Raw genomic sequence first — 243793 nt, 5'->3', positions numbered from 1 at the left:
TGAGCACTTCTTGTAGTGGGGGTCTTGTGGCAATGAACTCTCTTAGCTTTTGTTTATCTGGGATAGTTATTATTTCTCCATCATATCTGAAGGATATTTTTGCTGGATAGAGTATTCCTGGCTGAAAGTTTTTGTCCTTCATAATTTTGACTATATTGTTCCACTCTCTCCTAGCCTGTAAATTTTCTGTTGAGAAATTGGCTGAGATCCTGATAGGAAATCCTTTGTATGTTATTTTTTTTTTTGTCTAGCTGACCTTAATATTTTTTCTTTGTCATTGACTTTTTCCAGCTTTCCTACTATATGCCTTGGAGAGGGTCTTTTTGTGTTGATATATTTAGGAGATCTATTTATTTCATTCACTGGTATTTCCAGCTCCTTCCCCAAGTTTGGGAAGTTCTCAGTTATTATTTCTTTGAACAAGTTCTCTGCTCCTTTTTCCCTGTCTTCTCCCTCTGGAATACCTATAATCCTTATGTTGGATTTCCTAATTGAGTCGGATATTTCTCAGAGAGTTTCTTCATTTCTTTTTAGTCTTAGTTCTCTTTCCTCCTCCATCTGGAGCATTTCTGCATTGCTGTCCTCAATATTGCTAATCCTTTCCTCCATATTGTCAGCTCTGATGCTTAAGCCTTCCAGATTTGTCTTTATCTCCTCTATTGTGTTTTTCATCTCTAAGATTTCTGATTTTTTTTATAGTTTCAATCTCTTTTGTGAAGAAACTCCTGATTTCATTGAATTGTCTGTCTGTGTTTTCTTGTATTTCATTAAGATTTTTTATGATGGCTATTTTGAATTCTGTGTCATTGAGGTTCTACATTTCTGTGCTTTCTGGGTTGACTTCTGGGTGCTTGTCATTTTCCTTTTGGTCTGGAGATTTAATACGTTTTTGCATAGTGCCTGTTGGTGGTTGGCTTGCTTTTCCTCACAGTGAAAGTATATGGTCGCAGTTTCCTCTTGCTGCTGCTGGGTGGGGGTCAAGGGCTGTATATTCTGGCTTGCCTTAATCCGTGGGCACTCTCATTGGCTCCTGGCTGATCTGAGACATGGCTGCTGGGGGAGAAGTGTGGGAACAGCTGGAGCGAGAGCATGGGAATAGCTGGGACTAGAATGCAGCTAGGCAGAAGCAGCTGGGGCTTGGGTGTGGATGGGTTGAAGCAGCTGCAGCTGAAGTGCTGCTGGGCCGAAGAAGCAGGAGCTGGAGCACCGCTGGGCTGAAGAAGGAGGAGCTGAAGTGCTGCTGGGCCAAAGAAGCTGGCACTAGAGTGCTGTTGGGCCGAAGAAGCTGGAATTGGAGTGAGCTGGGCCGAAGAAGGAGGAGCTGGAGCACCGCTGGGCCAAAGAAGCTGGAACTGGAGTGCGGTGGGCCGAAGTTGCTGGTCCCAAGTCAGTTGGAGCCTGAGCACAGGCCAAGCCAAAGCAGTTGGAGCTGGGGTGTGGGGGGGTGTTGTCAAGCCAAAGGAGCTGTGCCCGTGGCATGGTGAAGCCAGGGCAGCTGGGGCTGTGGCTTGGTCCAGCCGGAGTGGCTGGGTCTGTGGAGTGGTGGGGCCTGAGCTGCTGCTGCCTCTTGCATGGGGGCGCAGGCTCACCCCACTGCTGGTCGGGCCCAGGCACCTTGGGGTTGCTGCCTGTGGGGGTGGGGCACAGTCATGCTGCCCCTGCTGGTGGGGCATGGGTACCTGGGAGCCGCTGCCTTTGGGGACAGGGCTGAGCTGAAGCACTGCTGTGCTGAAGCACTGGTTGGGCAGGCCGGGTGGGGGAGGAATGCTTACTTCCGCCTCCCTGATCTCAGAGGTTTCTTGCCTCGCTGTTGCTCTCTGCTTTCCTGAGGGGCTAGCTTGTTGACAAGCTCACGACAGTTCCACTCCCTCCATAGGGGGATCCCCATGGGCTGTGAGGGGTCTTGGAGAGCACCAGTTTTCACACAGTGAGCCGTCCACCCCCCGCCGCCGAGTGCCGCCTGGTCTCAGTCTCTGGGTCGCAGTCCTTGGGGGAGGAAAGGAGCTCCGCTTACCTCCTTCCACTTACTCTGGGGATTCCAGCAGCTCAGTCCTTGGGTGTATGGCTGGCTGGATGCCTCAGACATCCCCCGTGTTGTGTGAATAACTTCTGTTGGAATACAAATATCCTTTTTGTTGTGTCTTAGAGGGGGAGAGTTCAAGGGGGAAGCTCACTCCACCATGATGCTGATGTCACCCTCTCCTATGTTTAACTTTTTGAGAAACTACCATACTGATTTCCACAGTGGCTGCACCATTCTTTTCCTTATTATTTAAGATATGATACTCATTAATTTCTTTGACTGCAGGACTTGAAGTTTGAAGTCAGAGGACATTCCTATTCCCGAGGAACTCACTGAGTTTCCCTGAAAGGGAAAATGACTTGTTCAAGGTCATTACTAGTTAGTGACAAAGCTCATCCTCTTAGAAGCCAGGACTCTTGTCTCTAAAACTGAGGAAAGGAAACCGTTTATACTAGCACCTATTTAACTTGAGGAGTATTAAAATTACTGTGGCTGTTCTTCACTCATTTGTTCAACAAGTAGTTATTGACTTCCTGATGGTTGAAGGGCCGTGTCCTACCTGCTCTGCTCTTCTTGTTGTTGTTGTTGTTGTTTGATGAGCCCAGGTCTCTGTTCTTCAGGTGAAGTCTGGCAGAGGTAGGGGGACTTGTTTACTCTTGATTACAATGCAGCACTTTGTTACCAGTTCCGAGGAACATGCAAGTGTTGAAAGTGTGCTTCACCTTCACCTCCTCCTTTGGCAAGTGGATCCAATTAATTCCATGAAGCAACTGCAGGCCGATCTGTTTCTAGAATTATTGGTTTAAAAACCAATCCATGTTTCTTTGCATCTGTCTTTCTTGCCCTTCAGAAGTTTCTACGTCTTTTTCTCTAATAATGGGATATATATATGCTTAGAATCTCTCTCACATGTATCACAGATATGCAATGTGACTCAATTTCGTAAAACCAAAAATATGGAGAAGAGAGAATGTTTAGAATATTACTATATTTTAATCAAATACAAAGTTTAGTAACAGGAGGCTAAGATTCCTGATGACTTGTGCTTTCTAACCCTAATGACACCTTCTCAGAAAGTCAAGAGACATTTGACTCAGCCCAGCCTTGTCCACTTCCAAGGGAAATGGACCTGTGAGTTTTGGGGTGGAGAAGAAGGCAGTGAAGAAGATACGAATCAAAGGCCCCCCAGCATATGGGTGCCTACCCTGAGCTTCCTTCCTTGCCTCTGAATCCTCATGTCTCCCCCATCAGTGCAGGATCCAAGGGTTGGGGGCAGGGGAACTGGAGCGATCCCTACCTCCTCCAAGTGTTTTTGCTGGCAGACTGGGGGTGTTAATCCAGAGCTTGATGGGGCTGGATGCTTGGAAGCAGGTCAAGTGAGAGCTTCCAGGTGATTTGCTTTGGGTTCTGGGCATTAAAACCCCTGGGGTTGTAACCTGAGGTTGTGACTTTTATCTCCCATTTGCTTTAGATCAGTGGTTGCCAACCCTGACAAAGGATCAAATCACCTGGGGAGACTTTAAGACATACCAATGCCCAGGCTGGTGCCTCTCTCCAAAATTCCCATGTAACTGGTCTGTTTGGGCCTCAGACTCCCCAGGTAATTCTAATATGCAGCCAAGGTTGAGAATCACTGCTTTGGAAAGATTTCAAGGGCAGATTTAATCAATTTCCTGTGTTTTTGAGCCCTATATGTTCCTATCTATAAAATCAAATCCTCTCTTCTATCTCTTTAAAAAGCATATATATATATATGGAAACCAACCTCTTTCTGTTCTGCTTTCTTTCCGAAAGCTAATTTATAGCTCTTTTTTTTTTTCCTCCAGAAGTCTCCTGCAATTTCTTCCTTGTGGTTGAGCTGTCATATTTGTAGTTGATATTGGCCCTGAAGGCTTACAGAATTACTTAGTGGTTTTCTGACTTTCCATTCTGGTTTAGGCTCTGAGATTGATTTGCTTGATTGTTTTCATAGAAGCGATGACATCATTTGTTTTTATTTCTATTTTTGAAGGTGAAGATATTTGCTCCTAATGCCGAGCAGATGCACATCGTTAATCACTTGACAGGGAGCCCAACAAAAGAGAAATGTGCTGGAGGAAAGTGCCAGGAGAGCCCGTGGGGACATGCAAGATTTGGCAGACTTGAACTTCAGCGAGCTTGATGCTGTCGTTATACTTGGTGAGTTAGCTGAAAGCTGTGATGCCAACTGTTCATTTTAATTAATGCTCACTGACTTTAAAACCCTCTTCCCGAAGAGTGGTGCAGGCTCAGCCACCATTTTGAACCCTCTGTGCCAGGCTCTTGGTCTGTGGTTCTTAAACTTTGCTGCACACGAGAATCTCTTGGGGACCTTTTAAAAATTCATAATGCTCGGGTCACACCTGAGACCACTTACATCAGACTCTCTGGGGGTGGAAACAGACATTAGTGTTTTAGGTGGTTCCAGTGTGCAGCTAAGTTTGAGAACCAGAGCTCTAGAGTCACCAATGGTTCCCAGACTTGCCTGTACCTGGAATCACCTGGTGGGCTTCAAAACCGTCAATGCCTGTGTCCCTATGGACTGGGTTTTGGAATTTTTTAAGATTCTCAGATAATTCTCATATGCAGACAAGTTTGGGAACCACTGACCTATACCAACGTGTCTCTAACTTTAATGAGTATATGAATCACCTGGAGATCTTGTTACACTGTAGTTTCTGATTCAGCTCCTGGGTGACAGGTGGCATGTGGCAAGCAGCCCTCATTTTGAGGCCTCAAGGCTCTGGAAATCACAGTGGAGGGTTGCCTGTTTCTGAAAGTTTTCAGTGCAGGAATCACTTATAGATTGGTGACTCCACCTTTTAAAATAAAAGATTGATTTATAAGTATAATATTCTTAGATATTTTTTATTTATTTTAAGTTCTTTTATTTAAGTTCCTTTATAATGAGCTGTATGTTATATATTTATCTTTTTCAAACTAAACGATTAAAATCAGTTTCATTTTAAGATTATTTTAAAAGTTCACAATATTCTTTTTTTTTTTTTAATTTTTTGTTTATTGCAGTAACATTGGTTTATAACATTGTAAAAATTTCAGGTGTACATCATTATACTTCTATTTATGCATAGATTACATCATGTTCACCACCAAAATACTAATTACAACCCATCACCGCACACATGTACCGAATTAACCCTTTCACCCTCCTCCCTCCCCCCTTCCCCTCTGGTGACCACCAATCCAATCTCTGTCCCTATGTGTTTGTTTACTGTTGTTATTATCTACTACTTAATGAAGGAAATCATATGGTATTTGACCTTCTCCCTCTGACTTATTTCACTTTGCATAATACCCTCAATGTCCATCCATGTTGTCACAAATGGCTGGATTTCATCGTTTCTTATGGCTGAGTAGTATTCCATTGTGTATATATACCACATCTTCTTTATCCATTCGTCCCTTGATGGGCACTTGGGTTGCTTCCAAGTCTTGGCTATTGTGAATAACGCTGCAATGAACACAGGGGTGCATGTACCTTTACAAATTGGTGTTTTCAAGTTCTTTGGATAAATACCCAACAGTGGAATAGCTGGATCATATGGTAGTTCTATCCTTGATTTTTTGAGGAATCTCCATACTGTTTTCCATAGTGGCTGCACCAGTTTGCACTCCCAACAGCAGTGTATGAGAGTTCCCTTCTCTCCACATCCTCTCCAACACATGTTGTTTCCTGTCTTGTTAATTATAGCCATTCTGACGGGCATGAGGTGATATCTCATTGTAGTTTTGATTTGCATTTCCCTGATAGTTAGTGATTTTGAACATCTTTTCATGTGTCTGTTGGCCATCTGTATATCTTCTTTGGAGAAATGCCTGTTCAGGTCTTTTGCCCATTTTTTAATTGGGTTGGTAGTTTTTTTGTTGTTGAGATGCATGAGTTCTTTATATATTTTGGAGATTAAGCCCTTATCAGATGTATGGTTTGCAAATATCTTCTCCCAATTGTTAGGTTGTCTTTTCGTTTTGTTGATGGTTTCCTTTGCTGTGCAGAAGCTTTTTAGTTTGATGTAGTCCCATTTGTTTATTTTTTCTATTGTTTCTCTTGCCCGGTCGGACATGGTGTTTGAAAATATGTTGCTAAGACTGATGTCGAAGAGCGTACTGCCTATGTTTTCTTCTAGAAGTTTCACAGTTTCAGGTCTTACATTCAAGTCTTTAATCCATTTGGAGTTAATTTTTGTGTATGGTGTAAGGTAAGGGTCTACTTTCATTTTTTTGCATGTGGCTATCCAGTTTTCCCAACACCATTTGTTGAAGAGACCTTCTTTTCCCCATTGTATGTTCTTGGCTCCTTTGTCAAAGATTAGCTGTCCATAGATGTGTGGGTTTATTTCTGGGCTTTCGATTCTATTCCATTGATCTGTGTGTCTGTTTTTGTGCCAGTACCATGCTGTTTTGGTTACTATAGCTTTATAGTATATTTTGAAATCAGGGAGTGTGGTACCTCCAGCTTTGTTCTTTTTTCTCAGGATTCCTTTAGCTATTTGGGGTCTTTTGTTGTTCCATATAAATTTTAGGATTCTTTGTTCTAGTTCTGTGAAAAATGTTGTTGGAACTTTGATAGGGATTGCATTGAATCTATAGATGGCTTTAGGAAGTATGGACATCTTAACTATGTTAATTCTTCCAATCCAAGAGCACGGAATATCTTTCCATTTCTTTGTGTCTTCTTCAGTTTCTTTCAGCAATGTTTTATAGTTTTCGGTGTACAGATCTTTCACCTCTTTGGTTAAGTTTATTCCTAGGTATTTTATTTTTTTTGTTGCAATTGTAAATTGGATGGTATTCTTAATTTCTCTTTCTGCTACTTCGTTGTTAGTGTACAGAAATGCAACTGATTTTTGTATGTTGATTTTGTATCCTGCAACTTTACCATATTCGTTTATTACTGCTAAAAGTTTTCTGGTGGATTCTTTAGGGTTTTCTATATATAAAATCATGTCATCTGCAAATAGTGACAGTTTCACTTCTTCCTTTCCAATTTGGATCCCTTTTATTTCTTTTTCTTGCCTGATTGCTCTGGCTAGGACTTCCAGTACTATCTTAAATAGGAGTGGTGACAGTGGGCATCCTTGTCTGGTTCCTGTTCTTAGAGGGATAGCTTTCAGTTTTTCACCATTGAGGATGATATTAGCTGTGGGTTTGTCGTATATGGTCTTTATTATGTTGAGGTACTTTCCTTCTATACCCATTTTATTCAGAGTTTTTATCATAAGTGGATGCTGTATCTTGTCAAATGCTTTCTCTGCATCTATTGAGATGATCATGTGATTTTTATTCTTCATTTTATTAATGTGGTGTATTACGTTGATTGATTTGCGAATGTTAAACCATCCCTGCATCCCTGGAATAAATCCCACTTGATCATGGTGTATAATCTTTTTAACGTATTGTTGTATGTGATTTGCTAGTATTTTGTTGAGGATTTTTACATCGATGTTCATCAGTGATATTGGCCTGTAATTTTCTTTTTTTGTGTTGTCCTTGTCTGGTTTTGGTATCAGGGTAATGTCAGCTTCGTAGAATGAGTTAGGCAGCTTCCCCCCCTTCTCAATTTTTTGGAAGAGTTTGAGAAGGATAGGTATTAAGTCTTCTTTGAATGTTTGGTAGAATTCACCAGGGAAGCCGTCTGGTCCTGGACTTTTATTTTGGGGAGGTTTTTGATTACTGTTTCGATCTCCTTACTGGTGATTGGTCTATTCAAATTCTCTATTTCTTCTTGATCCAGTTTTGGAAGGTTGTATGATTCTAAGAATTTATCCATTTCTTCCAGATTGTCGAATTGGTTGGCATATAGCTTTTCATAGTATTCTCTTATAATCTTTTGTATTTCTGAGATGTCTGTTGTAACCTCTCCTCTTTCGTTTCTGATTTTACTTATTTGTGCCTTCTGTCTTTTTTTCTTGGTGAGTCTAGCTAAAGGTTTGTCAATTTTGTTGATCTTTTCAAAGAACCAGCTCTTGGTTTTATTAATTTTTTCTATTTCTTTTTTGGTCTCTATTTCATTTATTTCTGCTCTGATTTTTATTATTTCCCTTCTTCTACTGATTTTGGGCTTTGTTTGTTCTTCTTTTTCCAGTTCCTTTAGGTGCATTGTTAGATTGTTTATTTGAGATTTTTCTTGTTTGTTGAGATAGGCCTGTATCACTATAAACTTCCCCCTTAGAACCACTTTTGCCGTATCCCATAAATTCTGGCATGTCGTATTTTCATTTTCATTTGTCTCCAGGTATTTTTTGATTTCTTCTTTGATTTCTTCATTAACCCAGTCGTTGTTCAGTAGCATTTTGTTTAATCTCCACGTATTTGTGGCTTTTCTGATTTTCTTCCTATAGTTGATTTCTAGTTTCATACCGTTGTGGTCAGAAAAGATGCTTGGTATTATTTCAATCTTCTTAAATTTATGGAGACTTGTTTTGTGGCCTAATATGTGATCAGTCCTGGAGAATGTTCCATGTGCATTTGAAAAGAACGTGTATTCTTCGTTTTTTGGATGGAATGCTCTGTATATATCTACTAGGTCCCTCTGTTCTAGTGTGTCGTTTAAGGCCAATGTTTCCTTATTGATCTTCTGTTTGGATGATCTATCCGTTGGTGTAAGTGGAGTGTTAAAATCCCCTACTATTATTATTATGACCTACCTAATACGTAGAGTGTTAAAAGTGTTAGCTGTTTTTATGTCTGTTAATAATTGCTTTACATATTTAGGTGCATCTACATTGGGTGCATAGATATTTACAAGTGTTATATCCTCTTGTTGGATTGTTCCCTTGATCATTACGTAATGCCCTTCTTTGTCTCTTTTTACAGTTTTTGTTTTAAAGTCTATTTTGTCTGATATGAGTACTGTTACCACAGCTTTCTTTTTCACTGCCATTTGCGTGGAGTATCTTTTTCCATCCTTTCACTTTCAGTTTGTGAGTGTCTTTAGGTCTGAAGCGTGTCTCTATGGGTCTTGTTTTTTTATCCAGTCAGCCACCCTATGCCTTTTAATTGGAGCATTTAGTCCATTGACTTTAAAGTAGCTATTGATAAGTATGTACTTACTGCCATTTTTTAACTTTTTTTTTTTTTCTCAGTGTTTTAGTAGTCCTTCTCTGTTCCTGTCTTCTTCTATACAGAATTGATGGTCACTTTAGTTTGACCTCTGTCTGAAAGCTGTACTCTTTAACTCCCCTCCTCCCTCCTTTTATGTTTTTGATATCATATCTAACCTCTTTTTTGTGCATTTGTATCCATTACGTTCTTATCATGGAAATAGATAATTTTTCCTATTTGTGGTCTTCTCTTTTCCCCTTAAATCAGTCCCTTTAACATTTCTTGTAGCACTGGTTTCTTGGTGACAAACTCCTTTAATTTTTGCTTGTCTGGGAAAATTTTCATCTCTCCTTCCATTTTGAATGATAACCTTGCTGGGTAGAGTATTCTTGGCTGTAAGTTTTTTCCTTTTAGCACTTTAAATATATTGTGCCATTCTCTTCTAGCCTTTAAGGTTTCTGCTGAGAAGTCAGCTGATAGCCTTATGGAGTTTCCTTTGTATGTAACTTGACATTCTCTTGCGGCTTTTAGGATTCTCTTTATCTTTAATTCTGGACATTTTGATTATGATGTGTCTTGGTGTGGGCCTCTTTGGGTTTATCTTGTTTGGGGCTCTCTGTGGTTCCTGTACCTGGATGTCTGTTTCCTTCCTTAGGTTAGGGAAGTTTTCATCTATTATTTCTTGAAATAGATTCTCTGCCCCCTTGTCTCACTCTTCTCCTTCCGGGACACCTATAACACGGATGTTAGTGAGCTTGATGTTGTCCCAGAGGTCCCTTAGACTATCCTCACTCTTTTAATTCTTTTCTCTTTTACCTGTTCACCTTGGGTAACTTCTTCTAGTCTTTCGTCCAGCTCACAGATCCGTTCTTCTGTATCCTCTACTCTGCTTTTGAGTCCCTCTAATGAATTTTTCATTTCCAGTATTGTATTCTTCATTTCTGATTGGTTCTTTTTTATATCCTCCATTTCTTTGTTGACATTCTCACTGGGTTCATCTACTCTTCTCCCCAGATCAGTGAGCATCCTTAACACTCTTAGTTTGAACTCTCTGTGGGGTAGGTTGCTCATTTCTGTTTCACTTAGTTCCTTTTCTGGGGTTTTGTCCTGTTCCCTTACTTGGAATGTATTCCTTTGCCTCCTCATTTTGCTTCTTTCCCTGTGCTTGTGTCTACGTATTAGGTAGGTCAGCTACATCTCCTGCTCTTGGATAGGTGACCTTATGTAAGTGATGCCTTAGGAGGCTTCCAGTGTGCTTCCCTCAGTTCTCAATGTTCCAGGGGTGACCCCTATGTGGGCTATGTGTGTCCTTCTGTTGTGGCCTGTTTGCTCTCCCTGTAGGCTCCCAGGGATGCTGAGTTATGCTCCTGGCCAGCTGTTGTAATGCTCAGCTGCTTGTAGTTGTTGTGGGCCCTTCAGTCTCTTTATCAGGTGTGGGGAGCCCCAGCACAGTTGGCTGCAAGTTCTAATACCACATTTGTGTTGCAGTATTTCTTTTAAGTGAGTAGGCCCCCAGCGTGGCAGGTTGTTAGGCTCAGGGCCTTACAATTGCTGTAAGCCTCTAGCCTATTAGGTCTCTTGTCAGGTCCCTGAGGATTGCAGCTGGGTGGGGCTGGCCTCAGGCACAGGAGCACCCAATTGTTTCAGCCTTTGGAAGGTGGGGCAAACCGCCTATTGGGTCTTTGAGAAGCACAAGTCTTCTGCAGCTGACAAACCCTGCCGCCCACAGGTCCACACACACAGTCAACACAGTCCTGCCCCGTGTGCGCGCCCCGACCTCCCCAAGCGGACCCAGTCTCTCCACAGCGGGAGCCCCACACACTCCGCCACCGCCCCACACTCTCCACCCACTCCTTGTGCACACCCTGCCCCGCTAAAGTCAGCTCAGTTGCCAGGCTGCAGAGAATCCAGTCACCAATCTATGCAGGCCCACAAGTTGCCTGAGGGCTAGTTGTTGGGTGTGGCCAGTCTCTAGGGTGGGCTGCCTGCCCTGGCTGAGCTGGATTAAATGGGTGCTCTAGTGGGTGGGGCAGACCCTGGGCTAGCAGGCCTCAGGGAGAACTCCAATGGCGTCTGTGTCAGCACGCCCACACCAGGCCACAACAATGGCCGCTGCCAATGTCCCAGTCCCTGGAGAGGTCTCACCCCTCACGGAGATGCACACAGGGCCTATTAGGTGAGTCTCTTTTCACCACAGCACTGTGCACCTTTCTTTCTGGTGATTTTAGGATGCTTTCTGAAACGGGTGAGTTTGCGCGCGGGCTTTTTAAGAGCCGGTTTTAGTTTCTTTGTGAACCGGGTTTTCTGGGGGTGCTCCCCAATGTTTTAGTAGCAGGCAAAGTCAGATATTATGCCACTCCTCTCGATTGTGCTGGGTCCACAAAATGCCTCCAGCGGGGGCGCTCCCGGCTCAGGGCCCCGCGCCTCCAGGGAGGCTGCACACCTGTGAGCTGCTCCCGGAGGCCGTGAAGCTGGCGGCTTGTGAAGGCGGCGTTTTTCCTCTCCGGAAGGGAGTCTCTGCCTCTTCTACCCCAGTTAGGATTGTCCGTTGTTGCAGGAGTTCCTCTCATCCAGTTTTCAGTTCTGTCTCAGGGGTAATTTTTCCACGAGTAGTTGTAAATTGGCTGTGGCCACGGGAGGAGGTGAGTTCAGAGTCTGCCTACGCCGCCATCTTGACTCAAGATCCGACTCACAATATTCTTGAAATTTCTGGAGGCAATTTGGAGATGTCCCACAGTGAGAATCAGGAATCATTTTTTAAATCAGGAGTGTGTTGCTAGCGGATACTTATACATATCTATCTAAATACGTTGCTTGCTGCTATTTTACATACATAAAGTATTCCAGATATCTACTGCTATGTAACAAGCATGACCAAAATTTATGGAATGGCTTAAACAATACATTTATTATATGTAGATTAGCTAGGCTTTGCTTGAGGTCTCTCATGCTGTTGCAGTTGGATTGTGGCTGGGGCTGCATAAATCTGAAGGCTTGACCGGGCTGAAAGATACCACAGTGGTGTCTTCACTCCCATGTCTGGTGCCTGGGCTGGGATTGGCTGGAATAGCTGAGGCTGGCTGTGCAGCCCTGGGGCCATTTCCTGTGGCAATCTTGGGCTTCCTCATAACCATAGACCATAGACCTCAGGGTGGTTAAGCTTCTTACACGACAGCTGGCATCCCCAGAACAAGCATTCCAAGAGACCCAGGCTTTCTTCTTATGATCTAGCCGCAGAAGCCCCTTAGTGTCACTTCTGCCACATTCTATTGATCAAAACGAGACCAAATTTAGGAAGCGACTGCAAAAGTGCATGAGCATCGGGAGGCGTGGATATTGGGGCACCATCTTTGGAGTCTTGCTACACGTTATGTATACAATATAAATTTAAATATCTATTTACAAAACCCCAGGGTGGGGGGTGTGAGGGAGATTACTTTTATGAGTTGCTGATGTTTTGAGGATTTACTCTTTTCTTCTGTTGCAAATAGGTTTGCTCTAAGATAACTTTGGAAAGATTATTGCCTCTGAGGTTTGATGCTAAAGTAAGTGTTTTCACATCTAAGACAGTATTACTTGTAAATCAATTGAAAAAATTACCGCTCTTTAAAAATATCTCTTATTCTAGCACATAAAGATAGGTTTTTGTTTTTAGGAGAAATGAAGTTGTCTCAAATGCTTTTTAAAAAATGTAGTTCTAGGGGCTGGCCCCGTGGCGTAGTGGTTAAGTTCGGCGTGGTCTGCTGCGGTGGCCTGGGTTTGGATCCAGGGTGCGGACCTATACCACTTGTCAGCCACACTGTGGAGGCGGCCCACAAATAAAGTAGAGGAAGATTGGCACAGATGTTAGCTTAGGGCGAATCTTCCTCAGAAAAAAAAATACACACACACACACACACACACACAGTTCTACTTTGTACCAAACTCAAAATATTTAGCAAAAATTAGCGTCATGATGGGTATCTCAGCTTGTATCCTCAGAATGTCATGCTGTTGATACAAAATGTTCATTATTTTTATTATTATTAGGTTAATATAAACCCTTTAGGTCTGTAAAGTCCACGTGCTACAAGGGCTACATTGAAGCCATGTAAAATTCCTAATGATTGCGTGTGTGTTTTAGTATTTGGCACCAACTTTTTACAAAGGATCCTTGAGCAACTTTGACAAATATAAGACGCTATCTTGACTTTTTAAAACAAAGTTTATGAATTAATCAAAGTCATTATCCACTCCAGAAGACTTTAAAGAGATATTATTTTTACATTGTAATGACGTTATTGTTCTTATATGCCTTAATTCTTTCTTGAGATTGAGTTGTTCATAGGTACTTGTGAGCTGCCTCAAATAATTCCAGGTCCCCTCTTTTGCAGGTGGTTTTGGGGTGGCCCAGAGCTGCACTGTCAACTGTCAACAGTTCGGTAAAGGACTCTTCAAGCCTTCCACTGTGCTAAGAAGCCCGTCAGCTGGTGCCGCATTTCCCCTGTGCTGGCAGCTAAAACCTTCCAGCTTGTGAAATCACAGTGGGTCAGGGTGATAACGTGGATGGAGGGGAAGAAGAGGATGAAAAGCTTACTGCCAGGTAAGCAGGTTCTACAGTGCTTTCCTATTTTCCTTCCTCCAGATGAATGTAAATGTGACTGCTTTTCTGATAGCTTAACAAATTATCTTTTCATGGCGGGGCTGTGGTATTTGGTGACTGGCATTAGGGTGGGGAGGGCATGGTAAGGGACTTTGGTTTAAGGTGATAAGACCAGATGGCTTTGAATCGTAGAGAAGATGTATTCTTTCAAACTACATTGGCTTGCTCTGTAAGAAAAAAATTCAATATAGCAATTCTCTTGTATGGTATCATTCAGCTGTCTGGATCAAATTGTGCTTCCTATAATTACTTCCTATTGATCCAAGTATGTATAGCCTTCATTTCTCTTATTAACTGGATATTTAAATGAAGCCTCATGTTGGAACAGATTTCTTATGTGCACAGTGTCTGTGCGCTTTTGTTCTGAATATTGTAGTGTTTGAGAGGCCAATGCGAGCTGATAATTTTAACTCTCCTCACAGGCATGCTGTTAGGTGCCTAAGAAACATTTTCTCCCACTTGGTTAGATCTTCTCGTCTGATAGTTTTGCTGATGCAGACGGAGCCACCGCCATACAGAAGCCTAGATGCAAACACAGCTGCAGGGATGTGAGTGAATCCTGCCAGGATGCTACCAACAAAATGGTGCAGATGTGTGCTTTCACGGCATGGCCCTCTGCGTGACATTTTTTATGAAACAGGAAAAATGGTGGGGGATAGTTTATAATGTATTTGAAAAGAGATGCTTTAGTTATAATATTTAGAAGAAATTGTTCAAATAAAAATATTTTAGCTCCAACCAAATGAATTACATACTCTATCCTTATGATAGTTACTTTCAATGTGACCTTGACTCAAAGATGAAATAAGCATCATTGAACTATTCAGATATACTTGGTTTCTAGACAAGCACATTGTCATTTTTATTTTTCATTTTTTAAAGCCAGAAGCAACACTCTCACGCCATGTTTCAAACAGATGGGCATTGGGCTGTTCCAAAGGCTTTTTCCTGAACCTCCAGGTTGTCTCCTACATGGGCACCAGCTGTAACTGGGTGGGTTGACTAATTTTTAATAATAACTGCACCAAAAAGCAGGGAGAAATTTTTAAGTGAGATGATGATTTCTGAACGTTTATTTCTGCATTAACTGAACTAGATGACTAGACTAATTTTCATGATTTCTGTAAGGTATTTACTCTGTTCTTTATGATTCAGATAAAGCCATGACACTTTAAGTTACTATGTATCATAAATTCTTCTGATGTGTTGTACAGCTGTCAATTATGGGGCAGCTGTACCGGGGGTACAGCAGGAGCCAGTGTAGTTGCTAAACACTCATCTGCTTTGGATGTCTTTTGAATGATCACTTTCTATTATCCCTATGCTATTTTTGTGTGTGTGTGTATGTGAGGAAGCTTAGCCCTGAGCTAACATCCGTTGCCAATCCTCCTCCTTTTGCTGAGGAAGATTGGCCCTGGGCTAACATTCATGCCCATCTTCCTCTACTTTACATGGGATGCTGCCACAGCATGGCTTGACAAGCGGTGCATATGTCTGCGCCCGGAATCCAAACCTGTGAACCCCGGGCCATCAAAGCAGAGAGCGCAAACTTAAACCGCTATGCCACCGGGCCGGCCCCGCCTGCTATTTTTTTAAATATAGGGTAGAAGAGAGGAAGAGTGGAGCAATTTCACTACTGAATGATAAAAAGAATTGCAGTGTTGCAGATAAATTTCACATCAGTGGAAAGAGACCACACACACATGCACGCACACACATGCATGCACCTGCACACATGTGCGCACCTCTGCTGGAAGGAAAAGCAGTGTATCTTGTAAATCTGCCCCCTACCTTCTGTTCCCTATAGCTTTGCTTTGTGCAGGGAAGTCCTGCCAGAATTGACAAGCAAGCTACATTTCTACAGTTCCACAAGTCTTTTGTTTTCACAGGCTACATTATGGCCCAGGAAGAACTGGAAGCTATTAATTCCACTTAAGGAAGGCTCACATTCATTGGACTCCCTGGTCTCTGAACCCAACTCAGCTTCCAGGAGCTCACATTTCCACCAAAGGAGGAACAAAGGAAGCACAGCTGGCCCAGAACAGGTGCAGAGCACTTTCCTTGTCCTATTTACTTATTTTGCTTGTCTGTCTCCTCACACTAGGTTGTAAGCTCACAGTTGTAAGGGGTTTTTGCCTATTTTGGTCTCTATCAGCTGCACCAAGGAATTGTCTGGCGTGTAGTAAGCCCTCAATATACATTTGTTGAACTGAATGGATGCCCGCCGTTTACCCAGCATCCCCAAAGAGGTTCCCTATGCAAGCTGTCACAGATCTTAAGATGGTCCCAGATCTCATGGGGGACTTATCTAACTGTGATCTCCTTTTTAGATAAAGGCTTCCAAGCAAAGCTGTTATAGCACGTAATTTATAAAAATTTCCTTTAAACTCACATATTTTCATTTGAAGTGCCTGGGTTAAAATCATTATAGCTCTTTGGTCTGTGACACTTTTAAGCCTGCTGGGGACATCAGTTTCAGTTAATACTATGATAAAACACACAGCTTATAGAGCTCAAGTGCTGCAGGGCAGAGACAATTCCTAAAGTGGGGGCAAAGTCCAATTTTTCTGTAATATTTTTCTACCCTACAAAGCCACACAAATAGGAAATGAGGACGTTTTGGGATCGGAAAAGCTGTGCAGAAAAGAGATAACACAGTAGGCCGGAAGCTGCTATCTTTAGTTGGTCCTTGGCTGATGTCTGGGGGCTTGGCATGTGACCCATTCTCTAACTGATAAAAATGGTCCATGTTGCCTAGACTGGGCGAACAACGTGAGTTATGCTGAAGACCTGCTTTCCTTCAATTATGATTGTTGCTGGGCAGAGGGTGCCTACATGACCAGGCACTAATAAAAACCTTGTGTGCCAAGTCACTTCCCAGAGCAGAAACATTGTACACACTTCACTGAATTTTTCACTGTTGGAGAAAGGAGTGCATTGGTGTGTTTCCTCCCTGGAAGGACAGAGCATCAAAAGCCTATGTATGGATTTTTTCCAGACTCTGTCTGTGTCTTTTTCTCTTGTTGATCCTGTCGTGTATCTTTTCACTGTAATAAACTTAGCGATGAGGACAACTATATGTTGAGTTCCATGAGTTCTTCTAGTGAATCCCTGAAACTGTACACTGTCTTGGGGATCCCCAAAACATATATGACAGCCAGCACTAGGGCTCCTCCGAGCTGGCAAACATGTCTGGTGACTGAGGCAGGGCCTTGGATGTGAGCTGAGGAGGCAGAAATACAGAGAGGGGCTGGAATGAACCTCTATCTGGGAGCTGGAGCCTCTTTCCCAGTCTCAGCTTTTCTCCCTGGTGGTCTGACCCGATGCATGTGGAGGATTCATTTGCCTACGCATAGGGCCTATAACACTAAAAGTGGACTGAGCAGCATCCTTTGTTACTATTCCCAAGGGAGGGGAAGGGAAAAAGCAAGCATTTGCTGCAATGGCTAGACATCAGAGCAGAGCTGTCTAAGCCGCCATCTTGGGCTTTCTCAGGGTAAGGGAGCACAAGGAGTCCTTGTTTCCCAGCCTCATGGAAGGAAAAGACAGCGGGCTCAGCTTTAACTCTCCCATTCCATCAAAAGGTCTCCAATAGCACTGTGGCTCAAAAATGCTCTAGCTTTTGACTCTCATAGAAAGGAATCATCTAGAAAGGAATGGGGGAGCCAATCTCTCTCTTGCTCTTTGTCCTCTCTTTTTTTGTATGTGGTACTGTAGGCATGGATGGTGTTCAGGGCTGCCAGTGAAGAGGACTCATAAGCTCTATCTACAGACCCATATTCCTCCATATTTTCTCCTGCCTTTAGTTAACTCAGTGGGCATTATAACCAATATCAAGGTCACCTGTATGACCCCTGTATGCTGTAGTCCCCCTCAGGAGAGATGGGCTTCCCCAACCCCTGCGGTTGGTCTGAAGCATACTTCGGGGGTGTTAAAGATAAACAGGCATATTAAAAATTTTAAGAGTTTATTTGAGAAATAATCGGTTAGAATCAGGCAGCATCCAATCTAGCAGATAGTAAAGGAGCTCCGAGGAGCTGTACAAAATGTTTCTTCTATATGCAGAAGGGAGCAGGAACAAGGAAGTTATACTAGGCAAAAAGGCGGGTTGGTTATTGCAAGGTTACTTCCTTTAGGGGATGGCAGGGATATCTATCAGGCAGATTACTAACTAGTGCTGATCAGGCGATTCCTGATTGACTGGTTTAAGATGCCATTTCTGGGAGAGCTGAAACTGTAATTAAGTCTCGGTTTGGTGATGTGGGGCTTAGCATAAACAACTCCATTTGGGGCCTGTTGTCTTGTTTTGAACAGAGGGTATTATTATCTGAGGGTATTATTACAGGCCCTTAGACTTTGTAGAAACTTCTGAAATGTATAAAAACAAGATAATAATTAAATTTTATCTCAAGGCCACAATAGAAACCACCTCTTCTATCTTCTCTTTTATCAACTGTGTTCAAACAAATTCGTCAGAGTTAACATGATGTGTACAGTGGAGCAGCATAATCCGAGTAATACAGAGCCAGCAATATAAAATTCTACACATTTCTAAGTACTGCTTTTGCCATATCCTACAAATTTTGATGTGTGGTATTTTTGTTATTGGTTAATTCTAAATGTTTTATAATTTTCATTATAATTTCTTCTGTGACCCAAGAGTTACCTAGAGGAATGTTTATTTCCAATCATTTCAGACTTTTCTAGCTATCTTTTTTATATTGATTTTTAACTTAATTGCATTTTGATTAGAGAAAATGATCTGTATGATATAGTCCTTTGAAAAGTTGTGGAGACTTACTTTGTGGCTCAGTATGGTCCATGTTGGTAAATGTTCTATGAGATTTTAAAGAAATTGTGAATTCTCTAGTTGTTGGGTACAGAATTCTCTATAAGTCTGTTAGCTAAAATATGTTGATTGTGTTTAAGTCTTATATAGTCTATTTATTTTTGGTTTCCTTGAAATATCAATTACTAAGAGAGAAATGTTAAAATCCTCTCAGCATGGTGTTGGATTTATCTATTTCTCCTGGCAGTTCAATGTTATTTAGACACATATACGTTTAGAATTACTTTAGTTACCTCATGATTTGAATTTTTTATCATTATGTAGTGACCCTCTTTATTTCTAGTAATGCTTTTTGCTTGAACTCTGTTTTATCTAATATTAACATTTATTTATTCCAGCTGTCTTTTGTTAATATTCCATCCATATTTTCCCCATCTTTTTTTTTTTCTTGAGGGAGATTAGCCCTGAGCTAACATCTGTTGCCAATCTTCCTCCTTTTTTCCCTTTTTCTCCCCAAAGCCCCAGTAGATAGTTGTATGTCATAGTTGTACATCCTTCTAGTTGCTCTATGTGGGACGCCGCCTCAGCATGGCTTGATGAGCTGTGCATAGGTCCACGCCCAGGACCCGAACCAGCAAACCCCGGGCCACTGAAGCGGAGCATGTGAACTTTGCTATGGCACCAGGCTGGCCCCTTTCCCCATCTTTTTAATTTCGATTTTTCTGTACCTTTGTGTGTCTTGAATAAAATATATAACTGGATTAAAAAAATGCCTACTGATGACACCACAAATAGGAACAATAAAATTTTTAAAAAAAATTAGTCAAATGGACTTGATCAAAATTTAAAACTTTTGCTCTTCAAAAGAGACCATTAAAAACATGAAAAGACATGCTAACACACTGGAAGAAAATATTTACAAAACATATATCTGATAAAGAACTTATACCCAACATATATAAATAACTCTTACAACTCTGTAATAAAATGACAACCTAATTAAAGTAATTGTCAAAAATGGGCAAGAATTAGTCATTAGGGAAATGCAAATTAAAACCACAATGAGATACCATTACACACTCACTAGACTGGCTAAAATAAAAAAGACTAACAATTCCAAGTGTTGGTGAGGATAAGGAGAAACTGGAACCCTCCTTCATTGCTGGTGGATGTAACGTGACAGAGCTACTTCAGAAAATAGCTTTTTATAAAGTTAAACATGTAATTAGCAAATGACCCAGCATTCCCACTCCTAGGTTTCTACCCAAGAGAAATGGAAAGATATGTCCACACCAAGATGTGTATGTGAATGTTCATAGAAGCATTATTCATAATAGCCCAAAACTGGAAACAATCCAACTGTCCATGAACTACTGAATGGGTAAACAAATGTGGTATATCCATACAATGGAATGCTACTCAGCAATGAAAGGGAATAAAGTACTGATATGTATGTGGAAAAATCTTAAAACCGTTATGCTAACTGAAAGAGTCAGACACATGGGACTACACATTGTATGATTCCATTTACATGAAATGTCTGGAAAAGACAAAACCTTAGAGATAGAAAATGGATCACTGGTTGCCGAAGGCAGGAGATGGGAGTGGAGATTGATTAAAAGTAGCATGACAGATTTTTTTGGAGTGATAGAAGTATTCCAAAACTGGATTGTGGTGATGGTGTTTACACAACTCTATGTAAATTTACTAAAACTCATTGAAGGTACATGTAAAATGGGTGAATTAATAGTATGTAAATTATTTATTTATTTATTTATTTTTCCCCCAAAGCCCCAGTAGATAGTTGTATGTCACAGTTGCACAACCTTCTAGTTGCTGTATGTGGGACATGGCCTCAGCGTGGCCGGAGAAGCGGTGCGTCGGTGCGCGCCTGGGACCCGAACCCAGGCCGCCAGCAGCGGAGCGTGCGCACTTAACCGCTAAGCCACGGGGCCGGTATAGTATGTAAATTAGATGTTAATAAAGCTATTAAACATTTTTTTAAATGTGTTCATAGTCTTTGTCTTTTTTAACTGGAGCATTTGGTCCCTTTATTCTTTTTGTAATTATAGATATATTCGGATTTTTTTCTGTCATTTCATATTATGCTTTCTGTCTGTTCTGTCTTTTCTATATTTCTTTTCCTCCTCCTTTCTTGTCTTCCTTTGAATTTTTTTCCCCTAATTCCATATTTCTTCCTCTGTTAACTTGGAAGTGATACATTCTACTGCTATCTTATAATGGTTGCCCTGGAGATGTCAACATGCATACTTATAAATCAAAGTCTAGAATTAATAGCTTTTCCCTTTTCTCGAATGACACAGCGAATTTAAAACACATTGTCTACAATAACTCTCTGCTTTTATCTATTGCTAATGTTACAATTTTTAACCCCATACAATTTTTAACCCCATTTTTATTATTGCTTACAGTCAATATTTATTTAATTATCCACATATATACTTTTATTTTTGCTGTCATTCTTTATGACACCTTAGACTCTTCATCCATAATCTTTTTCTCAAAAATTTTCTTTGTAATGAAAGGTGATATATTGTAGTGGTTAACAGCATGGCTTCCAGAGCCACACTGCTTTATTTTTTATTTCTGCTTTACAAATAGAGAAACTGAGGCAGAGCGATACCCAGTAACATGCCCAGAGTCACATCAAGTAAGTAGCAGAGGCAGGCCTTGAACCCACTAAGCTCTTGTATTTAAACCCAATAGCATCCCCTCCACTGAGGAGGGCTTCTGATAATCCATGGTCTAAGAAATCTGTTGATGGCACAACAGACCAGAGCTCTTCTCCACTGTCAGCATGTATACATGTAGGTTCAAATTTCTCTCACACCTTGAGGTTGGTGAAGTTTGTAAATAACTCCTCTGAAAAGATTACTTTTACAAGCAAATCACTGGTGACTTAAATTTCAGTCTTATGAATGCTTATAAAATCAATTTCCTTGTGTTTCTTGCATATTTATTATTTCACTTTGAGTAATTGGAACTGTCTTGCAAAATTTACAGGACAAAACTCCTTCCATAAAAATCCAGTTTTGTTTCTTGACTCTCTCCACGTTGCTTCATTTATTCCTGGGCAGACCAAGAGCAGACCCTGGCTTTATAAAGCAAATCAATGAATTTCCCCAAATGGAAAGTCATTTAGCTGTTGATAAGCCTCTGGAGAGATTGTATGACGGCACTGTTAAATGCTAGATAGATTTTGAAATCATCTTTGGTGGATAAGGTCCTTTCAGAAGTGTGGTCAACACAGAACAGTCTTCTAGGTCTTCCAGGCTTTCTACTCCCTCTATGACTCTTTCTACTGTGTCGCAGGACATCACCCCGGAGACATTGGCTCTGAACTTCTCCTGCAGGTCCTCCCGACTCAGTGGCTTCCTCCAATGGCCATAGAAGGTATCAGAGCGCTCTGTGAAGGTGGTTCCATCATCAAGAGTGACACTTATCTCACAGTACAGTGTGTTGAAGCTTGGCAGGTTGTCCCGAGGGTGCTCCAGCTCCACCTTACCCAGCAACTCTCTCACCTGTGGCCTGTGGATCTGGTGTTTGTGGAATGATGGGACAGTGACGCCACCATCAAGCAGTGTGGCACAGGCCACATACTGGAAGGAGTGACGGGCTTCATGCTCTGAGTCTGGGAAGGGCCGATTTACATACTGGACGTCTGGAATTCTGAGCACGATTCTCTCAATGTGGTCAACGGGAAGCAGGGCTCTGTCTGTTACAAGGTGCTTTCTAACAGATGCAGCGGCATCTGCTACCCAGTGGGTGCCCAGATGCGCGGGGAAACTCTTGAAGGCCACATCCTGCTGGTCCAGCAGCCAAGTGTGGGAATCCAGGTTTGGAAGAACTTTGGGAGAATAGTGGGCATAGAAGGCCCCAAACCCTGTCTCTAGATCCAAGACTTTCTTGTTTCCTTGGAGACCCATCATTGCCAGAAAAGCGGCTTCAATCCCGTGCCTGGCGGCATTGCCGATATGAAGGGGCTTGGTCTGAGTGGCGGCATTTGCCATGGGTGCCCCGGCATGAGAAACAGCGATAGCCAGGGCCTCTTGGCACTTTGTCATGCTGAGCCCTAAAAACTTGGATGCAGCAGCAGCACTTCCCAAAGTTCCTACCACTGAGGGGGGATGGAATCTGAAAAGCAATTAAGCAGAGTTGGAGATTTACAAACCTTAACCACCAGGAGGCAGTATAGTATAATGGTCAGGCCCATAGATAATGGAGCCACACTGCCTGGGTTCAAATCTCAGTGACCACTTATTAGCTATGTGATCTTGGGAAACTTACTCAACTTCTCTGTACCTGTTTTCTCTTACATAAAGTGGTGATAATAATAGTATCTACCTCATAGAGTTTTGTGAGTTTTGAATGAATTCACATGCTTACAGCAGTGCCTGACACAGTAAATTCTTTATAAACAGTACCATCACAATTATAGCTAGAATGCTGAAATCCAGTGTAAGTAACTGAAAAAATTGAGGGCCTTGTAGAAGCTGTAAAACTTCACTCAATATTCCAATTTACTCCTCTCCCAAGAGGCTGGACCGAGTGGCAACATAGATATTAGATTGAACCATAGGATACAGCCAGCATTGGACCATTTTTGATCTATGGGTTGAACAGTCAGGTTTAGGACATTCTGAATGTTCTCAGTGTGAAGGAGCCTAGCAAATATCAGAGTCGATTCTGCTTTGAGATGGGATCAGGAATGTTCAGAGTACCCACAGATGCCAGACATGAGTTACCCTGAGATGAGAAACCCCAATTTATTTCATGGTCCTGGTTGCTGGATGGGCTCTCTAAACCCAAAGGGGACTTTTCATTAGCAATTTTGAAGTCACACCTTTGTTTATGGACATATGGTTTGACATGTGACTGGTGAATTGGCTTATCTGCCAGCACTAATGTTAACATCTTCAACTGAGCTAACCTCTACGCCAGAAAGCTCTACAGAGGTGATGACTGACAGTTAAAGGAGACTGTAGCTGCCTCTCGATGGGGCATATTCTCTCCATACCTCTTTGGTATATCACTGGCTTCCTTGGAGAAACGCATTAATCGGCCTTGCACTTCAATCCCAACATTGAAAGCCAGCAGCAGGTCAAGGCCAGAAAACTTTGGACTTGGAGGCAGGGCTTCTGCTAAAGCCATGAGGACAGGAAGGACAGCTCCAGAAGGGTGGGTGGCAGGGTGCCAGGTGTCATCAAAATCCATTGAGTGAATCTATGTAAACAGATGCACAAACAACCACCAAAAACCAAAATGTCTTTCTCTGAATGCAACAGCTTTTGGACCAGTAAGTGTTTAGTTTGATGTGAGATTTTTAGATCTGATTCTCTGAAAATAAAATCTATGAACTGGCTGTTATTCTTTTTTTTTTTTTTTCTGAGGAAGATTCGCCCTGAGCTAACATCTGTTGCCAATCTTCATCTATTTCGTATGTGGGTCACCACCACAGCATGCCTGCTGACAAGTGGTGTAGGTCTGCATCCAGGAACCAAACCTGGGCTGCCAAAGCAAAGTGCACGAAACTCAAGCAATAGGGCATGGGGCTGGCCCCTGTGAGCTGGCTGTAATTCTTAATCACATAGCTGGGCCCTGGACATGCTGTCCTCTGCCCAGAGCAAGTGGGACTTTGGGGAGCAGCTAGTGAGTCCCAAGAAGCTTGGTTTTTACCCAGGTGGCCAGAGCTCTCTGCCATGACCCCTGGAAAGATCTATGTTCCCCTAAACACAAAGCTGTGGAATTAGGTGGCTACTCCCTCCCCTCTCCTTCAAACAATTGCACTAAATGTTTAAAGTCATTTATTCCATATCAGGTCATCTATTTTTGTACATTTTTATTATGAAAAAGTTTCAAACTTATGGAGAAATTGCAAAACTCTTGAACCCAGATTAACTATTAAGCTATATTTTAAAATCATTATTTTCTGCTCTGAGGTTTTATTCCTCTTTATCTCAGCCATTTGCTTTTCCCTTACATGAAATAGTTAGTAATAACCAGAAGTTCATTTACAAACAGATTTTTATGTTTATTGGACGTGGCTGGTGCATTTCCTACTGCTCACTGGACGTTTTCTCCTGGATACACTATTGGATTTGACTTTCAGTATTCTGAGCTGCTGTCCTCACAAATCATAAAAATATCTCAGAAATCCCAACACATTCACGTCCAGATTATATCTTGTAAATTGCCCCCGACCCACAGAAAAAGCGTAAAAATTGTCAGATGAGAAGTGCTGATTTTTGGTTCAGAAAATATGGATGTCACATGGCCATTGTTTCTTTCTCAATAAATGTCTGTTAAATGAACGAATGAATGAATGAATAGCTGGTTACTGGATAGAAACTGGTACTGGCTACAACAAAAGGAATTGAGTCTGGATATCGGGTTTTATATTTTTTGCTATATATATTCAAAGTTTAAAGATGAGATGCCTTAGGGGTATTTTTATCTAAATCCTTCCATCTTATTTCCTCTACTTGACAATTTGTTTGAAAAGCCTCAATTAAAAGTAAAAGACGAAAACTGAAATTACTATGTAGAAGAGGGCAGGCCACTTTGTCTCTCGGAACTTCAATGGTCTCATCAGTAAAATATGGAAATTCGCTCATTTCTGAGATATTTCCTGGCTGTAAAATTATTTGATTGTCTAACAGTTGAAAAGACATGGAAATTTCCTTACAGCCACACCGTTGACAAAAGTAGCATATGTCGGCGGGAGCCTGAGTTCTGGCCGGCCCCAAACGGTACTGGATATATTGGAACTGTAGATCTGGAACAAAAGAATATCAATCAGTGACACAAAATGTGAACACAACATGCCCAAGTCACCATTTCAAGAGTCGCTCTTCATATTTTGAGTCATTACTTTAATAGTCCTTGTCTGAACCCTTTGTGCTAGATTGAAGACTTGGTCATTGGATTCTTCTCTTCCTTCCACTTTCTCATGGAAAGGAGAGGAGATGCTGTGGCTCAATCCCAGAGAGTGATCTGGAAGTGCTCCGGGGAATGGAGTCTGAATTTACTCTTATTGACTCATCGAGGTAAATACTGAGGAAGGTGGACTGTCTAGCACCAAAGCACATCCTTTGGAGAATGGATGTTACCTCTGCCAGATACACACCCACTCTCTGCTCAGAGTACTGGCCCAGCCTTTTCTCCAGAGACTCTCAAAGTCTTTGCATGAGTGAATGGTCTGGGGTAGGTGCTATTGCTTCTGAGACTCTCACGTAAAAAGTGCTTTCAATCACAATCATAATAAACTATGAGATATGACTGGTGTTAAGACTAGTCTTCAGACAGTGACTTAGTGAAGGATATGGATGAATATTAAAACTCAGATAAATAGAGCACAGAAAAGCATAAAGCTACAGTAATGCTATATACACCAAGTCCTATCTCTAGAATGAAGAGTAGAGTGATCAAACACAAACACACAACTGTGTACACTCAAGTGTATACCGCACGAGCAGGCATGTGTGCACACTTGGTTTTATCTCTAAAGGAGAGATTGAGCTTCTTACTTTACTATATTCGCTGGCTTTGTGAAACACTTCTGTACGGGTTCCCAGGAAGCCGACGCCCAGAGTATCCAGAATCATCCGCTTGCTCCTCTGAATAACGTGATCTGTCAGGTGTCCCACTTTCAAGCCATGAATCACTCTGGCAAAGCTTTCTGTGACAGACTTTAAAGGAAAAAATGTTAGAACAGTGCGACACCCACTTTGTGTTTGCATGCTTCCTTTCTATACAAGAACTGGAGGTACTTTTCTGTAAAGAGTTTACTGCACTAGACGAAACCCAGTTGGTCAAATTAAGTTCAATTTTTAAAAATGCACCAACTATGTGTGAGGCAGAGGGATGTAGAAATGCACAAGAGCCAGTTTCTGTCCTCAGTTGAGTTGAGGACACAGACTGGCAAGCAGATGATGACCACAGACTGTGGTGGGCTGTGGGGAAGGAAGCACAGAGAGTCAGTGAGAGGACGGGAGGGACATCTCACCCATAGCGTGGGCATGCCTGGGCTGGGGTACATTTGGACAGCTAGGAGCTGCCATGATTAGGTATGTGCCAGGTACTATGCTGACCTTTTAAAATGCAGTATCCATTTAATACCCATCTTACCTTGCAGGTGAGGAGACTAAGACCTAGAAAGATGATGTCACTAAGCTATGCAGCTGTACACAGTCTGGACACAAACTCCTATAGGTCTAACTCCAAAATCGGTGCATCTGGCTATGAAGCCCTCATTTCCTAAAGTATGGTCTGAGAAACATGTACATCAGAACCACCTGGGGTTCTTGTTGAAATGAACATTTCTGGTCTCCACTCCAAACCTCTGGAACTAGACCCTCCCCGGAACTAGAAGCTTTGGAAGCATAGCACAGGATTCTATGTTTTCATTAAGATCGCTAGGTGATTCCTAATTGCTCTAGTGCTGTCATGCCCAATTTGGTAGCTACTCCTCACATGAGGCTCTTGAGCACTTGAAACGTGGCTAGTCCAAATTGAGATATAACATAGGAGTAAAATAAACACTGGATTTTGAAGACCAGTAGGCAAAAAGGAATATAAAGCATCTAATTAATAATTGTAAAATATTTATTACATACTGAAATGATATTATTTGGGATATATTGGTTAAATAAAACATATTATTAAAATTAATTTCATTGCTTTCTTCTTACTTTTTAAAATATGGCTACTAGAAAATTTCAAATTACGCTTGAGAACCACTGCCTGCTTTTGCTGTTGGTGGAGAATACCTGGAGGCATTGATACCTGAGCTGGTTATGGAAACTTCTGGGAGTCGGCTAGGTGAAGGTGCCGAGGAGGAGGATGGAGGTTAGAGGCAGAGGTAGCAGCCTGAGCCGGGGCTTGGAGGGGTGAGTGAATTGCAATAAATTCGGCAAATTCCAGCTGCAGAGCTGCATCCACAGGTAGAGGTGAGAGGGAGAATGGATTGCAGGCTCAGACTGAGTGGTGAAAGTTGCATCATGCTAAAGACTGTGACATCAGCAGCGAACCCTAGTGCTGTCTTAAGAAAGGTAGAGACATGATCAGAACTGTGTTTTGCATAGATCTCTGGGCACTCATATAGAAAAGGGATCAGAGATGGGTAGACAAAGGCAGGTAAGAGACTGATCCAGGTTCTGGATGGGGAAATGGCAGTGCCATTTGCCAAGGGAGGGAACACAGGAAGAGGAGCAGACTTTTGGGCAACGATGATGGGCTCATTGCGAACTTGTTGCATATGAAGTGCCTCTGGTGGTCCTGTGGGGACCATTCCACTTCTGTGGAGAAGCACTGCTTCAAAACATTGGAGAAGACCATTCTGCTTCTTCCCACAAAAATAAAAACCTGCAGGATTACTTGCATTTCATAAGCAGCAGAGTACTTTGCAATTCCTTTAATTATCAGGTTCTTCAATGCATAGGCAATTATTTTGCTTTCTAAACATCTTCATAAGAGAATGTCTATCATGTATAGTTAAAAATATCTACTCTTAAGTCATGTTTCACTATATGCTAAGCACTTAGTACCACTTAGTAAATGCCAGGTCACTTCCCTTCCCTCTTCTGATTATTGCATCATTGTCCAACTATCTTTGCATCTCTGAGCATCAGATACCTCATGTGAAACGTTAGCTGTAGGGTGAGCGGTTATTGGATTAGAGGATCTGGGGTGTCTGGGGCTCTCTGACGCTAAGCTCAGTGCCCAGGCAGAGGTACAGAGACGGAAGCATTGCCCAACGGAAGGTCCTTCCACCTGGCCACTGACTAGTTCCGTGTTTTCAGTCTCCAGAATATCAAGTCAGGGAAACCCTGCCATTTTCAAAAGAATGGGCTATTTTATGTCTTTGAAGCTTTGGTAGAAAGAAGAGGGAGTCTGGAGTAGGACAAAACAGGAGATAAGTTGCTTGGGAGAGAGAAAGGGTCTGGCACGGAAGTTTCTGATTAGGATGGAGAATAACAATAATTTTGATTGTCATGCTGCTAGAAATTTGGGTAAACATATTTAGGGGCAGCGGGAGGGAAGGAGTGAAAAGCACTGGCTTGATGATCCAACCAAGTAAAACTTAGAGTTTCAAGTACTGGTTGGATCCCTTGTTCTAAGCAAACTGCCACTTTTCAACCTCTCTTCCCGCCCCACAATTCCCACAGCTGAGGGCATTTACTGATTGATTGTTCATCAATTCAGGGTTAGAGTTGACCTGGGAGTACCTTAGGGGGAAAGTGTATGCCTGGGGAACAGGTACTGGTAGGGCACCAACATGGAACCCAGAGCATGATTGTGGTGTCCATCCACACGATCCCACGGTACTAGGGGCTTATGAAAGTAGAGCCCCATGGGGATCCCCTGACAAGTCCTGCACGCCACCCCCTGTGCCAAAAAAGGAATGGCCCCTTTCTGGCTACTGAGGAAGGGAACATGAGAAAGTAAACACGCAGCTGCTCAGCTGTCTGTAGCCTTATGCCCATCCATTTCTGAAACATCTTTTTGGTCCTCTTGAGTTTCTCTTGGCATTTACCTCTATTTTTAGTAAAGTACTGTGATTAATGTATGAATTAAGGCAAAATATGCTGTCATTTAATAAATATTTCTCATGTTCTTGCTACGTGTCTGGCACTGTGCTAAGTTGTCTAGAATACCAAAACAAGATGTTATGCCACAAAAAAAGCTTATCTTCTCCAGGGGATAATTAGAAATGTGATCAGGCAACGCCATAACGGACATATGCAAAACTAGAGGTAAAATTCATTGAACTTCTAAGGATTCATTTCCTCCTATTGTTACACAATTGAATCTATTGGTAAAACACCGATAAACAAAACAGGATGCAGTTAATTAGACAGCCCAGAGGCTATGAGAAACGTGAAAATGCCATTTCTGAAGTGGAAGCCAGTAGCTTTTAAAAGGAGAGGGCAATGGAGAAAATTGAGAAAGCAAGAGATAAGCTAGAAAACCAATTTAAATAAGCCACATAAGACGTAACAATACCTGGAGTGCCATGTTCTAAAGAGAGGTTCGTCTCACGAGTGAATCCGAGAAGTAATTCGTGTTCTGTGTGGCTCCTTTTGTACCTTTCACTCCTCTCAAGCCCGTTCTCTTTCACTTTGACTTAAATCTAAAATTTCCACCATTTCAACATCTGCCAACTACACTTACTTCAACTTCCTCTGTAATGACGTAACTCATCTGTAGGTAAAGAATTAGATAAGGCTAGGAAGTGCGGTAGCCTTAGGTAGAAAGTGATTTCTCATGGGTCTTGGAAGAGTACATTGATGGCAAAACTAAGATCATTACCTGTGCCTAAATACCACACGTCAAAATTAGAAAAATAGTCACATTCTTTTTATCTAGGTATTCTAAAAATTTATCCTAAGGAAATAAGCATGGATGTATGGAAAAATTTAGCAAAAAACAAAAAATAAAATTCATAGTCTTGCTTATAAGATTAAAAATTGGAAATAATCAAATGCCCCCCAATAGTGGATTGGTTAAGTAAAATATGGCATGGACAGTATTTAAGGCACACTCTCATTTTTTCCTTACACTTAACCCCTGCTGGTCACCATCATCTAGGGACAAGTTTGCCATCCAGATGTTTCTGATAGCTTGAGATTAAGAACCTAGAAGGGCATTGGGAGTTAATCATACTTCTTTCTTGCTTGTTCCCTAGTTTGTTCCTTAACTGCAATTTCTATATATGCAGATCTCTGGTTCCTGGTCCTCTGCCTGGCTTCTGGGATATGCTGCCTGCCTCCCCAACTCCCTACTGTTGGCCAAGTCTGCTTCAATACCACTTGTCCAAGCCTCTTTCCTTATAATCAATCACTGTGACTTGGCTTGTCTGGACCTAGCTCTGCCCCTCTGGGTAATTGCCATTTCCCTTAAGCTGTCTAGTCCTGGCCACTTGGTTTGTACTTATAGTGGGTACAAAAACGAGGTTATTTAAAATCTGAGCCTGTTATTCCAGATGTAGTGGCAGAAAATGTCTGGGAGGAAGATTGCATTTCAATTTTGGAGGAAATCTCCATGAGCCTGTGGTTCTTCCTCAATCCTATTACAGAAGGAAGACTTTGTGACAAAGAGGAACTAAACTGCTCTTCATAAAAATGCAAAAGTCTATCTTTTTTCTGGGCAGGTTGTGTCTCTGGGAGAAGAAGTTGAGTAGTTTCGCTACTCTTGGTTGGAGCCTGTGGAGAAAGAGTGTTGAGGCTCTGGAGACAGGGCCACAGGAAGGGTCAGTAGGAACCCTCATGGATTGGTGGGGGTGATACCTTGGTTATAAGCCAGAACTACATGGGGTGGTGAGGGTCGAGGGGAGGAGGTGGTCAGCAGGGAGCCCCATGTGGAAGGATATAAGCAGACAAACTTAAGGAGCAGTGAGATCGGATATCTAATTTGAAGTTTTTCTTCACAATATAATAATTCCTTTATGTCATCCTCAGAAAAGTTTGTTACACGTTACAACCTAGTGTCAGCCATTTTTTGGAGAATGAAGGTGCTACTGAACCAAAATATGTTAGCTCCCTGGTGAGTTAAAATCAAACTCTCCACCAGAAGTAGTTGTCACACGAAGTAAAGTATATTTGCACCGAATAGGAGGGCACACGGAATCATTTCCAAAGTCATGGCGCTCCCCGAATGAAGGGAAGCAGATCCTTTTATTTCTTCAGGTGGGGAATGAATATTTAAAAGGGAAGTTTTGTCATCACATGTAGAGGTAGGTATTAGCTGGCGCAGTCACAGTCTGAAAACACGCTCTTGCATACATCGCGTGTTATGCTAATAAGGCCTAGGCTCCTCCTAGGGCAGAGATTACAGTATTAAGATGAGGAAAAGGGCATTTTCTGGTCATCTTCAGATCATCGGTGCAGGCGCTGCCCTTGCAGTGGGGCTTAATCTGGTTCAGGCTGGTTGATGCTTGTATCTCTTTTAACATCGCTCTGAAAAACAACCTTGAGGGAGTCTTAAGCATCTTTAAACTTCCTTCGAGCTGCTTAGGGAATGCACCAGTGACAAAGGCAGGGGTGGTTGTTTGTGTATAGAGGGCTGGAGAGAGAAGCTCAAGGTACCAATCAGAGGGAGAAGTGACCAGCAGCAACCTAGCGAATGGAGGTACTCTCTGGTTATCCTATGTTGTTAAGGAAGAGTCAAAGGAAGTGGGTGAGATTATACCTACTTGACGGTATAGAGAAGAGGGACTCAGAAGGGTGAGCACTTGGGATGTTTGGATTCTACTCTTAAGGCAACTGCTGCCTAAAGTGGACTTCCCAACCATGGTCCATATTGGGGAAACCCAGAGCTGGGTTCAGTATTGGCACACATGGTGGTTGTGTGCATCAGGGTACCATTTCAGATGGTCTTTATTTTACATCAGTGGATTCCAAAGCCAGCTTCCAGTGGAAGGGTGGATTTCTGTCTCCAAAGAACAAGATGGGTATTTGGGGATGGGGGCAAGATGGGTATTTTGAGGCCATTTGGATAGACTCCAGGAAGTAAGAACACTCACATTATAGGATTTTGTAATTTATTGCTGGTTAGTCTACATAAATTAGTGTTAGGAGTAATCTTATCAAGTTGAAAGGAAACAGACATCTACTTTGACAAACACTTAAAATAGAACTATCCTAAACATTATCCCAGTTGGGAGTTCTGGAGTTTTTAGCTTATTTATCTATACTTAGACATTTAGAGACTCCTATGACCATTTTACATGAAAGTGAAGAAGAGGCTCTCATACCTCAACCACCTCGCTGAGGAAAAGCTTTATAAAGGAATGATGAGCTTTCTCAAGTCTCATGAGTTTTAATGGAAGCTCCCTCATTTAGCTTCTCTGGGCCTCAGGTTTTGCCACTATTGAATTCAGAAGAAGAGTTAGTTCAATTATTTGCTCATTGAATTACTTTGTGATTTTATGGAACTGTGACCAATTTAAAGACTAAGGCCCTCTGTATCTAGAGTAACTTTCTAACTATCCAGGGGCTTAAATGATATATTGTATATTGACGTTACCTCCCCAATCAAAAACAGTTGATGACTTCCTGTTGCCTTTTGCTCCTAGCCCTAGTAGAACACAGAGCATTTATTTTTAAATGCAAATCTTCTCTTCCTTCACTCTCTCTGTGGGGAAGCAATGTGATGAGCAGCTCTAGGAATGTTCACAGGAGGGACTGAAGCCTCCTGCTAATAGCCAGTTTGGGTGCTCATCTTTCCATGGCAAGTCTTCAGAGACTGCAGCCCTGGCCCGTAGCTTGACTTGCAACCTGTGACAGACCCTAAGCCAGACCTGCCCAGCTAAACTGTTCCAGGATTCCTGACTCTCAAAAACTGTTGAGATAATAAAGGTTTGCTGTTTTAAGTGGAAATTCCTGAAGGTAATTTGTTACACAGTAATAGACAATTAATACAAACTCTAAGCTGTTAATGTGACTTATATGAGCCCTTAGGGCTTAGTTATCTCATCATTCTCATACTGGGCTTAGCATCGCCCCCCACCTAAGGGGCCAAAGTCTTTATTGTTTTAGGGACATTTGTACCAGTGATTTCCTCTCACTTCTCATGTCTTCTCCCCACACCATACTCTTTTCTTCTCTCCTTACCCCATAACTTTCTTCTCCTCGTCTTCTATCTAAGTCAGTGGTGCTTAGCCAGGGATGAGTTTGTCCCTTAAGGGACATTTGACAATGTCTGGAGACTGTGGGAGATCAAAATTGGCCACCTCAAAATATATCTCTTTACCTTGATTACTTTCTCTAAAGGACATTTGACCTTCCCCCAAACTGCCTAAAAACGATAGACTGGGAGGGTCCTTGCTAAGACCAAACATTTACCTTTATAAGGGAAATCTCCATTTGTAAAGGTATCTCCCTCTCTGTACCAGGAAGAAGGGGGGATGACCTTATCTCTAGAAACTCTTAACAGTGTGGAAGGGGAGGACTTAAATCTGCATACTCTTGTTTACCGTGCTTTCTGGTAATCTCCCATAGCTGACTCCCCCATCCCCAACATCCTCCTTTGTCTACCTGAATATGCTATTTAAGGTGAAAATCTCTGCCATTTGTTGAGAAACTCAGTTTCCCTGGTTTATCCCATGTATACATGTTATAAAGCTTTGTTAGATTTTTCTCCTGCTATTCGGTCTAATGTCAATTTAATTTGTAGCCCAGCCAGAAAGGACCCAGAGTGGGTAGAGGATACTCTTGCTCCCCTTAAAGACATTCACCAAATTGTGGCATCTAGTGGGTAGGGTCCAGGGATGCTGCTAAGCATCCTATAATGTACAGGACAACGCCCCCACCCCCCAACACCCACCTCGGCCAACAACAACAAATTAACTGGTCCAAAATGTTAATAGTATCAAAGTTGAGAAACCCCTCTCTCAGGGGTTTCTCAACTTTGATTGCATATAGGAGCAATCAGAGGTTGCATATAGGAGCCCTCCAAAACATTCTATGTTTGGGTAAAGTGCCTGCGTGTTCCTATGGGGCAAAAGGGTTCCCTCTTTATGTCCCTTATTAGGTTGGAAAGTTCTGTTTAGTGAGGGAACTCATCTACCCTATTGATCACTCCATCCCAGGGTCTCATGCAGGACTCCACACATAGTAGCTGCTCAACAAGTTTTTGTTGAATGAATTAATGCAAACCTGATACTTTCAATAAGTCAATCATACTACCACATGAATGACATTTAACCCCTCTTCATCCCAAATGGAAATGAGTCAGGAAGATATTGTTTTAATGGCTGTGGGTTTTATCCGAGGATGGAATGCTGGCCTAACAGCAAGTAGAATACAATGAACAGATCTTTTCTTTTGATAACAGCAGTTCTAGGTATAAGGGATTGCTTGTGAATGTGAGCTATCAGAATAAATCAGGAGTATTTGAAACAGCAAGGCAGGAATTTTGGGGTGTTTGATTTTGTTTTTCTTTTCCTGCCCCGCCCTTCCTTCACTACTATTGAGTAAAATCTGATGAGCCAATTCTTAAGTTTCATTTTCTTGGAAGCCTATGTTTTATGAGAGACCACTGTGGTAGCAACCAGGGTTTGTTTTCCTGATTAGTTATTAATTAATTTACTTTATGAATTCATTTGGGATATCGAAACGTACTTACCATGAGAATGTTTTTGTAAAAGAGGAAACTTCGGGGGCAAAGTATGTTTAATTTCCTTAAAACAACAGCAACCTCAGTAATAACACCATTAAAATCTTCTCCACTACCTAGGCCATTATCCATCCTCCATTGTTCTGGCTCCATTTTATCCAGCCCTTGGGCAATAAGATAAAATTAAATTTTAACAGGGAAGATGAAAACTTCAGTAAGATATTGAGAAAATAGTTTAAAACAGATGTTTAAGAGGATGTCTCACAGAGTCAGTGGTCAATATTCATTTTGTGTGTATTTTGTGTGTTCTCTGTGTGAGTGTGAACTTTACTAACTTACTAAATTTTAAATGAAACTTTGTAAGTGTACAGGAAGCATTAGGTTTCAGAGACTATGAATAAATATGTGGCTATAAAATCATTGTTAAATACGATTGATTCAACATACTTTATTGTGAAGAAATATTTCCATTTGTGGATGCTCATTGTGGTTATAATTTATCCTCTAAGTCACTCTACCTCAAATAAAAGTATTATCATAGCTTTTCTCATAAGCATAAAATAACCTGTTAGTGTTTCTAGTTAACTGGCAAATAATGAGTGATTATCCATGGGCTCTATTGCCCTACACCAGATGTTTGCTAAAAGCAGAATAAAATGAATGGATGTCTCGGGGCCGGCCCTGTGGCTTATCGGTTAAGTGCCTGCGCTCTGCTACTGGCGGCCAGGGTTCGGATCCCGGGCGTGCACCAACACACTGCTTGTCTGGCAATGCTGAGGTGGCATCCTACATACAGCAACTAGATGGATGTGTATGGATGTGCAACTATGACATACAGCTGTCTACTGGGGCTTTGCGGAGAAAAAGGGAAAAAAAGGGGGAGGATTGGCAACAGATGTTAGCTCAGGGCTGCTCTTCCTCAGCAAAAAGAGGAGGATTGGCATGGATGTTAGCTCAGGGCTGATCTTCCTCACACACACAAAAAAAAGAATGGATGTCTTATTTGAATAAATTTGGCAAACATATAAAAAATATTCCTTGCAGAAATTATGCGTGCACATTTAGCAGACAGAATAGATTCTAGGTAGTTCTCACTCTTTTGAAGCTATATTTAAATGCAGAATTGTCGTGGACCTTGAAAGGAATGTGGTTAAGCACTTTAGCAGCAAAGGTCTAGTTACTTTCTTATGGTATCCCATTTCACACCAGAAACTCTTTTTAGGGTGGTCTAGTCCTTCTTCAGCTCAGGGAAATTTTCTTTTATTATTTTCTTGGTTCCATTTCCTGTCTATTCTCTTTCTGAACATATATTAGGTAGATATTATGTCTCTTGCATTTATCCTCCATGTCTCCACTTAATTCTTGTAATTTCCATATTTTTACATTTCTGTTCAATGCTCTGGTAAGATTGTATGACTTGGTCTTCCATTCACTAATTCAGTCTTCAGTTGTGCCCATTCTGCTATTCAGCTCTTTTAGTGAGTTTCTTATTTTGGCAATATGTTTTTATTTTATAAGAACTCTTTCTTGTTCTCTGCTTAACACTTATATATATAGCAGCTTTTTCTTGTTTTAGGAATACTGTAACTTAATCTCTTTGAGAAAATTACTTCAAAAATTAAATAAGTTTTTTTCTGTTTCTTCCAGAGTCATTCACAATGCTTCTTCATCTGGTACCTCTCTTTCATGCTGTTGGTTTTCCTCATGTTTCCTCATGTTAAATTCCACATGAAATTAAACTGGACACTGGTATTGGGACACAATCTTGACTGCAGGATCACTCTGTCTATAGTGGATGCTCCTCTTTGCCCTCAATCCCCACCATCTAGAATGACCACTCTTAGGCTTGGAGACCACGGGGCCTCCCTGGTCAGATCTTAAGGGAGCTCCCAAACTCACCTAAGGTGAGAGGTACTGGCAGGATACAAAAATAGGAGGGCTAACATTGTCATCCATGCTTGCATATTACAGTTTTAACATTCAAAAAAATATCTACAGGCCACAGAATCTACAAGACAGAACTTCAGGTTTATTAACTGTCATCTCACTTTGGTAGAACTTTTAGATCAAGCTATCACCAGCCTCTAGTGGTCTCTAGATTACTCTCCTTAGATCGGTGTCCACTGCTGGTCCAATCAGTCATGGCCAGGGGTCCTTGGGTCTTGCGGGACCTGTGTGGTTACTTAGTCTTCAGAGGGGGACCATGACGTGCCATGCATTATTTGGCTTGGCTTCTCAGGCGTGATGATATTTCCCTAAGAATTGTCTTGATTTACTTTTCATATTTTTTTCTTATTATTCGCGTGGCTTTGACTGCTCCATTCAGTTAAACATATACCAATAAGCAGGGTGTTTTGCTAATGTCTCGGTGGCTTTATCCCTTTCTCTATTTGTACATTTTCTTCATGATAATAAACTAGAGTTTTAAAACTTACTTCATGAAATGAGAAGAGAGACACAGAGAGAGAGAGAGATCACAGAGAGACACGAACTGATTCCAACTGATTGCTGAGGCTGGGCCCCACGGAAACATCATCTGTGGGCTCATCTTGGTAGGTGACCACATTTGCAGGACTGGTTATCAGTGCACCCAAAGCTGCCTAGTCTTGGGGACTGACTCTCACTAACCCAAATTATACGAGAATGAGGAGTCAATTAGAATTCCAATTTATTAATTTACATTGATCAGAATTTCATAATTTCTGGTATCTATAGGAATCTGCTATTTAGGCCCTTTTCTATATCAAGCTGCCTAAGAAGGTGAGTTAGCAATGCTCACTTGGTTAGTAGCAGAGGAATGAGCGGAGAATTACCTTACACAGACCACGGAAAAGCCAGATGCTATCATTGCCCCATGAAATCATCCACCTTCCTGGTGCCCAGAACACATGGGTCCACCAGATTCTCTGCTAGATGTATTTGCCAAATTCTTATTTTGCTCCCTATAAATTACCTTTATTTTGTTAACCTTTTAGTTTTTGCTCTATGAAAACATGATGCTAACCTACAGCACATGCAATCAGACATTCCTAGATTTTAAATTTTATGCCCAAAACACATGAGCCTTGTGTGTCAGTGGGGTGGGTGAGATCTGTACCCTCCAAGTTCATTACATAATAAAACATGGACTCTGAGTATCAGCGGGATGACAACAGTAGGCAAAACACACTGTGGTTATGTTTCAGTGAGAGAAAAATTCCTGTCTGCTGAAATGTCTGTCATGATTCATTCAAACTATACAGATTAGCTATGCATTTCAACATCATAGAAGTTCCTCAAATTTTTAGAAAAATATTTAGAATTAATGTGGCTTCTTGTGATGTTTCTGAGACTTGATATTTTCCTTACAACTACTTAGGTTCTGCCTTCTGGAATTCCTCCTTAGCCCTGCTCCTTGCCCTCCTCCCTCTATACTCCTTGGTATCCACAAGGAACATTATCCTTATTCTGCAGTTTAATATTCATAATAAAATCTAGTTTGCAAAGATTTTCAAACTCTCTGATTGTGGTTTCATTCCTTGAATCAGTGTTATTATTTTTTTTTCCACCAACTGAAAAAAAAATTGCCTTGGTCTCAGATGTGTGAAAAATGAGAAAAGGAATGATCAAAATCAACAAAGAGTCTTCTATATGTGAGAAAACACTGTGCTAAGGTCTGTGGATGTGGAAGAATGAGATGTGGGGAAATATAACTAAAAACAAAATCTTTGAACCCAGAAATCCTCTCCACAAAGGTAATAGAGAAAGAAAACACTTTTATTATTGAATAAGCATTAAACCAGAATGCGAGGCGCATCACAGGCAATCCCCTAAGAGATCGCAAAGACAGGAAAGAATCTCACCTCCTTATACCTCCTTATATAATGGGTTGAGTATAGCCAACCCATTACATACATGATACAACCCATTACATACGTGTTCTAGAGATAAACAATAACTAGTTCTCAAGTCAGAAGTCTTAATGGTACCATTTGTCACACATAGTTCATCCTAAATTTACCTGGTAATTGAAGTGACTGTGTTGGCTAATTGACTTTATCCAAAAGAGAAACAAATTTCTTCTATCTTTATGACAGGTGGTAGTTTTGCAACATGGACTGGCCCATTGAGGTTAGGCTCCTATCTTACTATGGAAACGAGGTGGGGGTGGGGGGTTAGGAGCGCTATCTCCCTTGATGATTACATTTCAAAGAGATGGCTCCCAGGTCCATGAGAAACATTCCTGAGTCAAAAAGCTGAAAAAAGTTCTATGTAGTTTTCAAAAGGATTCACACATATTTCAAAGAGAGAAGAAGGTACCTACAATTTTAAGTTTTCTAAATAAAATAAGAAAAAGGAGGGGAGGAGCTTCCCCTACTTGCACCAGGGAGAATTAAACTTCTTTTGTTATTATTATTATTGTATTTTTATTATTATTGCCTCTTATTTTAGATTTTATTTGTCTTTACAAAATAGCCCAACCCTCCAGGAGGGACATGGAGACATGGACCTGACAAGAGGACCTTGGAGAGCAGTGAGTAAGTACGGAATGAGTGGTTTAAACAATCAGAAGTGCAGACTTCCAAGGAGGCCGGAGTGGACATTGGGGTGGGAGTGCTCCAGAATCTCCCCAGAACTGTAGGCCTTGGGCTGCTATGAGGGGATTCAGACGAACAGGTTAAGGCAGTCTGGCTCAGGGGACCACGAAAGCCAACTTCTCTTCCTCAACTTCTCCTTATTTCCAAGGAAAGGGACAAGTCTTGCACCCCAATGTTTTTTCACTTGCTCTGTGGTGAGAATGGGGGCTTCTTTTGGGCAAAAATTGGGAGAAGTAGAGGGAGGGGAATTTGCAGGCAGAAGTGGTTAATAAGTTTCCCTCCCTTCCTTCCTTTTCTAGCCACGGAGCCATTAATGCCTCTAAGCAGGGGTGTCTTCTGGCATGAGTTTTCTGAAGAAACCCAAAAGGCTTCAAAATTTACATTTGCAGTTCTCTCTTTTGAAAGCTTCCTGGTTTAGCAAGCTTAGGGGCAAAGAATTATAGGGAGGGATTCACAGGATACAGGTTATTTTAAAAAACATCCTGCACTTCTTTCAATGATAGAAAACGTGTGTGTGTGTGTGTGTGTGTGTGTGATGGTGGAGGTGGTTTGGGGGTGAGGTGATTAGTGTGGAGGTGAGGCTGTGAATGGCCTGCTTTGAGTCTGTGGAACATATCATACTATAAACCTCTGATGGTTAATTTTTTGTATCAACTTGGCTGGGCTATGGCAGCCAGTTGTTTGGTCAAACACCTGTCTAGATATTGCTGTGAAGGTATTTGTAATTAACATTTAAATCAGGAGACCTGGAGTAAAGCAGATTACCCTCCACAATGGGCCTCATCCAAACAGTTGAGGTCTTAAGAAAAAAACTGGATCCCCTCAAGGAGGAAGAATTCCAGACTACCTTTGGACTCAAAACTGCAACGTCAGCTCTTGCCTGGGTCTTCAGCCTCCTAGCCCGCTCTGCAGATTTTGCACTTGCCAGCTCTCACAATCGCGTGAACCAATTCCCTGAAATCTCTTTCTCTCTCTCTCATTTGATTTCATTCTAATGATACATATATATCATCTTGTTGGCTCTGTTTCTCTGGAGACCCCTGACTAACACAAAACCCTCTCAGGACAGGCAGATTCCATATCATTTGTCTTTGTGTCTCCAGTACCTATTGACGGTCTCTGTCCCATTCTGGGTGCTGTGCAAATGAATGTATGAGAGAGTGAAAAGCTGTGGAACCTAGGTGGGTATGGTGGCTCCAAGTCCCTATCTTACTCTGGTTTTTGAACAGTAGAGAAATTGCATTTCAGTCCTGGGAGTGACATTCTGCTTGCTTGTCCAAAAATGGACAGCTGAAGCCTTCTTGAAAGCCTCTGGAATTGCTCTGCCTCCATGGACTTCTGGAATGTTGGGGACAAGTTTCAGCTCAGGAACTCACCAAGGGGAGGGAGGAAAGCTGACAGTGGGACCAGCTGGCACCAGGAGGTAATGCAGGGGAGTTTAGAGAAGCCAGCTGGCTACTCCAGTAGGACCTTCCTGGGAAAGTGCCTTCATGAGGACACCTGAGCGACCATGCTGGATCCAGCTCTGAGTGTTGAGCTCCGGGGGTGATCTGCTCCTGGGGAGGGACTGTCTCACCCCTCGTGAGAGGCTGAGGCATAGATCACAATACCAATGTATCATTTTACACTTCGGCTGTTCCTTTATGTTGCAAAGCTAGATGCTTTCACTGTGCACGGTCCTTCCCTATGATAGTGTGGTTGGAAAGGCAGATGAGTAATGGGATGTCACTCGCTGAATATGGAACTGAAATACAGCAGTGGCAGGGGTTTAAAGAACACTTACCAAGACTTTGGGAAAACAGGATGAAGTCCCAGTTCCACACAATGAGTATTTCTCTGTTGGTCTTCACCAGAGGCAAAGTCTTCCTAGGACATGTTAGGCCGTCTCTGTTCACTTCTTTTTCTTTGTTCTCCTTTAAAAATTACATAGTGGTCATCTTTCTGTTGTTGCAACATCCAGATGCATGACATCACAGTTTTGTTTGGTCACCTTTTCAATGTGATTCTTATAAAAGATTAAATTTGAGTTCTTGTAACTGGTAAGATGGCAGCTTACTTGCGGCACATCACATCTGTCTGAAGTATCCTCATGGTTCTGAGACGGTGTCATAATACTCAGAAATCAATCATTTCAGCTCTTCCTTAGCACAGGTCATGGTTAATTTGTACAGAACTCAGTCATTATGTGTGGATTTTGCTAGTTTAACTTTGAGAGCTAATCTGTGTGTCCTGGTCCTGGTGGCACCTTATGTTGCTCCAATGCGCTAACAATAAAGATGAGGCTCAGGAATGTATGGGGCTTATCATGTCTAAAAGTATCAAAATCTTAAGGTAAATAATTAGTGGAAAGTTGGGGTGGAAGTAGGAAAATGATTAGGAATGAGATGCTTGAAAACATAAAAGTAGTTTGAAAGCAAGGTTGAATAGGAACCAACAAGGATAGAGTAGGAAAGCAAGATAAAAATATAAAAGCTGAGACACAATGTCACAGGGTACAGTTGTACAGGTTGTGAACTGCTCAATGGTACCATATATAAGAGGGCTCCATTCACATCATAGACATTGTAGTTTTGCATGTTTATTATGATATCTGCATAGCAGAGGACATAAAATTTTTCACTCTAAAGATATCCGTATAACAATTTTTCTGACAATAAAAGTTAAGTGTGCTGGGAGACACATCTCCATGGGTCTCACATGTTTCTGCATACTTTGCCGGCGGAGGCACTGACTGCATTTATTCCAGATTATCTTTTCAAGGATGTGTATAGCAAGCAGCCTAGGAAGGTAGAAATACTATCTCTCTGGAGTAAAGTGCAGGCAGACTTATTGCCTATTAGGAAAAGCTCCCCAGGTGATTTCATTTGCAGCCAAGGTGAGAGCCCGTGATCCAGCCTAAAGTTCTGAGACTTACTGATTATGTTACCACCCTTGTGGGCGGCCAGCATCTACAAGTCTCCTGGTTTATACTCCAGGGCTTAAGGCTTATTCCTTTTCCTGATATGCACCTGATTTTGTGCAGAGCCCCACTGTTTCTCTAGTTCTGTATTGCTCTTGCTGGGTCTTTCCCTGGGACCCATAGATCCTTCCAGGTGCTGTCACCTTGCATTTCTGACCTTTGTCTGATTTCTCACAAGCTGTGTTAAGCTCCATTGGGGAACAAATTCATTCTTTTAAGACCCTAAGCACTGGAAAAAAATGTGGGGCCCTTCTGCCCTTTCTACCCATGTGTAATAAAAATTAATATTTACTTAGCACTTAATGAATACCAGGCACTATTCTAAGAGCTTTACAAATATTAACATAATGTTTAATCCTCACAAAACATCATTATCGCCATCTTACAGTTGAGGAAACTGAGTCAATGAGAGATTAATATCTTGCCCAAGATTACCCAGCTGGTACATGGTACAGCCAAGACTTAGAGACAGGCAGTCTTGTTCCAGGGACTACCCTAAGCCACAATAAACAGTGAAATGCGTGTAAAGAAATCAAATAATGTAATTTTTCCCATGGGGTCTACTTTGATGCTTTTTTTGGAAATGTCAAATTCTTAAAAAAATTTTTTTCTCATTATTTTGTGGCACATCACGTCTTTATGAAGTGTCCTCATGGTCCTGAGGCCATGTCATAATACTTAGAAATCAATCATTCCATCTCTTATGTACATGCTTAGCAGATGCCTCAAGTACATGCTTAGTCCTTCTGTCGGGCGATCCAGTGCTGCTTGGTTAACAGATGTCAGACTTCCCTGATGCTGAATGCCTGTGTCAATGCCGCCCATACATTTGGATGTAGAGAACGTACCTGCTTGATGAGGTTTTAGCCAGCACCCTGGCAGGGCCTGTCTCGCCAAAGCCCCCTCCCCAGCGTGGGAGGATCTGTTAAATGCTCCTTTTCTGCAGTTAACCGAGCTTGGCTTGTCTATTCTGATTGTCTTGGCCCCAAGGCAGCCTTGGTTCCCTTCCTCATGGCAAACAACACAATACTTAGTCCATCTAGGAAGGCAAATTAACTTGTTTAGAGCATGCTTCTCAGACTTTGTGTGTATCGGTCACCTGGAGGGCTTGTTCAAACACAGATTACTGGGCCTGACCCCAGAGTTCCTCATTTAGAAAGTCTAGGGTGGGCCTGAGAACTTGTATTTCTGACAAGTTCCCAGGTGATGCTCGTGCTGCTGGTCCTGTGACCACACTCTGAGAACCACTGCCTTAGGCCAGCAGCGTCACCATCACCTGGGAGCTTGCCAGAAATGCAGAATTCCAGGCCACAGCCTCGACCTATAGAATCAGAATCTGTGTTTAACTAGTTTCTCAAAATGCGATTTGTATGCACATTAAAGTTTGAGAAGCACTGGTTTAGATCACCTGTTTTGATCCCTTTTAGGACTTTTAATGTCAAACAATGCATTATGCAGAATAGTCATGACATTAAACTATATTCTGACCACAAAGGAGAGCAAACAAGATTATATGAGTGATTTGGGGCAAGTCTAGCACAACTCAATCCAATGGCTCAGCATTATATCCTTCTAACAGAGGGAGGGTAAGATCTTCAACTTGATAGCAATTTAAAAGATTATTAACATGCGCATGCTCGATACGTAATGGGGGAGTGCGGCAGGGTGTGCGTGGGGGGTGGGGAGGGGGGTGAGCATTTTAGCTCTTTCTCTATCAGTAGAACAATGGATGACATAAAATATACACTCAATTTAAAGATTATTTAGAGTTTGAATACTTTGAAAATCAGTCAGTTAGAAATGAAAACTATTAGTTTGGGTCACTGACACTAAGAGGTAGGAAAAAGGAAAAGCTATTTTCACTGTTTTACATTTTGGAAAAAAAGAATAGGCAGACAAGATAAAGTCCATCAAGTCTGTTTTCTAAAAAGTGAAAAAAGTAATTATTTAGATTATTGTTATTTTCCCTACGTTTCAGTAAAGATTTTTGGATTTTGAAAGTAAATGAATGAACGATCAGATAGGTGTCCAAACACACTAAGGGAAAATAATTTGCATCTGTCAATAGATTCTGAGATACTGTGTGTGAATAATCAAGCAGTATCAACAAAGCTGCTACTTCAAACCAAAAATGGAAGCATTTAATAAATGTTTCCGAAATATAAAATCTAAGCGCTACAAAGTCTGAAACTTAATAATCAAAATAGTTATCTTTCTTGAATGCTTACCATGTGCTGGGAACTAAGCTAAGTGCTTTACTTCTACACGATCTCATTAATCCTCACCAAAACCTTATGGTTCCCTGGTTGTTCATATCTTGCAGAGAAAGAAACCGGAACTCAAGGATGCTGAAGAGTGACTGTGTATATACGCATATTTATACACGTGTGTGTATACACATATTTATACACATATACTGCAACTATAGACACTCTCTGCATAACCTACCTCTTGAAGAAATAATTATTAGCTTATTTTTCCTGAACGTTGCTGGTAGGAGGATAAAGAGGAACACCTTCACATATTTACTTAATTTGTCTTTTATTAGAATGAAGAATGTTTCCTGTGACCAATTGTCTTGGTTTGCCCAGGACCGAGGAGTTTTTCAGTGCTAAAGCCAGGAAAGTCTCAGGCATACTGGGACAGTTGACCCGTCTACGGGGATTTCAGGGAAGGGAAGCTTTGAGGCCGAGCCTTTAAAAGCAGGTTGCTCAAGCTGTACTTTAGTTTTAGTTAACAAGTGGTTCCCATGGTAAAAGGGAACTAAAAGCCCTAAAGAGCCTTAGGTCTCTCCTTAGGGATTCATGAAAGCTGAACCTGCTGTCCTGAGAACTGGCTTTCTTGCTTTGTTTTGTTTCTCTCAGCAGTGATGATGGATTTCTGCGATATGGTTGGCCAGATGAGAATCACAGTCTGAAGTCATGGAATTGAATACTGTGATTTGCGCCACCTGAGGGAACACAGAGAAGAAATCAGCTTTGAACAACCCTCACTCTGGGCATGTCTGAAAAGCTGTGTGCCCTTTGACTTTTTTAGTTAGTGAATGAAAGAGCCTACTTTGCTTGCTGTACAAAAGCACCCTCCCACTCCTACCCATGCTTTGTAATTTTGGATTGTGAGCTCATCTTTAGTGAGGTTTTTGTCTGTGGACCTCCACAGTGTCCTGAGTTGAGGGTGTGACTTCTCCCCACCCGAAGCAGGTTTGTATATGCTTCTGCTAGGAATCCTGGGATAGCATGGTCTGGTGGGGGAGGGCAGCATTTATTATGCTAATTTATGGTTTAGTAGATGAGGATCATGCAGGTATTGTAAAGTTGAATCATAAATCCATGTAAAAGCAGGCCTATGATTGTTAACTCTTGGGGCGATCCTTTCTCTCCCTACTGAGAACCCACATGGAGATAGGCATGCATTCTTATCAACTCCCAACACCAGCAGGTAATTTTTCTGGTGTACCTAGTACAGCCAGATGAAATACAGGGCTCCCAGTTAAATCTTAATTCAGATAAACAACAAATAATTTTCTAGTATAAGTGTGTCCCAAATACTGCACTGAACATACTTATATATATATTTTTTGTGTGTGAGGAAGATCAGCCCTGAGCTAACATCCATGCCAATCCTCCTCTTTTTACTGAGGAAGACCGGCCTTAAGCTAACATCTATTGCCAATCTTCCTCCTTTTTTTTTTTTCCCTTTTTCTCCTCAAGGCCCCAGTAGATAGTTGTATGTGATAGTTGCACATCCTTCTAGTTGCTGTATGTGGGACGCCGCATCAGCATGGCTGGACAAGCAGTGCGACTCGGTGCGCCCGGAATCGGAACCCGGGCCACCAGCAGCGGAGCGCGCACACTTAACCGCTAAGCCACGGGGCTGGCCCTGAACATACTTATATTAAAAACTTTTTCACTGTTCATCTGAAATAACCAATTTAACTGGATGTCTTGTATTTTTATTTGCTAAATCTGGCAACCCTAGGTGTACCTTTTACTTAGGCTGACGTCCTGACTCCCCAACATGAGTTGTAACTCCCAAACTTAAATGGGGTCTTCTGCTTTCATGAAGCCGTTAACGCCTCAGGCCTGGAATTGTAATGCCCACAGTGAACGGGAAAGCCTTCATCCACATAACTGCTAAGCTTTTGTTTCTCTGACTTCCTGCTGCAGTTTTCAGTTTCATTTGCATATTTGGCTCCCGGAGTTCTCTTATTTTCTTCCAAGCTCAGGTATGTCTTGAAAAAAAATGTGTGTTATGTTTTGTCCAGGATTTTCAGGTATTGGAAATGAAAGGCTTTTACGTTATCTGGTCTACCCTATCTCAGCAGATAGAAACTCTGACACAGACTCTGTAACCGTCAACTAAGGCCTCTGATACTATATCGATGTTGGGAAAAGTTAATATGCTGCTCTCTAGACTTTCTCAGCTATACGTGAGAGGGAGATTTTATGTGTGATGAAGTAGATTCGACTTAAATATAACCAAGTGAATGATATAGTGAGATACTTTGAAATCGGGTTATTACAAAACAAGTTTCAAATGCACCAGAGGTTAAAGATATACGGGAAAAAATAAAGAGCACATAACTAATTTAAGACAATGTAACCTTAAGTCCAGATGACTTAATTCCTAGGGAATTGTCATATATGGTATTGCCAATCACCAAATTTTCTGTTCCCTCCCTGCAGTGCCTCTCCCTGAGAGGGTTACACATCCCCTTCCTGGCTGTGTGACTGGAGTTGGCTAGTAAAGCAGCAGCACTGGCCAGAGGTTTGTGGCTTATCATATGTCTTTTTTCTTTGCCACAACGATCTTCTGGTGGACATGAGGCAGAGCAGAGCCACAGCCGACCGCTTTGATGGATATGGAGAGTGAGCACACAAAAAAAATTTTTGTTGTTTTAAGCCACTGGGGTTTTCAGTCTGCTCATTACTGCAGCACAACTTGGTCTAACTTGACTGACACTGGAACCATCGACCCTCAGGCAGGATGCTAGGCACTGAGGCTACAATAGTGAGCAGATCAGATGTAGTCTGTCCCCTCGTGGAACTTAGGTTCTAATAGAGGCAACAGAAATTAATCAAATAAAAATATTAATGTAAAAATAAGACTGAGATAAATGTTGTGACGGAAACCAATTCTTGGTAAAATTAAAATGCATTTCTTTAAAATGATACCCCACCTATTTCCAGAAAAGCCTGAGGCTATTTACGAAATCAAACACAATAAACAATTTAGACCAGAGACCCATTAATATAGCAGAGGAATCAATGTCACAGGGCCTTTGAGATAAACCAGTTACTGCAGTAGGGCACAGTAATTTCTACTTTTCTGGAGCTAAGGCAAAAAGGGAAATAGTTGGGTAATATAATTCTCATTGTTTGACAGCAAGATGCTAGCTAGCTCTTTGAGGAACTGACGTTTTTCTTGCCTGGAATCAAGAACTAATTTTTCAACTGGGTCTTCGTGTTAGGGACATTTCACAACTTAACAAGCCATATCTCTAAATTTGGCCTTGCAAAATCATAGGAATATTGCTTAAATGCGTATTCCTTGTATAAACCATGTACAAAAGTGGAAGAGAACAAAAATCTTAATTAAGGGAAGACATTTTTGCAGGGAGCTTAGGTAATATGAACCAGATTGGTTACTTCCTGCTGTCTAACTCATTGAGGGGGCGAGTGCTGGAAGAGGGACAAGAAATAGTGCATAGTAAGATGACCCATAAAACTCTCTAATATCAGAGGTCTTGCATGAGCCTTTGGAAAGGGCTGGTTTTAAATTGGATTGTGGTTGAATTTTTTTCAACCTAGACCTTACATTATTTTCTGTGTTGTTGGCAGAAAAGTCCATCCATTCACTTTAGAGGCCAGAAGGAGGCAGAACTGCCAACAAGTCATTTAAGTTCAAGAACCTGATTTCTGTCTTTTGTCGTATGTCAGTCACACAGGGTCCTGTGGGAAGGATCAATATTTTCCTCAAAAGGGAACATGGAATTTCCTCAAGTACTTCAATAGGTTAGTTAAGAGACCAGTGCTTAGCATCATAAAACATATAAAAGATTATTGGAGTCTGAAAATTTTAAGGGCTTTTGTTGACAATGAACTGTTTCAGCCAAGCAAGAATCCGACAGGCCATACCTGGCTCTTTAAATGGAGAGAGAGTGACACTTGGTCTACATCAGTGCTGATTGTAGGAGAAAAGCCTGCCACCATCAAAGTCATCTCCCTTCCTTCTCTGAAGTCTGATCAGGCTGCGTAAACCAGGGTGACACCACAGACATGAGCACAGAGCTGTGTGATTTTAGCAGGACATTTGTCAGAGTTTCTCATGATTTCTGTAGCAGGCACACATCTCTACCCGTAAACACTGGTATACCTAAAATATGTGCAGGTTTTTGTATATCAACTATACGTCAATAAAGCTGTTTTTAAAAAGTACATAGTGTGTGGCAGGTAGTAGTCTAAATGCTTTTTATATTAATTTATTGCACTGTTACAATAATCTTATGAGATTGGTACCCATCAGTATGCCCATTTTACAGTTGAGGAAACTGAGACACAGAGAGTAAAAATAACTCTATTTCACCCAACTAGTAAGTGCTGGAGCTGGGACTGGCATGGAGGCAGTCAACTTCAGAACCTATGCCCTTAATCCCAGCACTGTGCTCCCTCCTGAAACATCCTTCCTTTGGATCCCATCACACGGCGCACTCCTGCTTCTCCTCCAGCCTCTCTAACCATGCTCTCCATGGCCTCCACGGCTCCCCTTTTTCAGCCAGCCCATTTCACCTGGTGCTTGCTCTCTGGAGCTCTGCGTAGGCTCTCTTCTTCTCATGCTGAACCCTCTCACCAGGGGCTCTTTCTAGGTTTCATGGTCTCCCACCACCAGTCAGGGGCTGACGACTCCCAGATCTGTCTTCTTGGCTCATTCTGTCTCCCCAAGCTTCAGGCTCAGACATTCGACTGCCTCTTAGATATCTCTACCTGGATGTCCAGGCATCTAATGCTCTGTATGAAAAAGACTGAATGCATCATCTTTGCCCTTAAATTGACTTCTCCTATGTACTCCATATCCCACTTGGGGCCCCATCCATGCTGGAAAACTAGGAGTCCTCTTTGACTTCCCTCTCACCGTCCAGTCTGTCTAGGCACCAAGTTTGGAGAATTTTGTTTTCCTCTTGACTATTTCTCTGGCTGGGGCCCCTATCACTTCCTAATCTGACCACTGAACAGGACTCCTAAGTGATCTCTCTGCTTCCGGTCTCTTCCTCTTAAAGGCGTCCTCCTTTAAACCCTGAGAGTGTTCTCTCTAAAACACAAGTCTGTCATTTGTTTGTATAAATCCCTCAAAGGCTTTTTATCATTTATGGAAGTATTTCTTAAAAATGTGCTTCTTGGGCAAGAAGCATCAGAGCCACCTGAACGTGCATGGAAACAGAAGGTTTCTGGCTCTTGCCCAGAACTTCTAAATCCCACCGGGGTGCAGCCTAGAGATGTGTACTTTTCTGATGCTACCAGGGGGATTCCTAATCTGCTGCTTGGGTAAAATCTAAGCATCCTAAAAGGATGTGAATGTTCTGATCTCTATTCTTCTCTCCAACCTTATCTCTTACCAGTCTCTCTGAGTTCTCCCAAACGCCCAGCCACTTGTCTGTTTTACCCAACCCCATGCATGTGTAACTCACCTGCCGGCCTTTTCACTGTCCCCTCTGCCCAGAATGCCTTTGCGTTGTTGGTTCTCCTTCCATTGTCTGTTTAGGCAGACAATGTTTAGGCATCCCCTTTTCTCCTTGGGCATCTTGATGCGCTCCCCTCCCCAGGCTAAGTAATTTGTGCCTCATCCCTAATGCCCCTCCTTGCACATCCTTGTCCATGCTTATCGTACCATCTTGTAATCATGTTCCTGTCTCCCCTCTAGCTTGCCAGCTTCTTAACAGCAGACCCCATGCACCATTCTTCTTTCTGTTTCCAAGGCTGGATACAATGTCTGATCCATGGCAGATGCTCGATAAATATTTGTGGAAGAAATAAATGAATGAATATAAAGTGTCGGTGCAGCGTAACTGAGGGAATTGATAGAGTGCTGAAGAAACATTGAAGTAGGGATTGCAAATTCTGCTTGGAAGCCCCAGCAGGTGTCACAGGGGAGGTGATGTTTCATTAAGGCCTTAAGAGAAAAGAATAAGTAGAAATTTACTAGGTAGAGCGAAGGGGAAGAGGGCCTTGCTGGCTGAGGGAACTTTCAGGGAGAGGTGGCTACTTTGACATGGCTGGGCACAGGGTGACCAAGGGGAATGGCAGTGGATGAGCTAGGAGGCAGTTTGCAGCAGGACTGGGGAGATCAACAATGCCTCCCTAAGTAGTGGTGTCCTGATGATTCTGACTGAGAAACCCAGGGGAGGCAGTGCCACCTACTGTGCCAAACTGGTTTTCCAACTTCTTGGGTGTGAAGAAGCTGGTAAGTCACTCATTATCTAGTCAACACAATGGAAGTTTTAAGTTAAAACCTCTCATAGAATTAGAAAATCCACGTGTGTGACATATGGAACACATTCAACAAATGATAACGAGCATTATTCTAACCTGTGACATTTTTTTTCCATCAAGCATTTAAAAAAGGACCTGTCCTTTATTACTTTATGGAAGGTGTCTCACTTGCTTGCATGATTTTCCCTTTATCCTTCTTGACATTTTCATCCTAAAGTTATAAGTATCTGAGGCTTAATCCCTGCTGCTGCTGCTTTTAATAACCTCCATTTGCTGTTGAGATTTTTATTTCCACATAATAATGCTGTACCAAGAATTACACCACAATTATTGGTAAAGTTAATTGGATTCCAGCTCTTTCAATATTTCTGGTTTTATCAGTAATTCCCACAGTTACAACTGTTACAATCTGTATCATATCCGACACAGTTCAGAGCATCTAGTGGGTGCTCAGTAAGATGTAGTATTTAGAAGGAAAGCATTGCTCGCAATCAGTTAGATCTTGTGATCTAGAAGTGTTTGGTGCTATGTCTATTTAAGGCTACTTTTCTTCTAAAATTTCATAATTGAGTCCTTAAGACTATTCTGGGAGGAAGAGCAGGCAACTGTGCAGCCAATTTACTGTCCAAGTCTTTCCACAGAATCCAAAGCCATGGTGGCTTATAGGAGCTCCAGAGAGAGGCACTGGCTCCTCTACCCTCAGATCCACAAACTTACGTGGGGACCTCCATCATCTTCCCTTGCAGAGACCGAGGAGGGTGGAGTGGGTGCAGAAAACCTGCTTCCAGTGACTAATTATTTTTTTCATAATTCCGTGCAGGGAGTAGCAGAAAAAACAGATTCTCTCTCATTGTGTCGTCTCCTAAACCTTTCTGTCTCACACCTAGACAGGTCCAAATTGCTCTAAAGCCAAGAACTTGACAATTTTATTCTTGCATTCCTCTTGGTTTTCCACACAGGGGTGGGTCACATGGTTAAACCAAATTCAGGAGAACCCACGTCAGTTAGGCCTTTGGGAACATCCCACACTTTGATAAGCATTGTCATGAGAGCAGATCAGGGCTCTCGAAGGTGTGATGTAGAGCATCTCCTCAAAGCTTACAGAGCATCAGAATCACGTGGAGGGCTTGTTAGAACACAGATTATAGGCCCCATCCCCAGAGTTTCAGTAGGACTGTGACAGGGACCAGTAATTTGCATTTCGGATTGCAAAATGTAGCAAATAAAAATACAAGCTGCCAATTAAATTTGAATTTCAGATAAACAATAATTTTTTTTTAAGGATAAGCATGTCCCAAATTTTGCATGGGACATACTTATCCTAAAATTTTTTAATCATAAAATTTATTCATTGCTCATCTGAAATTCCAGTTTAACTGAGTGTCCTGTATGCTATCTGGCAACAGAATTTGCATTTCTAACAAGGGCCCTGGTGATGGGGATATTGCTGGTCTGGGGACCACAGTTTGAGCCACAGATATAGACTAGCATGAGCACAGAGACCTGGGGAATACCAACATTTAACCAGCAAAAATGTCTGAGGAGGAATGTAAATGAGGTAGCAGAATTAAGAGTGTTTTCTCAGAAGCCAAAGGAGGAAAAAGTTTCAAAGACACGGAGTGGTCAACAGAGCCACATGTCACAGAGAGTTTGGGGGAGCTGAGGCTTGAAAAGAAGAAATTAGACTTGACAATGAGGAAGCCTTTGGGGATCTTCATCAAAGTATTTTCAGCACAGTAATGGGGGCAGGAGCCAGCTTGTAGTGATGGAGAGGGTGGGAGTGTCATGGTGGACATGACAGTGATTGTTTGGGGGGGGAGGTTCATTGTGAAGTGAAATAGAAGGGGATGCATGGGCACTTGAGGGTATTGTTTATTAAGGGAGACAGTGACTATATTTATGGCTGGAGAAGAAGTCAATAGAGAAGGAACGTCTGAGATTATAGAAGATAGAGAACAGCAATGGGGCACAAGGCAGAGGGATTACGAGCTGGGAAGCAGGAAGAAGATGGAACTGGGGGGGAAAGCAGGAGCGAGTGGCTGGCCTGGGTGCAGACTCAGCATCCCAGCCTGGGGCAGAGAGTCAGGTGTCAGTTTTACAATTGGGTCCCTAAAGGAGAAAGACCTGCTTGGAGACATCTCTGCTCACATCGATGGTTACCATTGCAAAGTCAAAAAACGTGTCTGTGTGTGTGTGTGTGTGTGTGTGTGTGTATGTGTAGGCTTATTCAACAGCACATTACAAAAATTCTGTGTGCTTAAAAATTTTTTTTTCTGTAATTTATTCTTTGAGCCCCTCTTTCATTTGGTTTCATGGGGCCATTTTCACAATTTTCGGAAGTTGTTCTTCCTCTGGGTTTTCTTTTTCAATGGCATTGAATAAGCCATTTTAATTTTCATTTCAGGGCTGCAGCTTCTGATTTAGTTTGTTCCTCATGTATTTCCTTCCAGGGCTGTGATTCTCTGGCTGTACTTTACCCATGAACATCCCCACCTAGCGTCACTGGATTATCCTAGCCTTTTCATCCTAGCCTTTCCCACTTATTTCTGTGTTAAAAAAAAAAATTGGGGGGCTGGCCCGTGGCGTAGTGGTTAAGTGTGGCACTCTGCTGCTGGTGGCACGGGTTCTGATCCTGGGCGCGCACCCATGCACTGCTCGTCAGGCCATGCTGTGGTGGCGTCCCATATAAAGTAGAGGAAGATGGGCACGGATGTTAGCCCAGGGCCAGTCTTCCTCAGCAAAAAGAGGAGGATTGGCATGGACGTTAGCTCAGGGCTGATCTTCCTTACAAAAAAAAAAGAAAAAAATTGGCATTAACCTAAGCCCCACCATTAAAGCGTTGCTTTGCTTTATAGTATTAGAATGGTCTCAGGCTCAGTTGTTTAAAAGATCAGAGTTTCTCAGACTGTAGTCTTCGGAGCATCTGCCCCAGAATCACTTACTGACTTACTCTTTAGGGGGCACTGGGAAGGGCAAATCTCTTAGGAGCCATTGAGAACCATTTTGGGAACTCCTGGCAGGAACGGGGAGGTTCTGAGGCAGAGCCGCCAAACTACTTCTCTTCCTTTGGTCTGACTTACCTTTTCTCTGCTAGGGCCCACCTGGATAACATATCTCTCGGCCCAGAGAACTTGGAGGTGGGCCAGTCACATAAAGAACCAGAACCCAGCAAATGGGAGGAGGCGCAGGCTCCTGTACGTTTCGCAGAATGAGCTGGTGAATGACCGATGTAGATGGGCATGGTGGGTCATTTGCAGAGCCATGGGGCAAAAGACACAAGAGACTTTCCAGGAAATTTGTCCACCCCCCCCCCACCCGCTGTGGGGAAAGGTTATGAGGTTTGGAGTTAACATACGTATCTTATCCTCACTGCTGCAAATGTAAACTCCAGAATGTAACCACTCCCCCCATCCTTTTTCCATTTGTATTTGACTTAACTATGTTTAACGTACTGGAGGTTTGATGCTTAATCTTAAAATTGAATGTATTATTATTATCTAATAAGTAACATTTATTCAGTGTGAATTATTTATAGTATATTATTAAATAAGCATTATTTAATACATGACATTCATTCAATATTATTTAGTAAATAACATTAATATTACTAAGAATAACATTTATTAAAAGTTATTTAATTTAACTGTGTCTCCTTTGCAGGGAAGAAGTGATATAGAGATGATCCAACCACAGTCTAGTGGGCACCAGCAGTTTCTGTTCCTGCCCCCTTTCCAGCTTAATTGAGGAGGAACTTGGGGAAACAAAATGTCAGAATTACATCAAGTCACAAACCAACACTACGACATCCATCCTCTGCCCTCTCCTGGAAGTTTCCCAGTGGTGCTGACTTTGAAATGGATGGACTTCCGCAGACCCAGAAGTAGAAGGGAATGTATGTTGCCTGAACAGAAAGATCTGATGATAATAGAATGCCCTCTGTTACACAGGGAGGTATGATAATGCATTAAATAAACATTTCATTATTGGGTTTGGGAGAGAGTGTGTGTTTTGCTACAACAGCAACTATCTTTTGAGATTGAGGTTCCAGGATACAGTTCCAATCTGTGTAATTCTGAGAAAAGAATATCTGGGATGGGGTTTTTGTGTCTACCCCCCAACCGCTCCTGGTTGATGTAGCCTGCTTATTCCAAAGAGGTGAGAATTCATTAATTTGTTGTTTAAATATCTCAATGCAATAGATGGAGCACATGAACACTAATAAAAGGTTGAGCCTGAATGCCTCCAAACTAATGTGGGCACAGAAAAACAAAAGGCAATGTCAAGTTCTTTAAACTCCAGCAACGTTTCTGTCCATTAAAAATAACTGAAAGTTGGGGGCCGGCCTGGTGGCGCAAGCGGTTAGGTGCGTGCGCTCTGCTGTGGCGGCCTGGAGTTCGCCGGTTCAGATCCTGGGCACACACCGACGCACTGCTTGGCAAGCCACGCTCTGGCGGTGTCCCACACAAGGTAGAGGAAGATGGGCATGGATGTTGGCCCAGGGCCACTCCTGCTCAGCAAAAAAAAAGGAGGATTGGCAGATGTTAGCACAGGGTGGATCTTCCTCACACACACAAAAATAACTGAAAGTTTATTTCCCACTTTCAAGACATTTTTTTCAATTTCTCTTCCTAACTCATGCAATTTATTAGTGAGTGAAAAATGGTCTTATTTTGACTCAGAACTCGTAAAGCTCACGTGTGTGTGGCGAGATGGTCCTCTCATGGCCAGATCATTCAGACTGGACCCAGAGCCTGATGTTAACACCTGGTTGGGGTACCTGAGAACAGAGGGACAGGATAAAGTTCTTCCCTCTTTCATCTCAGAAGCACAGGAAGTTATGGTCTCTCCATCTCAAAGCAGTGTTCAGCAAAACTTGCTAATTTAATTCTGTAGTTGTTTATTCTACTTATTTATTTTATAGAAAGATATTTCAAGATCATTGAGCTCCACAGATATGTCAGAACTAAAGAAATAGAAAAAAAACAATTAGATCTACATAATTGGCTATCATAGTAATGAATAACATTATAGTAACTAATAAAGCTAAAGAAAATTAAACAAAGTAAGGGGCTGGCCCAGTGGCCTAGCGGTTAAGTTTTGCACTCTCCATTTCAGTGGTCCGGGGTTCAGTTCCCGGCATGGACCTATACCGCTCGTCAGCAGCCATGCTGTGGTGGCGACCCACATACGAAATAGGAAAAGATTGGCAACAAATGTTAGCTCAGAGAGAATCTTCCTCAGCAAAAAAAAAAAAAAAAAAAGTAAAAGAAATTAAATAAAGTTGAATAAAACTAAACATCGGCAAAAGGTACAATTTAGGTAACTATTGAATTGACCATCAGCGTGATGTTTTATTTTACGAATTTATTCTTTTGTTTTAAAACAACAATTAAAAAAGAAGAAAATATTTTAATGTAAAAATGATTATCAACATTAAGTGAAATATTTCATGTATAAATTAAAATTTGCAGTCACCAAACAAAAACAATACATCTCACAGTGTACACTCTGTTTTAAATTTAAACACAAAATACCAACTCTAAGCAGTTACACAGAAGGAAAGAATTGATGTAATTCAATTTCTGTTTCTTTCCTGTTCTCTCCTTGTGTACCCGGAATCTGGTGTTAAAATGCAGGAGTGTGTAGTTCCACTGGAGCTGGAGACACAAATTGTGCCTGACGGGAGTCCAGAAATCTTAGCTGTTGGAAGCTCAGTGGGGAGTTCTTTGAATTAATTTCCAAGTAGAGTACCATATTATTAGGGGATAAATAATAAAAATGTGCTAATTTGTAACTTCCACATATATTATTAAAACTCAACAGTAACCACACCAGTTGTTTAGGATTTAGACGACCAATAAAATGTTTTTCAGGAAGGAGTATTCTATGAATGAACTGTTTCGAGTTGTTGGTGGATGGTGATAATAAAAAGCAGACTGACTTTAAGTTATTTTTATTGCTTCTTAATAACTTCTCTACAGATAATGCATCCCATTATTGCCTGTACCCAAGGCTAATGAGATTTAGGTGATCATATTGTGTGGGACTTCTGCAAAGTCTGCTTATAGGCAACTGACCCAGTTGGGAGGAATACTTCTCGCTCTATTTCTTTCCTCCTCTCTGCAGTGTGTCGGGTGGACACAATGGTTAGAGCTCCAGCAGCCTTCTTGGACCATGAGGGGAACTTGAGGATGGAAGCTAGTGATAGGGTAGAGCAGAAAAAATAGATGACCTGGGTCCCTGATTGTGTGGACACGCACTAAGGTGACCCCCTGATGAGTCACACCCTTATATAATCCCCTCTCATTGAGTTTGGATGAAACCTGTGACTTGCTTCTTTTTTTGTTTTTGTTGAGGAAGAGTCTCCTTGAGATAACATCTGTGCCAATCTTCCTCTGTTTTGCATGTGGGTCACTGCTACAGCATGGCCACTGATAAGTGGTGCAGGTCTGTGCCTCGGAATGGAACCTGGGCCACCAAAGCGGAGCGTGCCGAACTTAACCATTAGGCCATGGTGCTGACTTGCCTCTTTTAATCAATAGAATATAGCAAAGGAGATGGGATATCACTCCTATGATTATGTCACATTATATGGCAAGGGTGAAGGAATTTTGCAGATGTAATTAAGGTCCCTAATCAGTTGACTTTGAGTTCATCAAAATGGAGATTATTCTGGGTAGGCCTGACCTAATCAGGTGAACCTTTAAAAGAGGGCCTATGCTTTCCCTGAATTCAGAGACTCCAAGCAGCAGAGACTCTTTTTCTCTGTGTCTGGCTTTGAAGAAGTAGTGCTCCAGGAATTTTACAGCCAGAAGGAAATGAATTCTGCCAACAACCTGAGGGAGTCTGGAAGTGGATTCTTCCCTTGTCTCCAGACTAGAATGCAGCCCAGCCAATGCCTGATTTCAGCCTTGTGAGACCACCCAGCCAAGCCACAGCCGGGCTCCTGACCATGGGAACTGTGAGATAATAAGTGTGAGTTGTTTAAAGCTGTTAAGTTTTTTGCTAATTTGTTACATGGCATAGAACACTAGTACACTGATGTCTGTGTTGTTGCTGTAACAGCCTCCAGGCTTCTTTTATGTGAGCAAGAATTAAATTTCTTGCTTCTTTAGTCCATTGTGATTTTAGATTTTCATTTATAGGCAGCTAAACCTAACTCTAACTGATTCATGGAGTAAGGAGGAAGGATTTATGGAAGACGGATCATTTGTGGTTGATCTTGATCTTCAGAAGGTGGAAACCAGGGTGGCTGGAGGTAAAAAATAATTTTCGTAGGGCAGAATGAATAAGGGAAAGTAGTAGCTGTTTTGAAGAAATAAAGAATAATTCGGTTTCACTAGATTGAGGAAGATGAGGCTGGAAAGGTAGATTAGAACCAAATCACAAATCCAAAAGATCTTGGAGATTATTTTTCAAGCAATGGAAATTCTCTGACCAGGGTGGTAGCATGATCAGAGCTACCCCTTATTTTAAAAATGCAGTGTAAGTCAGTTCTCGTTAGGTTGCAGAAACATATTTCAAAGTAGATTTTGTCTCACAGAGATTTATGGGAAGAGAAACTGGGGAAGAAAAATAGGAACCAGAAACAGGAGCCAGGGGCGTGGGCAATCAGAACAAGAGACGCACAAGAGCCTCAGGGCTTTTTCTCCTCCCCTTTCTCCTATCCCACTTCATTCTCTGCTGTGATGAGTTTCTTACAGCTGGAGCATCACCTGTTACAGCTGCCCACCAAAGAGGAAAGGAGGGACTTCCCTGTCAGCTCTGGTTCAAGATACCACTGCTGGAAGCTGCACTTTGATTGGACAACCTTGGAATAATCCCAAAGGCCAAAGGACGGGATGCGGTGATTGGCCTGTGTGTGTGTGTGTGTGTGTGTGTGTGTGTGTGTGTGTGTGTGTGATGTCTGCCACTAGAAAAAGGAGCCTGGGGAATAAAAACAAAACGGTTATAGGTGCGATTTGAATTTCACAATTCTGTCTTTTCATATCAGGGTCTCAAGGACATGTGACACACTCATATGATTACTAGGGGAATAAAATTTTAGTTGAATTTACACCTAATTTAGGAATCAAAGTAGGCACAAATTATTATTCATAATTTTTCCAATTATTTCTCCTTACCACTATCAACACCAACCAAATATAATTAACACTACTTTCTACTTTAAAAGTTTTTTTAATGCTCAATTAATTTATTGTGTGTCCAAAGTGTGTAAAATACTGTGTTATGCTATGGCATCCATCACCAGAAGAAATAAGAATTTCAGAGTAGCTATTTACAGGTACTTCTAAGTTCTTGAAATAATTTCAGTGAAATACTAACTTCCTGCTTAAGAAGGCAACGCTCTTTCACTCAAATGTGTCAGTAGACTTAGACAATTCTCAGGTCATCTAAGAAATATACTATTTTAACCTGCACATTTTACCATATATATTTTAGGTATCTGTGAAATGTTTGAAAAGGTTAGGAGTTTTTTTCTAAAATCTTGTATATATTGATTATCCCTACATTTTATTTGGAAATATTCAAACACATAAAGTTGACTCAAATCTGTCAATGACATGATAAACACCCATCTCAAGAATTGAAGGTGCCAGTAGTTAAAATGCCCAAAATGCATTTTTAAAAATGTGGCTGCAATCCTTCTGGCAGACTTCCAGGCAGCTCCCTGGTGGGTGCAGCTGACCCTTCTCACCACTAGGTGCTCCTCTTCCTCCATCACATGTGAATCTAGTGTCTTGAAAGCAACGTTGTGGATGCAAAACCAACCCAGTTCTTTATCTGCTGGCTACTATTGAAACACAAGATACAACTTTACCTCGCGTATTGACTCATCTTTGTAACCATACCGTACAAACCAACCATTTTGAAAGTGGTTGGCTAAGCACACAGCACTTTGTAGAAAGTGAAATCCATATCTGCCTTCTGTAGTATGATCCCACACCACCTTTCAGAAAACTAAAGACTATTACTACCTCTAGTTGCTGTTAATTCTTATTAATCTAAGGAAGCTACAGGGTTAAAATCTCATTAAAAAGACAGTCGACATACCCATGATATCTCCCTGAAAAGCTGACATATTGTGGTGTCTAAACAATTTTACATGTGAGATAATGAAAAACACAAAAATTCTGTTATTAATGTATTACTAATCACCAAAAGGTATTATTATTGATAGACTGTGCACCTATGAAGGAGGAAAATGTATGGAATCGCTTTATAGTCCCATGCCAAATGTTTCGAGATAGATGGTAAGCAGCTGAGAGATAGGGGTCCCTGCTTGTTTAAATTTCCTGGAAGCATTTCTCCCACCCACTGCTTATGAATGCACAGTAAACATTTTTGAAGATGAGGAGGACATATACTGCCTTCATATTTATGTCCACTGAGCCCTTTCAAGAGGAGATTTATACTAAGGCCTCTGATTTTAAATTCAGCAATTGTAAATATTAAAATTTTTAAATTTTCTCCCCCCAATGGATAAAAAACAATATCAGGCAGGAAATAATTAAAAGCTAAATAAATTGCGATTTAAAAACTACAAAAAGCCAACTGGGCAAATTAGATGCCTGGAACATATTTATTCACTTCTTCTCTCAGATTCACCCATCCAGTTTAGCTGTTTTTTCACTGACTCATTCATTCATTTATTCGTTGAAAAAATTTTTATTGGACAAGCTCATGTATTTCAGATACAAAAATGAAATGAAATGGCCTCTATTTTGTGGAGGCTTAAAGTTTAGGGCGAAGTGGGTCTGCTAAGGGGGAGAACCAGATTTGTAAACAGAAAATTGCATAATGACAGCTCATGGGATCAGCTTTCATTTGGGCGTGATGGCAGATACGAATATAAGGATCTTTTGGTGACTTGAACACACCTTGAGGCTAACTGGACAAAAATATTCCACTATCTGGATAGATGAGTTGCTAACCCTGCTGGTGGCTTTGCTGTCCATTGCGTTACTCTCCAGGTGGACTGCTCCCACCTGCCTGCCCTTGTTATGCGACTGCACTGGATGTGGCCACATAACTAGGTTTTGTCCAAAGAGATGGATATGAAAGTGTTGGGCAGGACTTCTGAGACAAGGGAATTGCTAGATGCTGTATGCCTTCCTCTCGGCCACCAGCACATGCCACAGTCAGGAGTGGTGAGATCTACTCCCTTTCCTTCATAACTGGGTTAAGGGTAAGCTGGGAATAAAGTCAACACTGGTTTTTATTTTGCTCATGTCTATTGAGCCCAGTTTGCTTATTAAGGGCCTATTTGATTATAGGAATAAAACCCTGCTTTTTGTTCTAACTTTGGAAATAGGATATTAGCAGTTAGCTAGACCGAAACAGATAAAAATAACAAAATGATCAAATCCAGCAATTCAACCTCTTTCACACAAGCAAGAGTGCAAGTCACCAACAAAGGTTACTTTTGAAGGTTGAAAGAGAATTTAAGTGAAAGAAATATTGATTAACTCAGGAAAGGCTGAAAAGGCTCTGTTCTAAGCTGCAGGATTCAGACATGTGATGTTAATAAAGGAAGCTAGCGAGATACTGAGAAACAGTAAAGGCGAGAGGTGGGAAACAATCTTCCCATTATCCTCTCTTGGTTGGAAACCCCATTATATGCTCTGTTGGCTCCCTGAACTCCTCCTTTGAGGAGAAAAGAATACTGAAGAGTAATCCCATGTCTTTAAGTGCTATTTTGAGAAGGCCCCACTCATGTCCTCATTTCCCTCCTTGCACAGCTTGGATTCATTCCATCATTTTAATCACTCCCTTGCCTACACCTTCCACTTCCTCCCTGGGTATATCCAACTCGCAGCTTCACCTGAGTAGCTGAAAATAGCTGGAGGAAAAAAGCCTATGCCTTTTGATGTTCCTGTACAGGGTGCATTGTTATTCCTTATCCTGCTGATAGGACAAAGGCAGAGTTCACTCACTGCTTTTCTGGATTGAACATCGCAAGGTTTGATCAGAACATCTAAATACCTAACACTGTTAGTCCACATTTAGCCTACCTAAAGCACTCTGAGGAAGTTGCCATCTAACTAGGGAAAAATATTATTCTTAAATAAAAAAAACTAGGCAGGGTTTATTTGAAACTTACAACATAAAATAAGCGATTATATCAATATTTTAAAGATATTCAGTTTAAGCAGGTTGAATATGCATACATTATTCTGTCCGGTATTATTTTTTCTTAGTAAACTCTTCCTAGGTGGTATAAAGAAAAAATTTAACTTAGTTCAGGTTATTTTCCTAATGAGTTGAGTTCATTCATTCATTCATTCAACCAATATTTGTTGAGTGCACATTATGATTGTGATGAACAGAGTTGTTTATTTATTATAAAATTTTTTGAATGTCTACATTCTCTGTTGAGGATAGAAACTCTGCCTAAGACACAGCTGTATCCCCAGAACCCCACACAGTGCCTTACATGTGACAGGAACTCAATGAACGGAGACAGCTACTTCCACTGACCAAAAGAAAGTGAATACTTAGGCCAGTTTGGGATGACTTAATATAACTTCTAGTTAGACGGCCAGAAGAGTTAAAAGGATGATGGAGACTTTCAGGAAAAGGGATCAGATACTCTGTATGTATAAAATTCTTAACCAGGGAACGACTATTTCACTGTCCTTGGGAACACCTGGTCTTAAGGACACCTGGTCTTATATTAAATCGAGTAGGGTAAATTTAAACTTCCAGATTGTGATGATGTCACACAGTGGGACAATTCCTGAGATAAATGAAAGCTGTTTCTTTCTATCTTTAGTATCTATATATGTCTATGGATGGGATATTTGTAAACAATTATGAATGCAGGGTGATAGACCCTTTGGGGCACGGCCCAAGGATAAATAAGGAGACGATTGACGAAAGTTTGACTGCTTCAATTTTTTTTTGATTAATAGACTTTTTTTTTTTAGAGCTGCTTTTAGGTTTACAGAAAAATTGAACAGAAAGAACAGAGTTCCAATATACTTCCCCCACCCCCACAGTTTCTTCTATCATTAATGTCTTGCATTAGTGTGATACATTTGTTACAACTGATGAACCAATATAGATACATTATTATTAACTGAAGTCCATATTTACATTAGGATTTACTCTGTGTTGTATAATTCTATGGATTTTGCCAAATGCATAATGACTGCTTAAATTTTTATCCAGCATAAGGGCTAAATCATATAAGATTTTAGTAGAATGAAGAGGTGAGAAACCAATACAATTAAAAAATCAATTTGTGCAATAAACTGATTTAAATTTTGTGGATTGGTGCTGTATTATTTAATAGGTTTTTACTTCCACTGTAATGTACTTCTAAAAGTAGATTTATTAGTAAATGTTCACTTGTTAGATGTGTATGGTTGGATTTATATAAGTAAATGAATAAAACTGATTATAAAACACTTTGGAAATATTTGATAATAATGAGAATATTGCCCTTACATTTAGTCAAAGATTTAATAACAAGAAGAAAATTACGCCATTTTTTTCAAATCTGTGAATCTCTGAGTATTCAGACATCTTAGGCATGGCTGGTCTATTGTTTGCCATGTATCCTGGCACATGAGGAGTGTATAAGACATACTAGCTAATGATTATGATTATAAGTTCTCTAATATTAGAGGTGTTAAATCAAGCTTTGATTCCTAAAAATGGGAGAGAAGATTAGAAAAAAAAAAGTGCCTATTTTTGCAAAAGAAGTTGGTGAGGAAAATTGTTCTCTGAAATAATAGAATCTTAGAAATAGAAAGGAAGTAGAGATCATCTAGTGCAACTTCTTAGCCCAAATCGTGAATCCCCTCTACGTCCGTCACCTGTCTTTGGTGGGTCTACAGCTTAGATCTATAGCAGGGATGGGAACCCAATTCATGCTGAAGTGGCCTTTCCCATCCATGGGTGGCTCTAGTTGTGCAAAAGGTTTTTCTTAAGCTAAACTTGAACTTTTCCTTTTAATAACTTCTACCTGTAGGCCCTACTTTTGCGCTTTGGTGTTGGAAAGAGTACAGCTGCCATGCTGCCTCAAATAGTACTCCCTTCTAGGCTATTCTATTATATTCTGGGCTAAAATAGAAAATCTCTTAGTGTTATATTGTTTTGGATTCCTCACAACCTTGCTTACACTCCTTGAAGTACATTCTTGCCTGTTAAAATAACTCATAAAGAGTTATTATTATTTGTGATGAGCACACTTAACATAAGACCTACCCTCTTGGCAAAATTTTAAGTATTCACTACAATATTGCTAATAGGCACTATGCTGAACTGTAGATCTCCAGGACATTCATCTTGTACAACTGAAATATCGAAATATCATGCCCTTTGACTAATACCTCCCTATTTCCCCTCCTCCCAGCCCCTGGCAACCACTATTCTCTCTGCTTCTATGAGTTTGACTATGTGAGATTCCTCATATAAGTGATATCCTGTAGTATTTGTCCTTCTGTGTCTGGCTTATTTCACTTAGCATAATGTCCTCCAGCTCATCCATGTTGTCCCAAATGGCAAGATTTCTTCTTTTTAAAAGCTGAATAATATTGCATTGTATGTTATATACCACATTTTCTTTATCTATTTATCTGTCAATGGACATTAGGCAATAAAAGCAAAAATACACAAGCGAGACTGCATCAAACTATGAGGATTCTGCACAGCAAAGGAAAAAAACAAAATGAAGAGGCAACCTCAATAGATGCAAACCATCTATCTGACAAGGCATTAATATCCAAAATACATTAGGAACTCTTATACCTCAATAGAAAAAAAACAACCCAACTAAGAAATGGGCAAAGGAATCGAATAGACATTTCTCTAAAGAAGATATCCAAATGGCCAACAGGCATGTGAGAAGGTGCTCAATATCACTAACCATCAGAGAAATGCAAGTCAAAACCATAATAAAATAACTCAAGATTATGATGTCTACAATAAAACGCACATAAATACCAGATGTAGTTTTACTATCAGTTATTGCGTTTCTATTATTGCATGCTCAGGTTTTCTCCGTAAAATGAGGGGTTTGACTCGAATAATTTCTAAGGTCCTTTCCAATTATTAAAAGCTATTGTATTCAGAGAGTGTGTGTGCGTGTGTGTTACAGACATATCATCTTATTGGCTTCTTGAACTTGCAGCTGATGCAGAGTCCCAGATAATTTTTCACACGAATTTCTGCTAAGCTGCATCTTAAGCAACTGCATGACTTTATATTTATCCTTATTACATCCTCTCTTGTTTGTTTTTCTTTGTTGCTGAAGCCGATGTGGATAATTTTGAATGTTAATTCCATATTTATTGGATTGGTTAGCCCACCAAGATCTGCGTCATCTATAAATTTTGTTACATGATTCCCACATATTCATTTAATTTGTTGATAAAATAAAAGTTCAGTAGAAAAGGGCTAAAACAGAATCTTGTTCTTAGCCCTTTCTCTTCAGTTTGACATCATGCCATTAATCAACAATCTTTGAATAGAACTGTCTTACCAACAAGGTGTCTATCTAATTGATATTATTATCTAGCCTACATTTATCTAAATTGTCCAAAAAGATATCATGAGTGAGCTGTCAAATGCCTTGCAAAAATATAGTATACTGTGTCTAGAGTATTACACTTGTGAGATCAGCAATGAAGTCAGGAAGGAAAAGTATTTTGACCTTACTTACTCGAGTTCAGCTCATGTTATCTCCAGAGGTCAATGTGCTCTGTCTCTCTTTTTAAAAAACTCATAAACAATCTATTTAGTAACCCATTCTGGATTTTTTGGGGGGGAGGAATATTAAATTTTCTAGTCTCCATTTTCTGGGAACCATCTTTTCTGTCTCCTTGAGAAGCAAAACATCTGTTTTTCTCTCATTCATGGGTAGAAAAGGTCAATCCTTTAACACCCTGTTCATACAGAGCCCAGAGACCAAAGACGTAGAAAGGTATGTAGTGGGCGGGAAAAGTGATTTTTGGAGGGGACCAGGCATTGACAGTTTAGTTATGAAATGCTTCCTTCCTCTATGATATCTTCAGTCCTCTTTAAAAGAGTCACTGATAAATGATACATAATAAATTAATTAATAGTAGACAATATCTTCATTAATAAGTGAGCATTTATATATCCAATGCAATGTATTCAAACACCTAGTTTATCTCTGCTCATGGCACTATAAATACAGTAGAGAGTCCCTCCTCCCCCCATACTACGCAGCTGTGAGAGGAACCGCTGTAGCTCCTCTGCTAACCAACAGCTTGGATTCCACAAGTCTGTATGAAAATCCACTTAATCATAAGCACAGACTAAGGGGACTAAACTTGTAATCTCAGATGTTCTTACACTAGACATGAGTATAGTATCAGTTCTTTATAGCTTGTGAAGCTGGGATTCCTTACTGATGAACAGGCATCTTTCCTCAAAAGAAGCTTCACCTCTAACACTTTTTGGAAAGTATGAGGGTTAATTTTATGTGTCAACTTGGCTAGCCTATGGTGCCCAGTTGTTCCGTCAAACACTAGTTAGATGTTGTTGTTAAGGTATTTTGAAGACGTGATTAACATTTACAATTAGTTGGCTTTAAGAAAAGGAGATTATCCTCAATAATGTGCATGGGCTTCATCTAATCAATTGAAAGCCATAAGAACAAAGACTGAAGGTTCCCAGAGAAGAAAGAAGTCTGTCTTAAGACTGTAACATAGAAACCCTGCCTGAATTCCCAGCCTGCCTGCCTGCCCTACAGATTTTAGACTCCAGACTTGACTTCAGCTCTTGTCTGAATTTCGTCAGCTGACCTGTCCTATGGATTTCAGACTTACCAGCCTCCACAATCACATGAGCCAATTCTTTAAAATCAATCACTCTCTCTCTCTCTGTATAAACATTGATTAATAGCTATAGATATCTATCCTATTAGTTCTATTTCTCTGGAGAACCCTGACTGACATAGGAAGGTAACTTCCCTCCTTATGACCTTCACATGTGACATGTGGAACTCTCAATGACCTGCCATTGCTGGCCACTCACTTTGAGACTGTGCTGATTCTCATGGGCCATAGATCTGTGGAGCCATCCTGGCTTCCAGCAAGCTTAGGCACCTAGCAGGCACTTCATAAATACCTGAAGGGATGTTGACCGCTATGTGAAGAGGAGCTAAACTTCCCCTGTGCTGTTGATATTTCTTCCAGTAATATCTGCTACAATGATGTCAAACTTCTGCTTCCTTTACAGTGTGCACAGTGCTCTTCCTCTTGTGGACCCATTGCAGCCTGGGAGCTATGGGGAAAGAGTACAGTTGCTGTGTGGGTTGGTGCTCTTGCTGCTCTGCTCTCTTCAGGCTCGGTTCTTCATCATTTCCCGGCCTAGGCCCCTGGCTTGGGCACACAGAGGAAGCCACCCTCTTCAGATTTTAAGGACACCTGGAGTTTTTTAGGCCCCCGGACTACACTTCTTTCCATCCCTTCCCAGACTTTACCTCCCAGATGTTGCCATGGCTGAACTTTTAGTTAGAGATAAAATTATGCAATTTTATTAATTGTCATTTGAGTTGCAAAGTCTCGAATGAGAAATAAGCTCTGAAATGGAGAGTTCCAAGCTGCCTAGATTTTGATTAAATCTTCCAATCAGAGAGCAAATTTGTGAGAAATGACTGACTACTGGGAAGAATGGGGAACTGCAGATGAATGCCATTTACCTTGTCCATTTTGGATACTACTGAAGAGATGTCATCCAAGAGAAAGAGTAATAATACTAGGAGAACAGAAAGGTAAGCACACTCAACAGGGAACTGCTTGGATTACAGATGTGCAATGGAGACGGGCATGGGAAGGTGGGGGTAGAAACTTATGTTTAGGATATGTCCATTATGTGCTGTACACTGTGAAATGAAATGCTTTATATCATCTCATTTAATCTCACAAGAGTTCAACGAGGTCAGTGTTTTTACTCTGCTTTAAGATCAAGAGCTGAAGTTCAGAATATTTAAATAACTTGGCCCAATATCTTAGATTTTAAGTAACATAGCCAAGAGAAGAACATAGGTTCATCCAACTCCACAGTGTATGATTTTCTCACCTACACTTTAGCAAAAGAAACTTATTTTATAAAAACAAATCATATTAAGAAATATAAATTTAAAGGTTAGCATAGTTTGAGGCCATTTTCCTACTGTGAAATATCATGCATATTTCTGTAGTAACTGGAAAGAAAATTGGGGAAAGATTTTTTTTTAATCCTTCCTTAATTATATCAGACAAATGATCTTACAATTACATAAGAAGTCACCCATTATAGTCTAGCCAGTGGCTTGGCTTCTTGTCCAAATCTCACAGTGAAATATGCAGACTTTCTGGAACCACATAATAAAATCTCTGCAGTTGAATCAGCCCTTCTTCTTTCTGAGTAACCTAAACTCAGTACGATTCAGCATATTAGAGAACTCCAGGGATGAGATCTTTAAAACCCCACACCAAAAGGTGAATACTTGATCATCTTCACCTTAGTTTCACACTCACGAAAACTGGCTTTGTCCTAATTTATTCTCAGGCACGTGGGTCTGTCCTGCCGTGCAGTGCCCTGTTTGCAGCTTTGTAAAAAGAGATCAACCCCAAATTTGGGATAAGTATAAAGTAATGGAACTGGCTCTGAAGAAAATTTCTCAATAGATGTGCCAAAAAAAAAAAAAAGGTGAGTGATTCTGACATCTCTCAAAGAAGCATATAGTCTCCAAGGTGATTTTTTTGAATGCTAACCCTCATTTGAGGAGTTAGATTGAGTAGATTTGACAGGGTTGCTGAAGAGTTCGGAGAGCACTGAACATGGAGTCAGGAAGCATCTATTTGCATGTCAGCACTGCAGCCCAGCTACCTGCGTGGCACCATTTGCATTATGGTGCTACGTGAAAGGCAGTGTAAGTCACCTAAACTTTCGGAGATTCTTTCTTCACTTGTGACACTGTTGAATGGCACCGCCCAAAATTGTTGTGGTAATCAAGAACCCAACAATATGAAAGCCCTCAGAACAGTGAAGCACTGGTATAGAATGTGGTAACTTGGTCATAGTTAACCTCTAAGTTTAATATCGCAATTTGGAACCAAGGCCTTCAAATTCTTTTGAAACATCAGTGAAGTTAATAATTAGCCTTGGTCAGAAATTCCAGGATCACCCATGTGTGTGAGGTCTAGTTATTTTTGTGCTCAGTTTGACGTGTAAAGCCACAAGTAGAATATATTTGTTCAATTTTACCATCCCCTGAAGACCATTGGATACTGCTTGCTTTTGAATACTGAGACCTGGATCTCAGCAGTTTCCAGGCACTCACTCTGTCCTTGTCTAGAGTTAATGAGATCAGAATAAAACTAAATAAACCTACCAAGAACCTGGTGCTTTGCAAACCATAATGGTATTTGAGAGAGCCAGAAATAAAATCATATTTATGTGTGTGTGTGTGTTATGTGTGTGTGTAGGACTGAGTTGGGCAGAGTAGGACAATGGTGTGCCCATTCTGTCTGTGGGCTCACATATGTCCTTGCCAGTCCTATCTGAGGCAGGATTGCGCCATTGATAGCAGGTAGAAACCAGAGCCAAGAACTTAACTCCTTCCTAATCCTAGTTCTTTCAAGTCACTGCTTTGTGTTTCTGGTGACTGGCCCTGTATATCACAAGCACACGGATGTTAGAATACCATTTCTGCCCCTAGCAGGGATAAACAGCTGTGTTATCTTGGTCAAGTCACCCAACCTCTCTTTGCCTTGGGTTCCTCATCTGTAAAGTGGGGGAAAAAATAGAATCTATTTCTTAATACATATAAAGCACTTAAAGAAGTGAGAGGCTGTAAATTACAGTGTTTAAAAGTACAGATTCTAAAGTCAGACTGCCTGGGTTCAAATTCAAGTTCCACCACTTATTTGCTCATATGATCTTCTAAAAATTGAGTAATAATAGTACCAACCTCCTAGAGCTATTGTGAGGATTAAATGTGTTGATACATGTAGAGTTCTATTAACAGGGCTGGCACATAGTAAGCGCTACATAAATGATTGTTATTATATTATTACTTGTTTCCTAGAAAAGCTTCGAATACTGTTTATAAGGAAACAGGAATAAAAATTAAAATTTTCCAAAATTATTAACTTTTGTTTCTCCAGTCATATTAAGTATAAAAATCGTATACTAGTGATACTAGGATTTTCTTCGTTTTCTAGACCTAATATTTTGGCAATATCCCTCATATAACATTCTCTCTCTTTTTTTTTAAAACTAGAGATTGGTATATCTTTTACCAAATCTTTATTAAGATAATTTTATCCCCTGATTTACTTAAACAATGTTATTTAATCTCTCTGTATCCAATTCTTTCCTCCCTCTGAACACGAAAAGTCACTGATTTTTAAAGCCTGCATACAGAAATGATTCACACATATTGGGAGAATGAGAAATGAACTAAATACTTGTTTGGGGCAATTCCTGATTTTGTTTCTTTTCTTTTTTTCTCACAGCATTCATTTTAATGTTTCTGCCATTCAAGTATTCATTCAGTATTTATTGAGTAGACTTGTCAGGCACCGTGAGAGGGGTTGGGAAATCATGATTCTGACACTTGAATGGTGTTTTACAGCTTCCAGATCATTTTCACATATTAAATTCATTCAATCTTCAATTTATTTTCCCCTAGTTCTTTCTCTCTATTTAACTTTACATTTCTCTTAATCTTCCTCATTCCTTTCTCAAATCTCTGGTGCGCAGAATATTTGCTAAGGACATTGGGAGTCGGAGGTGGGGGAGCTGATTGAAGAGAAGGTAGTAGGTGGGAGAAGACACAAATCAGAGTAGAACGTAGGTCCAGAGATATTTCCAATACCCTACACTTTAGGATAAAAGGACAAAGCATTTCCAAGGGACACTGCCCCTTATTTAGGAAAGTACAAAGACTTACTTGAAAAGGAACAATGATCATCAATGTATCCATCACTAGAAACTGGACTGCAACTAGACACAGGGCTAGTGGTTTCCCAAATCCTCCCCTACTCTCTGCCAATGAAGCATATGGAACATCCTAACGAAGCTAAGGTGTTACGATTCCCACTTCCCCCATAAACACTACGTCCCTACGTTAAAGTTCCCTAATTATATTTCCTCTTGAATTTCCTGACACCAACCAATAAGGCACGAAATAGAACATACAAAATTAATCAGAAAATTATTCCTTCAGTCTCTCATCACCTGTTTCATTCATTACTATGCCTCTCATGCATAACGTAGGCTTCTATAAAGAAATACCAGTGGCTTCCTGCAGTAGATCAGCTTATTGGTAAATGAATACATTAAGTCAACTGGTAGAAAATGAAGGTAGCATGCTGCTTGTGTCTAGGTATGGCAGTATCTCTCACATTTGAGCCTGTACTGATCTCTTCAAGGGTGCTTTGGAGATTCACAGGATACAAGCAGATGAGAACAGACAAACTTCTACCGGGAGATGTACCAAGTTCATTCCTAATCCAGACACCTTTAACTTGCTTTGCCCTGTTCCTCCAGACGCTCTTCCTCCAAAACTTGCCATGGCTGTCTCTTTCTTATTATTCAGCTTAAATGTCACTTTCATGGAGAGGCCTTCCCAGCCACTTTGTATAAAGTAGTATCCCCACACTCAGTCCTCTATCTCATTTCACAATTTTGTTTCTTCAAGGCATTTATCTCTACCTGAAGTGGACTGACTTCTCTACATATTTATTATCTGTCTCCCTCATGAGACTGTAAGCTCCAAGAGGGAAGAGAGTATTTTTTCACACGCCGCCTGAAACACAGTAGTAGGCATGTAATACATATTGGTGGAATAAATGAGTGAGCAACAGGTATTTATCAAATGCCTATTATACGCCAGTTCTGTTCAAGGCACTGGGGATGTAGTAACGAATCAGGCCGACCCAAACCTCTGAGCTCTTGGAGTTTATATTCTAATACAGGGAAACAGTAAACAAAGCAAGGAAGGGATGTTGCTTGGGTAGGCTGTGATACATTAAGTAGGGTGATCAAAGGAAGGTCTTGCTGCAGAGACCTGAACAAGGTGAGGGAACTACGAGGGGGAGGGGGAAATGAGTCTCAGCAAAGGAAACAGGAAGTGCAAAGGCCCTGAGGAAGCAGTAAGGTGCTAATGTGGCTAAAGCCAGCAGCTCCTGGGAGAGTGGCAGGAGACGGGTTTGACAGGTACTAGCGGGGAAGCTCCAATCACGTACGTAGTCTTGAAGGCCAGTGAAAGGACTTTTGTTGTTACTCCTCCATGAGATGGGAAGCCATTGAGGGGCTCTGAGCAGAGTGACACGATCTGACTTAGGTTATAATAGGATCCCTCTTTTTGTTCTGATGATAAAAGACTGTAGGCAACAAAAGTGGAAGCAGCTGGGAGACCAATGCAATAATCCAGGCAAGAGATGCTGGGTGGCTTGGTCCTGGGTGGTGGCAGGGAGGTGGTGAAACATGTTAATAGTCTGGAAATATTTATTTATTTTTTTTGTTGAGGAAGATTCACCCTGAGCTAACATCCGTTGTCAATCTTCCTCTTTTTTTTTTTTTTGCCAGTCTTCCTCTATTTTGTATGTCGGATGCCTCTACAGCATGGCTGATGAGTGGAGCAGGTCTACGCCCAAGATCCGAACCTGTGAACCTGGGCCACTGAAGCGGGGAGCGTGGAACTTGAACCATTCAGCCATGGGGCCAGCCCAAGTCTGGAAGTATTCTGAAGGCAGAACTGACAGGATTTGCTGATACAATGAACAAAGTAATGATACATAAACATGTACAGAATTGATACAAAGAAGGCTTTTCTTGGATTTATAGAAAAGAGACTGGTTTTGTCTGGCCTGTGACACTGATATAACAAATAGTAGCACAACCACCTAGAAATTCAGCATAGGAATGTGCAACTTTTGTGTCATCTATTACTTATTCCAAGAACAAACCAAAAACAAGTGGTCAAATACATTCAGTATCAAAATCTGTACTTGCAATTAAGCGAGCTGGTTCGGGCCTCGATTTTATTTCAGCACACTGACATGAATGAGATAACTGTTCAGTAGATATAAACGTTTCAAAGTAAAAATGACACTTCGTGAGGAGACTGCAAAGCTCACTGGGTAGTTACATAAAAGGGGAAATATATCGAGAACCAAGATCTCGCCTGGTTTATCCTGACTGACGGTCTGTACTTCACACTGATCCGATGGCTGCTCAGACGTCTGACCCCTTGCCTAGCTGGCTGCACTGTGAGCTCTTTGGCACCTATTCAACCTGGAATTCTTCACGACCTGGCGCGGGCAAACAGCGGGTGCATAACAAATATTCATTGACCGGTGATTTTTTTTAAATTGAGGCAAAATTGGTATATAGTATTATATAAGTTTTGGGTGTACAACATTATAATTCGACAAATGTATACACTACAAAGTGATCACAAAAAGACCTGATGATTCTTAACATCCTTCACTATTCCTCTCTTCTGTCCTCTTTCTGCAGCGCTCAGGAGCACTTGATTTTATTTACCCAAGTCAGAGATCAGATAATCACTCGCAAATTTCGCATATTTCACAAAAACGAAATTTCAGACTGTGCTGGGCGTTAGTTAGGCGCGGCAGGTAAAAGGAGCAATCCAGTGGCCCCACCTGCCTGTGAAGCCAGGGAAGGCTTCCCGGGGGAGGAGGAGTCCTCTGGGCTGCAACGTGACGGCGAATGTGACTGTGGAGGGAGCGGGAGTTACACGACCAGACGGATGCTGGAGAGGGCCTTCAAATGTACAAAAGCCCTGAGGCTAGAGTGAACCTGGAAAGGACGGAACAGAATGACGGAGGCGCGCGGCAGAGGGGGGGCGCCTGGACCTTCGGGAGGATAAACACGCAGGGGCTGAAAGGTGGTTTTATTAAATTACGTTAAATCTGCAAACCCTCTGAGTTTTATGGCGCGATTCACTGAGGGCTGAAAGGGACCCTTCGGCCTCCCTATACCCCTTCAGCCTGGCCTCGAAGGTGCTCCGGGAGGAGGCCGCGACGGCCCTCAGGGGAACGCGCCTAGAGGTCTCCTTTAGCTCACTCAAGTTGCTCTACTGCCATTTCAGCTCATTTCCTCCAATTTTGACGTCTCGCAACCAATGAGTTTGCCTCTTTACCCACAAAATAAAATATCGGAGCAAGTTCTACGGCAGGTTACCGGGGTTAGCTTTTTGTTTCTAGGGCTTTTTCGAGGCTACGCATCAAGCCGAACAAAACCTGGCTGCCTCCGGGCTGGGGTGGCCTCAGAGTCTCTCCAGATTTTTTTTTGTCTCTCTCGAGAACTTTCAGCAACACCACGACTAACTAGGACAGCGCCACAGCTCCAGTGTTGAAAGCGGCCAGTTCCACAGGCGGACCAGCACTTCCACTCCTCGGGCGGGGGAGGCTGGAAAGTTTATTCCTCCTTCCAGAGTCCCCGGGCCCGGGAGGGGTTAGGAGGGGAGGGGGCGCAGTGACTGCCTTTCCAAAGAAGGCTGGTCTTGCGAAGCGGCCTGTCCTAGACTCTGTTCACTTCCGAAGCGGAGGAAAGTCGAGCAGGAGCGGGAAGGGGCTGGAGCGCGGAGCCAGGGCGGGGGGCGCGGCGTGGTGGTGGCAGTGGCACGGGTGGGCGGTAGGGGCGGGTAGTCGGGTCGCCCCGGGCGCGCGCGAGCCGGGGTGGAGCCAGCAGCCGGGCGCGGCGTCAGTATTCAAGATGCAAATCGATTCCCCTCTCCACCACTCCCTCCCGCCCGGGGGCGCGCAGCTCCGCGCTCCGCAGCCGCCCACGCCTCCTGCGCGCCGCGGCGCCCGAGCTGGCGGCTCTACTTAAGCGGCGCGCCGGCCGCGACCCGACACTCGCCTGGAGCGCGCCGGCGAGGCGGGCGGAGCGCACCGGGCTCTCGGGGGCGCACAGCGGCGCGCTCGCACCGCTCGGCTCCGCGAGGCTCTCGGCGGCCAGGGCGCAGGGCTGAGCGAGCGTCCGGGCAAGGCAGCTGCGGCTCCTGCGCGCGGTCCCGCTCCCTGCCGCTACCCCGGCGCGGCCACCCCCTTTGCCATGGCTTTGGCGGACAGCACACGTGGATTACCCAACGGGGGCGGCGGCGGCGGCGGCGGGGGCGGCAGCGGCTCCTCGTCGTCCTCGGCAGAGCCGCCGCTCTTCCCCGATATCGTGGAGCTGAACGTGGGGGGCCAGGTGTATGTGACCCGGCGCTGCACCGTGGTGTCGGTGCCCGACTCGCTGCTCTGGCGCATGTTCACGCAGCAGCAGCCGCAGGAGCTGGCCCGGGACAGCAAAGGCCGCTTCTTTCTCGACCGAGACGGCTTCCTCTTCCGCTACATCTTGGATTACCTGCGGGACTTGCAGCTCGTGCTGCCCGATTACTTCCCCGAGCGCAGCCGGCTGCAGCGCGAGGCCGAGTACTTCGAGCTGCCCGAGCTCGTGCGCCGCCTCGGGGCGCCCCAGCAGCCCGGCCCGGGGCCGCCGCCGCCGCACTCGCGGCGCGGGGTGCAAAAAGAGGGCTCGCTGGGCGACGAGCTGCTGCCGCTCGGCTGCGCGGAGCCCGAGCAGCAGGAGGGCTCCTCGGCCGGGGCGCCGTCGCCCACGCTGGAGCTGGCTAGCCGCAGCCCGTCCGGGGGCGCGGCGGGCCCGCTGCTCACGCCGTCGCAGTCGTTGGACGGCAGCCGACGCTCGGGCTACATCACCATCGGCTACCGCGGCTCCTACACTATCGGGAGGGACGCGCAGGCGGACGCCAAGTTCCGGCGAGTGGCACGCATCACCGTGTGCGGCAAGACGTCGCTGGCCAAGGAGGTGTTCGGGGACACCCTGAACGAGAGCCGGGACCCCGACCGGCCGCCGGAGCGCTACACCTCACGCTATTACCTCAAGTTCAACTTCCTGGAGCAGGCCTTCGACAAGCTGTCCGATTCGGGCTTCCACATGGTGGCGTGCAGTTCCACGGGCACCTGCGCCTTCGCCAGCAGCACCGACCAGAGCGAGGACAGGATCTGGACCAGCTACACCGAGTACGTCTTCTGCAGGGAGTGAGCTCCCCAGACCCCCTCGTGACTCCAGCGCGCCCATTCCCCCTCCTTCCTGCCCCGGAGAGGGTTATAGATCTTCTCTCCCACCCCACGCCCTCCCCTTCCCCTGTTCCCCATCTCCAGTAGCTGGGCCAGACCCACTCGCCCCTCACTTCCGAACCTGCAGCCGCAAATCCTCTCGGCTTCTTCGTCTTATTTGGACCCCACTAACCGAGAGAGCCCAGAAGTACCCCCTTCCCCTCCACCCCAGGCTTCCTTTGCCCCCTGCCTCAAACCTCCCCTCTCCCTGGATAGTCCTTCAATCTGGACTAGTGGGGCAGTGTGGCCACAAAGTCACCGAGTACCTGGGAATGATTGAGTTGTTCAGAACCTGATTGGACTCTGTCCAGTGTGTAGAAGATTCCTTGCAATCTTTTCAAGCCCTTGTGACTCGTTCGCGGTGTAAGAGATCAGACTTGATAAGACTGTTTGAGAATAGTCTTTTAAAAGGTCATTACCCGGTCTTTTTGACCTCTTTAAAGGTAGAGTTTTGGAAGTCTGGATGGAAGACTGTGGACCTGGAGTTAGGATCCCATGGAGGCAGTTCAGTGACTATAAGTGAATAAAATTTTGAAAAGTTACAGGTAGAAGTAGAAGAATCTAGTGCTGGCACAATGAAGGATCGTATCTTTTCCATGCAGAATTAAAGGTCTTCGCCTGTGGCTTAAACTTGTAGAAAGTTCCCCTCCTGCCTGAGGAGGCTCCCTTCCTCCTCGGCTCTCCGCCAGAAGCCCTTGGTTCGACTGGTTGACATGGCAGCCATTATTGGCAAGAGGGAGAAAGAGCGCTGCAACGGAGAAGGGCAAGATAGCCCAGGTCACCAAGCACTGCAGGAAGTCACCTGGCAGTGACTGTAAACGGAGCTGGATAGTAATGCACGTCGTGGGTATTAGGAAAGCCCGTATTCTTGCAGTGAATGGCAGTAGGACTTTAGCTCTTAAAACTTGGGGAGTGGGGGGGCCGGCCCGGTGGCGCAAGCGGTTAAGTGCGCGCGCTCCGCTGCGGCGGCCCGGGGTTCGCTGGTTCGGATCCCGGGCGCGCACCGACGCACTGCTTGGTAAGCCATGCTGTGGCGGCGTCCCATATAAAGTGGAGGAAGATGGGCACCGATGTTAGCCCAGGGCCGTCTTCCTCAGCAAAAAAAAAAAAGAGGAGGATTGGCGGATGTTAGCTCAGGGCTGATCTCCTCACAAAAAAAAAAAAAAAAAAAAAAAAAAAAAAAAAAAAAAAAAAAAAAAAACTTGGGGAGTGGGGTGGGGAGGGAGGACAGAGGGTAGGAGGGGTGGGAAGGGAGGAGCAGACATACTCATTTATTATTTGAAAGTTGGTAGTTTGTACCATCCGTTTGAGTACGTGCACATTTAAAAACATAGTACACAAAAACATGCAAAGCATTTTGTAAAGATTAATAACAGATCTACTCTTAACTGGCAGTTTATTGAACTGTTTTGAGTCCTAAACTTAGAAGTTGCTGATACTTATATAACCTAACCAAAGAGCTACCCAGTAGGGTTTTAGTTTGTGAACTTTATTTTCTTGTTGATTATAAATCCTGATTTTAAGATCTATTTACTTGAGCAAAAAACGTTTGATTTTGGTTACTTAGACTTAAGAGCTCTTATTAAAAATCCTTATTTTCTCCAAGCCCAGCCAATGTTGACTTCTGGGCAAACCTGAAAACCTGAAAATGCCACTTCTTTCATGTAGATTCTTGGAAGTTAAGGTGGAATCTTTTTGAGGGATGGAGCTGCAGAGAAATAGAAGCAGCATGGGCTGCCCGTCTGTAGATAGCTGTAAAATGGAATATCTTTAAATGAAGGCAAAAAAATACTTAAAAGTGAGCTGAGCAATAAAATGGTGTTTTAGGTAAATGCAACAGAAGCAGAAGGAGACCTGGTTGCCTTATACCTTTACGCTAACACGGAATAAATTCCCACTGCATATCCTGTCTACACCATAAGTGAAGGGAGATGAATCCTTGTCTTTCATGCTGTGAGGCTCCTTTGGATAATCTGTGATGACCGAGAAGCCTTTCTTTTTTCATTTGTTTCAGCATCTTTCTCTGAAGTACGTTTTTAAAGATTTTGTAACAGTCGTTTTCAGTGTTTAAATTAGCGCTATTTTTCCTTCTTTTTAAAAATGAATCTTGTACTGTATCTTACTACGTCCATAACAGATGTTAAGAATTGAAACAGTTTTATTCTTAGACTTGTGTGATCCAATCTGTATATACCATATATAAACATTTTACACGAATCATTTAGTTTTTTAATTCATTTACTAATGCTATAAAATTTCCTATATTTACCCCCAGTAACTTGCATCAGATGGTGTATATACTAAAGCACCATGTTTTGATGAGTTTCTTATATCCTTGTCTATGGGGAAGTTGAGTGAGGAAAAAAATACATAATTATAAAACTGAGTTTGCTCCATACTTTTTTGCTTAGATATTAGTTGTATACTAATAATATGTCGATTAACTGTCTACTTAAATCAAGGTACCTGTATTTTTAATCCATTCATTCTTTTGTTTTAATTGGGAAAGAGAAAGATTTGAGGTCTTTTATTGGAGTTACATTTTTAGAAAAGTAAAGTTAGCTTTATATGCAGAGACTGTAATTGTTAAGAGAAATGAAAGCAGAAGTGCAGGAGGTCGTGTTTGCTTATGTGTTGAGTGTGTTCTCAGACTAGGTAATACATCAGAACTTACCTCTGTTTCAAGCCTGAAATGATTTAGGAATGTTGCTCACTGGCCGAAAGTGAGTGTCACAGAGATTTCTCCGCCATGAATGGTATTCTGTTAGATTGCTCAACAAAAAGCACATAATTGAGAACATCTTGGGACAGATCAAAACCACTGACATATGGCAAGACTCCGAGATTCTGATTTTCCTCGTTAAATCTTCACAACTCCAGGAGTCATGGGAAACTGCGAAAGTTTTGTCTCTGCCACTCAAGTCTTATAAATTTATCTTGTAAAACTTTGAGTTGAACTATTCCACTGCTTTGTGCATACACATCTTTCTCCTCCACACATCCTTGCTGCCCTGCAATGCTCCTCTGCCCCTTTCATTATCTCAAAGACTGGGAATTTAATGGTTAGAGACAGTAAACCGACCTCTTTTTCTAGGGATGACTGTCCCCTCTAAAGTTGGAAGTCAATATGTGAAAACATTCTGCTTTTAGCCCGAAGGCTGGGGAGGAAACTCATTTTCCACTGGGTAGATAGTCTAACTAAGGTAAGATGACTTGGCGGGCACTTTTGGGTCCATTCCCCTCCATGTGCTTTGGGCCACAGAAGGACCCTTAGCCATCTACAAAGTGGGCTGGAGTGTTGATTGTCACCTGTGAGCTTGGATGGGATGTTGAGAGTCCATTTGAGTAAGCCCTCCAAAGACACTATTCAAATTACCTGGGAGAATGTCATATATTATTCAGATAATTATGACTATATTAATCTGACTCAGTGTAGCGTGCATTTACATATGTAATGGCTCCAATTACCATTTGGTTCATTAATACACCTGAGTGACATTAGATTTTAATAACATTTAATTTTTAAAAAAGAATTGTTGACAGTGGTGGTTAAAAAAACAGGTACCATGTTCAATACTTTTGCACCAAGTGTTTGACAAGTTGTCTGTTTTTTAGTACATGTAGACTATGAACCATATTCATTCTAATTTTTCAAATTATATGTTGTGGAAAATATTCCTTGAAGGTGTAAGACTTAAAAATTGTTTTCCCTTTTAATACTGTTTTTATTCTTGTGTTTCTTATTTGGTTTTTTGCATTGATAGCAAAGGAATAATTTATAATACTAGCCAAAATTGTCTTCTCTTTCAAACCAGATCCATATGTATATGAGGCCTGTTGCTTCTCCGAGGAAATGCATAATTTGTGAATTCTCAGACAAAATAGGCAACTGGCAATGCTCATAACTTATTCCAATTTTTATTGGAATTTTCCATGAATTATTATTACATTGAAGCCATTTAAGGTGAAGCTTTGATAATTTTTTACTTTTTAAATTATGGTAAATTCTAATCTAATATTCAAAAGATTTTTGTACTCCACATGAAAAATGCTAAATTATAGTGTAGGCATAAGTATTGATTGGAGGGGTTGAATTCCTTAAGAATTTCTTTTATAGTCTAAATCATAAATACTCAATTGATTTAAGTTTCTGAAATAGTAAACTGAATATTTTTGTTATAAACCTACCAGAGTAAATCCTTTAGATTTTTTTTTCTGTTTTTTTCTTTACTATAGCTCGTTTAAAAACTGAATTAGTTTTCCTAGATGACCTAAGTCTGTCTCTTGAGAAATAAATAAAATACTCTCGTGTTTCCAGTGGCTATAATACCTGAAATAGGGTTTCCTAGAAACAAGTTATATTGAAGTTAAATTTTCTTTGTCACAATTTTGGACAATCAAAATCTAAAAGTATTAATGTTTGAAGATTTAGATTCTCTACTGGGGCCCTTGAAACTTAGATGGAAGAAATTCAACCAGAATATCTACTATAGAGTATAGTCTTGTGTGGTAGGAAAATGGACTAGTTGACCAAGAATTCTTGTCACCTTATACGTTTTGTGATTTTTTTCCCCAAGCCAAGGTTTTTTTTATTTTAAATGTGTTTTGAAATATGTGAACATTAATTGTAATGTAAGCTATTATACAACTGTCTTTGTAACTCTATAGACAGGTGAATTTTGCTATTACTATTGAATACAAATGATGACAATTCATTTGTGACCACTCAAACAGCATTAGTGACATTTAATGACAAAAAGTGAAAACATCCATCATGGATGTTAATTTTGAAGATGTAAATTATATATTATTTAAATTTTTCTGGGCATCTGAAAAACTCTTACCTGCTGAACAGTGTAAGATTCCCCCAGAGCTATCTGGGATTATGAAATTCTTGAAAATATTATATGCTAAGTGATACATATTACCAAGCCATTTTCTCAAAATAGAAGAGAGAAGGAGAAAAATCATTATGTGATTATCAGACTTTTCTAACGAAACAGAAAACCAAGAAAAAAAAAAAAATCCCTCTCTATTTTAAAAAAGACACTGATGAAGTCTTTTCAGATATGCCCAAACTTTAAGTAAGAATTTCTTCAATCATCTAAATGCTGTAAAGATTTTTGTTCTCTCTATTCACAACTGGTTGTATAACAGAAATACTCGATACTGTTTTCCTCCCTGTATGTGAAGTAATGAATCATTGATTATGTGACCTGTTATGTATTCTATTAAACACTAAAGAATAAAACATTTCACTCCTTTAGTTATTCCTCTTGGTTCCTGAGTATGGATTGGCTCGAACACTGGTCTCATTTCATTTCAGGGTTCTCTAAATACTTCCCAAATTGTTGTGGGACTAATGGTGAGCATTATGCCGTCAGAAGAACTCACTGTGTAATTCGCCAGCTGGGCCAGGAGTGAATATGCTCTTTTCCCAGAGTTTATCGTCAAGAATGCCTGTTGTCAAGATGGTTTGGTACTGAATGTGGAGGAAAAGTCCTTCACAAACATTTTCTTTGACTTCAGGCTTTGCACCGTATGTGAATTGTTTGAACATGGGGAATGTAGGTAGAGACGACCTCTTAAAATCTGTAGGGAAAAGGAAATAGAAGCTGTGAGATAAGCTTTAATTAAAAGTGCAATTCATGAAGATAAAATTCTAAAGAATGTTGAGAGAGGATCTGCATTTTTGATATAAGGGCTCTTTCCTGAATCATCTCCCGTCACTGATGTCCCTCCTCTTGAAAGAAAGCATGGTGCCTCCCAGATTGAGAAATCACAGAAGTTGGAGCTGGTGACACAGCCCAGGGCTGGGTTGTGGCGCAGGAAGCCGAGAGCCGGGTGGGGAGAGGGAGGTAGGCTGCGCCCTTCCTCTTTGCTTTTGCCTGTGCTTCCTCTAGATAGCTTTTGTTTTAAAAGTGTGTGTATAAATACACACATATATAATTTATTTTTTTAAAAGTTTTTGATGAAAAAGTTAAGCCATACAAGAGTGTATATAATAAACAGTAAATCTCCCTCCTCCCATAACCCCTAGTTTTTCCCTGGGGCAACCATTGGTGTATCTTGCTTTACAGAGACATTCTATACATATATAAATATATAGATATTCCTCCCTTTTCTTTATTCAGTAGGAATTACACCTGTTCCGTGCCTTGCTTTCTTCTTTTAACCACATATCCTGGAACACTTGCAATGCGTGCATGAACACGTAGCAATGATCTACTTCATTTTATTTAATAGCTACGTGATATTCGGCATAATATGCTATTGTCCAGATGCGCTGCCATTTATGTTACCAGTCCTTTCTTGATGGGGCTTTAAGTTTCCAGATTTTTAGTTTCTACTCCAAAGACTGCTACATTGAATATCTTTTTATATACATGCAAATATATCTGAGTCTTTTTCCGTGTGAAGTGATGCCAAGAGAGAAATGACCTGGGGGTACTTTTTTCTTCTTTAGGGGCTATGGAAATAATAGGATTCATTGGAAGCTCTCAAGGGAATGGTGGGATGAAATAACTCTAGATCATTAGGTATAGGAGTGTGAAGTGTTATGTAGCTTTCATATTGAGGACAAGCTCCCCACACACACCATTTTTTTCCTTTCTATTTCTGAAGGTCCTCCTTTCTCCATTTTTATTCTAGGTTTTTTTATTGTGTGTGTGAATTATGACCGACACTTAGTTTTTAGGGATATATCATGTGAAGAGAAGCCATAATGTATCCCAAACTTTTTTTTCTTGGAAGATTGGCCCTGAGCTAACATCTGTTGCCTTTCTCTCTTTTTCTTTTTTTTCTCTCCCCAAAGCCCCAGTACACAGTTGTATATCCCAGTTGTAGGTCCTTCTAGTTCTTCTATGTGGGACGCCGCCTCAGCATGGCTTGATGAGCCGTGATAGGTTCACCCCCAGGATCTGAAGCAGATCGGGGCTGTAAAAGCAGAACGTGTGAACTTAACTGCTACGCCACCGGGCTGGCCCCCTATCCCACACTTTTTAATGAGGCACCTCTTGGGGAGTTGGAAAAGGATGGAAGCTACAGAACAAATATGGAGCACCTTCCTGGAATATCAGTTTGACTGATTGAGACGTGTATATATGAGTTGGGGAATTAAATCATTTAACTGGTAAGTGATTTACAAAGATCTATTTCATTTTATAGAAAGAATGATACATTTACATGAATTTAAAAGATAAAATGCTAAACATTAAAGATATTCTGAATTTATAGAATCTAGGGATGAGTTCACCCTCTTCTGCCATTAAGAACTTGGTGGTGGAGGTGGTGGTGATGGGGTTGAGCACTTCTGCTGGTATATGCTGGGCTTGGTTTTTGGTGGTTAATTTGGGGGAAATGTTAGTCTCCTAAGTTCTCTGTTTTACTTTGCTCACATAAGAAACCTCAAGGTCAGTGTCCCTTTGGGGCCAGAATGCATCTCTCTTTCCACTCACAGATCTCCTAAGAGTGGCCGAAGGGGCTAAGTAGAAAGGTGGTGTTTAGGGCCGCTTTAGGTCGTTAACTCTTAACTTCGCTGCTGCAACTTTTCTCCATGTACAGCCATTCAGTATTCATTCATTCATTCAAAATCTCTTGAGTACCTACTATGTGCCAGATTGTGCCAATCTGATAGGGACACTGAAATGAATAAGTGCCGAGGGTTAGTAAGGGAGCTGAATAATGATAAAATAACCTGGAAGTATAGTGCTAAGATAGGTACTTTATTGAGCACCTATTATAATACACCAAGAACTCTGAAATACCAGCTCGTCTTTTCAGCTTCCAACAATTGCTAGTTGAGCCCCTAATATGTTTGAGATACAGCCTCTCCTTTCAGGTACGTTTTCTTTACCCTCAGTAACAGAAAGCAAAATGGTGAACTGGCCAGTTAAAGGGCCTTTCCTTCTGGGACTGCTGGAAATCACAGAAGACTTAGCATTGTTGGGCCTGATACACTTTGCATGTATGGAGTTTTATGAAGACTACCTTCCCCCCACAGTTCTTTTAAATACTTTTAATAGCTACTAAAATGATTTTCAAAGTTTTTCAAAGTGAAAAAGATGAACAGTAATGACAGATTCTAAAATTAGGTATTTGGACTTCTCTTTTGGTATAGTAACTGACAACATTTCCCAAGTTATTTACAAATTATTCCTCGTTAATTTATTATCTCTTTCCACTCTATTACTTTCTAGGTAGGTGAGGGGAAGAATCCAAGGTTAGAGCAAGCCCTAATTTCTCTCTATACAAAGAAAAGTGCAGTAGAAATATCTTCTTGTTCAGCCTTTATCTTTCTTCTTTGAAAAGCGTTGAATAAAAAATCACAGTTTAGAGTGAAAGGAATGTGAAGGAAATGACACCAAGACTTAGACTCCTTGATGAGTTGGGTTGCTCGCTTCTCCTTTTTACGGTGAGGTCTTAACCTTCACTCAGCCTGACATCCATTTGCCCGTTTATAGGAGGTGGAAAAAAACATTTATTTCTTTATATTTGCCTCAAGGCTCAACACAGTGCCTAGCACATAATAGATCATCAATAAATGTTTGTTGAGTAAATGAATGAATGCTTATGTTAATTCATTCTCCTTTGTGTATTAGGGAGAGAAAGAGCTAACTTAAAATTTGCCCTTTACTTTTTTTGTAACACTACCAAGAATCAATAATCCCTCTTTATACATATATTTTTTGAGTAATTATAACTGTAGTTTCATAAATGAATACATAAAAATGACTATCCTTCTATCTGACTTGAAAGTTACAGAGATTGCAAGGAGACCTAAACTGATTTGGGTACTTTTTTTCTGAATGGTTATTAGGTGGCAGCTGTTCCGTCACCTGAAACTCTTGACAATGTTTCCATTTTATGATGGACCTCAAGTTTACTGATAGCTATATTATAGGCTTCCCCTGGGGCTATTATTTGTTACAAAGTTTTGAAAATCTTAACTAGAAAATTTCAAGAGGTGCCTCTGAAGAGTTGTAGGAAAGAAATTTGACCTCCCTGAACTAGTGGAGTATACTGTTCCCAATGTTCTGTTGGTGAGAGTTGTGGGTTTTTAAACTGACAATTGCAAGGACTTTTAAAAAATAAATGATCTGTGCAATGATGCTCTGACCTTACAATAGTGGATATGTTGTTTTTTCCTCTGCTCAGAACACGTGTGTTCAAAGTTCTTTCCATGAGCTAATATCAGAAACACAGTTGTTAGGTCAAAGTTTTGCCCGCAAGATCTGGGAGTGTTACTTTTAAAATGTGAGTAAGAAACAACAACAATGCTTTAGACTGACTGTCTGTTTCCCCCCGAAATTCATATGTTGAAATCCTAACCCCCAATGGGATAATATTTGGAGGTAGGGGCTTTGGAAGGTGATTAGGTCATGAGGTGGAGCCCTCAAGAATGACATTGGTGCTCTTATGAAAGAGATCCCAGAAAGCAACTTCGTCCCTTCCACCAGGTAAGGACATAAGAAACAGCTGGCCATCTATGATCCAGAAAGTGGTGCCTCAGCAGACGCCAAATCTGCCGGCTCCTTCATCTTGGACTTCTCAGCCTCCAGAACTGTGATAAATAAATGTTTGTTGTTTAAGCCACTCAATCTACGGTATTTTTGTTATAGCAGCCCAAAGTAACTCTGACAAACAACAGTGAAACTTTATTATATTGTTGTTGTATTTCTCCTCTATAATGTATAATCTCCTTCTCCCAGTGTCTCAGGAGAATTCTCAAAAAAGTTTCGTGTTATTATCATCATACAGTTTAATTCCAGGTTTGAGTCAATTTGGGGATAAGTAAGGCAAGTTAATACTTTTGTTTTAGTTTCTGGATCTAACAGGTGAAGAGAGTTTTTGGGGCTTGAATCCTTTGACATTTGTCTTTGACCCAGTTACTTTACAGACAAACATGGTTGGTAAATCTACCAGTGACTTCCCAGTGAGGAGGACCATATTAGCTCTCATTTAGCTGTAGGAAATTAACCAGAAATGATCATTAGCCAAGAAAGAGCAGAGACAACGGAGTCTCCTTCTCTTAAAAAAGGTTGACGTTAAAATTGTCACACTCTGTATGAAGAACTATGGGAAACACATTCCTTTAATTGTGACATGACATTTCCTTATAGGGAAGTTTTAAAGTGAGGGCTGGAGTTCTATGGGGATTATTGTTAGCAGTTCTGTGAAGATTATCACTGCCATCCACGTCAGTCTTCAGAAATGAAAGTCTTCAGAAAATGAGAGTGTCTGTAGTTCTAGTATAATAAACAATGTAGAAATGTTTTCCTCAATCCCAAGTTTGGAGTTCTGTGATAGTTGGGTAGTATTTTATGTTCCAAGGAAGTTTCGATAGCCTTTATGAGAGATGTACAGCTAAAATAAACTTTATTAATAAAGCTAGGGCTATGGGAAGTTAAAATAAACTTTATTAATAAAGCTAGGGATATGGGAAGCTAAAATAAACTTTATTAATAAAGCTTTATGGAACTTCTGTCTTCCTTAGTAGTTAATACTTTGCACCTGTTAAACCAAAAATGCTTTAGTCTAAAATCTAAAGGCGTGAAAAAAAGAAAAACAAAAAACCAGATGAGCATGCCTTTGTCTTAATATCCTTTAACCAATGTCCATAATATCTTTTTAAGCAAAATGCAGTGTATTTGTTAAAAAACTTTTCAATTTTGCAGATACAGAAACATACTTGTCTAGTCAAAAATCCTGTACTCTGTCTGTGTACTGTTTGAGGCAACCAGAAGCTCTTTGCACATGTTAAGTTCCCTGGGCTGTTGAAAGGGAAATGGTGGAAGGACAGGGTTAGTCAGGCATTGAGTAATGGGAATGTATGAAGCATAGCTATGAAAAGACAAGAATTATTTTTTTGTATAAGAAAGTCTAATAAATAAACCTATATAAATGCTGTCCTTCAAAACAATCATTTTGGTAGACTTTACATTTATTTCAATATAAGCCACAGGAAATTAACTTAAAATGATATTTAGCAGATTGTTAGTAGACAAAGAGGAGGGGCTATCTGTTAAAAATTGGTGATGTTGGAGAAGATGAAAAAGTTCTGGAGATGGATGGTGGTGATGGCTGCACAACAATGTGAATGCACTTAATGCCACAGAACTGTATACTTAAAAATAGTTAAAATGGTAAATTTTGTTATGTATATTTTATTACAACAAAAATAATAGGAGTTTAATGAAGATAATGTGAAAAATATAGAAAATTATAAAGAGAATAAAAATTCTTATATAAACCTACCAAAAAAAAATGTTGACATTGAAATCACCTCCAATTATAATGAAGAAATATGGAAAGTCCCGCGTCTCGTTGTGGTATGCCGGTAACATAGTGCTCAAACGCATTAGCAATTCTTTGTTTGGAAGAGTTATGAATCATGCAATAAAATCAGTCTAATAATTTTGGTAACCTTTTAATTTCTAAAAATGAGAGAATGTGTGTTTGTGTCAGTATGAGCTTAAATTTGTATTATGTGAATTTTCTATTTTTGGTGCTTCTTCCCTCTCCATTAGCTCAAATAATTAAGAGTTGGTGCTTGAACTGAAATGAAACTCCACCCAATTTGGAATTTCAAAGGGCTTTGCAAGAACTTTATAATTCCCATCCCAGGCAGAGGAAGGAATGAAACATTGTTCAGGAGGGTAATAGTGTTTAGAGTCAGGAGCCAACTTAGCATTTCTAATACTAAAAAGGTCTTGGTCAATGTTCTATTAACACACTCATTGTTATATAAATTCATTTAGTGTTTATAGGGCTTATAGCATAAGGCCAGTCTTTCTGGAACAAAGGTATGTAATGAAAAATCACAGTTGTGATTTTAAGGAGATTTCAGAATAAATAGATTCTACATGGATTGGAACTCTATACTGCGATATGTTCCACAGAATGCTCCCAGCATCCATCTGCAATGGGAGGGTTATGGATGACCAGCAGACGTGAGAATCTGTCTTAGCTGCTTTTATCATTTGGGAAGTTGAATCAAAGCTCAAATTTGCCAACTGAGGAGGAAGAAGATGCTTCAGAGTAATGGGTTGTAAATGGGTGAAAATTAAAACTGGGAAGAATACGTATACCAGATGGCAGAGGAACCGACTTAATTGAAGTAGTTTGAGAAATACATACAGATATACAGACATATATACAGACATATATACAGACATACAGATAGAGCAGTGGTTCTCAATGGGGTAGGGGTGGAGCAATTCTTCTCCCCTCCCAAGGGATCACTGGGCAATGTCTGGAGACATCTTTGGTTGTCATAAGTTGGGAGAAGGGTGCTACTGGCATCTGGTGAGCAGAGACCAGGGATGCTGCTAAACATCTTAATAATATACAAGACAGCCTCCCACAACAAAGAATTATTTGGCACTATGTGGTGATAGTCCTGAAGTTGAGAAGCCCTGTGATAGAAAGGAGAATGCAAAGCTGGGCAAGGGAATAGCCATGGTAAGGCATTTGGTCCAAATGTGGAACAAGGTGTTGCATGCTATTTAGTTCCAAGAGGAAGGGGTTATGTGACTGACTTGTCAGATTTGAGATGGGCTAAAGTGAAGGAGGGAAATGTCTGATGGGTAGGCAGACTCTTGCTAAGGTGTTTTTGTAACCTTGGTGGGTGTCCCATTGGGGCAAGCCAGGACCTAGAAAAGAATCGGACAGAAAGTCTTTCCAGGCAATGTATCAAGTCTGGAGAAAAGCGAGACAGTACCATAGCTTCAGGCAGCAAAATGATGATTAAGAGGGCTTAGAAAGATGGAAAAAAGTGGGTAAATATGGTGGGCCTGGGTAGATGAGTGTGGAAGAAAGTCTGGGGAGACATGGAAAATAAAAAGTAATAGAAGCTAGTAGGTAGAACAGTGGTTCTCAAACCTGTTTGCACATTAGAATCACTTAGGGAATTTAGAAAAATATTGATGCCTAGGTCCCACTCAGACCAATTCAATCCAAGTGTTTGGGGGTGGGTTCTAGACTTCAAGTATGTTTATAGACATTTCCCAAATGTTTCTAATGTGCAGCTAGGGTTGAGAACTCCTGTCCTAATAGGTCAATAAAGTCAAGGAGGAATAAACAGGGCAACTAGAACAATACTCTGAAATAAACTGCCATCAGAGATTAGGGGCTGCTGTCCTCTGTCCTGGAGTTTTGCCACCTGTTTTGCAAGGATGTGTGTGGGTTGCTGCGGGCTGGTGTATGTCCTAGGAGCTTGAGGCTGGTCTGGGTTCCGCTTACAATTTTTTTTTTTTTTTGTGAGGAAGATCAGCCCCGAGCTAACATCCGTGCTAATCCTTCTCTTTTTGCTGAGGAAGACCGGCTCTGAGCTAACATCTATTGCCAATCCTCCTCCTTTTTTTGTTCCCCCCAAAGCCCCAGTAGATAGTTGTATGTCGTAGTTGTGCATCCTTCTAGTTGCTGTATGTGGGACGCGGCCGCAGCATGGCTGGAGAAGCGGTGCGTCGGTGGGCGCCTGGGATCTGAACCCCGGGCCGCCAGTAGCGGAGCGTGCACACTTAACCGCTAAGCCACGGGGCCAGCCCTCCACTTACAATTTGATGCTAGGGAGGCAGAGCAGGGCAGACAGGGGCTCACTTCTTCCTGGTGACCTAGGGCTGAACTTTCAATTTCAACTTTCAGAGAGACCCCAAATTACCTTCTGATGAAAAGGAATCACTTAGGAGTAAAACTAATATTGAGTTACATGGGCTATTAAAAATTATTTCATATTTTATATATATAAGAAAGAGAATGACCTTATAAGAGAAGAAATGAAAAGCCACCAAAAATGGATATCTTGCAGAGAGTGCATAATTTTCTCTACAAGTAGCTGATAAAGGCAGCCAGTTTTCTCACCTCTTGGTGCCCAAGGAAGGATGATTACCTGGCCAGGACAGTGCTTCTCAAGGCCTCCATTTCAGAGGGGCATCCCTTATCTGCCTTTTCCAGTTTGGAAACATTCCTGAGAAAATATTCCTTTCTAGTAGAAAGGGAATAGGATTGAAAGTATTCTTTGTCTGCAGATTCCTGGGACATTTTCAAAGGGATTGAGTAAGTGACTGGTGGCGAGAATCTGTTCTGTTTTCATTTGTCTCTGGCCTGGCGGCAATTTAATATTCTTTATTGTTATTTTACATGCAACTTCCTTCCCAGCTTATGATTCCTGTCAGGACTGTGTATTATTACCCATTAGTCATTTTTCTTGGGTTGGCCTATAATGCTTCAAAGGAGGGCTGGTGTATTTCAGTAATTTTGCTTACAATTTGATTTGCATTCTCTAGAATTCCAATTTAGTTTCATCAGCACATTTCAACATAAAACAGCTGGGCCCCTGGATGGGCTTATTTACATACATTAGCAGCTGAAAGCTAAGCACCAGTGACCCAGAGGCTGGCCTGATATTTTCCCCGAGCCTCACCTGACATTTTTTTGAAATAAACTCTGCCTCCCTATTTGTAACTGTGTCAGTGACAATATCCTGTGAACGATTTAAGAAAACTGTTGGTCTCCAGGCCGCTTTTAAGCTAAAATGCTTTGGTAAAAAGCCTTGAAGGATAATCAGAGAATGTGTTTTGTCCTACTTCAGTGTCAGATAAGAATATTGCCCCCTCTCTTTGCAAATATCTTTATTATTAGATAAATGGTAGAGAAATCATCTTCTTAATTGGTCGATAGTTGCCTAAAGGCAGATAATCCATTAATCCATAAACATCATTGTGACTGAGACCCTGAGTGTGACTCTTTAAACAGCTGACATTACCTAGTCATGACAGGAGAAGGACGTTGTGTGAGGCTTGTGGAAAACTCAGGTTTCTTTTCACCATTTTCTTTGCTTATGTTCAAATTCTTGAACTGTGGTCTTAGTCTGTGTGGTAGGCTGAAAAAATGCCCCCACCCTGCATCCACAAAAGATAGCTCCATCCTAATTCCTGGAACCTGTAATTGTGAAAAAAGTGTCTTTGCAGATGTTGACAATGAGTTAAGGATTTTGAGATGAAATTATATTGGGTTATCCGGGAAGGCCCTAAATACCTTCGTAAATGCCCTTAGAGAGGCAGAGGGAGATTTGACCGCAGACAGAAGAGGAGGAGGTCATGCCACCACAGAAGCAGAGGTTGGAATGATGTGGCCGCAAGTCAAGAAATGCTGTATCCACCAGAAGCTGGAAGAGGCAAGGAAAGCTGATAATCAGAGAATATGTTTTGTCTGAAAGAAAGGATTTTCCCCTAGAGCCACTGGAGGGAGTGTGGCCCTGCCAATACCTTAATTTCAGTCCAGTGAGACTGATTTTGGACATCTGGCCTCTGGACTGTGAGAGAATAAATTTCTGTTGTTTGAAACCAACACGTTTGTGGTAATTTGTTACAGCAGTCATAGGGAACGAATATAGTCTATAACAGTCTATCCCATGGTTCTTGGACAGATTGCTTACTTATTCTAGTGTATCAATGTCAGTGTTTTATTCTGGAAATGAATTGTTAATTTACTTGATATTTTTCATTTGGTATCTCATTTATGATCCATTTATTCTACTGTCCTTTCTGTTTGGGCAAGTAGGGACCAGTAGGGTAGATGAACTGCAGGCACATCTGATCCGCTGAAGAGATCCCCAGGCGTGGGACAAAACATTTGTGAACAAGTAACCTAGAAGACCTAATATTCCAGGAAAGAGAGAGAACATTGGCTATATATTGAATGTGTGTCGTTTTGCCATTTTACTTCCCTTTCCAGTTTCTAAGAGATAGATAGACCCACTGTATTTTTATCAACATACAATAGTGTTGTACAAGATACCTTAGAATTGCAATTACACGCTATGAATGGATATTAGTATGAGACAGATTATTATGATTCTGGACTGAAATGGGGGAAATACAGTCAAGATGTCTTTATCCTCTTTAGTCAACAGCAGACTACTGTCACCTTCACCTCTACTTCCTCTGCTGTAATTTGACCCTGACTCACGGGGTCCAGTGCATGAATTACGGGACACTGTAATATAGGAGTCGCTGAGGATAATGGGGGCCCTGGGGGAGCCTATTTCTATACAGGCTGTGATGCCTTTTCAAGAAAAGGGAATGGATTTTTGGTTTCAGTCAAAGATCTTAGAAATATGGATGAAACAAACTGCTAGAGATTTTAAAAAATGTTCTTCATAAAAACACTTCATGAATTTTTCTATTAAAAAACCAGAGAAATATAATTCTTTTTAAAACATTGACTCCCTCCTATGACAATAACTGCTTCTTAAAGGGGACAGTCAGAACATAATCAAGTTGCAAAAGTGGAATGGTTTTCTTTTGCAAAGAATTTCAACATGCTGTATGTGCCTATGTGTTTGCCAAAAGATAACAATAAACAAGAATTTTTTGAAGATATAATTTTATAACAAAATTATTAAGTAAATTCTCAGTTAAATGTAAATGATTCTGTTTTCCTAGGAACCTTCCTGATGGAAATGGGAGAACTCTTCAAAGATAGGTTTGAGTCATTGGTACAGGAAATCTATACTTAAAGCTTAATTTTGTTTGTGGGCAAGCACCTAGGACTTGACAGTTTTCCTATGCTCACTCCCTTCCTTCCATAATTCATTCCAAGGCACTGTGGTGGATACTGATGGAGGTAATAAGCCAATGTCTTTATTACTAAATGTTTTATTATAGCACTTATGAATTTACAGAGATACAAATCAGTTGTGAGTAAGGGGGGCCTGAGATCAGATTGAGAGGGGAGAAGCTGTTCACTTCAGAATGGACCTCAAAACCTCTAACAGAGCCCGAGAGTAAGTTGAATTTCACTGTGTTGGGAGATGGGTTATACATGTATCATTCTTATTTGTGAAATAAACCTTCAATAATGAAAATACTGAAGCATAATTACAGGCCTTGCTCTGAAGGGTCAATCTGAGAACTGACCAGAGACATGACAGATGAATTATGAATTTTCTTTTCCAGTGAAATCTCTTTTATCACAATTCCCTGAGAAATTTTATATTGTGCATATTGAAGAGAATGAGAATTAACTGTCCACTCTTCATTGTTTACTCATTTATTTTTTTATGTAAAACATCCAGTTTTCTTGCACAACTAATTCAATATAGTTACTATGACCAGTCAAAAAATGTGTCAAAATAGCATGCTACAGATATTTGCTTTATGTGATCAGTATTTCAAAACAGGTGTAAATACAGTTGTGTTAAGTGAAATTATGATGAAAGCAGACAGAATTTTTTTGTTATTCAAAGTGTCCTAATCTATATGATGAGTATGTTTTCTTTAGCTGAGGCAATACATATTGACTTACCTATCTTAAGATACCAAAAATATAAGAAGGTGGATAATGAAATAATATCATCTAAAGTTGAAATTTGCTAAGCTAAAATAATTAGTCAATTGGGTTGTGGAAGGAGATAAAAAACGGGAAATAGAAAACTAGTTTCTCTGAATTTGGGTAAAATGGCTTTGTTGGGAGTAGTAATGTGGGTGCCTGGTCTGTGCGTGGAGGGAGGGAAGGGAAGGGGGATTTGGTTGTGGGGAAGGTGAGAAATCACAGGGTTTTTAAACTCAGACTCAAGTGTTTTCTTGCAACCTTCCAGTGGGCTGCCTTTGCTGCACACTGTGAGCCCTGCAGCTCATTTTTGATTTCACACAGTTTTGAGTCCTTGACACTGGCACCTCCCAGCTCCTGCACTTTGTCAGAAGACCTGGCTATCTAAGAATCAGGCTGCTGGACCTGAGATTCTCATCTGATCGTCAGCCAAAGAAGGCGTGATAGAGTGGAAACCACAGGATTTCTACACAGGAGACCGAGTTTGAATCCTGGCAACTAACACTTATTAAACCTGTGACCCTGGTCAGTCATTTATCCTCTTTGTGCTTCGGTTTTCTCACTGTAAAAGAGAAGTACTTCACAGTTTTGTTTTGAGCACTAAATAAAATAACGTATATAAAAGCAGCTAAAAGTGACTTGTATGTAGTAGGGGCTTCACCCTTTTTTGTGTGTTTGTTCATTGAAGCACCTCCTCTTGGTGGTAGTGTAGATTCTAAAGGTTCCCTGGAAATATTTCTTTATTTTGAAATAATAACAAACGAGCAGAAGAATTAAGGACTTTGTATGTGCATATGCCTGCATATATACATATACATATATATATATATATATATTTTTTTTTTGATGGGAGATCTTGTCTTTTCCTTCTCTCTTTTTTCCATATTTTTTCTCAGACTGGGCTAACGTGGGCTGAGGTTAGTGAGATTAATTCTAATTTGGACGATGGCATAGGGCTGCCAATAGGGGCCCCAGACAAAGTTTCGAATTTTGTTTTGGTAGCAACTCTTTGGTGTCCCTTCATGTATGAGCTCCACTCTTGGTTCCTACCGTTTCCCATTTCTGTCTCCAGGAACAGCCAGCATATCATACTGCTGTGGCAGTCCACCAGGTGTAGGATCTCGAAAATCCATTTCCTGAGATCTAGGACGTAAATTAGGCTTACATTTCCCGGGAGGAATTTCTCTTTATAAAGAGTGGTAGGTTAGCCCATTTGGGAGGATAAGCAGAGATGAGGGAAGGCCTTCTGCAGTGGTTCGCTTCCCCCAAGTGCAACCTCTTCCAGGATTTGCAGTTGGAGCGAAGGATTTGCAAATGTAGGTAATAGACATGATTTATTTGACTTGCAGAGAATTAAAAAAAAATGAATTAGCTGCAAATTTTTCAGACTCAGTAGATTTCCGACCCAAATCTAGTTTCTCCTGAAAAAGATCTGGCAACATCCCAACAGGGTAAGGATTGATGGATGACAGGTAGCTGCCTTTAGATGTTCGACTAATCCCCAGTCCGGACAGTTCTCTCCCAACTTGTGTAATTGCCTAAATTAGCTGTTGGCCCTCGGAGGCATTTGAATTTGCCACACCCACTCTACACTTAGCATTGCTTACCCACCTCTACCTCTCCTGGTGGCATCTTCCCTCTTCCTGATCTGGCATCCACCCACACATATATGTTTTTCCAGCAGAGCCCATGAACTCAGTAAAAACAAGAATTATTCTTCAGAGAAAGAACAGGGTTTACCACGGCAAACCAATGATATTCAAAACCACAAACCATAATTCCAGAAATGCCAGTTCTGTTTCTTGTTTCTTTTGAGAAGGGAATAATCTTATTTTGGACGCTAAAACTATAATTAGAACATTACAGTGCTAGTGGTATTTTGGAATCATTTAAAAAGCAGTGGAGATGATAAAGGAAGATTGGAATTAAAAGGATGGAAAAAGATAAATCAGGTAAATTCTCACCAAAAGAAAGCTGATGCAGCTGTATAAATTTATCCAAAAATAGACTTTAAGGCAAAAAAGCATTACTAGAGATAAAGATAACATGTTCAATTCACTTGAATGATCTAACAATTTTAAATTTGGATGCTCCAAATAATACAGTTTCAAAACATATAAAGCAAAATTGACAGAACTTTGAAAAGAAATAAACAACTCTACAACCATAGTGGGAGATTTTAACACATCTCTCTCAGTAAGTACAGAACTAGTTAACAAAAAATCAATAAGGAGAGAGAAAATTTTGGGCAACATATTAACAAATTTGATCTAATTGTCATGTATAGAACATCCAAGAACTGAAGAATGCGTTTCTATTTAATAACAGATGGGTCATTTATAATAATTGATATATCCTGTGCCATAATGGAAGTCTAAACAAATTTAAAATGTTAAAATAATACAGAGTATGTTTTCTGACCACAAATGCAATTAAGTTAGAAATCACTAACAAAAAGATAACCAGAAAAAAAATCAATATATGTGAAAATTAAGAAAAAAGGTTCTAAATAACCCGTGGGTCGAAGAAGAAATCATAACAGAAATTAGAAGATATTTAGAATCACACCTAAATAAAGATACTACTTATAGAAACTCGTGGGGTGAAACCAAAGCTGTGCACAGAGGGGAATTTTTAGCTTTAAATTTATATGTCAGAAAACTATGCTAATACATTTGAAAATATAGACGAATTCCTAGAAAAATATAACTCCTCAAAACTGACTCGAGAAGAAATAAAAAGTCCTCCTACAAAAATCATTCCAGGTCCAGATAACTTTATCGGAAGTTTTAGAAAATCTTTAAGAAACAACTATCTAATACTGTACAAACTTAGAGAACAGAAAAAGAGTAGTAGTGTCTAGAATGAAAAACTTCTTAGAATCAATATGAAAAAGACAATTCCGTAGAAAAAGAGGCAAAAGACTTGAACATTTTCACAAAAGAGAACTTTTTTAATATTTCTTTAAACAACTTTATTGAGGTATAATTGATAAACAAACAAACAAACAAAAAACCTGGACGTGTTTAATGTCTACAATTTGATGAGTATGGAGACATGCATGTACCTGTGAAACCATCACCACAATCAAATTACAGTTACCTCCCCAAGTTTCCTCCTCCCACCCCCACCTCCACCAATTTTTTTTTTTTTTTGTGGTAAGAACACTTAGCATGAGATCTATCCTCTTCACAAATTTCTGAATGTACAACACTGAATTGTTAACTATAGGCACTATGTTGTACAGTAGATCTCATGAAAATATCCTCAGCCTCAAACCTTCCCCCTCCTACCCTTCCCCTCTTTCCCCTCCCCTCCCTTCTCCTCCTTTTCTCTCTCCTCCCGTCTTTCCTCTTCTCTCTTGTGCAGGCACCTCAGTGGTCTTATTCATCAGCATATTCCCAGAGCATAGAAAATGGAACAGGATCTGGCTCATAATAGACCTTGAATAAATATTTATGTAGCCTATAAATAAATACGTATAGTTGAAATCATCCAAGTGGAAGAGAAGGCACAAAGAGAAAGTGAATGGAATAATAAGAGGAGGAGGCCAAAGGTGAAACTGTCCAAAACACTAACATGCAAGGGATGGCAGAGTTCAGGAGAGGGCCTGACGAGTAGGCAGGATGTAGAAGGGATGCCAGGAAGGAGAGTGTATCAGCATCAACTAGGATATCTTTTGGCTGCAAGGAACCCAACATCTAAGAGTGGCTTAAACAATAGGGTCTTATTAATTCACATAAAAGTCTGGGGGTGGGTAGTTCCAGGGTTCATTGTTCAGTATTTTTTCCATATCACTGCTCTATATTAGCTTTTGGTGATTCTCCTGGCTTTCCTCTCATGGTCACAAAAAGGCTGTCACAGCACGAAATATCAAAAATTGAGTTCAAAGACAGGAATTTGTGCATCGGGAGGAACTTATCCTCTGGCCTCAATAGCCACTACCAACTCCTAAGTCAATTACAGCAAAGGGGAATGAGATGTCCTTGATTGGTTTAGGCCAACACCATTCATCTCCAGTATCTGGGGGAGACCCCTACTTCCCCTGAGCATCCTGCTCTCCCACACTTGAGCACAGCTGGCCCTGTGTTAGCAAAGAAGTAGATGCACATGCACGTGAGCATGGGGTAATGCCTGCTGGGGAGACGACCAACAGTGTATTTGTCACAGGATTCAAGGAAGGAGATGTTCAAAGAAGGAGTCAGTTGGGTCAGTTGTAGCTGAGAGGTCGTTCATATGAGACAAAGATTGAATGTGACTATTGGATTTGACAGGAAAGAGAACATCGACGGCAGTGGTGAGAGCAATTTCTGGGGAGTTGGGGGAGGAAATTATGGGGAACAGACTAGGTTATGGTGAGTTAAAAACTAAATGGGCCGCGAGGGAGTGGAGGTAGGGAGGGAAGGCAACTCAGTCAATGATCTTGGCTATGAGGGAGATGAGAGACAACGGAGCTGGCCTGGGCCTCTGTCCTGTGCCTAGCTGGAAATTCTATCCATTTTGTTCCCCAGCTGGGACTGTGTCAGCTGTGACATTCCTTACCTGTGTATTTCAGAACTTCTTGAATAATTCCCAGATCTGATAATGTTAGTTTATTACCCATTCTTCTCTCTGGTTACTGTTCTTTGACCCTTCTTAGTTCCAACATTTCTTTCATGAGATGTGGGAATGAGAACTATATACATGCTTTTTTTTGAATTTAAAAAGGACCCTTTTCTCATTATAAAAATTATATTTATTCATCACAAAAAATATAAAGATGCAGAAGGAAAAGTAAAAAATATATATGATCCTAATCCACAGAGATAATCAGAGCTAACATACTGCTGTGTGTTTCTTTTAGCTTTTTCCCCCATCCACATATGTGTTTATTTTATGCAATGACATACTCTATATTCTGTTTTATAACCTGCTTTTTTCTTGATACTATATGATGAGTTTCTCATCTCATAAAATGTCCTTGATGTACATAATTTTTTGACTGAAAAATACTTTATTGTATGAATTGATCACATAACATTCTTCAGTTGCTGAACATTTACATTGTTTCCAATTTTTTTGCTATATCTGTGTCTGCCTATGACATAGTATCTTGGGATAGGTTTATAGCAGTGGGACGAATGGGTCAAAAAGCATAGAATGATTTTAAGATTTTTGGCAAGGCAGCAGTTGGGTTAAATGTGGATGTTCTGGGTCCTGCTTGTAGTCTAACTCAGATTCTGCCATTTTCTAGATGTGTGACTTTGGGTAAGTAACTGACCCAAGTCTCAGTTTCTTAATCTGTGAAATGTAGATCATAATATCTACCTCCTAGCCTTCTTAATGGGTGAAATAAAATAATTTAAGTAGAGCTTTTCTCACTGTCTAACAATAAATCTGAGATATTTCTAGAAATGATGCACCAATTTATGTCTATGTGCAGAGTCTATTTTATTTTAATCTAATATCTATAAAGTTTAGCATATGGGTTTTAAAAAATTCTACAATAGTATATATGGCTGATGTATTCAAAGACACTTTTCATAAATTTAGGGTCAATAAATCTTCAGCCTTTAGATTTTTTTCCTTCAGGCCACATATTTTAAGTTCAGAGATAACGTCGTGTTGGCCACAGAATGCTCTCTAGAAAATATTTATTTCACCCTTCACTGGGTGTCTCTAGCTAGTGCATTCTGTGTGCAATCTCTTATATTTGATTAAAGAATTTGAATGGATGTGAGCAGTGCTTAAAATATTTATTCCCTAAAGGGCTTTCCCCACCTCTAACCTACTTTAGTTTCTATTATGTATTTAGCCACTAGGACTAAACAAAGTTGTAAATTGGCTTTGAATAAAAATAATGCTTAGATCTGTGAAAAAGATCACTAATCCCAAATGTAACCTTTATGTCTTCTGGAATCTCTCAGAACAGAGAAAAGGCAATCTTACAAATATGCTGAATGCCAAAGGATTTTCAACAGCTAGTAAAGTGATCTAAAGCTCTGATAGTGTCTGACTTTTCCACCTTCTGCCCTGAGGCTCAGTTCCAGCTCCTGGAAGTTTCTTGGCGGATAGATTTGCTTTAGTGGGGCAGTCACAGAGGCTGGCGGCCTAATCGCGCATAATAATGTTCTTGGGACCTGAGAACAATCTTTGGGCAATAGAGCCAAGTTAGTTCACCTGGCACTTTTATGTACCAGAAATAGCCCCTACTGAATTTTTAGTTAAGCTTCTTTTTTTTCTTTTTATAATTTTATTTATTTATTTATTTTCCCCCAAAGCCCCAGTAGATAGTTGTATGTCATAGTTGCACATCCTTCTGGTTGCTGTATGTGCGACGTGGCCTCAGCATGGCCGGAGAAGCGGTGTGTTGGTGCGGGCCCGGGATAGAACCCGGGCCACCAGCAGCGGAGCGTGCGCACCCAACTGCTAAGCCACAGGGCTGGCCCATAAGCTTCATATAGAAGCTTATTTTCAATATAAGCTTATTTTCCTTTTATGATAAAACATAAACTTCAAATAATTGAATAATTGTTTATGTGATGTGTTTTTCAGAACTTCAATTTCTGTATCTCTGCAGAGGGTTTTTCAGTGGCCTGCTGGAGCTGGCGCATCCTTGCTCACTAGGGCTAATTGTTAAATTTTCACAATTTGATTGAGGTCATGTTGGTAGCTTGAAGTCATCCATGGTGGGAATGTGTATACCATAGAAATCAGCAAACACTGTAAATCAAAGGTTCCCCACCCCCAAAGCCAGTTGGTAAACATTTGCCAGTAGACTATTGCTTTTCAGATATTTTTTAAAGGCACTAGAAATTTTAACATATCAGACCAAAGTTCAATATTATGTATTTGAAGTAGGAGAAAAAGGCTAGTTATCAAGTATTGTGCATTCTACCAGGGGATGTTTGTGAAATGCTATCATTTACTCAAAAATAGTCATTTAGAACATGACAGACAAATTGAATGTGGGAAGAAAGGAAACCACAAATAGGAGGCACACGTTACGGTAAATGTAGAAAAATAGACAACAGAGGTAAGAAAATAGAAAGCCAAAGGAAAAAATCTTGAAGAATGAAGGATAGAGAGAAGACTGTGCTAAGCAAAATTGACAGTAGAATTGAATTTGAGAAGTACAGAGAGGTTAAAAAAAGGCATCAAAATGAAATAGTTTTGAAAATGGTCACCAATGCCAACTTGGTGAAGTAATGTTTTCCATCCAAGATGACATTTGCTGAGATGGAAAGTGGCACTAAAACCACCAGCCTCTGAAAAACAAAACATTTTGCCCTTGGCATTTTGGAACATATTTAGAAAATAGCATTACGGGTAGGTAACCACATATTTATTGTCCAAACTGGGACTTTTGTGAGTGAAAGGGGGCTTTATTAATACTTCTGAACAACAACATAAGCCATTGAGGCAAACTGGGATATATGCACACAGTAATTATAGGCTATATTATTGGCCTCCCAGTTTCTAATTCAATAGGTTAAAAGAATTTGACTGATAAATACTACAATGAAAAGATGAAATATTCCTAGAGTCTATAATTATAAGTAATTAGGTGTTCTCCTGTTATGAGAAGGTTAAAAAAGTAAAAGGTGACTCATAATACTGTTGACTAAACAAAAAAAATATGTGAGGACCTGGCCTCAAGTAATCACAGCACAGTTCTGGAGCCCCATCTCCCTTTTGTCCCTTCTGATCTTGGTATGGTCCTGGGGTACCTGTTCTTATTGTAACTGTCAACACTAGAAATTGTAGGCCCAGAAACTCTCCCACTTTCAGTACTTATCAAGTCCTCTTCTTTTTTTTTTTTTTGAGGAAGATCAGCCCTGAGCTAACATCCATGCCAATCTTCCTCTTTTTGCTGAGGAAGACCAGTTCTGAGCTAACATCTATTGCCAATTCTCCTTCTTTTTTTCCCCCAAGCCCCAGTAGATAGTTGTATGTCATAGTTTCACATCCTTCTAGTTGCTGTATGTGGACGCGGCCTCAGCATGGCCGGACAAGCGGTGCGTCGGTGCGCGCCCGGGATCCGAACCAGGCGCCAGTAGCAGAGTGCGTGCACTTAACCGCTAAGCCACGGTGCCGGCCCCAAGTCCTTTTCGTTATGCCGTTTCCTGTAACATTTTGAGCCTTTTTTCTTGGTCCTGCTTTGATTAAGTGATTAAGTTCCTCACAGCTCGTAATACGTGGGTGGAAATCCTCAGTACCACGTGAGAACATGGCTGCCTTGGAGAGAAGGACTCATAAACTCTCTATTGAATTCTATGGTTTTCCTTCCTCAAACTTGCCATTCCTCATCTTACCTATATATTTTAGCTAGCACTCAAAAATCTTTCTCAGAGACTCATAAAGGATTTCTCTGGAAAATCACCAATTTTCTGATTTTTGTGGCTTCTATAAGGGCCTTGCTGAATTATGCACCCCTCTTGTGCCCCAATATCTAGGCATACCTTTCTCCTGTTATAATGGGGCTTGAGATGGCAAGGGTAATTTCATGCTCTGTGGCTGTGGCCATATTTCACAGTATATTCACTGTACTTTCTAGGAAATGGGGTCAGCTTCTTTAAAAATTCAGTATCTGACGCAAGGGGTGCAGAAATTCTTTTTCCTGGAACTCTCTTCACAAGCGTCTTCCTAGAAATCTTAAGGTCATCCTTCTGTAAGGAAAGCTGTAGTAAGACTGTGTTCCCATTCCCTTCACTCTGAACATCACAGTGAGGGTGCCATTCTGGCCCTGTCCAGTGGAACTTTCTGTGATGATGGAAATGTTCTATATCTGTGCTGTCCAAGATAATAGCCAATTATCCACACGTGGCTACTGAACGCTTGAAATCTGGCTAATATGACTGAGAACTAAATTTCTAATTTATTTTAAGTTCATTTGAATGTAAATAGCCACATACGGCGAGCGGCTTCTCTATTAGATGGTGCAGCTCAATACAAACCCAGTGGCTGTCAAATCTGTCTATTCAGTGATGCCTTTGCCACAGTTCAGTTCGGCAATATTTCCCAAGCTAGGAGTGAACTGTAAGAGCCCACATTTATCCCACTAGATCATTTAAAAGTCTCACTGCAATTTTCCACAATATCAAGGAGCTGAATTCAAGAGGGGGCAGCTAGTCTATGGTGTATGGTGTAGATGGACATTGCACCAGAATTTGGATTACTGCTGGTCAGAACCCTTCTCCCCCAAAGATGTAAACATTTCTGAAGGCCCTCCAATCTAATGTAAGAATAAAAAAGAGTAGCGCTCATGACAGTACTAAGAACACTGTGAATATAATGTTTATACTATTTATGACAACCCTATGGATACTGTCATCATCTCTGACTCAGTCCCTTTCATTATTGTAACCAACGGAACTTCCAAGTCTTCTATGTCCCTGACAGTGACTGAGTACAGGTCAGAAGTGGTCTATGCTGTAGCCATAGATGGTGCCAATTGCTCACTCCACAGGGGTGGCTGAGACAGCTCCTTGTCCAGTCATCATCCCGTGGCTGCTCCTTTTTCTGCCAATGCCATTTTCCTCTTTTATAGACATGTCGTCGTGTACTCACAGCTCCTTCCAAGGGAAAGTTTTTTATAGTTTCCCGTGAAGAAACAGTCTCAGATGGCCATGTTAAGCATCACATGACTCTTGTCCTCAATTGTATTTCATTGTCCCAGAGATGGGTACCTGTCCTAAAGGCAGCCAGTTCATGGGCTGTCCAGAGGCCTATACCATGATCTGGCCCAAAAAGATGAGCTGTGCCAACTCAGCTCTCTCTGTCAGGAATTTTATCTGTGAATTTTCATGATAGGAAAGAGGCCAGCCATGGGAACAGAAGCTGAAAGATTTCTTAGAGAAAAGCTGTAGAGTAGTGTTGGCACCATGAGGGTCATGACAAACCAAAGTCATGAGAAAGCAGAAATGATGGGGAAGATGAAAAGGCAGAAACTATGCTATGAGAAAGCAGAAGATATAAGGTAGAGAATAGATAAACACATTAGCTTATGAGCTACTCTATCTACTGGAGAATGGTAGAGACACAAAGTGAGTAGCAGAGTCACATTGATGACAAAGCTCTAGAATGAGAAGCACAAACTCCTGCTGCTGAGGCTCTTGGTAACTGGGCATCTGAATGGTCCTGGCCTCCATGAGCCTGACTCTACCTTTCTTCTACGGTGCAAGGCGGAGCTGTTGGCTTCTACTGGGTTCCCTAGTGTGGATCTGTATTAGGCAGAGTTTTCTAGAGAAACAGAACCAATATTATTATTGGTTAATAATATTATTAAAATTATAATTATATATGTTTATTTATTATTGTAACTATTATATATCATTTATATATGTGTATTTATATGTATATATAGAGAGAGACAGAAAGAAACAGAGAGAGAGAGAGATTTATTTTTAGAAATTGGCTAGCACAATTGTGGGGACTAGTATGTCTGAAATTTGTAGGGTTTGAAATTCAGGTATGAGTTGATATTGCAGTCTTTAGTCTGAGTTCCACAGGGCAGCAGGTTGGCAACTCAGGCAGGGTTTCTATATTGCAGTCTTCAGGAGAACTCCTTCCTCTTAGGGAAACCTCAGTCTTTTCTCTTAAGGCCTTCAATTTATTTGATGAAACCTACCCACATTATGGAGGGCAATCTGCTTTACTCAAAGTCTAATGATTGTAAATGTTAATCATGTCTAAAAAATACCCTCACAATAATAGTTTTTGATCAAACAATTGTGTAACATAGCTTAGCCAAGTTGATACATAAAATTAACCATCACCTGATCTTTATCAAAAATCTGTTGCTGCAGGCAAATTTATTTTCTGTACTTTTCTCAAGTTTTTTCAGCTAGTAAGTGTCAAAGAAGGATTGAGTCTAACAATAGGAAAACCTGCATTTTTAACCGCTAAGAGCTTACATCATTTTGTCTTACACATAGCATTTACTAATTCATTTCTTTATTTGGGAACATTTATTGGGAACCTCCTAAATGGTTGGCATGGTGTTAGGTTCTGGAGAGACAGAGAGTCAATAATTAAAACATACAATATCATACTTATTAAATATAATAAATATGATTAAAAGATAATGTTATATAATGTATATATTAAACATAACATATTTTAAATATAATTAAAGTAAAATATAAAATTAAAATCTAATGCCATGATAGATGGGAATAGAAGGCACAATAAGGAAGGGCAACTACTGTGGTAGGGAGGTGGGTTTAGGGAAAGTTTCCACTCGGCAACACTGGATGTCAGATCTGAGGATGAATTGGTACTAACTAGGCAGGAGGAGAGGGTGGAGAAGGGTATAGGAAAGGATAAGTGGTGAGGGGCTACTGCAGGCAAAAGGACCAGCAGGTACAGAAGCACAGGCCTGAGAGAACAGATTGCATCACTGAAATGTTAGCTGGAAGTTTCCATTTAAGTTCCTTGAAACAGTGACTTGCATTTCCTTCCTTCCTTCCTTCCTCCCTCCCTTCTTTCCTTCCTTCCTTCACTTCCTTCTTCCCTCCCTCCTTCTCTCCTTTTCTCTTTTTTCCCTTCTCCTCCAATTCCATCCAGCCCCCAGCCACTTAGTTGAGGTCTTATATATTCTACACTGTTTATTAAAATTATTGAATAAATGAATGAATAAATGAATGACTAATAAGAAATATACACTTTATCTTGATAACTGGATTCTTCCAAAAGTTAGTTACTGCCTTCAGAGACCAAAACACTGAGATCACCTGGTATAATAATTCTTGTTCTTTCAAATAATTTTCCTTCGATAGTGATATTTTAAATTATTGTTGTCTCATCCCTTTTCTGCATAGATAATCAAGGACTGGTTACGACTCTGAACTAACTAGGCAGAGGAAGAGCCTGAAGACTATACCGAAACTTAGGCACAAGCAGTGAAATGTTGCAGTGGACCACGGGGGAACAACTGCCACAAACAGCTCGTTTTGGCAGCGGGCAATTAGGAAAGAGGGATCTCAGAGTTCAGTTTGAACAGAACCAGTGGGCCATCTGGAGGGCCAAAAGGCAAGGCCATAAATTGTGATGAATACTGCAAGAAACAGTGTGTGTGCCCCACACATGTGTGAACATACATATAATATGTTAGGAATGTTTCAGGTCATGAACGTTTTTTATTTAAAGGAGTGTTAATACACAATAGTGACATGGGAAACTATTATCTTGGCTTAAATAGTTATTAGAAAGTTTTGATCTTTTAATTATATATTTTAAAATTTTGAAGGAACTGAATAATTGAGTTTAATTCAATGCACTGCTTAGAGGCAATTAGCTAGTGAAAATATGTAAGGTTTTACCCCCTATCCCAATGGCCTAGCACACGTGACATAAACAGATAAATGTACATACACACTATTGGGTCTATGCAGAATGATGAAAATAACTAGCCGTAACTCATTTCTCCTCACTGTAATCTTATAATACAGAATAGTCCACAGGGTCGTATGGAATTGAAAATTCTTCTCAAATTGATACTTTTTAGGCTCCAAGCGTGGTACTATTGACTACTTATGAGTAAATTCTGTAGCTTTTCTGAGCCATAGTTTCTTCATCAGTAAAATGGGGGCCAAAGTACTTGATCTTTCTGATTCATAAAATGTGTTCATCAGAGGAGTTCGTATTTAAAAAAGCACTTTGAAATGTGTAAGATCTCATACAAATATAAGATGTAGAGCTATCTCTTATTCACTCATTTATTCAATATATTGAACATATTATATTGCTCATATGTGTATAATTATATATTATACATACATACCGAGCGTCCATTATATGCTAGGGACTATGCTAATTACTGGCGCCACATTGATAAAAAAGACAGGTGTTGTCTCTGTCTGTGTGATCTCTTTGGAGGGGGTGAAGACAATTGGAAAATTCTTGTGAATTTCTACGTTACCATTTAATAGCTGTGTTATTTCAGGTAGGTGTAGAGTGGAAAGTAATAATACCTTTTAGGACGAGGTCATAGGATGGCTATGAGAATCAAAATGTGATCATTGTTGTAAAATGTATAAAGTGCTATACAAATGTGACCCTACTATGAAATATCAAGTGGAGAGAGAAAAGAAATCGGAAGAAAGTTGAACTGTGGAAACTCCCCCAAACTACAAATAAGGATAAAGGAAAAAAAAGAGAGAGAGGTGAGTAGAAAATTGACAAAGAGGGAGGTGAAAAATGAGAGGAAGTAATACATGGAAAAAATAAACTAGTTGTGCTAAAAGTATTTTTCAGATTTTACCTAGTTTAGTAGGTCAAAATCATAGGTCTTATTTCAGCAAGATTTCCTTGGAAATTTGGGTAAAAAGTTTATTAAACCTCTCTGATTTTTATATTCAAATTCTAAATTAGTTTATTTCTACCTTCAAGAAAGAAAAATCAGTTCTACAAAAATTGTCTGCATTTACACTTTATCCTGAGCCTGTCTTTTCAGTAACTTCGCTCAAAAAGATCATTTTGCTCTGGACTTGGAGAAAGGGTAAGTGGCACTGCAGAAGAAAGATTCTACCCAGTTGACCAGAGATTTCTATCTGTGCGTGGGAGCCCACATTCTGGCTGAGATTTGACACCAGAGTCGCACACTTCAAAAGAGCAGTTCTTGCTGGTCAATATAACTGTTACACCAGTTTTTGTTAAAGGAAGTCAGACAAGATTAAATGCTTCGTTGATGCAAGACCAAGGTAAGCTTGGAAATCTGGCAAATGTTGAGCAGGATATTTTCAAAGTGAATATGACATCTTTCTCTTCAATTTTTATGATTCTGCTCGTCACATTTTGGTTGAAAATCTAATCTTGTCCTAAGGCTAAAAGGATAAATTGATACCCTCTCTACAACATATAATATGTTTAAAGGCCAAATTATTTGATTACTTTTACTCTGACGTGTAGAGAAACTGTCATTTTAATCTATAAAATGAATTAGTATGACATTGGATTTGAGGCTTTCATAAAAGTAAAAACCCTGTTTGTGAGTAGTTTTGCTGGTATTTATCTAGTCGTCTCTCTTTTTTGGTCCCTAGCATTTTGGCTAATGCTTTATAGCTCTTCTCCTGATTTAAACTCTAGTCCTTATCTGCTTTGATTCACTCATAAATCTCAAAATATTTTGCTGAAATAAAACCTTTGATATTTAGGGCAAGTTTTAATGATCTGTCTTCTTCTGGAGTGACTAGTTTTAAAGGAAAAAATACCAAGTCATATTCACACTTTCCTTGCATGCATTATTTTGTGACAAAGTTTCTCTGAGCATGAAGAATTTCTTCTTAGAGAAAAACTTAGAAGAACAGAGGTGCCAGGGCCAAAACATTTACAAGGGGATTGTCTGAAGGGAACAGCTTAGCTTAAATTTATGCTGCAATCAAGAAGAAAGGTAGATAAAACCTTCTTACCCTGTCACAACAGGGAGGAAAAGGACAAATGAATAGTTATTGCTTTGTATCTCCTCTTACATATCTTGTCAGAAAAAGATTTTCCTGGTCCAATCATCATTGCTAAATTTATCTCCAGAGGGACACTGCTGTTCAATCGAATCTTTGCAAGATTTTATCCCGGTGTTCTAAAAAGAAAAATGACTCAGTATGATATGTTTTATTATTTTTCTTTTGAATAATTCCAGGAATAGTTCATAAAATATTTTGGTCAGCAAGTGTTCCAGACTGAGTCTTGGAGATTAAGTTGTCAAATTAAGACAGAGAGTTTACAGAATCCTTGTCTGCGATGGTTTAACTGTTACTGTGTCAAGTTGAAAAGTAGCTTTGTGCTTATTTATTTCAGAGAATGAAACATGGAGTAGATACAGTTTTGCTTATGCTCAGCTTTCTCATTTTTAAGTAAGAAGATAATCTTTTATAAAAAAATTAAAAAACATTGAATTAATTCCTAAGACATGAGGTAAAGAGGTGTGATTTTTTTTTTCCTGTAGCACACACACATTAACTCTTTTTTTTTTTTTTTGTGAAGAAGATCAGCCCTCAGCTAACATCTGTGTTAATCCTCCTCTTCTTGCTGAGGAAGACCGGCTCTGAGCTAACATCTATTGCCAATCCTCCTCCTTTTTTTTCCCCAGGGCCCCAGTAGATAGTTGTATGTCATAGTTTCACATCCTTCTAGTTGCTGTATGTGGGACGCGGCCTCAGCATGGCCGGAGAAGCAGTGCATCGGTGCGTGTCTGGATCCGAACCTGGGCCACCAGTAGCGGAGTGCGCGCACTCAACCGCTAAGCCATGGGGCCGGCCCTAACTCTTTCTTTAGTGTAGTTTGTTCTGCTAAAAATATATATATGCCCATTTGGTCTGTTTTAATTTGGCTCAGTTTTTTAAATAATTTTTGAAGCTAATAGAAAAAAATAACGATTCTTTCTCCTGAAAATTTCAATGTGAGAAAAATATTGGTATACTTTTATGCTACCCAGGAATAAGCTGATCAATGGCATCTTCATCACCTCAGGATTTAGAAGAATAGAACAAAAAATTCACACAAAAATTGTGTATGTGTTTCCTCTTTTTTCCCATTATTTTGCATAATTTATTACTTGTAATTTTAAAACTAAAACTCATTTCAAACATTAAAAGTTGACTTACCTGTTAAGCTTTATGAACCCTCAACGATTAAGTTATTATTAATTTTTAGAGTTTTTGTAGTTTTGATTAAAGTCTCAATCTCTATGTACAACATATATAAACAGGATGAATAAAAATTGGTTCTCAAGTTAAAAGAATAATAAACCCAACTGCACGTTTAAAAGAGGGATCTGCATAGAAAGACAAATATTTCATAAAAATATTTAGTTAAAAATTAATTTCGAGCCAGCCCTGATGGCCTAGTGATTCAAGTTCGGTGCTCACTGCTTCGGAGGCCTGGGTTCATTTCCCAGTCGTGGAACCACATCACCCATCTGTCAGTGGCCGTGCTGTGGTGGTGGCTCACATAGAAGAACTAGAGGGACTTACAGCTAGGATATGCAACCATGTACTGGGGCTTTGGAGAGGAAAGAAAGAAAAAGAAAAAGAGGAAGATTGGCAATAGATGTTAGCTCAGGGTGAATCTTTCCCTGCAAAAAAAAAAAAAAAAAAAAAAATTAATTTCCTGTCAAGAATCCTGGTCCTAATGAAATTGTTGATGAAGATTCTGACTCTCCATGATAAACTAGTCGAGGGTGACAGTGACCTGGCTGTGGCAGAGGAAGTGGATAACCACTTTAGCTCTTTTCCTGTATTCTCAGTTGGATGTCATATATAGTATAAAACTTCAGGATGCTATAAGGTCTGAGATATGAATGAGCAAGATGAGAATTTTACTTTGTAGAAGAAATTAAATGCCAATGAGTCAGTCATAGTTTGCTCAATCTCCTTTTTCCCAACCCAATAGTCTATTTCTGAGTTTTTATAAATTTAGTGTATGAATAATAATCAGAAAAATACTTGTGGATTATTTGTTTAGAAGCCTTTACTTTAACCACAACTGTGAAGGACTTTTTCCTTGAATCAAGTGCGGGGGTCTCAAAAGCTATGTCATTTAGTATGCCATTTTTAGGTAATGGACTTTCATCTCAACAAGTTGGAGTTTTTAAAATGAAATTAGCTCTCCAGTTTCATTATTATTTAATTATTTATCAAAGGAATCAGGGTCAACGGAACTTTACCTTTTGCTTTTACATGCCTGAGTTTTAATATTTGGTTTGACATTAGAACTTCAGTGCTTCAAGTACCACTTCTTTGAACTGATACATTGACATGAAATGCCATTCCAAGGAAATTGATGGATGGTACGAGGTGGGCTACAAGTGATTGGAATTTTCCTATGACATTCACTTTTATTATAAAAATTCTACAATTTTGTTGTGGTTCCTATCCACTCTCCTAGCTAAAATCAGTCTCTTTTCCTCTCTTCCACCGTTTTCTTTTTGGTTATAGGTATAAAGACTTTAAATGATTTGTAAATAGGTTTCTAAACTAATGAAATAAATATGTGTCAAATGTATTTTTTCTTTCAATTTTAAGTTTTAATAGTTATCCCCTGAGTTCATTTTCTTGCCATGCTAAAGACAATTCTAGGATGGGTTATATTTCATTTGTGTTGAAATAGAGATCTCTGAAATCTCATGCTACTGTACTGTATCATCTGACTGGTACTGTTACACCAGAGAATCATGTTCAATAACTTTTCTTGGTGAAGTTAAATTTGTATTTGTGGAATTGATCAGAAAATTTAAACTGAGAACTCCTCTTATATGGAAATGGAATAATTAGAAATGGAATAATTAAAGACAGTTCAAGCTTCTTTTTCCTGTCCTGAGTCTAATTTATTGTCCTAAATGAGCCAATCCTCCCACCATTCTAAGAGAGGTTCCACTTTGTCACCTGGCTTCAGTCATTCTGTGGACCCTCAAGCCATGTCATGTCCTGGTTGATTTAACACCTGCCTAAATGACACAGGCTTCTCAGGGCTTTAACTTATTTATCTCCAACAGCTTCCACCATATCCCCTCTTCATCGAGTCCTTCCACAGCCATACTCTGCACTTTGTCATCACTCATGTCTTCATCACTGAAATTTTACATCCAGACATTTGCTCTCTGGACACAGCCCTTGACAAGGAACATCTAGGTCTTTGTCCCATTAGGGTCTCCAGACCCTCAATTCCTCTATGTTTTCTTTCTCTGTCATCCACTTTCTATATTCAATTCATTTCCCAACCCATTTAGATTTTATGTTCCATCACTTCAGTATCCTTTGACAGTATCGACTCTTTTGTCCCCGTGTTCGTCTTTCACATCTGCTTGGCAAAATCCCAAGTCTGGATGAATCCAACCATCAGTCTTCCACTCCTGATTCTTGCTGATTAGAAAATCTTTCCATGAGTAGATTGGTGCTGTTGAAGGTTTAACAGGTTCAACTGGGTTCTCAGTACATCTTGGCCTTGACTCTCTGCCACACCCAGGAACATGGCATGAATCTTTATTTATTTGAGACTCCTTTCATGCTTCAGAAAAAGAAGTTGAGGCTTTCTTTACACATGAGTTTGTCTATTTCTTCTTCAAGTTCCTCTTTAGTGTCAGCAGTTCAAATTGTGATGTTGAAAGACACATAGTAAATTTGGGCCTGATGTCCAGTGTAGTGGGAGATCCTTGGGCAGCAGTGCTGATATTGAAAGCCTAATGGAAGGTGGCATGATGATGCTTGGAGGTCTTTCCTATGGTTTATGGAAAGGTAGACACTCAGGAAGTCACTGAATAAACAGGGATCTGGAAATGGGCTGGGAATGTTGTTGGGCCTCAGTTAAGTGTCTGGGTTTAGGGAAGAGCATCAACTCCAGTAAAGAAACAGGAAGGCTCAGTCAGAAACTGAGTTAGAAGGCCATGCACAGTGTGCTCAGCAGTAGGGTAGGGTTAGTGTCAGAGAAAGGCACATCTCAGCTCTGGTTTCCAGAGCTCACCCAGCCACACTAGATATTGGTTGTCTTGCCACAGGATTGATTTGAGAATTTACCAACTGCCTCCTTTGTCAGGAGTGGTTTGGAGAATTGAGTCGAGCTGGGAGAACAGGTGAGGGGGGGATGGTTAAACTCTAAGGGTGACAGTGATAGAGTGTCATCAGAGAAGAGGCAAGAGAGATAAATTGGGGTCAGCCTTTTAGAAGGCTTTGCCTGAGGGCCTTACCTGATAGAGAGCCCTGGAAGAGAGTGACCCCACTGTGGAATCAAATTAAATGGAAACTCAATAAATAGGAAAGGGTTCCTTATAATGTTTTTTCATAATATTATTTTATTCATATAAAAGGGATGGAAGGGAAATTTTAAACCAAAGAATCAGCTCTTGGTTTGCCATGTGAAGACTGTACATTTTAAGGATATTTTAGACCTGGCCGTAGTTTTTTGGGGTCTGTGGCCTCCTGGCTCTTTCTTTGGCATGCTAATCTTCTGGTTTCAGTACATTAGGGAAAGTAAACTAATTTTAGTATTAGCGTCATCAAAGTACAGGAAGGCAGATCTGCTGTAATAACATAATATAATATAATCCAAAGCTTAATATATTCGTATCCTGCTTTAGGCAACTATAATATGTTACTAGATAGTTCCATAAAAAATCAATTGGAGGATAGTTATTTCCTTTACAAAATTTTAATCATAAGATTTCTATTAAAAAAACCCAATTTCCTCTAAGGGGATTTAAAATCTGATTTGGCATACTAAGATTCCATGTGCACAAACATTTATCCTGATTAATAGTGAAGTGGGACTTCTTAATAGGGGTAAACATACTTTTTTGAGTTTAGGCTTAAAAATGTCAATGTCAGGATGGAACTGAGTGCTCTGGCTTTTCAGCAGATCAAGAGGCTAGTTTTATTTACTGAAAACTATGTATAAGGCAATAGGGTGACACAGATGCCAACAAATGGGAATGCCATCTGAGCCTCAGTTACTAGAAATCAAGGTCTAGAAGGAGAGTGGCAGATATGCCACACAGACCACATCTGGGGACTTCCTGCCCCGCTTTACTGGGGGACCTCACAAACTCAGTGTCTATAGCGGCAGGTGTTAGGGTCAAAGAAGGAGCTGGGGCCCCACTGAAGTTGAAAAGGATGAAGACGTAGAGGATGCTGGTCTTGAAGAAGAGAAGGCAGTGATGGTTCCTTAAAAGTGTGATGGGTTACCATATGGAAGCCAACTTGGATTTCTTTGTTAGTGTTTCAGATTTAGAATTCAAGGTGGGAATTACAGGGAGGCAATTTCCTCTCCCTCACAGTGTGTCAAGGGTTTTTTATTTTTTTAGAGGATTTTTGTATGAGATAAGAGGTAGGACTAGAGGCTTCCATGGCTCCTTCCACTGACTGATTAGTTTAAATTTATCCCATCAGGCAAGTTACTCAGCTCTTATTATTTGTTATTTATACTTATACATCACGTATTATGTGTCTGGAACTGTTCTAAACACTGTACAAATATCAATTTATTGCGCTTATTTTAACAACCCTACAAGTTAGCTATTACTCACATTTTATAGATGTGGATACTGAGGTCCAGAGATGTTAAGTTACTTGGCAGAGTAACGCAGCAAAAGCCAGATTCCCACCTAAGCTGTCTGCCTTTTTATTTTAGGAATGTGTGTCTTGAGGATTCTATCATGCTTGAATTATGCATGTGGTGGCTTCATTCCTGGTATATTATTGAACTATTGCCTGAAAGTGACTTTTACCTTTATTATTATGATGATTTAAAGCTTTTCTTATCTGGGAAGAGTTTCTGATTCACCTCGATTCACATATGCATCTTTTGCTTGAAAACAAAAGTATTGTTTAGTGTCCCCTGTAGCCTAAATCATTTTCAAATAGTAATTTGGATGATTTGAATACTTCATCAGTTCAGCTCCTTCCTGTTTGTAAATTGTACTGAATTTTACAGAAAAATGACATCTCACACAATTGCTTCCTTCATAATCCATGTGATTTCTTTACAATCACAGGGTCTTATGTTATACCTCTGTGACTAGGAAGAACTGTTTTTTTATTTTTTAAATTTTAACTCCCTGTCAGGGCACTCTCAGTACTGGAGGGCATATGGCTTATTAAACACAGAGTAGTGTTTGAGTTCCTTCTGCTCACTACCTCAAAAGCCTCATCTGTTAGCAGACGGCTGTAACACACCCATAACAGCCTCCCCAGTGTTTACATTTAGTTCATGAAGCAGAAAATATGACAGGTTCTGTATCTTTCAAAACATCTCCCCCCAAACGCTAGTTAATCCGCTGGCTTTCAAAGGCCAACAAAATTTATCTTTCTGCTGGCAGCAAGAATGTAGGTTTTTTTTTTTTCAGTCTTACGTAGGTACTATTTACTGACACTATTGTTTAGCTAAGATGACTATAATTTTTCATATGATATTAAACAAACCTTTGTTCCCAGAATATGAGCTAACTTTACGAAGAAAAATTTGTCAATCACCTAGTCCAAGCTCCAATTTTTTCTTTTTTATTGAACTGGTTGAAAAATGTTATGTCCGGAGAAGTACTATATTAAATAAGTCTATAAACAATTTAAAAATAGTTTAATAATGTATTTATTTCAGTGAACAATTTGGTTGTCTAAATAATACTAACACAAAATGACAATTGGAAACACTCCTTGGGAACACTATTGACATTCTGCATAGCTTTTACCAATTTTATTGTGTAAGCAGCTGTAACTAGACTTCAATAGAGAGCAGGAAGGGGCTGAGGGTTGATTAGGCAGGAGGGCTTTTTGAGAACCACTGGGGACTGGAAAAACTGGCCAAGATAATAAAATTGATACGGAGGAGAGAGATAAGGGATAGGAAGATGTATGCCCCATTCCCGGGTGACACTGAAGAGAAATCTTGTGATGTTAGTGTCAAGGGTAATGAGTGACACTAGTAATAGGTACACTGGTCATCCACAATGTGGCTTCCTGGAAGGCAAGAAATGAAAAGCCTGCAGCACGAGCGACTGGAAGTAGGATCAGCACCTGAGCAAGAAGATGGAATGAGGAAGACCTGGAAGGAAGGGCTCCCTGGATAGTTCCAGGATTCGGCTTATGCTGGGAAAGGTGGAAGGCTGAGCATGTAGAGGCACAAGCACCAAGGACTTAGTTTTAGCCTAGGAAGAGAAATCAGGTATCGGTGGCATTGCTGAGTATGAGTGCTGCAGACTGATATCTCTCGGGGCATCTCAAGAGCAATGTAGAGTCTATAAACGTATCCATCAGCAATGCTTTTGGCTGTGTGTATTAGAAAACCTGAATACAATGCCTTAATCGTAAAGGGGTTGATTTTTCATACATGACGAAATATCTGTAGATGGGTTGTTGCTGGCACTGGTTCAGGGGCTCAGCAATGTTAGTACTGACATCTTTGATTCTCTTGGGATTTCCTTCATCAGGCAAGGAAGCCTCCTGCAGCCCAGCCATCATTTCAGCAGGAAGGAGAAGGAAGAAGCTTTTTCCTGCTGAACTGTGTCATGTGGACATTCCAAGCTGGAAGACAACAGAGGGAAAAGGCTGGAAGTGGGGTGGGGTCATTCAACCAACGATGTCTGCCGCAGCATGTTTTTCTGCTAACTAACATTTGTAATACAATCTCTGCAGAAGTGTTTTTTTTTCTCTTGTATTTCAAACACTCCAAAAAGTGCCACAAAAGGAAGGGGGTTGGGAGTAAGAAATATTCTGTAATATTCTATGAAACAATTTTCTGAGAATTAATGAGATTACTGGATTATGTTGCCTTATAATAATGATGATGATGATGATACTAATAATAGCTAGCACATACAGCTTCCTATGTGCCAAGCTCTGATTTAAATGCTGTATGTAAATTACTTTTAAAAATCTTGTCAACAACATCATGAGATAGGAACTAGTATTTTTATTCCCATTTTACACATTGGGTAACTGAGCCCTTTGAACAATTAAATGACCTGCCCAAAGTGATCCAGCTAGTTAGTGGGGAAAACAACAGTCACACTCTGCAGTCTAGTCTCAAGGCCCATGCTCTTCACCACTGCTCTATTTGCTTTTTAAATTTTTTTAAATATCACACTTACCTCTTTAATATTATTCTAAGTTTTATCATTATTATTTTTCCTTATGGTTACTTAATTCTATGGTCCTGAAAAGATTAATAAAAACAATGTAAATATGGGCATATGCCCCATCTCCAAGTAATATCACTACTAGGACAACAATACCTGCACAGGTGAGATGGAAGCATGAGATACTGCATCCAAATACAGTGAGGTTGGCAGAAGAAGGCTGCATTAATCTGGTTTCACCCATTTTGAAAAGTCTGGCCCGGATTTGGAGCCATTAGAGAAAGCAGTGTGCAAGGTTCAGGTTGGAGACATGATATATTCAAAGGCAGGCAGTTGAATGATTCCAGCTTATATATAACTTTGGGTATAATTTATTTTGTCACCTGCCTGAGCCAAACAGAATTACCTCCTGCTGGTATTTTTCTTCTGTGTTAATAGTTTTTAGCATCTAGACTAAACAATTTATTTTTCATAATGAGGCAAAATTTCATAAAATGCCAACATTCAAATCAAGTAGCTTCTCATCTATCAAAATTGAATAAAAATCTATGTGTGTGTCTGTAAGTTTAAAGCAAATAACTGAACTAGATGGTTGCAAATGAAAAAACAACCGATTAAATATTTTAAATTAAAATACTAAGAAGAAAGAAATAATAAACACATACATTTGCTTGACATGATGAGCTGAAGTTGGAGAAAAAGTATAGTTTGCTGGAAACAGAAGTCAGCTAGGAGTGAGAAGAAGCAGGCTCCTGTCCCCCGCTGGTCTTTAATTCTATAGCACTTGTAATACTCTTTTCATTTTACTGCCATACCTTAACAACACTGCGGTGTGGTTTAGTGCCCTCAAGAGGACAGACCCATGTCACAGGTCCACAGTGTTGTCGGCCATTTAGAATCAGAAAATAGAATCTTGGCTGGAAGGGATTTATCTGAGAGGTCATTTCCTCCAACACCCATCTATAGAGATGATCCATGACATGTTTGAGTCAGTATCCAAGTAGCCATATTGATGAGGATTCTATGGCATTTAATGTAGTTGTGGTTCATCTAGAATCTAAGCCGTTCTTGCTCCGCATGTTAGGTCTTGGAAGTTGCATAAAGTCTTTCAAGCTTAGACAGTCTCCATTTGCCTTTAGGATAAAGTCCAAGGGTTTTGCCTCTAAGCTTATCAAACAGCAAGTGGTCACTACCTCTGTGCAGGAAACCTCATCACTTCCTGCAGTTCCCACAGAACCATCTATCTAAGCTCCTTCCACATACCATGATACTGGTGACCTCTTCCCTCTCCTTACAGGCCTCCCCCTAACTGGAATATCCATCTTCATCTTTCACTTGGCTAATTCCTTTGCCAACTCTAAGGATCAACTCAGGCTTCGCCACCTCCAAAAAGCCCAACTTGATTGCTTCAGATGGAGTTAGCAGCCCTTCTTTTTGCTCCAGTATACCCTCTGTATGTATACTCTAGTACCGTATGTTCCACATTGTGTTCAAATGATCTGTTTATGTCTCCTTCCTAAGACTGTGAGCGACTTGACGGCAAGGACAGGTCTTAGCCATCTTCCTATTTCTGGGGCCTACTACAGGACGTGTTGTTAATTCTCGATAATATTTATAGACTTTATGAAAGGATAGGAAAAAAAAACACCCCGGAATATTCCTGCTGCAATGTGTGGGGTGATTCTATCCAGGAGTGGAATGGAATGAGTTTTGGGACTGCTTGTACTCTGGTAGACACAATCCTGGTCAGGACCCCTGTATACTTTTCTTTGTACATCATAGGCTGGGTTGGCTGCCACTTTGGTCAATGGTACCTGTTGGTAGCTAAGGGATTTTATTTGATTAGTTGTCCCTAGCAACAATGATATGAAATGTTTCTACTTACATCGTTAGCTGATACCTGATATTATGCTGTCTTGCTTTCATTTTTGGTACTTATTTTCTCTACTTATTTAAAACAGTTCAGTATCTGTTTGTACAGCACGTTATTTTACAACTCCCGTGTTCAGCATATTGGAAGTTTTAATACCAGCAAAGCTTAGATGTTGTAAATTTTTTACTAGTTTCTAGACTCAGATTTATAGGTTTTATGTATTATATAGTTTGCCATCAGAAATCTAAGTCAAAGTCAAACACCAAATATTTGTTGAATCTATTATGTGCAAAGCCCTGTGGCATGTACAAAGGCATGTAAGGGATGGACTAGCAGGGGACACAGGGCAGAAGTACTTGGAAAGTTAAGGGCAAAATAAGGGTTAAATAATAAAACAAGAACAGCCATGAGGTTGGGTGATGTGTGGCTAGGTAAGTGCTATAAAATTAGAGGCAGGCAAGAACCCTAGGGCTGGGGAGATCTGCGAAGGTTTTGGAGAAGAGAGATCTGTTTGGGGCTTTGAGAAATGAAAATGCTGCCTTTAGGCAGAAAGGAGGGGAGAGGGCTTTGCAGATGGTGGGGAAAAGGGTGTCAAGAGCAAAGGCCTGGAAGCTGGAGGTGGTCCAGTTTGGTGGGAGCAGAGTATTCATGGAGGGCTAAGACCACAAGGGGAGAGCCTTGAAAGAAATTATTTTTAACACCAGACTGACAAAAGGTGGTTACTGGGTAGCACTTCCCAAACATGAAGGTAGCTGTGGGTTCTCTTGAGGAATGAGTTAAAATGCAGATTCTGATTTGGTAGGTCTGGGGTGGGGCCATGGATTCTGCATCTCTAACACACGGCTAATCTGCGGACCTCGCCTTCAGTAGCAAGGGATTGGAGGACCAGATGAAAAACTGGGAACATTTAATTGGAAATATGGTTAATGATATTCTTATTATTTAACTGACTATTTCAGGATTTTGCACAGCACATCGGGGTCATGAGAGTTATAGCTTCCAAAGGTGTGTAATATTAAACCGGGAGTCACACAGACAAAGTCTATGTTCAGTGGGTAATGAAGCAGCTCCATGGAGCTGTCCTGGAAGAGAAAATATTGCGTTGATTTTTATGGAATATCATTATAAAATATATATTTTACTGAATATTAGGCAAATTAAAAATTCTGGAGGAATTACTTGTTTAAATTAAGCTGGGATAACTTCTTTAGTATTTGTCCAAACAGTTATTATCAAGCAATTAGTTTTTATGTGTGGAAGGAGGCTTAGCACTGTGCATTTTTGGGGTTTAGATCCTTGATTCATAACCCTGGCTCACTTTGAACTACCTGTGGAGCTTTACAAAATACTGTTCTGCCCCGGACCATTTACACCAGAATCTCTGGGGCTGATGCCTGGGAGTTTGTAATTTTTAAAGGCCTACAAGGGATTCAAAGGTGCTTCAGGATTGAGGTCCACTGGGTTAACTGATCAGATTGTTTAACACAGAATTAAAATGCCGGAACCTAGGGGGTTTGACTAACATACTGTGTGCTTAGCAGGACTGAAACCAGAGTTGGTGTTGAGAGTCAGGCTGCATTCCAAGAGGCAGAATCCCTGGGATTCACCTCTGTGCGGTTCTAGGAGTTTGCTGGAGAAGCTGCAAAACAGATGGGGGTGTTGTCAGAGGTGTGCTAGAGATTTGGAGCACTGGTTACTAGGGAAGCGGGCATGGATGTGGGAGCAGTTGCTAGGGAGAGGCAAAAGCATCCTGCCAGATGGTGCCTGGCATCTCCATGGCATGGAACTGTTTTTAACAGGCCGAGCTTGATCTTGCAACACAGTCTTCAAACTGCCATCCTGGGTAGGTAGTTCAGGGCACAGAGCCCTTTGATGTGGACAGGCAACATGAAGACGGGGTCTGTGGATGGAGGACAAAGAGAAGCTTCCAAGGGATTCTATAAAATATAAGAGGGTGCTAAGATAGAGAGGAGGAGACACCCAGTACAAACTTCATGTACTTCCTAATCTTCTTTAGTGGCTCTGCAGTGAAGTCTACACTCAAGGCCCAAGGCTGTGCCAGTATATTGTCATTCCTAAAACAAGGTCCTGGTGTCCAGATTCTTGCCATGTGTTCACATTGAATGAGCTCATGGTGTAAGGACTTTGCCCAAGATATTTCTTAGGTTTTAACGAGCTTCTTAGTGGAATATACCAAGCTGTGTGATTTTGCTACCGAAACAAGTCTTTCAAAACAAGGTGAAACTAGATGGCTTAGTTTAATTTTTGCATTTTAGATGTAAAAATCTTATTTCATATAAGGTTATTTTTCAAGGAATTATGGTGGTGAACATTTAAAAATATTGACATCTACCAGCACCAACACCCTTGAAATGAACTTGATGATGATGAGTATGACTTGGGCCCTATCAAAATAAGAGGGATATGGTTGCAATGGAGAAGATTTGACTTGTTTGTTCCCCTCTGGGGTCCCATGTATAACAAACAAACAGGCAGAAAGATAAAGAAGAGCACTTTCCAGGCCGTGGAGGAGTTAGGCCAACATAAATTATTATCTGCTTTCGGTTTGAGACTGAAATAGGCACAGGGGAGACCATTCTTATTCTTGGCACAAGGCTCTGGCTTGTAAAATCTGTTTTTACAGAGATTCATCTGAGCCCTTCTAACACGGGACCCTACATCTGACATTTTTTAGGGCAGGAGACAAATAACGGAGACTTTGGCTTGCTGGAAGGACGGTGGCCAGGAGCTGGGTGGCAGCTCCCCACCTTCATTCCCTGCCTTTGCCCTCGGAAGTGTAGGAGGCTGCGTGAAGGCTGGGCAGGGTCACAAGCACAGGCATCCTGGGGGTGGGGTGGGGGGATGGGGAAGGGGGCAGGTGGGAGGCTGGCAATGGAGCAGTTCGGCTTCAGTAGGGGAGGACAGTTTTGATAAAAAATTTTAAGGATGGGGAGAAAAATGGGTGAGGATTTGTCAAACCGTCAGCCTCTAACTTTGCTATTCAATTTAAGGCCAACTGTAAACTTAGTAGTTCCTTGGTTATGAGGCCTTGGCTTTGTTTTTTTTGAATAAAACTTCCCACAATTGGGAAGAACATAGCCATTTGAAATAATTATTTAGCCAAATGTTTCAAAGGTTAAGACCAATTGCTTTTTTTTTGGAAACTAGTGCCTCTGCTGTGCAGGCCCAGACAAAGCCAGACTGCAGAGGACAGCTGTTGTCACAACTCTCCCTTCTACTTTTATTCATGCCCCTGATTCTCCTTATAAAAACTTGTTCCCTGGGATAAGGTATGAACAACTGATAAGAGTTTAAAGTGTTCTCTCTCCAGAGATCACTTTTAAGGGGAATCCAAACCTTAGGCTACAGGTTAATTCCAAATCTGACTAAGGGGGGCTCTACCCATGCTAGCTCCTCATTCCTATGAGCTGGAAAACTCCTCAAAGGGGAGGTGGAGGGAGTGAGACCAAATCATGCTGTTTGTTTAAGTGCAGAGTCTTTGTGGATTATCGGCCACCCTCCTTTCCCTTCTTTGCCAGTGGAGATCTCCCCTTTACTTCCTTCCCATCCCCAGTCCTTTGAGAGACTGGGATCTTTCATGCCACAAGTCCTGCAACTCCTCTCTACCTAGAGTGAGGCCGTGGAGTCCTGAGACCGCTTGAGGAAGGAGTCTATTTGGGGCTCCAGCAAGTGTGTAAATCCCTGAAATTGCAGGCAAGTATTTTTGCTTATTTTTCAAAGAAGAGGACTGATTAGACTCATTAGATCCTCAAAGGCTCTGTTAGCACCTTCCACACCTCCCCCTACCCCCACCAACATCACAGATGCTCCGTGATGGCATTTCAGGAAGCAGCTAGCAGGTGGAAGAAATTACGTGAGGTCACTAGGGTCTTCTTGGGGTACAGCTCATGTGGGTCAGTGGTCAGGTCCTGCCAGTACTTACCAATGCACTGTCATCCATTAACGTGCTTCCATAGTTGTTCTCTGTAGAGTGTAGACTCAGCATTAACACAGTGAGCCTCTTAATTGAGCCTCACAGCCGCCTTGGGAATCCCAAGATTTACGTGTGACTTATTCAGCACTCTTGCAGTTGCAAGTTAGTTTACACAGAAGAGAATATTTATTGGCTAACGTAAGTGGGATATTTTGGGGGATGAGTGGATTTCAGGGATGATTCAGCTAATGTCATCAGGAATTGCTTTCCCTTGCAAAGATAAAGATGGTTACCAAGACTGCAGGCTTTCATTCTGCTAGTTTAGTAGCCATAATGGAAAGACTTTCCTCCCTCCCTCCCTCCCTCCGTCCACTCTTTCCTTCCTTCCCTCCCTGATAGCTCCAGCACATGTCCTAGAGGACTGTCTCATCAACATTCTGCCATCCACGATCCCTTCGTTGTGGCCAGGGGAATGAGGTATTCTGACTGGTCAGGTTTGGGTGACATGCTCACTTTTGGAACTGGGGACAGTTGGTCCACTTTTCTTGAAATACATGGACTGAGAATGGCAAAGTGGTGGTTTCGCAAAGGGAAACTTGTGCTGTTACCAAAAGGAAAGGGAAAGAATGCTGGGCAGGCAAAGCAATGGATATCTACCCTGATGTACTTCTACTTCAGGTACGCTTACCATTTAAAGATGGAAGGGATCTCAGAACATCTTATAGTCAAGAGATTTATGATTCCCTGAAATTGTATGAAAAAAAAGTCTGGCACATACATAATATACACCTAGTTACAGAGAGAGGATCTTTAGCTTTCACCAGCTTCTCAGATAAGACCCACTGATTGAGTCCCTTCATTTCTCAGATGAGGAGACTTTGTTCAGCATTTATCAACAAGGCCAGGGTTTTCTAGCAGGACACTAGTATCTGGATGTTCTGTTAAAAACAGGCTTCTCTTTTCACATTTTGGAAACACTGTGCACAGTATCCACCTCTGGAGATTCACAATGCACTTAGGCTTATTAGAAGCTCTGAGAAATCTTATTCTAAAGAAATAAGTTTAATTCTGTTTAACCCAGAAGCCTATTCTAATACTTTTTTTCGTGAGCTACCTGTAACACACTTTGGGAAACTGTGTTGTAGCCCTTTGCCTCTCCCTTAGGCTGTCTGGTGTCCCATGAGTCCTTGTTGGGTATCCAGGACACCTAATTTCCAGTGCCGTGTGCTCCTTATTTATCTGGTTCAGTTCCAGAGATTCTGGGACACAGTCACTTTCTAATTTTTGGAGGCTTCTCCCCACTGCATTCTTCCTCATTGGTCACAGCAAAGCAATTAGCTTCTGGCTCAACCCAGGAGGGAAGGGATGGCCAAAATTCAGTGCCAGGCCCTCAGCGGGCCTTGATAAGTGTCATGTGGCTGGGACGCGGGCAATGTCCACAGGGTTGTTCTGTGCGCACTTGTGTGCTAGGAGAAGCTAGTTCTGCTCTCTGTTCCCTTTCTGCCCACCACCCACTTCCTCCCAGACCCTCCCCTTCAGTATCACCCCACTGGGGCCTTCTGGTTCCAGTTCACTGGACCTTTCTCCTCTCCCATTACTTGTGTGTTTTCTCAGTCATTGATAATAATAAAAATAATAATGATAATAGTCAATATTTACTTGGAGCTTGTTAGATGCCAGGAACTGTTCTAAGCATTTTAGATGTATTAATCATTAGTTCTTCACAACAATGTGATGTGCTAGGTACTATTCTGTCCCCACTTTATGGAGGTGGGTTCATATTACATTTTATGTCCAGGGATTTGCACAGCTTTGAGGATACAGCAGAGAACAAACGTATGACTATGGTTGGCTTTATTCCCTTGGGACAGCTGACTAAGGTGACCGCCAGGGAGTACAATACCCCAGTGCTCGTGAAAGTATTAGCGGGCACTAAGGACACAGTATATTCCTCCCCAGGCAGAGTTCTGCTTTTATCAAATGTCATGGAAGGATAGGATGTCTTTAATTTAAGAATGATCCTAATTATGAGAGTTTTCGACCCTGAGGGGGGTGATGGGAAGATGACTTTGAACTACGGAGTGTTTTCTCCCAACTTAAAGCAGGCCACGCACCTGACTGCCTAAGGTGGGGCTGCCTGTTACAGGCCATCCATCTCTTCCTTTTCTCCACTTGGGATTTCTAGAGTGGGAGAAACAAATGTGCTTATAGAGGGGACGGAGAGAGGGGCAATGCTTATGGATCCATTTTTTGCCAAGACTTTTGTCCTTTAACAAAACTTAGTAACTCTTCTCAATTCCCTGGTTTTTATTGGCTCCGGCCAGTTTGAGTAAACATTGATGAGTCTCTGCTCACACACATGTGCACTGTCTGTCCTCCTTCCCTTATGGTCTTCTTGTTCCATGGAGGAGCCAAGTGCGCTATTACGACCCCTAACCCTGCAATTCATGTGAAGGGGGGTTAGTGGCAAAATGTATCACCCTTCCGCAAAGTTCTTACATTTCAAATAAGGACTTGGGCTTCAACATAGAAATGTGAAGGGCTTTCCTTCAGATGAACTAAAATATCCTTCTTACCATCGCTGCCATTATAAATTGTTCCTGTTTGGCAGAGTATAGAGATTTTAATGCAGCTGCTATGTGGTTATGGGTCTTTGAATTAAGGAATCAGATTAAAAGGCAGCGGGGAGGGAGAGTATCTGTGAGTGCAGGGCTGGCAATGTGGGACTGGAGGCGTAGAGACCAGGAGAGGCTGGAGGAAGCAAGGCCAAAGGTGGCCATTGTGGCCAGCGCCCAGAGTGGGGGAGGTGGAGAAGAGTTAGGACATTTCTAAGGTGTGGACTTACCTAAGCTTTACCTCAATGGGTGTATTGTATATAACCCATATTCCAGAAACTGTGGTAAAGCAGAAATTGTTCTCCAAATAGCTAACTGATAGTTCACCATGAAGGAAGGGTGTTAGGCTGCCACCTCTAGGCAGAAAACTAACGAGAAGAGAATTGTGTCCCCTTGAAAAAGATAGGTTGAAGTCCTAGCCCCGAGTACCTCAGAATGTGACCTCATTTAGAAATGGTCTTCAGAGATTTAATCTGGTTAAAACGAGGTCATTAGGGTCCTATTCCAGTATGACTGGTATCTTTATAAAAAGGGGAAATTTGGACACAGAGGCAGACATGCACAGAGGGAAGATTATGTGAAGAGACACAGAAAGAATGCCATGTGAGAATGGAGGCAGAGACTGGGATTATGCTGCCACAAGCCAAAGAATGTCTGAGGCTACTAGAAGCTTGAAGAGGCAAGGAAGGACTCCTTCTCTACAGGCTTCAGAGGAAGTACGGCCAAGCCGACATCTTGATTTTGGACTTCTTGCCTGTAGAACTGTGAGACAATATATTTCTGTTGCTCTAAGTCACCCAGTTTGGGGGGCTTTGTTACGGCAGCTCCAGGAAGCTCCCATCAGGGGAGAAGTTAGTTACATTTGCTAAGACTTCTTATGCGCCAGGCACCGTGGTAAGGGCATTCCTATTCAGGGCTTCTTTTTATCCTCATGGCAACCCTAGGAGGTAGGCATTGTTATGATACTGATTTTAAGGAACTGCTCAAGGGCGTATAATTAGTATGAAGCAGAGCCTGGGGTTTCAAACCAAAGCCAGCTCCTCTCGCCGCTCCACGCACCACAGCTCTCAACCCCCGGTCGGTGGTAATGGGGCTGATGCTTAACCTGGGAAGTTTTCAATTTGGGGCCACCCTGGGAATTTGGTCTGAGATCTTACTTCTTAATCACCATAACGCTCACTAGCCTCTCCTATGGTCATCTGAAATGTAATCCTTTGCTGTGTTACACTGGGTTGAAAAATCTCCGTTCTACCTCGTTACAATTTTCCACGTCTATCTCCATCCTTCTCTCCAGGTTTAGCATCTCTTTTTTTTTTTTTTTTTGTGAGGAGATCAGCCCTGTGCTAACATCCGCCAATCCTCCTCTTTTTTTGCTGAGGAAGACGGCCCTGGGCTAACATCTGTGCCCATCTTCCTCCACTTTATATGGGATGCCGCCATAGCAGGGCTTGACAAGCAGTGCGTCGGTGTGCGCCTGGGATCCGAACCAGCGAACCCCGGGCTGCCGCAGCGGAGCGCGCACACTTAACCGCTTGCGCCACCAGGCCGGCCCCAGGTTTAGCATCTCTTGAATCAGTTCCTAGGCTGGGACAGGCCACGTGACTTTCAGGAAATATCTAGGAAAAGAAAATTTTGATTTGAGAAGCACCATGATGAACTATTATTATCGTGAGTCTCTCTTATAGCTTTGTTATTCTTTGTACTAACATTTAAACTTCTAGTGGTCCTATTTCAGTTGTAGGAAAGTCTAACTGGGATGGAAGGATCATCCCTTGCATTATCTTCATCAAAAATAATTGGTTTATTGCATTGAGCCTGGTTCTTTCCTGGGAATGGTATGCAGCAAGTTAAATAGGCATGACACTTACTTGCTTACACATTTTAATTAATTAATAGCCTTTAAATTCCATAAATAGAGTAGACTAAAGAAAGTACATACACAATAAAGTAGTGAAATCTGAATTTTAAAAATAATAGACCCAACGGGTAAAATGTATTTGAGTAGATGTCAGGGTAGGAAGAAAATATAAAATGCACATATGTTAAGTGTGTCAGTCTGGGTCTGATCAGGAGAGAGAAACAACACAGAACATGGAACATCTGACATAAAGAATTAATAATTATAACAGGGGATTGAAGCAACAAGGGCTTGCCTGGGAAGAAGTAATGAGAACTCTACAGAATATGGGAATAGCAGAGGTAAAGAGCAGTCACTATCTCTAAGGCTGAGAGGGTGGGAGGAGGACTCCCCAGGGCTGAGATCCAGACCTCACTGGAGAGGGTACAGAGAAGTCACTGTGATGCTGTGCTGTTAGAATTATCTAGAAACTTGCCCTTAGGAACTTGCTGGAAATCTGCCCTCTAGGGTGTTGGAGAAAGCTGTTCACAGGGAGGTGTCTCACCAGAGAAAGTCTGCTACAAATCTGCCCAAGGGGGTGTTGGGGAAGCTGAGGCAATGTTGACCACCGTGCCTTGCAGGAGTCGGGCATTGGAGAAGTTGCCTCTGCTGCAGGCGCTGTGCCCTGGGAAGCCACGTGTGCTGTAAGAGGACCCTAGAGAAGTTGTGAGCCCTGCAGGAGCCTGGAGAGCAAGCACCAGAACCAGGAAACAAAATCCTTTCCTCCTGAAATGCCTCTTCAGAGTCCTCTACTGACAAAGGTTAACATAGTGCCAGGTGACAAAGGAAAAACATTTAAAGGGCCCATATCCTTTTTCACAGAGCAGACAAAAAGGATGAATTTGGAGCTGAGAGGCAATAAGTTGATAACTGGCACACTGAGCCATGAAATTCTAAATATCTCTGATTCTAATTGTATCTAATATAGATCCAAATATAATTGGCCTGCAAATTGGCATTGAGTTTCCTGGTGGCCAAAGTAAAATGAGTAACTAGACCAGTTTTCATTGTTTATAAGATAAATAATTTCAATTCTTCAGGAGAGACAAAACATTTTCTAGAACAAACATTTAGATGAAATTTCTCATATGGTACCTGCTACCAGAAGGCGCTAGAAGATGAAGGGCATAAAAGTCCCATAGTAACATCCATCCAAAATGGATTTTCTATAATTTTATAGTTTTCCTTGGTGAAAGCTGAAAGCATAACATATTTATTGAGATCTTACTATTTATCAGACACTGGTATTTAGAAGCTTAACATCTTAGATAGGAAACATTGAGGTATGTAAAATAAAGTCAACTATATTTCTAATGAGAGAAGAAAGCCAAATGCCTAGCAATAGATTAGCAAAAATGCCCCCCTTGGTTGAACACAGCATAATAGAATAAAAGCACAGGGAGTTTTTGACTTGGCCCACTGGAAAATTTTAACCTCCCTATACAACTTTGTGTTACAAATATTTGAATAATAGAAGTTGATTTCTAGGTTGTAGATACCCATCTATACCACACTCTTAGTATTTTCTTGAAAATTGAGGCTTTTGGAGTTTATTTTTAGACATGTCTCAGTCTGATTAGCATACAATTAAACTAAAGAGATGAGGGAAAGTTTGGTATCTTCACAGAAGCTTTAGAATTAAGATGTTCTGTGTGAATTTCTGTGCCAGAAAGAGGTAGACGTTTCTCTAACCTGCTTTATCTGACTTGACTCTTTAAGGAAGGCGAGAGGAAGCCCAGCGTGTGGTATCTGAAGTCCCCTCAAATAAAGTTAGAGACAGAGAAATGTGAATAAGCTTTCTCCTGTTGAACTATTCTCTGTGTTAAAATAAAATGCGTTTTAAAAATTTGCTTTAAAATTCTTAGAATATATTCTTTCTGTGGAGACCATCATTAAATTTGCAACATGAAATAGAGTATCTTGGTCACCAGCCTGTGGCTAAGAGTGCCACCCCTGGAGCCAGCTTACCTGGATTCAACCCTGGGTCTGACCCTTACTCACTGCATGACCCCAGTTGAGTTAATACAGGGTCCCCATCCGTAAAATGGGAATAATGGCATTTACTTTATGGAGTTGCCATAAGGATTTGTGAGCTCTCAGAATGTACCTACCACCTAATCAGCACTATTCAGATGAATATTGGGCCAATGTTAACAGATTAATGAGAGCTGCTGAGGTGTTATCTCTGTTTCCGCCAGCATGCTTGCTGGGGAAGAGACAACTGCTGACTTCTTCCTTCCTGGCTCCCCTAAGAAAGATATCCTACTTAAGAAAATGCACAAGTGTCAGCATGTGGAACACGGCCATGCTAATAAGCAATTGCATCTATAGTTTTTACCTATGTGATAGGTAAAAACTCTGTGGAGTAAAGTAAATTTAAAGTCACATATCTTTATTGACTGCCTGTAATGCGCAAAGCCTTATGTGAGATGCTGTGGGCATTCCAAGAAGTCTAACAAAGAGCCTCTGCCATCAAAGACTTTAGTGACTAATTGGGGAGATAAGACATATTTATGCATAAATAAATAAATAACAAAAGACACAAAGAAAGTTTGAGACGATGATAGAAGTGATGTCACATGGTACATGATTGGCTGACAAATGGATTATGAAGATAATAGCTACCATTGGATTTTGAAAAAGAGAAAAAGTCCTTCCTATTAGGTGGTTATGGAAGGCAATGGATGTGGGATCAGAGCTATGTGTTTAAGGACGTAGGATTTGGGTAGGCAGTGGATGGTGGACAGCTCTGTAGGGATGTGAAATGAGCAACAACACCCAAAGTGAAAGCATGTGCTTGATCTCAGGATGGGGAGTAGAAGTCAACCAGTGTGGTTGCCATAGGATAGAGAATTTTGGAAGGTAAGTGGAGAAACGCTGAAAAGGCAGATGGGCCCTGTTGCGGAAAACTTTGAATGGTGGTCTAAGGATTTTGCTTTTTTTCCTGAAGGCAGTGGGGGCACTTTTGGTACTATTGAGGATTGTTTTTTTTTTTTTTTTGGCTGAGGAAGATTCACCCTGAGCTAACATCTGTGCCAATCTTCCTCTATTTTGTACGTGGGTCGCTGCCACAGCATGGCCGCTGATGAGTGGTGTAGGTCCGCACCTGGGAACTGAACCTTGGCTGCTGAAGTGGTGCACACAGAACTTAACCACTAGGCCATGAGGCTGGCCCTATTAAGGGTTTTGGGTTTTTTTTTTTTGGTGAGGAAGATTAGCCCTGAGCTAACATCTGTTGCCAATCCTCCTCTTTTTGCCTAGGAAGATTGGCCCTGGTCTAACATCCATGCCTATCTTCCTCTACTTTATATGGGATGCCACCACAGCATGGCTCGACAAGCGGTGTACAGGTCTGCACCCGGGATCCGAACTTGTGAACCCCAGGATGCTGAAGTGGAGTGCACAAACTTAACCACTATGCCAGAGGGCCGCCCCCCCACCCCCATTGAGGGTTTTTGAGTCTACATAATTAGCCTTTTTTATTCTCTTGGCAAGATAGAATCTAATTTTCTAGGTAGCAAAGCTTTATCTGAAGCATTGCTATATAGCAGCAGAAATAGCAGAGCTTTTTGGTGAAAACACTACGCCCAAGGGGCATGTTCTATGCTTTTTGCCTGCCCAGTATTCACAGGTAGGACCTATGATTGGAGAATTCCCTAACTGAGACACCTGCCAGTTTCCTAGATTCTTACCCAGCATCTCTCCAGTTAGGGCACAGGCATGTGACCTAGGTCTCACCAATCAGACTTTGAATTGGAAGCTGGTGAAGCTAGGGATGGTGTGAGATCCATTTTGGCTAGTGTAGTGGTAAGAGCATCCAGTTTCTGGAGACCATGAGGTAGAGGGTCTAGGGTAGCCTGGCATGCCCATGTTGGCAATGTTGGCTTTGTGGGCCTATATCTCTGTAACCACTGGGCTGGTTGAATGTGATTTGGGGAATTTTTTTGGCTGCTTAAAGCCTACTGATGGGCTCTTCTAAAGGTTCTATGAGTGAACTAATCTCCTTTAATACTTTTTTCTGCTTAAACTACTTAGAATTGGTTCTGGATTGCCTAAAAGTAACCTAACATGACAAACCGCTCAAGGGGCAGAGGGGGACAGGTACTCTGAACAAATCATCATCACTGTAGGGAACAGCCATACTTCTTGCATCTTTTATTAACATCCTATGCCCTCCCTGTCCCCGTTCCCCTGGCCTTCTGAATAGTTTACAGATCTAGGCCCTTTGGTGCCTTGGGTCAGCTGTCTTGGCCACTTTTATAAGCACGAGCGATCAGTGCCCACATCATTGCATGTTATCTTATTTGACACACTTGATGCACCATCTTGAACACATCATACGTGGAGCCCAAACTCTGACCATGGGGTTCCTGATGGATTGGAACTTCTAGTATGATACAAGTAATAGAGTTAGCAGACAGAGACGCAGGAAGGAAGATGGAAATGGAGAGAAGGACAGGGTATCTGCAGTCATTTAGTGTCTGAAGCAGAGCGGGAAGCAAGAAGAGTCTCATGATCAGGGTCAGAAGCATTAGCAAAAGGAGAGGCGAGCTGGTATCAGAGGCAGGCCGAGGCTTGCCTCCTGTCCTCCTGCTCCTTTCATCCTCTTTGTTGTTAACACAGAGTGCATGCCCAGCTGGGCCAGCCCAACGTGGCACCCTCCTGCCAAAGACTCAGTCTCTCACTCGGGTTTTCTTTCTCGCTCCATTGTCCTGACAGAAGTCTTTGAGGTAAAGAAGTGCCATCTGGCTACTTTTACCAAAACAACTGTACTTTTATTTTTAAACAGAGAAATCTCACATAACGGAGGCAAAGGACAGGGCCAGAGTCTGGGGTTTAAGAAGCTACAAAGACATGGGCTTTGTGGCCTTTTGCAGGAATGGCTGGCTGGCTGGGAATGGCTGCTCCAAGAGGAGGCTCCTGAGTGGAGTCTGAAAAATTGCCCTAAGCAGACTTCCAGAGGAAGATAATTAGAGAAAGCCCTGGAACCAGCCCGCCAGCCAAATGGCTGGGCTGGGAGAAGTCTGTAACTGTACTAACTTCACTGGGGATCTGGAGGCAGAGAGGGGACTTGGGGCATAAGAGCACATGTAGCACGGAGCATCCTTACTTTAGTTTTTTTCCCCCTGTCAGATATGTTCTCTAAATAACTTATTTTATTGTAGTAAAATGTGCATAAAATATAATTTACCATTTTAACCATTTTTAGGTGTATACTTTAGTGGCATTAAGTACATTCACATTATTGTTCAACCATCACCACCATCCATAGCCAGAACTTTTTTTTCTCTCCCAACTGAAACTCTGTATCCATTAAACTCTCTCTCTCCATTCTCGCCTCCTCCCAGTCCCTGGTAACCACCATTCTACTTCCTGTCTCTATGAGTTTGATTACTCTAGTTACTTCATATAAGTGGAATCATAGAGTATTTGTCTTTTCACTCAGGCTCATTTTCACTAAGGCTCATTTCACTTAGCATAATGTCCTCAAGTTTTCTCCATGTTGTATCATGCGTCAGAATTTCCTTCCTTTTTAAGATCAAATAATATTCCGATGTATGTATAGACCACATTTTGTTGATCCATTTTTCTGTCGATGGATATTTTGGTTGTTTCCACTTTTTGACTATTGTGAATAGTGCTGTTGTGAAGTGGAGAGTGGAGTGGAGATATCCGTTTGAGTCCCTGCTTTCAACTCTTTTGAGTATATACCCAGAAGTGGAGTTGCTGGATCATTTGGTAATTCTATATTTAATTTTTTAAGGAACTACCATAATGTTTCTAAATAATATTTTAATAAACCTCATTAAGGAAAAATTTAAATACAACAAAATAGAAAGAATAGTATAATGAATTCTCTTGTGCACAACACTTGGTTTCAATAATTGTTTAGGATGATTATTTGGTGTGCGGGATGGATCAATTTGTCAATGCAACAAACATCGATTGAGCAGTTAAGTACCAAATGATGAATCAAAGACGATTTCTATCAGCTGAGGTAACCCTGAGTGGTAGTGATGAAAATGTCCAGCTTTAACCCTCTGCTCTGAGAGCAAGATTGACTCATAGCCTCAGTTGCTGCTCCTCTGGATCTACCATCACGTTTGCACTGAGTACCCACTTTCAGTGGGCTGTTACTAGCGTGGTGGAGGTACTATGACAGGCTGTGAGATGCAGGAATCCTCCAAGAGTGACTTTGACTCAAGGAGTTTCCATCAGCCTGGCTGGATCTTTCTTTCTTTTTTTTTTTTTTGTGAAGAAGATCAGCTCTGAGCTAACATCCATGTTGATCCTCCTCTTTTTGCTGAGGAAGACTGGCCCTGAGCTAACATCCATGCCCATCTTCCTCCACTTTATATGGGAGACCACCACAGCATGGTCTGACAAGCGGTGCTTCGGTGCGCGCCCGGCACCTGAACCCGGGCCGCCAGCAGTGGAGCACGCGCACTTAACCGCTAAGCCACGGTGCCGGCCCCTGGATCTTTCTTAGAACTCTCTGTGATCTAAGGCTCTTTCTACCCAGTTTTCCTTCCTTCCCCCTCTCCTTTCTCGGGAGTCAGACCTGCATCTCTCTCTGAAGTCTCTTCTCACCTTCTCCAGCTCTCACCTCTTACTCCATCACGGGTGTTTCTTCCAGTACATCTCATACACAGTCCATCCTGTCTGCTCCTTGGAGGACCTGAGCCAACACCTGTATTTTGGGATTTAAAATAATACAGCCTTGAGCCTTTCATTGCACATATCCTGAGAACCTACCCTCATCACCAAGATTTCTGCAAATACCTGAAGGTTTATATTTTCATTCTGACTGCGGGTTGTAACCACCGCTAAGCTCTCTTATTCAGTTTTGTCTCATTTCCGTGGCTCCTCTCTTCCATCTACTTCATCTCAACTCCTATGTGGCACTAAGCTATTTTTCCTTGATTTGGTTCCAAACCGCTTACTACAAGCCCACTGTGTGTGTACCAGGCTTTACTGAAGATTTGGGTCCTTTTCTCATCTCAGAAATGCAAATAATTTGAACTTAAAGATGACTCATTCCTGTCTTCAATGTTCTGGGCTCCTGCTACCAAAAATCTCTCACTGGCCACCTTTTTCTGCAAGTTGAAATCTTTTTTGTTATGTTGTTTGACTGCCTTTTCTCGTTCACCCAACTTATTTTTCACTGCTTTCCAAATGTGTATGCGTAGCCCCACTCCACACAAATATAGATAGATAAAAAAAGTACAAAGTGCAGTGGGTACTGTGATGGAAATGTCTACAGCACAGTGTGACCACGAAGGAGGGGATATTAGATTTGAACTGGAGGTGGATGGGGTGGGATATAGTAGAAGCAGGAAGCCCAGCTGGGACCTACTTGTTGCAGTCGACTGGGGCGGGGGTGGGGGCAGGGGGAAGTAGGGGCTGGAGAGGAGTGGAAATACAAGTCCTAAGCAAGGCACCAACATCAAAAAATTTGTCGTCAAAAGGGCTGATGCTTATGTAGCATTTCTTATGTGCCAGACACTGTTCTAAGTGCTTTCCATATAACCCAATGAGTCTGCACAACAGTGGGAGTTACCAGCCCCACTTTCCAGAGGAGGAGAATGAGGCACAGAGTTACCAAAGAGCTTGTCAAAGTCGCAGTGCTAGTGAGTGGTAGAGCCAGGATTTGGACTTAGCCTGGCTCTAAACTGTGTTCTCTTCCCCACTCCTCTCCCCTGTAACTCTAAGACCATGTGGTAGGTCTGGTGACTGCTTAGATGTGGGTGTTAGAGAGAAGGAACGGTCAGAGTTCATCATCTTAGAAACTGGCACACTAATCTTTTCACCTGACCTCAAATGCAGAGACAGGAGTATCATTGCTAATGCTTACTCTGATATAAAAGATAGCATTCAATATTTATACCAAGCCAATGCCATTTATTTAAGCAGATGCAATCAAAGACATGACTGTTATTTATCTGTTGCAGTACCAGATACAGGGAAATGACCAGTATTTCTGAATTTAACTGTCATGCATCTTTCGATGTCCCCATCCCATACAGCTCATTCTGAATTGTAATAAAGCCTTCACTATAGTGTATCATCTTTACCTGCAATTAAAACAGAATGAGGATGTATATGAGTCAAAAAGCACATTTCTATTCTTTTCGAGTTCTCATCTCTACGAGCTGTGGAATAAAATAACAGAAATGACAAGAGATGGTTGAAATATGAATTTGTGGATGGATTTCTGTGTCCTATTTCTAAAGCAATCCAGAAAGTGTTCATATTAAAGTAAATTTCCTTTCCAAAAATGTATAGCTTCTTAAATGATTGCAGGCCATTGACATACAATTGCTTATAAGTGTAAAATTATTTAAAAGTAAAAAAGACTTCCAATTTATAAATTCCCTGCGCTGATCTTTCAAAGCCTTATTTATTCTCCCTGAAAGCACTCAGCAAACCATGAATACAATAAAAAGCAAATGTCATAAATGCAAGATGGAATCAGGGCAACAGCTATTAGCCTGGGGTGTGTGATATATTGACTCAATGCATAACATGAGCTATTTATATTCTTTATTTGCAATCACTTAAGTCTAATTGCTTCAGAAGCTAAAGGTAATTTTTGACTTATGTAGAAAACCTGGGGGAAAAGTTTCTGAGCATTTTAAAAGATATTCACAGCCAGGGTCTGAGTGCCTTCTGAGAGCAGTCCCTTAGTGATGTGAAAGTGTCTCCACAGTTCTTACCTTCGTTATTTCTGCCCTTATTTCATACTCAGACCACAGCTGTGGCTGTTACTGTTTAGTGAGTGAGGTTCTGTACCATCACACTGACCCTACTCAGTGGGCTTGGCAATGGGACGCAAAGCCTTCTGGGAAAAGGCCAAGACATGCAGCTGGCTCACAGGGGACCAGGATCTCTGCTCTAGCTTCCTCCACTTAGAGTCATGCTCAGCGTGTTATCAGGGAAACCAGTAGTCCACACACCTGATGTGAAGGTTCCGTTGACTTCCTTCTCCAGCCTGTCAGTTTGGCTCTGAGCTTGGTGAGTTATGACTCAGAGATGGTTGGTTCCCTGTTGTGGGAGCAGGTGATGCTTCTGTTTGTTGACAGGCACTTCTTCCTGAGGCAGTTGCCTCCTGCAGCCTCTGAGCCTCTTCTGCTCCCGCTTTAAGTGCCCTGGGGAGAGGAGGCACTAAACCCTTATCTGGTACTACCAGAGAAAACCAGTTCACAGAGACTCTGCTTCCCAAGTCTACTGAGTCCTCTACTGCAGCTCGTTGGGAAATCTTGACGGATAATTTCGGTGAAGTGCTCTGGGTCTTTTACAGGACAGAGCCACACAGGCCTTTATCCCGTCATTATCATCACCATCATCGTCATCACCATCATCATCATCTTTACTGTAGAGTTCAAAAATTTATTAAATATCTAATTCTGAGTTATTTTCTGTCTGACATGAATCAAAAAATTAGACATTCTAGATTTCTTCTGTCTAGAATTATAACCTGAAGCAGACAGGCTGGTATGGGCATATGTTTATAAGTATTACAGAAAGATGAAACCAACTTGATAGCAGCCAGCATGGGGAACTCATTTTAAAAGTGGATCCATTGTTGGCATATCAGAAGGAGAACTTTTAGGTGTCTCATGAAGAAGGAGGTAGTTTGCCTTTCTTTGAGGAGACAGTGACAGTAGAGTTCACCTTTGCTGAGTCTTTATGTTCAAGGGGAATGTGGGGTGGGTGAGTGTACTGGGGTTTCTATGCGCTCAGCTTTGAGGAGAGCAGGTCTGAGTTGATTAAGTGAGCTTTGACCAACTGTACCTGAGATGGGGGGAAGGAGAAGCACTGTGGAAAGAATCCAGGTTTCAGACTCAAGCCTGAGTTTGAATCGCAGTCCTGTTACCAGCTAGCTGTAAATCTGGGGCAAACTGTGCAACTGGAAATTCTTAACCTCATTTTATTCATCTGTAAAATGGGAAGAATAACATGTACTTTGCCTGATGTATTTGAGATCCCTAGCATGTACCACAAAGAGTGATCACTGTTATCTTGGTACATGAGAAGGGACAAGGCAGGTAACAGCACCTGGAGGACCCACATGAAAAATCCTGGAGGCTTGGATCTCACCGTGAATATGCATTTCCTAAAGATGCCGTGGCCCCGGGTTAACATCTAGGTTTTGTGCTACAAGTAGATCCACAATCTAAAGAAGAGGAAACTGTGTTTTTTATTTTTAACTTTCAAAACCCTGTTTTAAAATGAGTTCATGGGACTGTTTCTGCCCCAGGCATCAGCTTTTGCACGACGCCTGCGGAGGTGGTAGGACAGGGACCTCTGCAGCTGTGGGTTAGCTTGAAGCCCTCAACACTCCGTCTCCACGTATTGTCTGCGGATGCTGAACCACAGCTTCCCTTTTGTAAGTTTCCACATGTTTCCACTGTAGCTGCAGGCTGCCCAGGCTGCAAGAGGGAGGCCCTGGGATCCCGAGGGCTCTTCCTCTGCGCCTGGGGAATGAGCTGAGTTCTGTTATTGCCCCACCGCATTCAGAGCTGGGACAATGTGATGGGGACAGGTCTTAGGAGCCGCCAACCAGATGCCTCGTGAGGAATGTGGGCAGAGCAGGTTAAAGCTGCACAATTTCTAATTCAGAAAACCCTTGGGCTGGACTTCTCCAGTTCTCAAACTTTTCCACTCCAAGATCCTCTTACTTCCTTTCTCTTCTCATTCCTTGCACAAGGAGACAGTGAGGAGTAGAAGGCGGAGAGTCGTCAGGAGACCTGAATTTTAGGCCTTGCTTTGCCCCTAATTTTTTAGTCTTAGGTTCCCACTGCCCCCTCCGAGCTAGTTTTTCCATCAGTAAATGACTAAGGTGGACAGATGTTCAAATGCCTGGACCTTAAACTCTAAGGGCACTTTGAACCTCTCCACACTCCCCCCACGGTGGCCCCCATGCCTGGGGCTCTGCTTTGTGTGTTTCTGCTCCCCAGAGCCTGACTCTTTGTCATCCACTTTCTGTGTGGAGCAGAGGGTGCTGAGAGCTTGTGCTCAGGAAGGAAGTGAGAAAAGTCAGAGCCTGTTGCAAACCCTTGGTCGCTTTGGGAGGGTGGGGAGGAGGGGCAGCGGAAAGTTTGCGTTAGTTTCTATTTGCCTGATGGAAATTGAGACTGGGTTGCTGGGAGCCAGAGGCCAACCACCCAATAAACACTATTTCTGGGACAGGAGTCAGGGGACTTCACTCCCTGAAAATTTTACTGCTCTGCTTCAGGATTTTTGCATGAAACTTTTCAACACCCAGTGCTTAGCTAAAGCTCGGCGCTGTTTCTCAGCCGCTGGCCTTCCTGTTGGACTGGCCAGGCTGCCAAAAGCCTCTCATTGTGTTTTGGGGCAGTGGGGTTTAGCGAAAGCTATGATCTCATTCTCATGCTTTCCTCCTTACGGTCCATACTGGAACAATACATCTCATGCCCCAGACGGAGCTGAAGAGGCTGAAATGAAAACTGGGTCAACACATGGGAAATGAAGCAAAGGATTAGGAAAGATGTTATAAGAAAAATCTCATTCATGTGGCATCTTCGTTATCTGGATATTCCAGATGAAACATCCAGAATGGCTTCCTTTTTTGAATATAGATACATTTAAAGACAATGAGATTTTGTGACCCATAGTATTCTCTGCCTGGTGCCTAGTAATATGCTCAATGGATATAAAAATGCAAAGTATGGCCTGTAAAAAATTTTTTTATGGTTTCTTAGAAATGACTGCCATCCATAGCACTCAGCATGTGAAGCAGCAGATGGAGTCGAATATTCCCCATAAGAGTAAGGACGTGTGCCGAGATTTCTTTCTTACTCCAGTGCGTTTCTTACTAACGCATAGGATGGATCATGAAACTTGATGCCTTTGCTCATCACTGCTCAAGACTAAATTCAGCCCAAATTGCTCCTGTTAGAGAAGTGAACTCAGATGGTTCCTTTAATGAGGTAGGAAGGGGAACTTCCATTTTCTGCCTGAGCTCAATGCAGCCTGCCGTGGGCTGAAGGCTCCGGGTGCTGAGCTGGCGACAGACTTGGATTCAAGAGAAGCAGTGTCAGCAGATCTGGAGGCTCAGCCCTTGCAGGGAAACAGATGCCATTCAAGCAGAATGGAATCCACTCTGAACAAGCTGCCATCACAGCTCACATGGCCACCATCTGCTGTAGTAAAGTCCCCATCATGACATGCTCCCTGCTTCTTCTGGTAACCTTCCCATGTGAGTAGTGCTGCCTGATTTGGGAGGCTGTAAGCTATAAATAATGGCTTTAGCATCCCAGCTCAAGCCAGGGGCAGAATTCTCCACTGTAGGATTGGTCCCAGCAAAGGGAGAAGTAGGTGGTTGCCCTCATCTGCCCTCTCCTCCTTCTCCTGTCTCCTCTAGTCAGTTTTCTCCTCCCCATCCCCACCTTCTCTCTAGGCATCTGGGGCTCTCTTGTTTTGCCAATTGCATCTAGTAGGCCAGTTCAGAGCAATGAGTGTCTGCCTCCTAACTCAGTGGAATTTGCAGAGCCTCAGGAAGAGAGCAGTGCTTATTCCAGAAGCTTTCAAATGGTGCCTGGCTTCCTAGCTCCTGAGCCAGTGAGATGCTTTTGCACAAGGTGGCATCTAGAGTGCTTGTCCTTCAAACCAGATCATCTAGATCATTTGCTAAGCATTCAGGGGTAGGATTGGCACTGACACAAATTTCTAATCCTGCCCTCAGAGTAGCAGCACCTAAGAACTGGGACTGTTGGCATTCAGCAGTCTGCCCTGGGGACAATTTCTTCAGATATTTTTTGGTTTTATTTGGCCTCTATTTTTAGCCCAGAATTCAGATCTAGTACTAACTGATGACTTAGTCAGCTTGGGTAGCTATAACAAAAACCACACACTGGGTGGCTTAAACAATAGAAATTTATATCTTACAGCTCTGGAGGCTGGAAGTCCAAGATCAAGGTGCTGGCTGATTTGGTTCCTGGTAAGGGTTCAATGCCTGGCTTGCAGACAGCCGCCTTCTTGCTGTGTCCTCACAAGGCAGAGAGAGAGAGAGAGAAGCTCTCTGGTCTCTTCTTATAAGGGCACTAATCCTATCATGAGGAGGGACAGTGATGCATCCTCATGACCTCATCTAAATCTAATCATCTCCCTAAGGCCCCACTTCCAAAGACCATCACATTGGGGGTTAGGACTTCAGCATATGAATTTTGGGGGACACAAACATTCACTGCATAATGTTGGGCAAATCACCTAACTTCTCGGGACCTCAGTTTCTTCACCTGTGAAATGCAGATGATGATAGACCTACTCCTAGGGTGGTTGTAGGGATTGCATGAGATGGTGTGTGCAAAGAGCCTGGAACTTTGGAAAGACTCAGTCACCAGGAGCTCTTTTCCTTTCCCCATCTTAGCAATGATTTTCAGTAGTATGGCATGTCAGCTCTAGTATCTTAGAATCATAAAAATTTAGAGCTGAAAGAAACCCTGGAAATGATCACATCTAACTCTTTTACTTTCCAGATAAGGAACTGAGACTGGAGGGAAAAAAAAAAGTTCTGCCAAAGCTTTAGTGGCTGAATGAGGTCAGGCACCCAGGTGTTCTGATTCCCAGTCCATGGTTATTTCAATCACCTCCATGCTCCTCAGGTACCCGTTGTTTTTTTGGTTACAAAATTTTTCATTCCAGACTTCCTTTGGCAAGGAGATTGTGCTTCTGAAGTCAGTTTAATGATAAGAATATTTGTCTCTCAGATGAAAGTTGTATACCTAAGGATTCACAGATGAAACCATCAAATGAGTAGCATTTGCATCAGAAACAGGCCAAATATATTCTTCTCTGGGGAAAAGTAACACTAGTTCTTATAAGCAGAGGTGACAACTTGACTAAAAGTATCACATGGCCCCTGAGAGCAGGTATTGGCAAGATTCACCTTAGAAATAAAGCATTTCACATGCAGTCAACAGGAAGCTCAGGAACGCTGTTTGACCTTATCAATATTATGAAGAATGAGAAAGAATATGACATCCAGGCGTAGGTGGGGGAGTGAAGGATGGGTGAGTGTGGATGCAGAGAAACAAGAGACAAAGAGGCCCACGCTGGCACTGTCCATTCAAACTCCATCTTAGGAAGGTGGAGGGCGGCCATCTTCCCTGACTTGATGTGCTGACCCCTAGAGGCAGGTGTGTTCCCATTGTGGTGATGAATGGACTGAAAGTCATGTAATCCGAATTCTCCAACTAGCTCCGAGGCCAGGCTCACAAAGTGAACTTCTGTTTTCAGTCTGTATTTCCATGTTGTGTGTTCATAATCAGAGAGGCTGGGCTGGTTAAAGGAGGCACACATGAAGATCCCGAATACCACATGGCTCCGTGTAAAGGAATAGACTGTCTTTTTTCTTTATCACTCAGTCTCTCATGAGCTTAAATCCTCAAGAGATGGATTCATTCTTGCATGCTAACAACACGAAATATCAGAGCCTACAAAGGGTAAGACTTGGCCTTGCCCGAGAGAGAAAGCCACAAGGAAATGCAACTTTGAGGGGTCATTAGGCCTGAGGCCTGGCAGCCCTCCTGGTGTCCCCTCTGACTTGACCACACCTTCTTTCAAACTTCTTTAGATGTAATCAGGACAATTATTTATATACAGTGTGATTGAACTACATTTCCTCCAGCTATGTCAAAGCTTAATTTCAACCTATTTTTCTCACGTCAGTGCTTGCTCTGCCTTCTCCTCCTGATTCCTATTTTTCATTTCTACTCATTATTAAAACAATTTTGATAAAGTGAAAAGTGACTTATCACCTGCTAGTGTTACTTGCCTGTGTTACAGTCTTGTGTCGGTGAAATGAAATGCTTTATTACTCTATTTTTTAGGAAATGAGTCACTTCTGGGTATGTTTCCAAGAAACAGTCAATTTAATAATAAAAATATTTGTCTTTATGTAATATGTTTATCTTTATGTAATATTTAATATGAGAATATTTGTCTTAATAATAATAATATTTTACTTTACGTTCATGACTTATGCAGGGAAAGAACGTGACCTAGGATCTTCCACCAGATGAGGGGAAAGGATCAAAACCACAAGAGTACTGATAACAAGTACTCTTTGTGATACAAGCTGGCTTTGTGATAATAACAATAACAACAATAATAGAATCCCTTTATACATGTATATCACTTCACACCTATTATGGTGTTTGACCTTCATGACAACTTTGTGAGGTAGGCTGGGAAGGCTGTGCTGTTTACCTTTAATTACACAAGTGGGAACTGGAGCATGCTTAGCTTTGAATCCATGTTCTGGTGGTGGTGGGGAGCGATGCCACATACACATAATAGGAGGGAACTCCGGGCTACTCTTGATTTGGAATCTAGATTCTCTTACTGACCCATCTGCTAATAGCGACTACTCTCTCCCACCAATCCGCAGGACCAGAATCATATCATCCACCTACCAGAGAGAAATCAGTTTATTAATTACTATTGTCGAGGGCCTATTATGTGCAGATCATCTTCTAGATTCTAGAGAAAGAGTTAGAGACATGATCCTTGTTTTGGAGGTCACAGTTAGTGAATAATATTGATACGAAGGATAGCTTTCCTTCATTGAAGTAATCATCACTCTTGTAGCTGTGGGGTTACAAAGATAAATTAGTCATAGTCCATGTCTTCTAGGAGTTCATACTTCATGCTGAGGATAAAAGCATGAATAAGATATTGTTCCTATACTTAAAGGGTACAATCAGGGGCCGGCCTGGTGGCGCAAGCGGTTAAGTGTGCGGGCTCCGCTCTGGCAGCCCGGGGTTCGCCGGTTCGGATCCCAGGCATGCACTGACGCACTGCTTAGCAAGCCATGCTGTGGCAGCCTCCCATATAAAGTGGAGGAAGATGGGTATGGATGTTAGCCCAGGGCCAGTCTTCCTCAGCAAAAAAAGAGGAGGATTGGCAGATGTTAGCATAGGGCTGATCTCCTCACACACACACACAAAAAAGATGCATCAAGCAAATACTAATACATACAAATGATAATGATAGTATTAGCTCCTATTTATTGAGGATCTACTATGTACCAGGCACTGTGCTATGTGCATTGATTCTACTCCTTAAACTTTACTTCTTGCAACTAACCTAATAATTAATTGGGATAATTTGTTATCCCAATTACAGAGAAGGGTTTAGGGTCAGAGAGATAAAGTGAGTTGATACTGATCACCTGGGCAGAATATTGTGGGAAAAGAATCCAACTCAGTCTGACTCTAAAGCTTGCTCTATTTCTTCTGCACAATAATATAGAAGCCTGTTGTTCAGTGAAGTTTTATCATCAATAAGGGTCAGGTTCTTTTACACCATCTGCAGTGTTTTCAGAAACACTATTGCCTGACGAAATGCTCTAGTGAAAAACAGTGTAAGAAAGCACACAGATATGGGGGGCACCTCGGAAAGAAGGTGCATATTAATTAAGGTAGATTCATTGCTGTAACAAATTTGAGTAAAGAATGTATAACAAACAGAATAGAAGTTTATTTCTTGCTTATGTGATGCCCTAAAGTGTATTCTTTGATTGGAGGCTCCTGTTGGTGATTCAGGGACCCAGGCTCCCTCTATCTTGTGGCTCTGCCATCCTTGCCATGTGGCTTCCAAAGTGGTTATGTTTGTTGCATCAGGCTAGTGCATGGGGAAAGAGCACGGATTACTGTGCATGGAAGTTTCGTGGGCCAGACCTGTGAGTGGCGCACATCCTTCACAATCTACTTGTTAGAATTCATAGGTATACTCATGGCTATACCTAACTATGAGGGAGCTGGGATGTGAGGTCCAGCCATGTGTCCAGAAAAGAAAAGGGAAGTGGCCACCAGTCTCTGCAACTTTAATACCAAAAAACATGGTTAACTCGGCAGCACCAGGTATCCTGTGAAAGGGTACTTGTTATTCTGGCTATAGCATCAGCATAGTGGCCTGGAAGTTGTGGCTGGAGTATTTTGGGGAGAAAAGTAGGGAGGAAGTTTCTGAAGAAGAGAGAAGTAAAGGTGAGGTCAGGAGAGAGAGATCCTGGATTGTGGTGAGCTCTAATTCAATAACTGGTATCCTTAACAAGAAGGGGCAAATTTGTACACAGGAACACAGAGACATACAAGGAGAGTGCCATGTGACAACGGAGTCACAGATTGGAGCCATGCATCTGTAAGTCAGGGAACGCCAAGGATTGTCAGCAAGCACCAGAAGCAAGGAGAGACGAGAAGCTAGGAGAGAGGCATGGAATGGATTCTCCCTCAGCGTCTCCAGAAGGAACCAACCCTGCGAATCCCTGGATTTCAGACTTCTAGCCTCCAGAGCCGTGAGAGAAAAAATTTCTGTTGTTTTAAGCCATCTAGTTTCTGGTGCTTTGTTACGGCAGCTCCACAGGAAACTAACATAGAGGGTAGAGTTGAAATTGTCCTTACCTCTATCAACTTGCCTATGTTACAGTTGTGCCTTGTGTCATGGAGACCCTGGAAATGTCTCCTGGTGGGAAAATAATTTTGATATCATATCACTCTCTCTTTGAGCTAAGAGAGATTTTTCTCTCTCTCTCTCTGTTTCTCTGTCTCCTTTTCTATTTCTCTTGACATCTTAGAAACTCACTCATTGGTAAAAACATCACAGTGATACTTATACTTTCTTTAAAAATATGTGTTGATGGGACCTATGTTTTTCTCTTTCCTTTTCAAATGTTGAAGGTTTTGGTGAGCCCTTTCTTGTCAATATTGCAGGGCTTCAATCAAATAGCACTTGAAGTCTTGCAAAGACCTACAAGATTGAAAAAGATTCCAGCCTATTAGAATGGGGAGTAATAGGTTTCACACACCCACCTTCCTCATTCCTATGAATATTGTCTCTTCCCTTGCTGGCTAGAACTATGAAAGAGAAGGGGACCTGTGCTCAGAAGAGGTGCGGGGGGCCTGGCAGTACAGGGCAGCACCAAGGAGAAGAGGAACCTGCATTCTGTGGATTATGCCGATTTACTGCTTATCCCAGAACAGTCTGTTGAATCCAAGGAACCTGTTAAAATCACCCCAGCAGTCCCACTGCTGCCTTTGATATTTAGAATTGAGGAGGTTGAGGGAAACCCAGTCCAATTAAGCATGTGGTACTTTAATCAAATAAGGATTAAGAGCAAGCAAAGACAAAAATAGTACCTTTACTGATTTCTGGGAGATAATTAAATCAGACTTACTGCACAGGGAGAGAAAGGATATTATAAGTTTATAAAAGAGAAGACCTTAAATTCTGCAACATTAAGTTAATGTTCTGCATCAACAAAGAAAGAAATCCCCTCATTGCCTGGCGATATGGGGGAATCAGGATGGTAAGTAGCTAATAAATGAGTCAGACAGAGAAAGACAATTACCATATGATTTCACTCATGTGGAAGACAAACAAACAAACATATAGATACAGAGAATAGATTGGTGGTTAGCAGAGGAGAAGAGGGTGGGAGCGGAGGGAAAGGGGTAAAAGGGGACATTTGTACGGTGACAGATGGCATCTAGACTTCAGTGGTGAACATGATGCAGTCTATACAGAAGTTGAAATATGATGTATACCTGAAATTTATATAATGTTATAAACCAATGTGACCTCAATAAAAGAAAAGAAAAGGAAAAAAGATTGCAAAGGGTGAAAAATAAAACATCCTTAGCTATTTGAGCATAATAAACTATACATTTGTGGAATAGTTAGATCAAATGCTCTTTAAACTTGCTGCATAAAATATGAAATTTTTCAAAACAGGGAGGTAACTCACTTCTTTGCTGTTGGAGTTCTTACTGAACAACCCTGTTGCCAATTTTAATTCATATTCCATTGAAGGTGTTAATGAAATTTGGGGACATACCAATAGATCTGGAATATATATATTATGTCTGAAAAAGATGTTTTCTCAGCTCTTGTCATTCCCCTGAAAAGAGCTCATGGCAGCCTTCCTGCCTGAAAATTCAACTTCCTGCCTGAAAATTCAACTCTTTACTCATTGATCAACAGAATGCATCTACCCATATAGACTAATTGTCCAGAATGTAAATAGTGTATTTAATGTGTGTTCTTACTCTGTGTTTATTTCATCAGTAGCTGTAATGGTCAGGGTCCTTGGGTTACAGGCAACAGAAACTGACTTTGGGCAATTTAAGAAGGGAATTTCCTGGAAATTTACCAGGAGATCAGCGAATAGACTGGAAAGCTGAGAACAGGGAGTGGTAATAGTCATTACTTAAGGCTGCTCTGGAGGACTGAGAATGTTTCCAGACCAGGAACAATCATGTCAGGGCACCACATGTGGATAGTATGGGATTCCAACAGCTTCTTCCATCCTAGCATCTCTCACACGAGATGCAAATCCTGGAAGATAGCAGTTGATTCCCTGGGCTTCTGGCTCTTCTGAGACAGTGTGAGGAAATCTATTTATTTGACATTCTTAGTGGGAGGCAGGCATCTGAATTTACTGTTCCACCAAGACAATACAATAGGAAAGAACAAACTCTCCAAAATAAAATTTGCATCCTACAGAAAGCAGAAGTGGATGCTGAGCTGCCAAAAATATTAAACACACATGTGTACAACTATCATCTACTGCAATAGTATATATTTATTTACATTTGATTTATTATATATATACATTTGTGTATATACATAGACCTATTCCACTTTTAGTAGTATCTTGCAGTGATGGTGCTTAATTAATACTTCACAAAGTTTTACAGATGTGATGTAGATTTAGAAGGCCATGAAACGCTTCTTTGATGATTCTCTTCTGGAAATAATTTCCCCTAATCTGAATGATTTCTTCTTTAGGGTCTAGCAGAGAAGGAATGAGGGTAATGCATTGAATCAAAAGCACATCTGTTGATTTATGGGGTGTTTCAATAGTAACTTAGAGATGACAGATCATTGATTTTATAATTGTTGAGAAGTTGAGTGGAAAGGCACAGAGAAGGAGGGGTTGAAATTACAGCAGGACCACTGGCCTTCTGACATATTCGGGAAAAGGATCTCAAGTGTGGAGGGGTCTGGCTTATGATACAGAGCAGGGAGTTGGAAAGGAAAGGAGAAATGAATATGAAATCATCTAGTCTAGTCCTTTTTAGGACTTGTGAAGCTAACCTAAAAATTATCAGATTTTATGCTCGATGAGTATATCTTTTGCCTTGATCTTGTTTATGGAAGAAGGAGTTAGTTGTTATTTAGCTATATTTATGGATAAACATCTTGATCAAATTCAATAGAGATACTAAAATTTTATTTAATTAAAAAGTGGAGTGATCACATTATTTTAAGTTCATACACAAATACAATTTAGAGGCCTAACTCTTTTTTAGTGGTCATTATTAAAGTGTGTTATAGTAATTTGAAAACATTGTGACGGTCTGTGATCAAAAAAATCAATTTTAATTTGTTACATATTGAATCCTGATTTTTTCTTAGTGGCTTGATCTATAATTACTGATACACATTCTCTGCAAACTAAGTGCTTTCAGTAGAAAAGAGTGGGTATTTTGCAACTACTAGTAGAGCTAAATCTTATTTAATTGGGTGGACCAAAAGAAATATACTTTCCTCTATGTAACTTCCTTTGTTTAAATTGAGGTATAGTTAACATATAACATATACTTGTTTCAGGTATACAACACAATGATTCGATGTTAGTGTATATTGCGAAATGATCACCTCAATAAATCTAGTTACCACTTGTCACCATACATAGTTACAAAAAACATGATTTCCTTTCAAATCCAAACCAGTTGTGGCTTTATTTTATTCTGACATGATGGTGTTCAGTTGAGTTTGGTCTCTTTTTTTCCCATAGCTCTCCAACGGTGGGTATTACTTTGTTATCTCCCAGGCTGACTACGTACGTAAGAATTACAGAATGGTCTACCCTGTAGACCAGACTTTGCTTTACTGACATGGAGCTAAAGGAGCATGTCAACCATTTAAAAACTAAAACACGAAGTGGATGGTAATGTATGTGGTCTCCAAGGTGAAACGTGAACAGATTCCACACTACTATAATTTTCTTAATAAGAGAATCTTTAGCCATGGCATTACCATATTTTGTGTAGTCTTGAAAGCAGCAATGCATGTATAGAAATGTGAAAGTCTCAAACAAAATCTTAACCAAAGATCTTTAACATGGGCATAATAGATCCCTGGGACCTGGAGGTGGTCTGTTGGAGAAACTGCTGGACCAGAAGAAGTAGATCGTAGGAGAGAGCTTGTGTTAGAGAAAGATAAGGTGAGATGCTATACCTAGGGGAGAGGCGGGCTGGGCTTCTTTCTCTGAGTTTCCCTCTATCATCCTACTCCCTCTGTGCTCCCTCCCACTTCTCCCAAATTCCTTAGAAAACATTGTGTGGGGCTGGTTGCTATAGCGTGGCTTAAAGGCTTTTCTTCTATTATTCTTACAAAATCTCCCTGAAGTAGGCTAATATTATCACCATTTTACAGATGAAGGAACATTTGTCACTAGCCCACAATTATAAAGAAAATGGCAAAGCAGAGATTGAAAAATTGTTCTTTGCTTAGTTACCTAAAAAAGAGTCATGATATTCATGTGATTAATCCCAGAGTAAGTGGTGTGAAGGTTCAGAAATATCTGCAAAATTTCAGAAGGAAAATTGTGCTCCCCAAGGACTTTTTTTTTCTAAAAAAATTTCAATGGGAAACTTCTCAAGGATCTCAGAAAATGAGCAAGAAAAAAAATGGTCCCCCCTAGAGCATTTTTTTTTTTTTGTAGGTTTTCATACCTCAACCCAGAGAGAGTGGAAAATTGGGTTCTGTCTTGAGACCCAGTATTTTGGAAGGTCCTATCTACTTACTGGAAATTGGTATCTAGAGTCAGGTTTCTGCAGCAAGGAACAGAAGGAGGTATGGCCACCAGCAGATGCTAAGACAACCTTGCAGTGTTCGTGCAGAATGAGAAGCACATGATGGCTTCTCTCTCTCCCTCAAGTTACTGAGGCCAAAATCGGGGCTGGCTGCCGGGCAGTGCCCAGTGACATATCCTTCAGGACACATGTTTGCAGCCTTCTTAGGATCCTTCTTACCCTCTGTCTGTTTCTTTTGCCTGTGTCACTTGTCAAAATCTAGGGCAAGTAAAAGCAGGAGTTAATTTTGTAATATTAGATCTCAGAGAGGACTATGATAAACACTGATGAATACTGTGATAAACTCAATGAAATATACTGAATCAATGATTGATCTATTTCCTATTTTAACTCCACTAAGCTCACTTATGTGAGCTTCATCAAGTCACAAGTCTCCAAGCCTCAGTGACCTCATCTGTAAAATGGAGTCCATATTCCTGGTCTTGATAGGATATTTTGAAGGATAGCTGAGTTAAGACAGGTAAAGGTGCTGTATGCAGTAGAGGCTGGATTTATATTGAATACTTTGGTCTGACTCAAGATTATAACCCCGGTCTTTCAGATGAAGTCTGAACTCTGCCTTTTGGAGTTACATTTTAGAGTTATCTATGTAAATAACAGCATAGAAATGTGCAGACAGAGCACTTCAGTGTTTGGGACTCAGGTCTGTGGTTTTTGTTGTTGATCATTACTTCAGTCTCTCCCAGTTTGTGTGATTGCCACAAAATCACTGAAAATAGTATCTCATGTTCTTGTAAAAGCATCACCTACCCATCTATGGCTTAATAAATTGAAAGTTTTACTGCTTAGAAAATAATCAGGTGTTAACAGAATCACAAAATGTACTATCATTTTCTGAAGGTTAAAAGGCTTTTTCTCTTTGTGTTTTTTCCTCCACAGCATTACCATCTAACATGAGGCTGCTTCTCCAGATGAAGCGGAGATTGAAATGTCACACCAGCATGATCAATTAGATGATGTAGAATACAGCCATTTGCTACCTGACCTTAATCCACACGGCAAGAATGACTGAATGGGGAAGATGGGATACAGAGAGACTCAAAGGTAGAGGAAATCAGCAGAGTATAGTTTAAACAGACGCAAAGCAGTATAAATGTTGACTCATGACAAAAAGAATTATCTTTAAGGATAAATGCTTATTATCACATATACTAGTCCACTTATTTGTTCAATTCTGAGTGACTACAAAATGAATATAAATGCCTTTACCAAAAGAAATATGGTAGAAAAGAAAGCAGGTAGGTTTTTCAAAAAACTTAGATTTTGTATCACTTAACTTGCTTAACCAAAGTGACAGGGAGAAAGATAGATGCAAACTATACGCATGCTGGAGGGTGTTCTGTGAAGATTGTAGGAGATATGACGAAGAAGGGAACACGATAGCTATCTTCCTCTATTCAAAGGCTTGTCATTGGAAGAGGATTAGACATATTTTGGTGGGAATGATAGAGAGAAGGAGTGTAAGGACTTCACTTTGACTTAGTATAACAAATGGCTTCCCAATATTTGGAGCTTGACAAGGGTCATTGGAGCAGCCCCGCCCAGCTTCCATTGCTGGATCAATGGATAACTGCAGTTGTAGCGAGATTCTTGCATTAAACAAGATGACCTCAGTCACCCCCTAATACGCCTGCTCTGGAGCTTTAAATCACCTTGGAGAGGTCTAAAATGATTTTGAAGCTTCTTCAGGAGCAGAACTGAATGAACTAGGGAGCTGCTTAAGCCTTGGTAGAATTAGTCCTTCTCAGCAGCACATATGTATATCTTGGGCCTGGGAATGGCTGCTGGTCTATTTTGATAGTGGACAGCTGGTGTTAGCTAAGGGCTTTATTGGGTTAGTCATCCCTAGTAACAATGATATGAAGTGTTTCTCCCTGGAATATTAGTTGATGTCTGTTATGTTTACTCTTTCAGCTATATATTTATTTTTCTTTTCCATTCAAGCACAACGTAATGTAAAAAATGTTGTGGTTGGGAATCTGCTTCCCAAAATAAGTCACTGTTTTTACTAGAATCCATTAGGTTGTTCCTATTTGTGGAATTCAATCATGAGACGTCAATTTATCATAGCTGTGGAAAACCAGCAGAAGGTTCGGAGGAAAGCCATGGAAACGAGGAGGGACTAGGAAAAGGAAATGCAGACATGAGTTCCTGAAGAGGTGAGGTGGAAGATAATGCTTACACATATTTTCATGACGCTTTTCTTAGCACAGCTACTCAAATCCACAATTCGTTGATCAACTTATGTACAACCTACTGTGGTCTTCTAGTTTATGAGGGCTCCCGTAGAGGATGTTTTCTATTGAGACATGGGCATGAACTGCAAGATGGTCACACAGTAGGTACTCTATATTTAGTAAACATTCATTGGAGTAAATTGAATTCAATGTCAGTTTCTTTATAAGCATCATGCTGATAGTGAAGATCATTAAACTTTAAAATGTGTTCCCAAGGAACACCGTGGCATCTTCACTTGAGAACATCTTTTAAATTGGATGGCTAATTATTTGTTTAGAGTAAAAGCAGAGGAATCATTTTGAGTACTTCATAAGGATTCATACAGTTCTTGATTTTACTTGTGTGTTTTGCTTGTGGGTAGGCAAAACACTAAATCCATAACTCAGGGGTGAAATAACACACGCATAAAAGATGACTAGGTAGGAAGACTCTTCTCATTTGAAATCTTGATTTTCCTCTAATCACAAAGTATGTGATAGTCTTAGTTCTACACTATCAAATTTCCTGACAAAAATACTATTACACACATTCCTGAGAGGGCCCAACATATACTGCAAAACTATTGTAGTCTCTGGGAGAAATTGATTCTGTGGAAGAGGGGATAGAATAAACATTTGACTTTTCTTAAAAAACTAACCGCATGGAGGACATATTGTTCCAGAACAAATAGTGCCAATAGGAATGAATAGTTTCAAGCTGGGATACGATTATAATTATACTGTTGGAGAAACTCTCTGTTCTTCTTTTTCTGGCTGAAGAGTAGTGTAGGAGACATTCAGTGGTCACCAGTCCAGCATCCCATTATCCCCCTTCTCTTACCACCTCCATTCTCAACCAGGAAGTTTAGATGAGATTGATGCTACTTATACCTTTCAGTATATAATCAGGTGGGCTCTGATTGGCTTAATCTAATCAGTATATCCCAGTCTCCCTATCCACATGAGAAGAGTGTGTAACACAATCAGGCCAATGAGAATGTGAATTCCAGAAAAGACATTCTTTTCCTCTGAATGGTGTGGTAAGGAGATGTGAAGGCTGACACTGCTGCAACCGTTTTGCTAATAGGAGGGAGACCCCAGATCCTGTGAAGATGAAGCTGATTAACTCTCTGTTCTTTAGTTTTCTCATCTTTAAAATAGAGATGATAATAGTGCCTTCCTCTAGGTTTGTTGTGAAATTAAATTGTTTAACTTATGTAAGATACTTAGAATAGTTAAGAATTCAATAAATGATAGTTTTTATTAGTAGATATAGTATATTTCCCCTCCCTGAGCCCAATGTAATAATTTTTTGGACCTGTGCTGTCTGGTTAATTGTATTTAATTCCTTAAATTACTTTTTCCCACTATTGGCTCTACACTCAAGCGATCTCTGCAATTCTTCATTGATTTTGAGACTTTCCACAGAATTGGTTTTACCACTAATACATTGTCCATGTCAGTATTTAGATAATGAAACCTTAGGGACTAACCTCTAAGAGCCATCTCTGGATTTCTAGTATCTCCAAAATACCCTGATTCTTCCTGTTGAACCCTCAGCTCTGTCTGGGAATGGTTTTGCAGAGAAAGAAGAGTTGAGAGTGAGAAGAAAGACGAGTGGGAAGGGATAGTTGCGATGCTGTCTCTTAGCAGCGCCCACAGACTGGCTGTGTTTCCAAATGGTAACTAACCTGGGGGCATCTGTTGAGCTCAGTGAAGTCTGAGCTAATGAAGGTCTGCATATGCCTATGTCTGAGAGGCCAACAATCGCACACACAGGCTTCTATGCTGTTCTTGCTGTCCTAGTAACACTTCCTCCTTTAATATCCATGTTTATTTGCTTATTGTTTTAAAGATAAGATTAGCAGAGAAAGAGAATAACAGAATCAATTCTAGAAGATATAAATAATGGATTTTTCTTTCAAAAGCAACTATTCTGTTTTAGTAAGAAATTTGTCAAGTTTTTAGTTAAATTTGACAGAACAAAGACATCTGATATTTATAGATATTCTTGTAGTTCTCTGGGAGAGCTGGGAACCACGTGAAGATATGTACATTCAAAACAAAAAGGGTTGGGGCTGGCCTGGTGGCTTAGCTGTTGAGTTTGTGCCTTCTGCTTCGGTGGCTCAGGGTCCGCCGGTTCAGATCCTGGGCGCAGACCTACTCATCCCTCATTAAGTCATGCTGAGGTGGCGTCCCACATAGAAGAGCTACAACTCTACAACTATGATATACAGCTATGTACTGGTGCTCTGTGGAGAAAAAAGAAAAAGAGGAAGATTGGCAACAGATGTTAGCTCAGGGCCCATCTTCCTAAAAAACACGAAAAAAAGGGTCTAAAACATAGGTTACTGGTGGGTAGAGGAGTGGGATGGGAGAGGGTGAGGCTTGAAGGGAAATATCCATTTTTTTACTCTATGGACATCTGTACAGTTAGAATTTTATTTTACGGTAAATTTGTGTCTTACTTGTATAATTTTAATAAATTAACTTTAAAATGACAATAATTCTATCCAAGTTAAGGGTTATACTTTCTACAACTAATTGTTCAGATGAGATTATTGTAATCATTCCAGGTGTTTATACCTGAGTCCACCTGATGATTCAGGTGAATTCAGACTCCATTAAACTCAAATGTTAGGTGTATAGATAACTCCTTATTTATGTTTGGAACATTACATAATTTAATGTTCCTGAAAGGCTACCTTGCCTATCTCTTTTTTGACCCCCCCCACCATTTTCAATACTGTAGATATTCAAGCTGTATTTACATCTGCAATGAATATTTTGCCTGAGAGATTTGTTCTGATATAAAACAGCATGTTGGGTCTCTTGGATATTTATGCCTCTTGGCTTTCATCACTTTGTGTTGAATGAAAATCATTTGCCTTGTGAATGGAATTTCGCAGTAACCTCACGCTTGTGGTGATTAGAACTTTCTGCTGCAGCTGGATCCAGCCAGCTCATAAAAAGTAGAAACTTCAAGCTAGATGGGCCTTTGGGGTCATCCAGCCCAAGCTTTTAGTTCATATATGGGGAGAAGTTGGCTCAGGATGCTCAGAGGGATTTCCAAGTTCCCTGCATTACTATTAGGGGCAGGATGTGGACTAGAAGTCAGTTCTTCTGGCTCATTCTGCTTCCTGACACATGATGTGCTGAGGAGTCACCCAGAAGTCAGCCTGCTTGCTTCATCTGCATTCTGGATGCCGGAAACAAAGTTGAACCATGTGGGGCTTGGGGAATCCAGATAATAGCAAGTGAAGTTTGTGGAGTAGGATGTGGAGTAAATAAACAATAAAATGCAGGTTTAAATTGAGGAATATCTTACATCTGTGTAGCGTTTAAAAAGAATTTTTTTTTCCTGCTCATAAAAATAATACATGCTGGGCCAGCCCCGGTGGCCTAGTGGTTAAGTTCAGCACTCTCTGCTTCGGTGGCCTGGGGCCTGGTCCCCTGGCATGGACCTACATCCCTCGTCTGTTAGTGGCCATGCTGTGGCAGCAGCTCACATACAAAAAGAGGAAGAATGGCAGCGGATGTTAGCTCAAGGTGAATCTTCCTCAGGAAAAAAAATACTACATGCTTAATTTAGTAAATTTTTGAAAGCATAAAGAAGAAAATTAAAATTACTCAAGTGCATTATGAAGAAATGATCAAGATTAATATTTTGGAATTACACACACATACACACATATAATCAAAACAGATCACATTGCATACATAATTTTGTATCCTAATTTTTTCACTTAATATTATATGTTGAGCACTTTCCTATGTCATTGAATGTTCTGCAAAAATATGATTTTTAAATGGCTAAATAATATTCTCAGGTTGTTTTTGATTTCTATCATTTTAAGTGATGAACCATTAGAACTGGACGATGTGGAATAAATCCTGATAGAAAATTAAAAGAAAGAGGTACTAAGGTTTGGTGCTTTGATCTGAGATGTCAGAGTGGAATGAATGGTGACAACAGCAGTTAAAAGCTGTCAGTCCTCTGCAAGCAGCAACATGGGGTCGTTTAGAGGCAGGTGACAGAAAGTCAATTCAAAGACACACACTTAAGATAATGTAATAGTTTCTTATTTTGTGCACTCCATCTGCATAAATTTATGATGCAAAGCACTGTTTAGGCCACAGACTGGTCACTGAGGCTGCCACGAGATTAAGCCCTCATCTTGAAGTGGAGTGACTTAGATGCATAACTGACCCTTCAGAACTCAGGCATTGATTTTCCAGCTCACTTTGTCCCCCTTCAACACACGGCCTTTAGAACATGTCATTGCTTATTACTCTCCCACCAGAAGCAGGGCAATTACAGGAGGAAGGGTTAAAATTTAAAACAGTCCACTTTGTTCCAGATTAATCAATTTTGCTAAAAGGTGTGATGAAGAATGAGGTAAAGTATTGGAGGTGCTGGCCTTCCTTTACTTCGTGTGTTTCACATTTGCCATAGATAATTGAGAACTTGCAGCCAACAGAACCTCAAAGGTGAAAGTCAAATCCAGCATCAAGGCTGGTCTATCATTTGGGGCTGTGAGGCAGCTTAAATGATTAGAGAGGGCCCCACTTCTGAAAAGTGCTGGGAGAATGGGGCTGGGACAGAGATGGAAACCCAGCCTCCTTTTGGTACTCTGGGCACAATAATGCCTTTCCATCCCTCTTTCCTCCTTTCCATAGATTTCTAGTATATTGATCATTAAAGAAGCTAATTATACCTCTGTTCTAATGAATTAAACAGAATTCAGGTAGGGAGCACAGTCCTTCAAGTGAAAAGAGTGTTTATGTAATGATTCCAGGAAATGTTCCTAAGTCTGATAAATACTCGCAGGTACTGAGAGCAATAAAGATGCAGGGGTATTTTGCTTTCTTTGTGTTTTCATTGTGGGTTGGGTTGATGATCAGTGTGTTGCCAGCAGGGTATGGTTTCCTCCTGTGCAGAAATCCCAAATTTGCAGCTCTTGATGGGGGCTGAGCTCAGGATGTGATTTCTTCCTTTCTCCAGCAATTTTCTGCCTGCCTGCATGAAATGCTAATGAACATCTTACACATGACAGAGCAATGAGATGTAGCCTGGTTTTTTATTTTTGGCAGATTTTGACTTTCCGAAGTCTAGGTCTTAATGTAACAGTGACAAGACACTTCTAGCAGACCCTTGCCCCTCCTCATCCAAGTTTATACTCTGGGTGCTCCTCTCCTTGCATTGAGGTGATGTGTGGTGTCTCTGATTTGAAGTAAACTCTGTATTGCTGTGGCATCCCTGCATCCCATCTTCTTCCACCAGGCCCCTGTGTCCAAAAGTCTAGGACCAGCAAAGTAAGGCTTGAACTTCAATCTCAGATAAATTCAGACATTTATTATCAGTTGTAAATGAGTAGCATGAAAGCCATATTTTATTTATTTATTTTAACTAGTTGGGAGTGGGAAAGGGCAGAAATAGGGAGTTGAACATGCTTGTGGGCTACAGGTTAAATGCCTAAATGATTTTATAATTACACCATCAAATGAACTTACTTGTAGGAGGGACTGCAGTGAAAACAGAGGTTCTGGTAATCAAATTTTGATTTATAGACTTGGAGGATTGATAGTGCCAGTGGGAGAGCTTAATTTGGGCATGGTGACCATCATTTGCAGAATCAATTGGTGGTACTCCAATACTCTTGCCACATCTGCAGGAGGGCCACCCACAGATTCTGTGAGTGACAGAAGAATGCATGAGGCACAAGGATGGAACCTTGCTAACTGCAAGACAAATAGAGATGCCGCTTTGGGGGAAGTCTTCTGTTAGCATTGATGGATGAGGCGCCCAAACGTGCAAGGTTGGGATTCATCCTGTTTCCTGTTTGCAATCCAAGGCTGCCTGTGGCAGTTGGGCACAATTTACTTTGATTGTAGAAGAGTGAGAGAGACAAGAGAAGAAAGAGATGGATTTTGTAAATGCGATAAAACTTAGAAAGATTTAGGGCAGAGAGAAAGATGGGCCTGGGGTTACATTCCCCAGTATGAACCCAGCTTGTGCAGGGTTCTCTGGTTCCGAGGTTTAATTCAGGCTCTGTGTCTTCTTATGGCTCTTCCGTCTTCAGCTTCTGCTCTCCTCATTCATCTTTTTAGTGACCTCAGAAATTCTAGTGTTTAATATTAAAGTTACTATCCAAAAGTCCATGGCTGCAAGATATGCCACTAAAAGGCCCTTTGATCACTAATATACTCAGGAAAGGATGTTTCCTCTTAGCTTCTGTTATATAGAAAAGAAATGGCAAGATGCCCCAATTGGATAAGTAAGGTAGGAATATACTTGGTCTGCTATAGACCTGATCTCAGATTACCCTAGGGTGGTGAACTTGGAATAATAATTAAAAATACTAAGAAAGGTGAGTTGGAAATGTCCTTAACTTATCTGAAAGATCTTCAATATTTAGAGAAAAAATTAATAAATGAGCATTTGTGGTTGGAATAACAAAGGCTAAGAGAGTTTTGTTCAAGGTTATCAAGGTGTGAAGAACATAGATTGGGTTGACATGCACTGGCCTGATCCAGGAACACCAGGCAGGAGATAGAACTTGAAGCTTGTGAATCTATAGCATGTACTTTTTACAGAAGAATAAGTATATGAGATATAAATGAATTCAAAAAAGGCTTGGATAAATAACAGTAATTGGTTATTTGGAAGTTAGTAGTGTCTGTAAGGTACATTTCCATCTTTGCTTTTAATATTCTAAATATTATTTGTAACTAATTTAAAAAACATATTCTTTTGGTAATAATTTGGAAAACATAAAAAAGAAGAAAATAAAGATTAAGTGTAATCTCATTTTACAGACTTTTAACATTTTGATGTATTTGCTTTCACTTTTTCCATACTGTTTTAAAGTTATCTTACATAGTTATGACTGCAATTTTGTGTTATTTTGTATTTTTATTTAAGCCCAAAGGTTACTCTAAGTCTCCAGGGAATGTTTATTTTAAATGTGATTTTAAGATGCCATTGACTTTAGAACACACTATTTTACAAACTGCTATGAAAGGAAAAAAAATGTTTCCAATTAAGCTGTGACATAGAGCCTTAATGATCTCCTTACATGACACATTTGTTGCTCACACCAGCCTTTTGATGCTTTGACATTTCTTTCATCTATTGTAGGGATCTGGCAATTCTTTTGCCTTTAGTTGCCTTGCTTAGCATGTAGGAGATGCTTCTTTTGCATATTTCTCAGAAAATAAAATGTAGCACAGTTTTATCCACTTAGGTTCCATAAAGCACTTACACGATTTGTTGCTTTTGGACAAATTATGGAATAGTGATCATTCCTCCTATGATGAATATTTTCTTCACCAATATAAAACTTACCCACTGCTGCTCTGTTGGCATGCCTTTTTTGTGTACACAATAACTTCCTCTCAATGCTGAATCACAGTGTTACTTTTGAAGACATCCGAAATGGCAGTGAAATCAACATGTGTAGTACCAACAATGTACATAATTCAATTGATGTAATGACAAGATGAACATCTGTAACCAAGTTTATGCATGCCTGGTAAAAACAGTTACTTTGTGCCTACTGTGTGGCTGATGGGCATAATAAGATGTCGGCTACTATAAGACACCTTCCAATTTCAGACATGCCAAAATGTGGAAAAAGATAAATGTTAACATCAATGGATGCCATAGAATTTAATTAAGCATTTTGTAATTCTGGGTCTCTTATTTATAAAAATTTATTTATTTGTAAAAAACAAATTTTTTTTCTCTTATACTACAAATGTTTCTTTGCACTTGTGACTATTTCTTTAGGATAGATTCCGAGAAGTGGAATTATTCAGTCAAAGAATACAAACATTTTAAATGTTTTTGACTTACATTTCTAAATGGCTTTGCAAAAAGGTAATTCCAATTACATAGTCTTATAAGCAATGTTTAGAAACACTGCTTGGGTCAGTGTCTTCCTCATCTTTGACACCTTCTATCTGCATGTCATCCTCCTCACCCTCAGAGGTGGTGTGATAAGCGGAAAGTTATGGGAATTAGAAAGTTTGAAATGAGAAGAACTAGTTTCGAATCTGGTTTTTCCACTTCCTAGTCATGTGTGATGTTAGGAAAATTGCCTAGCTTTTCTTGGTCATCATCTTTCTCATCGTTTTCACAGCAACATTTTGATGTAGATACCATTAAGCCCATTTCACATTTGAGAAAATGGAGTTTAGCAAGATTAGATAATTTTCCCAATAGTCAGGGTTCAAATGCACAGAGCCTGACTTTAGCATCCATACATAAGGACTCCTATGTCCTATAGCTGAACACGGTATTTTGTGCCTAGAAAACTGGCAATAAGATATAGCTATTATTATGGCTGCTATGACTCAGAACCAGGATAATGGAAGTATTTACTAAAGGTGGAAACAAAACCTCAATGGCAGACCTGTGCTAGAGTCATTTTGGAGTACAGAATCATTCTCATTCTACCTCTGACCCCAACCACATGTAAGGCTAACCTTGATTAGAGTGGTAAATGTCATTTGTAATTGAAAGATCTAATTTTTATAATTCTATTTCCGCTGTAATGAAGAATTACACTTTTGACATTTTAAGTTAATGCTCTAGATAGCCCTGGATTGACATATGTGGTACTAGGGGCCTTAAACCAAGAGCTGAAATATAGAGATGAATCCTTAATTAATGAGTTATAGGTCCTATTAAAACATTAAAGTTAAATAAAATAGCTGCAATTAGCGCTATTTTGAAGTGTTTAAAAATGTTCAGATTTTACATGCATAAAAACATAGGGCAAAATATATATAGATTTTCATAAATTGAAACACATATAAAAATTCTTGGCTAGGGGCCGGCCTGGTGGCGCAGGTGGTTAAGTGAGCACACTCTGCTGCGGCGGCCTGGGGTTCTTGGGTTTGGATTCCGGGCAGGCGCGCACTGACGCACTGCTTGATAAGCCATGCTGTGGCGGCGTCCCATATAAAGTAGAGGAAGATGGGCACGGATGTTAGCCCAGGGCCAGTCTTCCTCAGCAAAAAAGATGAGGATTAGCATTGGATGTTAGCTCAGGGCTGGTCTTCCTCAACAAAAAAAAAAAAAAAAAAAAAAATTCTTGGCTAATGATGCATTATTATCTCTTTGGCTCAGCATGAAGAAATACAGTCTAATTTCCTTATCATTTCCTCCCCTATCTTATTAGCATTTCAGAGGTTAATCCTCTGTTAACACATCTTCTCAGAGTGTTCTTGTTTTTCACTCACTAGTTTTAATTTTTTTTATCCACCATAGGGAGATATTGTCCTCATTTTTTGTTGCATTTGGGTAGAGGATTGATGTTGTTCAAGTGTCACGTTTAAGAATGTCTTTCTCTTTCTTTTCCATTCCATTCTTTTCAAGTTCTCTGTTGCATCTGAAATAGTCTCTAAGTTCCTGGAGAGGATAAAAAAAATCATTTTATGGCAAAGCTAGAACAGAAACTACTGCAATTATTTTTCCTTTTTCAAAACAGAGAATCAAACCTCATTTTGTATGCAATTTTGACCCAAGTCATCTTGTTTGGGTAGACAAACAGGGCAGTGACTCAGCCATGAACACACCCACCCTCACAGTCCCTCGGGGCGGGGGAGGATCTTGTGATATGACCACCAAAATGTGGGTTCTGTTTGATTTTCCATAGAAGCATGAAAATATCCCTTAATGGACCCATTTAAGAAACAATATTTTAAACCTATGCCAAGTAAAGATAAACTCATTCAGGGGCTGCTGGCAACACCTAACTGTGGCTTTGCAGATTTGTACCAGCATCTTGATATGATTCCAAAGCATGGAAGGTCAATGAAAAATGAAAATCTAAATCAAAATATTTCTGTTTTTGAAGGAAGAGAAGAAGAAGCCTCATTGCTTCACATTTACATAAACACTTATAAACATGCCAGAAAACCCCTTTTATTTCTAGAGTATATGTCAGTTCTTTTGAGATGAGAAAAGTCAGACTTCAGGCCTGGACATAATTGGAATCATTTATTGTTCATGATTTAATGTTTTGTTTTTTTCAGAGTTGATTACTCTTCAAGGTCAAATAACAATAATAAAAAAGAACTTTTTCTTTAATTTTATACCACTGTAAATGAGAATGTACTGTGGATTTTGTCAAAAAGAAATAAGTGAATTTGAAAATTTGTTTAAGACACCCTGCTCGTCTGGAATGTGGCTAGGTCCAGTTCATCATCATCCTTTAAATATTTTTTTCTAAATAAATTTAGACAAATGAACAAATCTGAAATATGTTGTTTGGGAACTTCTCAAGAAACTCCAAAGTTGTGACTCTTAGTGTGTATGTATTGAAAACTGTTAAGAGTGAAGAAAGGGAAAGTCAATTTTAGGATCCTAAGGATATATAGTTAAATCACTCTGCTTTGTTCCGTGAAAGTGACTGAAGACTAACAGAATCCGTTTTCACCTCTAATGTGATGCTGTTTGTGATAGTGACAATTCATATGATATAGAAGTTAACCTGCCTCATGAATAAGATGTAATGCAGGTTTCTGTTTATGTTACTGAATCACAATCCTTTCAAACTCTTCTCCCCAGTGCATTTATCTCTACTAGAGAGCTCTATCAGAAACCCCCTATAATCTGTGTGGGTAGACAGGCATAAAAGTACCAGAGAGTTATTAATGACAGGGGAAATGGAAGATTAACTTTCTTAAAAGCTGAAAGGCTCAGAACATGTCTTTTGATTTTACCCAGGTACAAGGGTCTGGAAAATGTCTCGTTTAAATATACAGGTATTTTCATGGGGCTCTTAGATCTTTGTCCTATACTGTAGTTTCCTTCCATATGTTTATTGTCAACTAACAGCTTAGAACTGATGAGCTGTGTGGAAACATTTTGTAAAGCTGCAGTTCTTCCTTTCTAACAATGGCTTCTTTTGTTTAACTCAAACTTCTTCTCTAAAAAGGATATGATTTCTTTGCATTTTTTTGGTCAATAAAACATGGCCAGTAAGGGCACCTTTTACATGATATGAAAGAGAGTTTAGTTAGCTATAGTTTCTTTTATTGTGATCAAGATGGATGTGACACAAAGATGCTTGTGTTTTGGGAAGATCATTCTGGCCACAGTGAGGGAAATGGGGTGAGACTGGAGGCAGGGAGAATGGATTGAGAGTGTTACAACAGTCCCTGGAAGAAAGAGTAATGGCCTGAACTATGGCAGTAGGAGGGGGATGGAGAGGAAGGAACAGAATTCAAGGATGTTTTAGGAAACAGATGTATGGGAAGGATGTATTGAGGGGGAAAAAGGATTTATTATGATTCAAAAATATCTTCCTTGGTTGATGGTAAATAACATTAATTGAGATAAAGAATGCAGAGGAAAGATGCTGCTGTGACGTTTTGAGATCGAGATGCTTTTGATACATGCACATGGTTCAGTTAGGAGTTGAGCTTGAAAGAGAAATCTGTCCTGAAGATTCAGAATTGGTAGTTGTCCATCTACTTGATAGTTGGGAGTGTGTGGTTTGAGAAGATAAGGGAGGGGAGGAAGGAAAATGAGAAAATCCAAACACGAAAGGGTGGGTAGAAGAAGAGGAGGTTGTGAAGGAGTGTCCAAGAAGGGAAGCAAGGATGCTTGGGTCTCCACACCCAACACATGAAGAATGGTTGAGTGAATGGGCCGTGATTGGCTCCAGGGAGAGCAGATCCTCTTGAGAGTGGAATAGTGTGCCTTTTAGTCTTTTTAAAGAGGGACTAGATTTAGTCTGTGTTGCTCCTGAGGGCACTGAGGAACTTTTGTGACAGTCAATTCTGCATTTGTTTATGGAAGCACTTTGATGGAATAGAAACACACAGCATGGGATATAACTACCTCAAAGTGTCCTTAGCTGCCTCCTCATTAAAGAGAGGCTTACTGCCCATCAGTTAAGGAGTAAGTCCTGATTGGAAGATGCTGGGTGGAAACACTAGGTGATTTCTAAAATTCTCTGAAGTCTAAGAGTGGATAAAAAGTTCATAAAAAGCCATACTTTTTTTCGGTAAGGAAGATTGTCCCTGAGCTAACATCTGTTGCCAATCCTCCTCTTTTTCTTGAGGAAGATTGTCCTTAAGCTAACATCTGTGCCAATCTTCCTCCGTTTTGTATGTGGGACGCTGCCACAGCATGGCTTGATGAGCATCATGTAGGTCTGTGCCGGGATCTGAACCCACAAACCCAGGGCCACTAAAGTGGAGCATGGGAACCTAACCACTATGCCACCAGGCTGGCCCCAAGTCATACTTTTTATGAAGGTGTTTTGCAAAATTTAAGTTCAGCTTCAAGGGGACAGTTCCATGCCATAATGACAGAGATACATGCACAGTAAGAGAAATGGTATTTCCCCTTCATGTTCTCCCCAAATTGTGACACCTTTCCCCCTTTTCCTGCGTTGTAATATTCAGGCTTAGAAATTACATGAATTAACCATTCTGAGGAAAGATCAGACAACTTTTCTTGCATTGTTATCCTATTTGTGTCTGAAAATAAGAAAGTATGTTTATAGTTGTTTGTTGTCTGATAGTCAAATGATCAATATTGTTTTTCTAGAGAAGATATGATCTTTCATAATACAGATTTGTTACTATGCTAATTCCACATCAGATTCTGAAAATGTCTTAGAGAGCTTCACTCTTACTGTGGCACCATAATGCTGTATCTATTGTACCAAAGAAGATTCAGACAGAAACATCCATTGTTCTTGGGGAATCCTTGAGAATACATGAAATGGAAATAACCAAATGTGTTGGCCATATTTGATCCTATCACAGACAGGCAAGTGTGGCAGGGTTAAGAAGGATATAGCTTATTTTACAGAAAAACGTCTCCGATAGGACATGTATATTGAAGTTAGCATGTTGGGACAAGAACTAGGAGTAGACTTGACTGGGAGTTGGGTTGTTCATATAATTTCTCCCTCTCAGTTACATAGACTTTATTATACTAAATTACAATTTGCATCATTCAAATGCAAATGAATTTTGAAAAGCCCTGTGTGGGCTTCATGTAATTCTTTTTGGGCAAGAGCTGCTCAATGTTTCACTTATTCAAAAGAATTCAGTGATGCAACTGGTTCCCAGGGAAAAAAAAATGTGAATTTGAAAGTGATCTTCCTATTGGAAGGGGTGGTGTAATGAGATCAAATTCACATCTGGTTTTATTTTGCTGACTGTCTCTCCTCTTGGCTTCCCTAAAGTATAAATATGTGACTTATGGAATATAATGCTCTTTACCTGACTTTCCCTTGTTTCCAGAGTCTGAATCTTCGCAGAATTATGATCCCACTTAAATATTGACTATAAAAGTAAGAAACAAAAAGGAAAGTTTTGAAAAGTGTAACAAGCTAACAATGTTTTTATGGAAATGTGGAAATTCATTCAATAGTAACGCTTCATTTTTGGCCTTTATGAACCAATCTTGCAGCCGACCAAACTGCTCATAACACAGGACACTTCATAAGTCACCAAACCTCCCTTGGCAGTTTAACATCTTTTGTTCTAGAAGGTAAGAAAATATTCACACAACTTTTAATGCTCTCCAGCTGTTCATTGGTAAAGACCTCAGCATAAGACTTATAGGGAGAAAATTATGCTTGGTTTAAATTCTGGAAGAGACTCTGTGAAAGGCCTGACTCTCTTTAGCTTTTGCTCTCAGGAAATATATCTTTTCTCATCAGCCCTGTGACACTTGTACTGCTTCATAAAGCTTTTCAGTAGTGATTCTGTGGTCGCCGGTTCAGGTTATTTAGTGACCAACTAACTGGTGTGAGCTTCTCTTCAGATGTTTTTCTGACCCTCTTTTTCCAGATGGAGAACATAGTGTAGTTCTAAATAGATCCTGTGGAGCATTGATCACACAGGATGCTTCGCGGTGAAAAGGGTGCACGAGATAAATCATTTTGGGAAACGAATTTAGAGCTTATAATTACAGATTGCTTGTTAAAAGGTCTGAGAAATTCTCCAGTAAAGAATTCCTACTTAACTCTGTTTAACCCTGCAGTAGAAGACAGTATTTAAGAACACCCGCTTTCACTACAGATTGACTTGGACTCAAATCCGAGGCTCACTACTAACCATGCAACTTGGGCAAGTTGCTTCCCCGGACAATAGGAACCCTCTGTACATCGCCTGTGCAGTGGGAATAATGAGTCTCACCTCATAAGCTTATTGTGGACAGCAAATAATATAATGTAGTAAAACATTTGGCAGAGTGCCAGGATCATAGTCCACACTGTGACTCATTTTTAGTAGAATATTGTTATCTTATTTGACCTTATGACTCTTTTGGGGCAACATACAAGAAACTACTCTTCTAAGGAAATATGATGGGAAATGCTGATCTGATAGATTGAGATGTGTGTCAATACTTTGAAAGAACTGAGACAGCCAGTATCCATTATATCGTGAGATTTCTCTGTTAAGTTGGCTGAAACCTCTCTCCCAGTGTTGTTTCATGGACAATCTATATAGAATTTTGGGTGAATAATATGAAATTGACTTTGAAATAGAATACACAATGGTTGTTATGAACAAGGCCTATTTTCTGTCTTGAATATCAAAAGCTAAGTTATAGGTTGTAAGTGTCCAGAAAGAAGCCCCAAGACGGTGAGTGAGAAAGAAGGGAAATTTGTTTCCTTATGTAAAAAAGAAGTTAATGGAGAATTTGAACACCTGTGGGAGCAGGATTGGTGCCAAGTCGTCTTTTAGAACAGAGACAAGGTAACGAGGTTGATTATTAATAAGAGTCTAGTAGGTAATTGGTTTTTAAGCCCAAGTGAAATGTAGGAAAGGTTTGTGTTCAACTCCAGTAACTATTCTTTTTGGTTTTTTTCTCTCCCTCTGAGGTACCTCCTGCTCTTAATTCCTCCTCCCCCTAGGCACCTTGCTCAGATGAGCTGTAACCTTATGGAAACCTGCTCTTAGTTATCTGAACTTTTGAAAAGATCTGATCATTAATTCATGTGAAAGTATAAAGCAGGTTTTCTCAAGCTCTGCCCTATGGGCATTTTGGCCTGGATAGTTCCTTACTGTGGGGGGCCATCCTGTACTTGGTAGAATTTGAACCAAATCTCTGCCAATAGCACCCTTCATCCTGGTTGTGACAACCAACAATGTCTCCAGACGTTGCCAAATGATCCCTGGAGGGCACCCTCCCATGGGCCCTCATCAAAAACAACTGAGTAAAAAGGTTTTACAACAGTTAAATCTGTACCACTCTCTGAGTTAGATTCTTTTTACCGTATGTAATTTCTTAATTACCAAAGACACAGCTTTGAACAGAATATTCATTTATAGGACCCAGGTCAGGGAAGAATGGGTTTGTACTCCAGGCAATCACATCCGGGAGGTGGGGTGGATGCCTCCTTTATTTACCAAAGAGGCCAAAGCTGTTAGAGAGTAAACGCTCCTCCTCAGCGGATGGCTTGGGACAGGTTTGAGGCTTCGTCCACATCTGTATTACACTTTGAAGTCTATTTCCCACCCTTCACTCCAAATATTTTTAACAGTTGGGCATTAAACAATGGAAAGGGTATCCAAGAGTCGATCTGATTAGGTCGTTAATAAAACAAAATAGATGGACTGCTAGTTTTTGTGCTTTGGTAACTGAATTAGGTTTATTGTTCAAAAATCCTATGGCAAAAGAGCACTTCCACAAAAGGCAAAAAATAAATTCTAAGTTGGTGATATTTCAAGGTGTCTTTAAAATACACATTTGGCATTGAATCCAAAAGAATAAGGGCTGAAGTCCAAAGATTGCTGTTTTTTCTTTAATTTGCATTTGGCTTTTTGAGTTGTCTTTTCGAATGCATGTTCCCCGCTCTCCTTCCTCAACCGCAGTTCTTCTCTGTGAACTTTTGTTTAACAAAGAGGAACATGCACTGCGCAATGAAAACATTGGCTGTAAATCATTTCAGCTGTAAAATGTAGCTGTTTGGAGCCCGGTAATTGGGCCTCTGGTTCTGAAAATAAGAAGGACTGCCAACATCTGAATGTGTTGGTTAATTGGTCCACAGGGAGAAACCCCGGGTGTGTCCAAGAGACCGTTTTTTGATTTTTTATTGTTCTAACTTTTTCACAGGACCTGCAATATTCCCTTGCTAATCATTTGCTGTAAATCACTGTTTGTTTTGTGTGGTAAAATACCGTTGGTACCACAGAATTCATAGCTCTGACACAGAGGGAACCTTTCAAAGGCTTGAATGCTTGGCAGGCAAAAATATGCGTGCTTTGTAGATGCAGTGCAAAGTAAGCAGGAACATTTCTTTACGGCCACAGCATGACTTGGGACACCAGGTACAACGTTATCTGTGAAACCCAGGTTGGGAGCAATGCAAAATACTTGCATTGGTCACAGAACAAATAGTTAACTAATTTATTTTAGATATTTGACGTGTGCTCAGAATTCTCATTGCTTCATGAAATCCATAGTTTAAGAATAAGGATGTAGGCTATATAAACGTGCAGATTTGAAGTAAAAATATCAAAGCATTCAGTGACCTGATATGTGCTGCGGTGATCTGTTTTCTGAAAGTCAGATATTAAGGACACAGTCTAGTCTCTGAAGTGTTAGAATACGAATTCCTTGCAATGAGATAAGAAGAGGGTTTAGTCCTCTTTCCATTTTGCCAAACCTGAGAAAATGTATTAAAATACATCTAACCTTGCACTTCTTTCTTTTAATTGATAAATGTTAATCCTGAGACAAAAAAGTATGGTTCCTGGGATGTTGGGACTATCCATTACAGGAACAAAGGGAGATTCTGGGGAAAGTCAAAGTTGAGGTGAGCTGAGCCAATGGTTGAATATCAACTTCTTCTCTTTCAGAGTGTGGAGAGCAATAATGGTCTAATATCACTTTCCTCTCCTGGAGTTAGGGTCTGATATCCCTAGCACCCAGCATCATAGGGTACTCAATGAATGCTGACTGAACTAATTAATAGTAATAATCACCTTCATAGTATATCTTCTTGGCTTACAGGCTGAGAGAGGACTCAGGAAGGTGGACAATGATGGGCAGTTGTGGTAGGTCAGCCTCGTGGAGAATAGATCATAGAAGAATGGATCAAAGAAGATCAATTCTTTGGAACAAAGTAGTAGAAACTCTATTTAAAGCAGCTAAACTAAAAGGGGGGAATTTATTAAATACTGAGGGGTCTCACTAAACCCAAGGACAGGAATTCAGTCAAGACACAGGAACTAACTAGAAGTAGAGGCTCAGCCACCTCCAATGTCTTTGGTTCTGCTTATTTCTGTTCAATTGCACCTCCTTTTCTCCATGGAACATTAGCCTTCTCTGCCTCTCTTTTACCCATAGCAAGAGACATGGCAGATATCAAAATATCAACATCCAAACTTTTCTTTTTACTGCCTCAAATCTCTGGGAACTGAGTCTAAACATCTTGGGGAAGGACCTCATTGGCCCAATTTGGATCAGAGAGTCACCCCTGCTCCACTGAATAGGATCAGCGGTGGGATGTCATGCTACCAACAGGGTGGCTCAGGTGTTAGCCTACGACAAAGTGAGAGGGACAGTTCTTAGAAGGGAATACCAAACTGATGATACCACATCCACAGGTTTCCACATAATCCAAATCATAAGGGGATGAGGAGGAAGAAAAAATTTTTCAGTCACATGGAGGTTTACTATCTGTAAAGAGAGAAAGAAAGTAATATATCTGTCACTTCATAGGAATTCACTAGGGGCTATTATGGGCTGGTGAAATCAGAAATGGCTTATAAGGGATGGAAAGATTAGAATCTGACCTGGAAGGATAGGCTAGATCTGGAGAAGTAGAGGAGAGAGAAGAAGGCTTTCCACACAAGGGCTGCGCAAAAAATGGTCCAGAGGCACTAAAGAACTCCACATTTAGTGGCAGGGAGAACCTGGCCTGATTGTATTTAGATATGCCTACGGAGAATGTGCAAGATAAATTTGGATAATTAGGGTGGCACCAGATTACAGAGGGCTTAGAAAGGTGGGCAGAGGATTTAGATTTGGCAAGCAAGAATGAAACGGTAAAGATTTTTGTAGAAAGAGTAATACGATAAAAAAAAGTTTTAGAGGATGAGTTTGGTAGCAATGTATAAGACACACTCAATGACCAAGACACTGAAGGCAGGAAGGCTTCCTAGGAGACTGCTTTGGGGTTCAGCATAAAATATAGATTCTCAGACCTCATTCCTTCTGTTGAATCTGAATCTCTGGGATTAGGGCTGGGAGTTTCTATGTTTGGAAAATTTCTCAGGTAGCAAATGCTGAGGATATACCGAAATTATTACTGATCTGCTATTTTTCAGCTTGGGCAGTGACAAACTAAAATTTTTTAAGTAGGGAAACAAAATCATCCTTTGAGAAGTACAGTTCATTCTTCATTAATTGGAGGAATGGGAGAGGAGAGGAAAGCAATAAATAATCCAAAATCTCAGCTAATTTAAGACTGTCAACTCAACTATCCAGTTTCCCTCTGCTTTTATTTATTTAATTAGTTATTTATTTTGTTCTTTTGAATAATGTAACACCTTTGAATCCACCATCCAAATCAAAAGCTGGGACCCTGGCTATTGCTAAATCTAACCTGTTCCATGCCTCCATCCCACTTCATTGTCTGGAAGTTTACTCCCAGAGGTAACCATCATCCTGGAACCCATGTTCGTCATTTTCCTGCTTTTCTTTTTATATAATTTATTGTATGTGTTATTGTTTATTATATGCATTACTGTGGTGTTCCTAAAAAGTATATGCAGTTGTAACTGTTTTGACTTTATAAAAAGGGTAGCATGCTGCAAGCAGTGCTTTGGAACTTACTTTTTAAGTTTAATATTACGTTGCTAAGATTCTTCCATGTTGTTGGGTGTCCCTGTAGTTCAGGTGACCGAGCTCTTGGAGTGACTGTGGGAATGGGGCGCAGGGACCTGGGCTGAGCTTGGCACGCCCCCAACAAGCAGTTCAGAATCACTGACTGGCTCCAGCCACCTCCCCTTCCCAGGGTGGGAGGTGGGAAGCCACGCATTGGTGTGTCTTGTCAGGAAAGGGGAGGTTGAGCCAATGGATTTCCAGTTCCTCAACCCGAGTAGCTCAGAGGAGCAACGGCTTCTTCCTTTGCATACCTGTGATCAGCTATAATCTATGCCTGCCATAATGCTAAGGAGAACGTGGGTGTTATTTATGGTTAATGTGCAAATTGCTGAGTTCATCCTGATGCCCAGAACTAACTGTACATTCTGCTTATTTTTCTCATATTATTTATAATATACATTTATAGTATCTTATCTTCATATAATATACAATTTTATACACTATATTATTGTATGACATGTTGTTATGGGCTAAATTGTGTCCCTCCCCAAATTTATATGTTGAAGTCCTAACCTCCAGTACCTCAGCAAGGGACTGTATTTGGAGATAGAGTCTTAAAGAGGTAATTAAGTTAAAATGAGATTCTTGGTGTGGTCCCTAATCCAAGATGACTAGCCTTATAAAAACAGAAAATTTGAACACAGACACACACAGAGGAAAGATCATGTGAAGACACAGTGAGAAGGTGGCCATCTATAAGCCAAGGAGAGAGGCCTCAGAAGAAATCAAGCCTGCTGGCACCATGATCTCAGACTTCTAGGCTCCAGAATTGTGAGCAAACAAATTTCTATGTAAGCCACCCAGTCTATGGTATTTGTTATGGCAGCCCTAGCAAATTAACACACATACAATTTTTTATTATGACTAGTGCAAGCATGACAATTAAAATAATAGCTTCTATGACTAGACTTCCTGGGTTCAAATTTTGGCCTCACCATTTATGAGTTTATAACACCTTGGATAGTTCTGGCTCCACTAAGATGGAGTAGCTCCATTCTTCCCCAGTCCCCCCCTTTACGTCTAAACATCTCTGGACATAATACAACAAACAAGAATAGAAAGTCTCTGAAAGGCGAAAGGAGAATGGGCTGCCTGGGACCTCGGGACTTCAGGAACGACACATGGTGGTGAGTTCCCGGGTTACTTGTTGCCATCTATATGTTTTGTACAGGCACTGCAGAAGCCTCAAACCAGAACCACCAACAGGCATGGACACAAAAAGCTCCAAGAAAATCTTTTTCCCTGCAGGCAAAGGACCAGGAAGCATTCTGAAAACATCTACCCTGCTCTAGCCAAAAGCCAAACACCAATGGAAAAATGCCCCCTCTATCCTCTATCCCCTTGTTGGGTGGACACAGGCAGCATGCTCCCATAACCCCACAGGGTGGTATCAGCAGGGCTGAGTGGGAAGCTAACCTTCCATCCTGTGCATGGCAGAAGCAGGCAGTGCTTCAGTTTCCCCGCCAGGTGGTGTTGGCAGGACCAAGTGGCAACTGATCTTCCATGCCCTGCCCAGTGGAACCAGGCAGTGCAAATCTGCCAGGGTAGTGTGATTGGGGCCCAGTGGTCACCTGAGTTGCCATCTTCACCAGCAGCAGTGAGACTTAAGGAGGCTGTGCACATTGGGGCTGGTCAGCACTCTGCTTTCCCTTGGGGTCAGGGGGAAGTTGCAACCCCATCCAGGAGCGACAGGACAGAATTAGGTGGTGGGGGGTAGTGCTTGTTGGCACTCCGCCTCCCTCCTTCCCCTTCCCTGATGGCAGAAGAGCCCAGTGGGGTGGGAGTTGGTGGCCCCCTTTCACAACAAAGGTGTCAGTAGGGCAGAAAGGGGACGGACTATGTACCCCCTGTCTGCAATGATGCAGCATGAATCAGTGCCCTACTCTTGCCAAGGTGGTACTGGCAGGGCCCAGAGGAACCTGAACATACACACTCATCCCACCCTTGCACTGCACCTCACCAGGGGACTGCCTGCTAAACAAAGAAGATAAAATAGGATCCAGAGTCTCATAGTACAATATCCAAATTCCCAGCATGCAATAGAAAGTTACTTGTCATACCAGGAACAGAAAAACCAAAACACGAATGAGAAGAGACAATCAACAAATGCCAACACTGAGATGAATCAGATTTAGAAATGATCTGACAACAATTTTAAAGCAGTCTCATAAAAATGCTTCATCAGGAATTACGGATTCTCTTGAAACAAATGAAAAATTAGGAAATCTCAGCAAAATAAAAAATTAGAAGTTATTAAAAAAGCAACCAAATGGAAATTATAGAACTGAAAAATACAATAACCAAAGTAAAATTTCTTTGATGGGCTCAGTGGTACAATGGAGAAGACAGAATAAAATCAGTGAATTTGAGGACGTGTCAATAGAATTTAGACAGTATGAGTAACAGAGAAGACAGAAAAAAAACATTGGATAAATTAGTTAAACTGTCTGGATTTCACTTTCCTCATCTTTAAAACAAAGGTCATGATTCTAGCTATGTCAAAGGAATGTTGCAACAATTAATTGAGATGTATATAAAAGGCTTATTTGGCAGAGAGCCAGGCACATAGTAAGTTCTCAATAAAAGTTATCTATTATAATTCTTATAATTGCCCTGTGTAGATAGCCATGTGATTTCATCTCTTTGTACAGTTAATTCAATTCAATATGTAATTCAAAATGACAAATGCTATTCTTAAGAGCTGAGGGAGACTTGAAAGTGGGGGAGGTTGGGTAGGGAAGGTTTCTTGAAGGAAAGTGTTTTTAATTAGGGCTTGGAAGATGTCAAGGGTCTAGATGAACAGGTGGAGCATGGCACCTTCCCTGCAGAGGTAGCAGAGTGCCTAGAAATGAGAAAGACCTGCTCAGGAGCTACTTGGGCATATTACTGGAGTTCTTTTTGCCTTCTTGGGCTAATAAGGATAAAAAGAACAGTAAAGTGCCGACAGGAAGGCAGGCCTCAGCTCTAGGGGACTATTTAGGAAATGACTTTGGCGCTGAATGTGGTTCTGGTCTAGGTGATCTCATAGGAAGCAAGTTGCTATGCTAAGTACCCCTTTGATGTCGCTACTCTTTTTGTCTCCTTCCAGGCCCTAGAAATGTCTTACCCCTTTGGCTTATTAAAAGCGTTCTGCTGTTGCAATAGCTCCTGCATGTGCTTATATGTGCCCACGTGCACACATACACTCACACACTCACATATACACTCATACACACATTGTCATATACACACATACTCACACATATACTCACATATGTTGACTCACACACCTACTTGCATAGACTTGCACATATTCACAATCACATACCCCAAAGACACTCGTCATACAATTACATACATTTGTACACACTCACACATTCATACACACACGCCACATACCATGCATATACACTCATGTGCACAACCACATACATCATGCACAACCTCGTACATACACATACTCAAGTCATACATAAACACATCATACACATATGAGCAGTCACACACACATACTCACACCTCCACCATACATATATACATAAACACACATACACAAGCACCCTTTGAAATATCCCAACATATTTATTTTCCTAATATAATAAATACGTAGACAATTTTCACAAAATAAGCTAAAAATAGATAATCTACTACTTAGTTAAGAATGAATCTCTACCAATAGTAATAAAAAGGTCATATAGTGAATTGCTTTTCTTTATATGATTTCTCAAGCTTTATTTTTGTAGGAAAGCTCTTAAGATTCTATAACTTCTCTTATTAGACAACAGAAATGGAGTGTTTCTGTTCTTGTTTTTTTTTTTTTTTAATTTGCTTTGGGTCACTGTAGTAACTTTTAATAATGACATACCTTCTGGCTATAAACCTTCTTAAAATAAATAAGTGCAGTTTTGTTTACCGTCTCCTTTCTATCTTCTCGGCATTTTCAATTTTATTCTATTTTCTGGAACAGCCATTTCCTTTTCAATTGGTCTTGTATGTTGTTTTTCTCAGAATCATCTTTTTGTAGTGGTTAAATTAATCTTCCAAGCCTTTGGATTTTTTATCTTTGATCTTTGGAATCTCTGAGACTTTTCTTATAATCAATTACTTGCATTTCATTCTCTTTCACCTTTACTTATTTTTATAGAAACATCCTTTTTCCTATTTTGGTATTGTCTTTAATATTACTGCACACTGCCTCTTGGTTCTGGCTGTGAATAGCCTGCACAGCCAGATAGAGAACTAAAACCCATGATAAAGAGCCTGACGTCATTTGCACAAGGTCTCGGATATACATTTGTCATGCTGTGCACCTAATGATTGTATCTATCACCAAAGCAATAAAGGGAGCATATTAAGCAAATATATTGGTGCTAAGGATGGTTGTTTAAGAGAGTATAAATAAATAAAATTTTTCTCAAATAGATAAACACCACCTGAGTTTCCATCTTACCAAAGACAATTGGGAACCATAGTGATAACCAGGAATTGCTTCTTTATGGGTTTCTTGGTTTTTGGTTAGGCAAAGAAGGGTCTGTAATTTAGATCAGGACCATTGGCTCCATAATTGTCAAACGGGGACTCATAATGCCAGTTAAACAAGTAATATATCTTATCTGTGACCCAGGATAATATTATTTTTAGAATATTATAGAATGAGAAAGTACTTAGGTAACTAGGTATATTTAGCCTTTTTTTTTTTTTTTTAAACCTAGTCTACTAACCCAATTAGATGATTTTAGACCAGTCCAGTAGGAAAATTAGGTAAATGTGCAGTGACCCAGAAGTCAAGTTGTACTTTCCAGGTTAGGGGCGGGCAAGTGTCGGTAGTGGTTTGCTTCAGTGCTGTTTCTAGCCATCCTACTCTGTCCCCAGGTGACATGATGCAGGATGCTGCCAATTCATAGGTGCCCAGCCAGACTGGCTGGCCTGTTCCATTGCCAGAAACTAGTCCAGGCCTGTCATCCTTCAACTCAATTTTTATTTTTACCCTTTGTGTTGGTGTCATTGGTGATTGTGGTAGAAATAGCAGTAATAGCCTTTTCTCTGGTTCCTTGCAGCGTATAAAGGTCTTCACATTAATCCTCTTCAGCTTGTAAGATAGCTTGACTCACCCTTTCCACTTAATCAATGAGAAAATGGTCTCAGAAAAGTTAGATGGGTTCAAGAACCACGCACTTCCCACTCGTGACAGAAGTATTTACTGATTATCCATGTTCTCCACCACATTTACTAGCACCCTCGAGGTAAGATGGAGCATTTAAGAGCCGGTGTACAACATTGTGATCCCTCACTCAATGGATCTTTGTTGCCACAGTGATCTAGAAGCCGCATCTTGAGATGTTTGGAGCCCCAAGATGCAAGTGGACTGGATTCCTGATTCACTGCTTGAAGGGTGCTACCCTGGAGAGCTGCCAGACTTGCTGGTGATTTTCCCCTAGTGAGAAATAAACCTTTGATGTATTTAGTTACTGAGATTTTATTTATTACTTATTCTGCAACATAGCTTAGCCTATCCACTATAGTAAAATGCTTCCTATTTTTATCTGAGTAGGTAGAGTTTAAAAATATGTTTTTGTATATATCTCTACAAGGATTTTGAAAGTGAAATATTATATTTATTTCTACTAGATCAGTATAATAACAATACTGATCTTCAGATTATTTTCCACTCTTTTAGGACTATCTACCTTTCATTCAAAGCATTTATCACAACTGGGATTTTCTACGTATTTATGTAATTCTTTGATCAATGTTTGTCTAGAATTCGAACTCTGGGAGGATACTATATTTCTAAGTTTGAATTAGGCAGTTAATGCCTATTTGTTGAATTCAGTTAAAAAATGAGTGCTGGTATCGGCAGATAAGAGCATCTTATCCCTATAGACAAGCCGCAAAGATTCTTAGAACCAGGCGAGTTAGTTGTGTGATTTGAGTAATCCATGGCACTTGGCAAAGGGAGCTTGATTAAGTCATCCTCATGATAGGAATATAGCTACCCCTGGGACAGGATGGGCCGTGTCCTTGGGTCAGGGCATCCACCTTCTGGCTGTTTTGATATTGGAAATACCGACTTCAGGCTCTTTATGTTTTCATGTTACAAATGATCTGTATTGGTGAACAGGCTTAATGCCCAGTTTATTAATACAATAAATTCTGATGGCATGCTAAACGTTGTCACCATTACTCTGGGGGCAGAGCCAATTTCATTGCATTTTATGCTTCAAGATCATAGAGAAAAATCCATGAAAGCTTTGGTTATGGTCATGCCATTACTTGTGTGAATATTAGAGTCTGACCTTTTGACACTGTAGATATGACAGGTACTAGGTATTAGTACAGGGGCTGGCTAGGAGTTGTTTACATACATAAACACGTAAACACTGGGTGAATGACACTCTTAATTAACTCTTCTATATTCAAGGCAACTGTTTACACAAGAAAAATGACCCACATTTTTGTAGGGTGGGTGCCTTTGAATTGTTTTATATCTTGGGATAGCAGATTTATGCTGATGAAGCCACTTTTTCTTAAGTTTGTCTTCTTGGGAGCTTATAGTCATTTCTGAGACAATTGACTAGGACTAGGACAGTCTGAACACAGAACTGATGACATTAACTGACAAATGAATAGATTAATGGCTCTGGCCTTATTAATGTGCTAATCATCTAAACCAAAGAGCACTGACTTCAAAGAGAACCCTTGGAACCAAAGAGCTACAGGGATAAAACGCCAAACTCAAAATTAGTGTTTGTTTTCTCTAGATTCAACCAGTGAGACAAATCCTGCTCAACTGTATAAATCTGACCACCACGGGCTTAAGGACACCCATAATTAGGTAACTTAATCACTCAGTCTAATGAAGAAAATGCAACAGCACTTTGCTGATTTGGACACAGCTCTTCTTATCTGTGCCTGTGAACAGGATGTGTGATAACAAGATGTCAAAGCAATTGCTGCACTGTTTGCTGAAGGAGGGCAGTCTACTCAAAGCAGACAGTAGGAATAATCAAGGGCATGTGTGAGAGCCATGGACAGGGAGGAGGCTATGGCTGCAGACAGAGCCCGCTGACTTGTCATCTGAGATGGGGCCAGCCGCTAAGCACGTCTTACTTGTGGGCAGAATCACAGAGCCCCCAATAGTAAGTAGCCCAATGCCTTTTATGTCAAATACAGGCCAGACATCTGGAAAGGAAAGGCGAGTAGGTACAAAAGCTGATCTTTTAATCAAACTGGTAAGTTGAGGAGAGTCACTGTTGGCCAGATGTAGATCTCTCAGCTCAGAGGATGGAACTGTTGTCCTCAAGCTCACAGGAAGCAGAGTGTCTTATGATATCCTGTTTAGGAAAACCCCTTCATCTCTGACCATGCAGGTGTTTAACCATTTATCTGGTTTCTTTCAACATTTCCTGAGCAAATCCTTTCATTTGAAGTTGTAACATGTGTCTTAGTGTTGTGAGTTACTGCAGTGAACTATTATGGAAGCAGGCATTCAGGTATTTCTGAAGTTGTAGAAAGCAGACCGCATTTCCTGCTGCTAAGTTTCAGAACTTTTCTCAGCGCACAAAGTGAGGTAAGAGTTAAATGTGAATAATTTAAAATTCATGGCTTGGGAAATAGACTCGGAATGAGGAAGATGAACAGTGTCCTGAAAAAGTAGGAGGAAGCATAGAAGTTTCCATCAAGTGTTGTGAACATTGTCAGTGGCTTGTGCAGTGAGCTGGGATAACATTGCTTGGTAGTCTATTTCTGCTCAGGCTCCGTGGTGGGAGTTATATAAGCAAAGGATGCTTTAAAAAAATTTTTTTTATTGAACTGTTCTCTTTTCTTTTCCTTCTCTTAAATTTCTTTCAAAAGAAGCCTAAGCAGCATGCAAAGCATTCAGAATAATGAAAATTTACTCTCACATGCTGATAAATGTAAAATAGCTTTTTTTTTTTTTTTTTTTTGCATTTGAACAAGTACATTTTCTTGTTCTGTGGAAGTTTTTGTTTTGTGGTAGTTTGTGTAACATGTCTCACAGTGGGCAAACTTTAACCAGCTTTCCATTCCTGAAAATGAGGCCTATAACATTTCTTTCAAAAATTTTCCTTTAAAGAATCTTTCTTTGTTTGGTCTCGTGGAAAGAAATGTTGGTTCTTTAAGGAAGAAAAACACTATATAAATAGCAAGTATTATTAAATCAACCCAATTCTCCACTCCGTGAGGCAGAAAACAAGCTTTCTTGAAAACCAGTGGCACAAAGTGTTTCTAGATTGAGAGGAGTTTGGGGATGGAGGAGGGGGGAAGTCACATCTCCTCACTCCTTGCCAGGGCAGTGACCAGGGGATTGAATAATCTTGATAACAATCGCAAACATTTACATAGCACTTAGCTGGTGTCGGGAACTTTTCTAAACACCGCTTTCTGTATATAGCTCAAGGAATTCTCTCACATCCCACAAAGTAGGTCTATTTTTAGCCCCTTTGGCAAATGAGAAACTGAGGTACAGAGAGATGACATGACTGAGAGATGTCAGAGATCACACAGGCAGTATGTGGCCTACTGTGGTTTTAGCTAGTTTTGCTTACAAAGACAACTGCTCATTAGGTGTGATTTGTGGTCCATCAGAAAGAGACCACCCCCAATCAAAAATATTTCCATAATGCTTTCCGAGATTCTTATCTTAGTGTCTGAAGCCTGAGCGATAAAAACTTCATTTGAATTTAAGTAGTAGAGTATTAAAAGGAAAGCCTCAGTAATAGATTAATCCTATTTTCTTTCCTACATAACTGAAGGAAAAGTGTTTGGAAGGAAGGAGAAAAGAAAGGTTAATGTGTGTGTGTGTAGCCTTGCAGGCTGGGGAAAGGGTGATGAGGGTGGGCAACCAATGGGCAGCAGCCTACCCTCCTGCCAGGAGAACGGTTTAGAAAAGGCTAGAAGAAGCCAGAAGGGGCCATGGAGATGGACTTGAAGAGTCAGGCTAATCTGAGTTTGAAGCCCTCTACCACTTCCCTGGCTACTTACTTCACCTCTCTAAGCTTCAGTTTCCTCTTCTGTTACCTCTTGGGGTGGTTTTAAACATTTAATGAGGTATCAGGGTTAACGTATTTTAACACAGACGTTAGCACAAAGTGGAGAGGCAAAGTGAAGAACACAAACTCCAGAGCCAGGCTGCCGGGGTTCAAGTCCAGGGGCCTCCCTCATTGGCTGTGTGTCTTTGGACACATTACTAAAACTCTCTGTAGTCTGGGCCCAATATAGTATCTACTTCCTAGTCTTGTCTGCGGGGATTGGTTGAGTTTATATGTGTAACGTGTTTAGAATAGTCCTTGGTACATAACGTGTGATATATAATTGCTGCTATTTTCGTAGCAAACACTCAAAACAATAGCAACTGATATGAGTAAGTAAAGTATAAATTAGCTGACTTAAAATTTTTTTTTTCTAGCATGTCCATGCCTTGCATTGGTACCTGTTAGCCTGTAAATAAGCTCGTCTCATTGGCTTTGAGCGTCCTTATACCCACTGTGAACTCTGACTGTTGTTTTTGGTTAAATTCTTTATCTTAGCAAGCATAGGGTTGTTTCAAAAGTGAAATGCAGTGGGTAATGAGGTGAGATTTTATTCTCCCAGGCTTTGAGAAACAGTCATTGTAGGAGTGAAGGATTCCGTCTTTGTGTTTGGATTGACAACCAAACGGTGGATGTAAATTGCCCGTGGCCTTGTTCTCCAGGTTATTAGGGAAGGGCTTGTGGCCTCCTGTTTACTTCCTGAGCTGTGTATTCCGATGTGACACTTCAGGACTGGGGGCAGCTCCAGAGTTTTGTTCTATCGACAGAAATGCAAGAACTCTAACCAGGTGGCCAAGTGTACTACTGACGTGCCCATTTACAAATATATATTTGACATTATTTTTGGGGAATATTTTTAAATGCTCTGATGCTTTGTTCTGGCCTCCATCCCAATGTGCTCTGAACGGCATTCTACACAGGGACATTGTGAACAAACATGAAATGCTGGCAATCGTATTTTTCTAGTTAGCAATTGTTTACTCATCTATCCATCCATTCACTTAAAACATATTTATTGAGCATCTATTATGTGTCAGGAATTGTTCCAGACACTAGGGATTCAGCGGTGAGCAAAACAGACACAAGTCCCTACCTTCCAGGTACTTGCATTCTAGTGAAGTGTGAGAGATAATACTCAAGATCAGTCAAGTATGTGGCACGTTAGGAGGAGATAAAGTACTAAGGAGAAAAACAAAGCAGGGAAGGTTGATGGGGAGGTAGGGTGGCTAGGAAAGCTTGATTGAGAGGGTTGTTTGAAAAAAGACCTGAAGGAGTTTGGGAATGAGCTATGCGGGAAGAGCATTCCAGTCAGAGGGAATAGCAAATGTGATGTTGACAAGATAGTACCTGGTACATGTAGGGTAGAACAAGGAGACCATTGTCATAGCTGGAGAGGAGTGAATGATGGGGAGGATAATTGGAAATAGCATCAGAGAACAGGGAAGAGCCAAATTATACAGGTCAGGTAAGGAATTTGGCTCCACCCAGGATGGTATGGGAAGCTATGGTACCGTCCCAGGCAGAGGAGTAACACAGCCTGATTTTCATTTTACCAAGATCACTCTGGCTGCTGGGTTGAAAATAGACTGAAGGGGTAGGGAGAGAACACCCATTGAAGCAGAGACAGCAGTTAAGTTGCTATTAAAGTGATCCAGGGGAGGGAGGACAATGACTTGGATCAGGGTGCTGGCCTGATGATGAGAAGTGGTTGGATTCTGGAAACATCCTGAAATGTAAAATGGTATAGTCACTCTGCAAAGTGGTTCAGCGGTTTCTTAAACAAAATGAAAACAATAAATAAACAAACATAAAACCCTAAACATACCATACAACCTAGCAACTGCACTCCTGGGCAGCTAGATCTCAGAGAAATGAATACTTATGTGCACACAAAAACGCATATAGGATTATTCATAGCAGCTTTGTATGTACTGGCGAAAAACTGGAAATAACTGAAATGTCTTTCAATAAGTGAATGATAAACAACTGTGGAACATCTACACCATAGGCTACTACTCAGCAATAAAAAAGGAACAAATTCTTGATACATGCAATAACTTCTAAGGACTTCAAGGGTATTATAATGAGCGAAAAAAAGCCGCTCTCCAAGGGTCACATACTATTTGACTTGGTTTATATAAAATTATCAAAATGACAAAATTAAAGAGATGGGACACAGATTAGTGATTTGTAGGGGTTAGGGCTTAGTGGGGGTAGATATGCTTATAAAGGGGTAGCACAAGGAAGCTCTTAGTGGTGATGGAATGGTTCTGTATCTTTTTTTTTTTTTTGTGAGGAAGATCAGCCCTGAGCTAACATCCATGCCAATCCTCCTCTGTTTGCTGAGGAAGACCAGCCTTGAGCTAACATCTATTGCCAATCTTCCTCCTTTTTTTTTTTTCCCTTTTTCTCCCCAAAGCCCCAGTAGATAGTTGTATATCATAGTTGCACATCCTTCTAGTTGCTGTACGTGGGACACCGCCTCAGCATGGCCGGAGAAGCGGTGCGTCGGTGTGCACCCGGGATCCGACCCCGGGCCGCCAGTAGCGGAGCGCGCGCACTTAACCGCTAAGCCACGGGGCCGGCCCCAGTAGTTCTGTATCTTGATTGCAGTGGTAGTTACAGGATTCTACATATATGATTAAATGACTTGGAGCTATACACACACGCACCAATGTCGATTTCCTATTGTGCTGTAGTTATGTAAGATGTTAACATCGACAGAAGCTGGGTGAGGGATACATGGAATCTCTGTACTATCTTTGCAACTTCCTGTGAATCTGTAATTATTTCAAAACAAAAAATTAAACAATATTATTAGCTGACGAGGGGGTAGGGCAGAAGCATCAGGGGAGGCAGGGAATGAAGAGGACTCTGTGGGTCAGGCAGAGTTGTGGCTCTTTCTTGGAGTCTTCTGCGTTCTTTAGCATCTTGACAGCATTTGTGATTCCTTTTGAATTTCTGTAGTTGCGTGAAGCTTTGAGCCCTTTAATAATAATAGAAGATGCTGAGGAAGGCAAAAATAAGCGGAGACAACAGAATTTGCTGACAGAGTTGATGTATGGTAAGGAGAAGAAGGAGCTAAAGATGACTCCAAGAGTTTTGGCCTCAGCAACTGAAAGAATTGTGTTGCAATTAACTGTCAAAGGAGCTAATTTGGGGCTATATATTGAGGGCTCAGTTTTAGACATGATCAGATTAAGATGCCTATTTGGCATCTTTGGACATCATCGGCACAAAAATGGTATTTCAAACTATAAATCTAGATGAGATTGCCAAGGGGGTTAGTATAGATAGGGAAGAGACTTCAGGGCTGAACTTGGGCTACTCCAACATTCAGAGATTTGGGAGATGAGGAGGAACCAGAAAAGAAGATCAGGATGGCATGTCCAGACGGGTAGGAGAAAAACCAGGAAAGTGATGTGTCCTTAAAGCCAATGAGGGAGGTATTAGAAAAAGGTAGTTATCACTTGTCTCAAATGCTGCTGAAACGTCGATGAGACGAAGACAGATTTGACCACAGCTTTAGCCATGTGGAGGGCACTGGGGACCTCCACGGAGTTTTGAGGGTGAAGGTATGACTGGAATGGATTCAAGTCATAACAGGAAGAGTTAAGTTGAAAACACTGCTCATGACAGCTCCTGGGGAGCCTTGCTCTGAAGGAAAGGGTAGAAGGAAAGGAGAAAATGGGGAAGTAACTGGGGAGAGGGTGGTTTTTTTTTTTTTTTTTTTGGTGAGGAAGATTAGCCCTGAGCTAACATCTGTTGCCAATCCTGCTCTTTCTGCTGAGGAAGATTGGCTCTGGTCTAATATCCATGTCCATCTTCCTCTACTTTATATGGGATGCTGCCACAGCATGGCTTGACAAGCGGTGAGTTGGTCCGGGCCTGGGATCCGAACCTGCAAACCCTGGGCCGCCGAAGCGGAACCCGCAAACTTAACCGCTATGCCACAGGGCTGGCCCCTTTTTTCTTTTTTTAAGACGGGAGGGAGAGAGCATGTTGTATTCTGACGAAAGTATCCAGCACAAGAAGGAAAAATTGATGCTGCACGAGAAAGGAAGGACCAGCTGAAGAAATATCCTAGAAGAGGCAGGAAGGGTTAGGATGTAGTGCATCAGTGGAAGCGTTAGCCTTTTCCAGGAGAGAAGGAGAGTCTGAGAGTGCAGACGTAGATGGGTGGGACAGGTGCGTGGAGGTGCAAACCCCTGGGAGTTCTCTTGGGTGGATTCCATCCCTCCAGTGAAAGAGTAAGCAAGGTCACAGGAGCTGAGCGTGAGAATGAGCAGGCAGGGCTGGAGGTTTGAGGAGAAAGGAGAACATGTGAGACCTAAAAGAAGGAGTGTGCCAGGGGAACCTAATATGGTTCTTGGGCAGCACAAAGTGCCCAGTGGAGTGTGGCGGTGTGGTCTCAAATGCATCTTCCTTCAGCTGCAGCATGTGTGTGAAAGGCAATGGGACCTCGCTACCATTACTTCGGTGTATCACTGCAAGAGCTGTACTTCCTATTTAGTCAATGATTTTGCAATTCATGCACCCCTATAACCTCAAGTCTCTTTTAACCCTTTGAGTTGAGAGGTTACGCTTGAAATTGTAGATTTTGGAAGAAAGAACAAGAAGAGAGGAGATGTCTCATGAGAGGAGGTATGGAAGTCAGAGTCAGGAGAACAGCAAATAGGAGAGTTGCTTATTTCATCAGTTAAGGAACTCGTGAAAGGGTTTTAAGTCACTGACATGCAAACAATGACAGTTTTACCTAAATGGAATAGTCAGGATATTTTTACTTGTGTAGCTTTCATTCAAACAAATATTTACTGAGAATTCAGGCACTGTGCTGTGTCCCAGGGATGTGAAAGCAGATGAGCTCTAGGTGCTGTGGAAGCAGAGATGCAAAAAGTGTGGTAAGTACAAGGATGCAAGGATAGAAATATAGATTTGGGAACCAGCAAGGGAGGCATTTGAATCCCATCTGGGCAGTGGGTGGGAGTGATTCAGAAAAATGCTGAGCTAGGGATGCTGGAGTTGAGATTTACAGGAGGAGAGGGGGACAGCCAGGTGATGTGGATGGGGCAGGGGAAGAAAGGCATTTCATGCAGAAGGTGAGAGCAAAGGTGAAAGGGTAGAAAGGAAGAGAGGCAAGGAGATAAGGGCTCCAAGGTAGAGTCTACAGGGCTAGTGGTCAAAGGGCCTAGAAGGAAAGGACTAGAACAGAGAGGAACTCAGAGGGGTGAATAAGGGAGAGAGGAGGTGGCTGGGAAGGGCTTTGACCCTGGGAACCTGCATTTTATTGCAAAAGCCATGTTAGTGCTGCATCTTCTTGCAAGGCTGCTGGGACCTAGAGGGGAAGAGGAACTGACCAAGGAGGAAATAAAGAGGGGAGAGGGGAGGGAAGAATGTCAGCTTACTGGTAGGCGCTGTGGGGCTAGTCCCCAGTGAGCAAGGCCCAGCGCTGAGCCCACCTTTCCCTGCCCCTAAACCCGGATCAGAGTTTGTACAACTTGTCAGGAAGCCAGAGTGTCGTGGAAAAGCACTGGACTAGACATCAGGAGACTTGGGTTGTTGTCTCTGATGTGAACTCTGTGGCTGACTCATTTACCTCTGGGCCCCACTTCCCTCATCTGTGAAACCAGGAGCTCAGATGAGTCATTCCTAAAGAATGCTCTCTTGTACTCTATGTTAAACCTTAGTGACTTCAAGGGTATCATATTTCAGTCCCCACTCAACACTGCAGTGTTAGGCCTCTTTCATGCTTGTGAACTATTCTAATTCAGGCCTCTGGTGTAGTGCATGTGTGACCTGTCTTCATTTGTCCTCGTATTCTGCTGTCACTTAGCGACGCTGGTTGCCATAGATGATTTGACAGTTTCACAGAGAGGATGAGGGACTGTCAAATTTGTGGGTGCCTGCTTTTAGAGGAGTGAGAAATGTGTGTAATAACGATGGAGATGATGATGAAGAAGATAATAATGATGACAATGATGATGAAGAAGATAGTGGTCAAGATGATGGAGATAGAATGATGATGGTGATTCTAACAGCTAATCGTTATTGATCACCTATATTTTTATATATATTATCACATTTAATCCTCACAACAAACCTTCGGTGTAAGCATTTCCACTATCTGCATTTAGCAGATGAGGAAATTGAGGCACAGAGAAGTAAGGTAACTTTATCAAAGTCACACAGCATTTTAACCTATGTAGTCTGACCACGGGCCTACACTTCAGCATCACAGTAGGCTGTCCCTATGTTCAGGAATGGCAGCTCTGTGCGGAGACCCAGAGCTCACTTTGAGGGTGTGAGTAGAGGAGGGCAAGGGGAAAGGAAAGCGAAGGTTAAGGAGCACATTGTTGTTGCAGTTCCGTGGTAGGCTCCCAAATATCTCATGCTGCTTGGAGTTATCCTTTCTGTAGATTGACTCTCAAAAATCTTTTAAAGGTATTTATGCGTTGCAAGATGAAAAGTGTTGCTATACCAGCAACAGAATGACTCTCCTGGAGATGAGGCTCTTCGCTCCGTTAAAATGGCGGAGGGAGGTGGAAGCTGCACCTCATCGTCCTTCACTACCCGAGCTCTGGAGGGCACTTCCTTGTTGCTTCAGCCTCCACTAGCCAGACAAGAAACTCACCAGGCCATGACGTTTTGTCATGTGGGTCTATTCACAGAAAGGTAACATGTTATCTGGAAGCAATAATCCACTGATTCTGTAACCACTCATGTCGTACAAGGGCGATGGAATAACCTGCATTTCTGCCATACTTGACAGTTTGCAAAGTGCTCTCACATTATAATTATAGTTAACATTTACTGAGACGCACTATGCGCCAGGTACTATGCTAGGCAGTTTTACATGTGTTATTTCTCTTAATCCTCACAACAACTCTTTGAGGTTTGTTTCCTTCTTATCTCTATTTTATAAATGAGGAGACTGAGACACAAGAGTTAAGTGGGTTGTTTAAAGTCACATGGCCGGCTACTATACCAGGAATTTGACTGAGGCCAAAATGACCCACTATAAAGCAGAACCAGATTTCCTGTTTATTATGAGGAAATTTCCTTTGTATGTCAAATTCAAGATGTGGCAACAAGGGCTGTTTTAAGTTTTCGGTTTTCCCGGTGACTCTAACTATAACTTGAGTGATGAAGAACTTTTTCGTTCATCAGAAAGCAAAACCTCCTCAATTCAATAAGAAACCTTTAATAATTTTCAGGTCTTTTCCCTACCATGCTGTGAACCATTTCTGTAAATAATGTTCTCTTCATTGCAAAAGTCCTACAAAAGAGGTCAATGGGTGAAGGAAAGAAATGACACATTTTCAAAAATCTGCTTTCCTCTTTCAAGTTCTTTTCTGGCCACTTCTTTTTCCTGTTGTGTAATCAGGCAATTCTCAGTCTGATGAGGTAAGCCTGCATCCTCTTGCTATAGATTTTTGGTGGTTGGCCTTTGTTGACATTTTGGGGCTGAAATTAGACCAAGAACCCACTGGACGGCTTTAGGCTCTGCTAGGCACTTAGTGTACCCTTGTTGCTCGGTAAATATTAATTACCGATGATGATATCAAGGCTGATAAAGTCAGCCTTTCAGGCTATTCTGCCTCCCTCTTAGGAGAGGGAACAGACCAGCATGAAGCAGAAATGGTGGCCACTTCCCTGTTTATCACAAGGCTCCTTGGGTGCTGTCTGCAGTGTCCATGACTATTTGAATAATCTGTTGTGCTAAGAATAGAGGAACTAATTTAATTTCTATAGGCTACTAGGATCTGCAGTAACTTATTTTATGATGCTACAGTTGTTTGCAATTGTCTTGCTAGAGAATAAGTATTTGGAAAATTTAATCCCTTGGGGTGATGCTGTTTTTCATATCTTGTTTTTCACTCTTCTGAATGGCATTCCTCTCCCTTAGCCTCCAGAACTCTGTACGAAGCCTCTGTGCATAAAAGTGATGGTGACTGCAGGGAAGTGAGTGCTCTACACGCTTTTCCTCTTGTTTTGTTTTTGGTGATCTCTGTCTCCTGACTTGCCTTGTGGCTTCAGTGACCCATTTCATGTGGCTTCTGAGCATGGGATGTATCTTCCTATATCTGTGTTTTCTCGCTGTTGTAATTTCTGTTTCAAAAACAGTAGGGAAGAGCTTTATTCTAAGCTATTCATTTATCTCTAAGCTAAGAGTAAGCTTAGAGATCAAATGAACACATTTTCTGGTATGTATAGATGTGGATAGGCTATACATGCCCAATTCTTAAGTAAAATGATATCAATCTAGGAATCTCTGAATGATTTATAAATATTTAAGAATGCCTTGTTTGGATATTCAAGAGTCACAGCCTAAAAGTATGTGACAGGTGGATTTTGTGACTGTATCAATCGTTCAACTCTTTTGGTGAGGTGAGGGGATTCCGTAATGATCTATGCAAGGGTGCAGGGAATGAGAGCCTACTGTCTGTGTTCAGATAGGGTGTTGTGCTCTAGAAAGGAGAGATCTGCCTCTGGGATCTGGGTTAGCTGAGAAGCCTGTGGGGCTTTGGAATCTTTCACTGATGTTTGGGATGGGACCATGGGAGGAGGGTGACTTTGTACTTACAGAGGATGGATCAGTTCCCAGGCTAAGTGACCCAGAGAACAGGGCATAGTGCTTGGAGCGTCCTGGTGGGGAGTCCAGGCTTCTTGGAATCTGTGGTGGTTAATTTCATGTGTTAACTTGGCTAGGCTATGGTGCACAGTTGTTTGGTCAAACACGAATCTAGATGTTGCTGTGAAGGTATTTTTTAGATGTGATTAACATTTAAATCATCACATTTTGAGTAAAGCAGTTTACCCTCCATGATGTGCATGGCCCTCATCCAATCAGTTGAAGGCCTTTAGAGAAAAGACTGAGGTCTCTGGAAGAGGAAGGAATTCTGCTTCCAATCTGCCTTTGGGCTCAAGACTGCAACATCAACTCCTGCTAGAATTTCCAGCCTGCCGGTCTGCCCTGCAGAATTTGGACTTGCCAGTTTCTACAATCACTTGAGCCAATTACTTAGAATAAATCTCTCTCTCTATTCATATCCTATTGGTTCTTTTTCTCTGGAGAGCCCTGACTAATACAGGACCCCACCGGATCCTGGGTTGAGACTTCAGCATATGTTCTTGGGACTGCTGGAGGAAACTCCGCTCGGAGCTGTTGGCAGCCATGGGGATTCCAAGTGTGGCTGCCCTTCCAGGGTGGCCTCAAGTCCCCAGATCACTCAGGCTGCCCTGTGGTTTGGACTTCAGTGTCAGCCAATTGTGGTAGCTAATGCCCCTTTGTCTTCCAAGTCTCGTGGGTGACAGATGGGTTGTTTATATTTGCAGAATGTATTTAATTAGCCTACTCTGAGTATATGACAATGTCTCTGCATCTCTGTTTCCTGTCTCTGAAGGATTAGTGGCTGTCCTGACAAAGGTGGAGAGTTTCTTTAGTAGGTAGCAGTGAAGATGTGGCAGGCAAAATAGGACATTTCAAGATCTGAAGGTGTAGTTTACTTTTTGGGGGACAGGAAGGATGGGGTGTTATTGCAGATGGAAAATGTGAGTTTTAATAAGTTAACCAATTAAATTAGGATGAAGTGGGGCCAGTAAGGAGAGAGATGAAGACTCAAGAACTAAGCCAGGGTGAAAGTGGGGGACAGCTTCAAATAACAAGGCGGGAGGGTGATATCAGGCACAGAGGTCAAGTGAAGGCTGACTCCACGACATTTTATCCACCATATGCACTGAGGTGTGCGCGGCGGGCCTGCAAAGCTACAACAGGTGATTGTAGTTTATATAAATGAGATTGAATCCTTTTCATTTTCCCCCCACGGGCTGTTTCCTCTTCACCTTTTACAGGTTTTCATTTAGTCAACTTGTTTGCTTATCTTTACATTTTGGCAGAAGTTTCACCTGACAACAACTTCCATAAATGCAAATTTAGCCAGATAATTTGGAGGTGCTGGGATATGTGTGTGTTGCATGCTTTTAAAGCCTCGTAAATGCAGGGCTGGAAAATGAACTGCCCATAAGCACGGCAGATTTACCTTGTGGCGCCACGGGAAATTTGTGTCTTGGCATCAACTCAGTTGAATGCAATTGTTCCCTTACTCTAGATAGACATTGCAGTATTATGTTAGAGATTAGTTAGAATGATTCTTGTTTGTCCCTCAGATATTTTTATGATATGTAAATGAGGGACACATTCCAGGTCATTCTCATTATATTTACAGTTGAATTTTCAGTCTAGCTTCCTTTACAAGAGCAAAGTTACATGGATTATATCAAAACTCTCATCAGTGGCATATAGAGGAAGGGGCATCTGGGGAGTTTGTGTGGGGCCAGAAAAGATGCTGGAATAGATGATTCCACCTGCTCAAGTCTATTTGAAAGGATGGTGTTAGGGAGCTGCAAATGTTGATAGGTGTGGGGTCTTTGCCTGCTTGGGAGATACATGGGGGTACTGAGTGGTGACAGAAAGGACTGTACATGATGTTGTCTCTGTTGCTTCATAAGAAGAGCAGATGCACATGTGACAAGCCCATTTGATCTATCAGACAACACGTCACCCAGTTATTTTGTCATTTTTGTCTGAGCTGTATGGTGTATATTAAATTTTCTGGGATCTGGATTATAAATATGACTACACAGTAGTCATTCTTGTGCCAGCTAACAAGCTAGTATAATAAGCTACTTGAGATATCCCAACTTTTAACCCAAATCACAGGGCAACTTGGTCAATGGAAATAGAGACCTAGTTTCACCCTGAAAGGACAGGCATATAGAGGAGCCCTGTTGTGGCCCATCAATCCAGCTTCAGGCTTGATCTAGACATCAGATTAGTTCACATGGTTAAAGATTGGCCCTCGGACTCAGGAGGGTCTCTAGAAGTTAACTCTCTTAGGTTAGTTGGAGCCAATTGAAATTCCATGGGAAGTTTTGAAAACCCCTGCTCCTCAGGTACTAAAATCTGTATTGCATAGGATTACATCTGGCTGCATATGACAGAGAACTGAAATTAAAGTTGTTTAAACACACACGGTATTTTCCCTCATGTAAAATAGTTAAGAGGGAGGTGTTCCATGGCTGGTATGGTGTATCCCAAAGTCATCAGGGGCCCGGGCCCCTTCCTGCTCTCTGCTCCACAATTCCTAAGGTGCAGCCTTTATTCACATAGTCCCAAAGAGCTGTCACTGCTTTAGCCATCACTTCCATGTTTTAGGCAGTGGGGTGGAGGAAGAGTAAAAAAGGATACACCGCTTCCCTCTAAGGACATTGCTCAGAAGTGAGACACAGCACCTCTGCCTACACACCATTGTCTAGAACTTAATCACCTGAGCACGCTGAGCTGCAAGGGAGCTGGAAAATACACTCTTTATTCCTGGTGGCCAAGGGCCCAGCTAACCATCAGTGCCCAGTCACTAAGGAAGCCGGGGAGAATGAATATCTTAGATAGCTAGCAGTGCCTTCCTCCCTTCTACCACATGTTCCTTGGTAGCATTTAAATTTACACATTTTTTTAAATGTAAGAATTATTGAATGTCTACCCTGTACCAGGATGGGGTTGATTCCTATGGAGGAATTAAATATGACCAAGACAGGAGGCTAAACAAGATCGTAGAAACAAAGATGCCGTAGGTTGTGAGACACGGCATCATTTTTTGTACCATTAAGGAAGAGAACTGCTGCCAGTTATAACTGTAATAAGCCTTTGCTGTTAGATATGCTAATGAATTCAGAGATGTTTAAATGTGAAAAAATATGCCTCTTAGAGGTTTATTTATCTTTCTAAACCTCAGTACTCCTGTCTGTAAAATGAGAGTAATAATAGTTCCTAACTCATAGCATTGCAAAAGGATTAAATGAGATAACTCACACAAAGCTCATAGCCCAATGTCAGACATACAGTTAGTGCTCATCAAATGCTGGCTTGTAGTGGTTTTAAGTAAAAATTCCTATCCTCAAAATAGCTTAGTGGGAGACACAGCTAATGTAAGAGAGCCAACAAAATGGGGAGATGATTGGGAAAATTCCTCAGCCTATGTGTTCCAAGTGTGAAACTGGTGTGTTGGGTGTGGGCTGCTTCTCCAATTACACAGACAGGCATGCTTTGTTTAAAAGAGGTCAGTTGGAAGAGTTCTTTTAAAATAGTTCTAGGATAGCTAACATGTGTGATAAATATGATCCCTATTTATATGTCTGAAGAAAATCTCCTTAAGTAGCAGAGGAGAGATATTAACCATTCAGACCATTCCATTGCATTATGTCTATCTGATGCCCCTCATCTGCCTAGGGTGGACCCATTTGGGAAGGCTGACTCCTGCAAGGACATTCAGAGTCATTGGAAAGACCTGCCTGTGGCTGAGGGAGTTAGACGTTCCCTTTGATAGGAGATTTACAGAGCATGTTCTTCTGGAAAGTTCTCACATTTTCACCTATGACTGGACAGATAAGTTCCCAAGTGGAATTGTTTCTCGGAGGCAAAAATCCGACGCATAGGGAGAAACTCCCATTTGTTTTCAAGGAAATGTTGATTGTTATAAAGGAATGAAATCATCCCTCTGGAAAAAAGCTACTTACAATAGGTTTTATGGTTCTTTGGGAAAGGATACTTGCCCAGTGCATTTTCTTTGCTGTGTTTGATTTAGAGCAGGCAGCCTCTATCTCAAGTGTGTTTATTCCTTTTGGTTAAGTGGCGCCTGTGACATTTACGGCCTAGAAGAGCAAAACATATCTATTATGTCTTAAAGAAACGAACCAACCTGAAGCTCACAAAGTTATCTCTTGAGATTTTTTGGTTTCTTAAAGTACCTCATATATCATATTGTATAGTTTAAGTTTGAGACAAAAAAGTTGAAAATTCTAGATTTTTAACTATATATCTCAAAATAGCATTTTATTGTATTTAGGGAAAATTTTTTAATGGATTAATCTTGCTTAATAATGTCTTTATTTCTCAGTTTTACATTACTTAAGGGCCAACTTTGGTATATTGTTACCTATAATAATATTTATACAAAATATTTCCATTTGTATCTGTAAAACCTGAATATTTCCTACATTTCACCAGCTTGTGGAAGTCACCTGGTTGAGGTGACTTGCACAGTAGTAGTCCTCTCGTCCCATGGATCAACAGCCACTTCTTGTGAGAGGCAGGCTCTGATTTGTCATGGTTACTGTGTTACTCAGAGAATCCTCCAGAAGACAGAGGAGGAGAGGGCCTCTTGTAATAGAGTCGCTGCCTGGGGGAGCCGCTGTCCCTGTGCTCTGGCTGCTGCTGGTGCCTTCACGGAAGCCAGCTGTCTTGGCCTCTCTGGTCCTAGAGTGGCTCCTGCTACTCTTCTTGGCATGCATGACTTGCCCTTGACCTCTAATGACCCAGAGTGTTTATCCTCTGAGTTACCACGGCCTGGAATTCTGCCCCCTGACCTATTGTGCTCAGCTCCCTATTTGGTCAACAAGAAAATGCCTTCCTCCCCTTCTAGAGCCCAGTTCTCTCTTTCTTGGGCATGTGGGTGGGTGGGAGATGCCTCATAGTACAGACTCCGAGAGAGATACAGCTGTACCAATTATATTACCAAACTCTCCAGTGGCAAAATTCGCACAGCAGAGTGGCTTCAAGTCTTAGAGATACAGCTCTGCATATTTAAAAAAGTGTTTTTACATTTTTCTCTCTTTTTTATGGGGTGCCTAGATAGTCCAGCCCCCAACATTTTGAGGCCTGAGGAAGAGTAAAAATGGAAGCCAACATAGAAGTCTAAATACTTAAGAGTATAAATCAAGTGAACATATTGTTACATAAAATATATCTTATCCCCCTATCTTGACAAATATCCTTTCATTATAACAAAATTTTTACTTTTTAAATTTCAGCCTTTTTACTTTTATGAACTCCATTTTATATTTTCTATCATAATTTCAGCTTGTTCTCAACCTTGAAGATCTAAAGTATGAAAAAATAAAATGTAACTTTAGAGTGTACAAAATTTGAACACATTTAAAAAATATATAAATTAAAATAAATGTAAACATTGAAAAATAAAATCTCATGTTTTCAAAAAGGTTATTTTTTCTTCTGAAATGTTAAAAAAGATCTTTGAAATTAAGAAGTAAAATTCAAATTGGAATTAATGAATAGCATAAATTTCAATCAATTTTTAAATAGAGCTGGCATTTTAATTTTCTGATTATAAATTAAATCATTTAATTATATCTATAAAAATAAATCCATTACTACTTCTAGTGTTCAATATCCATCTAGATGGCAACGTAAAGAAGTGATGTTTTGCTTTAGGCATGTTATGTCTTGATCTTTATGTATAGTTTCAAAGTATAAACTTATATATGTGTAATTTAAGAGTAACACAAATGATTTAATATTGAAGAATGTTCCTCATCTTCCACATGCAGCTGTTGTGAATGGTGTGCTAATTTCTGGAGCTCCAGAACCCCAATTTGGAACATGAAGAAAAGGAAGACAAAGGATGCTCAGTAGTAATGGGAAACGATACTTCATTATGCAAAAGAATCCATTACATTCATAATATTGGAGAGGATTATGGCACATTATTTAATTTGTTTTTCCCTTACTTAGGAGCTTTTAGCTGCTCGAAGGCTCCCTGCACTCTGACAGGTTGTCAGTCTCTGAAGTTGGCAGTGGCAAAGGGCACAAACCTTCATGGCACTGGATACAGTTGCCATTTCTTCCCAAGACAGGGCCAGAGATGTGAAGAGTTTCCCTGGGTCTTGGATGGCATTAGTCATGAGAGCAGATATTTAGGATTACGGATGGTGCTGAAATTCTGAGTCTTGGATCCCAAGAGATGGAGATGCCCAAGTGTGCTTTAGTGAATTCCTTTAGCTTGCGTTTAAGGGCTGAGACATCACCAGAGACTGAGTTTTGAAGGGTGGGCGCCTGTGCATCACTTTGCACTGTACCTGCCAGGGCTTTCCCTGTGGATACTCAGGTCTTGTGCTACTTTTCACCCCCCCATGACAGATTCTCTCTTCATTTACAATGCTTTTCTCTGAGGACCTGGCTGTCCTTCCCTGACATCTCGCTTCCTCTTGGCTTTCCCAGCAGACATATTTCTAATGTATCTGAATGTCATCGTTGTCACAGTTCAATTCCTTTCCGGTGGACATGTGGCTAGAAACTTTTTGCATGTTCCTGAACATCCTGTGACAGTGAAAGACTCTTTCTTTTTCTTAGGGTCTTAGGGAAGATCCCAAGTACTTCCAGGAGTGATGCCTAAATCCACATGTTGGTCCAACACAATCTCTGTTCCAGCCTGCAAAAGCATCCTGTTACATTTAAATTATTGTCTTTCTAAATAGTCTCTTCTTAACACTGGTGGTCTGAACAATGATGAGATGTTCCAGATATTTAATGTGCTTTGAAGATAAGCATGATATTGTTGAGAGAGCTTAATTGCTCTAGTCCATGGTTCTGCTATCAATCTTGCTTCCTCATAAGAGGTTGTCACCATCCAGGCACAAAAATAGAGACCATTTCTCCTTCTTGGGCAATACACTGGAGCTTCTAGTCTTTGGCTTCTCTGAGAAGGTCACTTTCCCCAGTTTGTCTATAGCCATGCTGGACACAGCCCACACAGATAATTTATAATAAAAGTAGAGAATTTAGGGGCTTAGATTATTTATAGCCGAGATCAAGCATTTAAACTTCTAGGTGTCAATCATCAGTTCTGTGTCTCTCATCAGTTCTAAATTCTTTAATCCTAGTTCTTGTTCAGCCACCTTTTTGCTTCAGAACGATAGGTCAGTCGTTTTGACGCCAGTACCGTCTTTTCAGTTCCTCTCTTTTTTTTTTTTTTAAAGATTTTATTTATTTATTTATTTCCCCCCCAAAGCCCCAATAGATAGTTGTGTGTCATAGTTGCATATCCTTCTAGTTGCTGTATGTGGGACGCGGCCTCAGCATGGCCGGAGAAGCAGTGTGTTGGTGCGCGCCCGGGATCCGAACCCGGGCTGCCAGCAGCGAGCGCGGGCACTTAACCGCTAAGCCACTGGGCCGGCCCTCAGTTCCTCTCTTGTGTTAATTCCATATCCTCCAGTGACCCTTCTTCCCTTTCACTTTCTCCATCCTCCGTATTGGAATTTGCATGGTGGTTAAGGGCAGGCCTTGAATCCCAGCTCCATCGCTTGCTAAATGTGACTTTGGGAAAATTACCCAACCTCTCTGTGTCTGTTTCCCCATTTATAAAATGAGGATTATAATGCCTACCTCGTAGGATGGTGGGAAGGATTAAATGAGATAATGCAGACAAAGCACTTGGCAGAGATCAGACATATGAAAAATATCAGTAAATAGTATCTATTGCTATTTGCCTTCCCTTTTATTTGTCTTCAGGTTGTTTCACAGCTTTACCTGGACTTTGGCTCAATTGAAAGAGGAAAATCAAAGGGGAATTTCAAAGCTAAACAACAGAAACAACAGTTTTACAGTAACCTGCAGGATATTATTTGAACACAGAAAAATAGAGTGCCTCCTCAAAGATATAATGCCTTAAGAAAGAAGGGGACGCTTTCATGGATGTTACCACACTTTAATGAAATAAATACTGTCCTTCTTTTCAGGTATGGGTTTTTGGCACTATTTCCATTTCAAATGAATTGAAGTTAAGTAATTAATAGAACATTATCTGTATATAAAATACTGACAAGCAAATCCCCCCGAACCCCCAAAACAGAAAAATTCAAACTCAGCCCATCTAGCCCTCATGCTCTCTTATTCCCTTCTCCGCTGCACCCCAACTATTATTAGGCTGGACAGTAAGGGCAGGCAGCCGGTGTGAGGAACTTGCGTTGTTAACACGTGATTTCTTCAGTAAAAGAGGTAGTACTTTGGTTATGAGGAAGCACTGCTTCAGGTCCTGTATGTAGTCTACTACCAAAAATAAAACAATAAAAAAGGAATCTGTTCAGTCAAGGAAATAGAACTTGAGATAAATGAGGGGGAAAAAAAAAACAAAAAACATCTATTCAGAGCATTCGATTCCCTAAAGAGCAGAAAAATGACCCCTTCCTAGGACTGAAATCACTGAAACTCTCTTTTAACATGTTAATTGGCTTTCTCTGTTTGCTTCCTCCTAGGTTTACTTGGTGTTCCTGAAAATTCTCAGAGCTTGCCTCCCTCATGCCTGTAATCTTGCTGTTCCTGGGCTGGAGTCCCCTCTTTCTACCTCTCCAGGATCTTGCTGGCATTTCTGTTCCTCCTGAGACCTCCTTCCCTCTTGCCTGCCTTTTCATGGCTCTTGAAATGGTTTCAGTTAAATTTTAAACTGTGTAGAAGCAAGGACCATGTCTTGTATTTTAAAAATGCCATGCCTCTTACAATGCCTGGTTATAATTCTGGGCACATAGTAGATCTAAATTGAATACATTTTAACTGATGGTTTGACCAACTTCCCTTTACTTGATCAGAAAAATAAGAAAAATTTGCCAAGTCTTTTATCCCTTTCAAAATATGATTAATAAGATTTTGAGATTAACCTTGTTTCTCATGTTTTAAAGTTTCATGTTATTATTAATATTATTATTATATATTATTATAATTACAATATTATTAATATTACTCTCATGTTAATGCAGGACAGCCTCAGATAGTGAACATCAATTGTACTTTCATAACAACAAGGAAGGTGGACAGATACAATTGAAATCCCTTAGGAAGAGTAAAGGTGGTAGGAACATCAAACTACAAAATAAGTTCATAAAACATAGAGATTTTGTTGTTACCCTGAAGAATCATCCCAAATGCAGTAGATAACAGCCTCAAATTCCCATGATGTTAAGCAAGCAGAGCTTCTGGAAAATAATTGCTTTTGGCGTGCCTGTTTTTCTTGATTCAACAAAGAAAACAAGATGTAAATGGATTATGGTGTAGTGGCCAAAGAAAAAAGGAAAACCCCAAACCCAGAAGGCCGCGAGTGTGAGATGACCTTCTAGTTCATTTCTCCTTTTTATCTGCTGCTGTTTGTGATTCAGGAAAGACAGCTCTTCATGTTTTCTGCTAAACCTGCAGTAGCATTTCTTTCCATTTTTAAAAGTCCCTTAGCAGATGCTATCTTCCGGAAAACAAAACAAAACAGCACAAACCCACAGATAAGTCCTTCTCCGTACCAAACCCAGGCATACTCTAAAGTCAGAAAAGAGCAATTCTTCTCTTTTTTTAAATTTCTCTATGTCCGGTGGTTGCTTTGGGTGTGTGCTTATGTCTCTTAGAGTTTTCTTCTTTTAAGGTGTTTACATTATGTTCTTTTTGGCAAATCCACATTAGACCATATAGATAACGGAGGGTTTCTACCGATTACTGCATAAACCATCATAGTGGCTACACAACAGAGGTTGTTGATAGATAAGTTATTGAAAATGCAATACTCTATCATCATTTTCTATTCTCTTGGCAGAAATGGCATTTTCGTACGAGGCAAGTAGGCTTGGTTTCTTCTGTTATTAACTTCTTTTCGTTCCTTTTTTCCTCGCCTTCCTTCTGTTTTTCCTTCCCTTTTCTCAGCCTACTATGCAGTGATTCTAACATATAATGACCTCACAGTGTCTAGCACTTGCCCTCTTAATATAGGAAGCAGGACACTGGCCTAGGTTTGCTGCTTTCTTTAATATTTACTTCCATAGCTGCATTTTAGCTTACAGACACAATCAGAATCTTGAAAAAGTTTGGCTCCCAGGTTTAGTTCTGCTTACTGTGATCCTCTTTAAGGTCTGACTCATTGTGTCACATAGATTTTCCACATATTTTAACATGTATTTTCCTCCAATCTTTATTGAATTAAATTTCTTTGCTCTTTAGTTCTTACTGATCATTCTTTTCAGGAGTGTTGTCACATTAAACAAACAAAAACATACCTGGAAAATAATTTGACATTTATAAGATATGTTTTGATTTTGCAAGAAAATAGATGTGATTTTTTTTCATTCCCTGCCCAACTATTTGAGAAGAATCAGAAAGTGGAAGCTAAACAGTAGCTAATACGTGTTCCAGTATGTAATGAGGAATACTAAATAATCACTCCTAAAGCCCCTGACATTTGCCTACCATGATGGACACCAGTGAGAAATAATAATGTATCTGTAATGTTGTATCAATAATATTATCAGTAACATTTGCTGGAGTTGTGAACACCCTTGGTTTTGAAACTAGCTTTGAAACTCAAGTGTAATAAGAATAGAGCAACTAAAAGAGTGAAGGACCCACAAAATGTGTCAAACTGGGAATGAGGGAAGGACCTGGCACTGTTTAGCTTGCAAAAGAAGAGATCAAAATGAGAAGTGAAAGAGAGAGCAGACTCTGTCCACAGTGTCCCTCAAGGCCTTCTAGAAATAGTCTAGCAGAGGTTGGGTGACTAAACTTCAGGAATGTTACTATCAGAATTCTTTCACTGGGTGAGAGCACAGGGCAGATGGTATCTGTGGTCTGTCCACAGATTAGAAATGGGGGGTATTCCAAGTTGCCTAGTTGACAAAGGTACAGGTTGTCACTGGGGCAGATGATGGAAGCCTGGCATTGAGCTTTTCCGGTGGCTTGGGGCTCTAACCCCACTTCATGTAGCGGGTTCCCATTCTTCCTGTTTGCTGTGAGTTGTGAGGTCGTGGTCCCCAGTGGTTGCCAGGGAAATCTGCAAGCCTGCACTGGAAGAGTGGGCTGCAGGGAGGCTGGGAGGAGCACCCAGCCTGGGTTCAGCAAGTCAGGATTGAGTATTTTGTTTGGTCAACTGATTAAGGAATTTGTTTATTGTTACCACATTGCTATATTATTTTTCCACTGGGATCACAAGAATTTTCTGCTTGTTAATTTTAGAGAAGTCAGGAGCGTGACAGTAAAAACATTTGTGGAAGTGGTTAAAGAACACTCTTATAAAACCTACTGATCCTCTCAGCGAGACCCAGAGCACAGTGTGAACTGAATACAAAACATTAGTTGAAACCTATGTGTCGTCCAAGGACCCAGCTGTCATGGATGTTTCCACTGTTTTGTCACTAAGGCATCATAGAGACAGCCAATTCCTGTAATGGCTTTGGTGTAGTAAGCTAATAGGAAGAAAAGACAGGGTGGACTTTGGAGTGAGAGAAACGGTAAGAGAAATATGTGGATGTATTGAGAGGAGAGGGGAGAAATCATTGTAGGATGGGAATTTGAAACATGGAAATAGGAAACGAAAGAGATATTCTTTGGATGCTAACAGATCAAAGAACTAGAACTAGGAAATGAGATTGACTTATAGAAATAGAAATCCATTATGACTAAGAGGAGAAGCAATAGAAATAATTCTATCTCCTCTAAAATAAGAGTCAGCCCCTCTTGCTGTGCTTCATCATCCCTGTGAAATAGGATTCTCATTTGGTGAAGGATGTATTATCCGGCCCACCCCAACCTCCAAGCTCTAGGAGTAGGCACTTGTGGTATTTCTTGTTTCAAACTACAAATTGGCTGGATCAATCATAATGAAACATACATACTTAAAGTAGACTTGATTTAAAAAAATAGAGACTGGCTTTGTGGCACAGTGGTTGAGTTCAGCTCTCTCCGCTTTGGCGGCCCAGGTTCACAGGTTCGGATCCTGGGTGTGGACCCACACCACTCCTCAGCTGTGCTGTGGTGGCAACCCATGTACAAAATAGGGGAAGATTGGCAAAGATGTTTGCTCAGGGCTAATCTTCCTCACACACACACACAAAATCAGTTAAAGATAGATTTGCAACCAAAATTTCACATTGGTGGAAATCAGAAAGCTTAAGAAGTTCATGAAAAAGCTTTATTTTCTTTTCATTTTGACAAAATTTGATTGGAAACCCAAGAACCTAGAGGTGGTCCTTAAAAACTGGTAGTGACAGTAAGAAAATACCTGTGAGTTTTGTATTCAAGCTGAGCCAGAGACCAGGATAAGTCCCAGTTTCCTGGGAGGAGGAAGGATACTCATGTTTGAGGAAGGGGAAAAAGAAGTCGTGCTTGTCGAGCACTGAGAATGTCAGGCATGGGGCTAAGTACTTCACATCTACAATCTCATTTATTCATCACAACCCTGAAATTAAGTATTGTGATTACTCTTATACAAAAGGGAAAACTATAGTCTCATCACTTAGGAGAAAAGAATATATATGGACCATAATTTTTTGAACTATATCCTCCATTCATTGGGTGTCTGCAGCTTGGATTCAAACATAAGGTTTCTATAGCTTGAATTTCAAGTCTATGAGATTTCTTTTGAGAAATTGCCACCTCCTCTCTTCTGTGAAAGTCTGTTAGAACCCTACACTTCCTACCATTGTCACTACCTGGATACTACTCTTCTCAACTAAAATGGTAAGAAGGGCTGGAGACCTCCCAGCCATAATGCCTCGCCATCCTGAAGCTTCCCCTGCAGCTCCTAATGGTGACACTTGTTAAAACTTGGTTAAGCCTGTAGCCAGACAGTGGGACAACACACTTGACCTTCTGTTGACTCAGGTTAAGCAGCTCTCACACTTACGATGGAATGTCCCTGGGTTGGCAGCCAGGAACCGATGTCTCCCTCCTGGAAGGTCCTGTCTCAGGATGTTGTTATGGACTGAATTGCGTCCTCTCCCCACCTCAATTCACGTGCTGAAGCCCTAACCCCCAACGTGACTGTGTTTGTAGATGGGGCCTGTGAGGGGGTAATAAAGGTTAAATGAGGTCATAAGGGTGGGGCCTTAATCCAATAGGACTGGTGTCTTTATCAGAAGAGGAAGAGACACCAGAGATCTCTAACTCTCTGCATGTGTACAAAGAAGACACCATGTGAGACCACAGCAAGAAGGTGGCCATCTACAAGCCAGGAAGAGAGGCTTCACCAGAAACCAACCCTCACAGCACCATGACCTTGGACTTCTAGCCTCCAGAACTGTGAGAAAATAAATTTCTGTTGTTCAAGCCACCCAGTCTGTGGTAGCACTTTGTTATGGCAGCCTGAGCAGACAAACACACCAGGACAATTATAGCCATTCCTGGGAACTGTCAGGAGTGAGGCGTGGCCCTTTTGCTGGCATCACTAGCTCAAAGGATTATGAACTCCTAGAGCTCCTGGGGGCTGTCTTTGCCATGCTGGTGTGTAGTAGCTTCCTGAGAAAGAGGCCAGCACACACAGGAGAGAAGATCCTAAGAACATCTTTGAGCACTGGGCTCCAGTCATGTCTGAGGCTGGCTGTACCTTTTGAACTTTCTAGTTGCATGAGCCAATACTTCTCTTTTTTGTCTAGCAGGTTTGAGTCGCGGTGTTCCCATTAGCAATCAAAGATTCCTGACAAATACCCCACTTCTTTTGACATCCTAGCTTTCCCAAACCACATTATAATGGGTACCTGATATCTTGACATTGTGGTTTGCTGCTGTGGACAATTTGACCTTCATTCTTATTTCATTTAAACAAATGTTAAACTTTCATCTTAAAAAGAAATTACTATATAATATATGTAACAGATACCCTACTCGATCTCTGTGTCATACCTTATCCTGGTCCTTATCTGATCATAGCCGTCATCCCATTCCTGCAGCTCATCCTTTCCTGATCTGCTCTGGATTCTGCAATTCCCCCACCTCAGGTGTGGGGTAATATTTAGGGATGGAGGGAAAGTCACAGATATCCGCATGTCAGAACTGCACCATCAAAAGTCTCCACAGTGAAATGAAGAACTTTGTTTCTAGTGGGATGGTCTTGACAAACAGTTGACAAGTACTTGCTGAGAAGTCTAATTAGACTGGAATTTCCCCTGACAATATTCCCTGCCACTACCGAGCATTGGTAGGGGAAATTCTCACTATGAATTTTTCCTTTATATCATAGCATTGTGTCCACCAAAAGGCTAACAAATGCAAATTTCAAGGGAAGGGGTGAACACCACAAGTGTACATTAGTTCCCATTAACACCGTTATCAGGGCAAAAGGAAGGAGAATAGACTTGGTTGTATTTTACTGGGTGGCAGAGAGAATCAAGGGCACAAACACTCCTGGGGGCTTTGCTGGCATGAGGGCAGCAGCAGGACCTTGGGCACATCTCACTTCCTATCACTATTGCTGTTCTGCCGAGGACTCCATCCTGAAATGAAATTTTCCTTTTGTGAATTTAGATGGCAGCTGTTATTGGCAACAGCATGTTCAGCACTTTCTCACTGATTGTCTAATGTGTTGTGTCTCCCTCAGACTTGAGTGCGTGCACTGAGTCTTTTCCTCTCTTTCCACATCTTCCCTCTTTCTTTCTCCTCCTCCTGTTTCCTTCTTTTGGTGTCTGAGTCATATAAAGAATATTGATGGCCAACAGGCACATGAAAAGATATTAAATATCACTGATTATTAGGGAAATGCAAATCAAAACTACCCAATATCACCTCACATGGGTCAGAATGGCTATAATTAATAAGACAAGAAATAACAAGTTTTGGAGATGTTGTGGATAAAAGGGAACCCTCATACACTGCTGGTGGGAGTGCAAACTGCTGCAACCACTATGAAAAACAATATGGAGATTTCTCAGAAAATTAAAAATAGAAATACCGTATGATCCAGCTAATCCACTACTTGTTATTTATCCAAAGAACATGAAATCAACAATTCAAAGAGATTTATGCACTGCTATGTTCATTGCAGCATTATTCAGAATAGCCAAGACATGGAAGCAACCCAAGTGCCCATCAATGGATGAATGGATAAAGAAGATGTGGTATATACATATATATATACACACACACACAATGGAATACTACTCAGTCATAAAAAAGACAAAATTATGCCATTTGTGACAACATGGATGGACCTTGACGGTATTATGCTAAGTGAAATAAGTCAGAGAAAGACAAATACCGTATGATTTCACTCATATGTGGGAGATAAACACATAGATAAAGAGAACAGATTAGTGGTTACCAGAGGGTAAGGGGATGGGGGGAGGGCGAAAGGAGTAAAGGGGCACATATGTATGATGACGAATAAAAATTAGACTATTAGTGGTGAACATGATGCAGTCTATATAGAAACTGAAGTATAATAATGTACACCTGAAATTTATACAATGTTATGTCAATATGACCTCAGTAAAATAATTTAAAAAAGAATAACAACATTATCTTTTAAAAAAAATCATACTTGCTTACCACAAAAAATCAAACAATATTGAAAAGTACAAAATTGAAATTAAATATCTTCCTAAGTTGCACCACCCAGAAATGACCAGTGGTTATTTCAGAAACCTCTCTATGTATATTGGAAAGATAGATATGTAGAGATACAAAGAGTTTTATAAAAATGGGATTATTCTATGTATGCTATTTGAAAATAACATACATTAAGTTTTGTTTTATTTTAGCTTAACCAAAGAAAGAAGAAACAAAGTTAAAATAAATTGTTGCTGAACTTCAGATAAATTTTCACTGTAAGGCGAATTTACTCTCAAGGAATCTTGCTAAGAAAATAGAAAGAATGTAGTCATTTTTAAAACTATAGATGTAAATTTAGACAGTACCTATTGATTCTTTGCTCTGTGCACTAGAAAATTAGCACACTTCCTCCCTTCAGCTTTCACCTATCCTCTAGTTTTTTGTTAGTCATACTATAATTTTTCTATTTTCAAGATTTTGAAATATGTGTTTTGTTTAAGCATAGTTCTATTTATTTATTTATTGAGATATAATTGACATAGAACATTGTATTAGTCCAAAGCGTGCAACACAATGATTTGATACGTGTATATATTGCAAAATGATCACCACAATAAGTCTGGTTAACATGCTTCAACACAAAGTTACAATTACTTTTTCTTGTGATGAGAACTTAGAAGATCTACTCTCTTAGCAACTTTTAAATATACAATATAGTATTGTTAACTATAACTACCATACTGTACATTACATCCCATATGTATATATATAACACATATATATAAAGGAATATTAGTCAGCTTTAAAGATGTATACACACACACACACACACACACCACATTTTCTTTATCCATTCATCCATCTATGGACACTTAGGTTATTTCCACGTCTTGGCTGTAGTAAGTAATGCTGCAATGGACATGGGGGTGCAGATATCTTTTCAAGTTAGTGTTTTCATTTCCTTTAGATAAATACCCAGCTGTGTTATTGCTGGATCTAAGCATAGTTCTATATACACACTGATTCAATGCTTACCACCAGTCCTTTTCAAGGTGATTTATTTCTGTTCACTTTTGTTTTTGTTGTTCTTATTTTATCTTTATTTTAATTTTTGTTTATTACAGTAACATTGGTTTATAACATTGTATAAATTTCAGGTGTACATCATTATACTTCTATTTCTGCATAGATTACATCATGTTCACCACTCAAATACCAATTACAACCCATCACCACACACATGTGCCAAATTATCCCTTTCGCCATCCTCCCTCCCTGCTTCCCCTCTGGTAACCACCAATCCAATCTCTGTCTCTATGTGTTTGTTTACTGTTGTTATTATCTACTACTTAATGAAGGAAATCATACGGTATTTGACCTTCTCCCTCTGACTTATTTCACTTTGCATAATACCCTCCTTGTCCATCCATGTTGTCACAAATGGCTGGATTTCATCGTTTCTTATGGCTGAGTAGTATTCCATTGTGTATATATACCACAGCTTCTTTATCCATTCGTCCCCTGATGGGCACTTAGGTTGCTTCCAAGTCTTGGCTATTGTGAATAACGCTGCAATGAACACAGGGGTGCATGTGTCTTTATGCATTGGTGTTTTCAAGTTCTTTGGATAAATAGCCAGCAGTGGAATAGCTGAATCATATGGTAGTTCTATCCTTGATTTTTTGAGGAATCTCCATACTGTTTTCCATAGTGGCTGCACCAGTTTGCACTCCCACCAGCAGTGTATGAGAGTTCCCTTCTCTCCACATCCTCTCCAACACATGTTGTTTCCTGTCTTGTTAATTATAGCCATTCTGACGGGCGTGAGGTGATATCTCATTGTAGTTTTGATTTGCATTTCCCTGATAGTTAATGATTTTGAACATTTTTTCATGTGTCTATTGGCCATCTGTATATCTTCTTTGGAGAAATGTCTGTTCAGGTCTTTTGCCCATTTTTTAATTGGGTTGGTAGTTTTTTTGTTGCTGAGATGCATGAGTTCTTTATATATTTTGGAGATTAACTCCTTATCAGATGTATGGTTTGCAAATATCTTCTCCCAATTGTTAAGTTGTCTTTTCGTTTTGTTGATGGTTTCCTTTGCTGTGCAGAAACTTTTTAGTTTGATGTAGTCCCATTTGTTTATTTTTTCTATTGTTTCTCTTGCCTGGTCAGACATGTGCTTGAAAATATGTTGCTAAGACCGATGTCGAAGAGCGTACTGCCTATGTTTTCTTCTAGAAGTTTCATAGTTTCAGGTCTTACATTCAAGTCTTTAACCCATTTTGAGTTAATTTTTGTGTATGGTGTAAGGTAAGGGTCTACTTTCATTTTTTTTGCACGTGGCTATCCAGTTTTCCCAGCACCATTTGTTGAAGAGACTTTCTTTTCTCCATTGTATGTTCTTGGCTCCTTTGTCAAAGATTAGCTGTCCATAGATGTGTGGGTTTATTTCTGGGCTTTTGATTCTATTCCATTGATCTGTGTATCTGTTTTTGTGCCAGTACCATGCTGTTTTGGTTACTATAGCTTTGTAGTATATTTTGAAATCAGGGAGTGTGATATCTCCAGCTTTGTTCTTTTTTCTCAGGATTCCTTTACCTTTTCGGGGTCTTTTGTTGTTCCATATAAATTTTAGGATTCTTTGTCCTATTTCTGTGAAAAATGTTGTTGGAACTTTGATAGGGATTGCATTGAATCTATGGATTGCTTTAGGAAGTATGGACATCTTAACTATGTTAATTCTTCCAATCCAAGAGCATGGAATATCTTTCCATTTCTTTGTGTCTTCTTCAATTTCTTTCGGCAATGTTTTATAGTTTTCGGTGTACAGATCTTTCACCTCTTTGGTTAAGTTTATTCCTAGGTATTTTATTCTTTTTGTTGCAATTGTAAATGTGGTTGTATTCTTAATTTCTCTTTCTGCTACTTTGTTGTTAGGGTATAGAAATGCAACTGATTTTTGTATGTTGATTTTGTATCCTGCAACTTTACCATATTCGTTTATTACTTCTAACAGTTTTCTGGTGGATTCTTTAGGGTTTTCTATACATAAAATCATGTCATCTGCAAATAGTGAGAGTTTCACTTCCTTTCCAATTTGGATCTCTTTTATTTCTTTCTCTTGCCTGATTGCTCTGGCTAGGACTTCCAGTCCTACGTTAAATAAGAGTGGTGAGAGTGGGCATCCTTGTCTGGTTCCTGTTCTTAGAGGGATAGCTTTCAGTTTTTCACCATTGAGGATGATATTAGCTGTGGGTTTCTCATATATGGCCTTTATTATGTTGAGGTACTTTCCTTCTATACCCATTTTATTCAGAGTTTTTTATCATAAATGGGTGCTGTATCTTGTCAAATGCTTTCTCTGCATCTATTGAGATGATCATGTGATTTTTATTCTTCATTTTATTAGTGTGGTGTATTACATTGATTGATTTGCAAATGTTGAACCATCCCTGCATACCTGGAATAAATCCCACTTTATCATGGTGTATAATCTTTTTAAGGTATTGTTGTATGCGATTTGCTAGTATTTTGTTGAGGATTTTTGCTTCGATGTTCATCAGTGATATTGGCCTGTAATTTTCTTTTTTTGTGTTGTCCTTGTCTGGTTTTGGTATCAGGATAATGTTGGCTTTGTAGAATGAGTTAGGGAGCTTGCCCCCTCCTCAATTTTTTGGAAGAGTTTTAGAAGGATAGGTATTAAGTCTTCTTTGAATGTTTGGTAGAATTCACCAGGGAAGCCGTCTGGTCCTGGACTTTTATTTTTGGGGAGGTTTTTGATTACTGTTTCGATCTCCTTACTGGTGATTGGTCTATTCAAATTCTCTACTTCTTCTTGATCCAGTTTTGGAAGATTGTATGATTCTAAGAATTTATCCATTTCTTCCAGATTGTCGAATTGGTTGGCATATAGCTTTTCATATTATTCTCTTATAATCTTTTTTATTTCTGAGGTGTCCATTGTAACTTCTCCTCTTTCATTTTTGATTTTTACTTATTTGAGCCTTCTCTCTTTTTTTCTTGGTGAGTCTAGCTAAAGGTTTGTCAATTTTATCTTTTCAAAGAACCAGCTCTTGGTTTCATTAATTTTTTCTATTATTTTTTTAGTCTCTATTTCATTTATTTCTGCTCTGATTTTTATTATTTCCCTTCTTCTACTGATTTTGGGCTTTGTTAGTTCTTCTTTTTCCAGTTCTTTTAGGTGCATTGTTAGATTGTTTATTTGAGATTTTTCTTGTTTGTTGAGATAGGTGTGTATTGCTATAAACTTCCCTCTTAGAACCGCTTTTGCTGTATCCCATAAATTTTGGCATGTCATGTTTTCATTTTCATTCGTCTCCAGGTATTTTTTCATTTCTTCTTTGATTTCTTTGTTGACCCAGTCATTGTTCAGTAGCATTTTGTTTAATCTCCACATATTTGTGGTTTTTCTGATTTTCTTCCTGTAGTTGATTTTCAGTTTCATACCGTTGTGGTCAGAAAAGATGCTTGGTATTATTTCAGTCTTCTTAAATTTATGCAGACTTGTTTTGTGGCCTAGTATGTGATCAGTCCTGGAGAATGTTCCATGTGCATTTGAAAAGAACGTGTATTCTTCGGTTTTTGGATGGAACGCTCTGTATATACCTACTAGGTCCATCTGTTCTAGTGTGTCATTTAAGACCAATGTTTCCTTATTGATCTTCTGTTTGGGTGATCTATCCGTTGGTGTAAGTAGAGTGTTAAAGTCCCCTACTATTATTGTGTTACTGTCTATTTCTGTTTTTATGTCTGTTAATAATTGCTTTGTATATTGAGGTGCACCTACATTGGGTGCGTAGATATTTACAAGTGTTATATCCTCTTGTTGGAGTGTTCCCTTGATCATATGTAACGCCCTTCTTTGTCTCTTTTTACAGTTTTTGTTTTAAAGTCTATTTTGTCTGATATGAGTACTGCTACCCCAGCTTTCTTTTCATTGCCATTTGCATGGAGTATCTTTTTCCATCCCTTCACTTTCAGTTTGTGAGTGTCTTTAGGTCTGAAGTGTGTCTCTTGTATGCAGCATATATATGAGTCTTGTTTTTTTATCCAATCAGCCACCCTATGCCTTTTAATTGGAGCATTTAGTCCATTGACGTTTAAAGTAGCTATTGATAAGTATGTACTTACTGCCATTTTTTAACTTTTTTTTTCTCAGTGTTTTAGTAGTCCTTCTCTGTTCCTTTCTCCTTCTATACAGAATTGATGGTCTCTTTAGTTTGACCTCTGTCTGAAAGCTCTTCTCTTTAACTCCCTTCCTCCCTCATTTTATGTTTTTGATACATATCTAACTTCTTTTTTGTGCATTTGTATCCATTACCCTCTTATCATGGAAATAGATAATTTTTCCTATTTGTGGTCTTCTCTTTTCCCCTTAAATCAGTCCCTTTAACATTTTTTGTAGCACTGGTTTCTTGGTGATAAAATCCTTTAATTTTTGCTTGTCTGGGAAATTTTTGATCTCTCCTTCTATTTTGAATGATAACCTTGCTGGGTAGAATATTCTTGGCTGTAAGTTTTTTCCTTTTAGCACTTTAAATATATCATGCCATTCTCTTCTAGCCTGTATGGTTTCTGCCGAGAAGTCAACTGATAGCCTTATGGGGCTTCCTTTTGTATGTAACTTGTCTTTCTCTTGCAGCTTTTAGGATTCTCTCTTTATCTTTAATTCTGGACATTTTGATTATGATGTGTCTTGGTGTGGGCCTCTTTGGGTTTATCTTGTTTGGGGCTCTCTGTGGTTCCTGTACCTGGATGTCTGTTTCCTTCCTTAGGTTAGGGAAGTTTTCATCTATTATTTCTTGAAATAGAGTCTCTGCCCCTTTGTCTCACTCTTCTCCTTCCGGGACACCTATAACACAGATGTTAGTGCGCTTGATGTTGTCCCAGAGGTCCCTTAGACTGTCCTCACTCTTTTTAATTCTTTTCTCTTTTACCTGTTCAGCTTGGGTAATTTCTTCTAGTCTTTCGTCCAGCTCGCAGATCCGTTCTTCTGTATCCTCTACTCTGCTTTTGAGCCCCTCTAGTGAATTTTTCATTTCCAGTATTTTATTCTTCATTTCTGATTGGTGCTTTTTTATATTTTCCATTTCTTTGTTGACATTCTCACTGAGTTCATCTATTCTTCTCCCCATATCAATGAGCATCCTCAACACTCTTAGTTGAACTCTCTGTCAGGTAGGTTGCTCATTTCTGTTTCACTTAGTTATTTTCTGGGGTTTTGACCTGTTCCCTTACTTGGAATGTATTCCTTTGCCTCCTCATTTCGCCTCTTTCCCTGTGCTTGTGTCTACATAGTAGGTAGGTCAGCTACGTTTCCTGTTCTTGGATAGGTGACCTTATATAAGTGATGCCTTAGGAGGCCTGCAGTGTGCTTCCCTCAGTTCTCAATGTTCTGGGGGTGACCCCTATGTGGCTACGCATGTCCTTCTGTTGTGGCCTGTTTGCTCTCCCTGTAGGCACCCAGGGAGGCTGAGTTATGCTCCTGGTCAGCTGTTGTAATGCTCAGCTGTTTGTAGTTGTTGTGGGCCCTTCAGTCTCTTTATCAGGTATGTGGAGCCCCAGCACAGTTGGCTGCAAGTTCTAATACCACATTTGTGTTGCAGTATTTCTTTTAAGTGAGGAGGCCCCCAGTGTGGAGGTTGTTAGGCTCAGGGGCTTACAATTGCTATAAGCCTCCAGCCTTTATGTCTCTTGTCAGCTCTCTGAGGATTGCAGCTGGGTGGGGCTGGCCTCAGGCATGGGAGCACCCAATTGTTTCAGGCTGTGGAAGGTGGAGCAAACCCCCTATGTGGGTCTTTGAGAAGCACAAGTCTTCTGTAGCTGACAAGCCCTGCCGCCTACAGGTCCACACACACAGTCAACACAGTCCTGCCCCGTGTGCACACCCTGACTTCCTGAAGTGGACCCAGTCTCTCCACGGCGGGAGCCCCACACACTCCACCACCGCCCCACGCTCTCCACCTGCTCCTTGTGCAAGCCCTGCCCCACTGAATTTGGCTCAGTTGCCAGGCTGCAGAGAATCCAGTCACCAATCTATGCAGGCCCACAAGTTGCCTGAGGGCTTGTTGTTGGGTGGGGCCAGTCTCTAGGGTGGGCTGCCTGCCCTGGCTGAGCTGGATTAAATCGGTGCTCTAGCAGGTGGGGCAGACCTGGGCTAGCAGGTCCCAGAGAGAACACCAATGTTGTCTGTGTCAGCACGCCCACACCAGGCCACAACAATGGCTGCCGCCAATGTCCCAGTCCCTGGAGTGGTCTCACCTCTCACCGACATGCACTCAGGGCCTATCAGGTGAGTCTCTTTTCACCAAAGCACTATGCACCTTTCTTTCTGGTGATTTTAGGTTGCTTTCTGAAATGGGTGAGTTTGCGCGTGGGCCCTTTAGAAGCTGGTTTTAATTTCTTTGTGAACCAGCTTTTCTGGGGGTACTCCCCAATGTTTGAGTAGCAGGCAAAGTCAGATATTCTGCCACTCATCTAGGTTTTGCTGGGTCCACAAAATGCCCACAATGGGGGTGCTCCCCGGCTCAGGGCCCCTCGCCCCAGGGAATGCTGCGTACCTGTGGGCTGCTCCTGGGCAGCCGTGCAGCTGGCGGCTTGTGAAGGCAGCGTTTTTCCTCTCCAGAAGGGAATTTCTGCGCCTTCCACCTCAATTAGGATTGTCCTTTGTTGCAGGAGTTCCTCTTATCCAGTTTTCAGTTCTGTCTCAGGGGTAATTTTTCCACAAGTAATTGTAAATTGGCTGTGTCCGTGGGAGGAGGTGAGTTCAGAGTCTCCTTATGCTGCCATCTTGACTTCCCCTCTGGTTCACTTTTTAGTTGACTGGATTTTACCTCCTAGTTATGTTTTCTTAACTTTCTTCTTTCTTTCTTTTTTTTTTTTTAGGTCTCATGGAGTCATAGATTCTATTCTCTAAGTTCTTATCCACTTGAGGAGATTTTTCTTTTGCTTTTAAAGAAAAAATTGGCTGTATATAAATTTCTTGGCTCAAACTTACTTCTAAGACTATAAATATTTCACCACTGTTTCCTAGATTTGAGAAATTTTGTGGAGAAATCTTGGGTCTACTTGATTAATTACTTGCTTTATACTCTCAGATTTAAATAACATTTGTTAATTTTTAATGAAGATCAGTCACTTTGCCAGGATATATACTGCAGTTAATCATACTGTGTTCATTTTTACAGTTAAATGTTGTAAACTTACAATTTGCATATGGAAGGATTTAGTTCAAGAAAATTCATTTATTTTTCTACGATATCTTTGTACCTTTTTTCTTCTGTTCCACTTATTCTGTTCTGTCTTCGAGAACAATTATGCATGTGTTAAATTTCTCTTGTCTCTCTTCCATATCTATCACTTTTTCTAGACACATTTTCATAGATTATTCTTTTCTTTCTGATTTTCTTTAATTTTCTCAAGCCTATTTATTATGTCTCTGAAGATACATCCAGTTGTGCTTATTCCATTTTCTTCATTTCTTCTAGTGTAGTTTCCATCTCTGAAATATTTTTATTTTCCTCCTCCATCTGTTTCCTGAGCTGTGATTACTTACTTAGCATACTCTTCTGTAATCTAACAAGCTCTTCTTTGAACTCTTTTTTTCTTTGGGCTTCCCCTGCCCATCCCTGAATAATTTTGCCTGTTTTTCCTATGCGACCAAGGAGAACTACCTGTCTCTTATCTTCATCTTTTTCCTTTCCCCTATTTATTCCTCGTTTTTGCATAGGACCAAATATTTACTGACAAATTGACGTGATTATGTGTGTGTGTCAGAACTGGAATTAGGGTGAGGTCAGGTGCCCGGAGTGCAAAATTTAAGGAGGCAACTCAGTTTCAGGGTCTCCCTGGGCTCCTTGCTTGCCTCACCTTACTCCTGGCCCTGGTATGTGTGTGTGTGCATGTGTGTGTGCGTGTATATGTGTGTGGAGAAGGGGTGACAGTGAGGTGGTAGCAGTGGTGGAGTGAACCATGGATATCCATTACCCCCGTACAGTTTCTTGTCTTGAAAACTTTCTCCCTGCCAGAAGTGTTTTTCAGTATACAGAAGATAGTACAGCTAACAGTAAAGTCATTTGGATCACAGGCTCACTGTTCTCTCCTCGTAACTGCTTCCTCTCCTCCCTCCACTGTGCTTCTGGCTATTTCCCTTGGATAAGAGGGTGGATCATCTCATAGAAAAGGCAAGATGTCATGCTTTTTCCTTGAGCTCCCTCTTCTCTCTTGTTTTGTGATGTTGCACTATGACTGTTCAGGAATATTCCCGGCTTCTCTCATGATCTGTCCTCATGCCAAGAACTCGTAGTTTCAGTTCAAAGATTATTGACTGTGCCTCTCACTTCTCGTAGGGTATGTTTCCATCCTGCCTGATATCTGAGGAGCTGTGCTCCGATGCAGGTACCTGACTCAGGCCAGATTGCACGGTGCGTGGCAGGTGGGCCTCAGGGAGTGTGGTTTGTGGTTGTGACAGTTCCTGTGTTTTGCGAAAGGGGAAGATTTTCCTCTATATTTTTAGATATTTTTGGTTGTCTTTTGTGGTTTTTTTTTAGGTGGCAAGCTGAGCAAAAATGCTTTCATGCTATATTCAGCAAATGATAGCATATTCCAGGCACATAGCAGATGCATGATTATTACTAATTAATTGCAGGTATAAGATCTGGGTAGAATTTTAAAGGAGATGAGGAGGGTTCACAGGGGGCACTGTTGCTGTCAAGGCTGTGACTTTCACAAGGTACAAATTCTCGCCTTTTCTATAGCCTTCAAGCCGAAATCTTTAGGGATTTTGATTAAGAAGAGAGAGAGATTTCTCTTAGCTTTTCATTTTTTCTGCTAAAAAGAAGCTGGATTACGGAGGACCTTTTACAAGTCTAGGGCTGAAGATCCCAACTACAGGTAGTGCACAGCATTGCCATTTCTGGACAGAGATTAGCTGTGGTGATTCACCAGGAGAGACATTCACTTCATGGTTTGCTCACAGCAGACACAGGGTCTCCTTGGATCCAGACTGGTGCTTGTCTGGGACTTTCCCAGCTTCCTCCTTGGACCAGCTGGTCTCGTTACTTAATCTAAATAATGTTTGGTGTTAGCAAAATACATTACAAATAACTTAATTTATATGTTTTAATCAGAAGAAGAAGGCAACAAATTATTATACTTTCAAAAGACAATAATATTTAGGAAAAATGTCTTTTCTGAAAGTTGATTATTGTGTTTTTATGGGTCCCACGTTAGAGTTAGATCAGAATGATCTTTCAAGGGTGTTGGGAATTGACTGGTAGGCGTTTTCGAGACTGATTGTAGCAACTCCTTTTCTGAGCCTCGTAAGAGAAGGTTAAATAGGAAGAAGTTTTGCCTGGTTTGAAATCATTACTGTCTGGAAGAATGTGAATTTTCAGACAACTGCTTGAGGTTCTTTCCAAATCTATGATTCTATGATAAGTCTTCTTAAGTTTTCCAATTTATAGCAAAATAGAGAACAGAAGAATTATTGTAAATAATTTTTTGTAATATTTTTGGTGATCTTAGACTGAATCCTTTTTTATTTTAACAATTAGTTTGACATACTAAGCATAAAAATTCTTTTTTTTAAATTAAAGACCTTTGTCTCACTTATAAAACATACGATGAACGATGTTCATGTGATCTCAGATAATTCTGTCATGTCAATAAATACTTTTTCTTTTATGTTTGGGTATCCTGGAATAAGCTACCCTTAAATCTTCATCTAGTATTACAACATTTTAAGGGTCAGCACATTATTGAGATTATCATGTTGCTTTATTTGATATTTTCCATTTCTTTTCTTTCTTTTGAATGCATTTAGTTTCACTGTGTATTATATCTATTCATCTTATAGTTTTCAATAGCTATAGTAACAACATCTTTGAGATTTACTACTTATTTCTTTTTTCTTAAACTACTTCTGTTTATAGCAACTTAAATATAAATTTTAATCACACACTGTTTTCCATAAGGAATCATTTCTTGTGCTTCTGAGTGGTCCCTTTGCCCGGTTCCTTGCATTTTTTTCTTTCATTCTCATCTTTTACTTCTGTCTATACTCCTACTTTGAATCAATGCTTGTTCATTTCAGAGTAGTCATACATAATTAATTGCTTTGCCACTGAAAGGATTGATCATATGACTCCCTAATTTGATATTACAATGGGCCAAGACTTTGATATAATCCAGACAGTACTATGAAACTGAGAATATTAGATCACTAATCTTGGCAAAAATTAAAGAATCATTAGTAGGAAAAAAATTAATTTTTGCATGCTCTAGTCATGTTTCTTTGATCATGGTGCTTTTTTATGGTTCTTTTTTCCCATAATCCCTTCTCAACTAGCATGAGTGTTTAGCCCAGCATAGGAGTTTCTCTCCTGGGATCCTTACCTCTTATCAAGATCAACCTCCATTCTTATTAAGAGACGAATTATGAAAGGAGCAGATTTAAATTCACTACCTGGTCATGAATACACATGGTAAAAAGAGATGTTGAGATAAAGTTATATTATAACATGTTCGTTTAAAAAAACTCATCATTATGCTCCCATGGGAATTTCTTTATTAAATTTTACTTTGGCAAATAATGGCATTCGTAAAAAAAAATCTACCTAAAGGCTTTAATCAAAAGGAAGAACCAACACACAGAATTTTATGTCGTGAAAATAATAGCTCTAAGAAGTTAACAGGAAAGCTCATTCCTTCGTGTTGACTTTGGCTGTTTGGTTTTCCAGTGTTCCCCTTGAGTCCTGTGTAAGTGCATATACACACACAAGCGCACACAGGCATAAAGCGCACACACTGATTACAATCTGGTTTATTTTAATTTCCTGATTGTTTTTGTTCATCAAAGTGTTTACTTAAAATAAGTGAGGTTTATGGCAGTCCACTCCCCTCTCATGTTGTCCTCCTCCCCAATCTTTATTTCCAGTGTAATAGGAACTCATTGTTCTTCCCAAATAGTTCAGTTGCAATTGGAAACCGTGAGGTGTTAGGTTCTCCCTGTGGCTCTGAGTAAAAGACAAATGTCTGCTACAATGGCCTACACAGCCAAAAGAAAATCACTGTTCATCACCCTTACAAAAATATAAACTCTGCTGTTCTCTCTCTAGCTTCTTTCGAACTTTCTTAAGCAAACTATCCTAAAGGGCAGAATAGCAGACTATTTAAAAGCTGATTTCTGGAGTTAGATCTGGGCTTCAATTCTGACTCAACCATTACTGTGTGACATAATAAATAATAAGTAAATAATAAGTAAATTATTTAACTTTTCTAAATCTTATTTTCCTAATCTATCAAATAGTTTCTTGTGAAATAGTGCATGAAATAACCACTATCACAGAATAAAACTTCAGTAAAATATATCTTATTATTATTGTCTTATTATAATATATATAAGGAAGACATCTTGGAGAGAGAAATACATATTTAGAATTCTGAGAAGCAGGCAAGTTTCCTCCTCCTTGCACAGAATGGACCAGGAGTCCAAAGACTGGTGTTTTGGTTGCATCTCTGACACTAACTAGGTGTCTTACCACTTAACCTTTTGGAATTTTCATCTCTTTGTTGATCAGGTTAGTTTTCCAAGAGAGCTGCCTCAATCACTCTGTTCTACTGCTCAAAAGCCTCTCCTTTGCTCATTGAATTCAAGTCCAAACTCTGTGCTTGGCATTCACAGCCCACAGCCTGCTTTCCTCGCCTGGTCTGCTAAGATGCTACTGCATGTAGCCCATACTCTGTCGTGGGTGTCACTATTCCCTGTGGACTTCCCATGCTCTTTTGTCTTGGCCTGGCCTAAATGCCAGGCCTTCTCTGCCATGCTCTCCAACGGTGAACAGCATTGCTTTGCACCCAGCTGCTGAAGGCAGAGGTCCTGATGCTCCTTTTCACATTCCCTCAGCGTCCCTCATCAATTGATCATTTGCCACCAGTCCTGTTAATTTCCCCTGACTAAAATCTTTTTATGCATTCTCTGCATTCTTTCTGTACTCCGTGCATTCAGTTGGGCCTCCTTCATATCTCGCCTAGATTATTGCAGTGGATTCTAATGCTTTTTGCCTCCCTTGTTCTCTTTAAATCTATTCTCCATCCTCCGGCAGGGTGAGATTTCTAAAATGTAGTTACGATCGTGTCACTCTCCTGCATACAATCCTTCAGTGATTTGCCATTAATTTATGGAAAACAATCAGAAACTTTTCATACCTCACTCCATACTGTAGTTATATGTGCTTTTGCTTTGTCTCTCCTCTTGATGAAAAGCTACTAGACAGTGGGGATTATGTGTTACTCAGCTTTGTATTTCCCAAAGCACCTAGCAGAGCAGTGTGAATTCTGGTAGGTGTCCATTACATACCTGTTACATGATTCTGTCAGATGGAATTAATATTATCGACTTGACCTTTTTCAAAGTAGATGTGATGATTCAAGGACGTATTATATAGAAGAGCAGTGACCAAATTAAATTGGTCCATCCTTAGCAATGATGTTTCAAAAGAAAAAAAAAAGCCTAGGGCAGTTACATATTCAAAAGTCCATCTGAAACCTTCATTCTTTCAACAGACTACTCATCTTCACATGATTGACATCGAGAGATGATGAACTGTTGCAAATCTCAAAAATAATGGCATAGCTTTAGAGATAGAATCCAAAGAAGGTAGAGATGGGACGCAGTCTCTACAGCTATCAGCAATAGCTAGGTCAGCAGGCCTTGATGAGGTCTAGGGCTCCCTACAGACAGCCAACAACATTGAATGAGCATTCCAAAGGGCTTGAGCTTCCATCCTGTTACTCAAGGGCTTTTTCTCCTTGGCCAAGATGACTTGGTAAATCCGCAATGCCAAGTGGCCAGTTGCCAGAGTTCCAATATTCTTTCTCTCTTGTCAATTCTTCCCTCCCTCTCCTAGCTGCAAGGCATGAAAAAAAGGAAATGCAATGGAATAGCTCTGTCCTGGTCCACTTGCAGCACTATTTCACCATAAAAATGGAACTCTTCACTGCTCCTCTTAAAGGGATGAAAACTTTTCTGCTCAGAATTCAGTGACTCATTCTACTTGGACACAACCACATTCTTTCTAGGGCAGAAACCCTGAATTCAAGCGCAGCTGGCCAAGTTGGAGAAAGAACTTTAAAGTTGTTTCTGGGAAATGACTTTAAGCCTTCCCACTGATGATGAGAAATAACTTTTTACTCTTTGCAAAGGGTTAGCAGCCTAAGTGTGCTAGTGAATAATAACCTTGGACCTAGCCAAAGAATGTTTGGGTGGTGTTTTGATTACCATTGAGTTTTTTTTTTTTTTTTAATTTAAGCATCTAAGTTCCTGAATTCTTATGATAAATTTAATTCTGGAGATGCATCAAGGGAGGAAGAAGTACAAACTGGAGAGAAAATAGTGGTGGGTTACCATATACTTGTACAGCAAACTGTGTTTTTGCTACACTCTTCTGTAGCTAAAGCCAGAGTGTTCAACGCTATGTGTAATTTGGGATAGCCACCATATGTGATTGCTTATTATATGGCAGGATCTAAGCTAATTGCTTAATCTGCAAAATTTTGTTTAACCCTCACATAGACCGTGTATGATGGACAAACTCTAACTGCCAAACTGAATCTACATTTGCCAGTGGGTATTTATTCAGCACCCTGGGAGAACTATTTAGGGACTAATATGAAGCTGTGATGGAGGAAGAATGCAGTATTTAATAGAATCCCAGTAAGGGAAGGGATGTTGAAGGAACAGGACTGATGCTAAACTTCCTTGGGCAGGTAATCATCTCTTCCAGCTTTTAAAAATCACAAAAATATGTTTCAAGTTTTTCTGGTCTGCATGTTTCTATAGTCTGCAGAGTCCTTTAGGATTACTTAGCACCCTGCACTCATCCAGGTTAAAGCGAACCCAGAAAGAATGAACTTAGCCTCATTATTTAACCTAAAACCTTGTGCAGTGGACCTAGAGGCTCCTAAGTGCCTACTGTGGTTTAAGGCCCCACGGGGCTGCATTTCAGTAGCTAACTAAGGCATTCTTTTGTGTATATCTTGCCAAAATCCCTAAGAGCATCTATACTGCTTGGCAATTTTCACGACAAATCCTTTTCAAGCATAAAATAAACAGGGATTTAAAAATCTTTCCTTCTGTTTCGGACAGAATTCCAGCTGTCTGCTTCTTCCTTCCCTCCAACAAAAACAAAACGAGTGACTTGTATCCATTTACAGTCCACAAAGTTTAATCTTGGTGCTCTCTTGCAGGATGGATTCCTTTTGCTGTATTTCCTATATTGGTAGCTCTTCATCTTCTGCATAATCTCGGTGTCCCTCAGTGCTTCTCCACACTCATTGCAACTCTGTTAGTTCAAGCCTTTATTCGTTTTCCTATTGTTATCATTTACTCAATTTTTTGTTCGTGTTTCCAGACTTACTCCCTTCCTACCGATCCACCGTGCTGCATAGTTACCTCTGCAAAACACACCACAAGTCTTATCTGCCTTAAACCTGCTTAAAACTGGTGATAAGTCCCTACTGTTCCCTAAAGCCTACAGGATAAATGACCAACTCCCTGGTATTGGGATTTGAGGCAGAGCTTAATTACTTACCATTCTTCCTTTCCAGATTCTGAATCAATTGTAGGTTAGACACACAAGCTGGATGGAGATGTAAATGCAGTATCTGATTTATTGCTGATGACACTGCGTTGGGGCTTGGGTCAGAGGCAGGCTAGAATATGGCTTCCTGCAAACCCTTTTATTGAACTTACTCATACAGTTCAGGAAGAGCTGCTGGGGAACTGTAGCCTCTTTCCTTTTGGTGTATGCAGGTTTGTGGGCCTGGAGATTGCCTTAGGAGTTGAGCAATCAATCATAAGCCCGTTTGCAGGGCTTGTGGAGTTTCTGGAAATAATACTTCCTTAAAATCTCAAAGGGAAGCCAGCCGATTCAATTTCTGGAAATCCAATGGGCTAGGAGCCAAGACCAGCAATCGTGCTGTGGTACGGTCCTTGAATCCCTGGTTTTGGCGTTTCTGTCTCTGGGCAGTAAGTCTTTACCCACTTGCATCGTAGTCCCTGTCCTTCAGCAGTGGGCTGGGATAATGAGGTGAGTTCATCTTCAGGGACGTCTTTTTAAAATGAGGAAATTTTAGCCTTTTTGAGGTGGGGAGCATAGAGCTAGAAGTGTTTGGTAAAGACCTGGGAAACTAGGTTTCCCCAGCTGACTAGCTCTTCCTGCATCCCAATATTATCTCCTCTCAAAACAGAAAAATCAGGGGCCGGGCCCGGTGGCACAGCAGCTAAGTGCGCGAGCTCCGCTGTGGCGGCCCGGGTTCGGATCCCGGGCGTGGACCTACGCACTGCTTGGCAAGCCATGCTGTGGCGCCGTCCCATATAAAGTGGAGGAAGATGGGCATGGATGTTAGCCCAGGGCCAGTCTTCCTCAGCAAAAAGAGGAGGATTGGCGACAGATGTTAGCTCAGGGCTAATCTTCCTCACACACACAAACACACAAAAACAGAAAAATCAGTCTCTGTGTATGGAAGTCCAAGAGGTGTCTCTGGCCTCATGCTTGGCTGCATCCAGGGGTTTAAACTACATTATGATGTTTTTCTCTCTCCTTATCTTGGCTCTTTCTTCTGGTAATCTTTAGCTTCAGACAGGGTATTTTTATAACTGCTTCTAGTACAAGAGAAAGAAAGACTTTTCTTTTCCTAGAGACCTTATCTTAAATATGCTGGAGATGGTCTGATTAGCCCACCTCGGGACGCTTGCTTCTCCCCTGACCAATTGCAGTGTCTAGAGGGATGGGTTGCTCTGAGCACCAGGTCTGGATCATATGTCATATGCCTAATTCTGGGGCACACAGGGGTAAGGGTGTGGGGATATCCCTATCTTAACCATCCTGGAAGGGTGTGGGGTTTCCTGAAGGAGGCGAGCATAACAGACAAGAAACATATGCCCACCACATGGGCCTTATCGCATTGTACCATAATTACGTGTTTACATGTCTCATTTAGCCTCCACGTGAGACTCAGAGCTACAGCACAAAGAAGATCACAATTTGTCGTTCTCACAAAGTCAGAAGGAGATGGCTAAGTCTGGGTTTCACTCTCTTAAAAAGGAAAGAAAAGAGAATCCCTAAGCACTGCAGCCTTGTGACCATGTGGCATTTCCTCTAACCACCATAGCCAGCTGGGTCAACACCCCTTCAGTCCCACTGAGAAAGGCTGCTGGCACAGCCACCTGCCCTGCTGAGCCTGGCGCCTCGCCTGCTGAAGCCTGAGGCTCAGCGTAGCCGTTGCCCGGGAGGTCTGCAGAGACGGGGCCCTGGCCAAACCACCTGCTCTGGCTTTTCAGTGCCCCACATGCTGCCAAACTTTCCCAGGCCACAGGGGTTTCTGAATATAGGATGGAGCATTCTCCATGACTCAGTGATGCACCCAGTCAAGGTGTTGCACCCCAGATTCTTTTTATAATGTCCCCTTAAAATTAAACTTCTTGCTTTGAATTAATTTTAGTTTAACAGAAATGTTGCAAAGACAGTACAGTTCCCACATGTCCTTTGCCTCACTTCTCCTCTTATTAACATAACCATGATGAATTTGTCAGAACTATGAAATTAATATTACTATTAACTAAAACACAGACTTTATTCAGATTTCAGCAGTTTTCCTACTAATACCATTGGTTTTCTTTCAGGATCCCACACTGTCTTTAATCAAATTCTTTTAATTTACTCACAGAACTAATCCTCTTACACTGAGATGCTGGTGTGTTAGATTAATTGCCCTAATGGCCCCCATTTATCACCCCTCCTTGTAACCACGCTCCTTGCAATGTGAAATTTTAGCTCCTCCTGTAAAGAGGTGATCTACTTCCCCACCATTGAATCTGGGCTGGCCTTATGACTTGCTTTGACCAATAAAATGTAGCAAATATGAAGACGTGCACATTCTGAGCCTGGGCCCCAAGAGGCCTTAGGTGCTGCTGCTCGCTTTCTTGGACCCCAGCCTCCTTCAGAAGAACAAGGTTGGGCTAGCCTGCTGGATTGAGGGGTTACATGAATCAGACAGGAGATATCCCAACTGAATACTGAGACCACACTAGGCAGCCAGGCCCCAGCTGACTGCGGATCCATGAGTGAGTCCAGCCAAGGTCAGCTAAGCCCATCCCAAAGCAGCAGGACTACCCAAATGGCCTAAAAAGGGAAGAAAGTGAAACAAATGTTTCTTATTGTGAGACACTGAGGTTTTGTGGTTGTATTTATGTAACAGTATTGTGGCAATAGATAACTGACACAGCTGGGTGGGGATAGATTCTGATATTGATCCTCTGGTGGCTCAGGTTTCACTGTTACCTGTAAGTTGAATTAAATTTGTTGAATTTTTCAAATTGTTGTTCTTCTTGGGACTGGTCTTAGATGTTTGTAACCAGGTTTAGTGAACACTTCTCATAGGATCCATTTCTCTTGATTGAATGGATTGGAACAGAAAACTCACATATGGAAAAATATTTCTCCTATAACACTGAGTAGCTCTGGGTGGTTCTCTAACTGTGGTGTCATTGGCTTGTGCATCCTGACTGAAGTTTTCGGTCACCACCATACAGTAGTCTCCCCTTATTTGTGGTTTCACTTTCTGAGGTTAACTACTGTCAGAAAATGTTACAAGGAAAATTCCAGAAATAAACAATTCATAAGTTTTACATTGTGCGCTGTTCTGAGTAGCTGATGAAATCTCGTGCCGTCCTACTCAGTCCCGCCCAGGACGTGAATCATCCCTTTGTCCAGCGTATCCACAGTGTATGCTACCTGCCCGTTAGTCACTTAATAGCCGGCTAGGTTATCAGATCAACTGTCTCGATATCACAGTGCTTGTGTTCAAGTAACCCTTATTTTACCTAATAATGGCCCTGAAGCTCGAGAGTAGTGATACTGGCAATTCAGATATGCCAAAGAGAAAGCTGTAAAGTGCTTCATTTAAGTGAAAAGGTGAAAGCTTTAGACTTAAGGAAAGAAAAAAAATTGTTTGCTGAGGTTGCTAAGATCTATGGTAAGAATGAATCCTCTATCTGTGAAATTGTGAAGAAGGAGAAGGAAATTCATGCTAGGTTTGCTGTCGCACCTCAAATATGTATGTAGGAAAAAACATAGTATATATAGGGTTGAGTACTACCCACGTTTTCGGGCATCTACTGGGGGCCTTGGAATGTAATCCCCTGCAGACAAAGGGGGTCTACTGTATGTCCTCAGATTTCTTTCTATCTAATTCCAAGGACAAGCAATGTACGCACACTTGCTCTAGGATTTTGCTGCTTTGGGTATTTCCCAAATAAGCTGTCTGTGTTGGCGGGGTTTTCTGCTGACTGCAGTAGGTTACAAGTCTGGAATTTAAATTTGATGTCTTCAGCCATCTTAGATTAAAAACTTCTTTTCTTTTCCTCTCCCAGGGTAGAAAATGGACTTTTTTTTTTTTTTATTAGTGCTTTCAAAACTGTGGAATGCTTGCTACTTTGGGGCAAAACCAGTTGCAAAGGGACAATATATCATCTAGTATAATGCCCATTAAACAGCTTTACTTTCTCAGTCTTGGAGCTAAATTCTCGTTCCCCTGGAGAGTGCTCTGGTCTTCTCCCTTAGAAGATCTCAAGCTTATCCTCGGCCCTTTCCACTCTCTTGGATTGCTCCTACCTCCTCCTGGGATGGTAGTTTTCCCAGGATTACAAAGATGCAAGTGGCAGGCCCAAGCGTTTTGCCGTTCTCCCTCCAGAGAATATCTTACCATTAACTCCCTTGCAGCAGGAGTTTCAATATCTTGTGGATCGAGAAGCAATAGAGGGAGCGGCAACATATTTCTGAGCTCTGCTCCATCGCAATTGCCTGGATGTGTCAGATGAGGAGGGGGGTCTAGATGTCAACCTCCTTATTACAGGCTTTCAGACACTCCTGTCTGCAGTCCCCTGCCTGACTTTCTGAGGAAATGGTGCCCCCAGTGCCTGAGTCTGTCTGAATTTTGTGGAATGAAGTGACTTGCTCCATGTTAGCCTCCTCCCCCTTCCCACCACAAATGGGGCACTTCTTGTTCAGCCTTCTCTGTTCTTTAACACTTTTTCATCTTCCAAACATGTGTTGAGGCCTCTTTTCACTATTGTATCCTCTTACATTCTTTTGGTCCTTGTGGGTCTATATCTGGATTTTATTCCTCCAGTCTTGTTTTAGTGGGGTTTTGCAAGAGAGTAACATCCGTGTTCTATCTGCCATGTTTAGCCTGAAGTCTTCAGACTCTTTAGGTTTTTATGAACATATATGAACTTGTTCTGCTATAGCTTCATAATTGCCTTCTTCAAGAATATTATCTTGCTTTTAAAAAAATCACATAAATTATTTTAATAGAAAAAGAGGTTGGAACTAGAGAGTTTAGAATTTTAGAGCAAAATTAATTTTTACCTATATGGATTTCAGTAACTTTTATAGTTATAAAAATAGCGACAAAACCTAAACATCACTGGGCATATCCAGCATTTGATCGTATACAGCTTTTGTTCAAGACAATGGATTTTCCTTTCTTAGCAATATCGGCACTCTCATTAACACAGAACTCATGTTCATTCGTATCGTCTTAATCACCCATTTTACTGGCTATTATGATAAACAAAGGAGGAAGTCGCACAAAGGAAGCAGCTCTGGCGCTACAGCTTCTCTTTTGTGAACCTGACGTTGGCTGTGATAGGGACAATATAATGCAAAGTCTGCTCCGCGGCATATCAAGGATATGACATTATAGTCAAATCATTCGTAAGCTTTCACACATGCAAGTATTATTTTTTTAAATATAAACTGGATCATAACACACTCACTATCTTGAACTTGCTTGTTTCTCTTTGCGTATCGTGAGCCCTTCCATGTCAGTACATACAGAACTAACTCATTCTTCTTTTCTAAAACCACCTCTCAGATGGTTTCCAAATCAAAGCAATGTTGTAATAAATACGTTTTAATATACTTATTTGCTCATTTGTTTATGCATTTCTGTAAGATATTCTTTTTCTGGAACTTGAATTCTGAGACAAAGAGCCTGCACCTGTTACATGTTAACACATAAGGCCAGACTGCCTTGCAAAAACTATTAACTCATACTTTCCAAGCAGTTGTCAGAATGACCATTTTTTCATCACCTCCCCAAAACTGTATTTATTTTGTCCTTTTAATCTTTGTCTATCTGATAAGTGAGACAGTGTTGTCTTAGTTCACAATCTGGATTATCAGTGTGAAGGTGGCTCTCTTCGCTCTACTTCCAGTCTCCAGACACAAACAGATACTTTTCTCCCATTTCTGGTAAATGGTAGAAGAGTGAAGTCAGCCCTAAGGTTCTCAACAAGTCCAGATGCTTGTTCGTGAAAGAGTGGTTGTCCTTGAGGATGGGAATGACCTGAATAGCTTATCTCTTGCACCTCCTGATTGAGTCACTCCGGCAGCATTTTAGAAATACTCCAGGTCGGGGCTCAGTTGCTCCCTCTCTGGTATCTCTCTCTCTAGTGCTCTCTGAGAAGAGTTTGAAGTCTCAGTAAGCATTGTCTCTATCTAGGGGGAGAATAATTTCTTTAGCTGCCTTTCTTGGTGCTTTAGTCCAATCTTTGGGAGCTATAGTTCCTTGCAGTAGTCACTAGAGATATATTCTGATTCTTCCTTTTTAGGCTTTTGAAAAGTATGCACTCTCCTCCCCCCACCCCCATGAGTTGTGACCATGGGGATGCTTCCTCTTTACCTAAAGCCCTTTGAGAAGGGTTTGTAGGGGAGGAAGACAATTCCTCTATCCCCTAGGTCCTTCTGGCTGGTCTAAGATTTAAACTGACATGAGACAGAATAACAGGAGAAAATCAAAGTTTGACAACGTGAATACATGGGAGAAACCCAGGAAAACCAAGTAACTCACCAAAATGGCTGAAGCCACCACCTTAATATCATCTTCAGCTAAAGACAAAAGAAGATGTTGGGGGTAGTGGATTGGGACTTTGAAGGAGAGGAAGGCAATTCACGTGGAGATTGAAAAGCAAATATTTGGTAAACAAGTGTTTGCTGGGCCATCTATAGACAACAAGACCCATGAGAGAACTTTGGTAAAAACGGCTGTAGCAAGGATCCCCCTGTCTACCACACCTAGTTTACATTATGCTATAGTTATCTTATGGTATTAGCTCCTTCCTGGAACAGGCCTGCTATCTTAAATTCTTTTAGGCAGTTAGGGGGAAGGTCAAAGTTTCCTTCAGAGTCTTCTGTTCTTGAAAATAATCAAGCCAAAGAGATACATTTTGGGGTGGCCAATTCTGATCCCCCACATGTTCTAAGGGAGAAAGAGTAGAGTAATACCTGACTCATGCCTGCGAAAGAGAAACAAACTGGCTAAAGCTGCCTGTGTCTTTGGATTAGAGTGGGGAAGTGAATTGGACACCCATTATGTATCTCTTCAAATTCTCTAGGCTTCACTTCTTATTCCAGCTATGCAGGCCTCAACCAATTTTGGGAAGTAAAAATTGACTGTACCTTACCTTGAACCTGTTGCTTCCTGTGCTGGGGCTTCTCTGAGGCTGTGGCATGGGATATAGGACCCCACTGGGCACTAATGCACATGGCTCTTGGACTTATGGGAGAGATAACACTCTGGGGACAACATTGATCAATAGGGGATGGGTGTTGCCAGATAACTTTGTCTCCGTTTCTTCCCCTAGGTGGCTGGTTCTGAGATGGATTTCATAAGACTACGTAGAAGGTTCTGCAGGAATGAATTGCCCATAGCAGTGGCCAGTGCATCTGTGGGTGTAATGACACCCCAAAGATGGCCATGTTCTTATCCCGGAATCTGTAAATATGTTATCTTTAATGGCAGAAGGGACTTTTCGGATGTGATTAAGTTAAGGATTTTGATGTGGGTAGATCGTCCTGGGTTATCTGCATGATCTAAATGTGATCACAAGAGTCTTAATAAGAAGGAGGCAATAGAGTTAGAGATAGTAGAAGGTATGAGCAAGAGGTTGGAGTGATGTGAGAAAGGGGTCATAAGTCAAGGAATACTAGCAGCCTCTAGAATCTAAAAAGTACAAGGGAATGGATTCTACTTTCAGAGGTCCAGAAGAAACCAGCCCTGCCAACACCTTGATTTTAACCCATATGACCCATTTTAGACTTCTGACCTCAGAACTACAAAATAATAAATCTACGTTGTGTTAAGACACTAAGTTTGTGGTAATATGATACAGTAGCAATAGAAAACTAATACAGCATCCCTGTTTCATTCCCTCATCCCTCACTCCTATTCCTTGGAATCACATTCCCATATTAAGTGCTCATACAGAAGTCTGTCTCAGAGTCTGCTTTTGGGGGAACCCAGGCTAAGACAGGAAGTAATTAGACTTCCACTGACAGTTTCTATTGTGTTTTTCCTGAGGATCAGATCTAGGACATGTGCAGTTGGTTCATCTTAGATTCCATCCAAGATGGCATTGGAAGGGAAAGAAGGCCTCAACTGAAAGATGCTCAAGTGTCCCCAGTGACCAGGGATGGAGGGAAAAGCTGCAAGTGGCTACCCGGAGGACACTCCCAGGTCAGAGCATTGTAAGTGAGGTACCAGTAATGGGGGAGGCAGTGGGTATGTGTGTTGGGGCGTATGGTCAGAGTCTAACTAGGAAAACAGAAACAGCTTCAAGTATTTTAGTGGAGGAAATTTATTGCAGGAAATTGTTTATACAGGTGACAGAGGAGCTGAGAACCAGACAGAGGATGAAGAGGTAATCCAGAGATCAGTAAGAGCAGGAAGCCACTGCCTTCTGAGGTTGGAGGACAAAGTGAGAGGTGGTGTTACTGGAGCCCAGGGGCTAGGGCTGCTGGAAAGAAGCTGGAAATCAGGTGGGGCTTTTCAGGAGGACTCGATCTTCCGAGGAAGCGCAGCCACTGCTGGAGAGGCCTCTGGAGGCGAAGTGAGATTGAGAGAAGTACCCTGGCTTCTCCCTTCCCTCCCACTTTCTCTTCCCCATTCAGCGCCTCCAATTCATCAAACCCAAAGAAGCCAGCTCAGCTGAAACACAGAGCAGGTGGAGTGAGGGATGGATCTGAGAGAAAACAGAAGTAGGATTGGCATAGAACATGTTGCCAAAGAGCCTATGAAGAAACACCCACGGAAGAAAGAATCCGTTTTAAATACTTGCCAATCTCTGTGGAAACCAATTCCAGATTGGAGCCAATGGGGCAAAATTTTTTCCTGTCTTTAGCTCCTTTCTCTCTCTATGCCGCAAGCCCTCAGGGGTCAGAGGCTGTAGCCAGTAAATTGAGTATGTTCCTGGAGATGCTGACAGAATAAAAGAGGAAGAATCTGCCTTCTGCCTCCTTTTCCACTGCTGGATTCCCACCCACCACGGGCTTGAGCTAGGGGAAGTAGAAGATTTAACTCTGAATGAAATTCGGGCTTTCAGTTATTACATTGGAGCACACATTAATTACTAAAACAAGTCTGTTTTAGGCAGCACTGACACGACTGAGGACATTATCTGAGATAATAACCTATGCGGCCAGATAACCTACGGGGCCTGCCCTAGAGTTCATCTAAAGTAGTGGGAACAAATAAGCCTCCTCATGCTGAACAGTTATGCAAAGAAAGTTGTGAGAGAAGAACACAATTTAGTTGTGTTAGAACCCTTTTAATCCCATCTATGCATGGGAAGCTTTGTGACTGGTCTTTTTGAAGCTCTTCTCACTTGACTAGAGGTGACAACAAAGATTCCACACTCCTCCCTTTATACTCAGTAGTGGGTTGGGGCCAATGGTCGTGTAAATGCTTTTTCTTTTTTTTTTTGCTACCTCCACCATAGGAACTGAAATGTGGGAATGGTTGGCCTCTATTATTTTGGGGGCTTCAGCCACAACTCAGACTAAAACATTCTATTTTAACATTCTTTAATAGTCATACTTGGAATGATTAAGTCTTTAGCGTCAGTAGAAAAGAAAGAGTGTATAAGATATGTTTAGTTATGAAAATATAAAGAAAGCACTACCTAAGAATACTCACCTTTTGTGATTGTTGAAATTCATGTCTCTTCCACGTGGACACTTGTCTGGAATTCTGAAGAATCCTGTATAAGGCACACCTGCTCCACAAACTAATATAATTCTAGATGAGAATTGGAACAAGTCAGCTTGAAATCAGAGTCGTGACCCCATGAGAAAAACGATGCACAGCAAGGAAGTCGATTCTCAGAAGTCCCTGCTGATTTTGGAACAGAGACTGTCATAAGCCCATGATTGAAGGTGTTATCACAGAAAGGGGTGGGAATGGAAAGATCCCAACTTCAGATACTGAGGTACTGAAAGTATTGAATCTCTTCTTGGAGAGGGAATGCTGTATGATCTTAGATGAGAAGTATGGAGGGCTGGGACATATTAGGAGGGTCTTCACTTTGAAGGGAGCGATTGACCCCTAATTAGGCAAAGAAGAGATTTTAAAGGTAGGAATTGAGATGTTAAAGCAGCCTTGGGAGATCTGGGGAAAAGTGAGAGAGGATCCAGAAAGTAGAGCCAAAAACTACCTTTAAGACTAGGTGATCACACCTCAGAGACTCAGTAACTCTGGGGAGGAGGAGGGATTGGCAAGAGATTGGGCTGGTATTTCACCCAATACTTTTCTCTGCCTTTAGGCAAGAAAACTGCTCATCCTTATTGAGCAAGAACTACCCAAAGTTTGTCCACTGTCAGGGGAAGCCAGGCCTACATCTGGACCAAGCAATCTTGTTTGGGTGGAGTGGATGAGGTCAGTGATGCTGGGAGAAAGGGGAGTGTCCTGAGAAAACAAGTAGTGATTCTCTAGTGGAAAAGTATGAGCACTTCACCAGGATTTAGGCCCAACCTACATGATTTTGGCTAGCCTAGTACTCTGAAGAAACAGATTCCAGATGTTAACTTGGTTCCCACATTCTGGGATGGGCAGGTTGTGTGGGGTGCAGTAAGATGCCAGCAAATGTCATTTATAGGAACGCAAAGTTTACTTTGGGAGAAATGGAGCAGAGTGCCGCGTGTGGGTGCGTGCACGTGCGCACACACACACAATTTACAGGGAAGAAAACGAATGAAAAGGCTCAGCAGACTAGGATTAGAGCGGTCAGCGTTGGAGTGTGGTGTTAGAGGAATATGCACGGATTGTGACACTTGGGGAGGTCTGTGAGCCATGCAATGAGAGGAATGCGTTTGGAAGGAATCACATTAAGAAGAGCAGAGGATCCTTGAGAATCTGCCAGCTTCTGCCACGTGAACACTATTGAGGGAATGGTGGCCCAGTCAATGCCTGCCCATCTCCATCCGTGTGACTGAAGCCTGCAACAGGAGAGGAGCCACAACAGCTATCCTTCTAGTAGATATCTGTGAGGACCTCCATCAAGAGCTGATGTAATAGGCAAAAGCGATGCCTGCTCAGCTCTGTCTGAACCCCTCAGTATGGATCTCCTCTTTGGAGTGACCCAGAACACTTACAAGTTCCAACGTCACTCCCAACCTCATCTACAGAATACAAACAAACACAGAAATTTAGGCCCTTGACAAACAAGGGATGTGGGACACGGGAGAGAAAACCCTAAGGCCTTTGTTTGGTGTGACTGAAGAGAAACGACTTGATATTCTTTCCCAGAGCTAGGACATGCGGAAACACGGCCCTGTGTACCATCTCTGTCACATGAGCAACAAAATCACGTTTTCTGAAGTCATCTCCCTACCCCATAACTCACATTGCTATTTTAATGAAAGCAATTAATATTCTACTTCAACTTGGATTTTTAAAGAGGGCCCAAAATATGGCTGTCACCAAGATTTTTATCATTTGCATTTCTCTTTGACACCATAGTGCACACTATCTCCCTAATCTCAGTATCAGCAAATGTTATCTAGAGGTTTATAGGTGTTGCTGAAACCATACGCTTTCTGCTCCCACATCCTGGCTTGAGGTATGGTTAGCAAGTAATCTCTAAAAGATCAGATAGACTACTTTTTGACAGAACTTGTTTTAATTTGAATGATCCAGAAGTACAGGCAGAAAAAGTCAAAGATTATTTTGTGATTATTAACAATTTATGAATATTTAACATAATACTACATTGGACATAGATTTACTTTGCTGTCTTAAAAGTACTTTCATATACAAGCCTAGAAATACATTTGGTCCAACTCTGGAAAACTTATACTGAAGTCCTTAGAGCAGATAGCTCTGCAGCTGCTGAATTTAAGTCCTGTCTTGGTCAGGGGAGAGAAAGGGCCAGCATGAACTAATATTGGAAGATAGTAAGTGGGAATCTCTTCTGAGTAATTCCACAGAGGGCCCACGTCCTCTGTGCATATTTGAGTGTCTTATAGTAACCTCTTAGGCTGGTAGTGAAAACATTAGGAAATTGCTGCGCTTGGAAAATTCTCTATATCTACTTGTTTTTGTTGTTTAAGTAGATAAAGCAGTTAGACTGCTATTAGAGGTAACTGGCTTTATAATTTCAATTTGTCAAAATTAATCTCTTTTGAGTTATACAAACATACACACAAATGCAAATCTGCCAAAAATATTTTTAACTAATTAAAAAATTTATTAATCATTTTTTTTTTTTTAGATTTTATTTATTTATTTATTTTCCCCCCAAAGCCCCAGTAGATAGTTGTATGTCATAGCTGCACATCCTTCTAGTTGCTGTATGCGGGACGCGGCCTCAGCATGGCCGGAGAAACGGTGTGTCTGTGCGCGCCTGGGATCCGAACCCGGGCCGGAGCAGCGGAGCTCGCGCACTTAACCGCTAAGCCACGGGGCCGGCCCCTATTAATCATTTTTTACCTAAAAGTCCCCCAAGAGTGAATGTAAACTTGCAAATTAGATCTTAAAGAGGATTTAAAGAAAAATCTCATGGAGGTCTCAAACCACAAGAGATAATTTTTTAACCCAAAAATTCATCTAGCCTTAGAAGCATTTGAAAAGTACTAATTTCCTTTTGGGAATTTCCATATGAAACACCACTATTCTCATATTCCATCTTGCTTGTATTTTTAAACATGAAATGGCAGATTTGGTGAAATACGAAAGGAACTAAATGTTTTAAAATTTTGGATGGAAGGTTTCTTTTTGAGAGGGAGGGGATTTTTGATTTTACAACTATTTTCAGATTTACTTCGGATGTAGCTCCAAGATTATAGAGAGTGAAAAATCAGAAAGTGAGACTCCATTAACTTAGTGATAGACTATCCTCTACATAGAGGTCAACACCTCTCTCCCCATGGTGGGGCACATTGGTTGCTAGCAGCAGAGACCAACTCTTTCTGACTTAAGCATATAAAGACTTTGTAGGAAGGATGCTAGATAGCTCACAGATTCCAAGGAATTGCTGAATCACCAAACCTCTGGAAGGACAGGAGCTGGAACAGCTGCAGTGAACTGTCAGGAATTCGCTGACAGTGTCTTCTCCGGACAGTGCCCTTGGAAAAACTCAGCTCCAATGGCTTCCATCTGTTTTTCATGCTGTTATAAATAGATGCAGCCTCCCAGGAAAGAAAGTCCAATTGGTCTGGCCTGGGTCACATGGCCTTCTTTCAGCACCCTTGAGATAATCCCGTGGGACTAGAAAAATGGGGAGGGATATGGTCCTTCAAAGGAAAAGTTGACGTTGTTTCCAAGAGAAGGGGTAAGGGCGACTGGGCCAGCATCCCCTGTACTGTGGCAAAGCAGAACCACAAAAAGGAGTTTTATTTCCTGCTGCCCCTTGAGCCTTGTCATCTAACACAAAGTCAACATGAATGCAGGTAAAAAGACAATATGCTGATTAAAAATCTGCTTCTTTATCATGCTTTTTATGTTCTTCTTCTGATGTTTTTATATGGATTCTCAGTGGAAAATTCTGGTAGGAAAGGCACTGAGCTGAAGGAAAGGCATAGATTGGGACGGTTGGGTGGCCAAAGCAAGCTGACAACAATGACATCTCCTTCTTTCTCAGACATACATCCCTCTTGTTAGAAGAACTTAATAAAACAAGCCCAATCTACTTTCTGCTTATTTTCCACCCATAATTATAAGAATAACATGCACTATAATTCATGCAAATTATCTGCAAATCTTAATAAGAGTAACTACAAACCAGTGCAATCAACATTCTATACATACTTACCTTGACACTGGGAATTACCATGTATTTAAGTGTAACGACATAAACTCTTCCTGTCTGATTATAGTCACATAATCAGATGGTTTCTATATCAGACATGCATTTAATTAAAACAATGTGTCAATGGTGGGTATATAGGAAATGATTTAGATAATTAATGATAAACACTGACTTTACAAACAACTTTATTTTTATATACTCCCATCCTCCGTCCACTCTATCCAGAGTTCTGAGGTTCTTGTCTTTTGTGAAGAACAGTCTCGAACAATATACATATTTCTTTTAGGAAAAGTCCCCACAATTTGGCTGACTTATAGGCAAAGGTGGATTTACTTTGAAGAAAATGAAGCTTTAGTTTTAGTACTCCTCACTTATATGGACTCCTTCCAAGACCCTGTAGCTAACTTTGTATTTTTGTAGAATTTTTTCTTAAAAAAGAATCCCTGAAATTGTATTACTTTAGGCCTCAGAAAACCTGGATCTGCCCTGCTTATATATTTTGTGTATGTAACCAACATAATGTCAGCTATCCCTTCAGCCATGCCCTGATTATGTTTCAGGGCTGCACCAACGCAGATTTAGAACATTGTACATTCAATGGTTTTGTCAAGAAATCCAATAAACATGGAAGATTTTTGTGTGTGTACTTTTTTGGGGAGGATATGGGGAAGGAGGCCTGGGGGAGGCGGGGGAGGGGAGGAACTGAGTAGAAGTGAGAGTTCTATGTTACATAACATACAGCATTTGAAAAACATATCATACTAGATATACATGTTCACTGGACTTCTTTCTTGGCCTCGCCTCTATCAAGGTTCTGCTGGGGTTTTTTTTTTTTTTCTTGCCTCCCTTTCTCTGGATCTTCTTTCTCCTTTTGCATTTTCCCAGAGGCCTTCAAGCTCCTTTGCCCTGTGTTACAAAGAGCCATCCGGTTCTCTCACTATCCTACCCCCGCATGCTTGCTCATCCGTCACAGGACCTTAGAACACAAGGCCACATTTAATTGGCCTCTGATCTTTAGAAAACACTTTAATGAAAATCTTTTACTTGAGTTTGCCCTCTGGTTTCTCAAATCTCACTGAAATGACTCTTCAGAGTATTTTGTTTTCCAAAAATGTACATTGCTTGCACCAAGAGGAATTTTGGGAACTGAAATATTCTCTCCCTCCATCTTTTTGCATGCATATTTTTACATTTGAACTGCATTTAATTGAAAAACACTTGGGATCAGATGCTTTGCTGCTGGATTACTGTCTTGTCTCTTCATCTCCTATCCCAGCATTAGTAGCATATAGTAGAGGCTCAATAAATGAAGGCTGAATGTTTAGTGAATGAAATTACCATTTTTATAAGAGGTGGCATATTGGTGTCTACATTTTTAATATGGCTTGATACAGAAGCTACAGGAAACACACACCTTGACTGGGATCTTTCCCCAGAGAGTTCACAGAATCTATAGATTGAAAGAACAAAGAAAGGAAAAGAAAAGAAAACCAAATCAAGCTAATCTATCTGTTTACAACTTGAGTGATTAATAACAGGAGCATTTTGAACTAACTCACTCCTGCTGTTGACATATGTATGTTTCCATATCATTTTACAAACAATGCTTAATAGGCTTTGGAATTTTCACAAAAAAGATATATTCTATAGAAAAATAATCTAACTTTTAGTGGTTTTTTATCCTGCAAATAAGAAAATACAGAGATATAAAATGTAAAATGGTGAAGAATAGACTTTATGATAAAGAAAAGAGCTGACAACGCTTTTTGTTCCTCTCAAATATTCCGAATCCTACTGAATTTTATCATACAGTGAAAAGCAATTTTCAAAATAGCAGCAGAAACAAAGTATTTTTAGGCCCCTGAAATGGTTTTCTACTTTGTAGGGCTCCTGGCTTGTACCAAATTGTAACATATCTTTTTCTTTAATTAGTGCCAATTCTCTTCTCAAAGAGGAGACATATTTTCTGACTCCACCAACGTGTCCCCTGGTATCATCTGTCACTGTTGTCTCATCCTTAGAGTTGATTGCGACCAACTCTTTGATTCAGGTTAGGAAGAATGTACTAGTCAGGGATGAAGCTTCTGGCTCTCGTGCCAAGGCATTGTATCAGGCATGTCTTAGATCAGCTTTTGTCACATAGCCACTTGATTTGGGATGAAGAGAATGAAGGCCATGAAGATGTTCTTATCATGCTGGTGTGGGTGTATAATTGGGTCTGTTGAAGGAATGTGTAAATGGAGAAACTCAGTATATTAGTGGCTGTCTTACTATCAACCATTTCCTTAAATAAGCTTACTAGACTTTAGTTAAATCTACTCTTAGAGACTGAGATTACTGTTTCTGAGAGACAACATTAACACCAGAATTTTCCATGATAAATCATGACTTGGGAACTTTTTTGGTTCAGCGTATTTTATAAGGCATGAGATTTAATAGAATAAAATAGAGATTAAAAGGAAAGCACACACATTTTTCTTCCTTTTACAGGTTCCCATGACACTGTTTATTGTAACTCCATCTCCCATTCCTCCTCAAGAAGTTTAGTCATCATACTTTTTCTTAGCATAGACATCAACTGAAAATCTGAACCTAAAGTATTTTTAGGGACAGATTGACAGGAACTGGATTTAGTATTAGGAGACATTGCTAGTTTGGGACAATATGTTCTTTTAAAAAGTGCACACAGCCTGAGACTTCTGTAAGAATTTATTTTATAAATTCGAAAGTAAATAAAGCAAACATAAGAAAAATTTTCCTTTACCTTGTTTTTTTTCTTGGTATTAGAGTAGTTTTTAAAAAATGACAGCAGCCTCCGTTTATCGCTTAACCTGTTGATGTAACCATAGTGTATCATTGATTTCCAATTTTCAGGCAAACTGTTCTTGCTGGTGGAAGCCCAAGTCTATTCATTTATTAGTGGATATACTCAAAGGAGGGAGATAAGCCCATTGATCCAGCAGCTCACCAGCTGGTAAATATTTAATGTTTATTCCCATCACTGAAATTATTTAAAGTTTGGGTATCGACAGTCATTCACATGCATAGATTGGTGTGACCTGCAGTACGTAGCATAGTCTCCCGCAGGCCACAGGCATTTAATCAGGCATGATTCATTTAATCTTCGTAGATTGACTTACTTGCTATGTAGTAGTTTTGCAGCATTATTTTCCAGATGGCTGTCCTACATCCAGATTTGAATTTCAGTTCATCTTGGTGTCTTTTGGTGGAAGGATTATGTAAGACATTTGACCTCTACTCTTTCTCACCAATTGAACATTATTAGAACTTTAACATCCTCAAGTGTGCTTGAGAATTGTTGACCTTTATAATTACCATGACACCTGTGTCTTCTCGTGCTGTTTCTTACTAGAGATCCTTTACTGCATCAAGAGAAAGATTCTGCTTTCAGATTTTCACCACTGCAACAAATACTTTTGCTTCATGCCATTGTAGTTATTCACGTTTTAGTGCTTAAAACTTGCTTTTTATTTTGAGATCCTTGGCAGTTTGCCCAGCCTTAGTCTTCGAAGCCACTGTCATCTTCCCAGCCATCGTATACCTGCTGGCCCTTTCAGGGGAGCATGAATACCCAGAAGTAGTGAAGACAGTTCTCCTGGAAACTCACATTCTGCTGGGTTGGTTCTGATCAACTAGAATCTTGATTTCAAGATCACTTGGATTTTTGGCCCTTGCATTGATTCCTGCCTTTTTCCCTTGGATTTGACACTTGGCTTCTGTCTCTGGGCCTTCGAATCTCATTTTCTCCCAGTAGTTTTTGGTCCAGTTGTTCCCCCTGGCTCTGAGTATTCACAGCCTCTACTTTTCTCCTTTAAGCCTAGAGAATCTGATCCTAATCCTACCCAAATGTTTGATCCGCAACGCAGTTGAGTCAGACCAGCAGCCCCTTCAAGAGGAAAAAAATCGTATATTGTTTGACCATTTCTATGTCCTTTACAACAAAACAGGTATAAGACTCTTGCTTTCTTGTTAGAGGCTTCAGATTCTCTGTGCTATTATAGCAGGGTTTATACTTCTATTTTAATAATTGTAAATTAATGTTAACTACATTAAAAATTCAACTACATTAAAAAGTTTACTCATTAAAAATTACACGTTCCACTGGCTTCTCTACAAAATTAGTTTTACTATTTCTCTCATCTTTTGGGGAAACTCCCAAGAGTCTGAGAGAAGTAGAATCTCTAAGCAAACTTTTGGCTAGTCATACTTGTGAAGTGGACAGAAAATTGGAAAACTGTAATATTCTACCTATTATATGTTTAATTCATCAAGTGCATTTTTAAAGAAACATATCTTTTTGCTTGGTTCTAGTAGTGATTGTTAAAATACTCGAGAAGGTAATGTTTTGTTTAAAAAAAGTCCCTGGAGGCAGACTGCCTGTGTCCCAAACCTGGCTCTGAGTGGTCTTGGACAATTCACTTAATTATTTGAGACTTGGTTTCTTCATCTCTAAATGATAACGTTTTGAGTATAAAATGAGATAATGTATGAAGTGTTTAGCATGAGGTCTTGTCCATAATAAGAACTAAATAAATGTTATTATGATATGTATGTTATATCAGTTAGAATGCTTTCATCTAAAAGTAACAGAAATCCTGACTCAAATTGGCTTAAACACTAAGGAAATTTACTTTCTCATATAACAGGAAGACCAGTGGTAGGAGCCTGGTTACTGCCCTTAACGGCTGATTGAGTCCATAGCTCAATGATGTTTGATATTCATGTTCTTTCCATCTGTGATCTGCAATTCTTAGTGGTGGCTTCATGCATAGATGACAAAATGGCCACTGTAGTTTCTGGACATGAAAACATCCAGTAGAACAGGGAAACTATTCCATCTTGCAGATCTCTTAAGCAGGGATACTTTTCCCAGAAGCTCCCAAGAAGACATGTTTATACTTTCCTTTGGTCTGAGTTGAGTCACAAGCCTGTTACTGAACCAACCACTAAAAAAGGAAGTGCGATTCCCCTTAGAACTAAGTACGCCTTCTGGATATGAAGACGGGGTCTGCTTTCTCTGAGGGAAGAAGTGCATGTTCCAAGATTGTATAAACAACCTCAATGACATAAGAACTTCTTCAGAGTCTGGTGTTAAGAGTAAAAAAAAAGTTATCTGTATCTTTGGGAAATGTGTCATATTGATATCACTGAAGGAAAAGCACCAAGAAATAGGTCTTCCTTGCTAATCCTTAGAGTGATTTTCAAAATCCTAATTTTTGCAGAATAAAGAAGTTCAATATAGAATTTTGGCACGTGTCACATTTAAAATAGGATAGTTAGTAAAATATTGAGTCTTCATTATCAATTTTTAAATTAAATAATTCCAATTTAATTTGCCTGAGCATTTCACATTCTTTTGATCTGATGCTTAATGTGCCCATGTAGGAAGGCAGAGCAAGTATAAATATCTTTATTTCACAGATGTACTTAGGGATAGAAAGGTAAAGTGATTGTACTTAACACCATTCTTCTGACACTGACCCCAGGCCTTTTCATTATCTCATGCACTCTGTGTCTATTGTTTTCCTTGATGTTCTGTCTTTTTAACTAGAGGGTATACTTTTTAAGGTAAAGGATGTATCTCCTATGTATTCTAATGTCTAGTATTTTAGGATTTAGGAAATGTTTGTTAATTGTAATGATCTGCTGAACTAAGGCAAAATGAAAAATCTGAGTTTGAATCTTTCCTTGACAGTGATACACCTGTTGACAAAGCAATTAATCTCTGTCTGGGTCAGTCTTAGAGGGCATTTGCATATGCAAGTAACCCCATTTTCCTACAAAATAAAAAAAGGCAGTTTGGTGCTTAATTTCCTCTTCTTGACTTTTTGTGGCTATTTCATAGGATTTCTCACAAGCTAGGTTTGTTTCAAAGACTTGAAACTATTAACATACCAAAAAAACCGAAGATTATAAAGTAAGTCAAAGACGGATGTGAACAAAGCCAAAATTCAATCCAACCAAAACAAACAAAAAAGAAAATCAGAAACCATTCCGCAGAAGCAGACAGAATAACCAGCTTCCAAATAGGGTTTTTTCAGGAGAGAAGAGCACAATCAATTGGAATTGGATCAACCTAACATATGCAGTTTAGGGTAAGATAACAGCATCAGCATCAACAAAATCTACCATAATTAAATCGTTTAAGACATCTGAGACCAAACACTTTCTGTCAAAAATAAATTTAATTCTATTAAATTATGTTATTGTAATCTAAGAATAACTTTCTAAATGAATTAAATGGAACAGTACTAAGTTTTCTTCTGGCCTGCATTTGTGACTGATACACCATTGACCCCACCGGACCCGCCTGTGTGGGTCTTGCTCCCTCCGTGGGCTTAGTTGGGAGGATTCCTCCATGAATGGACCAGGATAAAAAAATAAAGGCTAGAATCTAAATGCGGATAGATAAAGATGTGGCTTTCTACCAACATTTACCTGTTTGGAGACATTTGAAAAGTAGGCTAATTGTTCTTTTTTTTTTCCCCCATTTTTACCTTGAACTCTCTCTCATTCCAAGATTGTTTTGGTTTTGATCAATGTTTTGAATATAACCAAAGTTAATGAGGTCATCTGCATGGACAGTTGCTGCAGAGGCTTTTTGTAGGCAATAAATTTATTCTGCGGTGTGTGGTCTGCACAAGTCCACAGGAAGAAAAATACTGACATAAAAATATGTATTAGTATTCAATCAGTGTATGACACTTCCCAGTAATGTATGAATAAAAATATAAGAATAAAAATGTTTCTTTCCAGCTAATTATTAAAGGAGATCACTATTTAAATGTGGTATAATATATATTTTTTATGAAGGCTATTTGTACACAATTGTACATTCAGTTTTGGTGAATGAAAGAGAAAAATTGGGGGGCTAAGAAGAGTATACTGTTTCTGTTAGCACATATGTCTTTAGTTTTGATTAAAAAAAAGAAAATGAGCATTTTTAAAACCCAAAAGTGGGCAATTTCTATTATGGTAAATGTTGCATTATTCAACATATATGTATTGAATTCATTGATTATCTAGTTCCTTTCTCTTCTTTTTTAAATCTGCCTTCATTTCAGTCACTTCACCAGAGAAAATATACATTAAAGATTAAAAAAGAATGAACTAACTATGATGACTAAAGTTTTATTGTTTGAAATGCATTATAATCACCCATCCTTGCCTTGTCTCCTCATTCGTTAAGGCCACTTCCAACCCTGAGCATCACTAAATTTTAATAATGTGCTGAATTGCTTGTGTTAACCTCTTGGCTGTTTTAGTCTAGTAAGGCATGGTGGACCCATTTTAATTGACAGTGATTCTACCCCAATTAAATGCAAACAACTCTGACATGTTACTTTTCAGCCAGTATATTTTCATAAAATATTTCTTCACTCTAGGAGAAACCAAATTTGAAATCATACTTTAGGTAAAGATACAAGGTATTTGAAAGTCTTGATATAATTTCTGATTCCTTCTAGGAAACATTAGCTGTAGTTTCAGCAATACCTTCCATTATTAATCTTATTGCTAAATTATTAAATTTTTTTTTTAGGAAAATGGATTAATTTATTAAATCTGACAAGTTCTATTGATTTTAAATGGTAGGTAGATCTGTAAGCACTAGAGAGTCACTCAGTTATGCAGATCTTTGGAAAATATTTCCCTGAACTGTGAGAACGGCAGCTGTTGCTGGAGGAAGGCAGTGGATTCTTCTGATAAGACAAAGGGTGTGAAGGAATGCTGTTTGCTTGTGATGGTTTGAATGCGTCCAGGTTGCAATCAGGGGAATGGGCTAAATGACTTTAGAGATTTCTAGACCAAAGACTCAATAATTAACTTTTCCCATAATTAACTCTAATTGACCTTGTTCAGTATCAGCAATTTCAATCTCTGTATTCAGATTCCCATATGTTCCATGGCTTATTTTCATATGTAACCCAGATATGAAATAAAGTCTCTTTTGCTCCTGATATCTAAATATTGTTTTCTAAGTTGTTGTTAGTGCTGTCAAGTCGCTTCTGACTCCTAGCGACCCCACGTACAGCAGAGTATAACCCTGCCCAGTCTTTTTGCACCATCATCTCACCATCCAACACTCTATCAGACAATGCTCCACTACTGTTCACAGGCTTTTCATGGCTAAGTTTTTCAGAAGTAGGTGGCCAGATCCTTCTTCCTAGTCTATCTGAGCCTGGACGCTTCGCTGAAACCTGTCTGCCATGGTTGACCCTGCTAGTATTTGAAATACCGGTGGCATAGCTTTCAGCATCACAGCAACATGCAGCCGCCACAATATGACAACTGACAGATGGGTGGTGTGGCTCCCTGACTGGGAAAGGAAACCCAACTGCGGGGGTGAGAGCCAAATCTTAACCACTAGACCACCAGGGCTGGCTTGTTTTCTAAGACTCTTGCTCAAATCATAGTTTTGAGAGTCTAAAGCTTGCCTCATGATTTCTGTTAATTTTTGGAGCTTTCACTCATATAGTCCTCAATTTTTCTGCCTCTCTTTTATCTCACATCAACCAGAGTTCAAGATTATTTTCCTGCTTTCTTCAAAGTAACCCCCACCCCCCAAAAAACTTGCATAACCTAAACTCATAAAAACACTCAGCAGAACAAAGGAGGTTTCACTTCCTTATGCAGCAATTGGGGATCATAGCAAAAAAGAGAAATATACACAGGAATAGAGACGATAGGGGAGAATGGAAGGTCACTGGGCTAGCAGTGTTTTCCTCCTCATATTTTTTAAATCCAAATTTATTTAAGTGGTAACAGCTGGTCAAATGTTTTTCTAGCCTAATTCAGAAAGGATTACCTCCTGGGTTAACTAGTCACTTTGGCAAGACAGAGACTTATTAAACATATGTCATATTTGAGCGTTAGCTCTCCTTTCTGAAACATCAGCTGCAAATGAATCCCTTCTTCTTTCCTTTTATAGCCCCTCTCCCTTTAAAATTATCTTAAAAACTTGACTCCATGGCATAACAACTCATCTGGAACTCTTTCCATGTAGCCTGCCTGTTTATTTACAGAGTCATCTCTGGACATAGTCTCTGTAGCTTCACTCACATAGGATACAGTCTGGGAAAATAGGGCCAAAGTAAAATTCCAATTTGGGAATTTTGTCCAGTTGATGTTGATAAGCCCTGCTATTTCAGCTTGGTTTCTGTTAGGGATAAAGATGAAACTTTAGCTGAGAGGTAGCACGTTGAGACAAGTTAGCAAGGTAGAGTCCAGAATAAAGATATTTCCATTGAAATTGTTTTTCCCCTGCCCTTATAATCAAATCCTTGTTAAACCTATGGGACCACCTGGTACTGCTACTTAAGAAAACTCAAATGAACGCTTTTTGAAGCTTTTAATAAAAATTGATTTTAATACTCAAACGAAGGACTGTGCAAGATTTGGGTTTAAGTGGATGCTGGTCTAAATTAGAATAAACCATAGCTGAATATTTTCTTATAACTTGAGAAATGCTATTGAATGTCTTCTAATTGTTCTCCTAGCCACAGCTGAGTGTAGCAATTTTTTTTTTCTGAACTTATTGGAGAGTTTGCAAAACTTTGCTTATAATAGGGGCTTAAACAATTATAGGTTTGAATTGAGTAGGACTATGAAGCAATTACGTATTTAAATCTGTAGAGTGAAGCTCTGGTATTTGTTTAGTTATATGCTTCAGCAATGTGGCATATCTACTATAAATTTATCTTTCTTTTTATTAAACTTGCATTTACCTGCATGATAACTTCCTTTATTTCTTGGAAGGTATCTGATTTCATTGTATTTTGAGATTTGTTTCATCTTCCCTAATTTTTTTCGTTTAATCCAAGAATTAACTTTATTATCTCTTTTCTCCTTTTTCTTCCCTAAGAGCTACAACATTTTCATGATGCTTTAAATCGTACAGCACTGAATAGAATATAAATGGAATTCCAAACAAGCAAATGCACAATCTATCATCCCTTTCTGGGGCTGCCAGATATCAAAGGAAGTTTATTCTTTGCTTTCAGGGTTTTTACATATGCACATTATTTTCACTTACGCATTTAAAATACTTTATTGAGTTTTACGGTTTTCTGAGGCTCTTCTATTTTTACGTAAACTGATAGATTGAGTAAATAGACTATTTCTCTTTTGCTGTAATTCTGCAATTGGAGTATTCCAAAGAAATATGTTCCTTTCTGCAGAAAAACAATATAAATGTGCTTGATTTGGAGTTGCAGGGCCAGCAGCAAATTATTCAACACTAGGATTTCCAAGTAATGAGACCAATCCCATCATTTTACAGAAGAGGAGCTGAGACTCAGAAGAAAAGTGACTTATCTAAGTTAATGGAAGAGCTCAGTGCTCTTTTGGGTACCACCTGCTGCCTTTCCTCTGGAAATGTCTCCACATTCATTGAGCTCCTACTGCATACCAAGACTGTATCGGGGATATTTTTAAAATTAATTTTTTCAGCTTTATTGAGATATAATTGACATATAACATTATATACTTTAAAGTGTACAATATGATGATTTGATACACATATATATTGCAAAATAATTACCACAATAAGGTTAGTTAACACATCTATCACCTTATATAATATTTTTGTGTGTGGTAAGAACATTTAAGATCCACTCTCTCAGCAACTTTTAAGTATGTAACGCAGTATTGTTAACTATAGTTAACATGCTGAATATTAGATCCCCAGAACTTATTCATCTTAAAACTGAAAGTTTGCACTCTTTGACCAACATTTCTCCATTTTCCCCATCTCTTAGAACCTGGCAACCACCATTCTACTCTCTCTTTCTATGAGAGTTTGGCTTTTTTTTTTTTTTTTTTTTTTTTAGTTTTTAGATTCCACATATAAGTGAGATCATATAGTATTTGTCTTTCTGTGTCTGACTTTTCATTTAGCATAATTCCCTCAGGGTCCATCCATGTTGTTGCAAATTGTAAGATTTCCTTCTTTTTTATGGCTGAATAATATTTCATTTTCTTTATCCATTCATCTGTCAAAGGACACTTAGGTTGTTTCCATATCTTGGTCATTGTGCATAGTGCTACAATGAACATGGGAGTGCAGATATCTCTTTAAGATTCTGGTTTCATTTCTTTGAAATATATACACAGAATATAATCCAAGAAGTAGGAATGCTGGATCATATGGTAGTTCTATTTTTAATTTTTTAAGGAAACTCCATACTGTTTTCCATAGTGGCTGCACCAATCTACATTCCCACCAGCTGTGCACTAGGGTTCCCTTTTGTCCACATCCTCGCCAACACTTGTTTTCTATTGTCCTTTTTTTTGCTGAGGAAGATTAGTCCTGAGCTAACATCTATTACCAATCTTCCTCTTTTTTTACTTTTTGCTTGAGGAAGATTTTCCCAGAGCTAACATCTGTGCCAATCCTCCTCTATTTCGTATGTGGGTCACCACCAAAGCATGGCTGCCAACAAGTGGTGTAGGCCTGTGCCCAGGAACTGAACCTGGGCCCCCAAACTGGAGTGCATGGAACTTAATCACTAGGCCATGGGGTCGGCCCTCTATTGGCTTTTTGATAATTGTTGGCAGAGGTCGTTGAAGGGCATGACCCACAGTTGACCCACAAACTGGACCTGGGAAATCAGAGGCTCCTCGTTCCTGACCCCTGTCCTCGGAATGTACATTCTGCCCACCATTCCCACACTAGGTGCTGTTTCAAGGTTGTAGCCTTGAGAGAGTAAAGTGTTGTTGAGACCATCTGCACTTAATACATGACTGAATCCAGGTAAGGCATCTATATGAACTTTTAAGGTTCTGGTGGGTTGGTGTGGAGATCTACTCATCTTGTGGCCGCCCAAGACCAGCCTCATAGGCAAATTCTCTTGCTTATTAAACCTTCCACCTGCCAATCTGGAGTGGTCTGCCTCTTTCTTTCAACTCTCCTTGCCCTCTGTGTATGGAGGCCAGTTTGTGAACCAGCAATAATGGCCAAGAGGGGCTAGAGCCAGTTCATGGGCCTCTGCATGGTCCACAGGACTGAGGTCTATATGTCTACTACCCAATGCATGGTTGGGTGTGACTCCTCCTGGTTCCCTTGGCATATAGTGCTGGTGACGGACCCAAAGCCAAATGGGACTGTAGCCAGATCTTCAGGGTTATGGAGTTTCCATTTTTGTAGCTAGGACCACAGTTGGCAAGTCAGCTGCCTGGTTGCAAGTCTGTCTTCTCAAAACGTCTCTCCTGGGTCTTGGACTGCACTGTGGTTTCACAGTCTCCTACCTGGATCCAAAAGCTCCCCTGAGGGCACTTTTCTCCATGGAGAGATGCCAAATTATTGTTGTTGGGGGGGTGTACATGCGAGGGACATCTTATTAGGCCTTTGTGCTCAGGGATGTTATTTTTATGTGGTATATATTTCTCTTTAATCTTCATGACTTTACAAACTTCAGAGTATATATACTGTGA

General features: G+C 40.7%; 2 protein-coding genes and 4 long non-coding RNA genes across 12 annotated transcripts; 5 read left to right on the top strand and 1 right to left on the bottom strand.

The window, feature by feature from the left end:
* Positions 1-11059: 11059 nt before the first annotated feature.
* LOC131410272 (uncharacterized) lies at positions 11060-231979 on the top strand. Of its 3 annotated transcripts, none has more exons than XR_009221205.1 (3): positions 11060-11279; positions 224903-225785; positions 225921-231979. It is a non-coding gene; the product is annotated as an uncharacterized LOC131410272 (long non-coding RNA). The 3 variants fall into 3 exon arrangements; XR_009221206.1 differs by lacking the exon at positions 11060-11279 and adding an exon at positions 209270-209485; XR_009221207.1 differs by lacking the exon at positions 11060-11279 and having other exon boundaries at positions 223941-225099; positions 225625-225785.
* On the bottom strand, positions 20992-29637 carry ACOD1 (aconitate decarboxylase 1). The gene is made up of 5 exons (XM_058548317.1): positions 29560-29637; positions 26082-26243; positions 25241-25330; positions 23573-23778; positions 20992-22689 (listed from the first exon to the last, which is right to left on the bottom strand). Exons 1-5 carry the CDS (start codon positions 29569-29571, stop codon positions 21744-21746), a joined length of 1416 nt encoding a protein of 471 aa, XP_058404300.1. The 5' UTR covers positions 29572-29637; the 3' UTR covers positions 20992-21743.
* LOC131410275 (uncharacterized) lies at positions 46394-54601 on the top strand. Its single transcript, XR_009221214.1, has 3 exons — positions 46394-46432; positions 53788-53935; positions 54354-54601. It is a non-coding gene; the product is annotated as an uncharacterized LOC131410275 (long non-coding RNA).
* On the top strand, positions 74585-76729 carry KCTD12 (potassium channel tetramerization domain containing 12). Its single transcript, XM_058548318.1, has one exon. The coding sequence runs from the start codon at positions 74748-74750 to the stop codon at positions 75738-75740; it is 993 nt and encodes a 330-aa protein (XP_058404301.1). The 5' UTR covers positions 74585-74747; the 3' UTR covers positions 75741-76729.
* LOC131410274 (uncharacterized) lies at positions 136222-140476 on the top strand. The gene is made up of 5 exons (XR_009221213.1): positions 136222-136394; positions 137731-138227; positions 138919-138968; positions 139507-139632; positions 140395-140476. It is a non-coding gene; the product is annotated as an uncharacterized LOC131410274 (long non-coding RNA).
* LOC131410273 (uncharacterized) lies at positions 141025-194481 on the top strand. 5 transcript variants are annotated; one of them, XR_009221209.1, is made up of 6 exons: positions 141025-141211; positions 143106-143324; positions 147168-147257; positions 148789-148953; positions 170174-171570; positions 174039-174440. It is a non-coding gene; the product is annotated as an uncharacterized LOC131410273 (long non-coding RNA). The 5 variants fall into 5 exon arrangements; XR_009221210.1 differs by lacking the exons at positions 141025-141211; positions 143106-143324 and having other exon boundaries at positions 144433-147257; positions 174039-174224; positions 174296-174440; XR_009221208.1 differs by lacking the exons at positions 141025-141211; positions 143106-143324 and having other exon boundaries at positions 144433-147257.
* Positions 231980-243793: the final 11814 nt, after the last annotated feature.

Source organism: Diceros bicornis, chromosome 9, assembly GCF_020826845.1.
Source record: "Diceros bicornis minor isolate mBicDic1 chromosome 9, mDicBic1.mat.cur, whole genome shotgun sequence".
Taxonomy (NCBI): Eukaryota; Metazoa; Chordata; class Mammalia; order Perissodactyla; family Rhinocerotidae; genus Diceros; species Diceros bicornis.
This window is presented reverse-complemented; position numbering and strand designations above follow the sequence as displayed.

Bases quoted from the DNA above. Each gene is read 5' to 3' on its own strand.
- KCTD12 (XM_058548318.1), top strand. From the start codon at position 74,748: ATGGCTTTGGCGGACAGCACACGTGGATTACCCAACGGGGGCGGCGGC.
- ACOD1 (XM_058548317.1), bottom strand. The intron at 25,331-26,081 runs GTAAGAAGCTCA...CTTTTGTTCCAG, and splicing joins AAGCCAGCGAATATAGTAAA to ATCTACAGTTCCAATATATC. The intron at 23,779-25,240 runs GTAAGGAAATTT...CTGTTTACATAG, and splicing joins CTTTTGTCAACGGTGTGGCT to ATTCACTCAATGGATTTTGA.